General features: G+C 35.0%; 17 protein-coding genes, 1 long non-coding RNA gene and 2 other non-coding genes across 27 annotated transcripts in view; 9 read left to right on the top strand and 11 right to left on the bottom strand.

The window, feature by feature from the left end:
• The first annotated feature begins 320 nt into the window (after window positions 1-320).
• LOC133319772 (aldo-keto reductase AKR2E4-like) lies at window positions 321-3,628 on the top strand. Its single transcript, XM_061525331.1, has 7 exons — window positions 321-460; window positions 1,544-1,636; window positions 1,793-1,942; window positions 2,124-2,240; window positions 2,627-2,794; window positions 3,082-3,285; window positions 3,362-3,628. The coding sequence occupies exons 1-7, from the start codon at window positions 404-406 to the stop codon at window positions 3,548-3,550; spliced, it is 978 nt and encodes a 325-aa protein (XP_061381315.1). The 5' UTR covers window positions 321-403; the 3' UTR covers window positions 3,551-3,628.
• Window positions 3,629-7,070: 3,442 nt separating this feature from the next.
• LOC116776345 (zinc carboxypeptidase-like) lies at window positions 7,071-14,549 on the top strand. Its single transcript, XM_032669539.2, has 9 exons — window positions 7,071-7,362; window positions 8,418-8,826; window positions 9,131-9,251; window positions 10,334-10,554; window positions 10,819-10,903; window positions 11,000-12,559; window positions 13,136-13,245; window positions 13,577-13,726; window positions 14,466-14,549. The coding sequence occupies exons 1-6, from the start codon at window positions 7,085-7,087 to the stop codon at window positions 11,257-11,259; spliced, it is 1,374 nt and encodes a 457-aa protein (XP_032525430.2). The 5' UTR covers window positions 7,071-7,084; the 3' UTR covers window positions 11,260-12,559; window positions 13,136-13,245; window positions 13,577-13,726; window positions 14,466-14,549.
• LOC116776347 (small ribosomal subunit protein eS21) lies at window positions 14,540-16,107 on the bottom strand. The gene is made up of 4 exons (XM_032669541.2): window positions 16,032-16,107; window positions 15,898-15,956; window positions 14,914-15,105; window positions 14,540-14,595 (listed from the first exon to the last, which is right to left on the bottom strand). Exons 2-4 carry the CDS (start codon window positions 15,945-15,947, stop codon window positions 14,586-14,588), a joined length of 252 nt encoding a protein of 83 aa, XP_032525432.1. The 5' UTR covers window positions 15,948-15,956; window positions 16,032-16,107; the 3' UTR covers window positions 14,540-14,585.
• Window positions 16,108-16,483: 376 nt separating this feature from the next.
• On the bottom strand, window positions 16,484-21,700 carry LOC116776282 (uncharacterized). 2 transcript variants are annotated; one of them, XM_032669435.2, is made up of 8 exons: window positions 21,653-21,700; window positions 20,732-20,827; window positions 20,181-20,345; window positions 19,315-19,777; window positions 18,932-19,156; window positions 18,017-18,150; window positions 17,028-17,100; window positions 16,484-16,854 (listed from the first exon to the last, which is right to left on the bottom strand). In XM_032669435.2, the coding sequence occupies exons 2-8, from the start codon at window positions 20,821-20,823 to the stop codon at window positions 16,624-16,626; spliced, it is 1,383 nt and encodes a 460-aa protein (XP_032525326.2). In that variant the 5' UTR covers window positions 20,824-20,827; window positions 21,653-21,700; the 3' UTR covers window positions 16,484-16,623. The 2 variants fall into 2 exon arrangements, with proteins under 2 accessions (XP_032525326.2, XP_061381318.1); XM_061525334.1 differs by having other exon boundaries at window positions 16,486-16,854; window positions 21,504-21,684.
• Window positions 21,701-23,530: 1,830 nt separating this feature from the next.
• Window positions 23,531-51,790, bottom strand: LOC116776190 (cilia- and flagella-associated protein 410). Of its 4 annotated transcripts, none has more exons than XM_032669311.2 (13): window positions 51,574-51,790; window positions 35,531-35,596; window positions 29,635-29,802; window positions 29,274-29,346; window positions 28,962-29,027; window positions 27,612-27,755; window positions 27,201-27,272; window positions 26,756-26,815; window positions 26,411-26,476; window positions 26,255-26,340; window positions 25,588-25,720; window positions 24,971-25,053; window positions 23,531-24,644 (listed from the first exon to the last, which is right to left on the bottom strand). In XM_032669311.2, exons 1-13 carry the CDS (start codon window positions 51,651-51,653, stop codon window positions 24,611-24,613), a joined length of 1,131 nt encoding a protein of 376 aa, XP_032525202.2. In that variant the 5' UTR covers window positions 51,654-51,790; the 3' UTR covers window positions 23,531-24,610. The 4 variants fall into 4 exon arrangements, with proteins under 4 accessions (XP_032525202.2, XP_032525201.2, XP_032525203.2 ...); XM_032669310.2 differs by having other exon boundaries at window positions 27,612-27,758; window positions 51,574-51,789; XM_032669312.2 differs by lacking the exon at window positions 27,201-27,272 and having other exon boundaries at window positions 27,612-27,758; window positions 51,574-51,788.
• Window positions 51,791-52,068: 278 nt separating this feature from the next.
• Window positions 52,069-58,589, top strand: LOC116776238 (vacuolar protein sorting-associated protein 53 homolog). Its single transcript, XM_032669380.2, has 12 exons — window positions 52,069-52,284; window positions 52,370-52,576; window positions 53,598-53,816; window positions 54,060-54,183; window positions 54,627-54,745; window positions 54,920-55,087; window positions 55,447-55,570; window positions 55,919-55,989; window positions 56,231-56,356; window positions 56,677-56,818; window positions 56,887-57,022; window positions 57,591-58,589. The coding sequence occupies exons 1-12, from the start codon at window positions 52,159-52,161 to the stop codon at window positions 58,372-58,374; spliced, it is 2,346 nt and encodes a 781-aa protein (XP_032525271.2). The 5' UTR covers window positions 52,069-52,158; the 3' UTR covers window positions 58,375-58,589.
• Window positions 58,590-60,100: 1,511 nt separating this feature from the next.
• Window positions 60,101-74,303, top strand: LOC116776172 (polypeptide N-acetylgalactosaminyltransferase 1-like). 3 transcript variants are annotated; one of them, XM_061525330.1, is made up of 20 exons: window positions 60,101-60,460; window positions 61,210-61,410; window positions 61,669-61,828; window positions 63,458-63,665; window positions 64,683-64,774; window positions 65,285-65,412; window positions 65,916-66,011; window positions 67,864-67,943; window positions 68,669-68,805; window positions 70,566-70,739; window positions 70,949-71,024; window positions 71,203-71,368; window positions 71,565-71,619; window positions 71,699-71,915; window positions 72,290-72,421; window positions 72,756-72,944; window positions 73,191-73,246; window positions 73,316-73,395; window positions 73,486-73,672; window positions 73,848-74,303. In XM_061525330.1, exons 1-20 carry the CDS (start codon window positions 60,145-60,147, stop codon window positions 73,999-74,001), a joined length of 2,904 nt encoding a protein of 967 aa, XP_061381314.1. In that variant the 5' UTR covers window positions 60,101-60,144; the 3' UTR covers window positions 74,002-74,303. The 3 variants fall into 3 exon arrangements, with proteins under 3 accessions (XP_061381314.1, XP_061381312.1, XP_061381313.1); XM_061525328.1 differs by lacking the exon at window positions 63,458-63,665 and adding an exon at window positions 62,628-62,841; XM_061525329.1 differs by lacking the exon at window positions 63,458-63,665 and adding an exon at window positions 62,146-62,359.
• A 1,254-nt stretch (window positions 74,304-75,557) lies between these two features.
• LOC116774399 (uncharacterized) lies at window positions 75,558-76,353 on the top strand. The gene is made up of 2 exons (XM_061525311.1): window positions 75,558-75,706; window positions 76,026-76,353. Exons 1-2 carry the CDS (start codon window positions 75,627-75,629, stop codon window positions 76,291-76,293), a joined length of 348 nt encoding a protein of 115 aa, XP_061381295.1. The 5' UTR covers window positions 75,558-75,626; the 3' UTR covers window positions 76,294-76,353.
• Window positions 76,354-84,085: 7,732 nt separating this feature from the next.
• On the bottom strand, window positions 84,086-92,449 carry LOC116776276 (protein ERGIC-53). Of its 2 annotated transcripts, none has more exons than XM_032669426.2 (12): window positions 92,242-92,449; window positions 88,397-88,551; window positions 87,540-87,712; window positions 87,084-87,199; window positions 86,589-86,753; window positions 86,028-86,137; window positions 85,657-85,785; window positions 85,445-85,552; window positions 85,004-85,092; window positions 84,750-84,902; window positions 84,526-84,642; window positions 84,086-84,456 (listed from the first exon to the last, which is right to left on the bottom strand). In XM_032669426.2, the coding sequence occupies exons 1-12, from the start codon at window positions 92,402-92,404 to the stop codon at window positions 84,420-84,422; spliced, it is 1,515 nt and encodes a 504-aa protein (XP_032525317.1). In that variant the 5' UTR covers window positions 92,405-92,449; the 3' UTR covers window positions 84,086-84,419. The 2 variants fall into 2 exon arrangements, with proteins under 2 accessions (XP_032525317.1, XP_032525319.1); XM_032669428.2 differs by having other exon boundaries at window positions 85,004-85,089.
• Window positions 92,450-92,900: 451 nt separating this feature from the next.
• LOC116776278 (uncharacterized) lies at window positions 92,901-96,879 on the top strand. The gene is made up of 7 exons (XM_032669430.2): window positions 92,901-93,189; window positions 93,482-93,573; window positions 93,747-94,109; window positions 94,439-94,548; window positions 95,335-95,428; window positions 96,041-96,165; window positions 96,252-96,879. Exons 1-7 carry the CDS (start codon window positions 93,065-93,067, stop codon window positions 96,456-96,458), a joined length of 1,116 nt encoding a protein of 371 aa, XP_032525321.2. The 5' UTR covers window positions 92,901-93,064; the 3' UTR covers window positions 96,459-96,879.
• Window positions 96,880-102,551: 5,672 nt separating this feature from the next.
• LOC116776277 (uncharacterized) lies at window positions 102,552-104,656 on the top strand. The gene has a single exon (XM_032669429.2). The coding sequence runs from the start codon at window positions 102,743-102,745 to the stop codon at window positions 103,946-103,948; it is 1,206 nt and encodes a 401-aa protein (XP_032525320.2). The 5' UTR covers window positions 102,552-102,742; the 3' UTR covers window positions 103,949-104,656.
• A 1,813-nt stretch (window positions 104,657-106,469) lies between these two features.
• On the bottom strand, window positions 106,470-110,302 carry LOC116776279 (cyclin-dependent kinase 4). The gene is made up of 7 exons (XM_032669431.2): window positions 109,965-110,302; window positions 109,141-109,309; window positions 108,647-108,788; window positions 108,237-108,404; window positions 107,940-108,100; window positions 107,282-107,417; window positions 106,470-107,210 (listed from the first exon to the last, which is right to left on the bottom strand). The coding sequence occupies exons 1-7, from the start codon at window positions 110,083-110,085 to the stop codon at window positions 107,124-107,126; spliced, it is 984 nt and encodes a 327-aa protein (XP_032525322.1). The 5' UTR covers window positions 110,086-110,302; the 3' UTR covers window positions 106,470-107,123.
• A 533-nt stretch (window positions 110,303-110,835) lies between these two features.
• Window positions 110,836-110,907, bottom strand: Trnap-cgg (transfer RNA proline (anticodon CGG)). Its single transcript has one exon. It is a non-coding gene; the product is annotated as a tRNA-Pro (tRNA).
• A 493-nt stretch (window positions 110,908-111,400) lies between these two features.
• On the top strand, window positions 111,401-136,424 carry LOC116776086 (uncharacterized). The gene is made up of 19 exons (XM_032669189.2): window positions 111,401-111,657; window positions 118,566-118,711; window positions 126,648-128,144; window positions 128,565-128,756; window positions 129,150-129,317; window positions 129,771-129,903; window positions 130,142-130,215; window positions 130,329-130,444; window positions 130,824-130,898; window positions 131,158-131,274; window positions 131,842-131,986; window positions 132,145-132,223; window positions 132,337-132,471; window positions 132,719-132,844; window positions 133,175-133,352; window positions 133,524-133,606; window positions 134,305-134,381; window positions 134,611-134,720; window positions 135,812-136,424. The coding sequence occupies exons 2-19, from the start codon at window positions 118,645-118,647 to the stop codon at window positions 135,929-135,931; spliced, it is 3,492 nt and encodes a 1,163-aa protein (XP_032525080.2). The 5' UTR covers window positions 111,401-111,657; window positions 118,566-118,644; the 3' UTR covers window positions 135,932-136,424.
• Window positions 120,671-121,719, bottom strand: LOC116776281 (vitelline membrane protein Vm26Ab-like). The gene is made up of 2 exons (XM_032669433.2): window positions 121,562-121,719; window positions 120,671-121,389 (listed from the first exon to the last, which is right to left on the bottom strand). The coding sequence occupies exons 1-2, from the start codon at window positions 121,571-121,573 to the stop codon at window positions 120,730-120,732; spliced, it is 672 nt and encodes a 223-aa protein (XP_032525324.2). The 5' UTR covers window positions 121,574-121,719; the 3' UTR covers window positions 120,671-120,729.
• Window positions 136,425-136,540: 116 nt separating the features above from the next.
• LOC116776275 (uncharacterized) lies at window positions 136,541-142,427 on the bottom strand. Its single transcript, XM_032669425.2, has 10 exons — window positions 142,388-142,427; window positions 139,725-139,816; window positions 139,219-139,383; window positions 138,948-139,117; window positions 138,625-138,754; window positions 138,266-138,407; window positions 137,950-138,041; window positions 137,547-137,688; window positions 137,134-137,330; window positions 136,541-136,837 (listed from the first exon to the last, which is right to left on the bottom strand). The coding sequence occupies exons 2-10, from the start codon at window positions 139,801-139,803 to the stop codon at window positions 136,710-136,712; spliced, it is 1,245 nt and encodes a 414-aa protein (XP_032525316.1). The 5' UTR covers window positions 139,804-139,816; window positions 142,388-142,427; the 3' UTR covers window positions 136,541-136,709.
• A 12,204-nt stretch (window positions 142,428-154,631) lies between these two features.
• Window positions 154,632-170,790, bottom strand: LOC133319774 (uncharacterized). Its single transcript, XR_009753280.1, has 2 exons — window positions 170,559-170,790; window positions 154,632-154,959 (listed from the first exon to the last, which is right to left on the bottom strand). It is a non-coding gene; the product is annotated as an uncharacterized LOC133319774 (long non-coding RNA).
• A 4,018-nt stretch (window positions 170,791-174,808) lies between these two features.
• Window positions 174,809-174,881, top strand: Trnaa-agc (transfer RNA alanine (anticodon AGC)). Its single transcript has one exon. It is a non-coding gene; the product is annotated as a tRNA-Ala (tRNA).
• A 9,368-nt stretch (window positions 174,882-184,249) lies between these two features.
• On the bottom strand, window positions 184,250-186,042 carry LOC116776085 (uncharacterized). Its single transcript, XM_061525455.1, has 3 exons — window positions 185,878-186,042; window positions 185,424-185,768; window positions 184,250-184,323 (listed from the first exon to the last, which is right to left on the bottom strand). The coding sequence occupies exons 1-3, from the start codon at window positions 185,993-185,995 to the stop codon at window positions 184,250-184,252; spliced, it is 537 nt and encodes a 178-aa protein (XP_061381439.1). The 5' UTR covers window positions 185,996-186,042.
• A 21,386-nt stretch (window positions 186,043-207,428) lies between these two features.
• LOC116776084 (uncharacterized) overlaps window positions 207,429-220,619 on the bottom strand; it is a 22,358-nt gene continuing 9,167 nt past the window's right edge. The window contains exons 10-23 of the mRNA XM_061525440.1: window positions 214,339-214,417; window positions 213,339-213,954; window positions 213,065-213,260; window positions 212,549-212,927; window positions 211,806-212,250; window positions 211,542-211,738; window positions 211,117-211,456; window positions 210,972-211,038; window positions 210,776-210,878; window positions 210,293-210,400; window positions 209,862-209,990; window positions 209,463-209,599; window positions 207,967-208,050; window positions 207,429-207,714 (exon numbers count right to left, since the gene is read on the bottom strand). Coding sequence (XP_061381424.1) covers window positions 207,532-207,714; window positions 207,967-208,050; window positions 209,463-209,599; window positions 209,862-209,990; window positions 210,293-210,400; window positions 210,776-210,878; window positions 210,972-211,038; window positions 211,117-211,456; window positions 211,542-211,738; window positions 211,806-212,250; window positions 212,549-212,927; window positions 213,065-213,260; window positions 213,339-213,954; window positions 214,339-214,417 — 3,063 coding nt within the window. The 3' untranslated portion in view covers window positions 207,429-207,531. The remainder of the gene's footprint in view (window positions 207,715-207,966; window positions 208,051-209,462; window positions 209,600-209,861; window positions 209,991-210,292; window positions 210,401-210,775; window positions 210,879-210,971; window positions 211,039-211,116; window positions 211,457-211,541; window positions 211,739-211,805; window positions 212,251-212,548; window positions 212,928-213,064; window positions 213,261-213,338; window positions 213,955-214,338; window positions 214,418-220,619) is intronic.

The raw sequence follows: 220,619 nt of genomic DNA, 5'->3' as shown, positions 1-220,619 counted from the left end.
CAGTTTAAAAAAAGTACAACTCTAATAATCCTAAAAGTTCTTCAGCGTCTTGAAAAAATTAAAAATCTTAAGTAAATTATATGTATTCAACTATTTAAGTAAGTTAAACTCAAAGTATGTCTTTCGAGGTTCTTACCTGATGATAAACCAACACAAATAAGCAAAAAAAAATCATAATAATCAGACAACAATAAAAAATAATGTTCGAAATATGACGGCTTAAAAAGTGTTTATATTTTAATTTGATTAAATGGTTTAAATTAATTGCCATAAAAGTCAAATATTGCTAATTTTCCTTAAAATCCGTCTTTGGTCGTCAGTGTGGCAACACAGTCAGGTTTCCTATTTTATTTTCACACCTATTAGAGCCCATTTCTCTTCAACACGCCGACCTGGACTCCTCATGTATAAAACGTATTGTATATTGTTACTATCAGCGGCGTTTGACGTCCGCTTCAATGTAAGTAACATTTACCTTATATCTGACTTAATTACAACATTGTCTTTATTTCATGGACGCGATCGGTCTGAGATTACTTTAACAGAACAAGCTCTCTGTATTGTCGCTACAGTTAGTCTTATTACAAACGAAACTATCTCTAGATTATCCTTAGTGCGTAAGGTCACAGCTATCACGGACAGTCATGGCGTGTTGTAGATATTATGATTTATGTGTGAGAATCTACGGAACTATCTGTATTTAGGTAAATTAGTACAACCATAATAATGGTACAATATCCAAGAGTCATTTTATTTGTTACTTTCCTTTAAAGTTCAAGAGTTGTTTCAAAACAAACGTTTCGTTGTACACTGAAGTGTTGCATTTTGCAAGTTAGGAATGTAAATATTTTGAGTTTAAGACTGCGTCCACGCGCCAGCTAATAGATTGTATTATACGTCAGCTGGTTATTTACAGAGACTTCAATCGTTCTTTTGATGTATTCAGAGGACTTAGGTCACAATACAGACCTCGTCTTCACTGAGAGCCGTTGATTATTTACGCAAATCAAATGGCTCTCTACTTGTGACAAACGAAGACGAAGACGCTTTGCTGACAGATCTAGTCTTTAACTCCTAGTACATTATCCATGTATGCGACAGTTTGTGAGGATGTGTGTATGTACGTGTAGATGTTTGTAACTGTTTGTCGCAAAAACGCCTGCAAGGATTTCGATGCAACTTTACAGTTATGTAGCTTGGACATTAGAATATGATGTAGGTCATAATTTAACCTGGAATTTTGTTTCTCTCCCTGGATCTCTCGCGAGTTATATGTTGTATGAAGCTACGTGTCACGGACTATAGATGTCGCTTACGGTTCATTACTGTATCTATTGTCATAATTTTTGCTTTTGTTTCTGCCAAATCTGAAAATCACGCGGACGAAGTCGTTGGCAAACACTAATGACAATTTAAATATGAAAATTTTATTATTTATTTTTGTTAATATTAAGGTTCTTTTTATTTTTATTTTTTGTTTATAAATCTTAAACGATAAATCAAAGTGGAAGTTTTATTAAAGGAAAATGATGTTTAAATACAGGATGCGGAGGTGCAAATGCCGAGGTTCAAACTTAACGATGGGTACGATATACCCGCTATAGCACTTGGCACATGGCTGGGTCACAACAGTAAGGTATTTACAAGAGACCTTAAGGATTGGATTCAATTACGTTAGAAAAATCGAGGCTAAAAGAGATCAAAATCTTTACACCTTCTAATATTGAAGAGATCGCCCTTTCATCTTCCAAATTAATTAATTTCTGTATTTCTCGCTCTTGGAACTCCGCAGCCAAAACCGAACGAGGTCGAATTAGCAGTGAAGTGGGCCTTGGACGCGGGATACCGACATATTGATACAGCAGCTATATACAAGGTAGAAGATCAGGTCGGCCGTGCTCTGAAGAAATATCCCAGAGAAGAAGTCTTCGTAACATCCAAGGTAACTTTGACTTGAGGTTAGTAAATTACAATTGTTTAAGTTTCCCACAACAGATGGCTTTGTATATAACAATTATTGTAGTTCAAATTCACTATCACACCTTTCTTTAATCTAAACTTATGTTTGAACTACCACTTTAATGGAAATTTTCTTTACTTGTTATTTGTCCCATGGATTTTAGCTGTGGAACACGAAGCATGCTATAAACGACGTGGTACCCGCCCTTCAAGAGTCGCTGAAGAACCTTCAGCTCAAGTACGTGAACCTGTACCTCATACACTGGCCCGTAGCACTGCATGTAGGTGCATATATATATATATATAGTTATGACACTTCTTCTTCCAAGACAAGGTTTTATCATAATATTGTTTCCTTATCAGATTCATGCTCTTCTCCGAGGGTATATTCCTTTTATTAGATATTCCTACGGAATCCCAACTAATGTTTTAACTCAGTATAGACGAACCATCTTTAAGTTGTCATTACGTATATTTAATTTACAATACATTGAATTGAAAGAAAAAGTCTAGTTTAGGGACAAATATGGAAGTTTAAACCGAAAAAGTACAAATAAAATATAATGAACAACACTTTTGATTGTTGGTAATGTTGATGAGTGGTCTGAATATAGAGTCTGGGACATAGCTGTGTCATCTCTTGAATAATCTCCAACTAACTCTCCAGGAGAATCTGACAGCATCAGACGTTGACTATCTGGACTCCTGGCGAGGAATGATGAATGCTAAGAAATTGGGATTAACGAGATCCATCGGCGTCTCTAACTTTAACAAAGAACAGATTCAGAGGATTATCGACAGCGGGCTGGAGGTGCCAGCTGTTAACCAGGTCGAGGTACTGGAGTCTCAATATTGCAACTGGGTGTATGATGGGCCATGTTGTACAATTTATTCTAATAGACGTATATCTCATATTTACGTGATTCAAATAAGTATAATTACTAGACATTTATATTTCTCTGTAAACACGTATAACTCGCAAAAAGAATATAATTAATGGCAAGAGCTACTTGGAGACGATATTAAAGTCGTATGGATTATATTCACAGCTAATACGTGAAATTCAGACATGATTTCAATTTCAGTCACTCAATCTCCTCATTATCCAGAACATGCTTCCAGATTAATCTGAACCTGCAGCAACCAGATCTCCTAGAATATGCCAAGTCGAAGAACATCACAATTTGCGGCTATACGCCATTCGGTTCGTTGTTCTACAGTAAGGGCAGCGAGGACGCGCCGCCCCCGAGGCTCAATGACCCCGTCCTCACCAAAATGGCTGAGAAATATAATAAGACTGTCCCTCAAATTGCTCTCAGATATTTGGTGTGTATAAATACTGAGATATGGAATTGTTATTAACAGTGAAATACAATATTCTAATAATCTTTATGCATTGCAGCACGAACTGGGCGTCATTCCTCTACCAAAGTCCGTCACGAGGAACCGCATCGAGCAAAATATAGACATCTTCAACTTCTCCCTGACGGATGAAGAGAAAAACCTTCTAAAGGGATTTGATAGAAACTACAGAACCCTCCCGCAGTACAAGTGGAAGGACTTTCCCTATTATCCCTTCGAAAAAAACTAGACCAAGTAGTTTTTCCATTTGGGAATGTAATTTAATGTCAGTGAAGTATGTTGAGGAAATACATTAATCAGAAGATAAGAGAGTTTTATTCACATCTAATATTTTATTAAATTATTTATAACAATTTCCATATTTTGCTGAGTCCCTTGAACTATTAATATGATTATACTATAGTTATTAACAAAGAATTTTTAAGTATAAACTGGATAGCACGTGATTTATTCCTGTTATTTAGTAGAAATCGAAACCGTATCATTACAGAAGTTGCTTATCAACTCGCTCCTTGCAAACCTGCTGAATAAAAAGTAGAAATACATCGTTTTTTCCGCAAGCAGAGAAGTTTTACAATGGAAGTGAAAGACTTTCCCTTCAACTGATTGAACTCTGATAAATGGAGAATTAAAATTCCATTCTTGAACAAACTTTCCTGAGTATATCCTATAAAATACCGAGAGGCTGACCAACTGGATCTCTTCAAAATTTGGCTTAAAATAGACGCTTTTACTCCTCCTTCCTCTTCTCTTCTGTTTCAAATTAAAATTAATGCACACATTTGTAACCTTACAAAATGTTTTTCTAAGTTAACCAATACCATTCCTATTCAGTGCGGTTCACGGCCAGCCGGATATTGTTACTAATAAATTAAATTAAATTTCTAAAACTGATAACCTACCGAATGATTTGCTACGATGTTATCGAAATAAGTCAGGATCTAAAAAAATTAAATAAACTCAGACAAAAATAAAGATAAAGAAGTTTGCAATTATGTAACCAAACCATAACAAAATATGAGGTAATATTTGCTGCTACATTTATAAGATGCTATGGAAAGTTACTAGAATAACATTAAAAAATAACAGAACAAGTAGACAATCGTCTGAAACAAGGAAAAATACAAAAAAGCCTTTAACCAAGTTCACGCCTTATGCATGGTCCCAAAAAAATATGATGCTTCTGGAAAAATAAAACAAAGACTAGTATAGACTAAGGAAGACTTCCTTTCACTTCTCATCCACGTGCAAATATTAACGATATCTTAGACAGTCTTAGTTTAAGGTGGTGGAGTCATGCTGTGGTCAAGTAACTAGCTTGAACAGGTTCTAGCTCGACCGGGAAAGTACCTCCCTTTAACAAAAGATCGGAAGTGTGAAGTAGTCTGTAATGGCTGTTTCGTCCGATGAGTGAGAGAGCCCTTTCCCTGTTCCCGTCATTTCTTGCCATTTCCTTGTTCCCACCACTCCTTCTTCCTCAACAAAAAGGGTTGGCAACCCATTCGCAACATCTCTTATGTTACAGATGTCCTTGGGCGACGGTACCTACTTACCATCCAGTTGACCGTCTGCTCGTTTACCACCTTTGACAAAAAAATTAACCACAAGATTGAAGATTTCTGCTGGATGATCACACCAATTACAAAAAGAAATTCTAAAAAAGAATTGCCAAGGGGAGTTGGATACGAAAAAAAGAAGGGACTCCATTAGCAGATGGACTTAAAATATCTTTTCTGAAAAAGCACTCAAGTGCATCAAGTACATAAAATACAGTATAGCTAACGAGTCATTATTATAATTTAATTTGTCACTTTTGTCGTAACTTATATTCAGATATTATTTTGTTAAAACCGAAACTGAAATAATTATTATAATCAAAAATATGATTTTCTTATCATAATAGGATTTTAAATTAAATGTCAAACAAGTGCTGTTTACTTGAAAATATTGATAAAAAACTTGGCGAAGTCGTCTAATCGATTGTGTGATGTTTTAATCGTCGTTATTGATTATAACACGTCTTACTACACGTCTCACTTAGATTAAGGGATATTTTTTTGTCTGAGGATTTTATTGAAGATTGTATATAAAATATATAAATTAAATCTGGAAATAAATTATATAATTTCTGCGTGGAATGCCACAGCATGGCTACTATCATGCTTCGCACCCATCAGACTGTCATTCCGCCAACCGATTCGTTGAGTTCCGGTATTTTGTCTGATGGAACTCTATTTTTTTCATGGCGTTTCGTCCCCGCCATGTTCTTCATGGGTGTGCGCGCAGTCTCCAGTCAAATCATCACTATTATGACAAGTCTGTTTGTATTAATGGGCTATAATTTAAATTCCTAATTCAACTTTCATTCTCCTTATTTATAACAAAAATGAAAGTTACTTACTGCACAACCTTCCAACAGCAGAGCTTTCTAGTTCCTAGCCAAAATGATCGAAACAGACTTCTGTTACTCCTTTGACTGAACCTTATGAGATATTTGCTTAATAGCAAAGGAGAAAGTAACATTGCTCGCTTCTCTTTTCCTTGAAAATTTACTTCATAGCAATAGCATTCACAAAAAAACGACTACTTCACCTCAATAATGAGTAATAGGCCACATTTTTATGGAGAAAACGTCTCCAATACAGCGGCGAAGCAGTCACAAGAATCGCTAAACGTCCCGAAAGCTTTTGACTGATTCTGGTGCGGTTACCTTATTGATAAGCTGAACTGTCCTGGATTGGTGATTGTATGGACTTCTAATTTTCTGAGAGACCACGTTCAATGAAAACTTGTTAATGGCTGGTTGTCTGGATCAATGACGATAAACGCGGAATTCCTCAGAGGTTTGAATTATTCTCAACTCTTTTTTTGCTGCACATTAACGATCTTCTATCACCGGGTGTTTTTGTCATGGGGCCAGGAGGAACCAAAAATAGTCACAGGTCAATTCAGGCCCTGTCAAATGTCATCTCACTGCTTTGGACTCCGGGGAAAAACGTGCAAAAAGGCCTTTTGGTGACCATTACTTGTCAATCTTGACACCCTTGGGCACAGACGTGAAGAAGCCAGCCTCTCGTAATTCCATATACAGATACTTTGAAGAATGTGGGTGAATACTAGATGCATTAATTCCCGAATCCCCTTTTTATCGTCGCACAACATACAACACAGCCGCCCCTATCCTTTCATTACAGACTCCGTCTAATGTTCACAGCAGAAGAATTAAAATAATTTGCCTGCGGTCTTTTTCCGTCCGATTATAACTTTGATGTCTTCAACCCTAGAGTGTATAGGCTGTTACTGAGATGGAGCGTTTACCACAAACGACCTCATTTCCATTTACAAACAGGTGGAATGACAGTCAAGTTAAATCGAATATAAAAAAAGAAGGAATAATTTTGTTTGGCATATGTACGTGGGTGTAGTAAATGTACCCTATCTAAAAGTTTTATTCTACCTATAGTAATGGAGTCCTACATATTTATCTTATAATGTAGTTAAGCAAACTAGGATCCAATAATAACTTACGATTCAAAAGAAAATCATATCGGACGCTCTAGAGATACAAGACTAATAAAACATTGCTATTATTCTCGTTATATACATATTGATATACACACGGACACATCAGCTGAACAATATTATAATACATACATTGAAGATAATCCAAGGTCCACAGTAGCCAATCATAAAGATTAGATTATAGGTATGTTATCATTATACTTAAAACAAAAAAAATAGCACTAGTAGTGTTTAATTAATAATGAAGGTTATCGTTCTGTGTATTGTATTAGTTACACCCCTTGTGGTGGCTCAGCAACGGAGCTATGAAGGATACAGTGTTTACAAATTAACTCCAAAAACAGAAGATGACGTAGAAGTTGTGAAAAGACTCCAGCTGGTCGGAGAATTTTGGGAAGACCAATTCTATATTGACTACCAACTCAGAATAATGGTTCCCGCTTATAATAAAATAAGATTCCTTGATATTGTCAAGGAATCCAAGATGGAGGTCATAGAGATTATAACGGACTTACAACAGTAAGTTCAGAATGTTAATCAGTTAAATTGTTATAAGTGTGTAAGTTTGTGTGGGTGATTGGTTGAATGACAGTTCCTTCACGCAAAAACTAATCAGTGAATTTTAATGAAGTTCTACAACACTGTATGTTAACGAACAGTTTTTAAATTCAAATATCAGGTAGTTTCTAGGCACATTTATAATCATTTGAGACTTCCTGGTTTTATTATAAAACTTCACTTCACACTATCCTGACGCCAGTCTCAGTACCCGTGTGATAACGTATCCTTCACTACACTACCTCTTATTACTTCTCCGAACGACAGGATGCGGATGTGTCGTGCTTGTGTTGTCACAGTCCGGTGGCGCCAACGATAGTTGCTGGAAACTTTTTTTAAACTACCGACTGCAATACCTTAAAAATATTTTTATAGTAAACAACTAAATATAAGTAATAGATTAAATCCAAATATTGTATGTGAGTATTATTATTAATATCACTTCTAGCTAGTCACTGCTGCTAAAATCATTTCACTTATTAAAGGTCTCAAAATTTATTTTATTCTACCCCCGTTCACGAGGCTTTTGTCATTTGTAATATTTCTAAGGCTACCCACATCTAACGTTATATATATAATTCGTATAATGACGTTAACATGTAGCAGACACTATGTTTTCCTGACAACTAGGAGATTTGATGAATTTGTTTCTACATTTTGTAACGCGACTTCCTCTCGTCTGAAACTTGAAGCATTATTACAGTAAAGTAATTTAACATCGGGAATTATTTTATATTTGTTTCCTACCCCTGCGGTGACTCTGTCATGAGTGAAGATTCATAAATGAAATACATATAGCACAAATTGCATCGTTATACTACATACTGAGGTTTCCTGTTGCTGATTTAATAACCTAAGTTAATATGGCAAGATCAATGAATAAGAAAATATAACTAATAAATAGTTTTCTTACTATCTTTAGTTGGTTTAACAGTTTGAATTAACGCAGTTATATGTTATGTCATTTAAACACAATCCTGAACTGTAAACTATAAACAAATTCGTCTTCGTTTAAGAACGATCGAAGAGCAACTACGACCAGCAGCAAGGAGTTTAAGATCTGATGAAACGTATTTGTCAATGAACTGGAATCAGTACCACAATCTCGAGGACACTTACAAATGGTTGGACGAAGTCCAAAGAAACAACCCCAGTGTAGTGACCACTGTGGTGATGGGACGCTCGGTTGAAGGAAGAGAAATAAAAGGTCTTAAAATAAACTTCAGGAACAAAACTAATCCGGTCATAGGTTTTCTGACTGGAACACTCCATACCAGAGAATGGATTACTCCCTCCACTCTGACGTGGATCATTAAGGAGTTCCTGACGTCGAACAACAGAGACATCAGGGCTTTGGCTGAAAACATTGAATGGCATATTTTTCCGATTGTCAACCCTGATGGTTACGTCTACACATTTACAACGGTGAGTTATTAATTATTGTAACAAAATCTTCTATAACTTCATATAATTTTTGAATTCAATTAAATCAACCGAATTCAATTGAAATAAGTTTGATCAAACAAAATATAAGTCACCAAGCAAGAATTCTTTTCTAAATTTTGTTTTTTTTAAATTTCGAAAATATAATTGGCAATGAATATATTGCAGGTCTAATAAAAACACTGACAACAGTAATGAAACGATCCCTTAAACACGCTTTAATAAAACAGTATCACAACTGTATCTTAACTCATAAACACATGGCTTATAAAAAAGTATATTTCAGAACAGAATGTGGAGGAAGAACCGCAGTAGGTTTGATTCGAAGTCCTGTTCTCATATGAACGCTAGTGACGACATGAGCAACGGAGTCGACCTAAATAGAAACTTCGACTTCGTTTGGATGGGTGAGATAAGATAAAATATACCCTTACATATATAACCCATTCCATCTCATTACATATATGGGTTATATACTCAACTAATAAAACGCCCATACCACGTTGACTTAGATCTCCTTAATTGCTCTATCACTGGTGCAACTTACAAACTTCCTCTAATATACTCATTCTTGATTTTAATAGTTCTTATCTCTACACTTCCAACTTAACATTAGCATGTCGGTCATGTGCAACCTTTTTCCATGTGAAGTCTTGGTGACCCAGCAGGCAGAACCATGCCATACTATACACAGTCGTGTGGTCTATTTGTAGGTTCGTTCCGTAAGTCTAGGGGCATTCGTGGGACGTCATTATATCCATTTATTCATTGCTTCACATAAAAGTTAATAAGTTCATGTTACACGAGTGAACTGAGGCACTTGCATAAATTCGATGCAGGTTAATGGGGATTTACTATATAAGGTGATTGGTGGAAATCTGCTAAGACTAAGTACAGGTGTTCCGTTTTCGTTCAGCCGATTTAAAAACCGGCTGTCTCCAAACTCTTATGCCATTTTTTTAACATATTTCGTATCTCATGTTCTCGAGCAATTTCCATGTCAATAATTACTATACATTTGATTTAAATGCGGCCATTACAAAGAGGTAAAGATAATTTAATATACCGACCCCTGGCGTATGCCAGACGAAACTTCAAACTAGTTACTTTCGCAAGTAGCAAACCTGACATATGTGTTGGCACTGCGATGGATAGCTCAAATAAGCTGCAGGGTATTTTTGGCATTTATTTGAATTTAAGGAGCCAAAACAAAAGCTCTCGCGGAATCTTATAGTATAGTTATTCTAGGTCTACGAATACTATGTGCAAGCTTTTATGAACACATGTATTTTGCTAACAATCGCCGAAGAGAAAACATAGTTTCAGTAGTTCCGAGCCCAGGCACAAGACTGAATTTCTTTACTTACTCCAAACTAATCTTTGTCAACATACCTATGTTGGTAGACAGCTTGACACGCTTTCCTATAATCAAAAAATATCTTCAGGACAAAAGGTTTACTGACAAATGTGTTGTTTTACTCAATATAAGGTTCGGGATCTTCAAACGATTCCTGTGCCATCACCTATGCCGGTCCAACAGCCTTCTCTGAACCAGAAACCAGAGCCATAAGTAACTACGCCCTACGTTTGAACGCAAAAGGACAACTCCTTTACTACATTGACTTTCATTCGTACACTCAACTGATATTAGTACCTTACAGTCATCTGCCAGAGAGCGAGGTCCACACTGTGGAAAACTACGATGACATGGTGAGAGCAATTGATTATTAATTATTGTGCATGTGAAGATGAACTTATTACTGGAAACAGTTAAACTGTCCACATATTCTAAGTAAGTTAAGTAGTCACTGGCAGTAGCTACACATGATATAACTCAACCCTTCAAATGGAAAAACTTGCTGTTCAATTCATTACCGCGATTGATATATTTATTTATTATCTAACCAAAATAACTTATATGTTGTTTGTTCATATTTCTTAGTCTTAATTAATGTTATTTTTTTATTATTTTAGTATAAAGTAGCGCTTTCAGCGGCAGACAAAATTCGTGAAAGAAACGGTACCGTCTACCGAGCGGGAATATCGTCTGTGGTCATGTGTAAGAATTACAATTATCTATTACAAAATGATTTTTTTCAAAAGCATTAAAACGCGCAAATGCGTCCGCAAACGTAACAAAAATGTAATGTCTCAGATCCAATGACTGGTACCAGCTTCGATTGGGTCAAGAATAACACGAAAGTGTCGTTCAGCTTTCTCATCGAGCTCAGAGACCTCGGACAGTACGGCTTCCTGTTGCCTGCGGAACAGATCATACCCAACAGCCTGGAGACCATGGACGGACTCATTGAGATGGACAAGACAGTTCAACTCCTTGGATACTACTCGTCTGGTCCATCCAACTTTACACCTTCTCTCGGTATCATATTGTGTGCTTTTGTTTTGATTTATTGATGTATAAAAGTGTTCGTATTACCTAATATTGTTTTGTTTTCGATACACAGTTAGGTACATCATCATTCAGGTACTAGCTCCTTTCCTTTTCTTATGGTAGGCACAAAATTCTTTTCTCTTAATCACTTCCTCTCATAACATAACAAAGAAATCGACGGCCAAATTTTTTTTTTCCTGGGAAGGCCCTAAATTGGTCGCCGTCTTAGTCACCACCTATTCCGGCTTGTTGTGTACACTACTTTTACTTTGTAAATATGCAAACTATATTTACACTATCTGCAGAAGTATAAATAAAGAAGTATAGATGTATAATCTTATAACTAAATAATCTCATCACTAACTTGAGCCTTAACTTAGAACTAATTCGTTTATATTTACATCTATATATAATGATATCCCTATACGCACGGCCCTCGACAGCAGGGCTCGTGCTTTGCTTATATTTTTCTTTTGTGCCTTCTGTCAGATTATCTGCTGTTTCGTGACTGTTGACGCGCTGTTTCGTCAATATGTGATTAAAACTATATTATACATACAGAGGTACGTTGGGTTTTGCCTTTATCTATCACCATAAACACCAACGATTTCGGTCATTACGCTACCAGTTGTATAATGATCCCAGATGGACGATGGTCGCGACAGTTGAATATGAGTCGGATGCTGTATCATTGAGGGAAGTGGGATCTGAAGACGGCCGCTCTTCACAGTCAGTAGGTTGGCCCCATAAGTGGGCTACCACTCATGAAAGGCTACCCGCCTACGGTTGGCTGGTTCCCGGCTGGAGACCGTGTGAGAGGACCCGACGATGGCAATCAATACCCAGCTCACCTTTTAGTTCTCAATCTGTCTATTAAAGTAAAAATTAACATATAATACCTTTTTAAATGACTTCAAAAGAAAAATTAAATTTAATGAAATATCTGACACAATTATGGAATAGTTTTGGAATAAATTTTTTATAGCTTGTTTAGTAAAAAAGATTAAGAAAATTAGTTGATGAATATCAAAACTCCTTCTTAAATCTCTAAGTAGATCTTCGCAGAGGTAAACTTACTTTTAATTTTGACAACTTCAAAGTGCCAGGTTTTCTTCTTACGAAAAAACGATGTGACAGGAGAACAAAAGATTTAGATCCATCATGACAGAAGGTAAATGAACAGTGAAATTAAGAAAAACACAATAAAAACACAATGCAGTTGTCTGATACATGGAAAACGTGCAAGTAATATCCTAGACAGCTCACATAAATATGAAGAATCTGGAAATCGGAGTCTGGTGGTTGCTCGGTCTTTTAATGCAGGTTGGTACTGGACGCGGTTTGTACTGTTTGATGTATATGCATGTGTCCTGACGGGGGGCGACTTGCCAAAGAACGTGGAGTAGAGTGCTGGCGTCCAGAATTAGTTAGTTATTGTATTTATTTTTTGTGAAAGAAAAGTTTTTCTTTCTGAAGTTTTAAGTGAAAAGCTTTTTCATGACTGTCATACTCACGTTGCAATTGATGGCTCTTTTATTGGTTTTGTTAAAAAATATCGTTTTTTGTTCAAATATCTAATATTTGTGATTATATGAATATAAATTTGCATCGTTAAAAATAATTAAAATGGTGGATCACATTTGAAAACTGAGTCTGTAGAGCTATTCTACTGTTTTTTCCCCATTGACTGGTAGTGGCGGTCTGATAGGGCACCGGGATTGGTTAAGTGACTGTCTTTCCAAATTTTATTACTGTTACCAACTATTTTCTTATCTGGTGAGACATCAACAACTCTGCTATTATACAAGCCTATATTGGCTGGTTCTGGTCGTTTTGGGCTTGGGCTATAGTCGTTTTAATGCCACCAACGGCAGTTACCACCCGACTCCTGTTCGATAGGTGGTGAGCGCCCTCGCCTGTAAGCGGAAGTCGTCGTGCCGGCCGCCGCGCTGTCCCGGCGGCTGTAAACCCAAGTATTGGTGAATACTGTACAGCAGTCGTTGAAGATGGTGAGATCCAAAAATATAACTATATTATATAATATATATAGGTACGTGTAATGATGTTCGGAAGTTAACACATTGGACACTATATATATTTCGGACTATCAAAATACAAAAAAAATATCACTTACCAGATGTTGAACTCAAATAATAAAAATGACATAATTATGACTTTCGCAAACAAAACTTCTTTATTCTATTAACGAACGAACAGTTTGCAAAAACAATGAGAAAATATGGCCAGAGACTGTTTAAAAATAGGGTTTTAAGGGAAAAAAAAGTGAAAATTATTGGAGGTTTGTGATTGTTTCTGAAACTAAATAACATAATGACGAAGTTGTCGCTGGTTGGTGGGAGCTGGTGGTGGGTGGTGTGGCTGGTGGTGTTTGTGGTGGACTCGGCCCTCGGCTGTAAGAAGAAGACCATCTGCCGTCCACCGCCGGGAGGCAAGTCTGGTTGCGGAGGACGAGGGTAGATAGATTCCTTGGTGAGATATCTCTTTGATAATGAGATCTATATATAATTATCTATCTGATATATTAATTTGTATTTAAAATTATTGGTAATTAATACATTTAAGAGTATTTTACGTATTTTTTACATTATATATATAGAACATCTTATAAACACAATCTTATAGCACACTAGTATTGCTTTGAAATGTAGCTTTAGTTTGAAAGTGAATCCATAGATGTCGCTAAATCAATTTGTCTTAAAAAAATGTTTTGGGATATGTAGCTGTAATCCACAATATGTTATATAAATTAAAACTTCAACGAAGTATTTACCAGCTTTATATTATTTCTCTACTATTGTCTCTACACGGGTTAATAGACATATATATTTACTTAAAAAAAATATTTGTAACTGGTCTTCGGAACTGGGCTTACAAAAGTGTTAAAACAACAGATTAGTTAGACTGACAGCGCCATCTGGAGTCTGCGTCACGTGACTAAATAGTTCATATACAGCAGGTGGCAGCTTCTAGAATATTCCAGGGTATCGTTTCAGGGATATATGATGCGTGTCTTGTTTGATATCTAAGATGAATGGCTGTAGTTTTATCAAAATCTGTCGAGTACTTCGTGTTAATGAACAAACAACATCTTGACATATCGCATGTATAATGCTACGGTCAGTAGAGCCAGTATTATGTGTATATAACAGCAGTACACGAGTGTTTAAAATGAATCGACTACATCCAGGTGTTATAATAAATGTTCCAGATGTTGAACTCCAGACAGCTGCCAGAACATGACACGAGACGTCCAAATGTGTGAAAATTCAATAAAACAATATACATTTTGAAATTATTTTTTATTTCCTTATAAAGTAACGCTCCCACATCAGTAGCTCCTGCAAGTGAAAACATACACACGTGATAAAAATGTGTACGGGAACTGTTTATAGGTAACTGTTAGTCTACAACAGTACAGTACAGACAGTACATACTCTAAGACCTACAGGAAATGCCCTATAATTTATATACTAACCCTCAGCCCTGTCTTGTCCATACATATATATCTATATACTCAGTGTTGGTAAACAATTTTGTACTAAATCAATAGAGAAAGTGTTCTCATCGTAAATGTTCCCATTTTTTCTTACTTCTGTAATCTAGTTATTATTCCTAGCAATATAAATATTAGATTAAATTATAATACTTGAACATACTTAATCAGAATGCCATCTTTCTTGGTGAGCCTGACGATGCAGTCGTCCGACTCTCCCATACGTCTGATGGCTCCGCAGATCACGTACATCTTGCTTGAATCAGTGGCACGGCCGGTGGCTGGGTCCACATCAGCTATCACAAGCTGTACGGACGCATGGTCCTTGGCGTGGATGAGACGGTTGCTGGCCGAGCTGGGATTTGATATTTATTAATCAATTTAAATGTATTAAGATAACAAGGCTTGGGCATTGTGATTGATAGAACTGAATTTTCAATTGTTTTTCAATACCACTGGTTGGTATACTTATAATAAAAAAAAATGTATTCTTTGATAATGATCAAGTTAGATCTTCAGATATGTTTATTTATATCATTATAGAACGGTTGATTTTTTATTAATGTGTCCATCACTTGGTTGTTGCAAGTTATACTAGTGTTTTTCCAGCAGCTATGTATGTAGCAGTAAATGCTTGGATCTTCACACACCACACATACTTAAATAATTAAAACTTCAATTGTTTACGATTATAAATATAAACAAAATAAAGATATGAATCGTTACAGACATTTATAAGATTAATTCCTGATACTTTATGTTGGTAAGATCCAACATTCATGTCAGATGTTAGATTCGTTTGCTATAAAGTGTACTAGACTGAGAAACTGAGTGTACTATGTTTAATCTAAATAAATACAGTAAAATGTATAGTGTAAGGGAAATAACACAAGTTTACTGTTTGGGGAAGGCGATTAATGAGCGATTTTAAATATTTTTATTAAATTCGCAAGTGTATCAAGTTCACGATATATCAAATACGTTAAAGATTAATGTTAACTCATTAACTCAACCAATGAAAAAATAATTACGCGATAATAGTTCTAGTGTATGTAATTATATTAAAAATTGGTCAAAAACGATGATTATTATAAATCTGATGATCTATAAATGTGGATAACCTAACACGGTAACTATAAACACATACCACTTCCTCGGGCAGTACAAGTCGACGAATTCACCAGCGTCGTTTTGCATTTTATAGACCTAAAAATATAATTAACAATAATTTAACCACTTATTCATCGTAAATCACAAATTATTTATAAAAACAATACTAACCTAGAGAGACACGCGCGAACGAGCAAATGTCAGAAGCAAAAAGAACATGGCTGAAAAGCGAAAGACTGAATTGCCAGATGAAAATAAGTGTAAAATTATTGGAGAAAATAATATGACTACTTTAAAATAAAATATTTTTTTGAAACATATACTCATAAATTATTTCTAAAAATATATAAACATTTTTGGAGTATTTATAAATTCAATTTTATTAAATTTAAAAAATATATATACATTCTATAACTACGGAAATTAAAGCCGTTTTTTTCAATGACTCTTTGCTACAATATTCGTTTATTTTATAACTTTTATGAAAAGTTTTCAATTATGAACGTAATAGTCGTTGGATAACTGAGACATTTTTTTTATGTGACCATTACTTTGAAGACGTTTGCATCATATTTTATGGCAGGAATTAGACCAAATCCAAATTAAACCGAAAAATACTATTATAATATATATTGAAATGATCAAACACCATTATACAGCTTGTCTATTCTTTATTTGTTAAAAAAAAGTATTGCAATCAAATGAATATCTCAATTTGTATACCTTAGTTCGGCCGTAATTAGTGATTATTCTAATTAACACATTAAGAACAAGTCCCAAATAATTGTTGGGTTATACAACGCCTCAAAGCACGCCAGTAGAAGCGGCATAACGCACACAAAGATTTACTGTCAAACTGGTCGCCCAAATCTTTGTCCAACTTGTTGCCTAACTTGCTGTCCAACTTGTTGCCCGACTTGTCTGAGGTGCGGTTGTATTGTTTCGTGCGAGTTCTTGCGTGAAATGCTTGCAGACGTTTTGCTTGAGCGTAAAGCTATAACAATAAAATAAAATAGTTTTTGAATAAATATAATTTAGAACAAATAAAATATAGACTTGAGTTTGTTTAAATAAAAGTAATGATTAGAGATTTAGTGATAATTAGCGTGATACTCTTTAAAATTACTAACATTTTCATGAAGTAACTAAATTTTATAATGTTCTTACCGTCACAGGATCGTCCAGATCAAATTCTCGTGGAAGTTCACTCCAGCCCTCTCCCTCTCCGCGCTCACACTGACTGTCAAAATATCACATTGATAAAATCTATTATATATCCTATATTTGGTACATACTCGTAAAATTTTACGAGCATGGTTCTATAGTGTTGCTGTATTGTCTGAGGGTCGGATGAAACAAAAACATTTTTTACTTGTATTAGTAATGTATTTTGTTTAAAGTAATGATTGAAAAAACACAATGGAAAAATATGTCATTGTTATCTAAAAGCGATTCCTTTTTTTTATATTAAAAGGGGGCTAATGAGCTGACGGACTATCTGATATAGGTAGTACCCTCGCCCATGGAGATCCGCAATATAATTTTGCGGATGTGTTGCCACGCTTGATTGGGGAAGAGGGAAAGGAAATGGTGGGAAAAGGGAAAGGCCAGGAAAGGGTGGGAAAAAGGAAAGGGCAACCGTCTCTCTCTCATCGCATGAAACGCAACTATTTAGGACTACTTCACGCCGCTCTTCTATGAGAGGGTAGTACTTTCCCGATCGAGCTAGCTCATGTTCGAGCTGCAGTAACTTGACCACAGCTAGGCTCTACCACCATAAAAATTCCTATTTTTTTTTTATTTTGTACAAATAAGAGTAATTTTTGTTAATTATATTTGAAGTAAAAATTCTTTTGCGACTTCCAACAAGGTTGGATGACACATGAGGGCCATCATTTTAAACTTGTAAGTAATGTTAATAAAGTTTGTCTTAAAGAAATATTAAAAATTCCTGAAAAATCAACTTCTACCCCTTCTGTTTTCATTCCGACATTATGAAATTTCACTTCTTCCGAGCGAAGAGATTCCATATACAATTTTTTTCAATTATTTTCACGTAAAAAACAAATAAATTTACTCGGTAAAAAACTCCTTGGTTGACATAGTCTAAGCGCAGTCTTTGAACTGTATATCTGGCATAAGTTTAAAGCAACTACCTGTCCCCGGCCTGTTCTGGAGGGATGTCCAAATTATGAGCTTCTGCCACGGCCAGCCTCCGGCCCCGACAGCTGCTGAGACGTGAGCTATGAGTTCCAGGACCTCGGGTGACGCGAGTCTGAACGGGGAATACCTGGACCACATCCAGGGATGTGTTTCAAGAAAACGTATACTTCAAATATTTACAATGCCTTTTACATAATTTTGGGCACGTTATTATTATTCAGAAGCACATTAAGTCAAAATATATCATATTGAAATAAAAAGTGTTTATTTGAACGAACGAAGCGTTTTTTTGAGAGATGTATAAAGAATAATCTATTTTTAAAATTATTTCTTACTAAGTACTAATTATTACTAAGTTCGACACTGATGGGAGATCCTTGATTTTTGGTTTTCAACTTAGGTCCTATCAAAGTTATTATTTGTACGAATGAAATAAAACTAAATATTAAATACCTCTTAAAAATTATAATGTCGAGGAAAAATTTTGTTCTTTACAGTCCTTCGAACCACACCTACGAGTATCTTACTATATACAGGTAGGAGGCACTTTTTTATAAATCGAGGGTATTTCGGCTAGATTGTAATAATAACAATTTCACAAAATGTGTAATTTAGATCAATGTATTTTTATTCGTACAAAGAAAAAAATAACACAAAAACTATGGGTGAGACCTTTAAGAGGAATCCAAAAAAGAGTAGTATTTTATTTGATTAAGGTAAATCAGATTTATAGGTTTATTCTCAGAGCTCGACATATGGCCTATAAGGATTTATTAATCAATATTCTTTGCTATATCTTTCGTGAACAATAATAATTTACAGATTACAAAGACTTGTTACAGAATACGTCTACATTCTATAACTAATGTCCATATAACATATTTTGCTACGGAACGTCTATTTCGCACCTGAATCGTTGGACTGTAATGGTGTTTCTGCACGCGCAAGTCCTCTGTGGCCACGAGTTTGTTACTAACAGACACACACTCTGACGACGGAGCGTTGAGGGGCACCGCCCGGCGCGGGGAGACCAGGGGTGAAGGGACTGGAGGCGAGACACGACGAGCGGTGAACAAATGGTTCAGTTGGTCCAACTTGTTCATTATGATGTTGTAGGTTTTACATGAATCTGACTAAGGGAGACATTATTATTCATTTTAATTGTTATTAATAAAATTTGATTTATATACTACGAAGGATAAGGAAGATCACTGACTTCCAGAAGCACGAAATTGAGAACAAAATAATAGAAGACGCCTAGTTGAAATGGCACTTCGTTAAATATACCCACCCTAAGTCTTTCTTTTCTCCGCAATTCTTTGGAACTGTTACTGGTCGAGCTGTCGCTTGAATCCGTTGGCTCCACTGGCTTCACGTTTTGACCAAAATTCTGTTTTGCTACTTTACTTGGCACCGCTTGCTGTTCCTTTATATTACTCTGTGTCATCTGGATCGCCTGATCACGGCTTCTATTGTGGTCTAAACTGTGAGCGGCTTGTTGCTTGCTACAGATCTGCTTATTTTCAACAATTCCTCTGTCTCGATCTGAACTGGTCTGTCCAACCGGCATGGAACAACTGGCTCCTATATTTATATGGGCGACTTGCGGCTGCACCAACTTCTGGCACAGTTCTGTAACTCTCGCTATTTGCTCCTGTTGCTCTCTCAGAACCTTTTCACAAGCGGCGCGAAACTCACGAACTGACGACTTGGACCCCACGCGGGACGGTACACGCTTGGTCTCTGTTGACCGTCTGTTAGAACAAACGGGAATTTTTATTTGAAAGTAATACAAGGGGACAACGAAGTAGCTCATAACTAATTTAGAGACTTTTGATTTGTACGATAACAATTAAATATGAATAAAAAAACGGCTATTAAGGCAGTGATGTTTTATTTACTTTGCTTGAGGTGGAGGGCAGGTTGAAGTCAACAACTTTAAGCAAGTTAAATAGAACACGATAGCGTCTATAGTAGTTATCTGAGGTAACAGTTGTTGTGCTCAGCTGATTGTTCAGACGGCAATGGATGAAATGTTCTCGAACCAAGAACCAGACACTACTTCGCAACGAATTATTTGTGATTTTTCTCTAATTATTAACTCACCCCCATCCCGAGGGATGTTGAATATGTTTGTCTCAGTTTAATGTTCCCAACCTGTGCGATCGATGTCTCTTCTTCACGTAGCTGTCATCGGACAGTCCTGAGTCGTGGGAGTACCTCTTGGTGTGATCTCTACCCCGCGGTGACCTCATGCTGTCTACACTGGAACACGCTAGCGGGATCCTGTCAGCGCCGCCAGCGTCTACGATCAGCCGATCCCTGTACAGAAACACGAACCTCTGAACCATTTTGGTTTAAATTAAATTGCAATAAAACCTTTTTCTATACTCTTGAATTTTGTAATTTACAAGTTACAAATACTCAATTCTTTGTTATCTCCGTTACTAACTTATAACTAAAAACAACGGAATTTAACCAGTTGTAATCTGAGACGAACTTAACACTTTGTTAGAGGAAATCATACTAATAAAGAACAGATCTAAATGGAGATCTCATCTCTCAATATGTTCTCAGCATCCTGATAACCAGTAGCATCGTCAACTCGAACAATTGCGATGTTTTCAATTATAATACGTGTGTGTATTCTACTGTCTGCGAACAGCTACTCGTTGAGTGGTACCACTCACTCGGTTTTGGTACAATACCGTGTGTGGTGGTGGGCTGGCCTGGAGGCTCGCATGTATCTGTCCAGGTCCAGGATGTCGGCGCCCCGAGGACATGAGGATGAGGACGACATGCCGCTGGTGAAAATATTTTATGAAGGTTCTTCACATCACACTAATAAGATTCACACACTAAATTCAGTCGTGAAGTACCGCTGTAATGTTTTGATAGAACCTAGTAAAGATATTTGTAATATTTTGCTCCTTCCTTATTCATATATATATTATCTTCCATGTATATCACTTTTGGGTAAATACCATGCCGGTCAGTGAAACAAACTAGAAAGTTTTTATTAAATCCTTATAACTAGATCTCGAGCAGTCAACGGCATTTTGCACGAGCATGTTTCCACGTGTTTTTGTTACAAGATCAAGATAAATCTAAGTAGATCATTTTCTACATTTTATATGTACCTAACTATAAATCTAAATAAACTATTAACGCCATCTCTCGTTAAATAAGTTAGACTAGCTTAAGTCTACCCTGAAGATAATATTTAACGCCTGTTTGTTGGAAATTTACTTTATCATAAATGGACGTAGCTTTCAATATTAAAATAAAATGTTTATTATTATAAAGAATTTTATATGTTTCATATTAATGTAGTTCTCGACTTGTATTTATGTTTCTGTTTTTGACGTTAAATAAATCTTGAGGACATGAAACGGTGGCTTGAGTGTAACAAACTAAGCGGTTAATATTAGGGAACACCAAATAAATGTGTCTTATTTAATAACTTGGAATGTAACATACCAGTCAACTTGTAAGACGGACGAATCATATATGTACAAACATGGCTCTAATTAACATTATTTATTATATTACGACTAATCATATTTTTTATTAATTGAAATATAAATATTGCGGTATATATTAAAAAATATGGAAATTTCCCTAATAACCTGTTAGGGCCGGCGCTGTCTGCGGCCCCTGCCCTGACGTTTCGAGTGACTTACCTCATACGTCAATTTATTTAAGGTTATATATTATATTTTAAAAAGCTTTTAATTTTATGTAAAATATTCACGAATATTATATGTACAGTTATATTTTTTAAGTAATTTCATTGTGGACACGGTTACTGCAAGCTAACTGATACGTCGGGTTGAAAATAAAAAATAGACCAATGAAATAAATAGGTAAATAAAATGTAAAAATCCATTTTTATTCATATGTATAGTTTTCTTATTTCGTTTGGTTATTACCTATTTTTTTTATAGAACCGAATCTTTTACCAACCTTATATTGATGGCCATTGTTGTGCCTTCTGTTCTAGCGGAACGAGAGTAGCGAGCCGTCTCACTGAGAAGTCTAATCAAAGGAATTTTCATTCTGCACCATAGCATCATGTGATATTTTTTTTAAGTCTATTAGAGATGTGACAAACTCTGTTGAACCATTTTTAAGAATAAAAATTATCGAGCCATTGATCGCTTCGTAAACATACGCGGTTGATTCGTTTATGTCAGAAAATTTGAGAACCGTTCATTATTGTGGGGAGGACGTATATAATAAACGCTACGCTATGTGTAGGGCACACACAGCACAGCTTCACCTACATTGTTATATTCTTACTGACCCACTGTAACATTATAATAAGAGCGTTCACACACATTTATAATTCTATTCGATTTATTTAAAGCGCCATCTATCGAAAATAAGGTGATAAAGCGTAGCTGTGGTCAAGTAACTACAGCTCGGCCATGGGTTAGCTCGTCCGTAGAAGTACCACACCTTTCACAGAAGATCAGCGTGAAGTTGTCTGTAATGGCTGCGTTTTGTCCGATGAGTGAGAGAGCCGGTTGCCCTTTCCCTTTTCCTATCCTTTCCTGCACTCTCCTTCTTCCCAGCCCTGCCTCTTCCTCGACAACCAAGGTCGGCAACGCGTCCGCAACAACAACAACATGTTGTGAATGTCCATGAGTGACTACTGCCCACCAAGTTGGACATCTACTGGTTTGCCACCTTTCTCATAAAAAAATATAAATCATGAACCGGTAGTCACTGGCGCCCCCTGCCGACAGTGTGACCGTACATAGAACTACTCGTTGCTTGTTCTTCATACAAATTGGTGACACAAACCTCGTGGTGTACACAAAAATAATCTGTGTAAAAACATACATACAACACGACAATCTTTTTTGTACCTTGAGTTGTCTATAGTATTACAAAAGATTATCAGGTAATATTAACAGCTTTCCACTCAAGGCATTTGAAAGTATATACTACTGCAAACTTATTTTTAACTTTTGTCTGTCTGTTTGTTACGGTTAATCTACAGCGGCTGGACCGATTTTGAAGGGAATTTCGAATGACATAGAGGTTGATTTAGACTATTTTAAATGACTTCGAAAAGGCTGAAGCTCTCAATTCGACTGTACTATATAACTTCGTCAACTGCAATTTGCAACATATTTTTTTAATGGAAAGGTCGTTGTCCTGATATAGTTGTACGTCATAAAAAACTCAGAAACTAAAAAAAGGTTTTCGAGAAACCTCTAAAGAATGACAACTCATATCATAAGGTTGTAATACAGGTAGTAGGGGCAAACCCGCAAACAACAGCTAGTCCTGAATAGTTGTTTCGAAAAACTTATTATGTGAGATGTCGTTTTATCTAATAAATAGACAGTTTAATAAAAAAATGTGTTTGAGAGCAGTACTGGAAACAACTCTATTAACATTTCAGGAGGTCCCCTTATTTATTAATACGAACTATGACGAACCCCGAGCAACTGAACCGGGCAGTGCGCCTCAGCTCTCTAAATAAGACACGAGTGTAGTGGCAAGTTAATTTTATTACACCTCATTATATTACATTACATTTAATAATTGCATCGATAGCGAACTCACAAACACAGCCAGCGACTAAACCACAGGGATGAGTATTGGATACAGTTGACGGAATCATCCGCGAGAGGGCGCTGTGCATAAAATATATTATTAGAGTATTAATTCATTTAATATTTTTTTAATTAGCATGCCCTGATCCGAAATATGTGTTTTATAATATAATATGTCTGTTTGTAAGTTCGCGTGTACCTACTTAATTTACTGGACGCTATACATAGACACGTAGTGTACTATCAGTACACGTAAAGACCGAGAAACAAATTACACGAACAGATTTCATTAAAATTATATATTCAATATAAAAACAATATAACATAATTTTGTAAAAACATAAGAATTTACAAGAGATTCGCAAAATCTCAAAAATCAAGTAAAAACGATAATTACGATACAAATCATCATATATCATATATATATATATATTGCAAAATCATTAAACAAGATAACCAATTATTTTTTTATTAATAACATTCTAATAACTTTATCACAATTATGATACGAATTTGGGCAAACGTTTGGGCCAACTGCGGCCAACTGCGGCCAACTGCGGCCAACCTGGCGCTCAGGAGCCGCGCGCCAACAGCGGAAGCGTTCTTAAGAGACATGCTTTAATCTAGTTCAGCGCACTAATGATATAACGTGTCGTGTCCGGCGCCAACCATTCGCCCAGGCCGGCCACCGGCCGCCGACCGCCGTCGCTGACAATATGAACCTTATTACAGTATAGTTAAAGCCGAATTCATCCAAGCGCTACACGAAGTGAACAGTACCCGTATACCGATTTGTTCGTAGTTACATCATCCGTAGGCCGTTTCGATCGTTATGTCCTAGTGTTAAAGATCATATTCGCATATATAGTATTCAATAGTTATTTGTACGTCACAGTATAGAGGGCTGTACGACCATTCTACTGAGGTCCCTACCCCCGTACATTTCTCTTGTCAGTCCGGTTCACATAACTTTGGTCTGTCCGTTCACTGCAAGGGCGTTCCCTCGTCCTCGTGACGTCACTGGCTATTCGCGAGCTCGTCCATGCGACATCTGCGAAGTGGAATCATTGGCACTATCAATATATATATATATATATGTATATGTTGCAGCCACCTCACACTGTACAGTGGTTTATGTGTGACATAGTTATCGTTTATCAAATTTAATGAAGAGCTTTATGATATTTGTCAAAGACCAACCAGCCAGCCAAACTCCCCGCGCAGGACAATATATTATTTAGTCTTGAATAACATGTGTGTTTTTAACAACTTATCTAATTGCTGAACCCATTTTGATGTAACTTGCCACATATAGATAGTATCTTAGAAAAAGTTATATATATATTGTTGACGTTGTTCACTATCATCATGTATTACCTGACAGCCATCTCGGCCACCTCCAGGCTGGGGTAGTCCAGCTCCTTGACGAGGCACAGCACCGCTGACAGGAGGTTGGAGTTCTGGAACACACACATGTGCACAGACATACAGGAACAGAAGACAGCGGATAAATACACATTAGTGTTCAGTTATATGGAGCAAATATATATTGTGTAACAAATTTTACTAAAAAATTAGTTCTGAATCTTGAATCTGATGTAACTCGCATCATTGTATGCATTATGTGGACAGATACTGGACAGTTTCCTTAGTTATTTCCCTTCAAATAAATTAAATAAGTACAAATACAACTTTTGCAGCAAGTTCTGCTTGCGATTACGTGACCATGAATGATGGCGTTACTCAGAGAGAAACGCGGGTGTTGACACAACAGATACAGTGGCAGGGACATCTACAGTCTGTGTCACGTGACTTGACACACAATACGACCCGCACGGAATTCCGGTACAAATTATATCCCAGATCCTGTTCTGACGTCTGGGTTACGTCACAGTAAAGTGTCATCGAAGTCAGCTTACTAGTTTTTGCTTTATAGAGTAACAAACACGTGCACTTATATCCATACAATGTTTCAATATCAGTATGCTATATACCCTGGCGACCGGTCTCCTGGTGAAGCCCCTGTGTTCCGCCATCACCGCGGACGGGTACTCCCTGTCCCTGTCCCGTCCGTCCCGGGACGCCTCCCTGTCCCGCTCCCACTCCCTCACAGAATACGACTCGCTCCTGGAATATAAACATACGAAACTATGAACATCAAAAAATGCAACTACCTTCATATTAAAACAATGATTATTAATGTATTTTTTTATTCAGAGGGTATTTTCTTTAAATGTGTGCTTTGTTTTATAGATAGAAAGCTGTTTAATTAGGTAACCAGATATCATCTACTTGGCACCATCGATACTAAGGTGAATAAAAGACGAGCAATATTCGAGACCCCAGGACGGATCCTTGAAGAACTCCCACTCTATATACTATCTTTTGTCCCCTGGTTTTTATCAATTTTAATATTTTTTGTTTTCTCACTCAAATAAGACTCAAACAGCCGGTCATATGTTCGGGAGACGCTTTCATCTCTTAATTTATTTAGTACTACGTATCTCACAGCATCAAAAGCTTCTCAAAGCTCAATGGAGAGCATTCATATAACGCCTTGAAATAAACACCAACACTAAGTGACGCAGTTCAAAATCATAACCGTGTGAGGGTGACGAGGGTATAGTCATATTGATGTATATGTGTGTGTGTGTGTTTCACCTGTCTCTGTCCTGGTCGTGGGGCGAGGTGACCGTCGTCCCTCCCCCGTGCTGTCTCCACTCCCCGTTGGACGAGTAAGTATAGTCCTGAAACATGACTACAATACATACAGATCTGTGACATACTATATATATATATACATATATATAATACTACCTTAACACTGTGAGCGGACATCGAATGTCGTAGTGACGCGGTGTCAGGAGATCTCGGCCCGCGGACCTACATACAACATGACAGACACGTTACGAGTTATATTATATATCTTTAATTCATATATATGTTGTAAGCGGATACTGAGAGAATATTTATATTATATAATATATAAAAGAATAAGGTACAAAAAAATTAGTGTGTTATATATATTGTTACTCAACTATAGAACGTGAACATTTTCGCGCCAACGAACCAAGATAAAAATTATAAACAAATATTAATAGTTTGACGTACATATTGTTGTTTATATGATTTATCTCGTTTCGTTGTCCGCACTTTACTCACATCGTAATGCGTTTCCGGCCTGTCGTCGTCTGGCGAGGGCCGCGCGGGCGACGCCGGGCACTATGTATGTATGTATGTATGTTAGTCTAGTAAGTATTTCATATTTAAATAATAATATAAAAGCGTTAATACGCGTTTTAATAAACACTAGAACCAAATTATTTTATTCAGTTTCTAAGTTTATATTTTTTATTAATAAATAACACAAAAATACTTAATTAATTTTTATTAATCCGAGGAGACATTTAATTAGTAACTATGATATTAATATAAAAAACAACACACCAACAAACTAATGACATTATTCAAACATCAGATAATATATTCACGAGTGTGACCCCGGCGTGTCATGTCATTAATTGTATGGATATTAGAGCCGTGTCATACCAACTTTAAGGCTTTACTCGTATAGTAAACGACGCACAGACAGACGAGTGACATGTACCTGCGCGGGCGGCGACCTCTCGGGCTCCACGGCGGGCTCGGGCTCCGCCGAGCTGTCGCTACCCTGCGCCCACTGTTAGTACACGCTGGTTAGTGAGGCGGTTTCACGAGATGTACAGGCACACAGACATACACACACGGCCAGTTAGTCACATATAGGGACAACTCACACGACGGTCACATACACGTGTGGGCGTGACGTTTTAAATATACACACAACCAACGTATAGCACACATGACAACAACACAACAATATAGACGCTGGCACTAGTGACGGACAACACAAACACACGACTCTACAAAACTATAATGATATATACACTGATATGCGAATGTGTGTGTACGTGTAGGTCAATGTGAGTGTACTTGAGTCATGAGTGTGTCAGTGTGTGTGTGCGTGTGTCGTACTCACGTGTTCGTGTCTCTGTCCCTGCGCGTGTGCCTGCGGGTGCTGGTGCCTGGGTGGCGGTTGGCTCTGCTGCTGCCGGTAGTACTCCGTCTCCCTCTCGGGACTGGACTCGCAGGACCTCTGTCTCCTGTATTGGCCGTACGACTCCTGCTGGTATTGTTAATACAAATATTAACCATAACGGAAAACAGAATAATTTTATATTCATATATGTTCTTGTATTGGCATCATATTTTTACATTTAACTAGGAAGCTGCAGTCTATCTGGTGGTCACCATAGTCCAGCCTTCTTTAGTATCATAAAGGAGCTTGCACATGAATTATCAGAAATTCTCTGAAGATACATCATCCCACATCTTACATATTCATGGAATCCATTCCTCCATGCAGCTAAGAGTGTGATGGAAATACCGTGTCTGTGATCAGGTACAAAAAAATCCCATTCTGTAGAGAACAGAGCAAGAAAAAAGCTCCCGCCACTACAGAGGGTCAAGGTTATAAGTCGTCTGTGACTATGTTCTTGAAACGCACTATGTGATGCGTAAATAACATCGAACTCGGAGGTACTCCAGGGCGAGTCGTGGGCTGAGGACAAAAGGTCGGAACATAACCAATTCCTTGAACCTTCACGATTTACTCAGAGAAAAAATGTGAACCACCAAATCGAAGGAAAAAACTATAAAATGAAAAATATTAACAGCATAAACCAAAACGGTGCCAATAAAGATTCTGTTTACCAATTTTTAGAGCACGGAAATGAACTACCTTCGTCTAGACCTGGATGGATTACGCACTCTTCGTTCTGAAGAATCCAAACTTTTAAACGGATTTTACTTTGTATATTCTATGTGTTGGTTTTGGAAACAGCAAAATACGCTCAGCATGCGTCGGATAGCTTGCAATGCCATCGATAAATGCAGCTGATACAGTCACAGAAGTAAGAAATTGCAGCAGTTCCGGCACCGACACATCCACAAAGATTAAACCAGCGCTGTGAATTATCGACTCGCACAACAGTCCCAGAAGCAATTCTCCCTGAAGGGTCGTATCTGCTAACACGGATGGGGATATCTTCAGTCAAACTGAGAAAATTCTTTCAAACCAGATACCTGATGACTGTTTCTTGGAGTGCCGAAAACTATATACAGTTATAACTATACATTTGATAAGGAACAACCAAAAATTTGTAATATTTTGCGAGGATATGGTTTCACAAAAGAGAAGTTAATGTGTTTTGGAAAATACAACGAATCACAATTCTGGGAGTAGCTAACGTTTATTTCATCTACAGCTGTCACTGTGGATAGCCATGAGCGGTGTACCACTGACCCTGGTAAGTGAAGGTATACTCACAGTCTGAGGGTAGCCTTCGTCGTCCGAGTCCGGGATGTGGACTCCGCGCCTCATCGCCTCCTGGACCTGGAGGAGGACCAGCATCTCATATTTAACGATGATCGGGGAACAGTTGTTAGTGGGAGAGACGAATACTGTATAACTTGTGAAAAAAATATATATCGTGATCTAAACAGTTAACATGGTCCATAAACACATTTAGATTTTTATGTGGACTGTAGTTATAAATGTGTATACACATGTGTGAGTGTGTGTGTGTGTTGTGTATATACCCAGCACCTCTCCCCACTCTCAAGGTCACGCCCTACTCACCTCATCAGGCTGTACAACCACGTTATCCAGTTTCTCAAGGTTCGGTAGGTTCCTCAGCACCGTCATGCGGTATCTGGTGATCAAATAAAACAAAATAACCTTTCAATAATTATTATCAACTGGTTTCCCACGCCGTCCGTCCGCGAGATACAAAGCTCACGACATTAACACACAGGAACTGGAATATGAGAAAATCAGAGTGTATTCTAGCTGACATTTACTTATTCCTATGTCTGAGCTATATAACTGAAAAGTTTCATCAACATCCAATCAGCACTTATCACGTGCAATATCGCACATTATCAGAACTGTTAGGATTGAAATGTCTGTATGAACCATGTCGGTGTGACGAGGAACTCACTCGGGGTGTAATGTACAGGGGTTCTCATCCAGCCAGAGGCTGGTGAGGTCCGGGAGGTGTCGCAGGTGCCTGATCTCAGCCAGGTCCCGTATCTCATTCTTCCTCACGTACAGCTCCCGGAGGCGGCGGCAACCAGCGAAGTCACCCAGAGAACGGATCTTGTTGATACTGCAACAAAAAAAGTTAGGAGATCGTTTATTATAATATTTAAGCAAATTTTTTTTTATGACAAAGGGAGCAAATGAGCAGACCGCCTACCAGATGGAGGTAGTACCGTCGCCCATGGACATCCGCTAAATAGTTTTGTGGATGCGTTGCTAGCCTTATTTGGGGAAGAGGGAGAGGAAAGGGTGGGAACAGGGAAAGGGCAACCAGCTCTCTCATTCCGGATCTCCTGCGGGAGAGTGGTACTGCCCCGGTCGAGCTAGCCCATGTTGGAGCTGCAGTAATTTCACCACAGCTAGGCTCTAACCCCTACCAGTGTAACTCAGTTAACAATATATTAATAAATATATACACAGGCGATTATATAACTTCCACTAATCTCAAGATCCTACAATAATCTTCTATACAACAATGCACATAAGGACACCTGAGCCGTCATCTGAGAGTCGAGACAGAACTCCGTCTCTTATAATGAGCGGTTTCCGTATCATGTGCTCGACGAACCGTCGGATAAACAAATAAACATTTATCATGTATCATAGTAATATCAAAAAATAATATTATATTAAAAGTGGTAACTATTTATTTTAGTTTTATAATGAAAAAAACATACAAGAGAGTACATTTAAAAGTTGAATGGATACATTGAAATAGAAAATATATATGGCGCTTTCATAGTTATATAGACGGGAGATTATTTCCCAAATTGACGTTTTATATACAGATAATTTTCGTCAACATCGGTACAGCCTTTCCAGAGGTTAGCCCGACCAATAAACAGACAAAGATAAAAATTTTAAAAGTACGTGTTTGATATAGGTCCGTTTGTGCTCAATGAAAAGCTGAGAATTTCAAATTATAAACTGATACTTCAATTTTTCTTTATTATCGATGAAAACTATCTCAGAGGTAACGAATTTTTCTAAGGGAGAATATTCACAAGTATCAAATATGTAGTCTATATGAAGACGCTATGTCAGGTAGTAGTTAACTTAGTAATGTTAAAATTACGAACAAAACTATCAGGACTTCGATAAAATTCACATCAATTATATCATAATAATATGTGAAACAATTTACAAACAATTAAAAATATACATTTAAAGTGAAAAATGTAACAGCAAATAGTGAACTATTGTTAAAAGTAACAAAAAAACATCCTTCGGAACAGCAATATACGGTTTCCTGCGGTTAGTTATGCCAGACGGAATTTTACTTTAAAGCGAAAGGAATAAGATTCCTATTGCTATGCACTTCTTGTATTTTAATAGATTTATTAATTTAAAATTGGACTTATTCTGTAACGTCCAATCAGAATCGTTTAAGCAATGTGACGTCAGCCGTGATTGGTCCGTGGTCGGGACGCGTCCTTCACCAACAATGTCAGTTACAAAAGTGCATTTAACTATCATAATATTTTAAATCACTTCAGTAATGTGTTTTATACTTGGAATTTTCTAATTATTTGTTTAGACTTTTCATCCCATTATATTTTTATTAAATTGTTAGTTATTCGAAGTGATATAAAAGTGTTATTAGCATTTTAAGTTGTGTCACCGTCAATTTGAACAACTTAAGCAGCGTACTTATAAATTAAAATAACAAATGCCGTAACCAGTGTATTTATAGATAATGTTAAAAATAACAAGCAATAGAAAGTGAATATAAAACGGTATGTACATATTCAAGGTTTTGATGTTTAGAGATGAAACGGATGCTTTCACTCACTAATTGCTAACTCAGCTAGACTCTCAGAACCTGTACACTTCAAGTCGTATTAACATGTCATTATAATATATTTCCTACATTTTTTTAAATTTTATCATATCTGTGAATATAAATAAATGGTTCAATTTAAGACAAGCATTAGTTTTATTTTCTATTCCACATCTCCGACTTGTATTATCTGTGCGTATCTCCATAAACTTGTCTATCATTAAGTGAAAGTGTCATTAAAATTCGTTTAGCCACTTTAACCACTACGAACAAGTAGAGAGACAAACATTAAGAGACAGACATGAGACGAATACTTTTACTAGTTAATGTGTAATAACTAAAAAAATATTAGTAAGCGCCAAGGTCACTACTTATTACTTCAGATACTTATTGCATCTGACAATAAGGTTCCGTCAAAAGCGATCCAGCCATTACAGAGTTTAAACATAACTTGAACCGACAGAGCGGCATACAAAATTCCTAAATATGTATATATATATATATTGTAGACACATTTATTTTTTGTAATTGCGGTTATTCTAATATTACGAACAGACAATCCAATGCTATTTAATTATGTAACCATACAATAAAGTAATATACATATAAATTAACCGCAGCCTTATCCGCGAAACCGTATCTCAAGTCTCAACATTACTTACAAACTGGACACGTGTTTATTAATATAAAACATCATACATCTAGATAATAAATAAACACAACTATAACACAGACTTGCACGACACCGTTTAAAATAATCAAATTAAGTAACGCCGGCCGCGGTCATTATTCAGATGGGTGACCCTTAATGCGGTGGGCGTCGACGGAATACACACGTTCTGTTACAATGTTACCCATACATTATAATATTTAACACTAATTTGGTCAAGTATAAGCTGGAGACGGGTTACGTGTTAGTTACCCGATACTATCATCTTAATTATTATACTAAAGTATTTATATAAAAAATAGTTTAATTTATGCATACTTGTTAAGTGTCTATCAGTGATTTTTTTATGAGTTTTGATTTTAGTAATCATACGTGAAGCGGTTAGTCTATCGGTAGCCAAGGCGCAAAAAGAAATAACCACAAACGAACGATTAATAGATTTTCTGAGAGAAGGCACTAGGGCTTTAGAATCAAACGTCGAGCCTCACTCCATCCTTAAAGCGGCTCGGGAATGGATTATAATGACGTATACATGTGAGAAACAATATAAATACCAGAAACAAGATATTTCCGTATCCGAGAATTTTAAAGCGCGTTGTGTCAATAGAGCTGACGGTCCCTTGGGAAACGAACCTCCCCAAGGACCATGCCATCAAGGTCAATAAGTATTACAAGCTCACTAACGATTTAAAAAAAAACGTTTATTTTTTTCTTTTTGACGGTGTCAACGTTTACTTCCGCTTGCTAAATACCAAAAAAAATGCAATTTTTATGCTCAGCTTTAGGCGATTTTCATGCCAGCCTGTTGAATACGTTACACTGTTTGCATTATTTAATATTTGTGAGTTGGTTAATGTTCAAATAAATATCATTATATAAAAAAGTCGCGTTAGTTACGCTATTTATAACTCAAGAACAGCTTTACGGGTTATGCTGAAGGTTAGTGGAGATGGCTTAGAACCAGGGAAAAAACCTACGATATTTATCATACGATCGAAAAAAATAATAATAAATTAATAAAATCCAAAATGTTCTTATAATGAGATCTAAGACTGCTCACTGCTGCTGATCACGGCTGCTGAAAAGTAACCGAAACGTCGGGATTATGTAGTTTTTAAAGTAATAAAAATCCGCGTAGTATATCCGAAAATATATTAGTTTCATTTAAACCAAAATGTTTTTATTTACTGCCTTGAGGAGGAGCAGAGTTCGCCCGGTCAGCTATACATTGCTAATTTTGAAAGTAACGCAGACGATGTCTCGGGCTAGAGCTCATTATATATAAAGATCACTTTTCAGAGATAAATAGACTTTGATGAGTAAAAAATGATCGTGTGAATTTGACAAACGCAATAAATTTTCTTGTTCAAAATAATTTTATTAAATAAACATAATATATGCAGTTATTTAAAGATGAAAAACTTGGTAAAAACAGTGGTGGGTTTATTGAGATGTAATTATTATCAGGACTGACATTCAGTTGTACGTAACAACGGAGTAATCCTGCTCTATTGCTTTGTTTACAAGATTGCCAAATTTTATTGAAATGAACTATACATTTTTATTTCGACCAATAAATTATGTATGTCCGTCCATTTAGAGTTTATGAGGGGATTAAACATCGTATATCAAAAACTAAGTTAACATACAGACAGACAGCCGGTTCACTAACCCCGCCTCACCTTCAATATAACTTTAAAATATATCTTACAGTCTAGACTAGACCCTATACTACAGTCTACATAGACTCCAGACGGCATTTTAGGGTTCTAAAGTTAAAACCATTACAGACTTCATATTATATATACATAGATAATAATTTAAAAATGATGTATCTTGGGTATTTTTATACATATATATTACGTTTGGTTACTCAATATATGTGAATGACTTTAAGACATAATTAAGGCTCCCAGTTTGTCTGTCCAGACGATGATTTGATTGGACTCTCGCTGGATCAAGTGATGTCGGGAGTCATGTATAGTATATACATAATTGGTGATATTAACAACAAGCGATGTGGCAGTTAGTTTACACAGCGAGAGATGTTTCATTGTGTTCTTAATCATGAGCGGATAGTTCGTTCCACACTTAGATAGGAATTATCAACGTGCTGTCTCAGTAACATATTCTCACTCGGCCTTTAAAGACAACGAAATTATAACTGAGCAGAAACTCAGACGTAAAAGCTACAACCAAAGGTTGGAGTCACCGCTCGTAGTGTTGTCCGAGCATAGAAAGGGGATGCAGGAATTAGAGCGTGTCTATGTTCCCGTTCACACTCTCCAGAGTGTGTCCTGTAAAATACATAGAGGCTGGCTACTTTTCGCCTGGCTCAAGGCTCACTAGATAGCATCTAACCAAGCTGTGGTCACTAATTAAATTGTAATATTTTAATGTAACGACAAGTTTCTCTTCAATCATCTCGTTCCTGACCGTCGAGATGTAACAAAAAAGATAGGAACGTAAAACTTTTAAGAGAAAGATTTCCGTCACACCGCGGAGGTTTACGAGGTATTATTGGGACGGATGGATAAACGACAAAATCATGATCATCTTTAAGGCCGAAGTGATGATTTTATGTTACAACATAAGGAAAGGACAGTAGACAGTCTCAAACAATATGTTCATTTAAATATTTATGTATCCATCGTATTTGAATATTGAATATACCATTACTTTTCAATATATTGAAAGTTGAAAACAAAACAGAATCTAACGAGAGCTTCATCTGTGTCGTGTTTATTGTTACACGAGAAAGCAAAATATTTAAAGTGCTAGAGAACACAGACCACAACCAGGACAGAGAGAGCCGACGACGCCAAATTTAAGCTACAACACTATCCAATATTATACTGAACATGCAGTCTCTGTCACGTTTATTGCTCTATAGATGATTCTGAAAATAGCTCGCGTTTAAGACACAAAATTAAATTTAGACATTATGTGTGTTTTTTATATAAAAATTTAAATATTTTTAAATGTATAAGAAATTTAACTAACGAAAAACGATACACCGTGTGGTTTGACTACATGGAAAGCGCCGCCTGTTAATACTACAATATGGTTAAAATTGATAAATGAAAAACTGGCAACTCTCCGTACGTAGTATCACGGTGCGGACTTGTAGTAAGCATTCTTATAACACCATAAAAAACCTTCATTACTTATAGTTTCAATTATTCAGATATAACGGTGATTTTCGTAACGACGTACGAAGTCATTAAGGAAATCAATTATTGCTATATTTATCTTGTAAACTCGGACCGGGTGTGTCAGTGCGGATTGATTCATTCATATCTGTAAAGTGTTTCTATGTTTATTGACCCTCATGATGCTACCAACCTCAGAGCCAGAACCTCAACGTTGGGCATCCTCCTCAGGAGGCTGACGTCTCCGAGCTCGGCACCCCTGGAACAAAAAACCATTCATTATTATAAAATATTAATATTGTAGGAATATGGGGGGGTAGGCGTGGGGCGAACCGCATATAAGCAGTTGTCAGAGGAGATCAGGACTCTCTTTTAGGTCGTAACGCGTGTTGATGTGATAGATTAGTCGATCTTAGATTTTCGGATTGTCTGTGTATTTGATCTTTCGTTTTTGTTATATTCAGATTTCATTGCACGATAAGTTTGAAATCTTGATAGTTGAAAGTTATTAAAATAACATTGTTTTTAGATTTGCGTGAATTTAATAAACTAATAGTGAAATTGTATCGTATATTATTTTTAAAAAAGTCAACTCTGATTTTGTTTCCAAGAATATATATCTCCGTTTGTCCGACAATAGTTACGTAATCGTTGCGAGGGTAGGAACGTGACAAACAAACAGTCAGAAAATATAGTGTAAACTAAACATATAAGTGTAAACAATAAAGGTAGGAGAAGCTGCTCCTGGTTACCGTTCCATGTACCAGTGATGACGGCACCAATATTTTTCCATCAGATCATACCAGTCATATTCTTGGACAAATCGTTAGCATATACAAGTCCAGCACATACAGACATTCAACTATGTTTAGGATTTATATAATTATGTTTTTTAATAGATTCTAAGTAAAATAGTTTTATTTAAAAATAAATTTCAAACACAAAATCTCTCAACTTGGTTCAAATTGACATTTGCGGATATATTTACATCGGCTAAAGTAAGCTAAAATAAATTAAAAGTAAGGATATTTGCTTGTATTTCTCAACGCGTTACTATATATGTATATGGAATATACAAGTTTCTACAACTAACAGTCGTTGAACTTCTTAAAATATTGGCCTACATCGACGGGTGGAGAGAGGCCAAGAGTTCTGCTGATATATTCCCGTGGACTCCACCTTCCTAGTCACCAGTGTGTACCGTGTGTCCCCACGGTGTGCTGGGGGCCCGACTCGACCCCTCTGGCCATCATTATTCTAACCACAGACATGTATTGATAACGTAAACAAACAATAGTTGAATCGGATGTTGGTCATGTAATAGTTCGCAGATCGCATACGAGATGAGGTCGCGGACGTGACAGACATACAGCCAGGCAATATATATCGCTGAACCATCGATAATAGATGATCAATTGATTATTTCAAGTTCAATAGCAATGTCATTATGTTGACATTTAATGACAAACATGCGCCAGTGGAAATATATACATATAATATAGCTATTACTGTCCTTAAATGTATGAACATTTTAATATACCTTATATGTGCTAAATTCTATTTCGTTACATAACATACGAGTAATATAAAAAATTCTATCGTTAGCTTAGTTTCCCCTTACTATTATCACTGTCTTCTAGCTTGCAGATAATGAGGGTAGGCGGAGACCAGGTCCTGTATGCAACGACTCAGCACGACTGTGACCCAAACTATATATAGATTTGGCGATCCTCACCGGTTATTAGCTGCTAGTGTACATTATATACAAACCGTTTGTCCGTCCATGACACACATCACCCACGCTAACTAATATATATACATACATACGGACACGACGAGTATAGAATGTTTGAGACTTTTGACATTTAAGCAAGATAGGAACGATCACGGACAGTTCAGATATAAGTAACCTCACTTTGAGACGAATGTATAGTTTTATATGTTGTAAATAAATAAATAAAATAGCTCAATTATTGTTTGACGTAAATAGTAAGTCAGGGGTGTGATTGTTTTCGAGTCATTTAGTGATTAAAATCAGTGTACCAACATAAGCGGCACTTGTAAATTAATTACTATCTACGAATTAATCATTATAATTAAAATCTTCATTGTTTATCAATTTACACCGCGTCTATTTTCATCACTGAAATGGAGGTATAATCATAATGTTAAGAGATTTGAAAGGCACAAATAAGTCTCATGGGTTGCAGCATAAGGAGACAAACTGACGTAAGAATACATACATAGGTCACTTACATATATGCATATTAATGTATATACGTATGTGAAATTGAGCATCTCTTTCCTATATGATACGGTCGCTTAAATAAGTTGTACAATCATCACACGAAAACCGGTGGACTATCCACATGGTACACCAGCACACGTGGTTGTTGAGGGCATTGGACTCGGAAGTTGGCATACGGAGACGCGACAGGCAAGCTGACGAGATATACATGAAACTAGGTTGTACATGAACTATATATATAATATAGTATGTATACATAAGTTTAGTATCACTGTACTTATTTTGGATAATGAAAGGTTAATGAACTTTAAAATTAATTGCAAGTTAAAAGAGACATTCCGCTAGATTTAAAGTTTTGAAATGGGAATACATTCAGTCACAACTCATAACTGGTAATATAATTTTCTGTTGATATACCGCTCGTTTGATAGTCGTATTTAACGGTTGAGATTATATATATATATATATATATATATGTTGAACAATCACATTACTACTGTTTTATTTAGTCTGTGGTACCGCGGAGTACCGGCACACCCCTCTATTAGAACGAGGGTTCCATTCAATTGATAATTGTAATAAAACATTTAATGACAGTATTTTTTAACTAACAACGAAAAGGGAACGCTGTTATATATGTTGAAGGTGTGTGTGTCTGTCTATGGCATTGTAGCTCTTCAACGGTACCACTGATTTTGATGAGATATTTCATTTAATTTCTGTTGTATTAATAGCTAAATAAAAATCTGAAAAATATATATTTTAATATTGGTTCCATTTCCTTGACTTTAGTACGTATTGTCTTGACCACGTCTGAGGAAAAAATTATATAATAAAATGATTACGTGCGTGATAGATATATACCCACATAGACCTGCTCTTGTAGCTGCTGACTAAAAATGTTTTATTCTCTGTCAACTAATCGTTATATATATATTTAATTTACATACATATAGCGACATATATACGTAAATATATACATAATAAGTTGTATATATTTCTCTTTCCCCATTCGAGGTCGCTTAAAATACATAAATTGCTGGATAGCGTTAAGCCCGGGTCAAGGTTAACAGGTTTAATTAAGAGTGTCGGAGTATTCAGATCTGAAACCATTCCATAGCGCTTTTCAGAGCTGGAGTTGTTTGCTTTTTATAACTATTTAAAATATTTAAATTTTTAAATTTTTAAATATTTTTTTCTTACTAAACGTCTTTTTTCGCTTAAAATTGTGTCTCTCAGATTCTATGTGACCTTTGCCCTTACCACAAGGTTTCATCTTCACACTACAAACGAACAGTGCACAGTTTGCCATTTTCAAACCTTGTCACATGTTGTTATGGACATGTGTTTATAAATGACAAACGGTAAACGCTTCGTATGTAGTGTGATGGCGCCTACTAGTCATAAGCGTAAAGAACGTCAAATGTACAGATATTTTATGTGTTGACTTACAGTCACGGAAGACTTGTTCTCCTCCTCGTTTAGTCATTTAGAAGATTGTCCGGAACAAATTGACAAACAGACAGATAAATTATTTTCGGTTCAGTCACAGTATACAGTACAAAACCAAACACACATTTTAACAAATACACTAACTTTTAACACATTTTTTCTTAACTAAGTCTTTCGCCCCCTTCAAGTTAAACACTTTCAGTTTCAAAGTTAATCATTCATAAATGATATATATGTATATCAATGCACAAACATAAAAATGCACACGTTCAAACTATCAGTGTTTAGTTTGTAGTAAAGTTACTAGTAGTAAGTTTATCTTACTGTTGTTTTCACCGTTACCGCTCCTGTTACCAGGCAACGGTAACTCCAGCATCCCATCGTTAGTGTTAAACAAACAAGATGACATTTTTTACAATTTAATAAAAAGAGTGTTACTTCATCAGTTATCTGATATTAAATAATACACTTCATAGTATAATAACGTTAGAGTGAATAAAAAAGATTTGTATTAAAAAGATATAATCAGTCCAATTCATATATCGAAGTGAAAATTTGAATTTATTTGTTTCCGTCTATCGCATGTCGTATTACAGCCGGCGTCGATCCACTGATAATGTAAAAGGCTTTGAGCAGATATTGTCTTCTTCTACTATTCTGGTGCAAATGCTTACGATGACGAAAACAAGCCCACGCGATGTTGTTTCACAAAACTGATCTTACGAAACAAAATAATTTTGTTTTCATTTCCCTCAAACCCGACGTTGGGGTATAGGGATATATAATCTCCGCGAACGAGAGATCTCGTTCGTGGGGAGAGACGGTAGGGTCCATCGCCACGAGGTGCGCTGCGGGGTTCCGCAGGGGTCAGTCCTCGGGCCGCTCCTGTGGAACTTGGGGTACGACTTCGTACTTCGCGGCGCCCTCCAGACCGGGCTGAGCGTCGTCTGCTATGCGGACGACACGCTCGTCGGGGCCCAAGGCGTGGACCTGGCAGAGGCGACGTTGCGAGCTGAAGCGGGAGCCGCCTCGATAGTACGGCGCATCGAGATGCTCGGGCTGAGGGTGGGTCTCGACAAAACCGAGGCCCTCCTGTTCCACGGCCCTCGAGCACGACCACCGCCGGGCGCCAGCATCAACATCTGCGGCGTCCGCGTCGAGCTCAGTCCCCGGATGAAATATCTGGGGCTGACTCTGGACGGTAGGTGGAACTTCCGGGAGCACTTTCGCGGTCTCGTCCCGAAATTACTCGGGACGGCGAACGCTCTCGGAAGGCTTCTGCCTAATCTCGGTGGTCCAAGCGCGACATGCCGGCGCTTGTACACCGGCGTGTTGCGTTCGATGGCGCTGTACGGAGCACCAGTGTGGGCCGGTGCCCTCTCGAGGCCGAACGTGGCGTCGCTGCACAGAGCGCAGCGCGTCATGGCTTTGAGAGTGGTGCGTGGATACCGCACGGTCTCCCACGAGGCGGCTTGCGTGCTCGCTGGGACGCCTCCCTGGGACTTGGTCGCCCAAGTTCTGGCGGAGGTGCACCAGTGGCGCGCACGAGCTCGATCCCAGGGTGTGAATCCGCCCTGGGATCCGGTGGATGGTTGGCGACGCTCCGCACACGAGGAGCTACTCCGTCGATGGAGGCGGCGGCTCTCCGAGCCAGTGGCCGGGTTGCGTACCGTGGAGGCGATTCGACCGCTCCTTAAGGAGTGGGTGGATCGCCGACACGGTTCCTTGACCTTCCGGCTGGTGCAGATCCTCTCGGGGCACGGTAGCTTCGGGCGGTATCTGTGCTACATAGTCGGAAGAGAGCCGACGGCGGCGTGTCACCATTGCAGTTGCGTGGATGATACGCCCGACCATACATTAGCGGAGTGCCCTTCGTGGGAAGCGGAGCGTCGCCAACTAATCACCGAAGTTGGCGCGGACCTTTCGCTGCCGGCCGTAGTCAAGGCTATGGTAGGTAGTGAGAGGGCCTGGGCGGCGGTGGTCTCTTTCTGTGAGGTTGTCATCTCGCGGAAGGAGACTGCCGAAAGGGGGAGGGAAGATGATCCCTCCTCGGCGCCGATGCGCCGACGTAGGCTGGGTCGTAGGCAGCGGGCTTATGCCCGCCGAATGCCTCCCCAGTGAGAGGAGCCTGCGGGTGTCGGAGGGGTAATCCGATGCCCGATGATCCAGGCAAATGGAGAGCTGCAGGCCTTACGTTCTGGCAGGCAGTTCTTGGAGAAGGAAGGGGGGTGTGGGTGGGGCCCACCTCTCCTACCGAAGGCGGAGTCCCCTTTTAGGGGCTCGTGCGTAGTGAACGGATGAATGGCAGGCCGTCCCCGTTACACTAGCTTACGCACTGCGCCGAGAACGCCGGGGGGTTTTAGTGGGTGGAAATCCCACATGCCCCGGTCGCGTTTCCCCCGCGGCCGGAAGTCTTTCAGAAGATTTCCCCTCGAAAAAAAAAAAAAAAAAAAAAAAAAAAAAAAAAAAAAAAAAAAAAAAAAAAAAAAATAGGGATATATAATTACAGATTCAAATCTCAACAATTTCAAATACAATTAAGATAATAACAAACGCTAAAAGTGAAATCAGCTCGGTCCGTTGACCTCACAATGCCGAATATGTTCGTCTCTCCAAACGAAATCGCATTTAATGATTTGATAGTTTTATTATTAGGCTCGCTACACACGTGACGCGAGGCGTGAGGCACGCGACGTTCCTCTGTATACAGATTTATAACCAGTTTGTTACGTGCCTTTATGCAATTCGTCCATTTATTGGACAACCGGTGAGATAATATTCTTTGTCAAATTCGTTCACTTCTAAATCATTGTTTGTTTTTTATTTTGTTACGATTGATTAACCTATAAAACTATTTATATCACAATGGATACCAGTTTAATATATATAGATACTATAAAACACATTTGAATGTCACCCTTGCCTTCACTACACACATTAACAATAAACCGGAAATGAAGGGCCGAGGGTCGACGGTTCCCTTCCGTTTTTTGTATCATTCATATACAACCAAGCAACCTGCCATATAAGAACGTAGGAAAAGTTAAAAAACAAATTGTTTGTTGTTAAACAAAATTTGATCTAATTTAAACGTAAAAAACGAGACAGAAGCATTATTGAGGCGATCCATTTTATCACAATGATGTTTTTTAAAATATTTCAGAGTAAGTACAATAAGGATGTATATTAAATTATTATAAGTGTAAGATTCTGAGATGCATTAACAGTTAAAGCTAGTATAAGCAATCTCAAGACGATGCGCGACAGAAACGGGGACTCAATATATTATATTATAACAGTCAGCACTAGCTTTTGCCCGCGACTTCGATCGCGTGGACTTCGGTATTTGGCTCAGAGAATTATGTAGCGTATTAACATAATAGATATGGTAACCAAAAGTCAGCGACATTTATAGCCTACATCAACTTTTAGGCCTTGATCCCGGGGAAAAGACACTGTCATAATCTTTTACCTAAGCTACATCACTATTAAGTTTCATCAAAATATGTTCAGTAGTAATTACTTCAAGGGACAACTGACATACATACATCCTCACAAATTCTGCGCATTTATAATATTCGTAGGACTACTACATCTGTACCAACGTGAGTCATACGCCAAGCCGCCTCTCAGTTCCGTCAGCTCGCCGCGGTCGAAAAACTTCAATAAAATTACAACAGACGATACATTCACATGCTTTATTATAAATATATGAACCAGCAATAAACGCCACGTTTATCCGTCATATATTTTACACGTATGATCTGGTTTTGACCGGTTGCAAGTTACACCGGTCACAAACCGTTGACAATCATTGGAGCAAATCATTTCTGCATAACTACCCCGCTTTTCATGGGACTGCCTGGTAAGTAAGTAATCGTGTAAATTATTATATTTACATTACAGAGTATTGATTGTTTCTTATAAATTATTTAGTATTTTATAGGACACTAGGATAATGTTACAATTATATTCTATTTCTTTAGATATATATTATTTTAGATCTAAAGAACCAATATGCTTTAAAGTTTAAAACGTTACTTAGAGAATACGAGTCCCCTGTATAAAGAATAATCTAATGAGTCGCTCCAGTAACTGGTGTAACATAATTCTAGATTTCTTCAAACCTGATTCCCACGGTCTATGTTGGAGGGCTTCAACGTTAGTTATAACCCAACCAGTTTCTTTTACAACTACCCGCAGAATGACAAATGTATTTTTTTTTATATTTGAATGTGTTTGCAACCGTGATCTCGTCATCTCGTCTGTCCGTGATCAAGGTTGCTGAAAAGTAACCGAAACGTAGGGAGTATGTAATTTAAAATAGTAAGTAATCCGAAAAATATGAGTAAAACTCGCGAAAATCTTAGATGTCATTATTGGAATATCTTGTCATTCATTGGAATGTGTTTTTTTAAATATTAAATATACATCGTTATATATATATATATATAGCTTTTGCCCGCGACTTAGTCCGCGTTAATTTCTGAATAAGTAATATATGTATGATAGAAGGGTGAACTCTATTCCGCTATAGAGGGCACACGTAACCAGATATTGGAATTTATTAAGTTTTCTTTTCTTTTTCGATCAAACAATTAAATATCCTGTGCCCGTCTCCTGGTTCTCAGCTATCTCCGCACCAATTTTCATCTATATCCGTACAGCCGTTCTTGAGTTATAATAAGTATAACTAACTCAACTTTCTTTTTTATATATATAGATATATGTAATATTTAGAGCTATTTGATTTCTTTTGTGTCTCACATAAAAATAATAACAATATACATAAATTAAAAATAATACAGCGACCCTTTGTCGGTCTGTGCTACAAGTTACAGTCGCCTGATACCACACAGCTTCACTTTGTAAAAGTAAATCAGTACAATCCATTCGTGACGCACGACCTGAGTATAGGTACTTGTGGTTTGCATTGTCAAACTACATACCCAGCGTTTCTAGTTTTTCAGAAACGGGATACGATCCGTGTGTAGTGTGATGCAAACATATGATAATGGCTGTAGTTATCTCACGACGAGTGTGATCTTTAAACTTCATGCACTTCATATACTAAGATTTATCAACGAAAAACTTGTGGTAAGTTCAAAGAACAATACGAATATAAGTAATGTTAGTAACTATCTCAATAAGGCCGAGAAAACTATACCCGGGGCGAGGACCGTAACATTATATATATTATTGTAAAGCCATATTTTTCATAACTCTTTGTAACCAACCAGAAAATACACGGGATTACTTTCCGACAAGAGTTCGCATACGACAAATACTCGAGTGTTGAGCATTTTATGCAAAAATTACTCGGTCTTTAATACCGTCCTATATAGGACCATAGTTCATACAGCATAAATCCCAATAATTCTGAATACACACAGAGGCAGATTCCTCTCTCCCGTTGATTAACCGAGTGGGACTCCAGTGACGGGGACTTTGAACCCGTAGCTCGTAAAACCGAACTGACTTCTTACGGAGGCTAAATTAGCTTCACTGGTGTTTGAGTTAACATTTGGCCGTAGTGACCTAGAAATTATTTAGGCTTTCATCTAACAATGTTAATTATAGTAATTCAAATAATCTATACATATATATATTGTTCAACATTTTGTTTGTATTTTTACAAGATTATTTAGATTTATCTCATGTATCCGTCAAGAGCCCTATGTGTATAGCACAAGTATAGCTGAGATTTAATTTCATAATGAATAAGTCTACGGTTCAGAATACACCCGGGAGGGTACCGATACGGAGATTATGTATTTGAGCAACTGATCTCCCCATTAAAAATTGACGGTTAATGACCTTTATGTAGTAAACATTGAACGTGAAACGAGTGTCAGGGTTAATTATAATGTTTTCAATGAAACACGTTGTAAACAATATGATTACCACATGTGTATATCGTAACTACACACGCAGCGTTAACAGTATGTCATTCGTAAATCTGCATACATTAGAGTATTCATGTGGACCATTCTATGAGATACGTCAAACGCTTCGTACGTTACGCGGCGATGGAGACCTGTTGTTGCCTTCTTTATGACTCTGGTCTGTCGTGGAGAGTGAAGTTTGTCTTGATTTTATATATTTTTCTTTTGTTGTGTTGTCTTTGTGTTATCGAATAAGATTTAGTGTATTTTGTCATCATAGTGCTCTTCTACCAATGGCTGCGTTCTAGACAATCCTCATAAATGTAAGGTACACGGATCTGATGACAAACTCCTCCGTGTTTCCTCCACACAGTACTCGAGATTTTATTATAATTCGTCCAACAAATAAAAACGTCGACATTGGCAGAATATTCCACGATTCCGCTGCCAGTGCAAGCCATAGCATAAAAAAAAACTTGTTACCATTGCTTGTGTCCATATTCAGATGACAGTTTAATTTTATTTTAAAATATTATATATTTCCAATAAATTATCTATGACCTAACTGCATGTTATAGAACAAATGTCCTCTTCGTTATATTTATCCGTATGTCATGCTCCAAGAGGCCCAGAATATAACAATGACCGTCTGCTCTTGACATCATCAGACCTTAAGACAGCTGCGGGTTCAAGTTTACAAGGACATCATACGTCAGTTCATTACTATGATGGAACACATATCACGAGACCCGAGCCTGCACTACAACATCAAGTTCTCAATATTATGAGATTTTATAGAAGCGTATCTTAATAAAAAAAATTGGTAATTTACAACAAATTATAACTTAATACTAAGGACTTTTTTTCACGACTTCTACTCACTCGCTCACTCTTTCATTAAAAACCTTTAAAAACCTTTGCATGTATGGAACTAAATCAATATATTTCCATGGGATTGAAGTGGGTCAGCTATCGATCGCCTATTCGTGACCGCGGGGGGGTCGCGAGCCCGGACCACTGGGGTTGGGAGGGAGGTTATATGACTTTTTAAAGTTTAAATTTTAAAAATTCTTGTATACATATAATATAACTTATTTATATAGTTAAATGTTTTATTAATGTTCAATCCCTAAATACCGAACATAAGTACCCACTTAGTACCTTTAGTACGAGTTCATATCTTCAGATATAAAAAATTAAAAACAATTATTCAATTATTTAATTTGTAACAAAAATGTATAAATAGTTTAGTTAAGCATATCGCTGCTTACAGACTAACATACTGTATATTTTAACATGTTACTTCAGTGCTGTTGGCGGTACCCACAACCTTACTCCGCCGTATATATAAAGAGCAGGTCGTCACCAAAACGGTTCGAAGGCCGGCTGTGAGACATCCGCCTGTGAGCTTATAAAATATTTACCCTTGCTTTCGCTGGAGTGAGGTTTTTTAACAATATGTTACAGTTCTGTTAACTAAGACTTCCTCTATACTGTGAACCTCTACAATCTTATATTATTTACATCACAAAGAGATAAAGGACGATAATGAAAATGATTTTTTCAACGAAATGTCACTGTTCTGATGTAGTTCAAATGTCACCGACTCGGGATCTGTTGAAAGAAACCTCTTGTCGTGATGATGACACATATCACAAAAGGGTGTGTAATATACAGGCGGAGCCGCATGAATACATAAAATAATATAGTCTTATATAAAGCAAAAAAAAATTAAAGTTAACAAACAAACATTTTTATAATGACAATGTTCAATGATGAGCTTTGATATATGTATCAGAAAAAGGCAGACCAAGTCGCGGGTCACAGCTGGTGATTATATACAATCAGGAACCTATAATAACACGCCCTTAACACACGGAAAGACCTTGGTAACATACATATTGAATATCGATCTTATTTATATAAAGACAGGTTTTATAATCGCTCGCCAACACTCCAAGGATACAGGCCACGAAGGCGCTGGCGGATTGACGCACTAACGACTGCAATGGCGTTCTACACTAAATATCATAGAGAAAATTAGAATTAATTAAAAAAATTATATACTAGTTTCGTCCCGCGACTTCGTTAACATGGACATCGGTATTATTGTCAGAGAGAAATGTACAAAATGTGTTAAAAGAATATACCTATTTAACCAAGTGTCAGCTAACATCCAAGTCTGTGTCACGTGACCTCACACACAACACAATACAACTGATATGCTCCAACAATAAGATTACACTTAATTTCCGAATCATGTCTTATTTCGTTCACTGTTGTCTGAGCACTACTTGGAGAGCTTTATCAAAATCTGTACAGTATTTTTACCGTAATAGAGCAATGACATTATCGTAAATCATCATCATGAAGTTCCGCGTTTTAAATAAAAGTAATATAGTGCAACAAAATTTTACATTAAATAATATGAATTCATAACGAAGAACATAAATAATGAGAGGTTGCAGACGAAACAACAATGATATTTTATGTCGAGATACATCTTAAGATATACATATATATTGTGTGATGCTTATTACATTATATTAAAGTTATAAATTACGTGTACAATACCTAAACATATGCGATATTTATATTAAAGTAATGTGAAGTTAAAAATAATACCAATTTTATCATTTTGAAACGGTAAGAAGCAATTGATGAATTATAAACAAAAAAAGAAAAGTATTTTGAGAATAACAAGAACATTATAAAAGAAAAAGGAATATCAATTTTCATTTACATATTATATATATATTGATTTCGCCTAACAAAGGGAAGAATTGAATAATCGACAAATAAACAATATTATAACGGTCGCGATGTATAACAGTACAGGGAAACAGACACGCAGACTTTACAAAACAAACAATCAAAAATAAACAAAAATAACATGTCTACATCACGTTACCAGCTATCTCCCGCCCCTTGACAAGTCAGAGGTACCTCATGAGCGCCCTTAGACCAGTAAGGTCTAGACCGGTTACTGCTACACATACACCGCCTACTGCTTCCGTTACGGACTTTTAAGATACTCCTGACATTGATGCTAAAAATAAACTGCCACGGATTGGAACTCATTGTCGATAATAATAATATATCGATAAACGAGCCATACTAAATGTTTATTTCAAGTCCACCCTACAATAGAATGTCGTTATGTTTAACGTGTAGTGATAATGCACGCGCACGCACACACACCAACACGCACGCACACTGGGGATCTGTATTGTTTTGTATATGTATTACAGACTACTTTATTCTATAACGATGAAATTAAATACATTTATTTCAACGAAACGAAACGAAACGAATACCTTAGTGTTAAGTGTTCTCGATACCAACGGACCGATGGTAAACAACCGTCTGAATCAACACGTATTGTTAACGTAATTCTAGACGTCTGAACGTTTGTCACACAATCACAGAACAATAACAGACTTGTGCGGTCGTTGTACACAGACGACGTTTTACACTTTAAAAAAACATGTTTTTGGAAAACTTGAGATTATTCTTATATTAAAAAGACTAAAACACAGGTAAAACTTTAAATGAAAGCATTTTATTCCAGTTCAATAAGGTCTATATTATTAATCGGATTTTTTAATTTTCATTCATGGATGTTTCAAAGGCGCACGACCAGTCTAACATTAATTGGAACACATAATTTACAAATACAAGGATTAATCCATACATACATACATACATACATATATATGTATGTATGTATAATGATGTATGTATGTATGGATTTTATGTTCTGTATTACACAAACAATAAAACAGCCTTCTGCTACATTTTTTCCACTACATCACAATCTACAGTACCATATAAGGAAGGAACGCCACAAGTTAGTCACAAACGGAGCTCATTAAGCCGCTGGGTGGGTGTTGTGTGCTATTGAAGCCGACGATATATCCTAGCCTGCTCCCACTCATCATGAGATCATCTCATCAGCCACGAAGGTTCGGATGTAGCGAAAGGTACAAATCGCATTACAATCATAAGAATAACTCTAAGTGTATGTTATCACTTATCAGTATTCTAATTCCGAGATTATCCATGAACATGCGACTTAGTATTATCTGTGATTAGATTTCAAGTACTTTGGACAATAATTGTCTTCTTGTGATAAACAAACACACACGATTTGTTACCACATGTTTTGACTGAATACTAGACGTAATGAGCTTCAACATATTACACTGAGTTGCGAGTAAAAACGCGTAAATATCCCAATACGCGCACTTTAGTGTGAGAGCCGAGTGTATTTTGTCAATTATATTTAAACAAAAACATTGACGAATTAACTTGAACAGAATTATGTGTCATTAGTGGTTTGACAAATTTGGTGATATAAAGAAATAGAAAGCGGGTCACAATGAGGTCATCCGATATAAGGATCACTGCAGACGGAAACAGAGAATTAATTAGAAAAAATGATTATTAATATTGTCAATATCCTGTGAGGTCTGCCTTAAATATTAGCGTTGATATAAATTAATGATTCCTACTTACCTACGACTTACGAGCAATTTAAATGCAAGCATACCAACACACTTCAACTTATAATCTATAGTTACAAATAAAATATACTGCGGAGACGGACGCATCCGTCACAACTGGATCTGTCTAGAAATACAATCACTACCACACAGACATAAACACGCACTATTTATAAAATTAATATCCGTACCCAAGTACGAGTTGGCATCGTCAAACTATAAACGTGGAGTTTCCAGTTTCCGATACATACACCGACAGTGGTGTTTATCCGTTCCGCATACGACACACTAAATACGATGCTTTAATATTGTAATTCGACTGATAAACTGTTAACGCTGCCTGTGTAGTATGTTTATGCATACAGATACGTTGAACCATTGTTTACTTTTAATCATCGTGTACGTCACGATTATTATGACGTGAATGACGCGACGGACGCTAGACATGGACACGCATCACGCGAAAACATTTAGACACGCCAATAATTTAATATTACACACAAAACTTCAAACGTGACACGCGATAGATTTACTAATTACTTTATATATAAATAAAAAACATTTCTTAAATAAACATAAAAATTATTGAGATTACTTGTAAATCATTAAATGACGAAATTTTTGTACAAAGGTTTTATTAACAAAAAAAATAATAATCATGTTTCGATGCGTAAACCCAGCACACAGCACACAGCACAGAACTAGTCATATCCTAACATTATACATTGTGTGTCTATAAAAGATAGTGTTAAGTCTCATTTGATTATTTTGTAACTGTCAAATTATTTCATAAAATCATTTTTTTATGAAGCATATCAAGGGAAATATTCTATGTTTTGTTAACATAAATACTATCATTATCATCCTTATCAGCCTATAGGAGCCCACTGCTGAGCAAAGGCCTCTTCGCACATGGAAAAGGTTAGAGCATTAATCACCACACTTGCTCAAGACGGGTTGGCGATAATATTATATATTATATATGATAGATAAATAATGAAAAATTATTACTCTCAACCGAATATCCTCACAGTCACTTGAATATCACTTCAATCAATACTTTAATACTTTTTACCGGCTGTAGACTGTTGACTACTATAATTTTAAAAAGCCAACTATGGCAGCTTTGAACAGAAATGTTGCCAAAACTCTATATTACTCACATACTCTTAATAACAGCTATAAAAATGAAATATGTTGCTTTGAACAATTTTCTTGGTACAAGTATACAGTTACAACTAATGAAATGAGTTCTTATTATTATGATCAGAAAAAAAACTATCATAACATATATATATATATATAAATGTAAATTCCTTTTAAAAAAAAAAACAGATAATATATTACAAAAAATTTCGTACTTATAAAATATCAGTAAAAAGTTTGTATATTGCCAAGAAATAATAAATTTAAAAAAAATTAGCTACATGTGTGTAAGAGAAAGTATTAGTTTGTTTGAAACTGCTAACAGTTACATAATTTATAGAAAATTAAAGTTTTTCTCTTATAAATAACATTGTCCATTCATATCAACTTTCTAAGCTGCTGTTCGCACACAGACAGCTTACATTAGAGAAAAAAACATTTTAATTTATGCTAATTGAGTTCCATGAGGTCTGTGATTCACTATTTCAAACAATTTGAATCATAAACTTGACCACATGTATTTCTACCCTTCTTACATCATCATTAAAAAAATTATTTAAGAGTTTCTCAACTGCAACTTTTGGCCTCCAATAAGTATCAGATTCGTATAAGAAAACTACTACTATTTGAATAGCTGTGTAAATAAAGTTAATCATGTTAAAACAATAATATAACCGCGATAACAAGTCTACGTAGTAACTAACAAGCTAGTTATTACAAAATACTGTGTTGTAACAATACTTCTGGCCTTACATAGCGAAATACGATTTGCACAACATCAAAATCAACACAATACAATCGCCTATCAGGTATTTGAGAATTCATTACCGATGCATTATCTCACGCAATACTTATGACATTTAATGACTGGAAACACTTAAAATGACTGACGAATTCGGGTTATTAACCGCAAGTTCAACAGCGGAACGTTAAGAAGCCCTAATCACCCTTCCAAGTATGATAAAACTGAAAAAATAGTACCAACTCCTGGAAAACTCACCAACAATTTAGCTTTTTGATTGCACTAAGATCCGACTGCTTCGATCTAGCGATCACCATCTCTTCCGTTAAACGTGCCATTGCACTTCACAACACTTGAACAATGAAAACTTTAAACACAAGGGTTAGATCGGAGAGAGGTCGTGGCCGCTCATCGTAGCTCCAACACCAACACAACCGCGCGCAACAAACGCGTGGAAAAAACTGAAAAGAAAACAATGGACGAACAAAACGATATTGTTATAAATGAACGTCAGATTGGTTTTGATATTCGTACAAACAAAATGTCCTTACATTACCAGGTATCGATGAAAAATCTTTAATAATTATATGGAATAAATTCATAAAATCATGTAATTTAAAAATATCATAAATTTTTTATTTAATTTTAAGTAAATCTTTTTTGAGAAAACTTATATTCTTTTTACACTCTCAACCTAGTATCCGATTTTGTAATTTTATATCTATTGACAATTGACATATGACATCCAAAATTTGACACAGTACAATAAATAAAAAATGATGTTTAATCATTAGGAAAATATTATTGTTAAAATAAATCAAAGAAAGGGTGTTTTATAAAATAATGGATTCCACTGAGGTATTAGAAGACAAGGATAGCGGTCCTGAGGTCCAGCTTAATTTACCCGGTTCTGTTATGAGCCGAATAGAAGAATTAATGGGAGGAACGGAACAATTCGATAGTGAAGAAGTGTGTATGATGACTAAAAACGTTCTTAGATTACTTCTTTACTCGCTTCCTACGTTATTATCTAAAAAAATAACGAATATTTCAGTTTGACGCTGTGGCCTACATCAACCGTGTATTCCCTACTGAACAGTCGCTCTCAGGAGTAGAGTCAGCAGCAGCTCGCTGCGAGTTTCGTCTAGCCAGTGTGCAGCATGACATTCGAAGGCTGGTCCGAGCCCAGCATGATCAGCGAATGGCCGGACATGAAGCATTGCTCGATGCTCAGAAATGTATTGCTGAACTGGCTTTACAGGTGAACCATGAATTGTATCTCTTATTTTATTTATTAAGCAAGATGTAACAATCTACATAATCACATTGCTGAATAACTAACGTGTAATTTTACTCCCCAAAAACTTGGAACTAACAGCGAGATAAAAATATTACAATGAAAAGATATAAAATTCTCTTATTCTCGACTTCGAAGGCAAATCATAAACTCAGTTAATATTTTTGTTTCAACCACACTTATTTTAAATACTGATACAATTGAATCCTACCTACTTATTAGACTATTTTACAATTTACTTATTTGGTCCACTTTTAGTAAGATTATTGAAAGTAAGTTATAGATAATATATTGATTTACTTTTAATCATCATAGCATACACTTTTAGTTAAAATATAACTATTAATGTCTGTGTCTTTGTTAATTTCGACTTATTAATAATAATTGGAGAGAAATTTATGAAGTGTCTTAATACTAGATATATATATATATATATTATATTAACTGACAGCAACATACATAGTCTGTGTTGTACTCCATAGTACATAACAATGATAACACTATCCTGTGGAAATTAAACAAAACGTATCAATATATTACAGCCCGTCTTATTCCCATGTCTGAGCTACATCACCGTGACGTTTCATCTAAGTGCATTAAATATATTTCGTGTGAAAGAGCAACAAACATGATTTCGTCCAATATTTTTTATATTATATTAGTAAGGTGACGTTTAGAATATGTCAAAAGTTAGGAATTTGTTGTTTGCTTACAATAAAAATGGGTAGGTGTGAAAACTCTTTATATTATAAGGTTATATATGAAGGCCTTATATATTCAGTTATTATAAAGGATTTGTTCCGAGTTAATAATATTAGTATTGTTGTCTGTATGCGTGGATACCAACTAACCGGTAGTTTGATAGTACAAGCTATCGTTTTAACCAACTTTATTCTTACAACTGGTAGAAATAAACTTAATTATTACGTTTGTATATTCTGAGAGACTTCTCCACAAGTTAATCACGTATAGTACACCTTGACAGGTCGCAGATATAAACAAAAAAGCTGAACGCAGTGAAAGCATGGTCCGCGAAATAACATCGGAGATCAAACAACTAGACTGCGCCAAGTGGAACCTTACCGGAGCTATCACAGCCTTGAACCATCTCCATATGCTAGCTGGTGGAGCCGCATCTCTCAGGACCTTGGCTGATAATAGACGTTACAAGGAACTAGTGTTGCCATTGCAAGCTATAATGGAGGTTAGGGTTGCTTGCATTAATATTATTGCAATAAAATTTTAACAATAGTTTTACTAAACTAAAATACCTTTTTAAGTCTCCTCCAATATAACAGTTAAGTTTAAGGAGTCATATAACGAATCTTTGGCTAAATAGGGAAAGTAATCAGGACACAATATTCTGGAAGTCGCAGGATCAAATCCCTTATGACAAAATATTTCATTAAAAACATTATTTTAGTAATATGTAAATTCTTTGCGGCAGGTGCTAGATCAGCTTCAATGCTACCGGGATATTAAAGAGCTGAACGCCTTGAGGGAGGAGGTGCTCGGCATCAGGTCGATGCTGGCTCAGCAGATACTAGCCGACTTCAAAGAAGCCCTCACTGGTATGATTTTTTTCATAACGCCGGTAATCTAAGATAAATAACGTAAAAGAAGTCTTGATGGGGTTTCTGGAAACTAATTAGTACTATGGTCGTTGAAAAACAATTGGCAACACTCGCTCACACAACTAGAAAAGAAAAAAATAACTTTGACCTTTACATGTACATCTGAAAAGTCCGCTTGCAAACAAATGAAACTAATATTTTTCACTTTACTACGCGTGTTTTACTATATTAAAAACTACACACGTATTACGTATGTCTCGTCGGCTGTGGTGACGGTTATTACAAAGTAACTGAAACGTCGGGAGTCTGTAGTATTTTCAAAATAATGAGATACGCGTAGTAAAATCTGAAAAATATTAGTTTTATTTAAACGAATACTCGCGAGAGTCTTAGATCTCTCCACTTGCAATGTCATAGGTCTTAGTTGTTGGTGTTCCCAGGTGGTGGTAAGAGTGGCGTGTCTCCCCGGATGCTGGCGGAGGCGTGTAGTGTGGTGGACGTGCTGGAACCTTCCGTCAGGAAAGAACTGCTCAAATGGTTTATAGATATGCAGCTACAGGTACGGAGCCCTATGTTCCTGTTGGTGTATTTTCTTTGATTTTCTTTTTTTATGCTAACTTAAATGCAGCCTGTCGAAGATTCTGAGGTCTCAGGAATTTTGTCAACCATTAAAGCATAGTTTTTAAGATATAAGTTTCAGATACGGTGAGTAACGTGATACCTATGTGTCCAGGAGTACGAGCACCTGTTCTCTCCTGAGCAGGAACACGCGTGGGTGTCGCACGTGGAGCGCCGCTACACCTGGCTGAAGAAACACCTGCTGCGGTTCGAGGAGACCCTCGCGCTCACCTTCCCCCCGGCCTGGAGGATGAGCGAACGCCTGGCGCATCGGTTCTGTAAGGTTGGACACCAAACATAGGCCATGGAATATGGGGAATAGTTATTTTTCTTTGGGAAGTAAGGTCTCAAATAACTTACCCTTGTACCATATATTGTAATTGATGAGTTGGGAGTTATCTATAAGAACATTAATATTTTTATAAGTTTTTAACATACTGGGGAATACTATCATAAATTTTAATATCAAGAATATTCCAGTAGCTATCCACTTGTTATGACGCCTGCATACTTTTTGTCATTAATATGGCTAAGTAAAAATCTGTTATATTTTCTTGGGTACGGAAACCCTGGAAATGTGTTATCTAATCTTATCAGCACCGCGGAACCTCGTATTAATACAATGTCATATGCATCCATCAGCTCACACACAAGGCTCTGAGTGATCTGCTACAGGCTCGGCGGAACGAGCTGGATGTCAAACTGCTATTGTACGCCATACAGAAGACTTACAACTTTGAAGTGTTGCTGCACAAGAGATTTATAGGTAATGATTTCTGTTCATAGAGCCTGCAATCTAAAGTATTCAGTTAAAACGACACAGGAAACTCTATTTCACTCTTAATTCCTTGGAATCAGAAGTATTTAAAATCCACAGATAATTTACTTAAAGTTTGACTTGGAAAATATGTATTGCGTTTAGTCTGTGATGCTGGAACAGCAAAACATGACATGACAGTCAGGAGACCAATCACTGATTGATTCAGAGGGTTTGAAGTACAAAAATCCACACACATATATATATATATATGTGTGTGTGTGTGTGTGTGTGGACATATATATCTATAGTCATTATAAGTTACAAGTTATTTGAGTTTTATTTCTCACGTCTCAGGTACCGATGTCGGTGCTGATGCAGCGGACCTGTCCCCCGAGCATCAGCTGGTGTTTGATGATGAAGAGACGGTGAGTTCATATTATTCATTTTGTTCCTGTAGTTCAGATGTTTGAAATGAAAGTTAATGAGGGTAGAAGACCATTTTTTTGGTAGTTTCCTGTTGGATTGATATGAAAAGTAGCAAGACTGAATGACAGCACTATATATATATTATAAAGTTACCCCAACTACAACTAATACACAACACATTTTGTACATTTCGATGAAAACCTAATATCAATTTAATTTGTCTGATCGCCGCATATACAGGGTGCTGTCCTCCGTCAAGGCTCCCCGTGGGTCGGTCTGATAGGATCGTGTTTCGAGTGCCACCTGTCGCTGTACATCACCAGCCTGGACGCCAACCTCCGAGGGCTTATGGACAGGTTCATACAGGTCAATGTTTAGTTGAGCCACCTCTGACACCGGACAGTGTAACATGTTAACATATGCATTAGGAGAGCAGAGTCGAGTGAAGCGACCTCAGGGTTTCTGTACCGAATCGTCTTTTTTGGACGTGGGTTCCGTTTTCCAGGACTAAAATTGAATTTTTTTCTTTGATAAAAACGACACAAGATAACGGGGCGCCGAGATCATCTCCGTGGGTGAACAACCTGAGTCGCCAGTATAGCGTTCCGCTCTCTTCACTCGGTAAATAAAAACGATGATAACGCATAAATATAATAATAAGAGAAAGGCTTTTTATTTCTCCCCAGGACGCCAAGAGTCCAGATAGCGTCACGAGCGCGGTGGGCAGCGGCGCCGGAGCGGTGATGTCCTCGTGCGCTGACCTGTTCCTCTTCTACAAGAAGTGTCTCGCCCAGTGCGCCACGCTCTCCACCGGGGAGCCCATGCTAGGTAACAGACAACACCAACTGCCACGTAAAGAGCTTAAGTGACGTCATCAAGTCGGTCCTCTCCCCTAGAGCTGTCCATGGTGTTCTCGTCATATCTCCGCGAGTACGCCGGCAGCGTGTTGTCGGCCGCGCTGCCCAGGGCCGCCCCCGCCCTGCCCGCCCTCGTCACCGGCCTCCACACCCTGCTCAGAGACGACGCTGTCAGGTAACATGAATATTTTATATTTCGTCGTTTGGGCCGGACAACTTGTCCATGACTTAAAGACCTAAGAAGTTGTAGCTGGGGAGATAGATCTGTGTGTGTGACGAGCGAGTGGGACAAAGAGAAAAATAAAAATATGTTAGTAAACAAGTCCTATTTAAAGCCAGAGGCGGCTCTTTACGTGACCCTCGGAGACGATAATACACCTGTGACACTTACACGGTGCAAAGGTTATCCTGGTGTATATCAAAAAAACTCGCGGTGTCCACTAACCACAGAGAAGAGTCACGCCTTGAGATAATGTATCTCTTGAAGCGCAGCACTAAGAGCGGATACTATATAGGTATTTGGTTGAGCGCTGACACCGACAGAGGGGGGTGGTGTGTTGTGTTAACACAATGAACGTATGAAGATATGAGGTGGATCAACTTGTTCATGTTACGCTCGTCCGATGCAATTAAATTTCAGTAATAGTAAAAGACTTACAAATACGACGTTTGTTTTACGAGACGCCAAGTCTAGGAACTGTGTTAAATATCTTAAACGATATTTCCTTTATGTTTGTTTGAAGGTACACGAAGCAGGAGATCACTAAAATAACGAGCGTCATCACCACCTCCGAGTACTGCCTGGAGACGACTGTACACCTGGAACAGAAATTAAAGGAGAAGATCTCACCTTCGCTGGTCGAGAGGATAGACCTGGCGCCCGAGCAGGACCTGTTCCACAAGATGATCAGCAACTGCATCCAGCTGTTGGTCCAAGACCTGGAAATGGCCTGCGAGCCGGCCCTCCAGGCGATGACTAAAATATCCTGGCTGCATTTCGACAACGTAGGCGACCAGAGCTCCTACGTCACACAGATCATCATGCACCTCAAGAACACGGTCCCCAACCTGCGGGACAACCTCGCGTCTTCGAGGAAGTACTTCACGCAGTTCTGCATCAGGTTCGCGAACTCCTTCATACCGAAGTTTATCCAGAACATATACAAGTGCAAGCCGATCTCGACCGTGGGCTCCGAGCAGTTACTCCTGGACACGCACATGTTGAAGACGGCGCTGTTGGAACTGCCGTCCATAGGGTCGGAGGTGAAGCGGCAGGCGCCCACCACCTACACCAAGGTCGTCATAAAGCTGATGACGAAAGCGGAAATGATTCTGAAGCTGGTGATGGCGCCGCTGGACGGTAACTTAGAGGGATTCGTCTCCCAGTTCGTCCAACTGCTGCCGGAGAGTACCTTGGTGGAGTTCCACAAGGTCCTGGACATGAAGGGAGCCAAACTGACCAAGACACAGCAGAGCTCTCTGGACGCTCTGTTCAAAGAGACCGCTAAGACTGTACAAAATAAATAAACACACTACGGATGTTTTAGATTGGTACACTTGGAAGAAATCGCATGGAAGCTGACCATTCTTCCACAGAAGAACTGTAGCTGATCAGATTTCCAGTGTTGTTAATACAGTAGTATAATAAGTTGTAACCGACATTCCGCGTGAAACATGAATAGAATTGAACATGAATTTTAAATTATGTGATTTTTATTAAATGAATACATATTTATAAATAACATTGTGTTTTTCGTATCCCTTTTTGTATTAAAGGACAAAAATAAAGTTTTTATACAACTTAATTATAAAAAAATATATAAATATATATATATATATGGCGCGAAAAATTCAAATCGAATTCATTGGTACCGGTGGCAAATAATTTAAGAAATGAAAACAGATAAAATGTCTAAATATAGCTTCATTACCGGAACTGTTTCCATTCATTAACGTTCCACATAGATTTGGATGTAAAACAATCAATATGTATAAGTATAGCGAGTACCTTTCAGTACGAACACCCTGTACCGTGGAAACATTACAAAGCGGCTGTGTTTGTACCTGCGCCAGGCTATCTCACGGCTCACAACAGAATACTGTGAAAAAAAACGTGCTATTTCTCTTTGTTATTGTTTATAATTATGTCAGTAGTGAGATTTACGCAATTTACTTTAATCGACCTGAATACAACGGTTATAATTCCATCGACTTTCGTTTTAGATTTGATTTTAGTTTTAGGTTTATAGACAATTTAACGCAGACGTCATTATTTACATTATTAGCTTTAGTTAAAAACATTAAGTAGACATTTTTTTCATTCATCTAATTCCAAAACTAATTGCCTTCGGCTCCAAAGTCAATAGAGACTACTATTGAGAAAAAATAAAATTCCCTCCATAAATCGAATGTGTACGTATACAGACATAATGAAAACTGACGTTAAGTGACAAATTGATTCATTAATTTATATCCTGCCCGCTGATTCAATGACTTGCGGGTAACCTATCTTAGATTCTTAAAGACGATTTACACCACTAATAAGATCACGTTATATCGGCTAGCCACCAGAGGACGTCAAAAAGTATATGCAGACGAGACCTCTTAGATGTCCCTTGTAGAATGTAAAAAAGGGTTGACTTTATTCTATAGATTACTCGGGTAGTTAAAGTAATTCTTAATGTTTTTATAAGAAAGATGGTATGATCCACGAAACGCATCGCAATATAAAAGCTATTTTCTTTTTAATTTTAAAATTTTATAACGCAGCATCTACTATGATTCAACCTATGTACAAATATGTATATAAAATATATACAAATACACACAGGCATGCTTATACAAGTATACAAGTTAGGAAATATGTAGTTTAACTTTAACTTTTGTACGAGATTACAAATATGCTGTTAAAATTTTTTATTGCATATTTCTTTATTAAAAGATACCGACGTGTTTTATTAAATAACATGATAAAGTAAATTATTCATGGACCACATCAAAGTAACATATAAGTTACATGTAAAAATTTAAAACAAATATTTAAGAAACTCTTACAACAGAAAGTTAAAAATATATAAATAATTAACGTTCTTTACTGCATTTCTGAAGCAAAACTCACAGCGATATTTTTAAATAAACAAAACGTGAACTTGCAACATGTTTACCTTAAACTTTTCACGGCCTTCCTGTTTAAAAACATTCTGTCAAAACTAAAAAGGTAAACTGTAAACATATGCGATAGACGTCAGTGTCAAAGAAAGCGCCCGTCGGGTGCACGCATGATTCTGTTGTTAAAAAATGAAATTGCCGCTTCGTAAGTGCTATCATGCGGCAAAAGTGGGTTTATTTCTGTTAATAGTGGTCACAATTTTGGCTCTATATGAACAATGGAGAGGAGGAAAACGCTCAGCCCGCGCTGAAACCTATGACTCGGAAGACAAATATGAGAAAGAGATTTTGGAAGACGAAGCGCGTATTATTCCTGGCCTAGGTGAAGGCGGCGTCGCAGCATATTTGACTGGTGAAGCGAAACGCCTTGGGGAGGAATCCGAGAAGAAACTCGCTATAAATGTTTATTTGAGTGACCGTATCGCCTACAATAGAACTTTAAAAGGTATGTCAACGTTAACTTACTGCACCGGTACCGTTTCCTGTTTAAATTATTTCGCTCCAATATAGTTTCGAAAAATTCGTAAGTTAATATGATTAAGTTATATTTTTATTGAATTAAAAATATTATAACTTTGTAACTTTTAATATTATAAATTTGCCTCCATAATAAATATAATGTTATTGTAAATAAAATATAACAAGTGTAATTTACTCTTACAAAAATGTAATTATTTTTTATCTTCATAATTTACTGCCCATGAAAGTGGAGAAATAGAATTATGATCATTACACTGTAAATAACAAATGTTACCAGTTGAGTGTAGAGCTGGCTTTAATTATTCTGCTCAAATATTGTGGCTTTATAATGAAGATTACTGCCTTTTTTAATATTAATGATAAAAAAAATTACAACAAAACAATTAAATCTCTTATTATTTTGTCTACCGCTTTGTGTATTAAAAGATATTTCTTAATACCTTACAATATAACTTTGTTAATTATTTAACACTATTATAAATAAACTTTTTTGATGTTATTTAAGTATAATATTGAAATATTGTAAATCTTAGTAAGTTTAAAAGTTAAAAACTTACAACCAAAAGGTGCAACTAAAACGAACCCATATTGTTTTATATATTCTACTATCAGGCAATTAGTAAAAAGTATCAAATACCATTAAATTAAAAAAGAGATCTTTGAGATTTTCATCTTTAAAGTATTAGCAACAAAGTGCAAATTCCTTTGTCACAGACTATCGTAATCCGGCATGCCAAAGAGTCATTTATGATGCTGAGCTGCCGTCAGCTTCGGTGATATTAATATTCCACAACGAACCCTACTCTGTGGTCATCCGCACTATATGGAGCGTCGTGAACAGCGTGAGACGGACTAATCCTTGGTTTGCGAAGGCTAACGATATTGACCGAGAGTCCAGCCGGACTATGACAATGGGTAGGAAATCAATTACAATTACCCTTATATATATACATTCCTTATATGTAGTTCACAGACCCGGTAATTGACGTCCTACCTTAACAGTATAATTATATATTTATCTGTTAGTTTGTCTACATTTTTATCGTTTCACTGCTGCTGTAAAAATTTAAGTTACAAAAATTTGATGCCAAGATATTTATGATATTGAAAAGCTGTCTCCAAATGCCATAATAAACTTAAATGTATAGTGTATGTATGTTTGTGAATCACCAGGCTACCCAGGTCAAGACCCTTCCTCTCCATTCGTTTATCTCAAGGAGATCATTCTGGTGGATGACAAATCCACCCTTCCCGAGCTGAAGGGCAAACTGAGTCACTATGTGAGGACTCGTCTACCACCTGACCTGATACGGATATTGAGACTGCCGCAGCGGTGAGTGACAATCATTTGAACAGCAAATTGTTATATTATAAATTATAATGCTATCATTAATTTTAGTGAAAATCCAACATTCGGCTTGTAGAGATTTTTTTTTTGTCATTTTCTATAACAGTGTAATGTAAAAAAAAAAATGTATTGGCATCTTTTTCCGATTGCTTGAAGTTTCTGCTAGAAAAAATGTTTCCTTTTTTTTCCAAATTAGTATTTTTTTTTTATCGAATCTCTGTAAATGTAGGGTATGGAAAAATTTCAATACGCCAGTGGAAAACGCCATTAGTACGTAAGAGTATATTATTAGATGAACACAGGGTGGGTCTTACGAGGGCACGCTTAGCCGGAAGTGAGGTGGCCGGTGGTGACGTCATGGTATTCCTTGACTCACACACGGAACCAGTGACGGACTGGCTGAGGCCCATCCTGCAGAGGATAAAAAACGACACGACCGTGGTCGTGACCCCCATCATCGATGTCATAGAGCAGGATACCTTTGAATATAAGACGGGGAATCGCAATGACTTCGAGGTGAATCATGTTCTGGTGACACGTCTCCACTAGAAGGGGTAGATGTAGGACGAACTGAAGTGTAGTCGTGTTATATCTATGTAGTATCTAGCATCTAGATGTCATCTAGTTTAGCCTATGTCATTCTTATTTTTGTGTCTTTGAGTGTCTGCTGTAGATGTTTATTTTTTTCCGTTGGTCTCCACCTCAAATCGTTTTTGTTTTCTTCTATCTTTTAGTATCTTTTTCCTAAAGTCGTCTCTGTCTACAAGTGATAATATTTACATAGCGTGGGTCTGACCCGGGCGCGGCTAGCTGGGGCTAGATATGCCACGGGCGATATCCTAGTGTTCCTAGACTCGCACTGCGAGGTGCAAGAGGATTGGCTGAGGCCTCTCTTACAAAGGATCCGGGACTTCCCCCACGCGGTGGTCGTCCCCATCATTGACGTCATCGAGTCCTCCAACTTCTACTACAGCGTCCAAGACCCCGTGATATTCCAGGTGCAGAGCGGATCAGTTTTACCACTACTAAAATTCCTTAACAGCTGTGGCTCTAGAACTTGACCCTGAGGAACCCCTCCCTCAAATAGCACTTTCCATTTATTTTGTTTGCGATCCTATAAACTTTATTTCTTACAGGCACTGAAACATAATTACTTGTGTACATTACTATCGTCACGCTAATCTACGTTAACTTTACATGTGTGTTTGTTTGCGCGTGCGTGTGTGTGTGTAGCCTTTCTGTTGTTGCATTTTGTTTTTTATTTCATGCACATTCTTTATTCGACTGAGAAACATACTTTAACTTAACACACAACATTATTGTCGATAAATCTTTTACGTCACTATACACTTTTATTTAGAAGTTAGCTAACCGCACTTAAGCTGCCCTTTGGCCATGCGCCGTTTCACCTCTACTGAAAGAAATATTACGATTATAAATTTATCTATAATTCATATGTAAAGAAAAACATAAATAACGGGAAATAATGTTAGATCGTAATCGTAAAACTACTTGAGTTTCTATTAATTGGGATAAATACTTTAATGTTTGGTTACCACTCATAATTACCACGTGTTTCCTGTATTCACCCTCCAACACCCCTGCCTCATTCAGTCAGGGTCTTATCCTGGCTCGTATATCCGGTGCCCGTATCGCCCGCGGGGATGTGTTGATCTTCCTCGACTCCCACTGCGAGGTGAACGTCGACTGGCTCAGACCCTTGCTGCAGAGGATCTCACACAAACGTGACGCGGTCCTGACACCGCTCATCGACGTCATCGACCAGTCCACCTTCGAACTGGAGGCGGCCCAGCAGTTTCAGGTTTGGAGGGAGAACTGCTGTTAGCAATCAACTAACATGCCTGATGAATAAAAACATGGAACTGTCGGAAATGTGGAATATGTTACGAAATAACCCATAACAAACGGAAAGTGTACGGTTTAGCTTATATTATAATACCAATTAACATCAATTGTGCCTCGACTATGTTTTTTTTTAGTTAGTGCACTTTGCATGCATCAAGTACGCTAGAAAATTAAGAAGTCGTTGGCGGTAGGTGAGAAATAACAAGACCATTTTCATCTCTTCAAATGAGGGTAGAATGTAAATATCAGTTTGAAAAATATATATTTTTTTATGCAAAAATTGTATTGAATACTCACTGTAATTTGTAAACGACGGGCAGACGAGTGTGGCCCGTGATCACGGTTGTTGAAAAGTAACCGAAACGTCGGGAGTATGTAGTTTTTTACAAAAATAAATCACGCGTAGTTTATCCGAAATATATTAGTTTCATTTAAATTAATAAAACTCGCGAAAGTCTTAGATCTCATTTTCACTTGTTTGTTTGTGAGGAGATATATCTCTTGTAGCTGAACAAGTTGTTACTAACATTATTTCGATATCATTGCCAGTACCAAAATGTCGAGTCTCGGTGTCGGAGAATGAAATCCCTTCAAGATAAATATAATATTGTGAAGAATCACACATATAGAAAATATATAGATATAGAAAATGTACAATGATTTAACTATTTAGATGTACGCAATGACACTTAATGCCACATTATGAGAGGGAAAATATAACAGACAGACACACCATCATCAACATATATACTACACTGCCATAAAAGACAATGCGTCTCATCTTTCGCTGCCTGCTTTTTTGGTCTGTGGTCACATTCTTTTGCACCTTCCGCATGCTTTGGTTGAGTTAAAATCATTCTTGGCATCAACACGTAACGATTGGATTTATCTCAATAACATTAAGTAAGTTTCAATCCTTGATTCACCATGAGCTGTCACGGCTGATTAATCCTAATACACGTGTAAACTTCAGGTAGGTGGTTTTACCTTCATGGGACACTTCACATGGATCGAGGTTCCAGAGAGGGAGAAAAAGAGACGCGGATCAGACATAGCGCCGACGTGGTGAGCCATGTCTTACATTCATATAATACACGATCTGCGTGCATCTTTAACGGTCATAGAGCGTTTGGGATATAAGCAATGATTTTACCCAGGATTTACACTCGCGTACGAGTCGCGAGACGAGGCAGGAGCCGAAGCGCAAGGCACAGTTTACATAGTCGCTCGAGAATGTCTGTTACAAACGATTCCAGTCTCAATACACTCGTACTAAGAACGGTAGTTTACACTCTAGCGACCATTTAAACTGTCACCTCGTGATTCCGCTCGTGCCTCGTCGCGCGACTCGTACGGGAGTGTAAATCCTGGGACGGATTTTAAGTTCATTTTATACTAAAATCTTCAAAAAACTATACCATCAAATAAGTAATTTGTTTTTTGTCTCTATCATTCTTTGTTTATAGGAGAATATGATTGTAGGAAGGATCAAGCCTTCGCAAACACCGTGTCGTTAAGAAATTTGTATCATAACTTAATTTAAATACATATCTATTTATATATATACATTTCCAGGTCGCCAACTATGGCGGGAGGTCTGTTCGCCATCAACCGACAGTACTACTGGGAGCTGGGAGCGTATGATGAGCAGATGGCTGGGTGGGGGGGCGAGAACCTGGAGATGTCGTTCCGGATATGGCAGTGTAAGTCGCTGACGTCACGCGTATGACCAAACTTCAGTGACGAAATATCACACAAAGTTTCTGTCTGCGAATGTGGATTTCGTTTGGATTTAGGAAACCTGTTTTGAATACGTCCATGCGTTATTAGATTTTAACCACCAGACGCAGTCCGTCTGTATTCTGGAGTCCGCAGTATTTCTCTATCTCTCTCACGATCAACGTCTCATCGTTCCTTCCTAATCATGCCTTGTCTAAAATATTAAAAGTTCAATTCAGGTCAAAAGCTACATATATACATACGTATTCCGTCCCCTCTCGATATAAAGTTTAAATCCATAAAAAGTAAGACATGATACATTAACTAGTGAAGCGACCGGCACGCGATGTCTGTCGTCGCCGGTTCGAGTCCTGTCTGCGGCGAAATTATTCATTTTATTTATAATAACATGATTTAGACTGAAGTATGTGTTGCTGTTAAAAAAATATGGTATATTTGTCTCAAATATATATTTTTTGGCTTACAGGTGGTGGCACGCTGGAGACGGTGCCGTGTTCTCGCGTGGGTCACGTGTTCCGAGCCTTCCATCCATATGGGCTACCAGCTCACACAGACACACACGGTACACACAGACTCACGTTATACACCGCCTCCACAGCTCACAACACACTGGGTACAGGTCACTACACCAGACAAATTTAACCGGGTAAAGTAGACGCGTACATCCGAGTATACGACACACATACGTCTAAATATATAAGACACACGGATCCGTGTCTGCCAGACTCGTGTATCCGAAAACATGAGAACACAAGCATGCAAATATCCGAGATATCCGAGATATATGTATTCAACTAAACGAGATAAATCGTCAGAGTTCTAGGACACGCATCTAGGTAACTTGACCCTTACCGGAGTACATTAAACAATGTAGGCAGATGTCCGAGTATACTGGAGACACGCATCCAGGTAAACTAGACCCTTACCGGAGTACATTAACCAATGGAGCAGTGGCGTGCACAGAGATTTGGGGGTAGGGTAAGCAGAATGTGTTTGAAAAAAAAATACAAATTTTCATCCTTTTCTCTTCTAAAGCATTGATAATAATGAGGTCTGTAGCAAGAACTCATTTAAATGAAACTAATGTTTTCGGACTACGCGTAATTTATAATCATCATGCAGGCGAGATGTCCGCAGCGATCACGGCTGCTGAGTGAGCGGAATGTCGGGAGTATGGAACGCGACAATATTAGTTTCATTTAAACATTGATAATATTCGCCCAAAATGTATACATTAATGTAACGAAGCTCTCAATCACCTCTGAGCCACGACAATACCTTAAAACGATTACGATCTGTTCATCGCCGCTTTATAAAAGTTATTCAAATCGGAATATCCAGCGGAGATCCCAACATTATTATTATTATTATTCAAAAACAACAGACAAATAACTTATTTGTGTGTCCACATCCTGCTAGCTGATTAAACTATCATAATACTTTTTATTAAAACGAGTAACTTTACCTTTCTTTTCGTTCACTCTCAACTAGTCACACACCTCCCCTTTGTAATTATCTTAATTTTATTATCAAACGACAATATTGAGAATCTAATCGTAATTAATTTCGATAAACACACATCACCAGCACAGAGCTCACAGCTATAATTCTCCATAATTCGTTAATAAATTAATTCACTACTTACTAATTAGCTACTTAAAAACTTATTCACTTGCGCTTGGAAAGACAAATGACAATATTCAATAATAACAAAATGGCGAAAAAAAAATATATGAACAGTTTACCGACCAATCAGAGAGTCCTGTTTCATTTGAAAGTAAACGGACTTTCTACGAAATTTTAAACGAAAAAAGTATGCAGCGCTTCTCGAATACAACCCACACATAGATTTTCGCACACACACATGCAAACATTTCTGCATACAACACGAGATTTGTAGATCGTCCTTGAGAAGTTTTGTATGGAAAATAATTACCCAGTAGTTGTGCCTACCGCCGCTCTGGCTGCATAGCGGCGCTAGCAGTTAGCAGCGGCCGATCGAAAATGTTAGTTTTTACGTCGATAGATGGCACTTTTAACAAATCGGGAATCAAATGTCATTTTAAACGTCTGAAAACATTTGTATTTCGTAATGTGTGATTCAAAGTATGTAAGTAAGAATTAAATAATACAGGTCTAGTTGTTGTATGGGTAGAGTATGGAGTGCTTATTTGCATCTGTGGAGTGCACGACACTGCCATGTAGGCAGGTGTCCGATTATACTGGAGACATGCATCCAAGTAAACTAGACCCTTACCGGAGTATATTAGACCATGTAGGCAGGTATCGGAGTACACTGGAGACATGCATCCAAGTAAACTAGACCCTTACCAAAGTATATCCGACCCTGTAGGCAGGTGTCTGAGTACACTGGACGTGTGTATCTGAGCTCATGTAATATCCTGTCTGTCCAGGCATCAACACGGCTCGCATGGCCGAGGTGTGGATGGACGAGTACGCTGAGCTGTTCTACCTGAACCGACCCGACCTCAGGGTGAGGACAACCTTTATTCATAATATGTGAAGGCTCTTTGTTACTTAATTACATAGATAGGTATTATAAAAGATAAACTTGCAGGAAAAAAAAGGTAAAATTATAGGACAATACAGTGAAGTTATAGTCTGTGTTGTGTTTGTCCATCAATATTCATTGTGCTGTAGATAAAGATTTACTTCCAACGATACAGAGAGCTTAATGCTGTTCCGGGATTAGCAAAAAAAATCTATTTAGCAAAGTATTACAATATCTCATATCCAACTATATAACATTTAGTCACAGCGAGCCGACGTGACGACACTTGTTGAATAATTGGCTTTGTGATTTCTTTGTGATAAATAGAACGATCGTATGACACTTATAACAAAACAATTTTATTATTATTTTTTTGTATTAATTCAAAAGTTCTTTCAAAATTAGAAATTAATTTTGAGACCACTACCGAAGACGCGCCGATAACGCCCGAACAAACCCGAGCGCGTGTGACGTCATAGTGTTGGTTCGCACTCATTGCGGCCGATAGAGAAATAAAAAATAGCTATAACATTATGACGTCACAGCTGTGGCGTCCCACCCCGGCGCGTTTATAGTCACTTGACTCTCATCAATGTTTAATTGTTTATAATTCAATGATTTTTCTTTTAAGTTTCTCGCTTTAAATATCAATACTATTAATAATAAAATCCGTAACATTTTCTTCAATTTCAATGAATGTTCATCAGAAAAGTCCCAAGATCGGTGACGTCACGCACCGTAAGATCCTCCGGGAAAAGCTGAAGTGTAAGAGCTTCCAGTGGTACCTGGACAACATCTACAAGGAGAAGTTCGTGCCTGTCAGGGATGTCTTCGGATACGGGAGGTAGCGTACACACACACACACACACACACACACACACACGCACGCACGCACGCACGCACGCACACACACACAACACACTCCAAATATTACTGTATTAATTTCTGCTAATAACGCCATAGAAATAACAGAAAATTAAAATAGAGAGTCATCACACTACGGTCTATCGTCTACAGTAATGAATAATCAATGTATAGTCTAACCTTAACACATATAAGTCGGCTACAAAACATACTGATAATGATGTCTTTGCTTTATGTTTAAATTGAGCCTATGCACTCATATAATAGTGAAATATATATATATATATATGTATATATACTTCACTCCTAAACGGCTGGTTCCATTTGGATGAATATTTTTGTAAGAATTTGCGTGGTGCTCCAAATGGTTTAGATTCACAAATCAGACGGTAGACGGCTCTGTTATTTAAAATGAGAAGACTACAACGAAGGTCACTACGTGTGTCCGCTAAACACACTTGATACATCCCCCTGAGCTCAATTCTGATGTTCATGCGGACGGAGTCGCCGGCAAAAGCTATTATACAAATATATCGGCAACGAGTAACAAGCGGGCACACTTACGATTAATATGAGTGACGTCACGAAACACTCGGAAAGCAATACAAGTGGAGAGGCAAATCATATAATATATATATATTAGATATTTCTTATATTTTAATTCTATATAGTTATTATTACGGGAACACCGACGTATATGCACGGGAAACATTCCTCTATACATATTAAGATCAATGCCCGTCTCCCTGGTGACGTCATCACTCATGACGACTGGGTTCGTTGTAATCAGGAGACGGGTGGTACGAAACAAACAAGAAGAAAACTTTACCGTTAATAAAAAACTATTCAATATACTTTTTGTCAATGATAAGTTAAATAACTATCAGTCACTTGACAGTTGTAAGTCAGACGTCAGTTGTTCAAATAGATCGCATACCCTCAACATCGTATACGCAGATGTTACAGGCAGAGTAACGTTGTATTTCTTTTAATATGAGTCGTAATACTCGGAATCCGATACTTGTCATGACGGCACAAGGACTGTGGGGCCTAACAGCGATTAATATAGACGACAAAAAATAGGTATTCAGAACAGATCACCCCTCTGAGAACAGGGAATCCAAAACATGCAGTGCCGCGTTATAAGTCGGTTGAAATTTCCTTATAAATAACAATACTATGATAAATAAATCCTGAATGGCTCCTTCATAATGTTGTGAGTGTGTTTGATAACGGTCTCACGCTGATGAAGTGCTTGTCGAATGTTTGTACAGTAAACAACTTGTAGACAATATTACCATCTACAAGGACACCACTTTGCTTTATAATGGTAAATTTATTTAAGGCTAAAGATACTTCGAACTGAAATATATATGTATAGACACTGACTGGAAATATATCATCTGCGAATATTTAAATCAGTTCATTTCTGAAGATATAGATAAAGACAGAAATAGAGTTCAAGGAAATTTTAAAAGTCTTGCCAAAAAATCACTTCCGGTTTTAACGGTATATAACACAGTTTGCCAACACTGACGATTTGATATTACTAGTCTAGAAGCGTTAGCCTTTGATATGTATAAGGTCTGGTGTAGTTCCTTGAGAAAAATTATTACAATAGTAGTTGTTGACTACACGGATAACCTGTCTTTAACAATTAAGTATGAATTTAGACGCAGTAAGCGCCGGATCAGAGTCTTCATTGAGTCATTGCTTTAAAGATTCCATTTTGTCGTGAAGGTTCATGAATCCGTCCTCGGCGATGTGTCTCGACACTCTTCAGAGGGAAGGTGAAGCGACAGCGTTGGGTCTGTATCCGTGTCACAGTCGCCTGGAGCCCACGCAGCATCTAGCGCTGTCCCTCGCCGGGGAACTCCGGGACGAAGAGAAGTGCGCCGAAGTTCAGTACGAGAGGCGAGTCCACCGGATATGTATTCCAGAAAATGGATTATACGTGTCATAGTTTGTCAATCCAGTCCCGAACTGACCCGTGATATTAAGTTGTTAACGAATTATATTTTCTTCAACCCTCAACCATCAGGTTTAAGTTGCATGAACCGAATGTATACTTTCCCTAATGTTACGAACAAGTGTGTAACTTAGTGCCATGTATCTTCCCGTAGAAGTCCAGTGGGTTCCAACGAGAACGTCAGCAGGAGAGTGTTGATGGTCACCTGTCACGGAAAACATCGAGGCCAGGTCGGTTGTAGCAGATTACACTGTATGTAGCATCCAGCAGAGCGCTGGGCGAGCCCGCAGGACTAGCATATGTGTTTGGTATACAGCTCTCACGGATGGACACATCGATATAGAGGCTGAAGTCTAGTCTCCCAAATGAGACTTCTGAATGCTTGACTAAAACGTCCTTACTATACAGCACTGGCGATATCTGCCGACACAACAGATCCAGCATACGGAGAGCGGCCTCTGCCTGCACAGTACAGGCATCTCGGGGTCTGACGCTCTGGTGATGCGATGCAGAGCTGGCGGTGCGCAGGTGTGGGTCATCGATTACAGCGAGATCAATGATTTTAGAATGAACGGTTAGTTATTAAAGTTTTAGTTTTAGTTAAACTTCACTGTGCTTATAAACCTTACACATTATCGTCTGTTGGCCATCGTTTATGTTCTGTCAGCCGGTGATTCAATGGTTTAAGTTGGATGGTTTAAATTTTACATGAAACTAAACTAGGCACAACCTAAGACTTTGGCGATCCTAATGAAAGTGTTCCTTTATAGATAACGAGGTGCCGAGTGAGCAAGAAATGAAACTAAAAAAGCTGCGAGGCCAGCGGTAAGTGGGAACAGCTTTGACTGTGTTAAGGATATCACATAAGCTGACAGTTTACAATCTCATGCGAGAGTTATTTCAGCCGTATCTCGCGATCTCTCCTGTCGTACGAGGACGCGACCACCAGGCGACACCACAGGAAGAAGAAGCACAAGAAGAAGAACAAGTTCATCCTCAAGCTGGTGAGGAACGAGACGGAGCACCTGGAGGTGGACGTGTACTGCAAACACGCGCGGCTCTACCCCAACAACAGCTTCGTGCGGGACCTGGTCACCATCCTCAACGACAAAGACATCAAGGTCACTCACACACGCTTACACCATTACCGGGATGTGTGCTGAAAACTGGTGTCGGGGCTCGGATAGACACCTGTTAACGCGCGCTCTCAGAAACGGCTGTATCGATTTTAATGCAGTTTTTAATTTATTACAATGGTAAACTCTGCTAAGAATTTGATGATTATTGGTTTTGGTTGGTTTGTGATTATAAATACAGCTGTGAGCGAAGTAATGTAAGTTATTTATGGCTGTGATACCACGAGCGACGACGCGACAGTCCTCAGAGTTAATGCCTTGTATATAAGACAGACCCTCTGAGGACTTTTAATTTATTGATAGATAAAAGTAAGTAATTCCTGATGAATAATCATAGTTGACTGTAATCATTGTGACAGGTCATCAACAACGGACGTGTCTTCGAACGGAACAAGGTGTCTGATGTCGTGAACCGGGAGCACTCCGCCGTGACACTCACCACCGACACCGTCAACCCCTACACCGCCGACACCCCGTCGGACTACCCTCAGGTTACTATATACTAGAAGCATTATATACTAAGTTGTTTGATGTTCAACAAGATTATATAACAAATACCTTCTATGATGTCTGGCGCACATCACAAGGTGTGTGATGGTTAAAGTCACAGTAGTTCAGTTGTTAGTGTGCCGGAAACAACATCCTGACGGTAGGGGCTTCGATTCTTCTCTTTTCATTTCTTGCGTAAATTCAATTCATAGCTATCTTTGTAAGCATGAGGTGTCTTTATCAAAGCTAGTTTTTTCGGACAACTTGTTATTATCACGTGTTGTCGGAGGAATTTTGGAGTTTTCTGTTGTCTCAAGGAAATATTATGATTTTAAGACGAAACCTCTGAAGAAACGGAAGCGGAAGAAGCACCGACCGGTGGCCGCGAGCCCGGAGCTCGGAGACGCCGCCAGCAACAAGGAGGAGGAGCAGGCTGGAGACCAGGACGACCTGAACAGGCCCGGCTCCAAGAAGATCATCATAGAAGACTTCGTGGAGATCAAACCCATGGGGGCCCTGGCCAAGGTAAGACTGGCCAAGTCACGCGGAATTACCAGCAGAAAGGTTGTGCACAGAAGAATTTGCTCAAAATGTGGTGGAGTATACACATGCGTGTGCCTAATTCTTTGTTAATTTGACAATAATCAAAACGGGGTCTGATATTTTGAACTAATTATTATTAACTAATTACCTATTCTATTCTGTGACGTCACACCACGTCGACCCGACATCCGGCGGAGTGTTGTGAACGCGCGCATGTTATGTTTTCAGCACCTGAAGAAACGGAAACGGGCGAAAAAAACCCGGAGCACGACCGGCGCGCCGCGGTGAGGCTCTTACTGATGTGTACGGTGTATATGTGTGTATATATATATGACAGATAATGTGTGTCCCAGGGTGGGCGACTGGGAGGACTCCATGAGGATGGAGAGTTCAGCTGACGACTCGCCCATGGTGGAGGCAGACGGCCGACCCGGTCAGTATATGTATACAATGACGATACGCGCTCACTGACACCTGTCGTGGCATAACACTAGTTACAGAGAAATTATATATATGGCTACAGACACAGGGCGACGCGCCCCCAGCAGCTCGCGGGCACCTCGGCGCTCGGACCTGCTGCCTCAGAACAGAGCGCTCAACGCACAGGCACAGGAACCGGTGAAGCTCATCATGAAGAGCAACGTCACCCTCAAGCTGGGAGACGAGTTCTTCACCTGGACCAAGAGGGGCCGCACCGCGGACGATGTGGCGTGAGTATACACAAACACACACACACACACACACACACACAGGCGACATACCTCGTCACCCTCAGAATATCTTTGTGTATTCCTTAACCTGTCTTCTGCAATTAAAATTTAAAGATATACTATTTGACCATGAACCCGCACATTTCTATGTATACAATAAATAATATTTGCCCAGCGACATCCTCGGCGAGCTCATTATACCGGACACGGCGAAAATCAGTCTGGAGAACGAGACGAAGGAGAAGGAAACGGAAGGAGTTAAGGGGAACAAGGAGGAGTCGGGGAGGAGGAGAGACTCCAGCTCCTCGGAGAGTGGACAGGCAGACTGAACCCTGACTCGCCTTGCAACACGATCGTGATCTCTCTACACCCACCCCACAGGCCAGGGTGCTGTCCCGGAGGTGTTACAAATCGTGAGGGTAGTCGGGAACTCTTGGTAGTATAAGTATAGCGTTACGTATCGTGGCCGTCCAGTGTACATATCTCTTAGCAGTACATAAAGTGACAACGAAGCTGTCTCGCGGTGCTCACTCACGGTAATAGAATAAAAATAATTGCTCCGACAGTATGATAAGGCGCCTGGTTCTCTAAGTTGTGTTTATGTTTTTAAAAAATAAATGCTACGACCGAATGTTACGTTTTATTTAAGTCACCTTCCTTGTGTCTGACCTCCAACGAATCTGATGACGTTTCTTTAATAGTGAGTGCGGAGAAGAGAATCACCCTAAACTCGGGGCAGACCTTCACTGAGCAGTTGAGGCGGTTAGCGCCCGACGAAACCACAGACAAGTAGTATGATTAAATCGTCGCCTATATATTGAAGTTGTGAAGTAAATGCCGTATACGGCGCAAAAATGGACCAGGGCAATCCTCATGTGTGGGACGATCTCATTATCCGATAAAAAAACCAACTGCTCGGTTCTTCAAAGGTCCATGTCAAACGATAAATGAGTAACGAACCATATCGGTGAGATAGCGCTCTTGATCCTAAGATCTGGTGCTGGTGTGAGCTGGTCACCGTACCTTGGTAAACCTAGAGTGGAAGTTCAGAACTTCGCATTAGACCTACTGCACTATAGACGCTTCTACCTTCTATCTCACACGCTATACACGCTTAAATACTCCGCGTCGTAGAAAGAGTGCACTGGATTCAGTTATTTACGGCAACATGCGAGAAATATTAAAATAAATACTTACAGGACTGTGAGTCTCTAATCGGCACTCTTTGCTGTTCTAGCTAGTTTTGTTTATCTTCTAGTCTAGCATAGACTGGAGGCTAAGATCTAACCCGATTGGCGCGAGCGGTCAAATTTTAGAGAAAACCTCTATGCTGGCAGAGATTGAGCAAGATGTGATCCCACCAGTATAAGATACGGCTACGCTGACTGTCTAAGTAAGGGAGGCTGGAGTGTAGCGGGGTCTTCCAGCGAGTCTCAAACTCAAAAGTTAAAAATCATGCTCCAGAAGTAACTGTTAAGAGAAGTTAGCATAAAGGCGGCGACGGACCATGCTAACCGCCAAGATGTTGCCAAGAGAATGTCCACGACAACATCTGGGTCTGGTAGGGTCCCAGTGATAGTCATGCACAATTCTCAACTCGAAATGCGACTTAACACTGAGCCCGTCACAGGAGTAAAGTCTCCTTGAAATTCCCAACTGCTAATTCCAGGAACAGAAAACAAATGTCCTGAATGCATTTAAGACTTCTCCGAATTTCTCGAGACCGCCGAGGAGCTATTTTTAAATCCTGAGCAAGACATTCATAATTTACCTACCTAACTCTTAGTCAAAATGTTTCCGATAAATACTTCAAGTCATTTGATAAGCTAATCACATATGGTTCCCTATTCTTATAGATAACGGTACTCTTCACGAGTGTGCAGTCAACACTTGAAGGTAGCCTATAAGAAGCTACACAATGTCTTATTGTTGATTCTTCCATTAATCAGTAACGATGGCTGGTCTCCGGGCTTTCTCCACCTTCCTGGTCCTGGCACTCCTGTATAGTGCCGTCTTCAGCGCCCCAAACGCAACGCAAGTATCAAATTAAAGTACATTTTCGGTTACTACGGTCGTTATTACTTGTTGGTCACCTACGATAAGTTCCTTATTGACTTAATACTTCAATGATGTCTTATTAGTTTCATTAATTTCTAATAACTTTAACTTCTATCGTTAAAAACGTATTTCCTTTACATTTTATAAACCATTTTCTGACACTCCTTGAATATAGACATCATAGGTACATACGTAAAATGTTTTGGATACAGAGTATGGTTCAGTCGGCGTCTTAACCCCGAGGACCTGCTCTCATTAAATTGATAGTGAGACCTAGTGTGATCCTGTGTTACAGTAATCCCGAGCAGGACATCCCCCAACGTTGTATCGATAACAGTACGACGCCCTTGTCCTGTAAGAATGTCGACAACGAGGACGGCCTCGTCCCACATCCTGACGACTGTGAACTGTTCTACTACTGCCCGTCGCCAAAGAGTAAGCCCGTGTGCAGGCAGTGCCCGGCCCAACTGCACTTCAACCCTATCAAGAGAGTCTGTGACAACCCTGAAGATGCCGGCTGCCAACCCGCTGTTTATGAGGAACCAAAAGAACCTTCCAAGTAGACCGTAGCCAGATAAACGGCTTCTGAACTGTAAGGATATTAAAACGCCATTTTTGAATAATTTGTACTTTTATTTGTCTCTAAACATAACTTGGATTCCTAGAGGAATTATTTAGTTTTTATTTTTCACCTCATTTATAACTTTGAATCAAATGATATTTGTTTCGCGATTCATTACTTGGAGAGGTTCAACACTCGGAGTGAATTATTGCATCTCATTTACATTTGAATCAGCGCTATGAAGTTGTAGTAAGAAAAAATATATATAGAATGAAATTCAATCAGAAGTTCTTGTTTATAATTGCCGATAAAAAATGTTTATTAAATTATTCGTAGTGACTGTTGGTTGATTCATGCTGCAGTAACAAATGAGCGAATGCAAGTTCACGGTCAGTTTTGAAAATGACTAAATATAAACTTTTACTACTACTCGTAGTGCTTACTGTATGCATACTATACACGGAACGTAAACAGTTCTCATTCATTAGAATTAGAATTTAGAATGAATTAATATTAGTTCTGGATAGACCCAAGGTCTTTTAGTAGGTTGTAGAAAGATTTAGCCGTTATACCCCTCGCTCCCACTTCTACCGCGTACAAGACTCAGCATCAGCCCACTGCTGAGCAATGGCCTCTTCTCACATGGAGAAGGTTAGAGTATTAATCACCACGCTTGCTCAAGACGGGTTAGGGATTTCAATGTTAAAATTTGAAATTATAAGACCAGGTTTTCTCACGATGTTTTCCTTCACCGTTTGTTAGTGATGTCTTATTACTCTTAGAAAGTCCATATGGCTCGGAAAAGATCACATTGGTAATTGCCAGGTTTCGAACCCGCGCCCTCACGTGTGAGAGGTGGTCGTTTAAACTCCAGGCCACCACGACATTTTTTCAACAACAACGTACAAGTCTACGACGAACCTATTCATCATGAGTTTTATAGATAGATAAATAAATCTATAGATAGATAGATCATAGATGATAAATAACAGGAACAACTGACAGATATTCACATCTCGTCTGCCCGTGATCACGGTGGGTGAAAAGTAACCAAAACGTCGGGATTATGTAGTTTTTAACAAAAATAAAGCATGCGTAGTTAACCCGAATAATATTAGTAATATTTAAATGAATAAAACTCGCGAAAGTCTTAGATCTCATAATAAATATATCTGGTCTGGAGACCTACGCACAAATATCCTCTGGGATTTTGTATTGTTTCTCATATAAATACTTAACAAAATATGAATAAATTAAAGTCATTTTTTATATAAATACTTTAATATAATAAATAAGATGGAAGTATCTTAAAGAGTGATCACATCACTAGGGTACAGAGAAGTCTCTGTCAATATCAGCTGATCACGTTTGTTTACAAGATTGTTAAATACTATTGAAATAATCTATATATCGGATTTTTTATAAATTCATTGTTTTAAAGACAGGACGCCAGCCTCGCTGACGTCACTAATGTCACTTGTTTCAGTACGTTCCAGATGTTTCAAAATGAAACTTCAATTCTTCTAAATGTTCTTGTATTTCTCGAAAGTTCTTCATAATCACATTCTTTATGATCCGCACTCGCTGAACTCTGCAGTCCCCTGTCGTGCGTCCAGACGTCATATTTATACCAGAATTCAAACATAGTTCTATTCTCTTTGATTTCGTTTTACTTTTAACAATAGTAACAACGACCAATAAGTTGTTATAATAATTGATGACAGCTATTCATCCGTCATTGAAGCTGGTTGCGCCGATCTATACATTAATTGTCAGGAAGGTATTTTGCGCTTCAAGGATATATACAACCTGATTCCGTCACTGCGGCAACTCCACAATTGTCAATCTTTATTGATCGTACTATTCAGATAGTTCCGGTGTCTCGGAGTTACCATTTCTTTAGGCGCATTGTTTTAATCTAAATCCAACGTTTTTCCTGCATGTTATAATCGAGTATTGTCCCTCCCTCTGTTCCCCAGGCATTTCCTTTCTTTACTTATAAATACATTACATCAGAGGAGCCTTATGTGTAGAAGGATAATCAAACAGTTATTATAATTAACAATGAAAACACTTAAATAATGCTGTCTGTGTGTCGTCTGCTCGTGATCACGGTTGCTGCAAGGTGACCGAAACGTCGGGAGTATGTAGTTTTTAACAAAAATGAAGCACGCGTAGTGATCCAAAAATATTAGTTTCCTTTAAATAAATACTCGCGAAAGTTTTAGATCTCAAAAATAATGTTCTTTCCACGATCGATGTTATTAAAGAGCAGAAAACCGACACTCACTTCATATAAATTTGATGCTTACAAACGGCAACGACATTAATTATTTGTTAGGTATTTTAAAAATTCAGGCAAAACTCACCCTAACCCAGAGACGTCGTTTCAATAGGCTTTGGCTCGTGAAAGAGATAAATAACCGGTATTTTTTATGTATAATAAAATAAGAATTTCTTTATTTTAATGAACATATTGTATACATGTTAAGTTTTGAATGTTTCGTCCGTGACGGAGGACCAACATTTTGTAAATCGCTGCAACTAATATTCACCTCTAGAACTGTTTGATAATAGCTTCAACATTTATATTTTCTGTCTTACAAACATTTCATTGTGGAGTTTTACAAACACTCTGATGAAAAAATATATATATTTCTATAGCAATATTTGAGGCTTCATTTAGTATCTCACAGTCACTATCATCTTGTCATATGTAAGCATTTTACATCTAAACTCTAAGTTGAGTAAGTATAAAAAACAGTATACTTAACCGATAGCTTCAATACACTTATGATCTTTGATCCAAGTAAACGAACAAGTCTCCAGCGATACGACCAGCAATACCCTTTATTAATTATGAATCCTTAATCAAGACTCACATTATTATCAAATTTTGTCAAATTTTATGGCGAATTAATGAAGCATAAAACAAGGTTAACTGATATCAAAGACTAATTATGATCAAATTTTTATTTTATGCAAGAGATAGCATTCAAAGAGAAAACCAGTTTCAACGAAGGGACTATAAAATAGGCTGAAAGTGACTGACTTTCATCATCCTTCACCGTTAATGTAGAAGCCATGTTCGGTTTTGGGAGACTGTTGTTCCTGTTCATAGCCCTCGTCTGTTTTGCTGAGAACAAAGCGGCAGACACAAGGTGAGTTTTGTCCAAAATAACTTACCAATTGCCAGTTTTAAATAAACGAACCCTTTGGCCTAAAAAAAAAGAATATCCATAAACAAACGAACTTTCAAGTTCTAAGAAAATAAAATATTAATCTCTTCACAAGTTCAATGATTGTCTGTTGGCAGCCGCTCAAAGCGCTGCATGGATAAGAGCGTGACCCCGGTATCCTGTAAGGGCGCCACCTACGACGGCTACTTCATGAAGCATCCCGACGACTGCAACTTGTTCTACTACTGCGCCACTCCTCAGAGCGAGGCCGTGTGTGTGGAGTGCCCCAATAACCAACAGTTCAACGCTAAGCGCCGCGCCTGTGACGCCCCCTACCGAGCAAACTGTAACCTGTGAGCCCACCGCCAGCGGCTCACATACAGGTTACAAACCAAGCAAGTCATTATTGGATACGATTATATATAATAAGTTTAGAAACGACTGCAACTTCAATTTCCAACAGTTCACAGAAAAACGGCCACTTGTTCCTTTAAACTTCTAATAATATTTTAAGTTGTTACTAAAACGTAATAAAACATTTTGCCCTTGTAAAGACAGGCTCTAGACACAATGACATACAGTATACGAAGCTATCTCCGAGCTTCTGACCTCTGGCATTGTTCAATAAACTTGATACACTTAACATGTGCTTATTGTGTAGCATCTTAAGCTACTCACAACCCGCCATCCTTAACCTGAAGCTGCCGGAACTCAATGTGTGGCAGCTGGCAGGATTTAACCCCGCTCGTGTCTATTTGCATTCTATATTTTTTTAATTTAAATATTAAATTAACATTACTTTCGCTTTAAAAACATGATTATTAATTGTTGATAAAACTGTTTGCAACCAAATTTTGATGATATTGACTTACTTCGGCTCCAGGAGAATCCTAGCGATAGGAAATGATTAGAAGATCGACCTGTAGATAAACTAGTAGCTTTATTGAATCATGTTCTCATAAAATTGTACGACAAACAAGCTCCAGTTCGGTCTGAACGTATGAAACGCACACCTGCTGCTTCATCGACTCCAGACATTAGAAGCAGGAAAGCAAATCCAGCGGCTACTGGAAGTGAAGGAGAAAATAAGGCAGGTCCATATGTGAGAGAAACAAATAGGAAACGGATATAGAAGTTTTGTAGGCGCTCAAGGTTGTATATACAAAAAAACTCTTACTGTGAAGAAGGAAGCAAGGAAGCTATGTTGAGCGGATATGGTTCCCTCCAGACACTCCACTTGAGTCCAAAATATATTCATCCAAGCTATTCTTGGGGTACGTTTCGTTCTTCGGTCCAAATGTCAGGTCACCGGGATCCCTCCCAGGGGTAGTAATTCCGCCGGAGCAAATAATGATTGCAAAAACGATAACCGTTAGTTATTTTATTGGGTAAATCGGCAGACATACGAGGGCGTCCATACTGGCACGCTTCTGAAAGCTTCTGCTACAAATCCATCTCGCGTTCGATCGGATAACCGTGGGCTGGGCGAAAGCGATACCGCATCCTCCCCCCTCCTCTGCGGCGAGCAAGAGGAATTCTGGTTTTTTATTGGGTAGTCTGAGCGCTTTATCTCCACGATAACCATAACTACCCTCCTCGGGTCGGGTGGTATGCGAAAAGCATTTTTCTACCTTGACCAAAGAAATGCTTGCCGGATCCGCACATCTCGATCGTCAATAGGAATATACTTTTCCAAAGTAAAAAAATGTAGATAAATGTTTGATGTTTGTTGTCAACAAATTCCAAAGTTATATCTAGATAGTAGAATATGGAAGTGGTGTTTTCGGGGCCGGTATAAGTAAAATCTCAAAATGCTGTACTCTATAGACACGATGTTCCATTACCATAGAAACAATGTTATGTTACTAACATTACAAAAATTAATATTGACCTCGACTTTATACCTTAATAAAATTTAATCTAAAAGACAGAATCCCTAGAAATTAATTAATCTTATCGTGATATAATTTGTTAACAGTCCAATTTTCAACAATTGTCCAAATACAAGAAGGATTTTAAAATGAAGACCGTATTGGAAAAATCTCATCCGCATTTAACTAGAAATCTATTTCATTCTCCAAGCCTTGTATGCTGTATTTTATTTGTATTAATTGTAGAAAAATATACAAAGCTGGTTAACTTAACAATCCAGTCACTTTTGTCTTAATAATCCTAGAATTCGCCCCTAAATTTGAATGTTCCTTAACGCTGTGGGTTTAGAGATAACCTGGAAGCTGAAACTAATTTATTTCGGATATACTACGCAAATCTTAATACTACATAATCCCGAGGTTTCGGTTACTTTTCAGCAACTGTGATTAACGGCAGACGAGATGTGAATGTCTGTCAGTTGGTCCTTCTTATTTATCATCTACCGCCATCGATTTCTTAATTTTCTGGCGTACCGCTCTGGATGTCTTCAGAATACGCTTACGCTGTCGCGAGGTCCTGCGGTGTGGTCACGGACATGGGATTTTATATTTTTTAAGGAGCGGGTCCCAGGTGTTGGATAGATTGCATTCCACAGCAATAATAAGTGGAAGAGCTTAACTGTCGACAAGTCACTACAGCTCGAACATGGGCTGGCTCGACCGGGGCAGTGCCACCCTCTCACAGAAAATCGGCGTGAAGTAGTCTGTAATGGCTGTGTTTCGTCCGATGAGAGAGAGACCCGGTTGCCCTTTCCTTTTCCTACCTTTTCCTTATCCTTTCCTCTCCCTCTTCTCCAATCAAGGATGCAAGCATCCGCAAAACTATTTTGTGGACGTCTATATCGACGGTACTACCTCCATCAGGTAGACCGTCTGCGCGTTTGGCCCCTTTGCCATAAAAAAAAAACTCTTTCGCCTAATCATTATATCAGTACTCCGAGACCTTACTCCTCAACATTTTCGATGTCTCTACCCAGCACAAGTCTAGTCGTGTATTGAACTTTGTATTACGTTTGTTCATAAGATCTTAAATTTCCTCTTAAAGCTTTTGGGCTCCGTGAAAAGACGTTCAAAAAGAGTTTAAACCAATACAATCAGGCTTGAGGACGGAAGTTAAATAGTCAGAAACGACAATATAGATATAGTTCCATGTAATTTAAATTTTCCAATAAAACAGAACGTGATTTACCTCCTTGCGGAGTCCTGTTCCGGGCTGAGGAAACAGCCGTGAGAGGAGGGTTCGCCCTTGCTCCGTCGACCTAGTTGATAAGGCGAGGGCGCGATCACACCCGCTTAGGCGCAGGCGCGTTTAAGCGGGTTCGCTCGTTTTGTATTCTCATTCATTGAGGACCAAAACATTGGGCGGGTCCGCTGTTGCCGGACAGCGGACGGAGGCGTGCTTCAAAGCCGCCGTCGGATGGCTTGGCTTAATCGCCCGGCCCCGGAGGAAGGACACCTCTAAGATAAAAAACCACCCAATCCCAAGTTTGGAGAGCGCGGCGAGGAGATGAATGGCCGTTAGGCAAACGGTCGTTAGCGCTCCCACCTGCTGGTACCTGCCGCCCCCAACGTAATGTAGGCTTAACCGGGTACTTAAGCCTCTGCCCAGGGTTGACCTTTATTCGGTTTGCACTCGTGGGAACATCTATGGATAATCTTACAAAAAGACCAAAAACCAAGAAAGGAGAAGGAGAAAATAACGACCATGGCAATTATAATGGACACGATCTATCTATCGACTCCCGACGTAGACGTGGGCCAAGACAAGGAAGACGCTAGATCTATCATGATCGGAATGTCCCGCCTTGGCCTGGGAACTCGGGGTGGCGGCTTGGGGACGCCGTCGCCCATTGCACCGAGTGCCCGAGCAGGTTACGGTACGCATCATACTCCAAGCGTGCCGTAAAGAAGAGATAGTAGGGTCAAACACACTCTCACAGAGACGGTCCTGCCAGACCCACACGGCAGGTAGACTGTCGGCGGAGTCACGGAAGTCATATAAACAGTTCCCGTGGCTCCGCCAATGGCGGTGAAGAGGGAGGAGTATCGCTGAGTTTTTAGTGGGTACAGGCTACTCCACTTACCATCTTTCAGGAGCAGCGAGTCCCACATACCCGCGGTCGGTTTCATCAACCAGCCGAGGGTTGCGGAAGAGCATTTTCTCAGCGTGAAAATAAAAAAAAGCCTTAGTTGGCTAATCTCACCCACCCTCCCGCAGATACGTATAAGGCTGATTCAGAAGAGTTATATCGATTGAGATCACTGGGAGCTCTTGCTCAGTCGAGTACCGGTTTTAAGTTATTGCTGGCGATTATCAAATAATATTTAAATGTATACACGACACTTCTAGTTTAAAGACAGATGTGAGAACAGACACCGCAAAAGAGGCTTGGAAAGTCAAGGATGGTGAGGGGGACCGAAATATTTAATAAATTGCTACAAGAAATTAATGATTTACCAAATTGATTATTTAAAAAATGACGTATCCAAGGACAAAGTGTAAAAAAAATATATAATATTATTTATAAGGAAATTAAAAGCCGGTCAGTAGCTATGGAGCGACAAATAAACATACATCCATTATCTTGTAATATCAACACAGTCTACAAGAGATACATTCACAATTGTTCTCAACTTAGACTCGATATAAGCCTTAGGGCGCGGAACACAAATAAAGACAACATTATGACAAATAATATTTACTAAAAGAGAAAAAAATATAAATATTAATTATGTACAAGACATCCACTCAGGGCCGCGACCGGCGCCGCGCTGCTCCGGGACTCCGGGACTCCGGCCTGCCCGGGTACTAGTATATAACTAAATTGCGTTTTGTGACATCCGACAGACGGGGGCCGGGGTCGGGGGACGGGGTCGGGAGACGGGAGACGATACCAAAATATAGAATTTCAAACTAATCATCCTCCAAATAATAATAATATAAAAATACAACGTTCAATATAAATCTAATAATCTCCAAGTGAGGTGAAGGCAGCGCGGAGACGGACATACACTCATCAGAAGAATTTCTTAGCCTGCGCCTCTTTCCTTTCTCTGCAACAATACATACGGTTACAAAGGTCACTATCTATATAAGATGTGTCACGTAACGCCGACACTCACTTGTACAACGAATACAGGAACATGACGGCCAGCTGAGACGCCACTACCGTCAGCAGCATGGTGGTGGACACACACGACACAGACGGACACGCGGGCTGCGGCGGAGCGGACGACAGCCTGCCGGGCGTAGCACGGAAATAAATATTACAGACATTTAAAACGATTGACACGGTATCTCGAGATACATCTTGAGATATATCTCGAGATATATGCATATAATATACCTCTGTGCGACTCCCGCCACATTGTTTTTAACGTGATTGATCCCCTCCCTCAGTTCGTTCACCACCTGTTGGTTTAGAGCGCCGCCCGCCGCGCCGCCCGCCACGCCGCCCACCACGCTGTCCGTCTTACGCGACACGTCTATTATGAAACCCCTGGAATTACAAAAACCATGTCAGGAACAAGAAACCTTCCGATGAGCTACTTGTAATATATTATATAAAGTATGGTGCGGGTGTCGTTGTGAGGAACCGACTTGAGCTCGGCGATGGTGTTGATGACGAGCTGGTTGTTGGCCATCAGCTGGTCCCAGTCGTGTCTGGTGATGGGCAGCATCGGCATCTGCTGTAACATATACATTTAAAAATATATATATATATCTACAATCGATCCCTTGCTACCTGACTATTTAGTGTATTTTTTTTATTATTGTACTCATTACTATAATATTCTTGTCGATAAATTATCATATGTGTGTCATAAAAATTAGATTTCTGCATATTTATTAGTACATTAAGGTAAATATAATCTTTTTCTTTTAAATATAAAAAACACTATATATTTAAATGTCATAACCAGGTGCTGGGTTCGAACTTGCGACCTCAACGTCACAAGCTCGTTCTCCTGACCACTGAGCTATCATACTCTCATATGTATGTAAGTTAGAAGTCTGTAACTGCTGGGACGTAATGTATACCTGTACAGGTGGTTGGCCAGCTTGTCCAGGCTGCTGGACCTGCATCGTCTGTGTCTGACTGTACACGGCTGACAACATGGACAGCGAGTTTGTCTGTTTGCCAATAACCTGGAAACATGGGTAATACGGTTTGTAAAGTGACGATATACATGTTCATGTCAAAGACCGAAATGTTCCTCCAACCCGTGACCCTGAGCCTGCTAACTCCTCACCTCGTCCATCTTCTTGCTGAGTTCCCTGACCCCGTCCTGCACATGCCCAACGCTGGCGAAGATCTGTCTGAGCTCCCGTTGTCCATCAGACTCAAACCAGTCATCAAACTCACCGTCCTTGTCTCGGACCTGCCATTATGAAACAGATATGTGATCATTATATATATATTGAACCTTAAACACAAACACTTAAAACACAATATTGTTTAAAAGCTCAAAATAACTTTCCTATCTTAAATTCTTGTCCTAAATCTGGAGGTGGTTTTAATTTTATTGTAATAATTCAAACAACACAAGGTAAACTAATCTTAATGTAAAAACTCTTCAGTTATTTTGTGTATGCACATCTAGTGTGTGTGTATTATATTCACCTCATCGGGATGTTCCTTCCTGTAATCCTCTTTCTGCTGCTCCAGCTTCTTCTGGTACTCCTGGTACTCCTGGGACAGCTTGGCTTGTTCTGCACTGTTTATTTGCTGTCCTACGTACATACAAATGGTTTACAGGATTCGATTCATATGTTTGGGTAATGACATTTATATATATACATATATATAAAAGTCTTTCTGTGTGAGTGAGTCTGCCTGTGTGCGTGTGTGTCTGTTTGTGACATTGTAATAACCGTTTTACACTACAAGCAAATGAATATATACAGCATATACACCGAAATAATATTATTTAGAATTTTTGTTTGTCTGTCTGTTTGTCGGTTTTGGCTAATCTCTGAAATGGCTGGACCGCTTTTGACGGGACTTTTATTGGCAGGTAGCTGATGTAATAAGGAGTAAGTTAGACTACTTCCGCGAGCTGGAGGCAGGGCGCATGCGGTGCTTAAAAGATTTTTTTTTTAACAAGAGGAATCGCGGGTAACAGATACTATATTATAAAGGTATGAGTTTGTTTGTCTTGCTGAGTCTCTGTATTACCCTCACCTCCTTGCTGTGTGGAGTGCAGCGATGACGTCAGCAGGTGTATGACGTCATGGTCGTCCGCCAGCCCGCCGGTGGCCGCGGAGACGCCCAGGAACCCTCCACGAGGCAACTGGACGTTCTCAGCTCGGAAACACAAGTCATAGTCCGCCTCGTTGTTGGTTAGACCTGCAAATAGGACGAGTTACTTGGAAACGACTTGAAGTAGATTATATAGAAATAATACAGATGACAGACGGCTGCTCGGAAACAGAAGCACGAGCGGGGTGTTAGCGGAGAGAGATAACGACATTCTAGTGTCAGAGTTGTTCGGATTCTACAGACTACCTACATAACCTGGTTTTACCCGCAGAAAAGATCATGCATTTTTGTTGATCGCCTTACGAATTCTGCGACCTTCCTTGCTGATCTGCCTACCGCACACTGAAAATATTCTACCAAACCGGTAGCTAGTCTCTGTGGTCTGTGAGTGCAGACGGACATGTAAAGGCAGCTCACCGTTATGGAAGTAGACTGTGAGTGTGTTCGCGTAGTATTCTATCCGGGCGCGGGTCGGGAAGGGCTTGTTCCTGAAGTCCCGCAAGCAGCCGGATAACAGCTGGCTGGAACCATCGCTGGGGGAGAAAGGGGGAGAGGTCATATATATAGATATATATATATATATATATATAATATGTATATTATTAACCCTCGTCCGTTTGTATTTTTCTTGCACAATCAATGTTATAGGAATTAAATTCTGTGTTTATATTACTGTAGGGCTGGAAGTATATGTTTAATGTACAAATCAGTCCCATACAGGAATATAGTGTCGGCAAATTAACTCAAACTAAATTTTGAAAGAAACTTGAAAGATTACATAGAAAATTAGTCACATATACATGGTGTTCCAGAAATGATTTTTTTCTGCAATCGTTTGAACATATCGTTTAACTAAACTATAAGTTTTCTGACCTCTTGTGGTCGAAGCTCTTAGTGCCGTCGTTCAGGACCGCCATGATGTAGGGGTTGTTGTGTTTGTTGTCGTTATCGAAGGAGTCGAAGATGATCCCCAGACCGTTCCAGCGGTCCGAGGAGCCGAACACCTCGCCGGTGTACTCCCCGCGCTTCGTCACGTACCAGAAGGCCTGGAAATGCGTTCTTAGTAACATACACAGGATCATTCCACGACATGTCCCTGACGACTGACACTTAACACATTTGTGCCCTAAACTTAAGGCGACGAGTGAGAACTTTGAGACAAAAAAAAATCAATTCGCTGCCGACGTTGCAGTTCTGACTGGCCAACATGCTCATTATTGTTATACCTTAAAAAAATACACACAAACACAGAAAAAACATTTTTTTTAAGTAATACTATAAGTTTGTCCGTCGCATAAAACTGTCAGAGGAGCGTCAATGAGCACAGCTGATATTCAGTGTACTCAAGAAACGTTCAAAGTTAATTGAATTAAAACGTCCAAACTACAGGTGTTGAGTTTCGAGTTTGTAACTCGAACTATGAACACAAATTAAATTAGAATGACGTTTTGATACAACATTTAAAAACGACTTTCTTTTATTATCTGTGACAGCTCTATAGTTGTAATATAGAAAAGATAATATGTTATATTATTCTCCACATTTGACGCGAACTGATACATAATGATCGGCAAAATAATTACTTAAACATAAACGTCATTTATATTTTTTAAACAGAATAAAAATATATTTTTAATTAAGTATTTTTGTGAAAGAGCTATTAATCTCATAGTTCAGTTTAAACAGAACCGCTATATCTCCCAGGTGTTTGGTTCAATGGTGCAACTCACCAGCCCGTCGGCTCCTATCCTTCCCCTGCCGGTGACCTTGAACATGATGTCCACCTCCCACCAGTCGAAGTTGATCGGATGCTTGGACCATATAGCGCCCTTCTGACTCCTCAGAGACGGCGCCAACCGGACGCTCTCACCAGACGCGATCGCATCTATAGCGAGACGTTGAAAAAACACGTAAGGACCTCTTAAACACAGGGTATACGATTTTTTGTTAACGGAATATATAAAAACACTTGATGAATCACCTATTTCTTTTTGGTCGGTTAAAATTCAATCATTATTAAAATCAATTGTTTTAAAGAGGATGGTGAAGGTATTAAAAAAAACACACAAATCTCTTTAGAAGGAACAACTAATTATAACTATATGAAATAAAGAAATTATAGACGAAGAGAAAGTTTTGTATAAACTAATAACATAATGAAAGTGTATATTCAAAAATTTTATATATGTATATCTATAAAACATGGCCACCGGTATAGCGACTCATCACGATAACCTGCGACCGTAATGAATAGATTTGACATTAGTGAGGAACATTCCTTACGAGTAGAGGTCAGCTGGGGACGGATTATGAAAGTCCTCCAGCAAAGAGTATTGCCGGGAGTCAACAGAGACTAACACCAGGTCTATAACACAGCTCCAGCATGTCTTACACGCGGTGGGAAGCTGCTGTGTGTGTGTAGAGATTATCTGTGAGGGAAGTCTATACTAACTCATCACAATAAAGATGGCGGCGGTTTGGGTTAACAATGAGAAGTTTAAATTTCGAAGCTATCGCTGTAACTTTTGTATTATTATTATTTTTTTTGTAACAAAGTAAAAAATATATATGTACACAATTTACGATATCCCATTCCACAGACGTTTATGTTGTTGAATGTTAACAGTGAAAAATCAAAATTTCTGTATTTTACGCCTCGCGCGAGCTGGCGGTAACGGCTAGTGTTAGCTGAGATTACTAGAGAATAGTTTACTCTAAGCTGGAACGAATCAATCGTCAATTCTCCATACTATTAACGGTTAATGTGTTAAACAATAACAGACTTATGAGTAATACATTTAATAAATTTAAAATATTTTATCTGATAAAAAGAACTCTCCTTATTTGATATCGGTTAAAATTTGACTTGAAAATTTAATTACTATGTACTAATTAAATAATATTTTTAATATCATCGTCAGCCCATCGGTGGCCACTGCTGAGCAAAGGCCTAGAACAAGGAGTAGGTTAGAGCATGAACAGCCACGCTTGCCCAAGGCAGGTATTACTATAAGACCAGGTTTCCTCACGATGTTTTCCTTCACCGTCCATCAGTGATGTCTAAATACTCTTAGAAAGTACATATGACTCGGAAAAAATCACGTCGATGCTTGCCAGGTTATGAACTCGCGCCCTCATGCATGATAGGCGAGCCTTTTACTTCGAAGCCACCACGACTTTTTTGATATAGATATTGTAAATTAATACATTTATATAAAAATTAATAAAACAAAAAATAACTTATTTAAAACTTACTAACCCTGTAACCCAAACATAGAAATATTAAATATTTAAAGTAACGAGAATAATGTTTTATTTAGCAAATACAAGAATTTCCTTTACACATATATTTTTTTGGACATATATATTTAATTTTCTTTAATATTTAGAATCCACATCCTATTTTTTTCATCTATAACATATCAAATCTTTTACTGTATTGTATCTCACCCTATCTCTATGTAAAAGATAACTTAATTGCCTTAACTGTCACAAGAGTACTATCATATAAATATTTATATGATTTACAATGCTTTATCTTTATTAATCTTTATCTTTGGAAGTTAAAGAAAAACATATGAAATATTGTAATATAATGTTGACCGTAATCTAAATGTATCTACCTTGTAGTTACGGTAGCATTTACATGGATGACTGAAATCAATAAAGGATTTTTTAATCAATAATATATATACAAAAGAAAAATTATTTCAACATTATCCTCAAAAAATTCATAGGCCGAGATGTCAATAACGAGCTAAGCTTTACACCACACTTTGCTCGTGACTATCGCTGAGCTTTATTTTCATATTTGGTTAGTTAGAGAGAGGAGCTTGGACGGTGAAGGTGAGCTTTTATCGCTCGTCAGATCGGGTCCTTTAAGCCTACACCTGGGTCGAAAGTCCCAGGGACTGTCGAAGCTCCCCTCCCTGCAACGATGGACCCGGCACGTACACGGTGAATCCATGGAATGCTGAGAGGTTTCGTCACAGAATTCCTAATCATTATATATCTTTAACACTATTCCCTCCTCACACTAGCCACTAGCCTGCACTCGGGACTATAAGTCTCCACAAGTTATGTCTTACCAGTATATAAGACATAATATATCGTATACAGTTGCTTGAGAAGTTTTTCCGTGTATCGTAATTTATCATTCAAATTCAACAACAAAACTTATATATATATATAAGCAAGTTTTATTGTAAAAAAATATTTAAAAACTATTTGTCTACTTTCAGTATTTTTTAAACGACCAATCCTTATTTATCGCAGTAACTAATGACAATTTAATTGCAACTAACTATGCAACTATCTTCATCTGTAATTTAGTTTGGTTAACATATAATAATTTGTCGATGTCAGTTCTAGTCATGCTTATAACAGCATTAACAATGTCGATGACACAACGTCTGAGTTTTGTCGCTTACAAGCATTTTTATAAATTAATTGCAATGCATATGTTTTATAGGAAAAAAAGGTTGTATGTTATTTAATAATACACTCGCTTCACACTTTATGCATATTAAAAATAAAGCAATACATTTTTTTATGTCGTCCGTCTGTCTGTTTATTACAACTGATCTACTGACGAGAAGGACCTGTGGTGAGGATATTTCAATCATTGATAACTGATTTTTCACACCCAAAGCTGCAGGCCCAGTTTGTATTGTATATTCTACGACATTAGAATACACAAACACTTTAAAACTTATCATGTATTAAGTAACGGCTTGTCTGTTTATATTAAGGTTACTTTTAACCAGTACTTTGTACTTATGCCCTTATAATATATAATGTATAGTGTGATTAATCGAAAATACAGGTTTTGTGGAGAATTTGTTTTGTATCGCATAAATGACACTTCATTTATCACCTTAAGTTCAAACAACATTCATATATCTAACGCTATTAGCAAATAATTATTGAGTCAAAGGAAATGAAGCTGCAATCAGAAAGTAATTAAATAAGTTACCTTAGACTGTTACAATTATTATATCTATATTAAAGCAAAACTACACAATTTGGTCTGAATTTGACATACAAATATTCATCAAACGGTTTTACTACCGAAATTAATTATTGGAGCGTAATTATCATTATTTTACTTCAAGATTATCGGTTTCCAAGCTCGGTGAAGATGATATTAAAATGTGTAGATAATTTTAAAAATAGAATAAAAATTTACATAAGTATATCTGTACTGGTTTACAACAACCGAGTTGTTGTCACACGTGATGTTATAAATATATATTTGATATTATCGATACATTTTTAATTCATAAATTAAATCGTTTGAAAAAAACCTGCTACAATTGACGTCGTGGAAGTCAGTCAGATATTTGACACTCTCATCTCTCTCTCACACACGCAACGTCTCATATATAGCTGTTTCAATCACTCTTGACAATTTTTACTGACGTGTCGAAAACAACAAGCTTTTTAATTTAGCAAATGTTTTATCACACAAAAATTATATTTTAGATCATACAAGACTTAGATATTTCATTTTTTATAAATGATTCTTCATTTTATTTGATGAAAGCCATAACATACACAGAAAAATAATACTCACTGCCTCCGTACTCCCAAAACGGCACAGAACCATCTTTTTGTGCTAAATAAGGCGGTTTGAACGAATATTTGTATTCAAATCGTTTATGTATCGTCTGGGTGTTCGAAGTCACAAATATACCAAACACCGTCAACAATAATAAATTTAAACTATACGACGACATGTCGGCAACGGGCGACGTCTCTCAACAACTCAAAAAGTCATACTATCATTTCCATTTTTCGTGTTTTATATTTGACAATAAAGATTGCGTTCGAAAATGACAAAAAAATATTTCCTTTATTCATATAATGCATATAAAAAACTATGTAATAATTAAAATAATAATAAAATAAAAAATGAATAAATATTAATAAAACCAACTATTATTTATTATAGCAAAGAGAAATAAAATTTATTGCAGTAGAAAACAAGTGTTTAAACAATAAACATTATTTTAGATGAAATATTTTTCATTTTGGAACATATTTTTATCAAAAATTAAAAATAAAATATAAATTCTATCTCTGACAATATCTCATATATGTATTAAATTAACTATTTCTGTGAATTTGCCAAAAATAAAAAAAAAAATTGGTATTTTGTACCAAAAATATATAACAACTATTTTGATACCTATATAGTGGTATACCAAATTTGTACTACAAATTATGAATCCTCGAAGATTTTTGACTGTCACACGCAAATTTTTTATTTACCTTCTACCTACCGTCAACATACTATTTTGTTAATACGTCTATTTTACTATGAGGGTTAATTGTTTTAACAAAATCATAGATAATTTAAGTATAACAAAATTTAAGTAGGAACTTAAATACAAAAAATGTCGACAAGCAAATCTTCAAAAGCTGAACTTGTGGCCATATACCGTTTGGAGTTTTATAAAAAGCAAAATAATTGGAAACTGTCATCAAACCGAATTAAGCCACCAAAAAAATATGTTGAAAAGTATAGTATTGTTTATACAACAAAATAAAATATATTATATTATATAAGTTGAATTTTAGATAATTAGACTATACGTAAACGTCTCTTAAAATAACTTTTTTCGTACTTTGTCTTTACGTAGATAGGTAGAGAGAGGAGCTTGTACGGTGGAGGTGAGCGTTTAACGCGCGTTAAATAGGGCCCCCTTAAACCTATTAGCTCCTCTTCCTGCAACGCGATGGACCCGGCACCCGCACGGCGAATCCATGGAATGATGAAGAGTTTTCGTCTCTAACATTTAACTTATTTACAGGGAAATTCTTAATACTACATACAATGTCGAAGACAAGCAAGTAATAGATAAAAACGATCCCTTGAATGTCGCTTTTGTGGAATCTGATTGTGGTGAGATTAATAGTTTTCTTAATATTTGGCAATCAAACAGAGTCTTTTTCTCTGAATATAAAATGTAAACAAAATCTCTATGACATTTATTTCCTTAGTAATTTAATGTTAAAAAAAAATTATTGAAACAGAATTAATTTGTATTTAAGCATATACATGTATTACGATTTTAGATAAGAATCAAAAATTTACATTTCCGAAGAGTCCCGAACTATCACAGGAATGGCAGGAACCGGTCAACATATGGCCAGAAAACAATGTTACGGACACAATAAAAACAGCAAAAACTATACAGAGATTGGCTAATCTACAGAAAGCGGCCAGCTTAGCAGACTTAGAGGACAAAAATGATGTGTTCACACAAAATCTGGCAACATGTTCCGAATGTCAGGAAAGTAGACAAGTCGATGAAGCCTGTTGTCCTCAAGAGTTGATACTGGGTTGGAATGATTGTGGAGAATTTGAAGGCACCTGGCCGATGGAAACCGCTGTGTTCATAGGATCAGGTCATGTAGCACCAGATGTACGCACAGAAGGTATGTATATAGGAAGGAATTTTGATATGCTTTTTAAATTTTTACCTCATATGCTGGACTTGGATGGTAATCATTTATTATCTATCCTAACTCATATGAATTTCATTAAAAAAGTTTTGTTTCTTATAAGAAAATATCTCTGATATACAAAATAGCATGATAATATGGAATAGCATATGCTAATATTATGGAAACTTCAGCCTGGACACTTAAAAATGACCTGTGATTAATTATTACTGGTTTTATATATATATATATATATATATATATAAGTGTGTGTGTGTGTGTGTGTATGTATGTACATATATGTGTGTCATTCTTTATCACAGTTGATAATCCATCCGTCCATACGGATGTAGTGGATGGTTTACAAGATATTTGTACCAGCCAGTATCCACCGTGGGCCCCATCAGACCCGTTACAGCTGGCTATGGACATGGTGAGGATTTTTAAATTATTATATAATTTTTATAATATTAATGTTGTCTTAGTTATAGTAATGTTTGTTTTTAAGTTACTAAATGCCTCAAATTCAATTGGATATATATTTTTTATCTGTCCGTAGTGTATACTACGGTTGTTAGTAATAAAAAATCTCATCAAAATGAGTTTAGTGGGTTACATGTGTTTAAAACAAACACAAAGTAATAGATAGTTCTTAACATATTTTCCTATGAGTTGGGACAATATTAGGTATATAAATATTTTATTATTCTCCTGGATTATTTCTATTGTGTGTTACCTAAACTAGTCATTAGTCGTTACTTCAGCCGTGTTTTGAAATGTTCTGCAGTTGTTTTGCTCAAGATAAGGTAATTCAAAAAGTTGTCACCAACATCAGCTATGAATAACGGTCTTGTAATATGTTTTCCGTTTATTTAGGAGAAAGTATGAAACACTGACACCCAAATATTTAACAGTAAGATTTTCATCAAAAGTCAATAATGATATCATTTTTCCAATCTCATTATAATAATGTGAGACGATACCTCTCATCATTCACTTCACCGTGGGGGTGCCGGGTCCATAGTTGCAGGAAGCGCAGCTTCAACAGTGCCCGGGACTTGCGACCCAGGTGTAGGTTTAAGGGGCCACTATCAAACTAGGTTAAACGCTCACCTCCACCGTCCAAGCTCTCTCTCTCTACCTAAACAAATTTGTTTTTGTATAGAGAGGGATCTTAAAATTATGTATTTGTACGAGGGTGGACCATTTTTGTGTATAGGACTGGGACACGTCAGTGGACAGCGCCGGTGAGTTCATGAGGGGTGCGGACATGGCGCCACACTCATCAGAGATAGACCTCAGTCTGCCCAACTGTGAGTGCGAATGTATCCTTATTTTTGAACGTTATGAAGTAATGAAAATGCAAGTATTTTTACAAACTACCTTCCGTTAATACTGTCTGTTGTTAAACTACCTCCAATGAAAACAATTGTTCACAATACTTTCTGTTCGGATATATCTGATTTTCATTGCGAGTTGGAAAAATATATAACTTATAACGTAATGTCATTTATATTTGTTCAGCCATTTTTAATGAAGGAGAACTCCTCAAAGTGCCAGGAAACTAAAATCCTTCACAAAAAATTCTTTGCTTTTAAAGAAATTAGGTATAGGATAGATTAAGGTTAACTCTTCCGCGTCTACATCCCTCCATCGTTGCCAGATTAAATATATAGCAAAAGTAGGATCTTCTTCGTCTTCTATACAGGCCCACTAAAATGAAACTCGCTGACTATTACTGACCCCAATTTGCCGCTTAGAACCCAAACTTGTAAAGGTCCCACAAACATGAAACTATTCGCATCAGTTCTAAGGTCTCTCGTTTAAATAAGTATATGTAAAAAGCCAAGTAAAAGGTCCACCAAAAAAGTTGCTACAGTTGCCTCACGCTCGCTGAATATGACTATTAGCGTAACTGTAACCAGGTGTGAAGGCGTGTGACGTCAGCTTCACGTCGCTGTCTCGTCTCTCGTCTCAGCAGCTGCTGCAGGCGGCGCAGCAGCATTCCAAGGTGCTGAAGAGGCTGCTGATGGAGAGCGAGACAAGACAGGTCAGTTTACACAGCAGGACTCGTTCACACTGGACAGAAATATTAATAAATTGTACAACTCTTCATGAGAGTTTTGTTTTTCGCAGAAACTAAGAAGCGCCCAAAGTTTAATGATGACTTCGAGTTACGAAGAGTTTCCTACCCGGGATGTTGGTCCTATCGGTCTATGTGGTCAGGATGTGTTCTTCAAAGATGTGCTCATTGCTGGATCCCACAGGAACCTGGTCGGTTGTGGCAGGGGGAGGGGGAGACTGGCCAATAACAGCTTCGGCTTGAAACCTTTTTCAAGATAGTCTCTTTACTATAGATACAAACCAAATTACTTCAAGTTCCTAATTAGGTATTAAATTTCAAAAAGTGTTGCTAGTGCTAAGTTTACATTGGTTTTACTATGGGAAATATTTAGGCGTGTTTATTATTATCTAGAAGATAAATCAGAAATATATATGAGTATGTTAGAGTGAAATGTGAAATTGACCAAAGTACTTGTGATATGTGATTGATGGAAGACTGACAAATATTGTTACTCGTAAGGTATATCAGAGTTTATGATTTTGCATGAGAAAATTACTGTTAATATTCTTATAAACCTCCCCTCCACCTGCCCTCTCCCCCCACCCCCACCCTAAAAACTCAATACGTTTAAGCCACTTACTATAGTCTGGCTAATTTTGTTTTATTTTTGTCCTATTATAACATCTAGACATGTGAAAATTGAGTTTTATTAAAGTCACCGATTCCAATTAATATATAGACTATGATTTAAATCTAACTAACGAGTTATCTTTATCACAGACTAGTTTTAGAAGTAGGAATTAGGTTTAGGGAGAAAAGTACAATAGATATGCTCCCCAACCGGCAGCGACATCTATGGTCTTGTCGCGTGACGTCATAGTTTATATACAACTGATATTAGGTGTTCCAGTACTAAGAAGATTGAATTTTAGGACGAATTACAGCCTATGGCTTATAATATTATGTAAGCCATATGTTTGTAAAGTTTCACCCGAATCCATTATATTGTTTTTCAGTTATGGGACACCAAACATTCATGCATACATACTGAAACACTTACGCGTTTAAAATACTAGCAGGATGTCAAACTAGTAACATGAGAAGAGGATTTGAATATATGTATTTATATTTTTTTCATATTCAGAGAAAATGTTGATCCCGATTATTAAAAAGCTAAGGGAAAATTTTATAAAAATCTGGATTAGTTACAAAAGGGTCCGCTAATAACTAAAATTATTGTTATAAAATATTAAACAATTAACTTCTTACGCATTACAAACTAAAACCTTTTGATAGATTTTTTTTTTTTGTAAAATTATAATTGTTGTGAAAGTAGAACAAATCTTTTTTCTATTAAAATCATAAGATCCAGATAACCACACAGTTTCGTAATACTGTTATAAAAAGGTTCTGTTATTGCTTAATATTGTAATCGATAATTCAACCGCAGACCGTTCCTGAACTAAATGTCATATCGAATGACATTTGATTCGGCGGTGACTTTTGCGCGGCAAAATTTCGTAAGATGGTCGTTGTTTTAAACGCGTAAGTGACAATTAGTTCAACCTCAGAGTGACTCGATGATGGAAACACAAGATTATTATATGATAATAATATTTCAGTGACAATAACACTAGCATAAAAAAACAAATATTATACTAAAGCGCGGATTTGGCTTTAGAACAATATTCATTCGTGCGAATGTAAAGAATCGACTATAAGGAGAGTTGCACGCATTATCGACATTAAGATTTAAAAATATATTGTTTTACTCTATTGTCATATACCAACTATCTCCTTTTTATTGCATGTTTTGTTTCAAATTATCTATAGCCGTTATAGCTTAACTCAAAGGTTATTCTCAAAATAATATTCTTATTATTGTAAATATGTATTTTTACTCCGTGGCATGCTGGTAAAACACACATTCAGATTTCCGTACCGTATTTAATATTGAAGCCATTAAATAAACACGGCGTCACTGATTTAAATGTCATTTATCACGCGATGGCCGTTCGGCTTTGGCCGTTTGATAAATCGATTTAAAATGTAGTCATATATGACCTCCTTTTTCTGTAGATAAAAAAAAATGTATTTTTCAAAGAGATTTATTTAATTTAAACGCTGTTTCGTATATATAGTTTTTTACATTACTGACGGTTATTTTTTTTGAGAACTTAGTATATGTTTAACACATGTGTCTATGGTCACTATACTGTACACACGAACCGTTTCCCGTAGTGACGATACACACTTATAGTAAGCTAACTCATATGTTAGTTGAAATTTACTGACAGACTGATAAAGCTAGGTTCACACACTCAAATGTTATGTATGTAAGTTGTATAACAATAAAAGTTAAGACATTGTTTGATGTAACGCTGTGTTGATGGTTGATAGGTGAAACTCAGGAAGACATCGGCTTATATGAAACTACTAAACAATGATTGCGTAGTTCAGGACGGCCATATAAAAAACATGTCTTATATATACTATACAAGTAATTTAAATAAAAAGAATATATTTAAAAACTTGAATATTCCTATCAATGTAAATAATACGATGATTTATCATCTTATGTAATCATATATTATTTTCAGATCTCTTCTTGCACCTACAGGTTGATAAGTAATTATCTTAATCTATACGGTTTTTATTATGAATAAGGAACCCTAACAGCGATCATAGCCTGTCATTTTTATTTTACAACGTTCGTTCGTTAATATGAAACACATTTTATAATAGGTATTGCTAACAATAAAATTAATATGTATTATATTTTGAATCGACTTCCAAAAAGGTGGAAGTTCGTAAAGAAAATATACATTGCTTATGCTATCTGTGATATTCGATTTAGTATAGATACTTTTTGGTTATAATAAAAATAATTAAAATTATATTAAATGTTAACTGGTATCTGTTTGTTGGTTTTCTTTATAGTTTTGCATTTTTTTTCTTTTTGTATTTATTAATGCATCTGTTTCTGCGAATATTTAGCATTCAGTTTTGTATTTATGCATTTCGTGTTGGAGAGCGGCGAGTCCAGCGACACGCTCTTTAAATGTTACATTTAAGTTTGCTGTTCAGACGAGTCAATTAATATATTCTTGATGTTTACAAGCTAAGCTCAACTCGAACTTCCCGGGGTAGCTTCTTGGACGGGTAATGAGACTTTTCCTACTATAGTAAGCTCATTTGAGATACGCGTCATTCACGTGAGGCTCACTTCGACCTCTCGCGGACCCCTTCATTAGATCCTGACATGATAATAAAATTGTTATATCTATACACCTAACTATCTCGGCACAATTGCTTTTCGATTGAAAAAATATTTTGAAATTCGTCCCAACTTAAAGCAATCAGAGCGTGACAAACATATATGTGGATGAAATTAGTTTTCTTAAAGGTCTTTTTGTTGCATATTCTCTTGTTTTCTGGCTCATTTCTCCGCCTTATGACGCTGTAACCTTACGGTTGCTTTACCACAACTGCAGTTCGCAGTGATTCATTTATATTATAAGAGCACGCGTAGAACTCCACACCGTCTGTTTTTAGTGACGCAACGTAAACTAGTTGATATGGTACAGTTTACACACCGTAAATCATAATGATGCTACTATTTATGCTATAATACACTACTAAACAAACGCGCTGAACACTACTGTACTGTTTACAACCACTGGCTCTGCAATGACGTCATAGGCAAGTAAAATGCAACTCTGAGTCCTTAGGATGGGTCTGTGCAGACACAAAGATTGTAAGTATTAACGTTTAAAGCTCATAAGATGCGTTACTAAAAACATTCACGTTTTAACTCTTAGTGTCAAATCGAATACTCAAATTGGTAGTTTATTAGGTATTAAGATTTTGTTCACAAATATCTATAAATACAAATGTTTACAATAAGTTTGCAAAGTCACACTACATACGAAGCGTGTTTCGCTTTTTATTCTATAACCAGTGATAATTACTATAATCTGTGAAGAAGCCACGAACTCTCTGTTTGTAGTGCGACAATACGAACTTATAGTAAGTATACAAAAACGACGGTGTGCCGGTATAGGAGTAAACACCATACTAAGTTCACACTTCACAGCTAGTATATCTTAACATTTGACACACATAATATAATATAATTACTATAAATATACAAAATGGCCGCAAGTCATGTTCACGACTGTGTGATGTCATTGAAGCTTTATATTCCCACCGTTTATAGTAAATAGTTGTATATTGAATTGTCATCGTATTTGAACCCTTGTATGAAAAAAAAAATTAAAACTCAGTAATGCTACAAATTTAAAAATTTCATTTTAGTTTTTGGACTTCACTTCTTTTACCTGTGACATTATTTACGTATTAGTTTATATTATACAGCCAAAATATATTCAATAGTTTATGAAAATAATGAATCAATAAACAGACAATAATATTAAAAATAGGTATATATTCCTTTTCGACCTTCTCTATTTCTCATACTTTTTTCTATTATCTTTGAATTTTTTGTTAAGAAAACACCTAAATAATAGTAAAACAAATATTATTTTACAAAATCCAAACCACTCTAATAAATTCTCAATGTTACAAGAGTCACAAGTTTAAATTTTTATACGATACTTACGCAATGACATCGAGTTGAATGCGCGGGAAATTTTAATTTAGGTACTAAATTAAAACAAGCAAAAAACAACATAAAAATCCACACAACAAAAACTAGTATCCGAAGTCATCGAACTTTTAACAATGAGTTACAAACGGCTCATCATTTGTTAGACAATTGAAGAATTTAAACCATAAAAGTTATCTTCCAAGCGAGTTCGCTTCATGCAATGTGTTCTCGTTAAAACGACCTTGTAATAACTTCCTACTAATGTTAATTAATTTTATATATCTTTGTTGCTCAAACAAAACAGTTAAGATACCTATCTGATGTTATCCATTTAGATATTAATATAATGAAATACAGCAGAAACTTTAACATGGCTCTCTAATAAACATCAAATACAAGTGAAGCCGTGGAACGGTGTATATGTATATAGTTAATGTGTTTGACATATATAAATGACAGACAGTACATTCACGTCCCTATAAAAAATGTCTACCAAAAACCGTGACAAAAAATTGCAATACAAGCGCACGATTCACGCATTTTTTATGCAATATTAATAATTTAACTGAATTTAAAATTTTTCACGTATTTTAAGATAACTTGAAGGTTAACGGGCAAGGTTTGCAGTTTTTTGATGACCCGTAGGACGAGGTCACGTTAAAGCTAGCTTAGGATATTTATGCTAACAGTTAAACTTCTGACTCTTTGATTTTTTTTTTTGTATATTAGAATATATTGTAATGATGTTTCATCTCACTATGCCAAGTGTGTTATTGATAAAACTTATTTTATAGAAGAGAATCGAAAATAAAGGTACCAACACGGAATTTATTTGTACAACACTATCAATAACGATATTCCTTGACACCGGTTTTTGTTTTTTTTTTTTTCAATGATACAATTTCAACTAAAATAAATGTCACGAATTGTTTTTGAACAATCAAATAGTTTAATTTCATTTAATTATAAAACATAAAATAAATGCGATATTACCCTTATTAAACAATTATTGTCAGACACCAAGGAATTTACGATCAACTAATTCTACGTTACTCGTAACTGTACCACATTACAATTACTGTTAATGAACGTTCATAAAATTATTTTAGAAACCGTTAACGTATCTGCACTCGACGACTAATCAATGTTTTTAATTTTTTTGCACGGATACGTTTTTATTAAGACGTATGACTTATTATTAAGTACAAAACTATTATTTTAATCTCCAAACAAATTTAGAGTTTGTTGCATTTTAATAAGAGTTAGTTTTGAATACAATACAAGACTATCAATCTATCTTGATACATGACTTGGGACTAGGAACATGTTGTTAGATGGTATGATTATTAAAAATATGCTTTAGTGAGTTACGATAAAGTTCATAATAATAAACATGTCCCTACGTCATCATAAAAGTCGGTTATAACAAGTGTTGCCCGCTACAAACGGTTACCCAATCTTTATGGTTGTGATATGTGAAAAATCAATATTATTGTAACCAAAGAATGGTTTAATTATTTAAAAAAAAATTATAATGTATTCACCATATGTAGTATTGTTCTTTGAAAAGATTATTTTTTAATCAAAAATGTGCATATAATAACTACTAATTCTGTTTTATTGTTAAATTTATTAATATAAAAATATTAAAGAGAAACATGTCATAGAAATATTTTTTTATTATAGTGTTTCATGCAACATTTGCTTGAATTATCAATTATCAAGAGCAACCTTTGAATTTATAGATGGCCACACTCTACCGTCGCTAGTTCACACCAGTATTCGTTTAAATGACAGTCGCACGAGTTGCGTTCACTTGAAGAATCTCATAAAAAAAAGACGTTAAAACTTAAAATAACCTTGGCATATTAATATGTTGTGAATAATACTTTAATATGATAATACATTACGTGAAAAGATCAGTGCTCGTGTAAGACATGTCATAGTTATAAAATGGAGGACGTCTATACAATTAAAGTGAAAACAAAACCCGATACGCGTAATTTGTATCCATCGGAGAGGCGCTACTCAGCGTCTACCGTGTCAGGGCTGGCGTGGGTGCACATCGCATTGGCTTCCACATCCTTCCTGCTGGCTTGTCTGGCTTTGATCAACCCTAACAAGCAACCCATCGAGACTGACATAGCTATAGATAATTCTACTCTACCCGAAGATGTCAGGAACGGCTTCATACTTATACTGGCGCCGAGTTTAGTGACAATATTCGCTTTGGCGGCCGGTGTCGCCTCCATCCTGGCCTCGGTGAGGTGGTACATTGATAGGAACATAACGTGGTTGTTTGTTATGTCAACACTGTCGACACTTTTCTCTCTAATTTCCTTTGTTATGATAATATTTCTCCTGTTGACCAGCGAGAACGATTTGTCAGATTTCTATAAAGAGAAAATACCATTCAGCGACATCATTATAATAAAGCATTCGGATATACTCGATAGAAATGAATCGCACTTCATCATACCGAGGAATTCCACGGAGTTTAAGGAGGAGGATTCGAAGATGTTCACCAAAAGAGTGTTGTGTATTAACATACTAATAGCGTCATTCCTCGAGCTTCTCTGGTCGATATTGAGCATGAAAATATCATACAAGGGTATGAAGAACAGTTACAAGGAGGAGGACGGCAGACGAGGTAACTGCGTGTCCGTTATTACGAAGATCAAAGGTAATAATACGAAAAAGATGCCCATGACTGGTAAGATAACCAAACCGAACATCATAGACAATTATCCTAGCAGAAAAATTAAAAGAATATTCCTCGCTCAGAGCGAAAACGGTTTCTACTTAAAGAATCAGAATAATAAGATGAAGCAAACGGAGACCAGCTCGGAGTGTTACAAGGAGAGGATGATGAACTTCCTGAATAGATGCGCCGAGGGTTCGAACGACATGACGCCGAGTGTTCACTCGGAATCAATCTTAAATCCTATTCCGGAGGTAGCGAGCACTGTGGCCACTGCACCAGACACGAAGGACCCGAAAGAGGCCAGAACCACGCCGGTCAGTTGGGGAGACGCCTCCGATCACACCGTCTACAACCAGAACAATATAAACTTCGACAAAATATTCAATTTCCGAAAAAAAACTCAAGAGACTGACGCGGAAAATACCGATACAAGTGAAATTAAAACGAATATGTAATGACGCGTGACGGAATAAAGGAAAGCTTGTGTTTTATATAGTATTAGAAGCGGTATCGATTAAAGTCAATCAATGACATTGTATTGAGATTATTATTTAGTTATCGTTAAGGTCACAGTTTTCCCACGAAAATTCCGCCATGACGGCGGCCATTACAGTTTACCTTAAATTTATGGAGACCTATGTTTGAAACCATTTACAGATAAGAAATACATATCACATACGACATAGGTAATACCGCTGGCTTGGTTTTTAATTTCAAATGTATAATATATTGAAAAAAAACTTAAATTAGACCAAAAATTTACATGGGATTTATATTATTCTGAAATTTATTAATGTAATTAGTATACAAATTATATCTTTTGTATATTAGTTTTGGTTAATAATAATAAGAGATTTTATTTAAAAATCGTTGTATGAAAAAATAATGAGCTAAATTTGTAATCTTGTTTCTTTAAAACTTGCGAATGTATAGTTTTCTTTCTTAACTGAAATAAATTCCAATGATGTATATTGTATGTGCTACAGGTCTATGAACTATGGACATGATTTTAAACACTTAATATTTTACCCTACTATTTTAATAACTCAATATTTATCTTGTGATACGTAAATAATTAAGGGAATTAATTTTTTAGGATAAAGCAACACTATGTTTTTTACTATAAAGGTTTTTATACATTTTTTATTATATTCCGTATTATATTTTGTTCGTTTTATTTTTATTAATGGCATTCTAAAAATATTTTATGCGAGGTTTTAAAAATATATTACGATTAATACTTATACATTATGAGCAAAGAAAAATATATTTTCGCGCCATTTTCAGTAATACCATTAAAAAATTAACAAATATAATAGAACAGTGATAATAATAATCAAATTTTTATTATTAAATAATCACGGTAATTTTAATAAGAGTTTACCGATACCTGTTTTTGTTTTGTAGAAGAATTGTAAAAATACTGTCATTAATAATATGAGGTTATACCTGTTTTGTCTTACAACACCGTTAATTTGGTCATACTCTTCATAAAGTTATATTTGGTGACAAGTTTTGAAGAAAAACATTCTTGTATTTTTGGTAAGTGCTCCTAATATATTGATAAACATTTATAGACCTGTATGCTTGTTCCAAGTTTGAATCGTCACTCTACATAAGGACAGTCAACAGTTTTCATTCATTCTTTCAAATTCAATTCTCGAACATGATAGTATGAAACATACGTTATGAAGTGAGAAACGTAAAACGCTTCTTAAGTAGTGTGACGATTTAAACTAGGAATATGTATACTGGTCCTACAGAAAATAAATATAAATTTTAAAATCGAAGTACATTTAAAAACTTCATTAAGATTGTAATTATTAATTTCGCGCCATTCCCTAAATGAATTTCTAACAAAGTGACATTGACATAAATGATAAAACTAATATGGTTTTCAACTTTTCATTTCGTATAACTGTTTAAAACTTTATTAGTCTTCAAATTTTAAAGCATTTTATTTATGAAAAAACTAAATTTTGTCAGCGACTTATTTTACATATATGAGAATCCAAACCACATGTCATCGATACTAAAGCCTAAGCGATTGTGATTTAAATATTATTTTCAAAATGAAAAAATAATGATTATTTCAATTCATATTTTAGTTGGTAGCTATTAAATAAGCATCGTGATTGATTGACAAATGATAACTTTCATTTTGTACTATTGAATACCTATATCGAAGGCTGGGGATGTTATGAAATGAAGAGTAGAATTTAAACGGACTTGTAAAGGTCCACCTGTTGAATCATTGACTAACGCCGGGAGTACAACGTTAGTTAGACGGTAAATCTAATAATTAGGGTTAATTAATATAGAATAAAATCCAGTATCCATATTTAAACATTTTCTCCATTGACATGTTTAAATAAATGAATCCGTTTGGTAATTCTATTCGCTTAACTAGTTCAAGAACGAAGCTATGGACGAGAATTAGTCTTAATATAAATTTGGTATGTAACAAGTGTGAGATACTATATAATTTAAAAATATGTCCAATTACAGAGTTTATTAAAAGCTATGAAAAAGTTAACCTTCAATTATTTAAATAATGATGTCTTTTGGAAGTTAGACAAAAAATCCAAAATTCATTAGTTATGTGAAATGCTACAATATTTACAAGTTCTATGATCTTTTCAAAATTTATTTTATCTGTAATCTAGTGTAATTTAAAGTTAGTTAAATATGAGCACAAGGTTAACTTTAATTTGGTGTATGCAACATTGTTATATAATCTGTATTAGAAATCCAAAATATTCTTGAAAGTTTAATTAAAATAGTGTTTTTGATGTGATATAAACATAGAGTAAAAGAGCAGCATATCAGTTGTTGCAAAGTATTGACACATCGGGGTTATGTAGTTTTTAACATCATAAAATACTCGTAGAATAATTAGTGTCATTTAGTTTCATAGTTACCCTGGAACACCTCACGGACCAGTTCACTCATACACACATCAATAAAAGTCATGTCACTGATTGTTTCTCATTTTATTCCATACCTTATTTATATTTAAGGAACATAAGATCTTATAAAAATAGATGAATCAATTTTATCATATATAAACAGTACACACGGACGGACGGTGGTCTTCCATCTCATAGAAAATAGCTTACAAAAATATATATGGTTACAGTTTGGTGGGCATATTAAAAAATTCTAAAAAACTATACATAATCTTAAAACTAAGGCACTTGTCAACTATCTAGTGTTATCTTAAAGATATTTAATGTGTAAGGAACGGGTTCGAACCTGCGACGTGTCGCTCACCGTCAGTGTCACGACTGAGCTATAGTGTATATACTATACGTAATAAGTATTACAACATATGAGACCATTTGTCAATGTATGCATTGAGAAGTATTTATACAATAAATCATTTAATATGGACAACGAAACGAGATAAATTTTGTAAATAATTGAATAAACTCTTTGTGATTGAAATGTTGATAGAATTAATTATATGGATTTCGAATTAAAATCCATAGATATTTTCTCATTGACGATAAACATTTAATTACCTTTAGATGGTATAAATAGAAATTGCTAAAAATTGTTGTGAATTTAACAAATTTCGTTTACATTTCTTATCTCGTCTCATTGGCTATACATTTATGGTTGTAGTGTCTAGTTGAGGGGTTCTTCCGTGAAGTATGGATGCTCGAGGCAGTCCAAGGCCGTGAGACGTTTGGCGGGATCGAAGACTAGCATACCCTAAATAAGAACATAATATATTAAATTTCCTTTTATGAAAGCAACTGTCAGAGATATCTCTTTCTTATTACCTTAATGAGGTCCAGTGCGTGCGGATGGACCCTGGGCAGGACAGCGGCCAGGTCCTTGGGTGGATAGTCAGGGAAGCTCTCAGCCATTATGCACACACCAGCCGGCCACTCCTCGCGAGGTGGACGGCCTATCAGCCTGAAATATTACCAAGTAATATTATATTGTGCTAGTCCGTTGATGTTGGCAACGTTTTGCTACGATCAAATAACTCTATATATATCGTCCTGGCAGAAAGTTTGTAAATAACGGTAAAATTATTTAAATACAGAGAATTTTGTCCGTGTTCCTCTATTGTACTAGATTAAATCCTTAAATTATAGTTAGGCTATATTCTGTGGACTCGTGTAGGAGTGACTTTAGATGCTATAGGGGTTAGGGGCGAGAACAGAAGTTAATAGTTGGGAGGGACACACTCGTCTAACTATACCCATCACTACTAACAGCTCCATGATATTCAAGCAAGCCAGGTCATAAGAGCTGGTGATTATTCCACAGCTAGGATTATCAAAGGATCCTTCTTACAGCTTACAAAGCCAAGGAGGGGTAAAAGGTAAAACTGGTTCAACTTTAAAGGCTAATTTATTAGGAATTATAATTTCTAAATGTACTATAATAGGAAAAACAAAAAAAGTCACGTTTCAATTGTCATTTATATACCTGAATATGGCGTGCAATTGTTCGGAGTCGCAGCTGGCGGGCAGCAGAGGAGCTCGAGTGTGGAGCTGAGCCAGGACAGCGCCCGCGGACCACACGTCCACCGCCGTGTTGTAAGACAGACCCAGGAGCACCTCAGGGGGACGGTACCACAGGGTCACCACCTGTCGGTTTGGAAGTGATAGGGTTGAAGCAAATTGAATTATTTATTGAATCAACTCCTTGGTGATAAAGAACATCTATGTAAAATCATCAGATAGTAAATCATGTAAAGGTTCAAGTTAATTCTAAGGCCCTCACCACACTGGTCAGCTTCATCTCGGTGTCGTAAGTCTTGGCGAGTCCGAAGTCAGCCAGTTTGACGCGGCCGTTGGATGTGACAAGCAGGTTGTGAGGCTTCAGGTCGCGGTGCACGATGCGGTGTGAGTGGAGGAAGTCCACCCCGGACAGGATGTCATATGACATGCTCTGACAGATAACAGTGTTATAAGTATGGAGTAAAGAAATCTGAAAAACTGTTTGCTCCAAGTATTATACATAGGATTATAAGGATATTTCTATGTATATATATTAAACAAGTGCCAGTGAGGAAAGTATGAAGATAAAGTCTGTTTGATTGACTACAAGGAGGCTGACTGTATCTTTATCTTATTCAGTTTATATCCTGGACAGATCATATCATTGACTGTGTACAGCTGTTGTCTCCTCACTCTTATTCTGTTCTCTGAAAGCGGTCCAGGTGCTCTCTTGAGGAAGGAGTCTAGATCTTGTTCCACATGCTCAAATACTAAGAACAGCACTAGTTGGTGATCACGCTCTGAAGACTGACCGCCATGACATACATCCAGGAGCCTGGAAAATATACACAGCAAAGTATTAGGTACCAGATTTATAAATAAATCTAATTTTCATAAATAACTGGGCTGTTTTTGATCTTTTCATTACTTTTTAAGTCGAGTTTGTAATCCTAAGCTCGATTGGGTATATTAATAAATACATTTTAATGTTTTTGTTGCAAATATGCAAATTTAAAACCTTCATAAATGTCAGACAGAACAAATCTTCAGGTAGCAGTTAGATAGTCAATGATTTGAATCACTTAGTATAATTTAATTTACAGAAAACCTTTTATAAAACAATAAATGCGGTCTTAATGTACTATGTTTAAGAATAAATTACAAAACCACAATTTTTGAACACATACCTGACTATATTGGGATGTCTATAGGCCTCCAGCTGTCGTAACAAGGCAATCTCCCTCAATGTGGACAAGGGTATACCGTCTTCCGTTAATGCTACTTTGACTTTCTTCATTGCAACTATCTGACCGCCGTTATGGAGGTCTCTAGCTTTGTACACGGTACCATATGCACCTAAAATTATACTATTGATGCTAAGAATCTTCATTGGCTTGTAAATATTTTTTTTTTTATAAGTTTTATTCAGCCAGTTACTTATAGTGTGTCAAAGGCTTTAATGTAAAAAAAAATAAGATTTAAACCTATCACTATCAACATATGAATAATAAATAGTTGCTAATTAATAAATTACTTCAAAGTTGCAAGTAATTTTAAGATTGTAGCATGTTATCTGTAGTCTGTACATAAAATATTATTATATATTACGCCAATTTAAACGTTATTTTTAATGAAATTAAGGTCATTTTCGTTCAGAAATAAATTAAGATCAGTTTTCTGAACTATTGAAGTGTATAGGTTCTTATATGTATCTCTTTCTTCCACGGACTAATTGTTACACTTCCGCTTGATACAATCCAAAAATGAGAACTCAATGAAGGAAGGACAAGCTGACATTGAAACTTGTTTAGCGACTTTTCAATAACAAAACGAATTAAAAATAAAATTTTGCGATTAAAATAACTTGTTATTATATACATAAATATAAACAGTGATTGTATATAACAGAATATATAATAATATGTTGAAAATGCGCGAAAACATAATTTGAATGGACCGGCACATGGTATTTGATTTAGGTTAGATTTTATATGAATTAATAGTTAAATACCTGTTCCGATAACATTGAGCTCTTCGTATTTTTTTGCTGTCTGAAATAAAGCGCTAACATCACTAATAGAGGCCATAGTAGGGGGGCTCTGGGAGGAACTACTACCACTAGAAGTTGACATAATAAATCACAATAGTCTCACTAATTTGGCTTAGGAAATACTTATATAATTAAATGCTATTAGTTTCAACTGTTTGGCACTAACACTACATTATAAACACTCACAACATAAGGAAAAACACTTTAAACTAAATTTACGATAAACTTTACAAGTTTGGTCTGAACTTTTGTGTCGGATAACTTAAGAGGGGAAACCGGCGAGGGGGTATAAGGAACACCTGGTGTTTTATGTGACCAAATATAAAATGCAAACCAGTCATATTAGTTTCATGTAGTTCTGTATCATTTCAATTTAGTATGTTTATACATTTGTTTGTAAACCAACGCCACCTATTTTAATTCTCAGTTATAATATCTCACCACAAGATGGATCTCTCCTTCAATTGATAGAATACAAAATATGCACCTAGATTACAGTTTGTAAACATTATTTAACTATTGTCCAATTAAAAAAAACAATTGTCCAATTAAAAACAAAACAAAAATAGTTCATTAAGTGTTTTCCATAAATTCTTAATAAAATTTTCGCCATAATTTAGTGTACACGTTAATAACTTATTACCAACTAATAAATATAGATGTCGCTTTAATAAGCAGAAATGATATTGTCAAAAAAGTAATTTTTTTCTTATTTTAAAATATTTTCACCATTTATACAAAACGAAAAAATGTTAAAGCTAAAAATTTCTCATATATTTCAATTATCTAGCAGTTTATGGAAAATGTTTTATAATTATAAAAAGTTTCATTTGGGCTCGTCCGGGATTTGAACCCGGGACCTCTCGCACCCGAAGCGAGAATCATACCCCTAGACCAACGAGCCACGTCTATGTAGTTTGAAATTATTCAAGTTACAACAAAGTCGTTATTCCAATAATGTCCGTAAATAATATAAAAACACAGTAAGAAAGAATTAAGTATTAGCTTAATATATATTATGTTACAAACTTAAGTTTTCAAAAGTTTCTTAAATATAAAATACATAATACATAATACACAAAAATAATAAGTATATATAACGTACTTTACTGAACACGGTTTAATTGATTTTCATAGATCTTGAATGAGAAAAAGTATCAACCAAACTATAAGTTGTTTATTTGGTTACTATATAATATTTAAAATATCAACCAAAAATCTTAATAAATCAGAAATTACTTTAGATGTTTTAGAAAGTTGAGCGCGAAAGGCGAAAAAAATTACCGCTACATGACACCCTATATCTATCACTTTCTTTTACACGGGATGGGTATCTCATGTCCCTTTCTAACGCACAGACTACCAACTAGCGAGTCGCGTCAGTCTAGTGGAATACGGAAAGTGTTGCGCGCATGTTCTCGACTAAAATGACTGTTATTTCCGAATTTAAAATTAATTTAACTACTTTTTATATCTTGTGAATTATATTAAATACAAAATTATAATTAGCACGCATCAAAATTATTGTGTTAATGATTTACAGTGAATAAACGGAACTCGTGTCAGTGTGTGGTGAAAGTTTCGTGTAGGTAATAAGTTAATAGTGCGTTGTCTTTTCGCGAAATTCAAAACAGTTTCCAACAGCTGATCTTCGGTAAGTGAAATTCTACAACCCAATTAGAAAACTATGTTTTAATTAGAAGTTAAACATAAAAATCTTAATGTATTAGACGCATTGATATAGAGTTCAGAAGAACACGTACTGAATGTATCATTTAAGGCTTGGGTATAAAAAAATATTTGGGGATAAAGTAAAATATTTCATATAAATATTAAAATAAAAATATTGAATTAAATTATGGTATCAGAGAAAAGTCGGCATTTAAATTTAAAATCTGTAACGGTTGACTTGTCTATCTGTATACAGCACGCTATATATTAAGTGGTGCATACGAATCCTTTTGTAAAAACAACTAGGTAAATTTACTAACTACATTGTTTAACTTTATTTAGTAAATAAATGAAAAATTAATTCTTAATTATATATATAAAAAATTAAATATTACTGATTGGAATCTTATTCGTTTTTTTTTTATCTCAAGTCGTCCATTTGGACAGGCCAAGATCTCAGACCATGCTGCCCTTTTTTTTTTAATAAAACAAATATTTTTTTATTTGCTTAAGTATATTTAGGTCAAAATTTAAATCGTACAGTCTCCTCAATATTATTCGTCGTCTTTTTAATATATAAATATAATTAATACTTAGTGTTTTATTTAATCTGTGTCTAATATTAGTTATGGTTAAAATATTTGCGAATAAATTAGAACTACATATTATGAGTTTCAGTTTGATTTAATGACCAAACGAATTGTAATTTTCTGAATTCACACAAACTGTAGTCTCGTGTATTTATTCATTATGTATAGTATTTGGGTTTTCTGTTGTTAGGAAATTCGCTTGTTTTAAAACTGTCCTCAATACAGTTTGCATAACATTGAGTCATAAACACATCCGTGTCTCAGTCTGAATGAGACTCAGTTCTTTTGCAATGTCTGTAGCGTCATTAACGTTATCTTTGACATCCGGTTGGGAAGTTAATTCATTTATTTTTAAGCTTCCACTAGTTTGTTATATATTTCAGAAATTCATAAAATTATTACTGTACTTATTGATATGAATAAATTTAACGCAGTTATTATGACAAAGCATCGTGTTATTTTAATTATCTCTACATTATATATAAAGATTCTTTTTTATTTATCCTATGCCTTCATTCATACTGGGATTGTGGGATATTAAGCCAATGTTGTCGTTTTTATTGAACGAATTATAATTTTGAATACTGTGTGGAGAAATCACGTCGATTTTGCCTAATGTAATAAAGGCGATTTTTTTCTTAATACACAAATTATACTTTTACTAGCTTCTAGAACAACAAAAAATACATAAATTACCCAGGCAATTTGGTTAGTATGTAGTGAATTCTTATAAAGATCTTATCAGTCTGGATTCAAACTCAGTGTTTTAATGGAAGACTTAAAAGTTAAGGTACATAGTTTTTAAGTGATAATATCACACAAACACACACACAAATTTATATATATATACATATATAAATACTATTCAAATATTTTGGTAAATTTTATTTATTGTAAATATAAAAGACAAAACATTCGCCGTTCCCTGTACCTAACGCAAGGTCGTATAGTTAAACTACATAAAACGTTTAACGTGACGTGTGCAGTGTGACCGTGGAAACTTGAAGTAAACATACATCGTTACAGTATTTTTTGCTTTAGCATACAACAACGGAGTTTCAATACTGAAATTTAGGATTACAAATAATTTAAAACGCTGATATCAGAAATGAAGATTTTATTTCGGTGTACTTGATAATACTAATCACAAGTTATAATGAGTGGAAGCTGTAATTTTCAATGAGATGAACGACGTCATTAACGTCAAGATAGTTTTGCCGTGTCAAGTTGATATTATATTTTACAAGCTATGACCATTAATGAATACAAACAAAGTTATTACTCAAACTATAAACCTAGAGTCATATCCTTACAGCCAGGTATCATTCCTACTCTAAGTACGAACGTTAATAGTTTTTGATTAATCTCGTTACATTATACTTTATAGTTAATAGTATTAACGTAGGTTATTGAATGCGTAACGGGAGATGATTCGTATGTGTGGTGCAAACATGTGTTAATCGAACAGGTGACGTCATAAACGAATTTATTAAGGCGAAGTTATTCTACTGTATTCCAAAACTATAATTAAAGGAGTAAAGAGGAGCTGTATTGAATTAGAGTTGAGTTGGCTGCGAGCGAGGTGTGGTGTGACGTATCGAGGAGGGGAGAGGAGAGGAGAGGGGAGGGGAGGAGATACTATTTAAAGAGCATTTTTTAATGTTATTATCCATTATTTTTTGGGAATTGGAAATAAACAAGTGATTTACCAAGAAGTCATCATGTTGGAATTATTTTCTTACATATTCAGTTGTGTTTCGTAATTAAAATAATATATGATTTAATATGGAATGAAAATTCAACACAACAATATTTTTTTCTACTTTAATTTGAATAATTTTAACAATCGAACAAAAATTGCACATAATAGTAGTAATGATATGAATTTAAAACTCAATTTACTTAATCAGATTGTGAGCTTTTGTCAAAGTTTTACCGATAGGTAATAATAAGATGTAAAATTTGTTAATAGATTTCATCTCGTCAGTTCGTCCTCTTAAGAGGCTCTAAACCGGCACAGGTATGAAGGTCACCGGTCTCACCCACTTTAGGGCGACCCTAATAAAACTATCGCTGTATGTATGTATGTGTGAAGAAATGCCTAACATACATCTTAGTGTACGCACTGTTTAAATCAGGATGTTATGAGAAATTTTTTTTTTTTTTTTATTTCAACCTACTTTTAAAATGGGAGGTTTGCGATTGTATAGTATATTTGTGTAGTATATAAGGTGGTTTGTCAGTCACACAACCCGATGGTGCATCGTGACGTAGCCGAAGATAGCCAGCGCATCACCTCAATGAGAGGCTATTCACTCTTTACTTGAATCTCCAAATAAACGATGTTTATATTCTATTAGTAGATAATTTTAATATCTTGAATATCTATGTATGTATGTTTGTAACTATATATATATACATATATATATATAACATTTGTTTTAACATATATTAAAATAATGTATTCGCACTTTTATGTTCCTCTTTCTGTGTTTAATGCTATGCGTCTTGGTTAACGGAATATTTTTTTTGTTATTCACACTTGTATTATCAACTGGTTCTACTTTAAATCGGACGGATTCCGTAACTATGAGCCAACTGTCGGCTATATCATTTTTGATAGTGCTTTCGAGGTTAAATAAACATTTTTTTCGTAAAATTCTCTGTCTTACCTTTGCGATTATAATATAAGAACATAATTAAAAATGTGTTCCAAAATTATGTGATAAATCACACGATTATGTCAACATATAAGAAAAAAATATCTATAAACTAAAAGTTTATAAGAGATACCTTTTTAAAAAAACTCTTAATATGTGTTTAAATCATTGCGTGTTTACATTTTTATTTTATATACAAGTACATTAAATAACTTGGCCTTAACTTAAACCTTACTTAAATTTGACTAAAGACTTTACTAAGATAATATTATGAAGCATTTCATTGTATTGAAAGTTAATAATAAAAGAGGAAAATAAACATTGAAGTCCTTATGTGTAAGGCTAGCTATAACGGTTGGGGTGACCCACATAGCCAAGTGCCAACAGCCCGTCTGGTCTCGACAGGTTATTGATACTTACTGTATTTGTTGATGATGACACCTCCTGACCTGATGCCACCTGACTCCTGACTCCGGACAAAGAATTAGTAACGTCCAGTTCGCTTGAGATAGATATAGCATGATTATATTTATCTATCGAGTCTGTTAGTGGCGTCTCATCTACAAAATTACTTTTTCAAAACTACCTCATTAAAGTATATATAAGGAACAAGTTTTTTTTTCTCTATAATAAGTATGGCCTCAGGATGTAGATATACAAGGCGTATACGATAAATATCAGGAATTAGTGTTATATAATTTAAATCTAAATATCTCTAAACGTCCGATAGTAGTCTATAGACTACTATCCATTATTTGACTGGCACACACACTTGACTTGTTACATGTGTGTGTTTGTCCTTTACATTTTATATAAACAAATATCTCTGTACATTCCATCTCTATATAAACTTTGTCTGTGTTCAATTCCTGGTTCAGAAGTTCTTACGATTTAAAGTTTTTTCTTTACTTATTAATATTACAATGACAAAAATAAAACATATTATATGTATATAATTTGTCTATAAATAAACAATCAGTCATCACATATTCTACACGTTTGAATTAACGGTGAGGCAGGTGTGGTGTGTATCAACGACCTACTTTTCGATCTGTACGCTTACCACATGTTTGTAACGTCAGACAACATACAAAGCGTTTCCCGTCTCACATTCAATGACCTACGTTAATACTGTCACGTGCTAGGCATTGTTAATTTAAAACTGCAAACATTCCGTGTGTAGTGTGACAATTCTTACATGTGTTAAGATGAGGTCAAAAAAATATATTGCAAGGATTACGCGAGATGATCTTCGAAGATCAGCACCCTTAAGTCTAGTTTGCATTATTATCTTAAATACAGATAGTTGAGAGTTCTTTACTTATTCACTAACCTTCATACTATGGTATACTAGTATTTATGAAAAAAAAAACACTTTAAAATCCGTGTTGGATGTGATTGTGTGTTGTGACACAAACTATTGGTAAGCTGATTATGATCTATACGTAATTTTTTTTCATGGACATCTGTAACATAAGGGATGATGCGGTTGTTTTGCTTACCTTGATTGTTGAGAAAAGAGAAAAGGGTGGGAACCTAGACAGAGCATTTAATTTTTTTTAATATCAAACGTGAAAAAGGTTTTATAAATACTTAAAGTTGTATATAAAAAAAGATTATAATGTAAAAGTTACGTTCAGCTGGGGAAACCTTGATCACATAGGTTTAGTTATTAACGGTGTCTCAAGTTCAATAACCATAGCTATAGCGGTGGGTACCTGTATGGGGATCGCGTTCTCGTGATCATTATAAATACAACTCTATTGTTATCTGAGTTTCCTATCAATGTGCCATTTTAATTAATAAAAATCTTATAGATACGTTATTTTTCTCACACCGTACTTAACTTAGTTACATGAAAATCTATGTGGTTATTCGTATAGATGTCATTAGATTTGTAAATCCCATATTCTCATTTATATTTTATTAACATAAGATAAATAAATATGTATATAAAAATAATAAAATTAACATAAGAAAATTGTATAATATTATGTATAGCGCAAGACTATACTGATTTAGATAAACTTTAGCCGTCACATAGATCGTGGTTTCGAACAAATGTTTATTACTCTGGTCCTAAACCTGATACTACCCTGACATACTTTTTCTCTCCCCTCAATATTGCCAGAACCAAGCGGGTGGTTACCAACATAATTAATGATTGACTTCCGTTAAATGTATGACTGAAGCCTTTGATGTTCACAAAATTTAGGTTAAAAATTTGGGGTAAATAAAATAGTATCGCAATAATAACTGATAGTAACTATTTATTTCATATTATTCATATTTAAATATTCTTCATATTAATTTCAGTTTTTCTCTAACCGGATTTCTCTTTGTCCTGATGAACCTAAACGTGTCTTTGTATAGTTATCTTTAATCTCTTTCAGTGATATGAATGAAAATACTTGAAACTGTCAGTGCGTAGTTTGTCGTCACGAACATGTAGTAAGTTTATGAATTGTAACATCTTGATTGGAATTCCTTTTGATTGAGTGTATACCGTAACATTTTGTTATTCATCAAGGAGTTAGTTTTGTGGGTCGATATTCTTATTCCACTGGCAGTCGTGTCGATTGTTCCCCTTATACGATACTATTGATAGTCTTAAATTTTAAATAACAATCAAATTTGTTTTGTATACACTCGTGTGTATGTACGTATGTTCCAACAAAATACGAAACAGGTCATTTTCAATGACACGTGGGTTATATAATTAAAATTAATTTACTTATTTTGTCTGATATTTTTAAAAGAATTTTTACTTTATCGTTACAGCTGTCATTATTTAAATATACCACAGACAAATAATATAATGTAACACTTAAAATTATTAGTTTTAATTCTCTTATAATATATTTTATTGTGTTATTAACAAATATAATCTTATTAGTTATGGAAAAAAAAAATGTGTTGTAAGGAGACTTTATACGTCTACAATACAAAATGTATACATTTAAATTTATTTATATAATTATTTATTTTACTTTGTATCTTTGGTACTGTGACTATAGCTAATACTGTGACTATTCCTTGTTTATTTCTTTTTTATTTTATACATTATATAAATATTAATTTATATATAATGCTTATTATGTAAAAGATAATAAAATAGTACTACCATTTAAAGTAGTATTCTGAAGTAGATTTAATTTTATATCTCTAGTTTACATATATATAATTGGCACTTGGAGCCTTTAATATCGTCTGCCTGTAATCACGATTGTTGAAAAGTATACGAAACGTGCTAAAAATAAAACAAGTAATAACCTAGTCGCATTTTAGATTTAAAATTATGAATATCTGGCTTATTACGTATATATTTTGTCATATTAAGAGTTAGCATCACAACCTACACACAAACAAACAAACTAACATCTCATTTATTCATAAATACAACACAATTACGTATTATTTTCTGTGCACAAGAAAATATTAAAAAGAGTTCAAACTGACTTCTGCGTTATGCCAAAATTTAATTTCAGTTAGGCTATAAAAAGGACATGATATAGATGAATGAACGGAACCCTCTGTGATAAGCTTGGCTACATAAAATAATATAGTTGTAAATATATAAATTAATGTTAGCCATATCAAATGTTACTTTAATGTTATTAATGGTATGGATATTGTTACAGTTAGTGACGACATATGTAAGCCAGGAGTTGGAACTGATGTGAGTGTGCTGGGATGGACCGCAGTTGACTTTGAAACAAAATGGCCGAGAGAAGATGGCGGATGGGTCTCGGCGCGCTGTTCGCCATTTTAATACAAGTCATTAATGGTGAGTTATGTACTTTAGGAGAATATACTATAGCAGAATCATTGCTTAAAGTGAATAAATCCACATACTCCTTGAAAGGACGTTTTAATTCTCACAAAAACTGCCTTACAATACATAAGATTTGTAAATTACGATAAAAATATTCTCTATATCTAACCTATAATGTATTTTTAATAAATAAATCACATTAAAATATTCTATAATTAAGCAAACTGATAAATGAAACCAATGCATGTGGATGAAGTCGTTGAGCGTCGGTCGTAAGAAAGCATACACGCTCTGCTGCCATCTAGGTCGCTGAATACTATTATAACGCGTATCGATCTGATGAAACCCATCATCAGGGTGATGACCAGCTCACGCCACGTCGACATCCTCAGGATGTTTCATCATAAAAACTTATATTTGGGAAGATATATCTAAATATAATCTATGAAACATAATTTCCGTTGAAATTAATATGAAAATTTATGGAAATCTGACAGAATATTTTGAAATACAGAACTAAATTATTACACAAACAGAAAAACATAGGCAGATCTATATAATACTATAAATATTAGTATGTTAGATTCATATAAATGCCTGATCTATAAGAGGGTTACCACCAAATCAAGATGTCGTTGTGTTATAAATGAAATAACTTATTCATGATTTTTTTGTTCAAACTATTAACAAAACTAAGGTATGTGGATGCTGTGGCACGTTCAAATCTCAAGGATTCGAGGTCAATGAACCATCTTTAATAATCACTATCATTGTATACATTGATGATATTATTGGAATCACATTTCACGGTCACGTTTTTTTTAGTTTACTGTTTTATTACGTTTTTATTATTGGAATATTATTTCCGATTTCATAACAAAAAATCCTTTAATAATATGAATGAATTAGATTTATAATAAAACTAATTAATAATATAAAAAAAACATAGTTTTTAATAAATTTATTTAATGAATGAGAAAGAAGGGAATGTTAAGTATATTTCAGTATTTTTTATAGATGATGTTCTAGTTTGTATGAAGATATAACATTAATTATACCGTAAGCGCTATCTTTTGTCCACTTTATATAAATTCTATGCATGTTACGCGTCTTTACTCAGTAACTTGATGCATTTATTTACGTTAAAACGTTTTAATTGTACTGTAGTTATTATTATGAATATTCTCATACTTGTCGAGATTTCATATAACTATCTATATTATCTTTCTTATATGAATATATTCTGAAACAAAAGCAGAATAATATAAAAGAATTATTTAGAATTGTAATTTTATTTAACTGGGGAGTCACGGTTTAGATTTGACTTGTATCGCTGTATATATCTTTATTATTACTGTTTAAACTATAGTTATGTTTGAACCAACTAGAAAACATTTTGATTAGAATTTTTTTATGAAGATTTCGACGAAGGTAATTAAGGTAAAATGAAATTATATTTTTACATTTCCTCGACGTTTTCCCTTGCTTTTCATTTTACATCAACTGTCATCACTGACAGACGAGATGGAAGATAATTTATTCTTTCTCAGACATCGAAAAACATAAGTTTTTTAATTTGAATGTGCGCTCGAGAAAACCATAGAAATCATTAATTAATATAGTTCGTGGTGTGATTCATAAGAATATTAAAAAACAATTAAATAATATTATTTGTAAGTTCTCGCAAGTTTTAACACATTACTGTCCTATTTCATCAACCTCGGTTGATTCAAAAACAAAAACTACTTTTACTTGTCATGTGGTCTCTGTCCTTGGCGAGCGTTAAGTTCATATTATTTGATCTGTGATTGCTATCGGGTGGTTATGTTGAATGATCTTTAACACTGGGCTTTACAACTATTCAATAGTTAATTGTAAGGGAAAAGGAAATATTCCGCTCAGATGTTAGGTGTTGTATCCATCCTTTTACTTTAATGTTGTTATGTATGTTAAGAAAATAAAAATTCTAAGGCAATTTTCTAAAAATTTATTCGCACATCTTGCCTAGATTTTAAATTAGGTTATTGGATTTACCACGCATGGGCGTAGACAGCGTTTGATGGGGCTGGGTGGCTTTGGGATAGCGATTGGCTGGAGATAGATTGGCTACCGGCGACGATGGCTGGGGCGGAGTAGGCGGCCACAGCTGGGGCAGAGTAAGCTGCTACGGCTGGGGCAGAGTAGGCGGCTAAGGCTGGGGCAGAGTAGGCAGCTACGGCTGGGGCAGAGTAGGCAGCTACGGCTGGGGCGGAGTAGGCGGCTAACGCTGGGGCAGAGTAGGCAGCTACGGCTGGGGCGGAGTAGGCAGCAATAGCGGGTACGATGGGAGCTACAAGACTTCTGCCGGCTACTTGACGAGCAACAACGGGGGCAACGCTGGCGGCAGCACCGTCAACTTGAGCTTGTGCGGTTTGAGCGGCGTCCACAGCTTGCCAGGCATGGTCTTCAACAGCGTTGATAGCTCTGCCTTGGAGCTCGGAGGCTTGGTCCTGGACTTGTTTGATAGCGTCGACTGCGGCGCGAGCGTTGTCAGAGGCTTCCACGTGGGCGTCGATGGCAGCAGCTTGGAGGTCGCCGGGAGGGATCGTAGGAGCGGCCACCGGGGACAGGGAGGCGTGGCTCAAACCATTGTAGGCCAGCAGAGCTGAAGGAGCTGCTGCGGCGCAGGCGAAGACGGCGGCGGTTACAATCTGTTTAAACGGAAATTAAAATTTAGACAACTTGTCAAAGCAACGAGATATAATTAAAACGAAATAGATGTAAAACTCTGCCAGGAAGAGACCAGTGGAGAGATTTAACTGATCCAAATAACTACTGCTCGAACGTCACACATAATATATTAATTAAATAAATGCAACAGACCAGAAATCTCATCGTGCACTTCTGTGGTCGACTGCTCGTAAGCTACTGATTGATTTGTTCACGGTCCACATGTCTTTTATACTGCCTGTGACGTCACAGCTGTAGGCAGTAGCGAGGGTCCCGGAAGTCATTGAGATCACAGATCGGACATGTTTTTGGGCGGAATGCGGCCAATGTCAGCTCGCAAGCCACGAAAGTACCTTTCTATTAATTATCGAATATGACTTTGGTATGGTCTTAAAATTATTAAGATAATGCAGTATAGAAATTTTACGACACTAGCTACTTTAGACCTGCTAGTTCTAGATATAAGGATACTATTGGATCTTTATACGGTTTTAGAAGTTGAATCTGTTTGTTAACAGCTTATTTATTCAATTTAATAACCAAAATTATTGTATCCATAATATTATAGAAATTGTCATCTAGAAAATCGTAACTAGGATATAGGATTGTACCTTACAAACCAAACAAAGACTAAGTCATATAAATACGTGTAAAAAGTCGCGTGAATTGACTATGTTCAAACCTGATATGCCTTTCATTATATTTTTAATTCCAGTTCAAAGTAACTAGCTACTCGACATTTAAATGTGATCAACTTTCGAAGGCTGACAGTATATTTTTTTGTTTTAATTTATATAGAGCGACATTCACGATAGTTTCACTATAAAACAAGAGTAATTACGACGAAATACACTTTAAATAAATCAGTATTATTAACTATTGACAATGTTTTATTAACTATTATTTAAAATGGCATATACTTGACAACAAAAATTGTTAGAAAAAAAACTATAAAAATTGGTAATAGTTGCTATGTATCTCTTACAGTGAGCATTGCAAAAAGTTCAAAATATTAAACACATTAATATATGCATGTATATACAGGGTGTTTGAAGTTGTCTTTTGGTTGCAATACACTACTTTAAATGTTGAGGACAGTTGTCTATAGCAGACAGCGTTCTTTGTATGGGAAAATTTATAGGCACAGTTAGTCGTCAGCTCTGATGAAGTCTGAAACGTTCTTTTCTAACCAAGATCGGGTGAACCAAGCGTTATGAGCTGGTACCAAGTTTTGGTGAAATGACAGTTCATGGGTATCGACCATAGTGTTGTTAAACTTAACTTTTTTGGATCTTAATGAAATGTTGCTGATGTTTTGATTCTCTTTGACAAAATATGGCTGAGTCTCTTCTTCATAGATGACACAACAACTAACCTTCACTGAATTCGTATAACGCCCACGTTGATTGCCCACAACCAACATCGACTCCCATTTGCCCACATGTTATTCTATTGACTAATTGGAAAGCTTCTATACAGCTTCCAGGATACGCGTGCATTCATTTTATTTGTTTTGTACATAAAATATTTCCGTGGACTATCTTCGCGTATCACTGAATTAATTGCTTTGGCATAACAAGTTTAAGACCTTACCGTGTCTCATAAGCTGCAAGTCTTAAGTCACCGGTTATAACACGCGATACGATTGCACGCTCTTCATTCTCTACTTAGTTAACATCTGTTTCTTTATGATAAGATTGTTTTGAATTGTCTTAACTGAATCCTTTTCTGTTAGACAAAGTTTTCATTCTATCATATCATATCATTAGTAGGTACACTATCATTTGACTTAACTATCGTACGGACTATGGAGATTTTGAAAATTTTGTTTAGCTGAAAACTACTGTATGTAATGATATCAATCAATTCGGTTCCTTTTGCAGTCCATTAATTTAATATCATAAAATATTGTACAATATATTGACGAAAAACTATAATATACGATTTAAATCAAACTAATATTTTTCGGATTTATTTTTTGTTAAAACTACATACTCTAGACGTTTCGGTTACTTTTCAGCAACCACAGACATTCACATTTCGTCTGTCCGTGATCACGGTTTTAACAAAGAAATAACGCACGCGTAGTATATCCGAAAAATATTAGTTTCATTTAAATGAATAAAACTCGCGAAAGTCTTCGATCTCATTATATAATATAATATTTGGTTTTACGTCGTTAGTGTCCGAGTCGTTCCCTTCGCTCTGACATCTTAATATTAATAATAGTGTGAGTAAATATATGTATTTTCATCATTTTAAGTATCACCGTTAGAATGGCTACTTCAGTAACAACGTTTACGGTTAATTCCGCGTCTCAATCATAATTTTTTAATATTGTATGTATCCCAAAATATACCTACCGCACCTGTACGAAAAACGCGGGACAAAGTCGTTAGGTTTGGTAAATAATTGAAAGAATAATCAAAAGGTAAAGATTTAGCATCCTATTCAGTATTTGCGATGACGTAAAACATACAAAACTTAATCTTCCTTCAAGAATATGACACAAAATTTTAACTTTTTGTGTTACGTTAAGATTCTCTTAGTTATGCGATATATTTTTTCTAAATTGTCTGTTATCATTTTCCATGATGAATGACCCTCGAAAATAAGAGAACAAAATTACTGCAGTTTTCAGTGACAGATCGGGCTACACATACAAAGTTATCGTACTTGGACTTTTGATACTCTTTTTATATTAAACGCGATTAAAATATAAAAGAAATAAACAAATATACATACATTTTCAATTTGAAAGAAAAATATTTATTAAATATATTTATATATATATATATAATAGGAAGCAAAATGTTAGTCACTAATGAAATAATCCATTCAGTGAGGAAAAGCATTGTTTTTTGTCCATCAGTAACAGCAGGTCACTTCAACAATACCTCCCTTCATATAATACACATGTAACGTAATATTTTATCAATCATATACGTATTTACCGTCAAGTGTCAAGTGAATCAGCCCGCATAAGAGACGAACACCTTTCACGAACTTTCATTTTTGTTTGACTTCCAGTTGTGCTTACCACGTGTACGCATCGTCACGTTACGTACGGACTTACAGTTTCACAGTTAACTTATTGAATGTGAAAACCTAAAAGCTTCGTATGCTGTGCGACTATGGAGCCTCTGATATACATTATAACATATAAATTATTTAAAATAGTATTTAATTATTTTAAACTCACTTATTTATCAATGAAATTATCTATCATAGATGTTAATTAAGCAAAAATCTAAAGATTCGTATCCACGGATTTTTATATTTGGATCTCCAGATCTATAAATAAATATTTAGTAAACTACATCCATAGTTGTTTAGTCTAGATTGTTTCTACACATTTAGATTTATTCTAGAACAGTAAAACATATTGTATACAATGTTGTACTTTTTAAATATACTTTAAAAATTATAAAAAAAAATAAAGAAAAATAGACAATGGAGTCTATTTTAGCGAGATTTTTTTAAAAACAACTAATATACTCATACTTATGTTATGTTTAAGACAATTTAAACTACTGACAGTTTAGTTGAAACATTATATTGAAACATAATTTTTGTAATAAATATCGTGAGGTCACATCAAACAGAGACAGCGTTTTTATAAACAAGATTAGTTCCAATACAAAATGGCGTTGTGTAGAATATTAATGACATAACTGTACATCGTGGCGGTATGTTGACCCGTTAGATTTGCTTATTGGCGAACAGAAATCAAACGTACGCATATAACTTAATATATATATAGAAAATATGAAATGAAAAAAATATCAGCTGGATTCGAACATGTCACTTTTGGGACTGATCGCAAACTCCGTGCAAACTGAGCTATCGTGTCTCACGCCTTCAATACATTAACTGTCGTAATTGTGGCTTACGAAGAAAATATATCTAATCAAAAGAAACGGACATGAGTTATAGATATAATATTATATTTATGAGTTGTAGGGGCCATTTATATATTAGATATTTCTAGGGGTCAGGGGCCGGGGGACGGGACGGGGGGGTGGGGGTTTAGAATATAAATTACCTATTGAAAGTCACTTTTATGATTGAAAAATTAGGAATATTCAAATAACAAATTTGCCATACAATATTTATTATATTGGCGACAAAATAGAAATTAAATAAGAGAGTAATGAAACTAAGATTTTCGGATACTACGTGGTTTTTATTAGTTTACAAATACATAATGTGACATGAAGCTATGGTCTTTATAACAGCCATGATACAACACACGAGATGAAAGTGTTGTCTTAAATGCAGCGGCTTTTGATTTTACGTTTGCTTGTTTAAGCAATTTCAAATCATGAAAAAACAATCATCGAAAAAGTCAGAATAAAATTTGTCGTCTTTTTTATTACGACCGTTTTAAACTATTAGGTATGTTCAAAAAATTCTAAAATTTTACCTTAAAGTAAGTACTTTCATCGAAAATTTTCTTCGAAAACAATGACTTCTAATATTGACTTCAACAGAAAGTCCCATCCAGGGTAACAGTAAGAGGATTCTGGCTAGTAACTACTCGGTTCTTATTATATGAAGCATAACTTTCTAACTATTGCACATCCAGCGATCGTGGCGAGTGAAAGTGGTTAGGCGCTTGATGGTGATACCATAACACACCATTGTTATGTCATTACTATTTGGCCCTTGTACCGTAACATATGACAATATTATTAACCGGCTTGGAAATAAATGGAGATGTGTTTCTGGTTTTCTACATTTGTGAAGGTTTAGGACGTTTGTAAGACTTGTTACTCTTGATACATAGAAAAAAATAAAAACTTTTTTCTCTATTACAGCGCAACTAGACTTTTGGTTCGTAAAATAATTATCAAAATTATTGATCACGCAAAAAAATATTTATCAAGAAGTAATATCATCTCGTCTGCTGTCAAGTACCCAATGAAACGTCTGGAAAATGTAAAATAAAAATTCACGTAGTAGTATATCCTAGAAATACATAGTCTTGGCTATCACTGGTCAAGGCTAAAATTTCAGTCCTAGTCGTAAAAGAGTCTGAACTAAATTTAAAACGTCTTTGTTACTGAAACTTTGATTCTCAAGACGTTTGATTTTTTATGGCTATTCAAATTTATTTATTCAAAATTATTGTTTAATACGATTTCAGAAGAAATAGCAAATTATGCCTAAGACTATAAATTATCATCAGCTGCCATTATTTTAATCGTTATAATCAGATTTTTTTTCTGAATTCCAGGTTACGAAGAGACCTTCACTATATCACAACTAACACCGAAATCAGTTCTAGCTGAGGGTCCTCACGACGTACTCCTACAAACGAGTCATGTAGAAAACGTAGGATTTAAATTAGAACCAAGTGCCAAATATGACGACATCGATGTTGAACCAGATGATATATTAAGTGATTTGGAGACCGAGAACCATGTCATAGTTGAGAGATCAGTCGAACCGAGCAGAGGTTCCAGATCCATTAACGATCAGGATGTACCATCGTCGAATAACAACGAAATTGACAACGAATTAGAAATACACAACAAGAGGAGGTACTATGATATCATACCAACGAAAACTCTCGATTACGTTAGGGATGATGAGGGTATGCTCATGTCCTCCGGTTTCGGGGACAAGTTAGAATTTAAATTTCCGGGGGAAGGGAAGAGGGCTCCGAAGGGGCGTGCACTAGCTCCTACGGGGCCCAAAATCAGGCCTACTGCGGTGCAACCACAACTGTTCTCAACAGATACCCTTAAAGACCAGGGGAGACAGAACAGTGAAATACAGAATATAATTACCGGTATCGTAAAGTTGTTAAATGGGAACGTCAATGTGCAGGCCAACACGCAGTTACTAAACGGTCGTCCAAGACCTATGGCGTCCAGGATAAATAACCGTGGACCACCAGATTTCGACGAACCTCTAACACCACCGCCGCTCGCTTATCATCCAACAAAAATACCCCCACCTTACCCCTTTGATAGGCCTATCGGTGTTAATTTAGCTGATCGACTCCCACCGATCAGTAATCGTCCAGGGTTTCATAGACCCATGCCTCCGTGGCAGCGAAGACCTAGACCTCCGAATTCCAATCGGAGACCTAACCCAAACCTTCCCGTTTATAAGCCAACACTGATCCCCCCACCGGATATGACGTATATAAACGACAAAGAAGACGAGAGTTACAACGAAAATGAATCTCATTTTGACATTCCAAACCACGAGGATAACATTCCGTTCATAACGCTACCGGATACAACTACTGAGATAAGAAATGTGACAGAGGAAATTCCAACTACCACCGACACTACGACATCTACAACAGCGTCAACTACTTCTAGGACGACAACTACCACAAGTACTACGACAACTACAACAACTACGACAACACCGAAAACAACGACCGAGTTGACCACCGAGAAGACTACTACAGAAAAGGTCAAGATCGAAAAGCCTGTCAAAGCAGACAAAGAAAAAAAGAAAGACCAATTAGGTCCCGATAAGTTAAAAGACAAAATCAAAGTCACAGAAGATAAACCGACAGAGAGGCCCATCAAGAATGATGCCATCACACAGGTGGCTATAGAACCCTCAGTCAGCGAGAGTCCGACGCCAGTTACACAGTCCACTTCCTCTCCGACCCCTACCGAGGGGTTGATGACGCACGCGCCGACAGTCAGCGAAACCACGAAGATACAAAATATAGAAACCTCCTCCATCAACTCTCAGCCGTTACCAAGTGAGTCACCACCAATCATTTTCCTCTACATTTTCAACTGTATCATTAATAAATACTTTACCTGAACATAAAATAATTAAATTATGAATAGGTTCGAATTTATTCCCTCAAAAGAAATACATGCTGTGATCTAATGTGTTGTGATTCAAAGATGCTGTGTGAGATGACAAACCATTTTTACCGAGGAAATAGATTACACCTTAATTATTTTCTAAACAAACACAAATTTCGTATCACTTATTTGTTTCCGGTACTTACACTTCCGTCCAAGTCTATACAAGAACAGATTTGTTGAACATTTTCTATACGAAAATCATCTCATCACAAATTACCGTACTTTTTTGACATCAACAATTCTTCTATTTAAATCATTCTTCCCAATCAAATCTACAGTTGAAACTCTAGATCATCTTCTTCCAGCATCCCAAGGTATCCCGTACAAGCCGTATCCCCGGCCAGGGATAGTTCTAGACGACACAGATTTCAAGCCCCACAAGTCCAGACACAGGCCTGACGCGTCCGTCATCACAGCCGACAGACTGCCGGGGTACGGGGAGATATTTGACGTGACAGTCTCCGCTATACAGGGCCCAGGGGAAAAAGCTGGACCAGGTATTTCATATGACATATTTAACCAGCTCACTGGCTTCGTCCTTATATATATTTTGTACTGAAAATTGTGATTGTCCTGCCTATATATTTGTTCTCTAAAATGATTGATCCACTTTACTATAAACTAACCCCACACCGACACCAGAGAAAACGTCTATGATAGTCCAAGAGACCCATAGAAAAAAATGTGACTTTGATATAACTCACTGTAATGAAGTAATTTGATTTGAACTTATAGTGGTTTTTGGGTGCGCTAAAAAACAATTTATCCTCGATGTAGGCAGCACGCAATAAGTTTGGGAACCTCTGGTTTGGAGGATGACAACATTGACTTGTGAATTAAGAAACACTATCGGGCTAATCAATGTAATAACCAATGTTTCTGACCTCCAGTGAACATACAGACGCATGTACACCACGGGTCGCAGTACGCGGACGATATAATAGTGTCAGGGTCCGGGCAGCACAGCTTTGTCTCCATAGACGGCAAGAGGACCTACCTGAACCTCTTCGACACCGGCAGCATCACGCCCACCAGCGTGCAGCCGGCCCCACAGACCAGTGAGTCACATATACGATGGACGCATGTCCGTGGACGTTTGGAACAAAAAATACTCAGCGGGTTTGATGACACTTCACACTAACGTAGCTCAGACGTCAGAATAAGATCTAGGCTGTCATTCTATGGTTTTCGTGTCTTCCGCGGGACACGGGACACAGGTCACAGGTCACGGGTGTAATAATTGCATTGTCCATGACGTCACGTGACACGTCGACATATATATTGTTCTAACGCTATATATTTCCCTCTGAGCCTCATTCCTTAACACATACGGCCCAAGTCGCAAGACAAAAAAAGTGTAAATTATTACCTATCTTGTATTTGTTTTCATTACTAGCCTGTAGATTATTAAAACTGTTTTTTTCTATGTCGGTTACATTACAGTCATTTTAATGAAGAAATCTTCGAAATAAAATTTTTCTCATCATCATTTAATACGGTGTCATCTCCAGGCCTCCCGAAGACCCACGTCCCGTCGTTGGGGACGGGGGTGGCGATACCAGCCGATGATGTACCGGCTCCGCCGGCACCTCCCCCGAGGAGGCGACCCCAGACACCCTATAGGAGACCCCAGCCGACTGTACGGTGAGACCTTAGAGATTATTTATACGGTCGCTCATACATACGGAACACTGTGTTACGAGAACTCATTTCGACTTATACAATAATTTTGACAGAATTTAAATTTTTTCTGTTAAAACATGAGTTTTTTATATTTCGAACGTGTTTTTGTTATCTTCAGTCAAGTTATATGTGAGTGCAGTCTATATGCAGTCTTGTACATAATAAGTTAGTGATACTAGCACGTGTTGAATGTTTTCAGCATAGACACATGCATCGTGGGCGACGACTCCACCTGCGACCAGAGCCAGAACGAGAGGTGCAGGACGGAGGCTGGTAAACACGAACTCATCTATCCATCCATCCAGATCTTAATATCAATTGCACCTGTCACTGTCCCCCCCCCGCCCCGCCCCTGTGACGTCACACTAACCCGGCTCCCGGCGCAGGTGTGTCCAGCTGCCAGTGCCGCGCGGGCACGGCTCGCCGCGTGCGCCACTCGCCCTGCCGCCGCGCCGTGTCGCTGTCGGTGTCGCTGAGGGTGGACCGCCTCTACGACCGCCAGGTGACGCCAGTGTTGCTACATACTATACACATTATACTCCGCCTCGCGGGCGACCTCGGCCGTGTGGTGTTAACTAGCCGGCAGCGACATCTGTTGCCCCGCGCTTACACACACACTGAACAGATGTAGGCGGTGTACAACCAGGCACAGAGGAACCGTCGGTAGAACACCATGGATTGGTTATCTCAAGTTCAATAGTAAAAATAGAAATGTCATTATGATTGACGTCACACACACACACACACAGACACACAGAGGGATCTTCGTGTATTGACATGTGTGTGTGTGTGTGTGTGTGTTTTATATTTTCTATAATTTAATATACATCTCATACATTAAATCTACGCGTGTTAATGGCATGGCGGTATTTCCTCTTCAGATCTCGTGGGACGAGAAGCTGTCTGACAAGGAGTCGGAGCCGTACCAGCAGTTGAGCTACGAAGCTGTCAAAGCGGTCGGTACTTGTGCTCCTAAACCAACCGGATATCTAACTTGCGATACAAACATATATGTAACCTTAAATTTTCATCTAGGCCAGAGGTTCCCAAATATTGTCTGTGACGCACTTTGAGAATAAACTATCATTAGCTCATTAATTTCCAACCAAATCAAACTCCCTATAAGTTACCCTAGCTGAATGAGACCCCAATCACCACCCACCATTACCTGAGCCCTCTTCCGGCTGATCGCGTCATGTCTCACGTTGTGTGTAGATCGACTCCGCGTTCTCTATGACTCCGTTCTCCGATGACTTCGTGAGCGGTTCAGTGGACTCCATCGTGCGAGGTGGCCCGCAGCACCCGGGGGTGTACGTTAACTTCACCGTATTGGTAAGTATATCACAATATATCATTATCATATCGTATCGTATTATCGTATGTCATCTATTTCGTTGGATTATATTTTATTTGTTGATCTGATATATTTTAAAATAAAACTAACTACGCGGTTTTCTTATTATTTAACAACTACCGTCAACTCCTTCATCTCGTCTGTCAGTGATCACGGTCGCTGAAACGTAACCATGACGTCGGCAGTATGTAGTTTAGAATAACAGAAAACGCGTAGTAATACGCAAAATGTAAGTTTTATTAAAACGAACTAATCCCTCGAGTCTTAGATATAAAATTATGCTGATATAATTTTATCTTCCTTGTGTGTGTGTGTCACGTTTCCTCCTACCCTCGATAAGGACCGGGTTAGCGGGCTTTGCTGTCACCGTTGTAATGTTCACATTTAAATTTCGCGCCTCTCCGAGTCTACGTCGAGTTTCACGTTCTGTGCCTCCTCGTTTTCGTTGCTCTCCCGGCCCGCTCTGTGATCATCACGAGCGAATTAAAAGTATTTATTTAATTAAAAACCCATCAATAACAATAAATCCGTTGCGCCACAACCAGCTGTCCGAGACCCCCGAGACCGTCCGTCCGTCCGTTGCGGGTGACATCCATCAGCACCTGGTGGGTGTCATCCGCCGCCGGTCCAACAACGTGGGTGCTTCCGCCCTGTGGGTGACGCCCGAGGGCAGCGTGATAAATGTCCGAGGTCAGTGATGACACTAATGATTTTAATTATCTATTATATTATAGTAGTATCGACGCTCGTGCTCGTGTCTGTGTTATTTGGCTCCTAGTTACTATTTGAAATATTTTTTTTTAATGTGGCAACACTGTGATGATAGATGTTTATATATATAATTCCAGATGTAGACGAGTGCTCGTCCCCTGACCTCAACGACTGTCACACACTGGCGACCTGCACCAACACCTGGGGGGCTTTCAAGTAACATATTAATATATATATAATCAAAATAATCAAAAATTGAACATTTCCGCTGTAAAACTAATTTAATTATATATACGTTTAGACAATGTTAATATTATAATACTATACAGATGCACGTGTCCCAACACGACCCTGGACCCCGCGCCGGTGGCCAGCCGGGCGGGCCGCGAGTGCCGCTCGTGCGCCGCCTCGCACTGCAGCGACCGGGGGCTCTGCCACTACAACAACGGACAGCCTTACTGCACGTCAGTATACCTAGAATAGTGAACATCCTGTATGTAGGATGGGACATATAGGAAAAAATGAGCAACTTGTGTGAAATGTACATCGTTTAATTTATTACAGAATATTATTATATAAGCGGCAATTTTTAACTTCTTTACTATTGATAGTAATAAAAGTAATATATCTGACTCCTCTGAACCCTACGCACACACCGTCCTATCTACAAGCTTCTAATCCATCTACAATCTACATATGTCATGTTTCCAGGTGTTCGTCTGGTTACTACGGCTCCACTTGTGAGATGGACGGCGAGGTCATAGGAGTCTCCGTGGGGGCTTCGCTGGCGGCCGCCCTCGTCATAGCCATCACACTGGCGGCCCTGCTCAGCTGGAGGTGAACACACACACACACACACACGTGTACAGTGTACAGGACATTAGTTACATTATATATAAAGAAAAATATTTGGTGACTTTACTATATGTTAATAAATTAATTCATTAGTTCCTAACACTTCCGCCACTATTAATTTAAAGGAAACTAACATTTCCTGACTTCGCATGTGTTCACGGTTGCTGCTCAGCGAGTAGTGGCCGGAACGTCGGCCGTATGCAGCCTGAAATAATAAAAAACCGCGTAGTCATCAGAAAATATGTCGCTTAGATTGATCAGTTCCTTGTGTAACGGACAGTCCGCATTAACTCGCTCGTCCATATCTTCCAGTCGCAAGTGGTCCCGGGAACAGAAAGCCCTCGGCATGGGCTCGCCCGTGTTCAGCTTCATGGCGGCCAACACCATCAAGACCCCGCCCGTGGGCCAGCCGCCCTACCAGGTCACCCTGGAGGAGAGGATGAGGTGGGCGCAGATAGCTGAGGCTATGGTGCAGGCGAACCATTATGCGGTGAGATTAAATAATATATATATATATATATGTGAAGGTAGTGTTCAGTATGTATGTCTGTCTGTCCCGGTCGATTATCTTAACAGACAACAGTCAGCTGTTCATGTACAGTACTTCATTAAAGTTCATATAATTATAATCTTTGTCTCTCATCTATGTACTATTCTCCAGGGCGATCCTTCTCAGTCCGTGGCCACCCGACCCTCATCAGCTATGTTCGGTTACCCGACCCTGCCTCCGGTGCCACTGCCAAGGTCAGACATACTATGTGGCTAGATAACACTGTAACACATTTAATTACTACGTATCACTACTGATAGTTATAATTAAGAAAAAATATATTTAAGTCAGAACAGGATGAGGGTAGAAACTTATTTTGAAGGAATTTTTTGTGTTTCTTTAAGACAAACTTTATTAATATAACTTACATTCCCTCTCGCTCTGTCGCTTTCTATCCCCCTCGCTGGGGCGTTAAACGTTTTATGTTTTTATCAATGGATGGACAGCATTCAGTGGATAAGGAAAATATACTAAACTGATGTACACGGCTACAGTATATATATACTAGCCGTTATCCGTCCGCTTCACGTGACATAAAATACAGAAATTTAAACTTCTCATTGTTAACCCAAACCGCCGCCATCTTTATTGTGGATGAGTTAGTATAGACTTCCCTCACAGATAATCTCTACACACACAGCAGCTTCCCACCGCGTGTAAGACATGCTGGAGCTGTGTTATAGACCTGGTGTTAGTCTCTGTTGACTCCCGGCAATACTCTTTGCTGGAGGACTTTCATAACCCGTCCCCAGCTGACCTCTACTCGTAAGGAATGTTCCCCACTAATGTCAAATCTATTCATTACGGTCCCAGGTTATCGTGATGAGTCGCTATACCGGTAGCCATGTCTCATATAAATACCAGCTAGTTATGCAGAATGCTTTTGTTCCAGGATGGGCATGCATGGAGTTCACACGGGAACTCTCAACACCATGACGTCACGGGCTAACACAGCCTCACACATATACGGTACCACAGACTAAATATATACGACACGGACACGGACTATACACAGATATACTAAACTACTATAACATATACTATAAAGAATGCATTACTTGTATACTATGTACTATAAAACATTAATAATATATATTAATTTATATAAAGCGGGATATGGACTGTAATATAAGTACTGTCCAGTCTCTCACTATATTCGTATAGTAGAAGCTGTCTCTAGTGCATTGTTTGGCTACAGGTTACACAAATCACCTGGCATCCGAGTCCAGCTCGGAGGCGTCCAGTCACGTGCAGGAGAGAGCCGACCTTCTGGTGCCCAGGCCCAAGTCACGAGCCAGGAGTATGCATGTGAGTACAGGGATCGTATACGTATGTTAGTTTTGAGGGAAGTCCTGGGGTACTCTAAACAGCTGACTGACAACATACATCTGGTGACGTTTGGACATATTTTTCTTCTCTCCAGCTGCTGTATAAGAAGAACTAATTTCTTTGCTTTTATTTTTTACTAATAGCAAGACAAAGCAACATATTTGTTCAATGTCAAAAAATGTTTTTGGTGTTCGGAGAAGATATTGTAATGGGAATATTACAAAGATGACTTAATGTACTGCGTTGAGGAGATAGGGATCACTAAAAATGCGACGAATCTGGACAATCACCTTAGATTTCCCAGGATAGGCCTGTCCCGGAAAATTTTTATAGATTTATAAAACTCCCAAAGATCACATATATCTCCTGGTTGTGTTGGGGCGCTGTCGGGTCCACGTGAGGTAACAACAAAGTATTTGTCTGATGATATAAGAATATTTTCGTCATATTAATGTTAATTTTTGGACAAGTCACTAGAGACGGAGAACTGATACATTGAGAGAGTATTAGATGAAAAAAATGTTAATGTAAACCAGGAACACTGTCAGCGACAGCTCCACAGACATGTGTCAGCGAAAATACTGCTCGGTTGTGGGAGACAGGTCTAGGTTATGTATGATGGGGATAATAAAATACCTACATTAGTGTCTGGCAAAGGAATTGTCTCTCGCTCGACTGAATACTACACTGCTGACACAAAGACTGAATACATTAGAAAGGAGAGTTAAGTCAGTCATCGTATTAACCTGAGGCAACATCTGATTACTGTATGTTAAATTCTCTGAAAAATTGCAAAAATTGCATTCTTCAAAGTGCTCACAAAAAAACTGTGACTGTTTCAACTCACATGACGAGGACTAGACAACAGAAAAACTGGTTACCTGAGAGATGACAACAGGATGTGACAAGTGACGGAGCTGAAATTAAACATTTCCTTTAAAATTAAGCAGAACTTTCCCCCCAACCAATGAAGCACACGGACATTGTTATACTGGACATATATATACAGATATACAGAACTATATTGGTAATTAATTTATAGATTGATTGTAATGTTATGAATGTTTCAGAATCAGACGGGCATCTACTATGATGTGGAATATGAGAACGCTGAACCCATATACGGAACCAAAGGCATCCCGCTGTCCACCTACACCGTCAGCAGGGGACCGACCTTCTACAGACAATAAACATCACTATATACTATAATAATTGACATTTGTATAGGAAATGAGATATTTATACATCATGAAAACTCTCCGATGATTCAAGCAAGCATTGTTCATAGAGAATACTACTAAGCATTAAACATTATAGGTCCGTCCGAATGTACATAAGACTGCATTTAAAATGTTACAATTTTATTCATATTTAGTATGTAGCTAAGATATATATGTAAATGTAAATGTATATATGATTCATATATTTTAAATGAATTGCATTTATATGGATGGATGAAATAATGGAGATAAATTAATTATTGAAGCAAATATATTGAAATAAAAATAGGTATTTTTTATCACATTTTTAGTTTATACGTATATATATATTGAATGTTTTAGTCGTTTTGCAATTTTCGCATATTGCATGTTGCAAGTAATCTTGACATGTTTCTGTTTAGTGTTAAGCGTTGTAAGGTTTTATCGAACATGAACTACATCGAAATAAATTTATTTACTTTTGTATCTTTTATTCATTTAAATACAAATCCAACGTAGTTTTAATTCTTGATATCAGTCTTTAGAATAATTACACTAAGACATTGGCTGGTGTTAAAATAGAAATGAAAATGCAAGAAATAACTTAAAATACGTAAGTATTTATTTTATAAATGCATTGCTGGTATAAAATTTTTTACGCTAAATCAGTCTAGCCATTACAAAACTGTTACAAGGAGTTCACATACATAAACGTCACTTTGACGTTAGACTGATGACATGTCACGAGTGACAGGTCCAAGATGGCGCGCTAATTGCGTTTATTAAGATAGCAGTTATTGAGGACGTTGTAGGTGAACCTGTATCCTGACTCGTTGATGTCCTGGGTGACGAGGTTGTCGCTGTGGAAGTACACGTAGAGAGGTCCGGGCGGTGTCGCTGGAGAATTAAATATATGCTTCGTACAAATAATATACAGATATAAAAAAATGTATTATTTAAATATACACTTTTTAAATAAAAAAAAAAAATCATAAAAAATGGATTACAATCAAAGGGTTTCTATAATCAAATTAAGTATAAATGTACAATTACGAAACAGTAACGAACTTAGTATTATTGTGGAAAAGAATGTAGAATTTTAAAAAGAGGTTTAATATAATGACGATGAAACAACTTAATGTTATTAAAGTATATTGAGAGTCAATAAGACGGAATCTGTAACGGCTACTCACAGGCGATGATCTGATTAGATGCGCTGGAACCACAGAACTTGGATCCTCGGAGACCATCAGCGGTCTCCGCCTCCGGGATGAAGAGGTAGTCCTCGGACAGCGTCAGGCCCTGGGTCACCGGGTTCATCTGACAGTCCGTGTCCAGGAACAGGTTGGAGTCGTCGTGATACGCCATGTCAAAGCTGGCCGCCGTCAGTCTATGACACGGGGGGAGTCAAGGACTTATTAACATAAATATAGCACATGGAGAGTCTTTAAAATATACCTCAAAAAGATTATGAACATTCGTACGCTTCCTCCTACTTCTAACACCAATAATATTAACAAGTTTTTCCTACTTGTTTTGGTGTGGCTAAGTTCTATATTGAATTTTCTTGAACTGAACAATGAGTAAGTCATTAAGTGCTACTGACTTGATGCCGCAAACGTCCGAGGTCCTTTTGAAGCAGGTGGCGTACGCTAGGTTCGCGATGTAAGGCCCAGCTCCTCGGTTGTAGTTAAAAGACTCGAAGAAACCAGCTCGGTCAGGGTAGTACTGCAGGCAGCCTGGCGGGGCTACACACACACACACACACACAGACATCATATATTGTAAAACTCTGTAGATAATCTTTGTAAAATGTTATTTCAATCATAACACAAAAACCACTTCAAAAGATGCAAATTATTACTAAAATTCTTCTTTTTCTTAAAAAACTAAACACCCTTTTAAAAATATATAATAAATGTTTTCCTTTAATGATATAAAAGTTGTATTATCCGATTTTTTTCTATTTCTCTTTTTATTTTAATTTTTTTAAAGTACGTTCTTCTTACCGATCAAATACTCGTCCCTGTCTGCGGTTGACGAGAAGGGCGTCGCCGGAAGTGACGCTGTAATGGCGTCCAAAATACCATCGCGGTATTTACTGAGGGCAAAAATAAATTAAATATTGAATGAAAATATATTAGTGAGATATAAATTATAATGTTGTCAGTTTTAATAAAGAATCTTTGTTAGTAATCCTTCTTTAATATTTTGTTGAATTGTCATCAGTCGTGTTAGTCTTAAAGTCTGTATCCTTTAAGTCATTCTAGTAATGGAATGCTATTCATCTAAGTATAGTATAGTTGTAGTTCGGGTGTAACTCACCCGAGGGTGTTAAAGCACTCCAGCTGAGTGACCTTGATCTTCCACGTGGCCTGAGGAAGGTTCGGTTGGGAGACGCGATCCGCTAGCTTGAAGTTCAGGCGGATGGACCGGGAGTTAGTGGTGGCGTTCACTCGCACGTACACTGACGGTGATGAGGAGGTGATGAGAGGTGATAGGTGATACAGAGGATTAGAAACATAGTAACTATAAATATGATTAACGACACACTTATTGTCTAAATAACGAACATGAGCTACTTCGTTTGAACACAAAAAAAAACACTTAGAATTTTATTTGTTTCCATACAATACTAATAATGAGCTTATTTTATATTTATATATCTGATATATAATAATTACAATGCTGTCCGTTGTTGTCACCGCACAGGGAAGGCAGCAGGTCGGAGTTTGCTTGCAGGTTGGTGATTTGGAAAATGTCGTTCTTGCAGATGTAACCTGGACGATGAGTCACGTTCTCTACTGGCTCCACCTGGATATTTTGTTAATATGACTATCATTGGTTCTATAAGTCTAAGAAAGAGTTCACAGTATTTTAAGGGTAGAGATAAGTTTGTTCTGATCGTGTGCGCGTTTTATGTTACGTATTTTCACTTTGATATATTTATTCGTTACTCAACACAGACTTTTAGATGATATTTTAAGACGTGTTGCTGTCTACTGACTGTGGTGGGCGGCGCCAGGTTAAACGTCTCGAAGTCAATTCTCATCTGACACACGTTGTTGTTGTTTATTTCCACGTTGTATGAACACTCCAGGCCCGAGGACTCCTTGTTCAGAGGAGGATTGATGAAGACGGCCACCTTCGTGTTGGTTCGCACGTCACAAGCGTTCACTGTTTGGAATTTGTTATGAATTAAAATATGCTTTGCGGAAGAACCGAATTATTGATTATTTTTCTGTTATAACAGGAAAAAATTGTATAAATAAACTCACAAGAGCAACATGTAGCGAACACTCCACAGAAGCCGATTGCTTTTCCTCCCTGGGTATTACATTGGTTTCGTGACAAACAGACTCCGCCCGTGGACCTGTCCGCCCCCAGGCACTGCTCACCATTACCTATAGTGAATATACCACCTGGACCTGATTGCCTGGGTGCTGGAAACAGTGAAAAATGTGAAATAATATTTTCATGAAAAGTGCCATCTGTTAGATATGACCTGAAACTATCTATATAATTAAAACCAATAAAACAAGGGTTAAGAGCGCCATCTAGCCATGATTGTTCAGTGAATCTGTAAATTTATTATCGTGATCGAAGATGGCGCTATATGTCATAAATTAATTTACTTAACAAATATATACTCATTAGTATGAGCTAAGAATAAATTAATATTTATTTCTAGCAATTATTTAGAATTTAGCATGATATGTATTAAGGGTATACATTAAACAACTGTCGTAGCGACCTCTGTTGTTGAGTAGAATAAAAAACTTACTCCGAAAAATGTCACTTGCACCTCCATACTGGGCCACAGCTAACAAAACTAGAAGTCTGCTGAGATTAATACTCGCCATTTTTAATTAATGTCTGAAATATAAGAAATAGATCTGATTATGACTAAAAATATTATGTAATATCTCCGAGTCCTTGATTAAATTTTATAAAACAGATTAGTATATTTACACTAGTTTCAGGGGAAGTAATTTGAAAAAAACATGTTTTAAGTAAGAGTCAGGCCTCGCGCTCGCGTGAAATTCTAAGTCTATTCGGTTTTAATATAGAAAAACTATGGAAAAAAGTACGTAAAAGGATAGTTAAAATTAGTAGAGATTTAATACAATTTTATAAAAACTAAAATAAATTGTAATCATACTAATATTATTATGAACCAAGTATTTTTTATTCGAAGAAAATTTTATAAAATAATAAATGTGACCACATTCCGGGACTTGAAAGTTACGCATCACAACATAATTTAAAATAAGAGATATGGTGGAAACAAAGCTTTTAAACAACCTCCGCAAGACAAGACTTCATTAGTACGAGTTACTTTACACGACGACTACAAGGGTCGCTTTTAAAACTATAAAATTAGGTAAAAACAGTATTTAAAACATTATTATACATAAAAATATATACTTTCTATGTAGCTATGTGTTCCTGGACCTTATCAGCATATATCAAACTTATTATAATATTGTTTAATTCATAGTAATGACGAACGTGTGAAGAAATATCCCGGGATTAGTTTTCATAACCGCTCTCGTAATACCATCTAATTGACACGTTCATAGCCAGAAGCTGAGTAAAGTGCATCGGAGTATGTGAAAGTTGTCTGATCGGTAATTGAGGAGCCGCTTGATAACGGTGAAGATGCATTAACTATTTAAATAACTGTAAAATTGACCCTACGGTCTACCGATATTAATACAGAATTACGTCTAACCTTTACACACAGGGACAAGGAATACACACGGACAGGACAAATAAACTAGTCCAGCGCTGAATGTCATACGTTTATAATAAGATAATCATGTATTTATTTTTAATCTGTGCTCTTGTTATATAACATACAAAAAACAATATTCAAAATTATATATAAATATATATATATAGAAGTTTTTTTAAACTTAAATACCAACGAGTATTTTTATTGCGGTTCAAGTAAATATATTAATTTTATTATAACTCATATAACTATAACATTGTCATTTGATTTTTACATTTGATAGTCAACGGGTGAAATTTATTTACTGAATTAATTCATTGCATCTACATTAAAAATAATGAACGAGGGAATCAATGTTTCTGTGAGTGCGGCTCGCAGACGCTGTCGTAATGACATGCTCAGTACACATGTTATAACGTCTTGTTTGTTATTAAAAATTAACTATTTTCCGTATTAAGAAAACTTAAACAACAAAAATGTCACTCAAAGTTAAATATAACTACTAATTTGTGTATATTATTTACTTGTAATATATAAAAATATTCAAGTCACTACATTTTTACTAGGATACGGTTTTATAATAAAATCTCGTACTATTGTTTTGGGTTCGATGTCCTCTTTCGTATAAAATGCTAAGAACACACGCAGCACACAAATTATAATCCGTCCGATAGTAAACGAGTTGACAAAACATTTCACAATTAAAAAATAATTATACAAGGAAACGCACGTAAAGTGAAATAACGTTTGACTTGTTTGTTTTATAAGTAAATAGATTGACTACATTAATTACATTTTTCTCATTAATATCGTAACCGATTGAAGTCAACAACAGACAAATATATTTAGAAAATATAAAATATTTAGAAAATATATATGTCTGTTGTCAATCATTGGTAAACATATTTATTTAAGAATATTTAAATTTAAATTATCATAATTTAAATGAACCAAAAATTTCGCGATACTATTTAGAGTGCACGTTTATAAGGTATGTATTAACGCCGTACTTCCAGTAACCGTTAACCCGTACTAAAGGCTTTAGTACTATCGACCATTGTTCATACAAAGATGTACAAACTATAAAATATAACTGTAGTATTGAGCTAACAGTTAATATAAGGAATAATCCCTGTCTGTCTGCAACAGGTTAGTTTTATAACATAAAACGGATTTAAAGTAACAAATTAGGATAAAAAAACGAAAATAAAACAGAAGTAAGGCGAATTCGTTACGAAGTATTGTTTTAAAAATATTTTAATGCTTTATATTACTTAAAGAGTTTTTAATTTAAATGATAATCAAAGAAACTACGGAAAAATATAAATAAGAGCAACTAATTTAAGTCCTGGCTTATTTTGTTTTAATACAATTTTAGTTACAAAATATTATTTTACGGAATAATATTTTTTTTTGGAAAATTTCCATTTTTATAATAAAAACTATAAAAATATCAACAGAATATTGAACACTAAAAAAAGGACTTTAAAAGAAATGACTTTTTAATTTGAATATATATAAATAGAGTTAATTAAATGGCTGTCATAGTGAAAAAGTATTTTACAGCAAAAACATCGTCAAAGACCAATAATACGATAAAATTCTACTAAAATATAGAAAATCAATGAAAAATAATGAGTAATTTTGTAAAATAAACAATTAAAAAGTTATGATTTTCTTTAGAATTAAATAATTAGTAATGTACGTACGTCAGTCTTCACAGCGCTTCCTGCTGTAGTCAGAGATGTTCCGGCCTTTTATATGACCACCTTGGCATTGGCCGTAGTCTAGGAGCGAACAGACAAACAAACAAACACGTTTGTACAGAAACTTGATCGATCTATACAGACAAAGTTCATGTACCTTAGTTGTTCATAAAAAAATTCTGGTTAAAGTCTTTTGAGAGTCTTGTAAGAGATATATATGTATATTTTCTTTAAGTTAGTATATATATATATGTTTCGTATAGAAGTTAATCCAAATATTATTAATTTATAACATTTATAATTTTATTTTGACGACAAGCTAATTTAATCAGCGACTTGTTTCCTAATACAAGTACATCTAAATTGTACTATTATTATTTATAGATGTCAGAAACAAAAATAACTTTTCGTAACTATATATAAGAAAAGATGAGATCGCTTTAAATAAACTCAAAGAAATTATCAGTGTTGACTATAAGGAAAGTCTATTACTTAAAGAATTTAAACATTAATCTTATATGTTAAAAGCTTCGAGACAGCTCCTGGTGTATAACGCATCTATTGACTAGAGCTTGTTTTTGAGATGCGTCGGAACGTGCGAATTGAACTGATGTGTCTAAAACGGATAAACAGCTGTAGTATGGAATGTTACGCACAAGAAAGTTATAAAGATCTCGTCTTATAGTATTGTAAACTTCAGCCCCAGCTGTTAGGTTAGGGGATATATTAACAGTACATAGTTTTGAAAATAATGCCAAGTACATATATTTAATTATAGTACGTATTATTGAGAAACAGCAAAGTTTTTTTTAATTAAAATTTATCTCGCATATAAAAAAATCTAATCATAAATTATATTAAACACTCTGGAGCAAGCAAAGCCACTGTAAGATGTAGTAGTGACCAAGCCGTCGCACAAGCCATTGGAATGTAGCCTTAGTACCACTTAAAATTGTTTACCAACAGACGGACAGTTTAATCGTTATTATAAGTTCCACCACAGAGTCGCAGCGGTCCATGAATGAAAACGCAAACGTCCGTGTTACGTTTACTATTCAGAAACATACTAAGGCCACTTGTTGGGACTTTCAAAAATTTTTTGCGACGTTTTTTATTCAGTCAGCTATCACTGTTAACGGTAGTATTTTTTTGTTGCATGTAGTACTATTGTTTATAGCAAATATCGTATAATTAATTCTATGTTATTAAAAAAATATAAGTTTCATAGTATATATATTTGTATTAATGAAGATTTCCCATCTTAAACAGCATACCGTTAGGAGTTACGCAACCCGAGGAGAAGACAAACACACGCTTGGATCATTGAACTATTGAGTACTCACCGGCATCACAGATTTTATTTACAATCAATATATTTGAACATTTTCACGTTAAGTACTATTGAAATATTAAAAATTATTTGTTTTGTGATTTTACTTAAAATTTAAAAAAAAATACGCTTCCAGGCTTATTTTAACATATATTTATATACATATATACATTCTCATGTGGTATTTTATAGTTTTTTGTTTATTTTCTTGTTTATTATAGATCGTATTCAATCTGAATTAGATTTAACTAGTTATTAGTTAGAGAGTTAAAAAAAGATTACAAAAGATATTAATTGTGATGTTATATTAATTTTGTTAATTTTCGCTTTTCTCAAAGAAAGAAATATTTATTTGAATTATTATATCCTTATTGCTCTAAATATAAAATATACACAGAGTTGAATGCCCTTAACATAAGTCCAACGTCGACTGAAACACGTACAGTCACGTCGTCTTTCAATAATTGTTAGGTAACAATCTCTCACCACGTTGAATTCGAACCTGTCCTCTCTGTGACGTGTCACACACGTTTCGAAAATTGAGCTATCACGTCTACGTTAAATGTACTTATCAAAAGATTTAGATTAGATTCTTTATATATATATATATATAAATATATAATATAAATAACTTAGGAACTAATATAGAGTGCATCTCGCTTCATGTGGGAGTAATTTAATATATTTTTTACCTGTCTTCTGTTATCACGGGCGAAGTAATTACAGCATTATAACGATTGTGGGGCCTTGAAACTAGCGAGAGACGAATGTGATCACTTTGAACTAATATTTAAAAAAAAACTATTATTTTTTTTCTCTCAACTGACTGTTAGTATATAAAAAAATATTATTCAATTATATTAATTCACTAACTGAATGATTAACCCAGTGATATTAGGTAATGTTATAATGTTTATTAAATCGCTTTTTTCGTGTCTTTGTTAGTTTTTTTTTATGTTCTAAGGTCAATGTTTCGTTTGTAATGAAACGGTTAAAGTTTCTTGTCTTAAAATAAGCACTTTCTTGTGTTTGATATTAATTTTTATGTGTATTTACCACAAGATTACCTCGTCATACGCCATACGAGGCGTCTCGCGTTTATCATTCAATAGCCCACGTTAATACTGCAATGTGAAGATCAATGAATGAGGAACTATTAACGCCACGTTTGCAGTGACTATGCGAACGTGTGATAAGTATAAAGGTGTTACTTTAAAATATATAGATGAAACTATAATTAATTTAGTGTAACTATAGTAAAAAGCTTTGGAGGTTTTGAAAAGTATAACAAAAATTAATATATATATATATATATGTGTGTTTGTCTGTTTGTCATTGAACCAAAAAGCCTGAAATTATATAGAAAACATTTTGTATATCAACAAAAATATGTTAAGTGTCTATGGAAAATTAAAAAGAAAAGTTAAAGCCTGCATAGCTCAGATATAGATGTAAATATTAGTTTTCTAGTGATGTATGCACTAGCCAGGTATCGATAGATCCTGAGTAAGTCTGTGTCTAGGACTCTCTTGAAAGACACGCGTGTCGGCAAATGCAAATTTTAATCTCAAATTATTACAGCTTGGCAACTGTATAGAGCTGTTACTCTCGTCACTTACGTCCTGTTCACGACTATTATGACATTTTCATAAAATTCCAATCAAAATCAGTCCAGCCGTAACCGGAACATTGACATAATTAAATTTAAAGACATCATATTACTCACGGTTTGTAAGTAGATTAAATTTAGAGCGTTTTCAATATATACATGACTAGTTTATTTCACTTCAACTACGGCGTTAATACGATCACATACATACGAAAATATTAATATATCTGTAATAGTATATACAATAGCAGCTCTGTGTAACGAGATGCAGTGACTGATCTCCCGACGTCAGACCGCAATAAGACTGGATTTGTAACAGAACTTACATGTTACAGGGATCATTGAAATATTGACAAAACTCACGTTGACTGGAAGCCGATAATATTGTTTTAACAAAACTCTGTGATGGATGTGTTATTTAGATAAATAGACAGAATATGTATGTAATATTTTATGTTAAATTTAAAAAGCAATAGTTTTGTAACGAAATCAACGTTTATTGTATATTATGATATATTTTTTTATTATAGTTATTTAATGTTTTGCCACGTTTGTGACATGCTCGGCTACATATTAAAACCATGATCCGGGTATTATTGAAACATCTCATCAGGGAACAAATGACCGGAGATCTGAACCGTTCAAGCTTTCGAATCAAACTTCGGATAGACGAATGCAAATAAAAAATAACTAACGAAAAAACACATTAAACGACAAAAAGATACGAAAATTACAATGTAGGTGACAATAAATAAAACGTTCTCTCGTTTTGCACAGATTATAATAAATGTACAGTTTAAAAATGTTATAGATTATAAATGACATCAAAGAAATAATTGTTTGAAGTTATGTTACGATAAATAAGGAGAGTAATGACAGCCTTGAAGTCCTGTTTAAGAATAACTTCACTAAACTTAAATATATCATAGTTATAGAACATTAGTTGAATAATATTTAAATGATCCCGGTTGCCAAGGAACCGAAACGTCGGGAGTATGGAGTTGAGATAATGAAGAAAAACGCGTAGTAAATCCGAATATATTAGTTTTATTCAAAGTTCAAACATTGTTTAGTGTTGTCTGAGTACTTTTTTGCCAGCAAGAGTTGTTTGATTTTTGTCGTTTGAACAATAAGAGAAGCTAGTCCGAGTATGTAAACGAGCAGACTGTTTGGAGTTTTAATACTAACACTGAAAATAATATTATATAGCATAATAATTTGTCCAAACAGACAATAATATATATATATTGAAACAATTTTAAAACTCTCAATTCATACTCATCGTAATTCCTGTGCCTATATAACATATATAAACGTTCTATGAAGCAAAGGCTTGTTACGATTTTTGAATCGATGTCGTAAAATTAAGATGTGATGGAAATAAACCGAGGCAGGCCCGAAACTGTCTTGGTGGTAGTGTTCCGTATAATATAATGAATTAATTACATAACATCACATTAAATAAGTTTAACAACGTATATACTTATTATGTGAAGAATTGATGTAGCGTCCAAAAATCTCCTGTAGTCAATCAAAGATAGTTAAGAATATATAAGGGAAGAAAGAAAAGATTTCTGGAAAAACCAAAGAGTTATGTAATGATTATGTCTGGAGAGAGTCACAGTCGCTTAGTGTGAGAACAGTTAAGTAATTTTTTATAGACCGATGGAAGCTTGATGACATTTGATGGTAAGTGGAAACGCTCCTTACTTTGTTTAATTAATATTAAATGCTGAGTGCGGTCAAAGAAAAGTTTAAAATTAAACGAATTTATAATAAACGAGTAAACAACAAATCGAAGATATTTTATTAAATTATTCCCTAACATAACTCATGAATATTCGTATTATATGCTTTGGAGGTTTTACTGTGACAACAGACAGGCGGTTTTCACATTTGTCCGACGGAACCCTAACACTCCACCTGATACTTTTAATTTGGCACGTACACATGCGAAGACACGCGGCCGAATATAGTGCATCGTGTAACGCGATACAAGCCAAACGAATATGCCATTAATGTTAAAAATTCGAAACTCTGTGAGGATGTATGTGTGTTTGTTGTTCTTTAACGTAGAAACTACTTAACGGATTTTGATGAAACTTTGCAGTGATGTACCTTAGACATCGGAATAGGACATAAGGTATAATTTATGCTGAAATTTTCTGTAGTTATGCAGGATGAAGCAATAATACTCGTGTTGCGTGTGACGTCACGTACCATAAACTATAGTCGCTGATGGCCGGTTCATATATTTATTGTTTATCACAGTCTCTAGACTTCTGTCCAAGTCTTAATCTGAATTCTGTAATCAGCGCGAACAAAGCCGGAAACAAAAACGAGTATTATATTAGTCAAACGATTCCACATTAAATATTAACAAATACAGCAAACGGTTTTAATATTATTCAGTTATATTTATATTATATATAAGTAATAAATCGCATAAATAACTGTCCTGTAATGGTACAAAGTTTTCCCATCTTAGCGGACGGTGTCGTTTCGGGGCGGATTTAACATTATTATTAACTGGCCTTATAATATTATAGCTTTACGATAGATAATTAATTTAGTACAAAGATATGAATGAGATTTCGCTAATATATTAATGGTTTGCAATAAAAAATAATATTAAATGTTAAATTCGTATTATAATGAATTATGATGCAATCTTGTAATAGTTAGCTTATGTTTGTAAGGACGTCCAAAAAATAAAAACTTTGACATTGGCAAAATATTAAGATTCCAGTGCGAATGAAGCCTTAGCATTAAAAAAATTGTAAAGAAGCCACAACTAGCATGATAGCTATAATAAAATTGGGCAGTTGTTCTGTAATTATAAGTTAAACTGGCGTTTAACCGTCGTTTAACCCGACGGTGGTACTTTCCGGCTCAGGTGGTGTTTAGAGTGACTTGAGTGACTCGTGTTTTATATGAAATATAAATCTAACGATTAGGTGATAAGTCTTTAAACATGTCGCTCACTTAAACTTTGTCATAGAAATGTTGTTATAGAAAAATATTGCTTAGTATGTGTGCTAAACTATTGGACGTTAACCAAAACAAACACTGACTCGGAGTAAGCGTTGTTTGAAACTTTGAATCCATGAAATCAACTTAATTTAAGCGTGAATATTTACGTTGTTACGTCACTTCAAGTAATGTTATAATGTATGTATCTCTCAAATGTATCACAAACCAAAGTAAGTAAGTTATTTCCGATTCCTGATATAACTTTTCGTTTTCAACGCTACAGCACGAGCCTCCGTCAGTGTGTTTGCTCCATTCATTTGTTTTGTTTTTAACTAATATTCAAAAATACTTTGAATATCGGCGCCAGATCCCGTTATTAGTAAATATTTATTTAAAACTAAAAGGCTACATTTTATATTCTAGTGTGTACGGACACTAACTTGGTGCTAGTGATGGGGTCTTGTCGTTGTTTTATTGTGATTATATCTTACGATTAATTCGTTTTGTCTGCTATTGTTGGTGTCAGTTATTTCGGGAAAAAATAACCAAACAATCAAAGTATCGTTATAACGTGATCAGTCTCTTGAGCCGTAGATAATGAATCATGTATGTATGTTTCTTATATAAATAAATTATTCTTTATTAAACTTGGTTTGAAAGTTTTATTTGTTGTGCTATACTGCCCTAATTTAGTACTGAATTTTTCCAACCAGGCAACAGCCTTCATGATATCACCAGCTCTAATACAGCTGTTATCTCACGGGGGGAAAACTAACCTACATTATTATTATTTTTCTGACTGCAGAGGAAGTCTCAATAAATGTACATCATTACTGTGTGAGGCGACAACGAATCATACAAATCTAAGCCCACAGTAGCTTCAGAAGTTATGCTCAACCTTCAAGAAATAGTGGCTTTAGCGGCTGGGCGTCAGTCTTAAGCTCTGGACAAACACTACAGCATCTCACAGTTACGTTTAGGATAAAGTTTAAAGAAACTTTCCCATTCCTTAGGCTGGTAATGATAAGACATACATTTTATATCCTAAGGAAAATACAAGTGACAAGAGACTTGAGGGACTGAATGTGAAGGAACTCGAAATCTTCTCTGATCGATGTGATGAAGACTGGCAAAGGAACAAGAACTCGAAGCTTCTTGGAGGTTTTGGACATCACAATAAGAAATCGGCTAGAAATTGACATTTCTGTGTTCTGTTGGAACCTAACTGAGGTTGAAGTTCCTATGTACTGCAAAAAAGTGACGAACAACAGATGCTGACTGCTCAAGAGTGAGCTACAAGCTACTGAAGCTACCTTCAGAACAGAAGAATCCCAAAACAGTCCTCACAACATCCAACTATAGTAACTTAACCGATTCATCAGAAAAAAACCGATGAAATCAAAGTTAATATATCTATATAATCCCAACTCTATCACGTTCCCAGCACTCAAACCCGACGAAATAACCTTTTCAAATGTATTTTGTATATTCCGACCACTTGCATTCAGCGAGAGATGAAAAACAGGCGTATTTTTTTTCATACATTTTCCATGTTAATTAATGGCACTCCTTAATTATATTCAATACATTTTATTGTTTGCGTATCTTTGTAAATTACCACAGCGTTTTAAATACATACTCCGCGATACACTTATTTATTTGATTTTTAAATAAATCTTAATACAATCAACATAAATTTTCAATGTTCTAAAATTTAGTACCGCGTCATTTTTGTCAAGTTCGATGTGGAGAAAAAAAAATTGGGTTAAATAAAATACTTCACAGAAACAGTTCCCGTGTGAGGTTTAGCTCCGGTTAATAGATTTAATTTTAATGATATTGTAATAAAATATGATCAAAAATCTACGAAACAAAGGTTTAAGGGATAACACCGGATGTCACCTCTAAGAAATACTTCGTTTTATTTTTTTTACATACTTTTCTTTCGTCTAAAACTTAATAATTAACTTAGTGCTAACCTTTGTCTACTTGGAATGTTAATCTATATGTCGCAATATAATATTTTAAGTCTCACATCCTGTAACATAATATTAGAGCGGTATAATTTTAGATATTTTTTTTTAATAAATCCCACACTACGCGCGAGCGAGGTCTCTCGTAGACTATCTGGAGCGTAATCGACTGATGACCTCAGTCACTGGCTTCGTACTCAATGAAAATAAGTCATTTGTATGTTTCATGTAATATTTTTATATATTTTACACATAACTAAAATAAGGGATATACTGTGCTAATTAATTTGGCAGATTTTAATAGTAAGCTAATTTAAATAGCCCCGGTTATATCTTTGTCATTGTCTGAACTGTGAGATGTTTTGATGTAAGTTTTATATAGAAAACATTTATTACAAAAGATGGTTAAATTTCAAAGTAGTCTATTTCGTCTCCTTGTAATATTCATGTCCAAAACACGAATTAATCATATGCATGAATATCGCGCGATACGCGTCAAAATTGTCACAATAGTTTATTATTGAACAAACGTATTGAGAATAGGTAAAGATTGTGGCTCCCTCTATAACAGTTTTCGTAAATAGTTCCAGTGAACCAGTGAATTAACTCAGAACACGATAGCTCGGTTACCCAAGCGACCGAGACGCGATCTTTGACAGGTCACGGGTTTGAATTGAACTTACGTACATTTTAATTTTATATCGTTTTTGATCAATATGAAGTTGCTGGACAGTTTGAGATGAATTTTGCGCATAAATAGATCAGGACGTGGAATAAACGACATTAATGAGGACAAGAAGATATTAATCTCTCCTTTATATCCATTACACAAAACTCGTGATCAATATGTCGCAAACACACGGACATACATGTATGTATATGCTAAGTTTTGTGTAATGAACACATAGTATCTTGTTTACAGAATATTTATATACATATATATATGTATATATTTGTATGTTAGATGTTAACCCGAAGTCATTGTGAATCCATCGGAAGTCGCTAATTGGTAGCCTGCGGTCCTTTCGACTTAACGGATGTCATTTTTTTTGGACACAACCTCCATGGAGACGACTTGATGAGTTTATATTAATAAACCTTATTTTTTTACATCTTCGATTGAATATCACGATTGAAGAGACATTCCCTGTAATGGTTATGCTAATATATATGTTTGTACGCCTTGAGAGCAGATGAGAACTAATGCATTTCGTATGAAGTTACATGAAACGGCGTATAGATGTCGCTGATTGTTGGTTAGTATAACTATTTTATTGACCACATTATTTGTTTGTTTTTAATAAAATTTCTAAGTCCTTCGCCTACACGATGCTAGTAAAGGCTTTATATTACATTAAACATGAATAAGAAATAAACTATTGTAATATAAAAGTAGGTTAAAATAAAATATATATGTATATATATACTAAGGCATCTCCACGACGATCCTGTTCTTTAAAAGTACAATGTTTTTCTTTTCAAAAAACAGCAAAAATATCGGCGCAGATCTATTCATAGGGTTAAGCTTAGTTCGCTAGTTGTTTTGTAAGTTTGTGGAATTTTAAAGATTTTTTTTTTTCATTTCATTTAATATTGTTAGCGAAGAACTTATCTCGGAGAGATTATTAAGAGTTTAGAATATTTTTTATAAAAAAAAAAATATTGTCGTAGAAATTTGAAAAACCTTGTTATATTTTATGAAAAACACGCTTGTTTATTGGATTTCTGGTCTCGACCGGGTTTCATTCTAATGCAATAGATTTTTAGAGACAAATAAATACCTTATTTAAGCTCAAAGTTTTCCTTAATTATTTCTAATAATATTTACGCGTGATATATTTAAACAGAACTACATTTACATAAAAATAGTTTTTTTTATACAATGATTAAAACCTTACTTCACATTCAAAGCGCAGAAGTGATTTATATTTTCAATATCTTCATACAATTTTGATTAAGTTATAATATGAGTAGCAGTTAAATTTAACCTTTATCTTAATCATTTGATAACGATAAACCTAGCCTGATAATGGATAACAAGTTAAGGTTCCAAATTTTATTCTTACGAATCAATTCTTCTGTAACTGTCTTTGTGATTATTTTTAACTGACAATTTTAACTAATTTTAATATCAAATTAGTTTTCGTCAACTCTGCGAATTTATACTAATATTAAGAATTAAACATTTTGTAGCCAAAAAATATGTTTTGCAAATATCTATTATAAACGCTATGTGTTTGAAGCATTTTTATAGGATTTTTTTTTCTTCTGTACTTATCATACACTTATATGATTTTAGAAGTCTGACATCCTGACGAGTAAAGAATAAAGTCATCGGTGACGTCACTTACGCTGACGTCAGTCTTTAAAAACACGACAGTGCTCGTACTCCGACTTATATATAAATGTTATTTCTGCTTAATATAGTAACAATTAAAGTGACTTTATAAGATAATTAACATTCAACATTGAAATGAGCGAGCGAAGTGTTATGTTACCTGAAATATTAGGTATTCTATATCAAATGACAACTAAATAAAAAAAAGTATGATTTAAAAAATAAAAGACTGTTAAATAAAAATTTGTTCACTTGTCAAAATATTTGTATAAATTTTTTTATCGATATCTTTTGGTGGCGTCACGCACAACGGAAAAATTTGTTAGTTATACTTCTGCTACTCGCCGCTTGGAGCGCTGAAACTGTACGGCCGACTTCAAATGCTTTAAATATAAATAAGATTTCTCTAGTATCTTTAGTTACGTTCAACGCTTTAGTTATAAGATACTGTAGATATCAAAGATAATACTTTCAGCTGCTAGATGATATAATTAAAACGAATTCTAAATTAGTGACAAATAAAAAAAAATAAGACAGAAAAATGTATTGGAAATGTTTTAGCTCTTCCTCGTTAATGTTTTATTTATATATATGTTTGTATATCGTTAACAGCAAAAACGTGTTAATTAAAAGTACCGCAGGCGTTGGATGGTGACACCACATGATGGGTTCTGTGTTACACTCCTGGTTGTACGGGACGGACATGTACATACACACATACATGGTGATGGTAGACAAACTATCAAGACTTGTACGTTTGTAGTTAGAAAAAATGGTTTATACAAGTATCTCATTACTGTGTTTAACAAAAAGATGTATAAATATGATAAATAGACTTTGTTGTATGTTTTGGAATAATTAAAAAAAATGACTCCGTTGTATAAAATATTTATTCGGCTTTTACATAATATGTATATTGTACCCTTATATTAACGTTGAATTTAGTGTTGTAGATGATATCTTACGCTGAGGAGCATGATATGAACTAAGTCTAAAAACCTTCCAAACTTTTAAAGCGCTTGAACAAATATTTTACTTATTATCAAGTTGCAAGCTTTTGTTGAAATATTTATTAAGTATAATGCTATACCGTGCCCAAACTATTGAACATATATCAAGATATAAGTCAACTTTATTAATGAGAAATACTTTATTTCTTTTAAACATGATATTCGTTATTTTGAAAGTATTTTTAAATCATGTAATTTAAATGTTTAACTGAAAAGCTTTTCTCAATACATGATATAGTTCCTGATATTTTTTGTTTAATTGACATAACCAAAACATTGCTATATGATAATAGAAGGCGTTAAATAAATTTATATATATTTTTTTACTTCATTTTATATCGCTTGTTTAATATTTTAAGCAATCTTTTATATATATTCCTATGGATTACTTTGACCAATTTTGAAATTTTAACAAACATTGAAATTTTTTAGACAACATAAATCAGTAATACTGAAATGGGAACCTATTAAATGAGTATAGGTATATTAAACTTTCAAAAATATTATAAAACTGAAAACTTTATTCTAAAATTGAAGGAATGTTCGAGAAATTAATTTAAAAAAAAATCTTCGTAGTTTTAATTAGTCTACAGTTTGTAAAAGTTCGATCATTCTCTTGATATATTGCAGCATAATTCCGTAAGGCGTTTTTTTTAAAATAAGTGATAACTCATAACTAAAAAGCACACTATCTCAGATATTTCTAAAATATAATCTGTCTAATATAATGAATGTTTATTACCGAGACATTTACAACAATTTAATAAGAATTATTATTAAAAATAATCATTGTTTCAAAAAACAATGCTATTTTTTGACGGCTCTGCTTGTCAGACGTGTTGATTTTATTTGACATAGCCTTTTGTCCGATATAACACATTAATTATTTGAAATAGATAAATGGCTGGCTTTATTTAAAACTTTTTGTAACATCAATATCTTGTCTAACTTATTTCAAATTCATGACATATAATTTTCTTAACTCCATGTGTACATTAAATAAAAGACATGAAATATATTTTTAATCATTTATTTAGAATAAATTAATATAAATAATACATAATCATACGTTTATTTAAAAGAAATTAAACAAAAAAAATATTTCAACAATTTTAATTGGTGAAAACGACATTTTTATACACTTCAGCACATGTATTAGACTTCGTTATGTGAGGGTAGTGGTTCACAAGACATGCCCTTATCAGTTCTCCGTCCAGTAGCGATAACACCGGGCAAGGAGACTGACAAGGACACGGCAGGTGATGCAGCTTCGTGGCACAGCGTCCAGCGCTGCCACCAGACGACATTACGAGCTAACGCGAGCTCAATAGTTGAAGTGTACCTGAAACGACAGAACAAACGATTAATTTTATAAACTGGCGCCCGACATGGGACTAGGGCTATCGAGATACAGCCGGTCATCATTAACGTGGAGGGCTTTGGAAAAATATTATTATTCAACAATGACGCTACGAGGTGAATGTAATGAGATGTTTATAAAAAAATCTAACCGAAACTACGGCTGAGCGAAGAAATATAAATCATTTCCAGTCAACCCCGTAATGTATAACGTAGTGAAAATAATAAAATGAACGGTCAGAGGCGGCCGTCAGCGGCAGGACGGCGATACGTCACAGCTAATGGCACGTGCGTCACGCCCGAGCGACCGACGCCGACTGGCCGTGAAGAGCCGCGGCGCGGAGCGCGCTACCCGCCGGCAGGTGGCGTCGGGAGGAGCCAGTGAGAATTAAGATTGATTGACAATCGCCGGCTACCTTCTATTTTTGTATTACACCACAATGATTGGCGACCTTCATTACATACATGACTATCGCTATTAACAACTTTTGCTTAAGTATTGCATCTTTTTTGAACGATTTTTTTTGTTTCTGGTCTCGATAAGTAACAATCAGGTGAACGGATCCAGAAACCATTAATATATAAAAATAGTATTAGAGGAGGTTTAAGGCTCGATTGGTTCGATCGTAAATCTGAACGGGATCATTTGACACAGCTGTCGTTAGCTGGTCCGCTTGTATTTCGTGGTTATTTATTACATGTGTTTATATATATATATATATATACACAAGCATGTATCTCCACGTACATTACGTATATATATATATATAAAGTAATACCTTTTTAAAATCACTGGAACCTTTTCATTAGACGGCTATTAATAACGTAATGTGGCTAATGGCGACAGAAAGGTTCCTAATACGTTATTAATAAGACAAAATGTCTCTCAGCGGTCGTTAGGAGCTGTTATTGGTGTGAAGTTTAAATCAATTATTATATTTCGAGCATTTAACTCTGTCATAATTTAAGCTTACTACCTAAGATTTTTTACACAGAATTTATACGATAGAATTGAAAGTTACAGTGACTTTAGTCTGTTATATTAATTTTATATAAGTCATCGATAGAGCTGTATTCAGTGTACACGAACTTATTAATCATCGGATGAGAGGTCGTTTAGCAGTTTAAGGCCAATGACAAACGACATAGTGCGAGTCTAGTTTAATCATTACTAATAACAAGTAACTAATGAGAAACTTGACGAGGGTTGGAGCCCGACGTGGGACTCCGCGCGGTTAATATTAACCAGGAGAGCTCGTCTCGCTCCGTGTTGTGTGTAAGAATATTATAATATTGATCATTTTAAAAACATTCCTAGTTCCTAAACTAAACGAAACACTTCAAACTTAAATCATTTTAATGTATGTATAATTTCTGCAGTCATTTACGCAACAACACCGTAATGGTTACAGAGGAGTTATAATACGTACACAATGAACTGGGACTTTTATAGCCCTTAATGTTTTTATGAATGTCATATTTCGATATTTAGAGCCATTTAGATTCCTCGATGTAGAACCTTTGCCATTTAATTTAAACAAAAAAAAAAGAACAGATCGTTATACTCGAATTCTGTACGATTAAAAATTTAACATTCCTAAAATATTTAAATTAATAATAGCAACAAAGTTATCCGGATACAACATTATCTTAATCTACCCTACAATTAGGTAAATCCCATAATTCAGTATATAATAAACTTGTCTGTAACAGGCGACGCTGCGAACGCATCCATGTCCGGGACATTTCACGATTTACATATGATTTACTTAATTTACGAGGTTCTGTGCAGTGCAATGTTTTTATTAACTACCCACTGAAATATCGACAGGATTAAATGTTTATGAGACGTTGATATTTCAATTATATATTGAAAAGTTTAAACTTAAAAGTTGAAACTTTTATTGAAAAGTGAGATTATAGATGATTTGTATGTTTATCGTGTGTAACATAAACCCTTCGATGTTAACTGTGACGTTGTCTGTTGTGATAAAAACGGTATATCTTTAACCGGATTTCTATGTACCGTTTCCGCCAGGCCGACATCCCGCCTGGGAGCGCCTCGCCCGGAGTCGACTGACGAATTACTAAATAACTAAATAAATAATAATGTTATTCTGTCCATTCATTAAGGCTACAAAACCGGTTAGCGTCAGATGAATATTTTACACGCCATTCCGGTGGATATGATGATACATCTCGCTTTGGGAATGTTATGAACCTTTAATAACTTATGCATGGGTTTATATTGACGCGGGGCCAGTGGCGCCATCTTGGCGGAACGGGGGATCCGCTATTCTCTGATAGATGGCGTTGTTTGCGATACATGTTAAATCTACAATTTCAAGTACAACGTGACCAGACCAGACTGGTATGAGCCCCGGCGACTCTTCAATAGTATAGACGTACGGTTCCCGTCGTAGTGGTGTGAGTACATTATCTAGTAAAGTACGCCCGTTCTCTATAACGTAATCTCATTAGTGTACTAACAATGGCGGCGAGATGAAAAATTGTGAAAAAATATCACTTATGTATTGTAACGGAGTCTGATGAAAATGTACTTAGGATGAGAGTCAAATTTTAGGGTTATAGACATATGTTAAAGACTCTTTGTTCCTACACGCTGTATAGTGTGGATTGTTTGCTTCTGTATTCGTAAGTATATACTAGATACAGCTCCCACAATAACGCTAAAAGGCGGTATCTGAATCTCCGCTGAATCCTAGAAAAAACGTCATGATTTCTAACCTGGAATATCAAAATTTCCGTATATTTTTTCGTCAGTGTCGCCCGCCGCGGGCTAAGCAGTTATAATGGGGGTGTAATAAAATTGAAAACTTTCGGTACAAGGGTTGAGAGATCACTCGACACTCGACGTTTGGAGCTTTTAAAAATGTTGATGAATTACGAAATTTTTGGAGCCATTACAAGCAAGTAGAACTATTTCGTTGGTAACGATTGATTTAAATTATATTTTTAAACAACCCTAAAAATTGAAATCTTTATACATTTGGCATAACCCTAGAGAGACGGGTTATATTATGAAGAAAAATATGAAGTAACTGAATTTAAGGTCCATGAATTCTGGTGCTGTTAATTTCAACCGCCGCGGGTCCAGGGTGCATCAAACAGCCCGCCTACCTGACATAAGTTTAAATGAGCCAAAGTTAACAATCAGGACGAATCTGTGTGTTCAGGACTTGTCTGTTTGTTCGCCAGCCCTCATTGCGGTCGCTAATTACAATTACCGTATTTTAAATACGTATTTTTACTTTGCAGCTACCCGCAATGTCTAAGAAACGTACCTACCCTCAGATTATAATCGAGATAACCTAGATTCGTTCTCATTCTGGAGATTTTAATAACAAAATATATATATATTTATTAAAACCTCGCAACGCTAACAATGAGGGCCTCGGTTACCGTAAAAAATACGAGCTAAGAAATAAATGAAATATTCTTTAAAAAGCTTATTAGGGCCATAAGGCGTTCATTACGTCCATTGTTTGAGTTTTTAATTAAAAAATTCGTTGCTATTATAAATACGGCTGGTTTGCTCGCTTTTCACTCTACGATTCAGTGTCTTGATGTTTTATTGCATTGTGTATAACATCTGATATAAATTAAATAATATTGTGATGGATTCTCTTCATTTATTCGTAATGTATCACATTTTATATTGTATATATTTTTTTTTAAATATTGAATGTGAGTAGTAAAATAAGATCATTTTTTATGACAACTCAAAAACAGTATTATTTAGGATATTTTTAAAGGTACGTTAATTATTTGAGTCAGTTACAGTTCTAATCACAAGTGTATAGTTAACCGCAGTAGGTATTTGAACCAGCAATCATTTGCTAAGTAGATCCTGAACTACAGTTGATTGAATTTTTAAACGTGATTACCAGCCAGGGTCTAGACCCAATTAGGAGCCCAAATTGGAGCTAAACCTTGTATCAACATCATCAGGCTCTGATGCTTTTAAATTTAATATATTCTTATAATTATTGCTTGCTATATTTATATCGTATATTATTTCGGTAAGATTTAGTTTAAAATATAAATTGTGCATTACAATATGATGGGTGTAAATTTTTGTAAAATTACATTATGGCTGAACATTTAATTAAAATCACCCATTTCCGAAGTCGGTTAATAGCCGATAATTAGAATTGACGCTGATCGATGTAAGCCGGCGGAGGGTAGACGAAAATTTAAAACAATTTGTCACCATCGTGTGTTATGGACTACGCTAATTATTAAACTTGATGGATTAAACATCTTGCCGTGTGAACTGTAACGAAACGAGAAGGTTTCACTTGACTTGGAGATTTGAGGATATCAACTGTATGCTCAGCATAGGCCTGCATCACGTTTTATACGAAGCGTCTAACTTTTCTCATGCTATAACTTAATATATTTGAGGATTTGTGAATGAAAAATTGGTTATGTTCCGTATGTAGTGAGACGGTGCAAACTCGTGCTAAGGATAAATAATATCTATAATTTTAACTTCATAGTGAAACAAAAACTTATTTTTTGAAGTTAAATTTATAACATATTTAACTTTGTACGAAGTGTTCATTGATGTTTTTACCAATGTGATAAGAAATCATCGGGTCGAGAGGATAGATAGATAATTGTTGACCCGAAAATATAATTTTTGTTATTCAAGTTATTTTGTATTTGTAATTACGGATACAGATTCTTGTCAGATTTCGTCAATACTTATTAAATGTTATATCATTCTCAAATATATCATATGGTTTTATATAGGATAATTATTAATGTTATTTTTTTTTTATTCTCAAACAGACCATGTATACGTGTACAGCGCTGGATTATTTTCAGTCTGTGCAACACCGTCGTTAAAAGTGATCTTTGATCGCAGCTTCCTATATACTTGAAAGTACTAACGAACTGTGAACTTGATCGTGAACACGTAAACGGTTTCGTGATTCATAAAATTCGTTCTAACATGACGGATGTAAATAATTAAGGCCGGGGCTCCGCTGCCGGTCCCGAGGGACTCGTAGCGAGAGGACCCCTGGTTATTGAGCCACTCCAAACAAAGTTTAACATTTATGATATAATAGCTACCCGCGACTTCATCCGTATTCACATAATAACTTTTTTGTGTGTGACAAGACGTTTTTAAAACTACAATAGCTTTAGATTAAATGAAGATATCTAAGATAGATTTGTCCAGTTGTAATAGTGATGTGTATATGGTTGTTTAAGTGTTAGTCTTAAACATATATTTCCACGTAGGTACGTACCAGCCACCTAGTCTTCAGTGACCGTTGAATGGTACAAAGGTAATTCAAATCGTACATTCAATAGTTTAATGTACAGCTGTATGTTGACCGTGGTTCACGGTGCTATCATCTCATGACATGTTAATTTTTTTTTTCACACAATCTACACGCGGCAACCATTTTGATTTCCTTTTAACCCGTTTCCCTTTTTTTTAATGAGCTTTTTATCTTTAACTTAAACACCAACAGTATTCCGTATGTTCAGTTGTAAACACGTAATACTGTAGTTACACAACATAAAATTACCTTACATTCCTCTATATCCTTGACAATACGTATCCAAAATTACATCAGAAACTGCGCAGTAATTACTAATTATCTAGAGTACTCAAAAATTCTTTCATCATCAGACGGAAGATCGCAAAACATTATATCTATTAATATCGCTATGATTTAAGAGTAGAAATAATTTCTGAAATTAGACTTTTAATGAAGAGCACAGCCTCGCGACAGGTCTTTGTATTTGCATTCCCTTTCGGAGGTAGAGATGCAGTCATTATTCTGTGTTTTTTTTTCTTTATTTTTTAAAACAATCATCTCTTTGAATACGGAAATTAATTTTCTCTCATCGGGATAGGAAACTCTTTACATTGTTTGTCTGAGTCATCCAGAGTTCATTGTTGATGCAGACGTTGACGGACAGACTTGTATATATATATATAATACATAGTACTAGCATAGTACTTCTATTTGGACACACAAAAAATATACCAAAAATTTGCAAATGGAGTCACAAATTATATTATATTCAATAGAATTAAATATATTATGCAAATAAATAAACTTTATATACCTTACACATACAAAATGTGAAGTGAATCATTTTATATACATAGTATCGTGTGTGTGTGTGTGTGTGTGTGACGGATGTCCGCGTATTACTGAGACGGGAAGTGGCCAATAGACTCTCTCTCGTCCGGGACTGAGGACTGAGGACCGGGGACACCACCACCATGCGAAAACATTTGTAAACACATACATAAAAAATACATAAATATATTTTTTATATAAGAACAATTGATATGATTTTAATTATTAGATCTTTTTAAGTGGACGATTGTTGCCTGTTAAGATTTGTTAAGTAACATATAAGACAGAATTGCGTAAGTTGTACTGGGATTAATAAAAAAATAAAATCAATATATGGCTCAATTCGTGACCCTGCAGACAAGATTAGTGGGGCAAATTTAGAGGGAGGACTTTGAATGCAATCGTTTTTAAAGAAGCTGTATGTTATAAAAAAAGGTACTTTTTTATTGGACTCGTTTTATTTGTATAAATGACACGCTTTATACTACCAGTATAGTATAAAATCAAATTTTGTATAATGTCTTTCAATATATATATTTGTATTAACTCAAATACATTATTAAATACTCAAAATATGTTCATTTCGAATCAAAAAAAAACAAACCCCGTCCGGTTTCCATATATGGGAAATTCAAACTTAAGTTGGTTGGTTCGCTGGTCAAAGTAAGGATTAGCGAGCACTAGAAATATTCGACGAAGAAATGAATACACATTTTTAATTTATTTCAAACCTTACTCCTAAAAAGGAGGATGTATTATTTTTAACAAAATTTTAATGTGTATGCAATTATGGTGACATCACCCATGTATAATAGATAGTATGTATGTATGTTACTTATTTAAATTATATAAATGTATTAATAGTTTATATATGAAAAATATATATATAATCCTTTATATATTTCTTAAAAAAGGTTTAATAAATACAAACTAGTTCGGCTGAATGTTTTAGTTTTAAACCGTCGTGTTTTAACAGGCGTTGATGGTTCCACTTCCAAATTTAAATTTTAAATAACGTACTCTATGACGTCACAACGGTCACAGCGCTAATTCTCGTAGGTAGGTAGGTGAGAGTCGTCTTTGTAATACTTTGTGACTGTTAATTGATGGCGTCACGATGAAAAATAGTTAAAGATTTTAAAGTTATTAAATAATTTTGTATGGTTATAAGATTTTAATTTCGCCATATCTTGTTTCGTTATTATTTTAGCTTAGCCATATCTTGTTTCGTTATTATATGTGTTGAACACACCTTTTTCGTAGTCAGTTAACAACTAGCAAATTTACATTGGATTACAAAATCTCTTGTTGATAAGCACAGTCCAGACTCCAGATGTCCTCCTATGTCATTTGAATTGCTAACGGTAACTTCTGACATGACTGTGGCCTAGGAGATATATTTTTTTATTAACACTTGCAGCATTGAATTTTAGACTACCCAAATATGAGAACATGAAAATCTGTGGATTATTTTGAGGGTATAAGTAATTAGAGAAAATTATATAATTGAGTCTAATATAATTAAACCAAATTTCAGTTCAGTATATATTTAAAACATTTTTTTGTTAACATACGTATAAATAATAGCATACAAAGACAATATAAATTTTGTTATTGAAATATTTTTTTCTATTCTCTAATAAAATGTAATAGGTTGATGTGCGAGATGAATCGTATTGTAATAATTATAAAAATATATTTACTGAGATCTGTGCGCTTACCATAAGATTGAATCACCACAAAACATATGTTATTTTTCGCGTCTCATTTAATAACCCACGTTAAAAGTGTTAACGCTCCCTATACAAGTAGGGATACATTTAATATATTACGTCTTCGTCTATAATATATTCAGGTTTTATAAAAAAATATATTGAATCAAACTATTTATTTTAATTCCATAAAAACGCTCAAAGTATAGACAAAAAGTTGGAATGAAATAAAACAAAGAGACGTAAACGATTTGATTGTAATATCATTTAAAACTATTCGATATTAAAAAAAATTGTTAGCGCTATTTGAATAAGGAACGCAGATAAAAAATGTCCACGCGGCCATGTTTACAGAGATGGCGGGTGTAATTTGAAATTCGAATGCCGTGTTATCGCAGGGTCAGCGCTTCCTATCGCGTTTATCGGACTCACTTCCCGTTCGATATTTGAAATATTCAATTTTTTTATGTCGTTGTAACGTTTGTTTTTTTTTGTACATAAATTTTGGCGTCGATTTGGACGCTTTATGCCGAAGTGCGTTTTGTGTGAGTGAATCGATCAGCATCCTCGTCGTCTGGATCGATTTTGATGTAATTGTATAGGTCGCACAATATATTTGTTTGGGGCGAGTGTAATAAATCTTAATTTTAAACATATTGGGTTTTCGACCACGGATTAGTGTGATTGTTTTTCTCCCCTTCAGACTCGTCCCCCAATACGACGGTTGAATTATTGCATTTTTTTTATACGTGCAGCAATTTTAATGTACATCATATTTCTTGAAACTTCCTTAGTCATATATTTCATGATAAGGCTGGTTAAGATTATATTATTACTATTACGTGACTATTTATTACATAAATTTATTATTGATTACTTTTAAAAGATATATAAGAAAAAATACAAATTAAACTGCCTGTTCGACCGTTGCAATGTTTATAGTTAAAAAAAAAAAGAGCAATCTATAAAAAAAAAAACTATATTTATACAGCACGGTAGTTCATTGTCAGTAAGGTAAAAAGGTTCGAATTTTAAAATCAACGACAGTCGTTACAAAATACCGTTTAGATTATTTCTGTTCCAAATTCAAATACATTTAGGAATTATTTTAAATAATTACGAAGTGAACTGTGGGTTAGGATTATAATGTCCATTGTTATAAATGATACAGTCGCCGGAGTCAGCTTAGATTTTGATGAAATACAGAAATCTTTAATAGAAAAATTGCTCGCTGACGTCTCAGAAACAGAATCTTGATAGAGGGTTGTGTTTGACATCGGACGAGATTAAAAAATTCTTATCTCCAAGTCGCCTTTTTTTGTACGGTAGTCCTATTTGTGGACTCTCGATAACATCTTGTTCAAATTGAATATGAACATACGTATTTCGTATGCATAGTTAGCCTTCTTTGTCAACTGAAACTATTTTAACTAGTTGCAATGGGAAACAGAGTTTATCGTTTATACAAAAGTTTCATCAAAAACTGTCAATAGGTTCTGTTTAGACAGTTATATATCGTTGGTCGGTAAGTAATTATTTGTATAGCGTTCCCCATCCAGAGAAATATCAATGTCTGAGAATGTCGCGAATCGCTTGGGAATAAGTCGGCCAGGGTTGGATTTGTACAAAAATATATATACATATCTATATATTTTTGAGAGCTTTTACACTAATTTATCGGTTTTAGCAAATGAATCATTATCTTTAGTGTGATATTTATATCGTTTTATGTATAAAATATTAACTAAATTATATTGTTTTATCAAGAATATTGTTATATTATTATATTAAAAGTTAATATATATTTTACTATACAGCATAAGATTTTTTCCCTCCTATAATCAAGCGTACCATGTCAGCCCTGTAATGTTCTCCCGACGCGCCATTAGCTGCGAATTGAGGTCAATTGTTGTTTGTCCATTCGGCTCGTTACGGCGGCCATATTTGAAATAATTTGGAAATGGAACGCGTTACGGCGGGAATCGTTTTGAATTGCGGTGATGACGTCTGCTTTTTGGTATATATTTTTTTTTCAAATTCGTTAAACGTAACATGCAAAGGTACAAAGTGAAGTGTTGTAGATTTTATTCTGGTATGTATGTGGCATCCGTTCGGAGGGGATCGAAATTGAGCTGGAGTTGCAAAATAAGGCTATTTGGGGCATCCGAGACCTGGTCCTGTTGCTGACATTAATTCTCTTTATTATATTTTAAATGTTATCACAGGAAGTTTTATGTGTGGATTGTTTGTTTTACTGACATTATATAAAACATGGAATCTAAAAATATATAACACTATTAAGTAAATTAAGGAAAATGTTGTATGTAATTCAAATTTCCTTGTTTTTGATAAATTTGTATACCACGAAGGTCATATATATATATCTACATACTAAAAACTAGGAAACATTGAATCGGACAAAACTAGACTATAACAAAATAAATTTAGGAACACTTATACAATTGTTTTTATATAAATCTAGGATTGATAATTTCTTCTTTGATTTCTTACAATGGACTTGGCGACTGTGTTTAGAGAAACGTGTAATGTTTGTTTTTTTAAAACAATATATATGTTTCCAACTTTGCAGGAACTCCATAGTATATGAATCCATACAAAATCTCTTACTAAAGGTTAAAACTTGGAGCATAAAATATAGTCCATATGATTTTCAAACGTGTGACTCTTTTTATTAATAAGTTACACTAAAATACATTCAATAGTTTTTGTCGCAATGAGACACGTACTTCCATACAGAGTATCTGTGTGATAAAATCTTACATATGTCAACCTAATTATTCGTCCCAGCATCACGGGCGATGGAAGGAGCTGCTATTATTATTATAACACCCTTAGCAACCGATAACAAGAGGTCTGTTATACCTCGTGACAATAAAATATATATATATACTTCCTACTTTTGTATTGTGAAATAAATGAAATTCATTGTGTCTCACGGCATTGTTGTGAGGCAGCTGCAAGCGAGTTTCTATCGAGAAAACGCGACAAATACTAGGGGTCTGAGCTGTCTGTGTACAATGTATACGAATACACATTATGACGTATTGATTTAAGGTTTATATTTGTGTGCGATTTAATTTCCTCGTTACAATCAGCTGTTCGAAATCCAGGTGTAGGGGACACGTGCTCGACCAATAATTGCGGACAATAATAAGATCGTTTCGCAGAGATTTCAGTCCAGATCGACATGGTCCGGATGGTTAAGCAAATCTAACCGAGCGAGAGATCTCATAACTGGTTTTGATATGTACCTTATTTAAATGTTCAGTATGGTAAAAATGTCTTTATATACGAGTTTTACATAAAAATGGTAAATTTTAATTCAATTTGTATTGTTAATAGAAATATATACGACATTGGCAAATCAATTCTAAGATCCTAGTGAGGGATCCTAGACTTTTAAGCGTCTTCACTACAAAATTGGTTGCTACAAAGCCATTGTGGAAGTGTTTGACAATACCGTCAAGGAGATTACAACCGTATTACATGTACGGTGTAACGTATATATACGGTAGAGACTTCCATTTTATCTTGGGAAGGTATTGCCACTGCCTTTATAGATTTAGCACTATTTTAGATACTCACCTAACTAGAAATAGGCGTTTTTGTATGTACGTTTATGACAAATAAATGGTATATACGTGTGTTCATCAATCTCACAATCACATAATAAAATTCATATAAAAATGCAATATCTATTATTGGTGAGACTTCTACAATACCGTGGTATAAAAATAATTGTGTTTGTCTTTTGGTTCAAACGCTTTTCTCAGAAACTTCTGCAGCTGATCATATTTCAATGCGGTTTTTTCTATTACTATACGCACAACTACAAATAAAATTTTGCGTTTTATTACACAGATACAACATACGCGTAGAAAATCTATAACATAATATGCTCATATAAATTTGTTATCCGTGTGAAGCCGGGGCGTTCCGCTAGTGTTGCAACTACGATATCAGATGTCCAAATTCTGAGAAGCAATACTTACGTTTTACTAAACAAACAATCGGCTTGTATCATAAAAAAATATTATGTCTACAATGAAATTATGTTTGACGACTGGATTGATTATGATGGAACTTTGTATAGAAATGCAATTCGGTTTAAAGAACGGAAATAAAACTTAGAATATATAAAAACACGTATTATATCTTAACTATAATTGTTTTAAATAACATGTTGTTTATTAACTGAATTAAATATTCTGTAATATATATTGGGAGACGCGAGATTTTACGTATTATACTTTTTATGTCAATACTTAAGACACGGAATCCAACGCAGATTGTTATCGAGTTGATTTCAAACAATATTCTATAATATTAAACTGTTATTTTATATATATGATATAAATATTAAAAACTTTAAGTCTGTCTATGAAATGCGTCCATAGCCAGGCCTCGTCTGATTTATCTTATCAGTGTTATCAGCGGGCGAAGGCCGTGTTATCATGGCGCTCGATCAATGTTTTAATTCATATATTTTATTTACAATATATTTTTATTCTCATAACAACATCTATTGTGCTGTGTTAGTTTCACTGGTTTTGACTTTCGGACACGTGTTTGCTTTACGTTACAGTATTCTGATACACGAAGTTACTAGGTTATATATGGTATACCACATATTTTAATCATATTAATGCTCAATCTATCTATCTATAGCAGTGAATCACATGGAAACCGGTCAAGCAGTAAATTTTAAAACAATTCAAGAAACGAACTAATTATATCAAGGGTTATCGATATCAGGAATCTTCAAAATTTTCATGCGGGCCGTTTTTATGTCCGCGTGTTTTGTCTGGTGACGTCACCGACATCTGTTTCAACCTCACCAATTTGTGTTACTCATTCTCCACTCGCGGAGTCGAGTGTCGCAGACGGACATACATATCAATATAGTACACACACGCTGTTCATGGCTTACAACCTCCAAGATAGAAATTTCTCGTAATTTTTTTAGTTATTCCGATAAATATAATTATATTATTTAAATCAATTTGAATTACAAAAGTGTATAGTTTAATAGTTTTTGCGAAGTGCATGAACATACATAACACACGTATATGACGTATAACTAACACGTAATCTTTACGTTTATTTTACGTCAGGTATGATCTGTTTTTACGTGATATCTACGGAACTCATAGGTCTGAGTATACTGCTTCTAATGGCCAAGCTTTTCACAAACAACCTACCTTTTGTAAAGTAGGTTAACCTGAAATTCATCATAATTCGTTTGTTACAAACAATTCGTTTATGAGTTATATGTATGTCGTGTTTGAGTAATATCGATCTAGTTCCCGAGATACGGTCGCGGACGTACACACATCACACTCACACCGCACCCCATTCTATTAACGAGCAACAATTCCCCGGATGCATCTGTCAATCTTTAGCCGGCTGGAGCAGTGGGGTCGACTTGTTCCTATGTAACTTGGCCGTCACGATATATCCGACTGCGAAATCACGGTATTCGGATTTTACAAAAATTATATATGTCTATTTAATCATACATCTATCTTTATTTCAATTTTAAAGTGTTTAAATATATTTTTGTCATCTAGATTGCGGGTAGTCGTGGAATTATTACCAGAATATTTCCTTCTACCCTCTACATTAATTATTTAATATATTCACGCAACTATCGCAGTGTTTAATTTCGAAACATGAATTAAAGTGATGAAGTCTAAGGTGTAATGAGACTAACACAATCCGTCCTTTACTAAACTCAAATAATGACTCGACTCAGTTTTAATTTAAAACAATTATTCTTTGTTTCATGATATTTTAGTTTAAATTATATCAATAGAATTAACACAATGTATTAAAATGTATAATTACAATGTAACATACAAAATCCTTAAGGAGAAAGAAATAAATTTAATTAAAAACTTATTTAATAGTTTTAAAATCACAATGTCTGTTTTTTGTACCTCTACATCAAGGGAGTTGAAACTTAAAAAAGAAACTCATTCTTTAGAACTGCAATTATATAAACTTAAATTAAACATGGTCTCAGAGGCATTCATGTAAGAGACGAAAAAAATAAATCTACTAGGAATGTACTCTAAGTGTTTAGAATATTATTCTATGAAGCCATTTTTTTTGGTCTCAGTGGATGACGAAATAATGGTCATAAAAAAAACACCCTCGCATCTGTCTCGCACGTGGTTAGCACAATACTGTATGGGAACGGAACGATGCGGGCCGAGGACATGGGGCCAGTCGGATAACACGAATTATTCCCTAATAGGACCAACGTTTTAAATTTAGAACGACGATTCTAAATATGTTTATTATTGTCAAACTTCACTCCTACATTCGGCCAGTTGCAATTTTTTAAGTAAATATGCGATTGACATATAAGACCTGCTTGCATTAATTTTACTCTTTCAGGCAATCGTTTTTTTTTTATAAATATTATATTATCATATAAAACTCGTCGGTTTGATTTCATTCATGATTTCCATCCAGTCAGTTCGCGTTTTTTGACTAAATATGATATTAACCTATATGAACTCCTTGATTAATTTTATTCATAATTTCCCCCATCAAAGGATGCCATTCAGAATATCTGGTAAAAATCATCTGTTCCCGTTTCAAACGAGCCAGCTTTTTGAAACGTACTGAATGGATCGCGTTTCAACTTTGAAATTAACCGTTTGAACTATTCGGGGCGGCTTTTGAATGTCAAAATTAAAATGGTGGAATGCCGTTGGGAGAAATTTTGCGTTTGATAATGTGTTAGTACGAATATTCGGAATATTGATATAAGTGTATATTGCGTAATATATATAAAGCGTTATGACAACAGCGAGCCTATTCACGATTTATTTCAAACGTTATATAAAGACGTATGTCAATTATAAATCTCATTTACACAAAGAATCAACTCAGCTCCTATGATCGTTACACTTTGAACAAATCGTTCATAAACATAACCCTCTTCAGCATTATCGGGTAAATGATCTAAATTTTATATAGTGAATGTAAATTCATGATTATTCTCAGAGGATTCTGAATCCAATATAGATAAGTACTTAGAAATGTAGCTAAGTTGATGACTTAAGTTACACCGAGTGATGTCATACAAGATATCTGCATTCTGATGGGACAGCATTTTATATCTAAACTATTGGTTCATTGTAAACTAAGCCTATATTATTATTTAATATACACAATGAATTAATAATCTTAAAATTATATTGTAACATCTCACTGCACATTCGATTAGTTTAATAGCAATAGTTAATGCTTTTACCCCCAATTTACCTCCTTCCAGAATGCCATAGAAACATTACCCATCGAAAAGTATGCTCATACCTATCTGTCGTCCTCTTTGGATATACAATCATTAAAAGAATATAGCTCGTATAGTAAAAGGAATTTAAGTTTATATTTGTGTGTCATATATTAAGATGGGAGGCTGAGGGGCGTCCAGCGACATACTTAGGACGTATTTATAATCATACATACATATATTAAATAAAATAAAGTATTGTAGTTCATAAGTTAATATTTAGACGATTCTATTGACACGTAATTGTAATCAATTGTATGTTATGTGCCTGATACGAAAATCGTACAAGCATTGCGTAATTATTGAATTATGTTAATATTTGAGTATGAATCTGTAATTGAATGTGTGTTTACAATACCGTGAGCTAAAATTAGAAATGTTAAAACGTGTAATAATAATCGATTCTACTCACCATAATGTACGTTCTACCAATAAGCAAAAATTCCGCCATTTATATATAGAGCCCGCCAAAACCTTGACACTGAAATGTCTGATATTGAGAGTTTTAGTTTTATTTTTACACTTAAATATATTTTATATGTTTTATTAAACAATTTCTATACATTTTATCTTTTAACTTTAATATTACTGAACCAACGAGCAAACAAGCAACTCTGTAGTCGCACTGAATCAAACTGACATGACACGGTTTGAACGTAAGAGTGAATGGGTGACAGAAATAGATGAAGGGAGGAATTATTACGTCAGGAATATAGCGATTTAAGCGCTGACCTACTTTAGAATATTGTAAAACTTATTTTCTCGGTTGTGATATTATATTTAAAAAAAGTTATTTCACGATTAAAATATAACACAGTTTTAATAAGAATAAAAATTTAAAAAAAGTAATATATTTCAAGACTATACCAAAAATACCATAAATGATTTCGAAATCTTAGTCAAAATAAATCAAGAATTGATTACGCCTTGCGAGCGCTGCAAGCGCTTAAAATTTGTGATCGTCAGTAAAGGCGCGCATACAACCGACCAATAGCGATCTTTCTAGTTTCCAGCGGTCAGTGTTACTGAAATTATTATGTAACTCAAAAACAAATTACTTTTATTCTAAGCGTCAATTATAATAACTTTTTAATTATTATATTACTTAAGATCTTGGCAATGTTGTAAATGAACTGAATGAAACATTGCTAGAGCAGTGTTTATATAGACGGTGTTATGACTTTATTTCATCTTCATACAAGTGCAACGGTTGCTTCAAACATTAACTGACAAAATAAATTCATTTTAAATGTGAAATTATTCACTTGAATATAACTAACTATACACATATTATATACAGATAAATACAGTTAGATATATATGTGTGAATCTATTGTGACGAAACCGCTGACAGTGAAAGACACTCAACGCATAAAAAACTTATTCAGTGTACAGTTGAAACTTTTAGTCCGCCCTCTTCAGTGTTGTTCAGATATATTTTTTTGTTTTCTAAATTCTATATATTATGAAGTTCCGCGTTACTTATATACGTTCGAATAAAGCATTGTTGAAGTTCATGCCAATTAATTTTGGTCGCTTTAATTAGCGACGCGGAAGAACGAACGAAAAATTACTTCAACGGCCGTAATATCAAACGTAAAATTAATAATCACTCGAAACTTGGTTACTCCAGCCAGAGCTGCTCGGCGGACGGGAAATGCTCGTAAGCTGTATTTTTTTCAGCATTGTGACTTGGAATCGTTGGGAAGTAATGTAAATGCTGTGTTGGCTGCAAAAGCCACTGTAATTACGCTCTTGGGTGGAAGCGTGGTGTGTGCCTCAAAATTATAGTTTCAGCGTTTCACTGAGTCTCAATTTACATAATGCATGCTCGACTAATGTTGGATAAGAACCCGCGCATTGAGATATCCGGGTTCAGGATGTGATACACAGAGTATGAAGAGACGTGATAGCGAAGGTAACAAAGAATTTAATTCTTAAGGACACCAAGTACGTACCTATATATAGTAATATATATTTTATTACAAATTTTTATAACTATATCTGTTTGTATATACATATGTTAAGTTATTTCTAAACTGAGTGAGTGTTACCAGAAAATATATATTTTTTTATGTATAATGATGTCGAAATTTATTATTTTTTGTTATAATATCTGTTTTATGATAATCATTGTACCACGCGCCGACCTACATCCCGCGACGTGATCTCCTGATGCTTCTCTTTGTTTCAGCATCACGAGACGTAATGCATTCCTACTTGATATATTTTAACAACCATCAAACTAATGGGCCTATTACTTTTACATATTTTTCACTGTTACATTAAAATCGTACCTATTTTATAATAAATAAGTAAGTAATTTAATTGTACAAAAACAAAATAACAATTCAATATGTTGAATTTAAACGTATTATACAATTAATATGATATAAGTAGTGCTGGTTACTGAATTGCAATAAAAATCTACCGATTGAATATTTAATTAGTACGAGATTTAATATCGTTCGTCGATTTATGGTCGGCTCGGTTTTTGTTGTTGCCTGGACACGAATGCATTTATTAAATTGAACAATTCCCCAAATAAACGATATTAAACATATAATAACAAGTCGCGTGCATTTACGACTTTTATAAATTTCACTTGCAACGCGTATGTATATACCGACAAAGGAGTGAAGCCAATAACCTATGTAACAGGGATATTTCACTTAGGCCTAAGACAACAATAACGCATAACTCACGAAATATCTAGCCGTGTGCAATCACCCTTAGGTAAAGAGATTTTCCGCCTAATGAAATTCTCCGCAAAGACCGAGTATGACACACAATTTATCGCATACTTCCAGAATATGTCCTTTGAGTTTAAACTGAAGTTATGAAGATTTGGTCATTTATGTTTGGATATTATTTATTTAGCTTATATACTTTGATGTGCTTATATATAACCGTACGGTATCACATTACAGCCGTTAAATAGGTTTAAACAAGCGGAAGACAGGATACTTTAACCCCCGAAATCTGGCCGGTCAAACATTTGAAGGGTTTGTTTAAGGTCAGTAATGGCCGGCTATAAAGCTGATAGCTAAAGATCTGGGTACTAAGCTGCGTGCTGTCATTTTAAGTTAAACGTTCATAATACATTTTCATTTAAACACATTTAGCGAACCGCTGAATGAGATGTTTTTTTTTTTATTTTATTCGTCAAACCAAAGGTATTTAAACATTAATCCTATAAATAAATAGAATATAATTGTATTAATAAGCTGTCGTGTTATCTGGAATGAGAAAAAAATATTTTTAATGTAACATAAATACGGATTTTAATTTAGGAATGTAAATTAATTTCACCCCCGGATAGGTCTTGCGGTGAGTACTTTTACAATTTTCGCTGCATTTCATGATTTCAACGGCTTTACTTTGAGAATACTTAAAAATAACATTTTGAATTTCGAATGTAATGAATAGTTTTGCATTTTTTTTTTTTTTGGGAACGAATGATATTTCTCTCTAAAATTACGAGACTTAAGAAATTTTAATTCAGCTTAAAATGTACGTAGTTTAAATTTTTATCTGTCTGTAACTATATATATACTGGCTGCAAAGGAATACACTTAAGTTTAGTATGTAACAAATAGATGGCGTTGATATGAATGAAGCTGAGGTTATATTTTTAATTAATTTAATATCAAACAGGCATACGTTTCTATTATACAGCCGATACTTAATCTGAACTTTACAAAATGGCGAATAAAGCACAAAAAAGCCGAATTCCTTTAGTAAAACTATAGAGATTAAGTTTAATCGGATTATGTTTGCGGCTGGATTACTGGCTTTGACGCGCCAACGGGCCCATAGGTTTAAAATTTTAAAAAATTGTTTCGTACAACGGTTTTAGCTTAGCTTAAGAACTGAGTTTGATGTTAACAGCATTTTTTGATACATTTTTAAGCTGTAATTTTGATCAAACGTTTTTTATATCGTAATTTATTAAAAATAAAATTATGTTATAGTTATTGTTGCATATTCAGATATAACAGACACTCGATTCTGAAGTATGGGAATAATGTAGTCGACACAGAGAACACTGTCATAATGACTAACAATGCGAAGGTTTTTACATTCTCCCGCAGAACTCGAAAATGACTACTCAAGCTAATTGGCATCATTGAGAATCGAGACATTTTTTAATTAACTCTCCAGCGAATCCATTAAAACGGAAATGCATTTTTCAATTGCACTATCTTTCTTGATTCAATTTGTATGGATTTCAACCATCAAATTGGCTGTTTAGTGTGTTCTCTTTTTTTTTTTTTTGAAAAACCGATAAACAATTTAAAAATCGTAATCGATAATTAAATCCGTTAACAAGTACAAAAGTTCTACAACGGGTTTAAAGTACTTTTCGGAAAGTTGTCGCCAATTAGCAATATTTCGTTCAATGATATTTCGCCATTGCTAAAATTTTAAACTCTTTTCTAAAGATTTCTCTGTGGCGTCGAGCTTTTAAAATTGTATTTAGCAATGGATTTCCGATTCGTTTTAAAATATTTAGGGTTTTTACAAGTCGTTTCAGACGATAAATTGGAAGTCTGGTTGCTTACCACTGGGATATTGTTTGATAAAATTGGAAAAAAAATTACGTACTTTTTAAAATTTTATATTTATTATTTGGAGTGCTATTTAAGGGTTCGCATAACAGGGGGCGTAGCTCAGATGGTAGAGCGCTCGCTTAGCATGCGAGAGGTACCGGGATCGATACCCGGCGCCTCCAAGAACTTTTTACGTTTTGCATACATTTAAGTTATTTTTACTTTTGTATTTATATTAATAAACATTTTAAGAAAAATAATTTCTTATAATTGTTGTATTTTCCAACTGAAGGGTTAGACCAGCTAGGCTAGAATACCTTTTGATGCATTTTATATGAAAACCAACCACGCGTCAGTGATATATAAATCCGTGGTCTTACTTTTCGTCTGTATTCAAGACGCACTGAATCGTTCGACTAGAAATGCTGATAATATTTTCAAATAAGAGTACTTTAGTTACAGATACCGAAACTAGATGTCGCTGGTAGTAAGTATTTAAATAATATATATTTTTTTATTTTTAACATTATTGCACGAACTTAGTATTTTTTGTTATTATAATACGATTAAACATATATTTTAGATTAATTTTGTCCTGTTACTATAAGTTTAAGTAACGTAAATCTGAAATGTACAGAAAAAAGTCAAAAACAACAAAGTTATATCTAAAGTGTAGATAAATAACATTAATTGTATGAAAAGGTAATAAATCAGGAATGTTTGATATTGTAAGGAATCTATTTTTAAAAGGGGTTCATATTTCAATGCTCTCACGGCAGATTAACTGTGAACACAGATCTGGCAATATGACATTTGAGGTGTGTGGATGTCATTATTTGACAAGCAAAATGGCGGCGGCGGGATTTTAATTGGAAAAATATTTTTTATCTGTGTGAAAATTTTGAGACATTATCCGGTGTATAGATACGGTTCTACGGATTTTATTGCACAGCTATTAAAATTGAATAGATTATTTTGAATTTACAACGTCATAATATATTTCATAATGTTTGATATGAACCGTTGTTAAAATTTTAATTGAAATATAAGAACAGAGAATCCTTTCATCAAATATTAAGGGAATCAAAAAACAGCGGAGTCCAGAGACGTTAATAGCATTAAAGCAAGGCCTGTTTACGTTTTTGACTTCAAAGTGAACCGCAAGCCGGCTTAACTAAGACAATATAACTTATCTACAGTCACCAAACCCTGAAGTTTCTCAAACTTTCCCCTCGAAATGTCTATCGGCCATATTTGGCATAAATTCAAACTTGCATTCAACTATGCGGGAATAGTTACCTCGCATTTAGAATAGCGCCATCTATCGCTGGATCGCTGAAATATCTGCACTTTACAGCCTTAAAGCGTCTTAATAATATTACTGCGATTTTGAATATTCGCTTGCAGTCTGCAGTCTGGTTGGAATTTAAGATATTTTATTAGATGGTCATCCCCAAAATATTAGTTAGGACAATATCGGGTGAAAATTCCAACGGAATTTATGATCGAATATCACAAATTGGCTGAATGTGTAAATATCGAGGTAATAATAGTAATGGCAATGCATTATGACAACGTTTTGTTGGCGGGACGACATTTTGAGAAATGTCAAACTAACCTTAAAATGGCGTCACGTTAAAATGTCACTAGCATAGCTTTCGGGGTTTATATTACGTTTTTTACTATTTATAGTAATATTTTTTTCGTTATATTATTTAATGACTCTCATATATAGAATTCAATTTAATTTATAACTCATTTTTGATACCAAGAATTTTAATGTCAGTTTATGAGATAAATATAATGTATAAAATACAAGGAACCAAGGAGAATTTTTATCTGTAAACTCCAACGTTATGTTTGACATAAGTCACAAAAACTCACGGGAGGATTTCTTTTTAAGATTCTAAGTCCATTTATATGTATGTAGAAGAGTGATTATTGTCAAAAATGTTTATTATATGTAAAATTTAATAATATTAATTTTATCCCAGATAAGTCTTCATATTTCTTTGTACGCAATTCTATAAAAAATGTATTTAATCGATAAAAATTTACAAGCAATATCATATTTTGCATTTTCATATATTTGTGGAATTATTTTTTCAATGTGATAAATCACATACCTACCTCTGTGTGACATGCAAAAAATCCATCGAAAAATGCACGAGCAAACAAACTCTTTTAAATATGTATATACACACACACAGACACACATATATTTTTGTATATATATATAATAAGCACTTGTAGATGTTTCTTTTGAAATCTTTTATAAATTGTTAAAGACGACGGGTGGCAACATTAGCGTGTATTTAGTGTTGCCACAAAAGTACGATGATGTGACGAAAAAACCTCCGGCGGACAATCCGTTTGTTGTGCGTATTTATCTTGTCTCAATGGATGGCGTATTTAAGATGATAAACATTCATTTAGGCTCCGGAAGACTTCTCATTAGTTTTATTTTTCCCTTCGATTTTATATTTAATCTTGTTTTATATCAAGAGAATTGTGAACATTCTGTAATCTTAGCCCGAATTCACACTACATACGGAGAGTTAACAGTTCGTGATTTATAGATCATCGTAAATTACAGTATTAACGTAAGTTATTGAATGAGAAGCGCGAGACGCTTCGTATGTAGTGTAACGCAAACATGTGTTAAGCATATTTAGTGTAATAAAAATTAGGTTAACAAAAAAAAAAAAATTAAAAAATTCTTTTCAATAATTATATTAACGTTAATTAATATCACAGTGAAATTAAAATATCATACAGTCACTTGAAGTTGATCTGACAAACAGTATGAATTTTATATATAAAAACATTAATTTATATCAAATAAACCAAAAATATAAAAAAAAAATTTTGTTTGTGATTAGGAGAGCATATAATGGATTAAATTCAAAATATATAGGGCTATTAAGACACAGAGAAGGACGATAACTATTCCAAAATACATATATATATATATATATATATATATATATATATATATATATACAAGATATAATACGTTTGTCAGTACACAATTTTTAATTCCTAGCACTGTATTGTAATGTAAAGATGAACAATGCACTATGTCACATTGTCATCGATGGAAGTTCTTTGTCTATGGGTAAGTCGGATGAAAAATCTGTGGCGAGAGAGCCATAATCATTACGAACGCACACACACATACATACATATAGAATAGTGATGGGAAAATGTCGATAGTCTTGACAGGGAGACTGTGGAAGCGTTCGTTACATTTATATATATACTAGATTTTTATTTTTATTATATAAATTATATATACATAATGTGATATTAATTTAAGTGACCAAGAATGACTACTCTGATACAAACAATCTTCCAGTTAATTTTTTTTTAATGTCAAATATTCTGAAGTTAAATAAATAAGCAAAATATACAAAAAGATTTAAAAATGTTATAATGAAACACGGGAAATATTTTCTTTGATTGGAACCAAATAAAGTAAAAGAAAACAAACATATATATATATATATATAGCATATTTCAATTACCCTCAAAAGTCACCTCTCTATAATTTTCAATCTTACCCACAAATTAATTAAAGAAACGAACTTAACTAACTCACTAACAGCGAGTAATATAAAACTACCTAGCCATCAGCTGAAATTGCTTCGTTACCTTTAATCAAGGTTCGAGAGGCCCCTCACTACACCATCGACATCAAACTATCGACATAACTCCGTTCCCATCACTATCCGCTCAGACGAATCTATCGATCCAGCATCCTACCGGCACACCTTTTGAACTATTACGACACACCAATGACCCTTTTAGGAATATATTATGACATACATACAAAGCTATATTAATATATGTACAGACATACAAACAATCTGTATTATATGTTAAAAGTATTAATTTATTTATTATTTCAATTTAAATTAAAAATATATAAAAGTGTTATTAATTTCAGTAATAGTCAATGTAAAATGGACAGACATACCTAAACTATACATATTTATGTTAACTGTCAACATTGTGACATTTATTATAAACGACTTTAAATAATTTAAAAATTATATTTAAAAAAAAAGTTGCATTACACAATAATCGATATAATTCGAAAGTGCATAATAAAAAACTATCGATAACAAAACTATCGACATACAGAACCATCGATATCGATAGTCCTGCGAGCAACACTACAGGCTCGACAGCATCTCATTACTGAAAAAATGTTACAATGTATACCATCTTTTATGCGTTGACAAAGACTGTAATTATTCGAGCCGAGCTCTATTCGAGCCTTTCTCTAAAATATATGTATTTTATATACTATAGATAAATATATATTTTATATAACATCAAAGATATATATGACCAATGTATCAGTTGTTGATCGTCAGCGGCGGTGAGAGTATCCGTCATGTATCTGTGTTTTAATAACCCGAGCAAAGTCAGCTCTATACATTATAGTATATAACTTACGTAACACCTCTTCATAAAACTATGAATATTCAAGAGATGGCACCTTTTATAGAAAAAAATCGTCTAGTGCTTATAAATAAATCATATCTCTTTCTGATGGTAAGCGACTTTCATGTACGCGCGTTTTGAGTGATAAAAATTAAATTTAGCGTTGAATTACAAAGCTAAATTTAATATTTTGCAAATAATATACGATAAATGATGTTCTTGTCCGCTGTTTTGGAATTTGTTTTGGATTTCAACGGTTTTGTTATAATAATAATGTAACGAATGCCTCACCGTTACGTCTCATTAGATTGTTCCGAGGTGTTTGTGAAATCATGAAAAGTTAGTTCAAATTTCACATGTAGTATTAAAAATAGTATTGAAACACACAAATTAATATTGAATAGTACTTGAAATACTACACAATACGATTTATAAACTTATCTCTGGATACCGAATAAAATGAAATTAATATAATGGCGGTAAAATAACTATAGTGCTATTCCGATCCGAGTTGTAATGGATCATTCGTCCCGCTTCCACTTATAGGGAAATACATGTGCTAGAGGATAATAACAAATATTCCCTGTCCCTTTCCCTCTTATAGCATGTTACACGCCGTAGAGGGTGACGGAATGTAATTCTGGTATTTTACGTATGTAAGTTGAGCGATTGCTTCTTAAAGAATATAGGGAACTATTTTATTTTGCAATTTACTCTTTAAGCGGCCATTTTGAATATCATTTTGAGTATTAAGCTAACGTTCGGAATTTTATGATAATACAGATTCCATGTTTGAAAAACAGTTTTATAAATTTATATTTATGAAAATAAATAAATTTTTATTTTTATTCTATTCGTATTGTAGGTATTTATTTTTAATTTCAATAATAAACTAATAATGTAAATAGAAGTATTGTAATTATTTTTTTATGTATATGTCTATATTTGTTTCAGCCGTATTGATATATTTAGTTAGTCGTATAAAATTAAATCTCAATGACATACATTTCCTGTCACAAATAAGATAGATTGAAAGTTTAATTAACGCAACAACGTTTGCTGTAGGCTGTATCAATTTTGATGAAAGTCTAATAAAAAAAGATCTCGGTACCTATCGCTAACGCGTTCCCAACTTTCCTATAATATTAGAAGTTCTTTAAGTTCTAAAGCCGTATCATAAACATTTATTACAGTTTAGTACAAACGTTGTGACAGACGGTTTGAAAGTTATACTTTGAATTCATTGGTAATTTTGTCCACGTGTTTGTAACAATAATATATTTAATTCATGTTTAAAATATTAATTATCTCGAACTACCCTCAATGAAAGTCGTATATTTATATGTTGTGCTGTTCACTTTCAGTCTATGCAGCATGGTTTCTTCTTGTTGTAACTTATTACAAGCATAAAATATATATGTTAAAACATCTCAGTTATGTTAAGAGAATGAATTGTTATAGAGGAACAAAAGTATCGAATCTCTGACTAATCATATGGAAATCTTAAAAGATTTTTATTTAAAGCGCGCCAAGTTTCTTAAAAATCATAATGGACGAAATTGCTACACTAAATTCTACAGAGGATCTGTATCCGCTAAATATACTCGTATCGGAACAAGTCAAGATTGAACGAATATTAATAATCGCGGACCCGCCAGCGAGCGAGACACGAAATCGAAATGCAACCACTCCCACGAGATTCAGAGTCAGAAAATATTAGATTCTTAATCCCTGAGATAAAACGGGATCCGTACAGCCTCCGTTAATTATATCCACCTGGGTGACGTACAAAAATACGTCTTAACCCACCAAGATAGAGTCCATATTACGAGCCGGGTCTTGAGATGATTTTACCCACCCTTTGACAATCAATACAGAGCGTAAAAATTATTTTAAAACGACCGCATCTAAACTACGACTTACCTCCAGTCGCGAGATCACCACACATACAATAAAATGAAACAAAATAATAGGAAACAAAAAATAAAATTTATTCAAGGAAAAAAATAATAAAAAAATAAATCGGAAATGACGTTGGGGGATGAAACGGTAAGATGTAACAAGAAAATAAACGTGAAGGACGTGCGTCCAGCACGGAAGGCACTGGCGCTCTGATCAGAAAACGACAGGGGAGCGCTTATATACCCGCTGGAAGTGGGGAGAGAGCGGTCGGCCATTTTGAACGGTTACCATGGGAACGAGGAGATGGCCTATTACAGGAGGGTGGTGCAGATTAGTGGTACAGATAGAAGAAACGTTACAGATGATACCAAATATATTTTGTATGCTAAATAGTTACCGGTACTAAAAGATAGGATACGAAAAATATTCTGATGAGATTTTTTATATAAATAATATTGACGAAACGATTAACATAAGTAATATTCATTTTGATATATCTAGAAAGGTATCGTGGTGAATTAAAAAGAAAGGGGTAAATTAAATATATTTTCTTTGATGGTCATTATAGCTGTGTATTTATATGACTGGGATAAAAATAATATGTAAATACAATTATGTGTAATCTGATTTACAAGAATATGTTAACAAAATGTTAAATAATAATTATTTGCCAGTCGGTACAGCCAGCCTCAGCCCACAGTCGAAGCTGGGGCAGACTGTTGTCTCATCGCAAACACAGATGGCGCTGTAACGGAATCTGAACTAAACTCAAAAATTTTAACTCGCCTCAATCGATATTGTAGTTAACATTCAACAATACATCCATCTCTCTCTAACGACATACAAACAGGCAGGACGGATAGAATGCATTCCTATTTAGAACAATTGCTCCGTACGCATAATGGTGGACTTTTTATAAGAAAATTTGGAAATAAATAAAGTAGTGTTATTGCTTAGAGAACGATGCGAGTATTTTACGTCTGCGACTACTCTGTTTAATAATTGAGAGGATATTCCTTTTCTTAAATTATTCAGTTTAAATTGCACCTTATCAGACGGACATAAGAGTGCTTTTTCAACGGATCGTCTCCAGCAGTGTAATATAGTAACTTTCTGACCGATTGAATATTTTATGAAATTTGTGCTCTTATTATTATGTCGCGAGATGGCGTTAGCGACCAAACCAAATCAAACATAGGAAATATACAAATATATAAAGAATTTATATTAAATTGCTTAATTTCAAGTCGGATGTAATATAATTTAACTAGAAAGTACTTTTGCAATGAACAAAAAGTGTTCCACGTTACTGCTATTCGACAACAGATGTCGCTAGCTACCATTTTAATTTATACCTGCATAATTTTATAAGTAAATTAATTTCGTTCACACTGTATTACTCAATATTATATGTTTAAGTCAATATAAAGTTCTCACATATATCAAAGCCTTACTTATACTTTTATTCTTCTAACTAAATCTTTGAAGTTGGTGAACTTAGAACTAACGTTCAAAACTAAGTCAATCTAGCAAAAGAAGTTAGGAGGCTGGTATGTATTAGAGTTAAAATAAAGTATTACTTTAAAATACATTTTAGTGCACAGATAATAATTTCCGCGGAATAAGTTTGTATACGTTTTTTTGTGCAAGTTTGTTCAGTACTGAAGGGATATTTTTTCCTTAACTTGTTAAAACTCTGAAAGATGAGAGACCACTACGAGACCGGATGCTCAGCGAACTTATATTCAATAACCATAGTTAAGACTAACGAACAGAAAACCATTAAATTTCTAATATATATATATTTGTAATATCTTAAATAAATCATTGCATTTAAACAAATAACTCGCTTATACGTTGCATCGTATAGTTTAAGGAATACCAAATGAAAATCTAGACTTTGCGCGAACTTTAGGAATCATATGTAGCTAGCATTCTCAACGAAAGCGGTTATTAAAAAACTTGAGCGTTTTAAAAAAGCAATTAACATATCGCGAGGTACAGTCAGCAGCGAAACACTTACGACACACGGAATAATATTATCACACTTACTGTAAACTATAAAATAAATAAGAATAGGACACTGTGAAAGGAATTTATATTATATTTAACATTAAGTGTGAAATATAAAACGCTGTAACACCTTATCTTTGTAGATTTGTACAGTAAGAGATATATATGTATTTAAAAAAGCTAAAAATATTGATTGTCATTTAACGTATAAACTGGCGAGTGACACGACGAAGATGTTTTACACGACATGCACGGTGACGACTGAAGGAAAACTATGATATTAAATGATTTACTATAACCGTGAATGTTGACGTTAAAAAACTAATAACTTGTCATTCATATATATATAAAACTGACTGTAGGATTACTACAAGTTTGAATCGTTACGACACACTTGCGTTTATACTGTAATGTGGAAAGTTTTAAGAAAGAAAAACTTAAAGCACTCGGTATGTCGTGTGACGATCGGACTTACGGTGTGAGCGTGTGACTTATGATCTTGTATTTAGTTTGTATCAAACTCAAAACTATTAGTTTTACTGTTGATAACTGTCCCGTGACACTATCGTTCTTGATTCAGTTTAAATGGAACACGTTTAACTGTCAGTATGTTTATTTACGATTAAATATTATACTGGAGGACAAAATAAGAGTTAAGTAGTTATTTAAGTTACAAGTATATTATAATTTCTGCTTGGATGAAACACGGAAGAGCAGATCGAACCATTTTCCGACGGAGAAGTTAAGGTTTTCCGAAATCCAAAGCGTTGTATGGTATTTAAAATAAGTCACGTGTTCAGTCGCTTTGTAATTGTAGTTTTAATGCTGTATATTTTCACAAAATACAAATAATATACTATATTCACATTCACAAATAGACTATTACATTCAGATCTCGTCTGTCCGTGATCACGGTTGTTGCGAAGTAACCGAAACGTCGCGAGTATGCGGTTTAAAGTAACATAAAACGCGTAGTACTCAAATTATTATATGGCTTATTTTATTTGTTGCATCTTAAAGCTGTGGAGAATACATTAATATTGTAACCGAACAATAAATTCTTAATAAATAAAAGTTTCTCCGTGTTAATGTATATATATTTATTTGGCACGTAATATAATTACTGTATATCTTTAAGTGTGTAGCGTCCGTCTGTACAATATTTACGGTTATTGTTTTGTATCTAACTGAACTGTACTGCGTTAGCGGACGTTTTTGCAAATTCTCCGACGTATAGACGCAGCGCACTCTCGCCAACTGCATTAAACAACTCTCAGGTATAATTTAAACCATTTTTATTAGAACCGTGTCTGAGATCAAAAAATAGATAAGTTTAAATTTTAGTTAAATTTATGTCATTATGAGTTTTAACAAAGTCGTTTAACCTTTTTCTGTGTGACAGACTCACAGACGTACACATAAGATAACGATTATTTTGTGGATAATAGGATTTATAACTTGTTGTATACTGGTTTTTACCCGCGATTTTATCCGCGTATTTTATACCTTCGGGCAACTCAGAGAGAAAATTGTGAGTTGTATTAAAAAAAATACTTGGAAACCGATTGACAGCGACATCTATGGTCTGTTTCGTGAGTTAGTGATACAACTGTCATATCTTGACACTGCTTGAAAACATAGAATTCGTAAGTAAATTGCCGTCCATGTGTTATTCTAATGTCTAAACTATATTCTTGTAAAGTTTCTTCAAAATCCGTACAGCAGTTTTTGGGTTAAAGAGCAACAAACATCCATAAATCCTCTGAAACTTTCGCATATATGATATGAGTAGTATTATTTTGTATGACGCTGTATATCACAGTATATTTGTCGGTCCATGCGGTATCCTTCATCCCCTTCGGCGGTACATGTAATGAAGTACTCACGGTAATTTGTCTGTCCGTCTGTTTCAACTGAAACCTGTTAAGCTGAAACTGCTCTAAACAATTTCATTACACAGCCTGAGCTCGTGAGAATATTTTCATTATTATTTTCCAGCGCAGCAGCCGATGATCGCGTGATGTCCGCTGAGAATTTTACATAGAATTGTTCGAACTCACAGTATTGCTACAGAAATACTGACTTCGGATAAATAACATGTAAACATATATATAGATATGTATACAATAATATTTAAATAAAAATATCTATAAACATTCAGTTAGTGACATTATAAATTAAGGAGTAAGCTGTCTGTATGAAAACAAAATTAATATCAATTGACAAATATGCAGATAGGACCTTTAATCGGGAGGTAGACTACTTTGACACCATATAAGAGGAGCGCAAAAGCTCAAAACAAAACTGTTTACTCTCCAAATAAAACACAAGATATTTCAAAGTCAATTTATAATTACACACAGCGAATATTAAGACGAGCCACACGACGCAGTACACAACGCCGGCTAAGGCCACGCCGAGGGACGCGGCGATGTCATTGGAGCCGCTCTTGTGATCATAGCACTGGTTGTCGAAAATTAAACAGAGAAATAAATTGTACACACAGAACACTATCGTGACGCAGAGATGGGTTATTATCAGCACTATATAAATGTTAAGGACTTTCACGTTCTTCATACAGCACGCGTACAAGAGGAACAGGTGTGTGATGAAGAGGTACCAGCTCAAACCCACCAAATACAGCAGCAGAACCGCCAGGTGTTTCTCCGTATGAAGTAATTCCGATTTAGATGGTTGAGGATCTGAAATTATTTATCATTATCACCTACTGGGCTGTCCAAAATCTTAAAAAAAGCGTTCCAAGCATCACAATGACTAATACGTTTACATTTTTACTATCTCAAATTTCACCTGCGAAATACATGGCGGTGTTGAACGGTCCGTAAATAAAACCTATGATGATAAAAATCGTTGCTAATACATAACAAGCGATTCTCCACATCCAGAACTCGATGATTTTGAAACACATCACTTAAAAACGATACGAAATTAATATATGACGAATATTTATCTATATCAAATGACACGTGTCTTGTGGGAGATCAGTTCGGAAATTGATAGACATGTTATAGTTATAAACTAACCGACTGAAACTATGTTGAGATGTCTCGGGGATTTTTATATTAGATCGCGAGTGAGTGACTGAATTTTAAGATGTATTTTAAATTATTATTCATGGTTTTTTTTTCATAAGCAATTTCCTAATGTGTTTCAATAAATTAGTGACTGTAAATATTTCGTCTTGATGTTTCCAGTACAGTTGACGAGACATCTAGAAATTTATTTTCACGTGTGTAATGATAAATAAAATTGAGTGACTAAGTGATGTTGTAGGTACATTTTCAGTCTTGATTTTCAATGTTCGGTATTACTTCCGGTCATGTCTTGCAAAACGGCTGAAGCCAGTGTTTACAGTTTTCAAATACAGGTTGATACTTAAATGTTGCCATCCAAAATTACAGTTTAGTATTATTATTAATTATAATCGGTCATAAATATGATTCTAACGATTAATTATAGTATATTATAATTAGTACGGCACAGATGGCGCCACTTGTTACAATAGTTACACACAACAGAATCATCTCACACTACGTAATGGTTCGACACAAATTAAGCCTTCAATACTTTATCATTACAATAATCTTGATATCAATGAAAGAGAATATTTTTGTAATAGATTTAATATCGCAAAAATATCGCAGAATAACAAAATATTGTTTATCATTCAATATAACTGGCAGCAGGCCAAGATCTGCGGCGGACGTATCAATTCCTATCTCAGTCACCAGAAAGATCAATTGAGATTTCTACCTGATTTCCTCTTACGGAATGATTTCCCGTATTAATATAATACCTTTGTTTTTAATACAAAATATTATTTATCACATACTTTAAAATCGTTCATAAATCTATGCTCAAATGTTAATTGTTCAATAATGTCTCCATATTAATTCAGTCTTTGGAATCATTAATTTCTTAAAATGTTTGCTAAGATTAAAAAAAATTAATTTGTTGTTATATAGATAATTAGATTTATTTAAAATTAATTTAACTTTGATTATATCGAAAGACACACGTGACGCGTTCAAATGAGACGATATAGAAAGCAAAAAATATCAGTTTAGTAACTTGCTTAAACAAACAGGACATACATACATTTATATTATAATATTTTTAATTAATGAAACTATAATTGAAACAAAACAAAAAAATTATCATTTATAATAAATTACTTAGATAACAAAAAGCTTAGTTAAATATTAAGTGAATTAAAATATTATGATTAAGTTAATTTAATCAGTGTCCTAATGAAATAATAAAAAGATTGAAGTATAATTAATTTACGAGTTTAATTTAACACGCAACCGGCTGTTGGTTAACTTAATCTGCGAGTGTCAGGTTAATTTTGCATTTCTCACGAAATTTATGTTTATAAACATTACTTTTAATATTAATATTTTTAACTACGCACTTCCGACGTGATCACGGTCGCTGCGGAGTAACCGAAACGTCGGAGTATGTAGTTGAAATGGTAAAAAACGCGTAGTAAATCCGATAATATTAGTTTCATTTAAATGAATACTCTCAAAGTCTCTGATATAAATTATAATTGTTTAGTTTATGTTATAATTGTTTTAGTAACGATAACTTTAAATCAATGTAAAACTTTCTTTAGACTTATATTGTTCCTTGAATTTACGATAGCAGCTAACACTAAGACATGTTCGAGGAAATGGTAATTTGATGAGAGGCATCGTGGCACGCAATCACATTTAATGTGAGTATTGTTTTTTGTACGATAAAGATATATTTTATATATTATTTTGATATAATTCCGTCTGCTTAGTGTACGGGATACTTACTCCAAGTTCGAATCACACTACATACGGAGCGTTAAAAGTTTTTCATAGCAGATTTGACGGTGGAGGTGAGCGTTTAACGCGTTAGATAGGGGCCCTTTAAATTACACCTGGGTCGCAAGTCCCAGGCACTGTTGAAGCTCCTCTCCCTGCGACGATGGACCCGACACCCGCACGGTGGATCCATGGAATGATGAGAGGCTTCGTCTCTTAAATTTCATTGAATGAGACACGCGAAGCGTTTTGTTTTTTAATACGACGATACCAACCAGTGCTTAGTATACATTATTAGTAAGATTTAGAAACTTTAAGCGAGTTTCGGCTAACGAGCAATGTCCTTTAACCATTTAAATATAAATGAAATTAAAATTTAACAAAATTATATGAACTATTGGGACATGTGTGACAATTCACATCATTGTAGCGGGAAATTTTGGACTCATTGATAAGAGAGATAAGTTTAAACAGACTAAAGAAATGTATTTTTCGGTTTTATCCTAAACATTGATTACTATTTTTATATTCTACACTTTGTCAACAAATTGTTTCAATAAAATATTGAGATAATAGTTATTTTTTGTTGTTTTTATAAGTAATTTCATGATTTCTAAACACGGACGTTTAATACACTGACGAAACAAATGAAGCGGGATAGCGTCGAAAAATAATCATCCAAAATTTTTCATTAAAATCATCTGAACTGTGAACACCTCGTTTGCACAGGATCCCTTTCAGGACAGTCAATCGCTCGCGGTCAAGACAACACAATATGTGTTTATTGCGTCAAAGCTAACATTTGGACCGGGTTTAAGCTGAGCCTGGAACGTCGTGCCAAATAAAACACACTTAATACATCTCATGCAAAACATAAAGTGAATCTTTCCCATTAAATTATGTCTAAGTTAGTTGACTGTGTTCCGTGTTTTGTTTCCCCAAATAAGATCCTCGGAGGTGAGAAAATTAACTCGAGCACAAATGAAATAAATCGTTAGCTATCACGAATACACGAGTAGTGTCGCGTCAAGTCTAGCCGACGGTAATAACTTGGCACTTGTTGCTGGGACCACGCACACTTCGAACTTGGAAAAATAATATATTAATTATATATATGTGATTATTATTATTTAATTTTTTATATGACTACATTTAAATAGAATATATAGTGTTATATTTGTTTTTTTTTTTGTTGTCGAAACTTGTTCTTGTACTTATAAGAACTAAAAATTGTATTCCTTTGAAGATTCTCGTGTTTTTGTTATCAGTAAAATTGGAAAGTGAATTATATTAATCAGTGAGTCTTGTTAATTATATTTATATTTTTAGTTATATGTATACTAATATCTGTAGATTTAACATTATTTTAGAAATAGATATATTTTATGAACAATAAAAAAAATATTAAATTTCATAACTTATAGTTAAATTCGGCCCAAGTCCACAGTTTTCGTGTAAATTGTTCACAAAATTCAATTTCCTTCCATTGTCCCTATGCCAATTGTTAAGTTTCATCAAATTTTGTCTCATTCAACTGTTGCACGTATCGCTAACCTGTGTTAGGGTTGTGCCCGCATTGTTAATTATCGACATAAGTTTAACTTAATTGAATAAATTTAACTAAAATTTCTAAATATTACATATAATATATTAAAATATAGCAGTTTTAAAGTAAAAAAAAATGTATGTGAAGAATATTATTTTATAAATAAATACTAAATTAATAATCACATGTTCGTTGAAGGCTGCTGTCAAACAGAATGAGTCCACGTCGGATACGGATGTTCTTTGTTTGAAACTTCAATATGACAGACAATCATACAAATATATATATATTTATTTATAATTAGCTAGGATCAACATATGTTTTAAATAACTATATATTATCTGTGTGATATTTATAGCTATATATATATTTGTGTTAAGGGTCGTTCGTTTGTCTTGTTGTTACGTTGATATGGGTAACACAGATGACACGCTTCATTATTCTGTCGTATGAAAAGACGTTTTGTTTCCAGCGTGCTCATTATTTGCTGTTACATTCTGTATTCTTAGTACGTGTTAACCTAAACACCGAAAGTTTCAAAGTTTTAAATTATTTAAAGTAACTTTCGTTTTAATATTGTATTTAAATTCATAGTAAAGGGTAATAGTACATAAAAAATATTATTGTATCATAATGACCAATTAAGTTGTTAAGGTTAAGGAGAAACATAGGTACATATAGATGTACATACTTATATTTATAATATGGGATTTATTTACTTCCCATAGCAAGCTTAAAATCCTGACAACTATATATTTTTTTTTCATTTCTCAGTGATTTTTCCGCCAGTCTACGTAAAGGCGTGGCGGGTTATGTTCCCGAAGTTATATTATAATAAGATGTACCTATACAATATACCGAACGGGAAACTATTTAGTAGTTGTTATTAATCATTGAAAATTTTCGTGTTTCTCTCCGTCGTAAGTTTAGTTGAAGTGAGAATGGTTTTTTAAAATACATACTTAATTATATAGAAAATGTACTAAAATAAAAATTAAAAGCTATTTTCTATATAAATATAGCAGATTATATACACTGTCACAGAAATATATTAAAGTTACAATTGTATTAACATTATTGGAATACTAGCTGGATTAAAATAATATTATATATAAGCGTTGGGCATGTAAGCGAGAGGAGTCGTAGGAGGAAGGTAGTTAATAAAAAAAACTATATGTTTCTTACTCAGCAGACGTTGACTTTGTATTTCAACCTCACGACAAAATTTTAAGAAGCTCGTCTCAATGTGTTAATTAATATTTTATCCTGTGTATATTTGTAGCTTTATATTATACAAGTAATGAGTTCTTATTAAAATGTTTAATCAATATATTGATAATTTTAAATGTCTACAATATAATCATTAATTAAAACAGTGCCAAATACGTGACCCTGCGTTACATGTCTAACATAAAAGCGAATTAATTTCCGTACAGACGACCGCCGACAACAGAGCCCTGGCAGCGACTGAGATATCGTTCGAAATTCAAATTTAACGCCTGACCGGAGATACGATGTCGGACACTTCCTGTATCCGTTTAGAAACCGTTCGTTTGCTTGTTTTTTTATCTGCATTGTTTTAGCTTTGTTTGTTTTTTGGGTGTTAATTTTATTTATTTGCTTTGCAAATAAACACATTTTGCCTCTATTATTATATCCATCAATAAATGATGACAGACTTAAGATTTGCTTTTTATCGTTCAATTGATTTATTAATAAGGTTGGAGAAAGTTAAAAAGCCTTACTTTTTATATACTTATTACATTGTACGGTTTCTTTAAGTTTATATATTAATAAAATTATTACTATTTTTATTAATCAAACAGATTATTTCATAGTTCAATAAAATAGAGTCAGAGAATAACTGAAATTTGTTGGTGAAATTCTTAATAAACGGCGAGTTTACGTATGTTTAATATTAATTATAGAAGAAAATAATCAATACTTTAAAGACCATAACATATTCATCTCTTATCATGTACGTACAGTTTTTAACAATACAGAGACGTAGTTTAGGTGGTAGAGCCTAGCTGTGGTCAAGTTACTACAGCTCGAACATAGGCTGGCTGGACCGGGGAAGTACCATCATCTCACAGGAAATCGGCGTGAAGTAGCCTTTAGTGGCTGAGTTTCGTCCGATGAGTGAGAGAGCCGTTGAGAGAGCCCTTTTCCCGTTCCCACCCTTTCCTTATTCTCACCTCTCCCTTTTCCTCAAAAATCAAGGTTAGCAACGAATCCGCGACATCTATGTTGCGGATGTCCATGGGCTACGTCACTACCGCCCATCAAGCAGGACGGCTGCTCGGTTGCCACCATTCACATAATATATATTAAAAGCCGGTCCAGACTGAACACTGATCGCGAGCTAACTTATCAGAGACATGCGTAAAAAGTATTCATAATATGCAAGCAAAAATAATTTCGAAGAAAAGACAAACTTATCTGAAAAGGTATTAATATTCAGCATAAAACAAAACTACATCTTCTTTCCGTCAAAATGAGTCCAATGTACCAAATAACATCAAAGTCTTGTAAAATCAATTATAAAATTATGAGAAGTCATTGAATATTAATAGTTGTGCTGCAATCGGATTCTGTTTGGCGTATATTTGAGATGCCAGCATTTCGTGGCTCAAACGACTTGCCGTGATGCTAAGACGTGTCTTATCTCTACATCTCAGTTAGTATCCGTTGACAGACGACATGTTAAGGAACAGGTAAAATATATTTGAAGGTAAAAAAGATTACCACTAATATGTAATTCGTGTTTTGGTAGGTTATAGGTTATACTATGATTGAGAAGCACAAGTTATAAAATGTTTTTTTTTTGTCTTTTTGTTATTTTTATGACTCACAGACGGATTCGAGTCAGGCCATTATAGATTCGTGGGTGAAACAACTGAAAGGTGAAAGTTTTAGGTTCGAATCCTAACCTCAAAATTGCTTTAATGTTACAAACATTAATGAATCTAGTTCAATCCCAAATCCCGAAAACTGTCAAGATAAGTTTTTTTTTGACGTATTCGTTACATTAAGACAAAACAAATAGGAATTCATAACTACATATATTTAATGACAAAGGAAGAAAGTATTTCTTTCTTTAAATAAACGCTATATTAATATAAAACTAACCTTTGAGCAGTCGAAATACAAAAAGTTGCTTGTTGAAAACTTACAAACTGAACGATAAATTGCCGTTACACAATGGACACGTACCTCAGCGATAGACATTACATTTTTTATTTTAATATGTATAATAATTTGCGAGATAGCATCGTCTGGGACACAGTTCATTATAATGCGAATATTCAAAAGCGAAGCATGAGTATTGAACTGTCATTACATAATAGCAGATAGTTATTAAATATAAAAAAGACGATGTATTTCAGTCTATCGTTATATGTTTTTTCGTTAAAAACTTCTTCATTTAAGAATTTATTTATTTTCAAAACGGTTTAATATTAAAATATATATTAAACCGTTTTGAAAATAAATAAATTCAGACTTTAATTAAGAACAATAAAGTTTGTGGAATAAGAAAAAAGACTATTTCAATAGAACTATTAAGAAGTCTTAACTGATTCTTATTCCCCAAGGTTTAGATTAGAGATGTTTTTTCTGTCCCAGGATGTATCATCAGCTGAAGGCTGAGACAAAGCTTTCCTAACGATTACTTTAAAACCTAAATAGCTCAAATATTTACGTCTTTTCACAGACAATAAATTCTATCGACTTACCGTTATTTCTATATAATACACTCGAATAATCTTATTTAAAATTTTACTACATAGAATCAGCAACAATACGAGGAGAAATGAAAAAAAAAAACAAGTCACAATAACGGATTCGGGGCGCGTAATGACGAAATTATATGCTGTTATAATGAAGGGGCGAGATGTTTGTGAAAAATAAGCAATTTGAATTTCCTAAGAGCGTCTGGATGTGTGTTGTATTTGGGTGGACGTTGCTTCATATAAATAGAAAGCATATTATTTTTATATGACAACAAATATTTTATATTCCTAATTATGATTAAATCATGATATATATATATATATATATATATATATATATAAAGATATGAACTTACGTGTGTATGACACTAAACTTCTAAATAGCTGGATTGATGTGAGTGATTTTTTTGTATGCATTTGTCGACAAATCAGCATCACAGATGGCGCTGCAGTCAGTATCTAGATTATTTAAAATCAAAAACCAGCAACGTCGGTTACTATACGAGTATGTAGTGCTTTAACATACTACAAATTTCTATGTGAGTACAACTCTGATGTGCAATGGACAGCGCCGGGGGCAAAAACTAGTATCACATATATTAATAAATATAATTTTACAGATCCATATATCTTTTTAGTCCAAACAGCCGGAGGGCGAGTTATTCAAATCGAGTCCAACAGACTACTTGTTGCTCCAACTCTCCAGACTTGATATTTTTAGTTCGCCTTCGAGATACTGAATGTGGAAGCTGTATCAAACATTCAATGGTTAAGATTTTATGAGAATAACTTAAACGAAGGTTACTTTGCAGTTTAAACTATGAGTTAAATGCGAGTTCATGTTAAAATAGGTCTGTATTATCTTCATTTAAATTCACCTGTCTTATTTATTCCCTGTTTAGTCGAGATATAATTATTTATTAGATAATATATAAAATTATTGCAAAAAATTTATAATATTTTTGTTATTTTTGTGATTATTTTGTGCTCAATATTTCTAACTGAATGTTAGTTTGATCAATCACAAATTACGTGATTCTTTGTTTGTTTTACAAACTCTAAGACTGTTGTAGGTGTAGCGTAAATTTTTATTACAACCTAATAACTGTTAATTAATAATAATTACTAAATCAGTTTTAAATTGACCCGGAATAAATTACATTTTTTATTGATATTTTTTTCATCTCCATGTTTGTGTTCAGCTTTTTCTCTTATCTATCTTTATAGTTTCTGTTCAGGTAACACTGGTTACCTTCGCTGGCTGACTGAATCTTTATGTTCATGTAAAATGTCTACTAGTATTAACTAGTAAATCATTATATATATATATGTGTGTTTGTGTGTTTGTGTGTGTGTGTGTGTGTGTTGAAAGTCAGTTTGCATTTTCTTTAGTACCCTTGGATGAGTTTTTCACTTATATATTATTCGAGACGTCGACGTTGCGTTCGGCCATACTTACACGTTAGAATAGAATAGCAAGCTTACCTCAAGTATTGTGGCTGTTGAAATATATATAAAAAAATGAATTTTAGAAAAACATTGCTCTTAATATATCATCTGTATAAACAAAATGATTTTTATTTGCAATAATATATATAATATCGAAACAAAGATTTTAATAACTGCCTTTAGAATAAGAAAAATTAGTTTTTCCATAAAAATAACGTTTTAAAAACGTCGGAAACAAACACGAATGTGACTTTAACAGTTGTTACGGTTCGCATATTAAGAAGGAGAGACGTCAGGAGCGAAATGTTTTGACTTAAAGGGTTCCGTAGTAAATGAAATTTATGATTACAAATGATTAGTGATGAGTGTGATGATTAACTATGAATACATCACCTAATGTTTTAAAAAAAAAATTAAGTAGACATATTTAAGTTATTTCACGTCGTCTGTCTTTGATCGCGGTTACTGAAAATATATTTAAGATATTCAAAAAATATATATAATGTTAATAAAACAGCGATCCCCAAAATATATATTTGAGTTAATCACGTAAGTAACGAAACGTTAAAGAATAATAAACGTTGAAAATTCAAGATGAATACAGAAACTATGTTGGCAAGTGAACGTATTTATTTCTTTATACCCTCATTTCCATACTTTGGTTCTGGTTTAAATTAAAAACTAATTACAGCATTCGTAGTTATTTAATTCGTAGTTTGTTTGTTTTATATGAGTTTAGAATGAGGGTAGTATTGTATTACGGGCGTTGTTGGTTACCGCGTGGATTTTCCTGGAGGAAAACATAAAATTGTACTGAGATCAGAATGTTGTGTCAATAAGGAAGCAAATGTTCAAACATAAATTAAATAATACGTGAAAATCAAATGCCGACCTTTTTAAATTACCCGCTACTAATTTAATGCATTCATCAGACCTAGTGGTATACATAGTGAGCGATTTATTAGAGAGTTGTGTGTGTTACACTATTAATTACACAAGAACGGCTGTACCCATTTGGCTTAAATTGGGTTGGAAGGTAGTTTTGAACCAGGGGACGGACATAGGATATTCTCGCCAAGTTCAACATACGCGACATAAAACGTAAAGGACAATACAAATATTTGTAAAACGCGTCTCTTCGAGCTTATTTGCGAAGTTCACACAGACGAAGTCACGGACAAAAATTTGTCTATGTGACGGGAGGTGGCACCTTAATATTTGCAACAACTGTTACAGTGGATTTTTACGGCATCTAGGAACATACAAAATTTAACATGATTAAATGTTGATGCTTGAGCTTGGTAGAGAAAAACTGTCCCAAAGACCACTTTATATTTTTTCTCGTCACTGTTAATTGCAGGTTGATATATTCCGATGGAAAGAGAATTTTTTTACATTCCAATAGTTATGCTTAAAAAACAAGAAAAACGTAATAGGTTTACAAATGAATGTAACTAACAGCTTTATTTTTGAACAGTAATGTTTTTAAGACTACCTCAAAAGGTTTGAGAGCAAAAAGGCTTATTGGTAACCGGATTTGGTTATTATGATTGGTGTGAAGGAATTTAATGATATAATTTTTTCTACGCCTTTTTACCAGCGACGTCAGGATTGCCGTCGAGCCTTCATCTTTGTGGATCTTCTTCGTATAAATGAACCCATACACTTCCTCTTTCCTCATGCAAGGACCAAAGATTTAAAATGTTTTTAAGCTGAAAAAACACAAATTCTTCAGCCTTCATTTCATATGTCCCCGACAAAGAGCGACTACATCTTCTAGCCTCAGCAGGGTGACAGACTTGTAATCAAGTTTAGATAGAAAAACTGTTTGTTATAATGTGTCATATAAATAATATTATATATATATATGTGTTAGACGAAAAAAAAAATATATTTTCGTCTTTATTATACAAATTCTATTGAATTAATTATTCTATAATATAGAAAAAGAAAATTTTGTTTAACAAATCAAGGTAAATGATTTCCATTTTCTAAAGAAACGCAAAATTGAGAATTGAGATATATGTAAGTTTAGTAATTTGACCTTATTCTGTTGATGAATAACAAGACCTTAATAGTTATTAGATCCTGGCTACAAGTTTTTTATGTGATGCGGGTCCTTTAGTTGCTATTTGGAACGTGAACACGAACAGCATACATATATATACATATACAGAATAGGACACTGTCCAAAATCCTGTGTAGATAACAATTACAATTTTCATATTTTTGTAATCATATTTTACGAGTTACTAGTTTTTTCCTGTAATCCTGTCTGTTTGTTCCTTTGAATGAGACTTAGAGAAATGTCGAAACGTATAACTATGTTAAAACAATAGGTTTGGTAATGTGACCTTAATACAATATTATTTATATTTCTTGATCCTGTTACTTAATTTTGGGATGAATATCAGCCTTTATCTTATTCTGATATTTCAGCTACGTCACTGTTAAGTTTCATCGTAACCCGCTTAGCATATTTTTCGTGAAAGAGCCACCAAACATCTATGCAACCTAATAAACTTACATTTGGTTTTTGCGAAGGTCTCTCTAGTATTGTGGTAGTTTTTCCACGAGGCTGATAAATATCTATAGATAATGATCATAAATTTATTCTTAGTTTAGTTAAAGTTGATATCAAATAATATATTAATTTGTCCAAGCGAATTTACGTTTTTTTGTTGGAGCAAATAATCACTTAAGTTTTGTGGAGGGAAATTATTATTTATGTATATATATATTACAATAAAAAAATATGCTGTGTTGTAACGTAACCACTAACCACTAAGCAAGTACTTTTTATAGTACAGACAAAACAAGATGCAAAACGAGATTTGAAGCGAACTGAATCATTAGGAAATAGATAGGATGAAAGAAAAGCTATAGTAGACGATAAAAAATAGCTTTCAACTGTACATAATAGCTTAAATCTAGATATTAGAGTAATAGGGGAGTGGCGGCGAGAGAAATAACAGATCAATCCCTCTACAACCTACTTAAAGACTTGGGCCTGAGCAGAACTAACATCAATTCCTTTATGGAACGTACTTCAAGGACAGGCCTAAGCTTGTTTCAAATTTTGTAAGGTAGAAAAAGGAGCTTGGACAGTGGAGTTGAGCGTTTATCGCGCGTTAGTAAGGGTCCCTTAACCTACACCAGGGCCGCGAGTACCAGGTACGGTCAATGCAAGGAATGATAAGATGTTTCGACTCGCATAAAAAATTTTTATATAGTCAGCTGATTCGACCTATCAATATATATTTAATTAATAAAAAAATTCACTTAATAAAATATATAGGATCAAATAAGACAATGTTAATGATGGCTTATTTATTACATAACAACGTAATATTGTTTTTGAGAGAAAAAAAAATCATTTAAATAATATTTAAAATATTTTCACGTCCTCATTACACTCAATAGTAATTCAGTTTATGGCAGGTGTGCTCTACCTTCAAATTACTGCCCATTTTCTGGTTTGATCAAAATCTCGTTTGGGCGCCATTTTGGTTTTTAAACCAATATTTTTTTTGTTTACCTTTCAGGACTCGCATTCAAAGGAATAAAGACTACGTGTACCAATTTAATCTAACAAACATATTAAAATACGTTTTCTTTAAAATATATATAAAATATAACGAAGGTTTTCTCGAAAATAATATTTAAAAAGTCATATAGTTAATTGCAAGTTATTATAGGATAATAAAAAAATATATATATTTCCCTTTAAATCCTTGCTTATACATACACATGACTTGCTCAAGACTGTCTGTACATTACCTATTAATGTTCTGCTGAATTAATTTTCATTAAGTCTATTTTTAAAATAGATACCATCTCGGAGAATACAGTCTTTGGTGTGTTAAATAAGATAAGCAGATACGGGTGATCGCAAAAGCTGGCAACGTATTAAGACCGAACCATAATATTATAGATTTAAAATCTCACTTCGTAAGTAAATCGAAGAATTTTAAATCCATATAATAACATCTGCATCGTGCAGTCTTCATAAATCCTGCACTAGTATCGATTTTCCAGCATTCCACCCAATTGGCTCCGGGGCCACGCCCGTCCGGAGACCAGGAGCTCGGCCTCGTTGGATATGACCTGCTTATTTACTAACTTCATATAAATACGTTTCTATAGACATAGAACCTCTAGTTAATGTAACCATGAGTATGTTACTTGAAAGATAATTTACATATGTATATATATATACATATATATATAATAATATTTTAATGACCTGGATTAGTTATTGTAATGATCCTACGTACACCTGGAGACACTGAAGCTGAGTTTTCCCTTCTAATTTAACTTAACTTTAGAATCAGTTAGTTAACTTTGAGTTAACGGTTCGTTAGTTATAATAAACACACATCACATGATTTAGAGGGAAAGACTGGTAACCGTTTGTAGTCTGTACTGGAAAATAGATTTAGAAATCCGAAGACAAACAAACAGACGTGGTGTGCTCGTAATTAATATGAAAACTTGTTTTTCTATACGAATCATATTAATTTTATGAATCCATGTGATTATATGTATATATTTATATATAATGTTATATTTAAAGTATATATAGAGTAGGTATTATATTCTAACATTTTGGGTGCTTTAGTTATTACGAAAATAAAACAACTATTAATAATAATAAGATAAAAGTAAATTATAATATATTTTTTATGTTTTAATATTATTTAAAGTATATTATAATGTTTTTAAAATATGATTTAAAATTTGGTGATTCAAGTAGAGAGCGAATAGACTCTCACTGAGGTGGTGTGCTGGCTACCTTAGTCTACCCCTCGATGTACCATCAGTTTGTGTGACAGACGAACTATCCTGTTTTATTAAAGGAAAACTAATTATATGTTTATAATAGTATTTTTATGTATAGGAATCAGTCATGCATTTGAAATAAAAAATCGATATTTATTTCGATTTATTACAATAAGTTAATTGAAAAATAAGTTAATTTTTTTGTATTTTAAATAATTTCAACTCGATCTTTCTGCAAACCTTCCTGTTTTCAGTCATGCCACATCCAATTTTCCTCGATCCTGAATTTAACAGACACGCCCACGTCAAGCCACGCCTTATCCAAGAGGCGTGTCACTTCCGTTTCCATCTGTATGTATGTATACAGTCCATAATATTTGTCTGTTAAACTTGCCTTTGTTCCCATAACTTGTTCGTTTGATGTTTGTTAACAAAAGAATATAAAAGTGCTCGCCGTCTCCCACCGCATGCGGAATAGAGATAAAACATACAATTTATTCTACAGTTCTTTAAAATTAATATAGAACTTACATATATATAATGATTTAAACAATATTTATCATCGAAATTGTTTACAATTGACTCTTGAATCCTCAATATAACTTACGAAAGAAAAGTTAGAATTGTTATAAAAGATAAGAAAGAGTACGATCTAAGTCAGACATACATCGTGCTGCAGATGCTATAAATACATCGATTAAAATATGCGAATAGAGACTGTCATTAAACGAGGATAATTTAACATATCTGAAATGTCGGAAAAGGAGTAGTTACGTCAGTCAATAGTGGGCACATTGAAGACAGATCAGGCTGGTACATCCGGTCCGACAAACACAACCTTGATGTGACGACAGGTGCATGCGGGGATTAAACCTTCACACTAAAGAAATTAAAAAAAAAACATCATATTCAACAGAGAAGATGGCTGGCATATCCAACACCTGGGATCATTAAAATATACAACCCCAAGTCCCTGACCACACCGTCGCAGCCAAGAATCAGTTAGCGCATGCAGCATGCATCTAGAGTACGCGAGATAATTAAGGAATCTTTAGCGATAGATGACAAATAGCAAGACTAACTGACGGACGCTTTCATCTCGTCTGCCCGTGATCACGGTTGCAGCATAGGCACCGAACACCTGTAAGAAACAATGAAAACTACATATGCTTACATATCATTGTCTTAAAAAAATCTTTTTTATTTTAAATAAATTACACCATTCTTTTTTTTTTTGATCAAGCAGGGAAACTCTTTTTACGAGCCGTCTCACCGGCCTTGGTGGGGCCGGAGAGGATGTGTGAGACTAAACCTGGGCAGGTCCCTACTCACTAAAACCACTGCGAAAGCCATCGGCCGCTATGTTGGTGCACCCCGGATCTGTCAGCGACAGGGCACAAATAAATCACTCCATGCGGTTATATCAGACAGCAATATAGTTAAAGATTCCTCTGTATAAACACGCTTAATTCCACAAACGCCATTTCCACAGGAAATCGCATAACATTCCGTAATACGCGCGCAGGTTCTAAACTATACCATTAAACTGATATCATATTTCCATTACAGCGTACCCACTGTTTAAAATCCTCTTTTTCAATACGTCAAATCCTTTGTCTTAAATTAATGAACACAATACAAAGCTAAATTACATCTGGATATACGAATGTTATAAAAATATAATATATATATAAATATGTGTGATTATGTGTACGTACGTAGAGATACGTATAGATACGTAGAGATACGTATAAAGTATACGGTGAATGTGTTTATTCTGTCCATCAACACACTCTCGCGCTCCAGTTAGCATGTACCACTTCATCATCGAGCTCCTCAGTATACCTTCATGAACCGTTTAAACTCCAAGATTAAACATCTTAACTTTCTTTTCCAAAAACTCTTCTAAAACTTTTATAAATAATACTATTCACAATCATAAATCTATATAGAAACAAAAAAAAATCCCTAAAGAAAAGTGAGAGTGGTCAATGACGACAGCTCTTGCTCCAGCAAATAAATACCCAGACATAGCTCAAGTAACGAAACAGCTAAATGTCTATGACAGATCGCTGTGCTGAGCAGGAATCAAACGAGCAAAAAAATTTGTAACTTAAGTGTAAGCTACAAACCTTCATAAAACACAATAACATCACTATAGTTATTAACTTTACAGTTATTAGCAACTTGTAATAAGACTATTCCGCTATTATTGCATCTGTTTAAGACGATCTATTAAAAAAAAAATAGTAGCCAAAGAAATTTTACAAACAGCTCCATTCATCTGCATCGAGACGTAAATACTCAACAATAACGTAATTAAAAGTATTTGTCGGTCTAGTGTTGTGCGGTACAAGGCATTTATCGATTCGTCGTGGGTATTTCAAGCGTGGTTTTTCTCCGGGACCGGGTTCAGAATGTCCAGTGCCGTATCGACCAAGCAATAAAAGTCAGGGCCAGATCTTAATAATTCAAGACATCGCCCGCAGCAGTAAACTCGGCTCTAATGGGCTTGACCTTGGGGACCAACCTTTTACTGTACCCCATTGTGCAATACTCCGTGTGTACACGGTATTATTAAACAAATTTTGTTCTCAAATTTAATTATAAATAAGCATATATACTTTATTAAGAAAACGAGTATATCTATTTTATTATTTTAAACCACATAATCCCGACGTTTCGGTTACTTCGCAGCAACCGTGACCACGGACAGACGAGACGTGGATGTCTGTCAGTTGGTCTTCTTATTTGTCATTTACCGCCAAACATTACTTAATTTCCTGTTACAGCGTTCCTTATTTTATCAAACAAATATATAATTTAATCTCATTATAAGTCACAGGATAACGATATCACTGTTGTATTTTTTAATTTCTCAGTAATATTATTTATTGTACGTTTATTTTTCGTACAAAGTTCCATTCATATACGTTTATGACAACGTTCTAAGTTGCTTCAAATTATTTACATTATAATATAGATTGATAGCTTAAACCTTTACAGGCGCAGAAGACATTTTAACATCTTAATGCTTACAAAATTGACTTTAGTTTATAAAAGACATAAACCGTTGAATGAACAGAAAAGTTACGAGATATTAATAATATAAGGGATACTTTTAAATAAGAATAATCTCTCTAATATACGTTGCAGTTATAAAAGTCTAATCCCACAGAACGGATCTTAGTCCAAGTTTCATTGTACACTTTTACGATTCAACTCTAGAGCCACACGTTTTTTTTATACAAATTTACATAATTCGATTCAGTTTATATTTTAACTTCGGTTTGTCTCGTTGCGGATGTTGTTTAATAAACGGGGGAGGAACTAATAAAATGAATTGAATATAAGTAAAAAAATTCATCTGTTGTAATCATTTTGTTGCTCCGTAATGACTTACACAGATGTTTTAATTTGTAATTGTTTCCGTATTATGAAAGTTTTTGTCATAAATGTACCAAATTTTCTAATATTATTCATTGTTTTATACTTTTTATTTTATTTTAATTAAATGAATTGTTGTAGTGTTAATTTCTATTTTGTTTATTATAATTTATTTATTTTAGAAAAACATATGTTTTATCCTCGAAATACTATTTCATAGGGCATATAATTATATTATATATACTTTAATAAATGCAGAGCTAAACTTCATAACTGTCAAAAATATAAACGTCAATGTCAGTGTCAAATTTTAAATGTCACAACTTTAAAGTGAAGAGACTATGTTTAGTATTTTAAAATCTATTGAAAATCTCTTAAAATATATCTATCGTATCCTTTGCAATGTACGGCGATCTATTTTCCTAAAATTGGGATGAGAAAATCATTCGTTATGTGATTTTGGCAAGAATCTTATATTGCTATTATCCCACCTAAAAATACTAGGCTTTTATAAAAAAAAACATTGCGTACATTAGTCTAGACTCTAGACCCTGTGTTACTTACATAAGTAAATTTATTAAGTACTATAATTCAATAGTGCATATCTTTTTTTTATTCTATAAAACTGTTTTATTCTGGTAAGTACAACATAACTGTAGACATATTTTTAAGCTTTGCAATCATTCACACTGGAATTGTCGAATATTATGCCAATGTCATTGTTTTTATTTATTGAAAGAATTAAAATTTTCAATATGTTAACTGTAGACTGTTTAAATGCGACGATAATTAATAAGTTATTCTCTATAATTATATATAGATAAAAGTATACATTGGCAGAATATGTCGTTCTTAGTGTGAATGAAGCATTGGATTAAAAAAAAAACATTTACATGCAAGTGACGCAACTAAACGAAGACATGTGCTACATATATTCTGGTTCTTATAATATATATATATATAATAAAACAGCGATGTTTCTTACATTTAATATTAAAATGTACTAAAGCCGGTAAAATCAATAATAGACCTCAGCTCAGACGTAGTGATGTACACATTATCGATGCAATGCGATAATTAGTGCAGTATGTTATAGATAATATTATATCGAGTCTGCACTTACCGGAGGCTATGATAGTGACGGGACTGATAATTATAGATAATTCAATATTTACTATTTTCTAACTTTATTTATAAAAAAATATTGAATTACTGTTTTTTTTTTTGTGAAGGCAAAGGTTTAATTTTTATTTCGATTCTTATTTTTTTTTAATATTATCTATTTCGATCTATCAATAGCTAACAAAGTTAAAATAAATAAATAAAATTTATTATTATGACTGAGTGTGCGTAATAAGTAAGTTAGATATACATATATTTTTTATAAATTTTCAATCGATATAAGCCCCGTCCCTAGTTCGAAGCAATGCAATAATTTTGTACAAAATACAGCACTTACCTCGCAGTTGCTTTCAATATCGTGTTCAATATACAGGGGGACCAGATACGCCAATAGTAAAATCTATTACTGCTTCAATTCAACCCAAAAAAAAAAACAAAAAATTACTTTAAACATATAAATCGTATTTATACATAGGATATTCTTATAATTTTCGTTAAAAACCCTACAGTAGAAACTGAACAGCCTGTATAGTATAATGAGTGAGCACGTACAGAATGTATATTTAAATTTGACGTTTCCCTCAAAAATACTTAAAGTGTGTTTGTATTTACGTTCGCGTTAAGCTTCTGATACTGCGGCTATGTATGGTTTGTGCTTAGTTTAAATTAATTCTCTATAGCTAGCTGTTTATATTATATATATTTTCTGTGTAAATAAAATGATTATTTTGAACGACTCTATGCCAAAGTACTAACAAATAATAGCTTCATATCAAGTTCGTGAGTACGAAATGTTTTTTAACCATCTATTCAAAGAGGCTATATAAGTTTGACGTCAGTGTGTTTGTACGTGTGTCTGTGTATCGTAGCTCTTAAACGGATTGACCGCTTGGGATGCGGTTTTCTCATTGAAAGTCAGTATCCTTATCTATGATTGGTTAATATAGATCCGGGCAATAAAGAAATCAGTTTTTTTTTACGATGTCAGGCATTTTTGTCGTATTTTTATTCGTTTTAATTCCACACGCTTGACAATATAATCGTTTAACTACAATTAAATAATACATTTTATATTACATGTAAAAAAACTTTTAAGAAAGTACAATGGCTATTTAAATATTGCAGGAGCTACAGTTTGACGAAACACACAACCAGCTGTGTCGTCGCTGTCACTTTCTCTTAATAAGGACCGTAAAATACATGATTTTTCATAATCGTTCGGTTCTCCAGCGTCATAGTTACACGTCAACAAAATTACACCAAAATCGATTCAGTGTATTCAACAAACATATTTAATTAGCTGGAGCAGGGAATGATTACGTAATTATTACTATGGAGGTAGCAATGTCTTGCATGCATGCATATATTTGCTTCCACTTTATAATAAAGGTCAGTTTCGTTTAAAGGTCAAATAAATAGTGCACTTGTGTTATTAGAATGTACAAGACGTGTTCGGGGTCCCTGAAATATAAACTGTAAATTGAATTCAGTTGAGGGTCCATAAAAATTTGATGGCGCCTCTGTAGGATGACGATATCGTTTATATTAAATAAAATACTTTTGTACCGCAATTCATAAATTGTTTACTATAACTAAATAAACAACAAATCGTTTGTTATGATTAATTTAGTTTGCGATTTTTTTTGGGACAATTTTTTTTTAAAGTGCAAGAGATATAGATTATTATCTTAAATGTAGTTGATCCTATGTTTCATTTAACGGATGGTGCTCCCAGGATCCGACCTCCTAATGACTTGTACACACGCTAACTGCCTGTATTGTGGGACATTCCTTTTATTTAGCACCTATAGAGTTAACAATTTTCGTTCAAATCATACAGAATATTAGGAAAATCTTGTTATGATTTTTATTGTAGAATTCTTTTCCGTTTTGGTCTGACAACGCCAGCTATATAACAATTATTTTTATATAAAATTTCTATAAGAGTAAAATTTCTATTGACTTTAAATAGCAAATGCGGTGTAATGAAAAATTGTATTGGAGATTTAATTGTTATCCGCTGATCCCAGATCTCAAAAACCTTCATATATGTATGTACGGCTTATGAAAACGGCTAGTCAGTCACATCTTAATATTTCCTATTACAGGCATTCTCATACGAAACATTTTACGACTGCAGACTTATGTTTGGCAAGACGTGTGTTTTATTGCGAGTAAAGTTAGTTGCAGCCGAAATAAGATTTCCGATGGGAAATATTTCATATTAATTCTTAAATTCTTTACGAAACTCACACCGCTTTCATTATATTTAATTTTAGTTTATGCTGTGGCTTCATTGACGCTCAATTTTGTGGAATATTCTGTCAACGTCATTTTTTTTTAATTTATCAAATTATAAAACAATATTTTATAATCTGTGGAGAAAATATGAAGGATTGTCTTATTTAATAGTGGCCTTTACATTTTATAAAGACTCCAGTTATATTTTTAGCAGCACCTAGAACCTTTTCATTATTTTGCACACTCTTTGTTCGTTTTGTCATGCCTTAAGTTGATATTGACAGTATTTTGACGTTTGTTTTGTCCTATAATTACTTTTATGTTACGCAGAAGTTTCATTTACTTAGATTTTAAGTTCAATTCGGAATGAGATCTGAGATTTTCGCGAGTATTCATTTAAATGAAACTAGTATTACTCGGATATATCCGCGTAGTATATCCGAATAATACTAGTTTCGTTTAATTCGGAAGTTTAAATTACTGATTACGAATGAAAACGTTCGCTAACAACACATGTCGTTCGAGATCCACATTGTCTGCGGTAAACATATTGTAGGGTAGATTTAAAATCCAATAAACTTATGTGCTGTTGGGCCCGACAGTTCCAAGGAGTCGCACGTAAAAAGTAAACATATCAATATAACTCAGTCTGACATCGACTATAGCCACATTTACATATTTTAATAGTTCCTGACGGATTTAACCGCGTAACGCACACGATGTAACATCTAGTGATGAGTCTGCCGACAGTACAAGTGATGAGTGTTGTTCATAATGTGTAAAGTGTGTTAATAAATAAGATCCTGAAGAGTATGAAACACACCTTAAAAACATTTTAACCATTAAATTTATAATGATAAAATTAAGATGCGAGACTGGCTAAACTATAATAAATAATTTACACTAGGCAAAATATGAATTGTGAGTTATATCACAAGTTAGTTTGCTTTTAAACTAAACTTACAGACAAACTTACCCGTTTTCAAGTAGCTCTGTACATACGAATTTCAAAATGTGTGGTCTAGTCATAAGGATACTTTACGGTAAGCTGAAGTGTAGAAGGCACAGAATTAAATATCCAAGTAGATTTTAAGGTATTATAGAAGAAGTTTAGAAAAAATTAACGGGACCTAATGAACGATATAAGGAGGAGCAAAAAAAAATAAATGTCCAGCTAAATCCATGGACTCACAATCTACAGGCCAATTTTTTGTTTAATTTTACACTACTTACTTTAAATAAAAATACTTTAAATATAAATTGAAACAATTTTGTAAACTTCAAATATAATAATCTTCAATATTACATCCAAATTAACTACATTTATCATAAAATTATTATCTCCTAGTCTCATCTTTGGTGCATTCCTCATTATTTCTCGGCTGTACTAAATATTTTTTCCTCTCGTTGAATCCATTTTCTCCTTGTTGCTCTCCGTGATATTGTCCGGTGTTGTCTTAGTATGTTTCTTGCCGAAATTTTTAACGAATTTGTTGACTTGCCTCCTCTTTTTGTTACTGTGGGTTCTGCTTATTCCACGGAGATCGCGTTTTTTGTGCAGCTTATAAAACTAGGATAATAGATTTTTTTCTGGTTAAGGTGTTTGTAGCATTAAATATTATATAAGAAATAATAAGGAAAGAACAATCCGTGAAACAAGCTGGATTTGAACCCGCATTTTCCAAGAGAGTCAACCAAAATCGTGTTACTTTATGTAGTAAAATTGTGGGCTACATTTTTTTATATATTTTTTTCGTAAAGCATTGTAGAAGATTAGGTTTATACAAAAATATATCAATTATATAATTTTTTCAATACTCACACTATTCTCTTCTAAGTTGCTCAATTTTCTGTTCAAGAAAATCAGTTGATGTTGCAGATATTCCTTGACGCCGCTCATTTTGCTCTGAAATTTTTATGGAATATATACTTATGGAAGCAGAAGTTGAGAGTTTGCGATTTCATAAATGTGACAACAATTTTAACTATTATTTATTAGGAAAAAATATATATATTTTCCTAAGCCTTTTTGCGAGTCTCCTCAACAAGTACAAGCCAGTAAGGTGACAGCAGTATTCCACACACGGTCGGACCTGTGTTTTGTATAACCAAGGAAGCTGTTCCGGCGTGAAGTGCTGCCGCACATTTGCCAGAATGTCATGTTTCCTTACCTCAAAGTAAAGATTTGAGGATACCTCTATACCTTATACCTGAAGATGGTCAGAGTATTCCAAGGATACAGTCCGAGAAGTTAGAGTCAAGGTGAACGGACTCCTCTTGGTGGTGAAGGAACACGCTAGCGTCTTGTCGGTGTTAAATTTCAAAAGATTACATCACCCTTTTAGGAGATTGCCTGAAGTGTGAAATTAACTCTACCGTGGACTCTCTTTCTTACTCTAATTGATGCGAGTGGCTAGGACTCTATATACTCGTACTCTCTTCTTCGGTATAGTTTATATATTTTTGCACTACGGCTGGATTACCAGCAGGCCATTAGTTTTGTTCACGTAAGACTACGCAGCGTAACTATTTATAAACAATGCGAATCTCTGTCGTTAAGAACCGCAGTCAGGTAAGTTAAGCGAGGTGGTGAGCGATCGCTATTGTGAAGATATGAATTTCTTGCTCGAAAAAAGAAGCGAGCAGCATTCTAGCATCTACACAAGATAGATATGCCAAGTGCCTTTCAGCTACAACACGCTTAGTTGTGAACCATGGGAGATCTTTGCCACAGGGGTGAGCATACTTATGTTGGCGAAGGGAAACCTGCCCGCAAAGATTTTGCGTTTCATGTAAGGGATATGCATACACATTTAATAACAAGCGATGGTCAGAAAACCCTGCTGTGAACGACACGGTAGGAATTTTTAACGTTCATCGGTAATTCGGCTAAGAACCATTTTAGGTCATCGGTTTAATTGTAAAAATATTGAGAATTTAAATAATTTACCTGATTGTTTTTATAACTTATGAATTAAAATACATAATTGTCTACACAATGTCAAACATTGAGGTGACTGTGTAGTCTTCCTTCTTGTCACCTAACACCGCTCTACCGGTTCACCACAAACACGGTTCTATTTTATTTACTTATCGCGATATCGAGTTCGTTTGAACATGCACTTTTATTGTAGTGTACGTCAGGATAGATTTGATCGTCTTAGAATGCTTGAAGTACTAACATCGGACGCTGTTTCAGTAATTGTTGTATTACACACACAAAGTATTGTATACAGCATTCACAAGATAGAGTATACATGAGAGAGACGTATCAGTCTTCCTTTGCCCTTTTACTTCTTCTTTTATTTCAAAACTTACCTTGTCTTCATCATTCATGCCTTCGTACTGCATTATCAGGTCCTGTACCGCTTGTATCGTGCCAAGACACTCCGTCCTCTCGTCTTGATGACTATCCTCAGAGATAGAAGTTAGCATATCCGACTCCGTTGCTTTTTCTGTAGAGTAAAACAAATTTTCATTCAGACTTCCAAAACTAGATGCTCCTGCTAAAATTATTATATCGACATGCAAAGACAGCTGTTCTACGGAGCCAAAAAACGAGAAGTCTATGTCAAGATTATCTATATTGTGCAGCAAAAGCAATTACTTTGTATGTTAAAGCAATCACTGTGTTCGTTATTTTTCTTTGGTACGGTAATTGTAATTGTTTATACATTGTGGGTTGTCCTCAATAGCAAACAATAGGTTTTTTGTTACCCAATCTAGACAGTTCGTTTTCATCATTATTAAACTCAGTCTGGCTGTTTGAAGCTTCGTCGACTCTCATGTTAGTCTCGTCGGGGGCAGTCAACCACTCCAGAAAGTTTTGGAGATCTGATGGTAGCTCTAGAAGTGGAAGTTTTATGAATACTTTTAAAAATTTGTTGATTTTGAGATCTGTGTTTAAATGTATTACTGTTTACACTATGGTCTGCGCCATAACTGCTTATAAAATAACTTATATAAAGGTTACAATATTACATTTACAAAATATTTATTACACTTCACTGACAAATAAAAATATCTTGTTTTAAATAAAAAATTATGTCTTATAAATAATTGTGTTTGTCGTCAGCATCTGCTTTAATGTGACCTGCGTTTTTAGGCCATGATGTTTATCACAATATATTTTACAGAATGATTCTTACTGGCGCAGGTCTTTTGTTGAACCTGTATATCCACCAAATCGGTCATCAGTCGTACAAGCTGTTGCATCATTGAAGCGGCAGCCGCTCCTTCTTTGCTGTCATCGCGAACTAAAGTTGAGTGAATTAAACGTCAATACATACATATATGACAATTATTACCCTCATTTTAAGTTTTCTGGGAAGGGTTCATGGGAAAATATAAAAAAAAAATCATTACAAAGAAAAATATTACCAGAGACCTCACTAGCTTTGTCTACAGAATATTTTATTTATATAGTCATAACAAAAGCATCGTAATATAAAATTCAACACAATTGTCCATTAAGATTTTTGGGAGTAAATATATATATAAATATCAAACCGGTTTTAAAGTTCCACAAAGAGGAATATGAAAATAAAAGGCACTAAATTGATTAAGAATTATAAAAAACGAGAAACAGTCGAGTGGTTATAGTTAGCAACGAGGCTCTGTTCTTAAATCACCTTCCATATTTTTCGTGTGCTCCATGGCTCTGGCTGCTTCTTGACAAACCGTTTTCATGTTCGCTGTCAGTTTTTCAAAGACCTTTTTCATGTTTTCAGAATCCTTGACAGTAAATTATTTCATACAAAAGTAGGTATGCAATTTGTTTTATCCTAATCATTTATTGTTTATTGATAAATTTAAATATAGACTAACCTCATTCGCGTTTCGTATGTATCTTGGTTTTGGTTGGTTGTCCATTATTTTTATATTTGTCAAGGCCCTGGAAATTATGAACATATCTTTGGTCAATTAAAATAAGTAAACTGGCGTCTTTAAATTCAAAACAACTGTAACTTACGCTGACTTTTTCGTTGTTTTTGATTTAGTTGTAGTTTTCGTTTTCTTGGTCGTCTTGCCCCTCGCGCTACGAGTTTTATTTCTGAACTTCTGTCTTATCCACTCTCTCGTTTTTTGGAACACATTTCTGTTCTTCACGAGATGCTTCTCTCTAACGTTATCTAAATAGTCTGATTTTATTCCGTATTCCTCGTTATCGTATAATTCGTTCCAAAATACCAGCTTGCTATCATCTATACTCCTTTTAACTATAGACGTTAAGTTTCTTCCGTCTTTTGTTTCAGAACTATTTGTTATGTTTGTTGCTAAAACTAGTGCTATAGGGACGATACTGTCCGATTCTGAAAAGATAAAGATAAATTCATTAAATAATAATTTAATTAAACCAATATATATACTTGTATACTTTTTTATGAGCTAACGGACCGCTAATATTATTTCTTTTCACATTTTCTTTATATTTTGCTTCTTGCATATCGTCTGTGTTGTTTTCTTTGAGTGACATCAAGACTCTGGATCTGTGCCCAATATTATCCACCATATCCGAGTCGTAGATTGGGTAAAGAATGTCGGTATTATTTTTGAGTTTCGGAACGTCTTCCTTCCCTTTCGTGATGTTAAACCTAAAAAGAAGTCTCATGATTATTGACAGATAAAACGTTATAGCTCTTAACGCGTCAAGTGACTTACAGTGAACCGTTTATAAATTCGGGTATTCCTTCTTCCTCTCCAGATAACAATGACAGTTTTCTAAACCAGTCACCCATTAGAGCTATGAAACCAAACACGTCATCGACCACGCCAGTTTTGTTTGCATTGGATTCAACAAATTTAGCATTAACATCACTATTATCGTCATTAGATTCATAGTTTACAGATTTAAGTGTTCTAAACACTTTTCTTATCGACCCCTCATATTCCCTAGATTGCATCGTACCCCTATTGTATAGGGGATAATTTATATGATGGCTAAGTACGTTTTGAATTTCAGAGTTATAAGCCGGCTGTGGCGACGGGCGGTCCTTGATTGTAGACTGTTTCACAAATTTTATGTGTTTTTTCAAATCAGTTACTAGCTTGTCGCTATCAGTCTTGACAGTTCCAGGTTTAAACTCGAATTTAAGGCCTTCTGGATCTAAATTAAATCAATATAAAAAAGCAATTAGTTTTATGCTATGACTTCAGAATTATAAAGATATTTGGCTTGCTATTGTAACATTACAAACAATCTACAAAAAAAAATAAAATAGATTTAATTAGATTATTTTAGTGTTTAGAGATGAAAGATTATTATTATGTTGCAACGAAAGTTAGATATGATGTAGCATAAGTGGAGACATGAGCGCGATTCGTTTTTGTCGCCTTAAGTTATTTTTTCGTATAGATATCGACTAAAATCATTTTTTTTTAAATCACATACTTTGCGAGCTCACCAAAAATATTGTATTTAAAAAATCTCTTGTCCATCGATTGCTTGAATCTGTTTTCTGGTTTGCTTATTCTGTCTTTAACATCCTCGGCTTTTCTGTTATAGACGACACCGTAGTCACTGTAGGCTTGAGCCATGTTGGCCATGTTTTTGCTTCTATCATACGCGTAATCCTCGATGTATTCAGTGTCGCTGACGTCCTTTTTAAACTTCTCCTTCTCTGGTTCTGGTTTCGGATATTTTCTATTCGTTGGCGATTGTATGTTGAGATTTTGAATGGCCGCATGTTTGATCATTGTGTTTATTTCGTCGGGATAAAAAGGCATTGGACCTTTCCAGTTTGGGTTTAGGATTTCAGACGGGAATAATTTAAAGCGTTGGCCCTACAAATGAGTATTAGTATCAATACACATGGCTCTTCTGTTAATACATTGATTATTTTTATGTAAGGACTTATTCAAACTACAGCCCGTTATATATCTAACTACAGCCAAACTGCAACTGTCGTAACAAATATTACACTCTCTCTTTTCCTTTTTTCAGTCTGTCTGTCAAAATCATCATCATTTTGGCGATTGTCTGTCAGCACTTCCTTGACATCTTCGTAATTGAGTTCCTCATTGTCTTCTTCGTCGACTTGCATCAACTTACGGTATCCGATGCGATCTCTTACACGATTATTTACTTCAGAATCGGCCGTTCTGTAGGGGGTACTCCTGAAATTGTTTAAACATATTTCTATGTATTCTGACAGGTGGCTTATTGCACGTGACATTAATAGAGACGTTACTTACCTTATATTAGCTGCGTTCATCCCTTCGTCCTGGACAGGTGACGTCGTCAAAATAATTACATCAAATTCTTTCTCCTTGGTTGGATCCTTGCTAGTTTTAGTTTCCAAGACTGAATCGAATTTCGCATCAGATATTTTTTCATCAAATACATTGTAGGAGTCGGTTGGTAATGTTTGTTCGGTGTTTTCCTTAAACAACGTACTGGTTATCGCTGGAGCAGCGTATTTTAGCATTTCGTCGACGCGCTGGCTGTGCTTATAGTATGGATGTTTCAATTTTTTTTCATGAGACTTAGACTCGTGTGCGTGTGAGCATTTCGGGAAATTTCTCTTCCTCCCTGTGTCATACTGAACTAACACTTTTTCGCCTTCTATAATGAATCCCGTTATTGCTGAACCGTTATTGAGCAAATTATTCTTGTCATCTATTAAATTTCTTTTATTTACAGTCTTATTATTTTTATTTTTGGATCTGATGCGATACTTAAGACGATTTTTCAGTGATCGTTTTATTCTGTCATTGAAGGACTTCAAACTGTCCGTTTTGTAGTAGTTGTTCATATCCTGTTTGAGTTTCTTAATCTGGGCATCTGTTTGTACAAGTTTTTGGAAAAAATCTGAAAAATAAATGTCATTGTCAGCTAAAATATAAGAAATAAATTTAAAACTTCGTGCCTGTGTCAGTTAAAAATTCAGTTACTTTCCAAACACTTTCCAAAAAACTAACTTCTAATTAACTTTAAAACATTTCATGATTATGATAACAATTTAAACAGCCTAGCAAATTCCTTTTAAAGCAATTTTTATTTCAAATTACTATTTAAATAGCAATAAATAACTTTATAACTTATATTTTCAACAGGAAGATAGATCATGAAACACGCAACAGTTGATACAAACAAACAAGCATGCATATTAAGTGATTAAATAATAAAGCGGTAGGAGCAGGGGTCTGATATATGTATGTTACTCTGTGAAACATTCATATTGATCTATCATACCTCGTAACCTCACGCTGGTCTGCGAATCCATTTTCTGACTATCCAGTATACTGGCCAGGTCATCGGTTATGTCACCGTACTGAACCATAAAAAAAAAAATTAAAAAATACCTCATAAAAAGGCTGTATAATTAATAAATATGAATAAAAAACATTAACTAATTATTATCTTTACAAGTAGACAAAATGATTTACGTAAATGTTATATTTCGACAGCAAAATCTATCCTCCTGACTCGATAATGAGTTTTCAGTAACGATTTAAAAGAAACAAAATTTTAAACACGAGATAAACACGCTCACGGATTACGTCCGAAAATATTACGTATCCAATATACAATAGCAATATTTTTTATTTTTCATTTCAGTTAAAAATAATTGATATATTTTTAAAGCTATAGTTGAAATATTCCTTCAATTCTATACATATAGAGAGGAATATAAAACAAAATAAAAACACATTAGCCAATGAAAAATCCATCAACGAAACTTTGAACACACACAGCATCTAGCGGCGGAACAAAAAACTTTTATACGATCGAAATCACCCGTCCCTTAGTTAGACCCGAACATATGATAGTTCTTACAAATTAAAACACTATATTTAGCTTTGTTATATGATAAATAAAATCTAAATACTAAGCCAACAACCACAGCACAAGACGAAAGCTGTATCTGTGTATATTGTATAAAAACAAATTAGTTGAACGATATAATGGAGAGGCGAATATTAAAAACTCTTAATTATTAAACACTTAAACGCTGATATAACTCTCCGGCGGCGGAATTACACCTGCTAACTTTTAAATTACACCAGACATATTTATTGTGAAGGGTTGATATAGAAAATGCGGGGGTCTTTAAGACCACTCCGCCTCACGTTACGCTGAGCGTAGCGATTTGTTGTGACACTGGTTATAGCCCGCGACACCGGCCGTGAAAATCAGAGTAACGCTCAGATAGAAATGTGTAGAGTATTGAAACAATACATATAAGTAACATATTTTTCAGACCTTTTTAAATTGCAATAATCTACATAAAAACTGCAGCGCCCTCTGCCGGGCTGATACATAACACACGTACCGTAGAATTAAATGTACAAAAATCTACATTGATTTAGAACTATTCACTTCAATGAAGAATTTTTATTTAAAATAATCATAAAGATTAAATCTATCATATAAAGCAGCGTTCTCTTATTCAATAACCTTTTTATCGTCTTCTGTCTCAATGACAAACCGCTGTCGCTTATGCAACGTGAACGCATCTTTAAACTCCTATTAGACTGGGTTGTTTATGTAATTTCAACTTTTCTGATTAAGTCACCTGCTTACCTCCAGCCCGTTAAGTGGTCAGTGCATCACTATCGTATATAAATAATAATATTTATACGGATAAATTATGAAAATAATATTCCAATATTATTTTTCATTAATATCATATTTAAAATTTAAAATTTGCACATCCTAATATCATACGAATTTTATGAATATTAAAATATTTTCAAGCATGTTCGTGGTACTTTCCTGTAGAAACGGATGAAGGGATTTTAATGTAACTTTACTGGAACGTAGTTCGGATATCAGAAAACGACATAAGCTGTAATCCATCCCGAAATTACGAAAGGTAACGGCAGGATCAAGACGTAATAGACGTATTATTACGTCTTTATCATAATAGATTTGTTTTTTAAAACAAAATTTCCGATACCCATTTACGATATACAAGTTTAATTCTTGACATTCATAACTATATTAAGAAATCGTAAAGATATTTTTATAATCAGCTATTCCTGGAGCCATACATATTTCGTAGCAGTAGCTAGTTTTAAGTAGACCATTAGTTTTTCCATACGAGTTGCATTCTTAGCGGGTAAAACAAAACCGATCTTGACAATAGACATATCTGGGAGATAAAACGAGTCAAAATTATCAATAGATTAATATACTCGTGACCACTTTTCTATCTAATTCACCATACAACAATCCATATGGTTTTGTGACCAGTGTGATTTACTAATAAAATTTATTACTTTTAACCAAATTTCTAAGCCGCCATTAAATACAGTAATATTTATAGCAATTTAAATTTACCCAAATACTTGCAAATTCAATAAACGTGAACGGCAACCCTAAATAAACTCCGTCCCTTTCCCGCACATAATGTGTGAGGGAGTAGATTAATAGCTGGAATACGTCACATGTTACTAATGACGTCTTAATATGGAGCAAGGTAAGGGGAAGTTCCTTGTTAATATTAGTCAATAAACAGAAATTTATCGTTAAAGTATATAAATGCGTGCTAAAATTAAGCCTTCTCATGAGAATCGTAAAAAATATTCGTGAAAAAATAGTATTATTTCCTCCCAATCTACCCATCGATAAGTCCAGATAAGTAGTCGTTAGTTGAAAGCTGGTGTACGAGTCAGCCTACCCTTAAACAATCGTATAATTGTATGTATGTTTTCTCACTAAAACTTGTTACCAACGTCTCGTAAAGCACATCGATTCGTACGGAAACACCTTCAGACTAATATCCACTACACTCCGACCATCATTTATAATAATAATTGCCTTCAATATTGTATTGCTGTTATACTAAAAGTGGCTTTATAGCGGAATAGTACAACAGTGGAATTGTTTAAAATATGTAAATATATATATATAGTAATATATTGATTGCTAGGTATATGCAACGAAAGTTACGTGTAATAACAATATTATATCTATACAGGTCTTTAAGTGTATATAAAAAAATCAATGTTAAAAACGCTCTGATAAACATTTGCATGTCAGTGACAAAGTTTACAGCCAACCCATCCGTGACATAGCCTCTCGTAACGTTGCTTAACAATAACAAATGCCAATAATGTTAGTATTGAAAATCAAAAACTAGCAACACATACCTTTGATTATAGTACAGATGGAGCGTCTTTTCCGCGCGACTGTACTCATCATAACACATTGTTTAGACCGCAGTCCGACAATGGTCTCCCTCGGGCGGATTGCAGATTAAAAAACTCTACCGCTAGTTAGGGATAAGGCTGACGACGGACGGGGCGTTTGGATCATTTCATTTGTTAGAAATTAAATCAATATATGAATAATTATTTCTCAAATAATAAAAACGAATAAATTTGTCTTTACACGTGGGAGACTTAATACATGACTCGAGTTATATATATACATATATACATATATATTATATAAATTCCGATTATTTTATAGTGACATGTTGCAAAGAATGAGATGAATTATATAAGTAAAACATGATTTGAAACAATCTGATTTCTTCTTTTAAAACATGAAGATTAAGAATGATTCGTGCATATACCTTTGATTAATAAGGTACAACAAGCGAGCGTTGGTCGTCGCGTCGAGCGTCCTTCCGCCCGCCCGGTGCACACGCGCCCTTAATACATTCAGACGTCTGATATGGATAGCGTTTTTTAGTTATTATGTCTTTTTCATGGCAGACAATATGGAAACATTACGGACCGCGATATTAAAAATGTTTCAATTGTTCAAAATCGCTGTGAGGGCAAAAAAATTTAAAATAAAGCGACTCCCCATCGACAGTCCGTTAAAAGCGACGCGAGGTATTGATAATACTGTTTGAATTGCAATATTCAACTGGTAATACTGTTTGAATTGCAATATTTATTTGGGAGTTAATTTTTTAAATTTTTATTATACCTAGGTATTTATTTGACAGGAATATTAGCACTTAGCAGGGTCCCCGATTGATGGTGACCGTCTAACGTCTTTGAGAGTTCGTTCATTGTTGTCTTTCTAGAGTTCAGACATTTTGGAAGAATATATCTGCTCTTCGCGTTAGGCAAAGTCAGCGCCTCGTCAGCTCCACTTGCACAAAGAATTATATTTATATATATATAAATTTGTTCTATTTCAAGGGGGGGGGGGGGTATTTTAATTCTTACGAGATTAGTATTAAGCGATGTTAACTTTTAAAAACTCCAATTAGTAAATACATTTTTGATAGAAAACTGCCTTGACATTAAACTACACGTAGTAGCTTCAATACATATTATAAAACAAAGTCTGTCTGTCTGTCTGTTCGCGATGAACGGAAAAACTACTGCACCGATTATCAAACAGTTATCACCACTCGATAGCGTGTTTCTCGAAAAAGTTTTAGAATATAATTTATTAAGTTTTTGTATTTACTTGTTTATTTATAAGAAAGTTACCCATTTTAAACAAACAGAATTAAATATACAAGTTTCGTCCCTGAATATCCCTTATTTATTATCATTAATAATTATATTTTATTTAAATGAAACTAATATTTTTCGGATTACTACGCGTTTTTTTTTATTATTTTAAACTACATACTCCCGACGTTTCGGTTACTTTGCAACAACCGTGATCACGGACAGACGCGGTGCGCTACCATCTCGTCAGATTATAAAATAATAAAAAAACGCCTAGTAATCCGAAAAATATTAGTTTCATTTAAATAAAATATAATTATTAATGATAATAAATAAGGGATATTCAGGGACAAAACTTGTATATTTAATTCTGTTTGTTTAAAATGAGTAAAACTCGCGAAAATCTTAGATCTCATTATATTTTATCCATCGTTAACTGGATCATCAACATCCGGTCATAACATTTAAATTTACTCATGAGTTATACAGACTCTTAAGTGTAATAAAAATTTATATTACAGATTACATATTAATAATAACGAATAAATGCTAATATTGATTTGATAGTTATCGTAGTATGTACAGACACATGTACCTACACGAGTACGTCCGTCCCGTTGTTATTTACGCGAGATCAAGTGACTTCCAAATTATATATAAAATAAATCCCCCCGCATCAAAGGCTAAAGGTTGTTTTAAAAGTATACAATGAGGGGCATTCACAAAATAAAAAAAAAGGATATTTTAAAAACGAAAAAGGCAAACCGCAGACTATCCGAGCAACAGCCAACAAAAGCGTTGGCAGAGTATGAAAAAATGTTCGGCCATTCAGTACTCGAGTAATACTAGTAGGGTGCGCATGATTTCATGCTTTCTGAATACTATTAAAGTAGCAAAAATCACATGTTTACTTAAAAATTTCTTATACAGTCTTATACAAGTCTACAATAAAATATAAATTTAATTCAATTCGCCTAAACAAATTTTTTTATTTATCTTAAAGTGTGTTATTTTCATTACAGTGCATGTAGAGCAAGTTTTTGATTTTAACTAAAGCTAGTATTGTGTCTCGGACACAACAAAACTCATGGACCCAGCCGACAGGACAATGTCTTATTGTGTAAGAGCCAACCATTTTCTGTTGTCTTAACTCGTAAGGCTTTTTCTAATTCGCTGATTCTCAAAAGGAAGCACTCCGCGGCGTAACTAGCGGATTGTTAGGGAATATGAGAATAATTAACTAATGAGGTTTAATTGTAATTAACAGTAATATATAAATATATATATATATATATATACATATATATATACATATGTCTGTACATATATATTTATCTCGGAGCCTGTTTCTCGTAGACAAAAAAAATCCAAATAGTGTTTTAAGTTGTTCCCTATATTCTTAATATCATATTAAGTTAAAAAAACATATTCTTGAATATAAAAACCTCTGCCAGACCGCTTGATGGCGAGCAGAAAGCTTTTCTTGACGTAGCCAGGTATCCCAGCTAGGTGATAGTTGTATTTTTACGAGCACAAACAAACTTAATGAGAATATAATGCTACTTTTTAGACGTTTTATTGTAAATTATAACATTCTAATGATAATGAAGCAGACATTTTATGTAAGAAATATTATTCTAGACTATTATTCTGTACATTGCTTGAAATAACTGAACCTAATCAAGACCCACTGTTACGCTGTCGCTGTTGAACGGAATATAAAGATTTGTATCAAAATTTTCGTAAACATCAACCGCTGGATTGAAAATAAAATTAAAATGGGTGTAACTTGAGTTTAGATGCAGATGAGGAACAAAATATCAGCGAGAAAAACATCTTGTTTTAAATAAAACAGGACTAAGACATTTCACATTCGTAAAACGTACGAACAACTCGGAGACGCATCTCGAGAGGAGCGAAAAATGTCCAATACAGATACAAAAAGCGGCTACGGAGATTAAAATTGGTATATTTTAAGTTTTAACAGAATCATAACAGAATGATCCATTAGTGCTCGTACTAAAACTCTCGATTCAAACAATACCAAGCTTCAAAGGTCATTGGTCGAGCGTGCTGTGACAAATACTATTGATTATTCAAACCAATATG

This window comes from Danaus plexippus, chromosome 28 (assembly GCF_018135715.1).
Source record: "Danaus plexippus chromosome 28, MEX_DaPlex, whole genome shotgun sequence".
NCBI lineage: Eukaryota > Metazoa > Arthropoda > Insecta > Lepidoptera > Nymphalidae > Danaus > Danaus plexippus.
Note: the sequence above shows the minus strand (reverse complement) of the source record. Positions and strands in the feature narration are given on the sequence as shown.

What these genes read in the sequence shown, in the direction of transcription:
- LOC133319772 (XM_061525331.1), top strand. Translation starts at nt 404, where the DNA reads ATGTATAAAACGTATTGTATATTGTTACTATCAGCGGCGTTTGACGTC. An exon ending in CGTTTGACGTCCGCTTCAAT is followed by an intron (nt 461 to 1,543) that starts GTAAGTAACATT and finishes GTTTAAATACAG; the next exon opens with GATGCGGAGGTGCAAATGCC. An exon ending in ACTGGCCCGTAGCACTGCAT is followed by an intron (nt 2,241 to 2,626) that starts GTAGGTGCATAT and finishes CTAACTCTCCAG; the next exon opens with GAGAATCTGACAGCATCAGA.
- LOC116776345 (XM_032669539.2), top strand. Translation starts at nt 7,085, where the DNA reads ATGAAGGTTATCGTTCTGTGTATTGTATTAGTTACACCCCTTGTGGTG. An exon ending in ATTATAACGGACTTACAACA is followed by an intron (nt 7,363 to 8,417) that starts GTAAGTTCAGAA and finishes TCTTCGTTTAAG; the next exon opens with AACGATCGAAGAGCAACTAC. An exon ending in CTTCGACTTCGTTTGGATGG is followed by an intron (nt 9,252 to 10,333) that starts GTGAGATAAGAT and finishes ACTCAATATAAG; the next exon opens with GTTCGGGATCTTCAAACGAT.
- LOC116776347 (XM_032669541.2), bottom strand. Translation starts at nt 15,947, where the DNA reads ATGCAAAACGACGCTGGTGAATTCGTCGACTTGTACTGCCCGAGGAAG. An exon ending in TTGTACTGCCCGAGGAAGTG is followed by an intron (nt 15,106 to 15,897) that starts GTATGTGTTTAT and finishes ATCAAATCCCAG; the next exon opens with CTCGGCCAGCAACCGTCTCA.
- LOC116776282 (XM_032669435.2), bottom strand. Translation starts at nt 20,823, where the DNA reads ATGTCGTCCTCATCCTCATGTCCTCGGGGCGCCGACATCCTGGACCTG. An exon ending in CCAGCCCACCACCACACACG is followed by an intron (nt 20,346 to 20,731) that starts GTATTGTACCAA and finishes GTTTCTGTACAG; the next exon opens with GGATCGGCTGATCGTAGACG. An exon ending in ATTACAGTCCAACGATTCAG is followed by an intron (nt 18,151 to 18,931) that starts GTGCGAAATAGA and finishes GATGTGGTCCAG; the next exon opens with GTATTCCCCGTTCAGACTCG.
- LOC116776190 (XM_032669310.2), bottom strand. Translation starts at nt 51,653, where the DNA reads ATGGCACGTTTAACGGAAGAGATGGTGATCGCTAGATCGAAGCAGTCG. An exon ending in ACGAAGGCTACCCTCAGACT is followed by an intron (nt 27,759 to 28,961) that starts GTGAGTATACCT and finishes TAACAATACCAG; the next exon opens with CAGGAGTCGTACGGCCAATA. An exon ending in GTGGCCGAGATGGCTGTCAG is followed by an intron (nt 24,645 to 24,970) that starts GTAATACATGAT and finishes TCCACTTCGCAG; the next exon opens with ATGTCGCATGGACGAGCTCG.
- LOC116776238 (XM_032669380.2), top strand. Translation starts at nt 52,159, where the DNA reads ATGGATTCCACTGAGGTATTAGAAGACAAGGATAGCGGTCCTGAGGTC. An exon ending in TTGCTGAACTGGCTTTACAG is followed by an intron (nt 52,577 to 53,597) that starts GTGAACCATGAA and finishes ACACCTTGACAG; the next exon opens with GTCGCAGATATAAACAAAAA. An exon ending in TGGCGCATCGGTTCTGTAAG is followed by an intron (nt 55,088 to 55,446) that starts GTTGGACACCAA and finishes TGCATCCATCAG; the next exon opens with CTCACACACAAGGCTCTGAG.
- LOC116776172 (XM_061525328.1), top strand. Translation starts at nt 60,145, where the DNA reads ATGAAATTGCCGCTTCGTAAGTGCTATCATGCGGCAAAAGTGGGTTTA. An exon ending in CAGCCGGACTATGACAATGG is followed by an intron (nt 61,411 to 61,668) that starts GTAGGAAATCAA and finishes GTGAATCACCAG; the next exon opens with GCTACCCAGGTCAAGACCCT. An exon ending in AGCTCACACAGACACACACG is followed by an intron (nt 66,012 to 67,863) that starts GTACACACAGAC and finishes CTGTCTGTCCAG; the next exon opens with GCATCAACACGGCTCGCATG.
- LOC116774399 (XM_061525311.1), top strand. Translation starts at nt 75,627, where the DNA reads ATGGCTGGTCTCCGGGCTTTCTCCACCTTCCTGGTCCTGGCACTCCTG. An exon ending in TTCAGCGCCCCAAACGCAAC is followed by an intron (nt 75,707 to 76,025) that starts GCAAGTATCAAA and finishes CCTGTGTTACAG; the next exon opens with TAATCCCGAGCAGGACATCC.
- LOC116776276 (XM_032669426.2), bottom strand. Translation starts at nt 92,404, where the DNA reads ATGTCGTCGTATAGTTTAAATTTATTATTGTTGACGGTGTTTGGTATA. An exon ending in GGATAGGAGCCGACGGGCTG is followed by an intron (nt 87,713 to 88,396) that starts GTGAGTTGCACC and finishes ACGCATTTCCAG; the next exon opens with GCCTTCTGGTACGTGACGAA. An exon ending in GGAAGGAACATCCCGATGAG is followed by an intron (nt 85,786 to 86,027) that starts GTGAATATAATA and finishes TCATAATGGCAG; the next exon opens with GTCCGAGACAAGGACGGTGA.
- LOC116776278 (XM_032669430.2), top strand. Translation starts at nt 93,065, where the DNA reads ATGTCGACAAGCAAATCTTCAAAAGCTGAACTTGTGGCCATATACCGT. An exon ending in CCAAAAAAATATGTTGAAAA is followed by an intron (nt 93,190 to 93,481) that starts GTATAGTATTGT and finishes ACTTATTTACAG; the next exon opens with GGAAATTCTTAATACTACAT. An exon ending in TGGAGAGCGAGACAAGACAG is followed by an intron (nt 96,166 to 96,251) that starts GTCAGTTTACAC and finishes TGTTTTTCGCAG; the next exon opens with AAACTAAGAAGCGCCCAAAG.
- LOC116776277 (XM_032669429.2), top strand. Translation starts at nt 102,743, where the DNA reads ATGGAGGACGTCTATACAATTAAAGTGAAAACAAAACCCGATACGCGT.
- LOC116776279 (XM_032669431.2), bottom strand. Translation starts at nt 110,085, where the DNA reads ATGTCAACTTCTAGTGGTAGTAGTTCCTCCCAGAGCCCCCCTACTATG. An exon ending in GCTCAATGTTATCGGAACAG is followed by an intron (nt 109,310 to 109,964) that starts GTATTTAACTAT and finishes GTATAATTTTAG; the next exon opens with GTGCATATGGTACCGTGTAC. An exon ending in TTTCAGAGAACAGAATAAGA is followed by an intron (nt 108,405 to 108,646) that starts GTGAGGAGACAA and finishes GTTATCTGTCAG; the next exon opens with AGCATGTCATATGACATCCT.
- LOC116776086 (XM_032669189.2), top strand. Translation starts at nt 118,645, where the DNA reads ATGGCCGAGAGAAGATGGCGGATGGGTCTCGGCGCGCTGTTCGCCATT. An exon ending in GAGGTGCAGGACGGAGGCTG is followed by an intron (nt 130,216 to 130,328) that starts GTAAACACGAAC and finishes CTCCCGGCGCAG; the next exon opens with GTGTGTCCAGCTGCCAGTGC. An exon ending in CCTCCGGTGCCACTGCCAAG is followed by an intron (nt 133,607 to 134,304) that starts GTCAGACATACT and finishes CTTTTGTTCCAG; the next exon opens with GATGGGCATGCATGGAGTTC.
- LOC116776275 (XM_032669425.2), bottom strand. Translation starts at nt 139,803, where the DNA reads ATGGCGAGTATTAATCTCAGCAGACTTCTAGTTTTGTTAGCTGTGGCC. An exon ending in GAGTGCTTTAACACCCTCGG is followed by an intron (nt 138,042 to 138,265) that starts GTGAGTTACACC and finishes TTTTGCCCTCAG; the next exon opens with TAAATACCGCGATGGTATTT. An exon ending in CAGGGACGAGTATTTGATCG is followed by an intron (nt 137,689 to 137,949) that starts GTAAGAAGAACG and finishes GTGTGTGTGTAG; the next exon opens with CCCCGCCAGGCTGCCTGCAG.
- LOC116776085 (XM_061525455.1), bottom strand. Translation starts at nt 185,995, where the DNA reads ATGTGTTTCAAAATCATCGAGTTCTGGATGTGGAGAATCGCTTGTTAT. An exon ending in CACCGCCATGTATTTCGCAG is followed by an intron (nt 185,769 to 185,877) that starts GTGAAATTTGAG and finishes AAATAATTTCAG; the next exon opens with ATCCTCAACCATCTAAATCG. An exon ending in CGTCTTAATATTCGCTGTGT is followed by an intron (nt 184,324 to 185,423) that starts GTAATTATAAAT and finishes TGTTTAATGCAG; the next exon opens with TTGGCGAGAGTGCGCTGCGT.